The 232,110-nt window shown below is 43.7% G+C and overlaps 1 protein-coding gene, 1 long non-coding RNA gene and 9 other non-coding genes across 11 annotated transcripts; all 11 read right to left on the bottom strand.

Annotated features, from left to right (window-relative positions):
- Positions 1–19,735: 19,735 nt before the first annotated feature.
- Positions 19,736–19,808, bottom strand: trnar-ccg (transfer RNA arginine (anticodon CCG)). Its single transcript has one exon. It is a non-coding gene; the product is annotated as a tRNA-Arg (tRNA).
- Positions 19,809–21,212: 1,404 nt separating this feature from the next.
- trnar-ccg (transfer RNA arginine (anticodon CCG)) lies at positions 21,213–21,285 on the bottom strand. Its single transcript has one exon. It is a non-coding gene; the product is annotated as a tRNA-Arg (tRNA).
- Positions 21,286–22,698: 1,413 nt separating this feature from the next.
- trnar-ccg (transfer RNA arginine (anticodon CCG)) lies at positions 22,699–22,771 on the bottom strand. Its single transcript has one exon. It is a non-coding gene; the product is annotated as a tRNA-Arg (tRNA).
- A 1,411-nt stretch (positions 22,772–24,182) lies between these two features.
- Positions 24,183–24,255, bottom strand: trnar-ccg (transfer RNA arginine (anticodon CCG)). Its single transcript has one exon. It is a non-coding gene; the product is annotated as a tRNA-Arg (tRNA).
- A 1,413-nt stretch (positions 24,256–25,668) lies between these two features.
- trnar-ccg (transfer RNA arginine (anticodon CCG)) lies at positions 25,669–25,741 on the bottom strand. Its single transcript has one exon. It is a non-coding gene; the product is annotated as a tRNA-Arg (tRNA).
- Positions 25,742–27,151: 1,410 nt separating this feature from the next.
- trnar-ccg (transfer RNA arginine (anticodon CCG)) lies at positions 27,152–27,224 on the bottom strand. Its single transcript has one exon. It is a non-coding gene; the product is annotated as a tRNA-Arg (tRNA).
- Positions 27,225–31,607: 4,383 nt separating this feature from the next.
- trnar-ccg (transfer RNA arginine (anticodon CCG)) lies at positions 31,608–31,680 on the bottom strand. Its single transcript has one exon. It is a non-coding gene; the product is annotated as a tRNA-Arg (tRNA).
- A 1,409-nt stretch (positions 31,681–33,089) lies between these two features.
- trnar-ccg (transfer RNA arginine (anticodon CCG)) lies at positions 33,090–33,162 on the bottom strand. The gene has a single exon. It is a non-coding gene; the product is annotated as a tRNA-Arg (tRNA).
- A 1,413-nt stretch (positions 33,163–34,575) lies between these two features.
- On the bottom strand, positions 34,576–34,648 carry trnar-ccg (transfer RNA arginine (anticodon CCG)). Its single transcript has one exon. It is a non-coding gene; the product is annotated as a tRNA-Arg (tRNA).
- A 10,048-nt stretch (positions 34,649–44,696) lies between these two features.
- LOC115105157 (rab effector MyRIP-like) lies at positions 44,697–184,429 on the bottom strand. Its single transcript, XM_029626829.2, is given in 18 exon segments — positions 44,697–47,250; positions 48,874–48,934; positions 49,016–49,114; positions 51,498–51,659; positions 53,234–53,425; positions 56,273–56,335; positions 56,828–57,559; positions 58,217–58,722; positions 58,725–58,901; positions 59,231–59,399; positions 61,433–61,606; positions 61,974–62,054; positions 62,263–62,360; positions 63,358–63,438; positions 71,473–71,609; positions 100,981–101,202; positions 176,026–176,168; positions 183,987–184,429. Coding segments are annotated over 17 exon segments (3,108 nt in total). The 5' UTR covers positions 176,136–176,168; positions 183,987–184,429; the 3' UTR covers positions 44,697–47,206.
- A 23,533-nt stretch (positions 184,430–207,962) lies between these two features.
- LOC115104605 (uncharacterized) lies at positions 207,963–210,410 on the bottom strand. Its single transcript, XR_003859774.2, has 2 exons — positions 209,373–210,410; positions 207,963–208,909 (listed from the first exon to the last, which is right to left on the bottom strand). It is a non-coding gene; the product is annotated as an uncharacterized LOC115104605 (long non-coding RNA).
- Between the last annotated feature and the right edge of the window lie 21,700 nt (positions 210,411–232,110).

Below are 232,110 nucleotides of genomic sequence, written 5' to 3'. Positions count from 1 at the left end.
GATTTAGGGTTGTACCTGGTGGGTTCCTTGATGATTTGTGTGAGATTGAGGGCATCTAGCTTAGATTGTAGGACTGCCGGGGTGTTAAGCATATCCCAGTTTAGGTCACCTAACAGAACAAACTCTGAAGCTAGATGGGGGGCGATCAATTCACAAATGGTGTCCAGGGCACAGCTGGGAGCTGAGGGGGGTAGCAGGCGGCAACAGTGAGAGACTTATTTCTGGAGAGAGTCATTTTTAAAATTAGTAGTTCGAACTGTTTGGGTATGGACCTGGAAAGTATGACATTACTTTGCAGGCTATCTCTGCAGTAGACTCCTCCCCCTTTGGCAGTTCTATCTTGACGGAAAATGTTATAGTTGGGTATGGAAATCTCAGAATTTTTGGTGGCCTTCCTAAGCCAGGATTCAGACACGGCAAGGACATCAGGGTTAGCAGAGTGTGCTAAAGCAGTGAGTAAAACAAACTTAGGGAGGAGGCTTCTGATGTTGACATGCATGAAACCAAGGCTTTTTCGATCACAAAAGTCAACAAATGAGGGTGCCTGGGGACATGCAGGGCCTGGGTTTACCTCCACATCACCCGCAGAACAGAGGAGGAGTAGTATGAGGGTGCGGCTAAAGGCTATCAAAACTGGTCGCCTAGAGCGTTGGGGACAAAGAATAAAAGGAGCAGATTTCTGGGCATGGTAGAATATATTCAGGGCATAATGCACAGAGAGGGGTATGGTGGGGTGCGGGTACAGCGGAGGTAAGCCCAGGCACTGGGTGATGATAAGAGAGGTTGTATCTCTGGACATGCTGGTTGTCATGGGTGAGGTCACTGCATGTGTGGGAGGTGGGACAAAGGAGGTATCAGAGGTATGAAGAGTGGAACTAGGGGCTCCATTGTAAACTAAAACAATGATAACTAACCTGAACAACAGTATACAAGGCATATTGACATTTGAGAGAGACATACAGCGAGGCATACAGTAATCGCAGGTGTTGATTGGGAGAGCTAGCTAAAACAGCAGGTGAGACAACAATAGCTAATCAGCTAGCACAACAACAGCAGGTAAAATGGTGTTGACTAGGCAGAGAGGGTCGGATTAACTACACACAGAGCCTGAGTGCGGCTAGGGCCGACAGATAAAAACATAAACAAACAGAATGGAGTACCGTGATTAATGGACAGTCCAGCAGGCATCAGCTATGTAGCCAAGTGATCACAGTGTCCAGCAGGCATCAGCTATGAAGCCAAGCTAGCCAGGAGTAGTCATCCGGGGTTGTGGTTAGCTAGTTGTGAAGATCCAGATGAAAATGTTCCGTTTGCGGTGGGAATCCGGGGATAAAAATAATAGGTCCGTTATGCTCTGGTTAGAGTCGCGTTGTTCGAACTGGCGAGAGCATTCCGAGCTAAAGGTTAGCTGATGACCGCTAGCAATGGTTTGCTGACTGATAGCTGATAGCTGGCTAGCTTCAGTTGAGGGGTTCTAGATCCGAAGTAAATATAAATACTTTATAAGAAAAGAAAAAGCAGATCCACGCTACATTGGGTGAGGCGGGTTGCAGGAGAGTATTTAGATGTTGAGGTTTAGCAAAATATTTTAAATGATATGCGAAGAAAAATACGTAAAAACGATATATACAAGGGAAACGACAGGACAAGACGTCTGACTGCTACGCCATCTTGGATAGTTTAATAAATACGCGTCCATAAAGAAAATGAGAAAATGAGAATTAAATACAGTTACTCCGCCTCAAGATTTACATTTGGCAAATCGCTCTGCACACGTATATTCAAGCTGACTGGCTCTCGTTCAGGTAAAATGAGAAATAAGTGCACTCAGGCTATCTGGAAGGCCAAAGTTAGATACTTTAAGGAGCAGTTCTCTCTCTGTGGGTCTAACCCCTAGAAGTTCTGGAAACCGGTTCAAGACCTGGAGAATAAACCCTCTTCCTCACAGCTGCCCATGTCCCTTAATGTTGATGATGTCGTTGTTATTGACAAGGAGCACATGGTTGAGCTTTTTATTCACCACTTTATTATGTCAGGATTCCTATTTGACCAACATTTCCTAATCTTCCACCCCTTCTAATGTGACTATCCCCGATGCTCCTCCCTCTTTTTCCCCTGCCCCGCTACAAAGTTTCTCCCTGAAGGCGATCACTGAGTCCGAGGTGCTAAAGGAGCTCCTTAAACTTGACCCCAAAAAACATCTGGTTCAGATGGTTTAGAACCTTTCTTCTTTAAGGTTGCTGCCCCATATCATCGCCAAGCCTATCTCTGAACTTTTTAAAACATGTCTCTCCTCACTGGGGAGGGTCCCATTGCTTGGAAGAAAGCCACGGTGCATCCTTTATTTAAAGGGTGAGATCACGCAGATCCTGACTGTTATAGGCCAATTTCTATTTTGATAAACAGGGTTGGAAAAACTTGTCAATAATCAACTGACTGGCTTTCTTCATGTCTACAGTATTCTCTTGGGTATGCAATCTGGTTTCCACTCAGGTTATGGATGTGCCACTGCAACCTTAAACGTCTTAAATTATGTCACCATTGCCCTTGATTCTAAGCAATGTTGTGCTGCTTTTTTTATTTACTTGGCCAAAGCTTTTGATACGGTAGACCATTCCATTCTTGTGGGCCGGCTAAGGAGTATTGGTGTCTCTGAGGGGTCTTTGGCCTGGTTTGCTAACTACCTCTCTCAAAGAGTGCAGCGTATAAAGTCATAACATCTGCTGTCTCGGCCACTGCCTGTCACCAGGGGAGTACCCCAAGGCTTGATCCTAGGCCCCACACACTTCTCAATTTACATCACCAACATAGCATAGCATAGTAGTAGGAAGTTCTCTCATCCATTTATATGCAGATGATATAGTCTTATACTCAGCTGGCCCCTCCCCTGATTTTGTGTTAAATGCTCTACAACAAAGCTTTCTTAGTGTCCCTTTAACCTTGTCTGAACACCTCCAAAACAATGGTCATGTGGTTTGGTAAGAAGAATGCCCACCGGTGTGATTACTACCTTTACTACCTCTGAGTGTTTAGAGGTATTACAGACTCAGACAGGGAGAGGTTGAAAATGTCAGTGAAAACACTTGCCAGTTGGTCAGCACGTGCTCACAGTACACGTACTTGTAATACGTCTATCCCTGTGGCCTTGTGAATGTTGACCTGTTTAAAGTCTTACTCACATCGGCTGCGGAGAGCCGGATCACACAATCTTCCGGAACAGCTGGTACTCTCATGCATGTTTCAGTGTTATTTGCCTTGAAGAGAGCATAGAAGTAGTTTACCTCGTCTGGTAGGCTTGTGCCACTGGGCAACCCTCGGCTGCCCTTGGTCCTGTATTGACGCTTTGCCTGTTTGATGGTTCGGAGGGCATAGCGGGATTTCATCTCAGATTTTCAAAATATGCTTTACAGCCAAAGCTAGACACGCATTTGTGTACGTTTATCATTGACTAGCATAGCATTATGCCTTGCTAGCAGCAGGCAACCTTGTCACGAAAATCAGAAAAGCAATTTTTGCAAGATTTTGAAAATCTGAGATGACAGGGTGATTAACAAAAGGCTAAGCCAATATATTTCACTTGTGATTTTCTAGGAAGATTTTCTAGGAAGATTTATGTCCGTTGCGTTATGCTAATTAGTGTCAGGCGATGATTACGCTCCCGGACCCGGGTTTGAGAGTCACAAGATAGGTAATACAGTTCCATTAGGGACACAACCACTTTCTCCAGCTCTCTCTTCATATGTGCCTCGTAGTACTGTGGCAGTCCCTTGTCTCCTTCAGCATGATGCTTTAGTTTGATTGAAGCCACCTTGGTTGCTGTTGCAGTGTTCTTTGCCCCCTTGCAACGTTTACTCGGAGGCAAAGCCTACTTTTGTTAATCACCCTGGCATCTCAGATTTTCAAAATATGTTTTACAGCCAAAGCTAGACAAGCATTTGTGTAAGTTTATCATTGACTAGCATAGCATTATGCCTTGCTAGCAGCAGGCAACCTTGTCACGAAAATCAGAAAAGCAATCAAATTAAATCGTTTACCTGTTTTCACTCACGAGACTCCCAGGTAGATAGCCAAAGTTCATTTTTTCCCAAAATATTATTTTTGTAGGCGAAATAGCTCCGTTTGTTCTTCACGTTTGGCTGAGAAATCGCCCGGAAATTGCAGTCACGAAAACGACGAACAATATTTCAAATTAGCTCCATAATATCGACAGAAACATGGCAAACGTTGTTTATAATCAATCCTCAAGGTGTTTTTCTAATGTCTTTTCGATAATATATCCGTCGGGACAATTCGCTTTTCAGTAGGAGCGATTGGATTGGTATTTTAGGCGAGAATCTCTCTCGGAGCCACCATGTGAACACTTACGTAATGTAGCCGCCTACGACTATTCTTCAACATAAATGCGTAAGACTACGTCACAATGCTGTAGACGCCTTGGGGAATACGTAAGCTCGTTGATGGCACATTCACAGCTCAATAGGGACTCATTGGAACACAGCCCTTTCTAAACCTGGGGCACTTCCGGATTGGATTTTTCTCAGGCTTTCGCCTGCAACATCAGTTCTGTTACAGACAATATCTTTACAGTTTTGGAAACGTTAGAGTGTTTTCTATCCAAAGCTGTCAATTATATGCATATTATAGCATCTTGTCCTGGCAAAATATCCCGATTAAAACGGGAACGTTTTTTATCCAAAAATTAAAATAATGCCTCCTAGTACCAACAGGTTTAAGTGCACTACTTTTGACCAGCATACTATGTAGATGTTTTTATTTCTTTATGACTAATAAAGATTTGATGTACAACAGTTTGACGTGCTCTTAATTAAATGCATGCCAGCCATTACACAAGACAATACAATACATCTTATTCATTTTGTTTTCCAGACAGAGTGGACCTATTTCAACGTCTTCCTTCCCAAAGAGGGCAAAGACTCCAGCCTGCCCATGTTCTTCTGTTCCAAGTGGAGTGTGGAAAAAGTAGTGGACTACGCTGCCTCACTGGCCAGCCTCAAGAACAACAACAATATACTAACAGCTAATCTAAAAGAAAACAGCCACTAGCAGCAGGCTCCAAGTAGACAAACCTATTCTAATGTTATCATCATACAAATACAAATCAACATTCAAATCAACATTTATTATAACGTGTAGTTTCACAATCATGTTTGTCACAATACATTTCACAAAAATAACAAATCCTGACTCACTAGATCTATTGGAGTCATTTAAATACTATGAAGATGTTTTTATTTATGATTAATAAAGCTGTAGATTGTTTGGTGAAGTCATGACCTGGAAGAGGGGTTCCAATTGTCACTTTTCTAGCACTCCTACTATTGAGTAGCGCTTCATTTATTTGGAATTCACTATTTGAATCAGGGAATTGGGAATTTACTACAGATATTGATTAAAGCTAAACATTTCATGCAAGTGGATGTTAGCAAGATCCAAGTCATGTCTGGACATTTATTTAATGCACAGCTGCTTTCAACAGACCCAGGTGGGACTTGAACCCACAATCCCCAGCTCCGGAGGCTGATGCCTTACCCATTAGGACACTGGATCTCTTATCCCCAACATAAAATTACATCTTGGTGGGGCAAACATACTTGAAAGGTTTTGACGCATGCCAGCAAAGCCATTACACAAGACAATACAACATTAAAGAATACATTCATTGCACTATAACGGTGACAAATGGTACCCACAAACAGTTAGGCCCTATCTAAAGCTTTCCCAACAGCAGAGCTTTCTTTTCAGCACCAAAACATCCTTACCACTGCTACACCTGGCTATCAGCGGAGCCTTGTCTGGCAGCGAAACAGTTCATTCAGCCTCATTTACTGCTTAAAAAAAACATACTGTAGCTGATATGGCTGACTTCCTTAAACAAATGTGGTTCCTACTGACAATTGAGATGTACAATCTATGCTGGGGACAATAAAAGGCCACTTTAAAATGTGCAGTTTTTTCACAAAACACGAAAGCCACAGATGTCTCAAGTTTTGAAATGAAAAATTAGTTGTAAATATAAAGTATGAAGCAGGGGTGCAACTTTGGTTTTCGAAATGGGGGGGACATAACTATTATTATTTTTTATTTTTTCACCAGTTGGATAAACACTCCAAACAGCCTATCCGACTGCTTGGAGGTGTCCGCATGGTCCTAAAGCATACCGTAGCCTCGTTTTGTATCACATTCCAATGATAAAACTAGGGGGGACAAAAATGTAATTTCAGAATGAGGGTGTTGGGGACAGGACAAGTACTCCCCTGATATAAAGAATCAGTGTATTTTGGGGGATTTTGCATTTGATTATATTTTATATACAAGTCTACATCTTATTCATTTTGTTTTCCAGACAGAGTGGACCTATTTCAACGTCTTCCTTCCCAAAGAGGGCAAAGACTCCAGCCTGCCCATGTTCTTCTGTTCCAAGTGGAGTGTGGAAAAAGTATTGGACTACGCTGCCTCACTGGCCAGCCTCAAGAACAACAACAATATACTAACAGCTAATCTAATAGAAAACAGCCACTTTCGCAGCAGGCTCCAAGTAGACAAACCTATTCTACTGTTATCATCATACAAATGCGAATCAACATTCAAATCAACATTACTTCCGGGTTGGAGCGGCGGTCGCATTCGCACGGTCCGCACTTCGGTCCGCAGGTAGTATACATTTCATTACATTTCACTATAGCACAACGGTTTGATTTGTCTAATCTTAGCAATTTCTTCTTAGCTAGCTACATAGCCGTCTTTGTATCAAAGATAATTGCGTAATTATCGTATTTCCTCGTCTAACGTAGTCTAAACTGCTATCTGCCCAGCAGCTAGCCAGCTAGCTAATGTCCACCGTCTACCAAATAGCAGCACTGTAAAAACTATTACACTCAACTGAACGACTTGATTAGTGTAGTGTTAGCTAGCTACATAGTTGTCTTTGCTGTCTTCGTATCCAAGATAATTGTGTAGTTTAGAGTGTGTAGTCTTAGAGTGATTATCTTAATTTACCGAGGTTAGCTAGCCAGCTATTTGTCGTCCTTAACGTAGGAGACACTGCTAGCTAGCCAACAGCTAGCCAACGTCCACCGAATAGAACTTCCTCACTCAACAACCCGGTCGCATTCCGCTTCGCTCCACAGGTAGTATCACATTTTCATTTCATTTCATTACAGTACAACGGTTTGATTTGTTTGATCGTAGCTAGCTACATAGCTAGCTACATAGCCGTCTTTGTATCAAAGATAATTGTGTAGTCTAGAACGATTTTCTAGGTTAGCTAGCCAGCTATTGTCGTTCTTTTAGCGCAGCGTAACGTAATCAACACTGCTAGCTAGCCAGCTGCCCCGAATAGCAGCACTGTAGAAACTATCACACTCAACGGAACGACTTGATTAGTGTAGTGTCAACAACGCAGCCACTGCCAGCTAGCCTACAAAGTCAACAACGCAGCCACTGCCAGCTAGCCTACTTCAGCAGTACTGTATCATTTTAATCATTTTAGTCAATAAGATTCTTGCTACGTAAGCAACTTTCTGAACATTCGAGACATGTAGTCCACTTGTCATTCCAATCTCCTTTGCATTAGCGTAGCCTCTTCTGTAGCCTGTCAACTATGTGTCTGTCTATCCCTGTTCTCTCCTCTCTGCACAGACCATACAAACGCTCCACACCGCATGGCCGCGGCCACCTAATCTGGTGGTCCCAGCGCGCCGACCCACGTGGAGTTCAGGTCTCCGGTAGCCTCTGGAACTGCCGATCTGCGGCCAACAAGGCAGAGTTCATCTCAGCCTATGCCTCCCTCCAGTCCCTCGACTTCTTGGCACTGATGGAAACATGGATCACCACAGATAACACTGCTACTCCTACTGCTCTCTCTTCGTCCGCCCACGTGTTCTCGCACACCCGAGCTTCTGGTCAGCGGGGTGGTGGCACCGGGATCCTCATCTCTCCCAAGTGGTCATTCTCTCTTTCTCCCCTTACCCATCTGTCTATCGCCTCCTTTGAATTCCATGCTGTCACAGTTACCAGCCCTTTCAAGCAACGTCCTTATCATTTATCGCCCTCCAGGTTCCCTCGGAGAGTTCATCAATGAGCTTGATGCCTTGATAAGCTCCTTTCCTGAGGACGGCTCACCTCTCACAGTTCTGGGCGACTTTAACCTCCCCACGTCTACCTTTGACTCATTCCTCTCTGCCTCCTTCTTTCCACTCCTCTCCTCTTTTGACCTCACCCTCTCACCTTCCCCCCCTACTCACAAGGCAGGCAATACGCTCGACCTCATCTTTACTAGATGCTGTTCTTCCACTAACCTCATTGCAACTCCCCTCCAAGTTTCCGACCACTACCTTGTATCCTTTTCCCTCTCGCTCTCATCCAACACTTCCCACACTGCCCCTACTCGGATGGTATCGCGCCGTCCCAACCTTCGCTCTCTCTCCCCCGCTACTCTCTCCTCTTCCATCCTATCATCTCTTCCCTCTGCTCAAACCTTCTCCAACCTATCTCCTGATTATGCCTCCTCAACCCTCCTCTCCTCCCTTTCTGCATCCTTTGACTCTCTATGTCCCCTATCCTCCAGGCCGGCTCGGTCCTCCCCTCCCGCTCCGTGGCTCGGCGACTCATTGCGAGCTCACAGAACAGGGCTCCGGGCAGCCGAGCGGAAATGGAGGAAAACTCGCCTCCCTGCGGACCTGGCATCCTTTCACTCCCTCCTCTCTACATTTTCCTCTTCTGTCTCTGCTGCTAAAGCCACTTTCTACCATTCTAAATTCCAAGCATCTGCCTCTAACCCTAGGAAGCTCTTTGCCACCTTCTCCTCCCTCCTGAATCCTCCTCCCCCTCCTCCCTCTCTGCAGATGACTTCGTCAACCATTTTGAAAAGAAGGTCGACGACATCCGATCCTCGTTTGCTAAGTCAAACGACACCGCTGGTTCTGCTCACACTGCCCTACCCTGTGCTCTGACCTCTTTCTCCCCTCTCTCTCCAGATGAAATCTCGCGTCTTGTGACGACCGGCCGCCCAACAACCTGCCCGCTTGACCCTATCCCCTCCTCTCTTCTCCAGACCATTTCCGGAGACCTTCTCCCTTACCTCACCTCGCTCATCAACTCATCCCTGACCGCTGGCTACGTCCCTTCCGTCTTCAAGAGAGCGAGAGTTGCACCCCTTCTGAAAAAACCTACACTCGATCCCTCCGATGTCAACAACTACAGACCAGTATCCCTTCTTTCTTTTCTCTCCAAAACTCTTGAACGTGCCGTCCTTGGCCAGCTCTCCCGCTATCTCTCTCAGAATGACCTTCTTGATCCAAATCAGTCAGGTTTCAAGACTAGTCATTCAACTGAGACTGCTCTTCTCTGTATCACGGAGGCGCTCCGCACTGCTAAAGCTAACTCTCTCTCCTCTGCTCTCATCCTTCTAGACCTATCGGCTGCCTTCGATACTGTGAACCATCAGATCCTCCTCTCCACCCTCTCCGAGTTGGGCATCTCCGGCGCGGCCCACGCTTGGATTGCGTCCTACCTGACAGGTCGCTCCTACCAGGTGGCGTGGCGAGAATCTGTCTCCTCACCACGCTCTCACCACTGGCGTCCCCCAGGGCTCTGTTCTAGGCCCTCTCCTATTCTCGCTATACACCAAGTCACTTGGCTCTGTCATAACCTCACATGGTCTCTCCTATCATTGCTATGCAGACGACACACAATTAATCTTCTCCTTTCCCCCTTCTGATGACCAGGTGGCGAATCGCATCTCTGCATGTCTGGCAGACATATCAGTGTGGATGACGGACCACCACCTCAAGCTGAACCTCGGCAAGACGGAGCTGCTCTTCCTCCCGGGGAAGGACTGCCCGTTCCATGATCTCGCCATCACGGTTGACAACTCCATTGTGTCCTCCTCCCAGAGCGCTAAGAACCTTGGCGTGATCCTGGACAACACCCTGTCGTTCTCAACTAACATCAAGGCGGTGGCCCGTTCCTGTAGGTTCATGCTCTACAACATCCGCAGAGTACGACCCTGCCTCACACAGGAAGCGGCGCAGGTCCTAATCCAGGCACTTGTCATCTCCCGTCTGGATTACTGCAACTCGCTGTTGGCTGGGCTCCCTGCCTGTGCCATTAAACCCCTACAACTCATCCAGAACGCCGCAGCCCGTCTGGTGTTCAACCTTCCCAAGTTCTCTCACGTCACCCCGCTCCTCCGCTCCCTCCACTGGCTTCCAGTTGAAGCTCGCATCCGCTACAAGACCATGGTGCTTGCCTACGGAGCTGTGAGGGGAACGGCACCTCAGTACCTCCAGGCTGTGATCAGGCCCTACACCCAAACAAGGGCACTGCGTTCATCCACCTCTGGCCTGCTCGCCTCCCTACCACTGAGGAAGTACAGTTCCCGCTCAGCCCAGTCAAAACTGTTCGCTGCTCTGGCCCCCCAATGGTGGAACAAACTCCCTCACGACGCCAGGACAGCGGAGTCAATCACCACCTTCCGGAGACACCTGAAACCCCACCTCTTTAAGGAATACCTAGGATAGGATAAAGTAATCCTTCTCACCCCCCCTTAAAAGATTTAGATGCACTATTGTAAAGTGGCTGTTCCACTGGATGTCATAAGGTGAACGCACCAATTTGTAAGTCGCTCTGGATAAGAGCGTCTGCTAAATGACTTAAATGTAAATGTAAATGTAAACATTTATTATAACGTGTAGCTTCACAATCATGTTTGTCACAATACATTTCACAAAAAAATAAAATCCTGACTCACTAGATCTATTGGAGTCATTTAAATACTATGAAGATGTTTTTATTTATGATTAATAAAGCTGTAGATTGTTTGGTGAAGTCATGACCTGGAAGAGGGGTTCCGATTGTCACTTTTATAGCACTCCTACTATTGAGTAATGCTTCATTTATTTGGAATTCACTATTTGAATCAGGGAATTGGGAATTTACTACAGATATTGATTAAAGCTAAACATTTCATTCAAGTGGATGTTAGCAAGAACCAAGTCAGGTCTGGCCATTTATTTAATGCACAGCTGCTTTCAACAGACCAAGGTGGGACTTGAACCCACAATCCCCAGCTCCGGAGGATGATGCCTTACCCATTAGGACACTGGATCTCTTATTCCCAACATAAAATTACATCTCGGTGGGGCAAACATACTTGAAAGGTTTTGACGCATGCCAGCAAAGCCATTACACAAGACAATACAACATTAAAGAATACATTCATTGCACTATAACGGTGACAAACGGTACCCACAAACAGTTAGGCCCTATATAAAGCTTTCCCAACAGCAGAGCTTTCTTTTCAGCACCAAAACATCCTTACCTCTGCTACACCTTGCTATCAGCGGAGCCTTGTCTGGCAGCGAAACAGTTCATTCAGCCTCATTTACTGCTTGAAAAAAAAACACTGTAGCTGATATGGCTGACTTGCTTAAACAAATGTGGTTCCTACTGACAATTGAGATGTACAATCTATGCTGGGGACAATAAAAGGCCACTTTAAAATGTGCAGTTTTTTCACAAAACACAAAGCCACAGATGTCTCAAGTTTTGAAATGAAAAATTAGTTGTAAATATAAAGTATAAAGCAGGGGTGCAACTTTGGTTTTCGAAATGGGGGGGACATAACTATTATTATTTTTTATTTTTTCACCAGTTGGATAAACACTCCAAACAGCCTATCCGACTGCTTGGAGGTGTCCGCATGGTCCTAAAGCATACCGTAGCCTCGTTTTGTATCACATTCCAATGATAAAACTAGGGGGGACAAAAATGTAATTTCAGAATGAGGGTGTTGGGGACAGGACAAGTACTCCCCTGATATAAAGAATCAGTGTATTTTGGGGGATTTTGCATTTGATTATATTTTATATACAAGTCTACATCTTATTCATTTTGTTTTCCAGACAGAGTGGACCTATTTCAACGTCTTCCTTCCCAAAGAGGGCAAAGACTCCAGCCTGCCCATGTTCTTCTGTTCCAAGTGGAGTGTGGAAAAAGTATTGGACTACGCTGCCTCACTGGCCAGCCTCAAGAACAACAACAATATACTAACAGCTAATCTAATAGAAAACAGCCACTCGCAGCAGGCTCCAAGTAGACAAACCTATTCTACTGTTATCATCATACAAATACGAATCAACATTCAAATCAACATTACTTCCGGGTTGGAGCGAGCGGTCGCATTCGCACTTCGGTCCGCACTTTGGTCCGCAGGTAGTATACATTTCATTACATTTCACTATAGCACAACGGTTTGATTTGTCTAATCTTAGCAATTTCTTCTTAGCTAGCTACATAGCCGTCTTTGTATCAAAGATAATTGCGTAATTATCGTATTTCCTCGTCCTAACGTAGTCTAAACTGCTATCTGCCCAGCAGCTAGCCAGCTAGCTAATGTCCACCGTCTACCAAATAGCAGCACTGTAAAAACTATTACACTCAACTGAACGACTTGATTAGTGTAGTGTTAGCTAGCTACATAGTTGTCTTTGCTGTCTTCGTATCCAAGATAATTGTGTAGTTTAGAGTGTGTAGTCTTAGAGTGATTATCTTAATTTACCGAGGTTAGCTAGCCAGCTATTTGTCGTCCTTAACGTAGGAGACACTGCTAGCTAGCCAACAGCTAGCCAACGTCCACCGAATAGAACTTCCTCACTCAACAACCCGGTCGCATTCCGCTTCGCTCCACAGGTAGTATCACATTTTCATTTCATTTCATTACAGTACAACGGTTTGATTTGTTTGATCGTAGCTAGCTACATAGCTAGCTACATAGCTGTCTTTGTATCAAAGATAATTGTGTAGTCTAGAGCGATTTTCTAGGTTAGCTAGCCAGCTATTGTCGTTCTTTTAACGCAACGTAACGTAATCAACACTGCTAGCTAGCCAGCTAGCCCCCGAATAGCAGCACTGTAGAAACTATCACACTCAACGGAACGACTTGATTAGTGTAGTGTCAACAACGCAGCCACTGCCAGCTAGCCTACAAAGTCAACAACGCAGCCACTGCCAGCTAGCCTACTTCAGCAGTACTGTATCATTTTAATCATTTTAGTCAATAAGATTCTTGCTACTTAAGCTTAACTTTCTGAACATTCGAGACGTGTAGTCCACTTGTCATTCCAATCTCCTTTGCATTAGCGTAGCCTCTTCTGTAGCCTGTCAACTATGTGTCTGTCTATCCCTGTTCTCTCCTCTCTGCACAGACCATACAAACGCTCCACACCGCGTGGCCGCGGCCACCCTAATCTGGTGGTCCCAGCACGACCCACGTGGAGTTCCAGGTCTCCGGTAGCCTCTGGAACTGCCGATCTGCGGCCAACAAGGCAGAGTTCATCTCAGCCTATGCCTCCCTCCAGTCCCTCGACTTCTTGGCACTGATGGAAACATGGATCACCACAGATAACACTGCTACTCCTACTGCTCTCTCTTCGTCCGCCCACGTGTTCTCGCACACCCCGAGAGCTTCTGGTCAGCGGGGTGGTGGCACCGGGATCCTCATCTCTCCCAAGTGGTCATTCTCTCTTCCTCCCCTTACCCATCTGTCTATCGCCTCCTTTGAATTCCATGCTGTCACAGTTACCAGCCCTTTCAAGCTTAACATCCTTATCATTTATCGCCCTCCAGGTTCCCTCGGAGAGTTCATCAATGAGCTTGATGCCTTGATAAGCTCCTTTCCTGAGGACGGCTCACCTCTCACAGTTCTGGGCGACTTTAACCTCCCCACGTCTACCTTTGACTCATTCCTCTCTGCCTCCTTCTTTCCACTCCTCTCCTCTTTTGACCCACCCTCTCACCTTCCCCCTACTCACAAGGCAGGCAATACGCTCAACCTCATCTTTACTAGATGCTGTTCTTCCACTAACCTCATTGCAACTCCCCTCCAAGTCTCCGACCACTACCTTGTATCCTTTTCCCTCTCGCTCTCATCCAACACTTCCCACACTGCCCCTACTCGGATGGTATCGCGCCGTCCCAACCTTCGCTCTCTCTCCCCCGCTACTCTCTCCTCTTCCATCCTATCATCTCTTCCCTCTGCTCAAACCTTCTCCAACCTATCTCCTGATTATGCCTCCTCAACCCTCCTCTCCTCCCTTTCTGCATCCTTTGACTCTCTATGTCCCCTATCCTCCAGGCCGGCTCGGTCCTCCCCTCCCGCTCCGTGGCTCGACGACTCATTGCGAGCTCACAGAACAGGGCTCCGGGCAGCCGAGCGGAAATGGAGGAAAACTCGCCTCCCTGCGGACCTGGCATCCTTTCACTCCCTCCTCTCTACATTTTCCTCTTCTGTCTCTGCTGCTAAAGCCACTTTCTACCATTCTAAATTCCAAGCATCTGCCTCTAACCCTAGGAAGCTCTTTGCCACCTTCTCCTCCCTCCTGAATCCTCCTCCCCCCCTCCTCCCCTCTCTGCAGATGACTTCGTCAACCATTTTGAAAAGAAGGTCGACGACATCCGATCCTCGTTTGCTAAGTCAAACGACACCGCTGGTTCTGCTCACACTGCCCTACCCTGTGCTCTGACCTCTTTCTCCCCCTCTCTCCAGATGAAATCTCGCGTCTTGTGACGACCGGCCGCCCAACAACCTGCCCGCTTGACCCTATCCCCTCCTCTCTTCTCCAGACCATTTCCGGAGACCTTCTCCCTTACCTCACCTCGCTCATCAACTCATCCCTGACCGCTGGCTACGTCCCTTCCGTCTTCAAGAGAGCGCGAGTTGCACCCCTTCTGAAAAAACCTACACTCGATCCCTCCGATGTCAACAACTACAGACCAGTATCCCTTCTTTCTTTTCTCTCCAAAACTCTTGAACGTGCCGTCCTTGGCCAGCTCTCCCGCTATCTCTCTCAGAATGACCTTCTTGATCCAAATCAGTCAGGTTTCAAGACTAGTCATTCAACTGAGACTGCTCTTCTCTGTATCACGGAGGCGCTCCGCACTGCTAAAGCTAACTCTCTCTCCTCTGCTCTCATCCTTCTAGACCTATCGGCTGCCTTCAATACTGTGAACCATCAGATCCTCCTCTCCACCCTCTCCGAGTTGGGCATCTCCGGCGCGGCCCACGCTTGGATTGCGTCCTACCTGACAGGTCGCTCCTACCAGGTGGCGTGGCGAGAATCTGTCTCCTCACCACGCGCTCTCACCACTGGCGTCCCCCAGGGCTCTGTTCTAGGCCCTCTCCTATTCTCACTATACACCAAGTCACTTGGCTCTGTCATAACCTCACATGGTCTCTCCTATCATTGCTATGCAGACGACACACAATTAATCTTCTCCTTTCCCCCTTCTGATGACCAGGTGGCGAATCGCATCTCTGCATGTCTGGCAGACATATCAGTGTGGATGACGGACCACCACCTCAAGCTGAACCTCGGCAAGACGGATCTGCTCTTCCTCCCGGGGAAGGACTGCCCGTTCCATGATCTCGCCATCACGGTTGACAACTCCATTGTGTCCTCCTCCCAGAGCGCTAAGAACCTTGGCGTGATCCTGGACAACACCCTGTCGTTCTCAACTAACATCAAGGCGGTGGCCCGTTCCTGTAGGTTCATGCTCTACAACATCCGCAGAGTACGACCCTGCCTCACACAGGAAGCGGCGCAGGTCCTAATCCAGGCACTTGTCATCTCCCGTCTGGATTACTGCAACTCGCTGTTGGCTGGGCTCCCTGCCTGTGCCATTAAACCCCTACAACTCATCCAGAACGCCGCAGCCCGTCTGGTGTTCAACCTTCCCAAGTTCTCTCACGTCACCCCGCTCCTCCGCTCCCTCCACTGGCTTCCAGTTGAAGCTCGCATCCGCTACAAGACCATGGTGCTTGCCTACGGAGCTGTGAGGGGAACGGCACCTCAGTACCTCCAGGCTCTGATCAGGCCCTACACCCAAACAAGGGCACTGCGTTCATCCACCTCTGGCCTGCTCGCCTCCCTACCACTGAGGAAGTACAGTTCCCGCTCAGCCCAGTCAAAACTGTTCGCTGCTCTGGCCCCCCAATGGTGGAACAAACTCCCTCACGACGCCAGGACAGCGGAGTCAATCACCACCTTCCGGAGACACCTGAAACCCCACCTCTTTAAGGAATACCTAGGATAGGATAAAGTAATCCTTCTCACCCCCCTTAAAAGATTTAGATGCACTATTGTAAAGTGGCTGTTCCACTGGATGTCATAAGGTGAACGCACCAATTTGTAAGACATCTGTGGCTTTGTGTTTTGTGAAAAAAACTGCACATTTTAAAGTGGCCTTTTATTGTCCCCAGCATAGATTGTACATCTCAATTGTCAGTAGGAACCACATTTGTTTAAGCAAGTCAGCCATATCAGCTACAGTAATTTTTAAAAAGTACAATCTGAATCACTGTTTCTATTGCCAGACAAGGCTCATTTAAATACTATGAAGATAAGTTGTTTTTATGGTGCTGAAAAGAAAGCTCTGCTGTTGGGAAAGCTTTATATAGGGCCTAACTGTTTGTGGAAGAGTTTGTCACCGTTATAGTGCAATGAATGTATTCTTTAATGTTGTATTGTCTTGTGTAATGGCTTTGCTTTATTCAAAACCTTTCAAGTATGTTTGAAACCAAGATGGTAATTTTATGTTGGGAATAAGAGATCCAGTGGCCTGATGGATAAGGCATCAGCCTCCGGAGCTGGGGATTGTGGGTTCAAGTCCCGCCTGGGTCTGTTGAAAGCAGCTGTGCATTAAATAAATGTCCAGTCATGACTTGGCTCTTGCTAACATCCACTTGCATGAAATGTTTACATTTAATCCATATCTGTAGTAAATTCCCAATTCCCTGATTCAAATAGTGAATTCCAAATAAATGAAGCGTTACATCTTGGTGGGACTAAAAATGACAATTGGAACCCCTTTCCAGGTCATGACTTCAGCAAACAATCTACAGCTTTACAATCATAAATAAAAACATCTTCATAGTATTTAAATGACTCCAATAGATCTAGTGAGTCAGGAACAGTTATTTTTTATGAAATGTATTTGACAAACATGATTGTTTTCAGCTACACGTTATAATAAATGTTTACATTTACATTTACATTACATTTAAGTCATTTAGCAGCGAAACAGTTCTTAGCCAGACGACTTTACAAAAAACTTCATGATAGCTGATATGGCTGACTTGCTTAAACAAATGTGGTTCCTACTGACAATTGAGATGTACAATCTATGCTGGGGACAATAAAAGGCCACTTTAAAATGTGCAGTTTTTTCACAAAACACAAAGCCACAGATGTCTCAAGTTTTGAAATGAAAAATGAGTAGTAAATACATTATATACAGTATAAAGCAGGGGTGCAACTTTGGTTTTCGAAATGGGGGAGACATAACTATTATTATTTTTGATTTTTTTCACCAGTTGGATAAACACTCCAAACAGCCTATCCGACTGCTTGGAGGTGTCCGCATGGTACTAAAGCATACCGTAGCCTCGTTTTGTATCACATTCCAATGATAAAACTAGGGGGGACAAAAATGTAATTTCAGAATGAGGGCGTTGGGGACAGGACACGTACTCCCTGATTTAAAGAATCAGTGTCTTTTAAGGCGTTTTGCATTTTATTATATTTTATATACAAGTCTACATCTTATTCATTTTGTTTTCCAGACAGAGTGGACCTATTTCAACGTCTTCCTTCCCAAAGAGGGCAAAGACTCCAGCCTGCCCATGTTCTTCTGTTCCAAGTGGAGTGTGGAAAAAGTAGTGGACTACGCTGCCTCACTGGCCAGCCTCAAGAACAACAACAATATACTAACAGCTAATCTAATAGAAAACAGCCACTCGCAGCAGGCTCCAAGTAGACAAACCTATTCTACTGTTATCATCATACAAATACGAATCAACATTCAAATCAACATTTATTATAACGTGTAGCTTCACAATCATGTTTGTCACAATACATTTCACAAACAAAAAAAATCCTGACTCACTAGATCTATTGGAGTCATTTAAATACTATGAAGATGTTTTTATTTATGATTAATAAAGCTGTAGATTGTTTGGTGAAGTCATGACCTGGAAGAGGGGTTCTAATTGTCACTTTTCTAGCACTCCTACTATTGAGTAACGCTTTATTTATTTGGAATTCACTATTTGAATCAGGGAATTGGGAATTTACTACAGATATTGATTAAAGGTAAACATTTCATGCAAGTGGATGTTAGCTAGAACCAAGTCATGACTGGCCATTTTTTTAATGCACAGCTGCTTACAACAGACCCAGGTGGGACTTGAACCCACAATCCCCAGCTCCGGAGGATGATGCCTTATCCATTAGGCCACTGGATCTCTTATTCCCAACATAAAATTACATCTTGGTGGGACAAACATACTTGAAAGGTTTTGACGCATGCCAGCAAAGCCATTACACAAGACAATACAACATTAAATAATACATTCATTGCACTATAACGGTGACAAACGGTACCCACAAACAGTTAGGCCCTATATAAAGCTTTCCCAACAGCAGAGCTTTCTTTTCAGCACCAAAACATCCTTACCACTGCTACACCTGGCTATCAGCGGAGCCTTGTCTGGCAGCGAAACAGTTCATTCAGCCTCGTTTACTGCCTTTAAAAAAAACCTTACTGTAGCTGATATGGCTGACTTGCTTAAACAAATGTGGTTCCTACTGACAATTGAGATGTACAATCTATGCTGGGGACAATAAAAGGCCACTTTAAAATGTGCAGTTTTTTCACAAAACACAAAGCCACAGATGTCTCAAGTTTTGAAATGAAAAATGAGTAGTAAATACATTATATACAGTATAAAGCAGGGGTGCAACTTTGGTTTTCGAAATGGGGGGGACATAACTATTATTATTTTTGATTTTTTTCACCAGTTGGATAAACACTCCAAACAGCCTATCCGACTGCTTGGAGGTGTCCGCATGGTCCTAAAGCATACCGTAGCCTCGTTTTGTATCACATTCCAATGATAAAACTAGGGGGGACAAAAATGTAATTTCAGAATGAGGGCGTTGGGGACAGGACACGTACTCCCCTGATTTAAAGAATCAGTGTCTTTTAAGGCGTTTTGCATTTTATTATATTTTATATACAAGTCTACATCTTATTCATTTTGTTTTCCAGACAGAGTGGACCTATTTCAACGTCTTCCTTCCCAAAGAGGGCAAAGACTCCAGCCTGCCCATGTTCTTCTGTTCCAAGTGGAGTGTGGAAAAAGTAGTGGACTACGCTGCCTCACTGGCCAGCCTCAAGAACAACAACAATATACTAACAGCTAATCTAAAAGAAAACAGCCACTAGCAGCAGGCTCCAAGTAGACAAACCTATTCTACTGTTATCATCATACAAATACGAATCAACATTCAAATCAACATTTATTATAACGTGTAGCTTCACAATCATGTTTGTCACAATACATTTCACAAAAAAAAACAATCCTGACTCACTAGATCTATTGGAGTCATTTAAATACTATGAAGATGTTTTTATTTATGATTAATAAAGCTGTAGATTGTTTGGTGAAGTCATGACCTGGAAGAGGGTTCCAATTGTCACTTTTCTAGCACTCCTACTATTGAGTAACGCTTGATTTATTTGGAATTCACTATTTGAATCAGGGAATTGGGAATTTACTACAGATATTGATTAAAGCTAAACATTTCATGCAAGTGGATGTTAGCAAGAACCAAGTCATGTCTGGCAATTTATTTAATGCACAGCTGCTTTCAACAGACCCAGGTGGGACTTGAACCCACAATCCCCAGCTCCGGAGGCTGATGCCTTATCCATTAGGCCACTGGATCTCTTTTTCCCAACATAAAATTACATCTCGGTGGGGCAAACATACTTGAAAGGTTTTGACGCATGCCAGCAAAGCCATTACACAAGACAATACAACATTAAAGAATACATTCATTGCACTATAACGGTGACAAACGGTACCCACAAACAGTTAGGCCCTATATAAAGCTTTCCCAACAGCAGAGCTTTCTTTTCAGCACCAAAACATCCTTACCACTGCTACACCTGGCTATCAGCGGAGCCTTGTCTGGCAGCGAAACAGTTCATTCAGCCTCATTTACTGCTTTAAAAAAACATACTGTAGCTGATATTGCTGACTTGCTTGAACAAATGTGGTTCCTACTGACAATTGAGATGTACAATCTATGCTGGGGACAATAAAAGGCCACTTTAAAATGTGCAGTTTTTCACAAAACACAAAGCCACAGATGTCTCAAGTTTTGAAATGAAAAATGAGTAGTAAATACATTATATACAGTATAAAGCAGGGGTGCAACTTTGGTTTTCGAAATGGGGGGGACATAGCTATTATTATTTTTGATTTTTTTCACCAGTTGGATAAACACTCCAAACAGCCTATCCGACTGCTTGGAGGTGTCCGCATGGTCCTAAAGCATACCGTAGCCTCGTTTTGTATCACATTCCAATGATAAAACTAGGGGGGACAAAAATGTAATTTCAGAATGAGGGCGTTGGGGACAGGACACGTACTCCCCTGATTTAAAGAATCAGTGTATTTTAAGGCGTTTTGCATTTTATTATATTTTATATACAAGTCTACATCTTATTCATTTTGTTTTCCAGACAGAGTGGACCTATTTCAACGTCTTCCTTCCCAAAGAGGGCAAAGACTCCAGCCTGCCCATGTTCTTCTGTTCCAAGTGGAGTGTGGAAAAAGTAGTGGACTACGCTGCCTCACTGGCCAGCCTCAAGAACAACAACAATATACTAACAGCTAATCTAATAGAAAACAGCCACTCGCAGCAGGCTCCAAGTAGACAAACCTATTCTACTGTTATCATCATACAAATACGAATCAACATTCAAATCAACATTTATTATAACGTGTAGCTTCACAATCATGTTTGTCACAATACATTTCACAAAAAAATACAATCCTGACTCACTAGATCTATTGGAGTCATTTAAATACTATGAAGATGTTTTTATTTATGATTAATAAAGCTGTAGATTGTTTGGTGAAGTCATGACCTGGAAGAGGGGTTCCAATTGTCACTTTTATAGCACTCCTACTATTGAGTAACGCTTTATTTATTTGGAATTCACTATTTGAATCTGGGAATTGGGAATTTACTACAGATATTGATTAAAGCTAAACATTTCATGCAAGTTAGCAAGAACCAAGTCATGTCTGGCAACTTATTTAATGTACAGCTGCTTTCAACAGACCCAGGTGGGACTTGAACCCACAATCCCCAGCTCCGGAGGCTGATGCCTTATCCATTGGGCCACTGGATCTCTTATTCCAAACACAAGATTACATCTCGGTGGGGCAAACATACTTGAAAGGTTTTGACGCATGCCAGCAAAGCCATTACACAAGACAATACAACATTAAAGAATACATTCATTGCACTATAACGGTGACAAACGTCACCCACAAAGAGTTAGGCCCTATATAAAGCTTTCCCAACAGCAGAGCTTTCTTTTCAGCACCAAAACATCTTTACCTCTGCTACACCTGGCTATCAGCGGAGCCTTGTCTGGCAGCGAAACAGTTCATTCAGCCTCGTTTACTGCCTTTAAAAAAACCTTACTGTAGCTGATATGGCTGACTTGCTTAAACAAATGTGGTTCCTACTGACAATTGAGATGTACAATCTATGCTGGGGACAATAAAAGGCCACTTTAAAATGTGCAGTTTTTTCACAAAACACAAAGCCACAGATGTCTCAAGTTTTGAAATGAAAAATGAGTAGTAAATACATTATATACAGTATAAAGCAGGGGTGCAACTTTGGTTTTCGAAATGGGGGGGACATAACTATTATTAGTTTAGATTTTTTTCACCAGTTGGATAAACACTCCAAACAGCCTATCCGACTGCTTGGAGGTGTCCGCATGGTCCTAAAGCATACCGTAGCCTCGTTTTGTATCACATTCCAATGATAAAACTAGGGGGGACAAAAATGTAATTTCAGAATGAGGGCGTTGGGGACAGGACACGTACTCCCCTGATTTAAAGAATCAGTGTATTTTAAGGCGTTTTGCATTTTATTATATTTTATATACAAGTCTACATCTTATTCATTTTGTTTTCCAGACAGAGTGGACCTATTTCAACGTCTTCCTTCCCAAAGAGGGCAAAGACTCCAGCCTGCCCATGTTCTTCTGTTCCAAGTGGAGTGTGGAAAAAGTAGTGGACTACGCTGCCTCACTGGCCAGCCTCAAGAACAACAACAATATACTAACAGCTAATCTAATAGAAAACAGCCACTCGCAGCAGGCTCCAAGTAGACAAACCTATTCTACTGTTATCATCATACAAATACGAATCAACATTCAAATCAACATTTATTATAACGTGTAGCTTCACAATCATGTTTGTCACAATACATTTCACAAAAAAATACAATCCTGACTCACTAGATCTATTGGAGTCATTTAAATACTATGAAGATGTTTTTATTTATGATTAATAAAGCTGTAGATTGTTTGGTGAAGTCATGACCTGGAAGAGGGGTTCCAATTGTCACTTTTCTAGCACTCCTACTATTGAGTAACGCTTCATTTATTTGGAATTCACTATTTGAATCAGGGAATTGGGAATTTACTACAGATATTGATTAAAGCTAAACATTTCATGCAAGTGGATGTTAGCAAGAACCAAGTCATGTCTGGCAATTTATTTAATGCACAGCTGCTTTCAACAGACCCAGGTGGGACTTGAACCCACAATCCCCAGCTCCGGAGGCTGATGCCTTATCCATTAGGCCACTGGATCTCTTATTCCAACATAAAATTACATCTCGGTGGGGCAAACATACTTGAAAGGTTTTGACGCATGCCAGCAAAGCCATTACACAAGACAATACAACATTAAAGAATACATTCATTGCACTATAACGGTGACAAACGTACCCACAAACAGTTAGGCCCTATATAAAGCTTTCCCAACAGCAGAGCTTTTTTTCAGCACCAAAACATCTTTACCACTGCTACACCTGGCTATCAGCGGAGCCTTGTCTGGCAGCGAAACAGTTCATTCAGCCTCGTTTACTGCCTTTAAAAAAAACCTTACTGTAGCTGATATGGCTGACTTGCTTAAACAAATGTGGTTCCTACTGACAATTGAGATGTACAATCTATGCTGGGGACAATAAAAGGCCACTTTAAAATGTGCAGTTTTTTCACAAAACACAAAGCCACAGATGTCTCAAGTTTTGAAATGAAAAATGAGTAGTAAATACATTATATACAGTATAAAGCAGGGGTGCAACTTTGGTTTTCGAAATGGGGGGGACATAGCTATTATTATTTTTGATTTTTTTCACCAGTTGGATAAACACTCCAAACAGCCTATCCGACTGCTTGGAGGTGTCCGCATGGTCCTAAAGCATACCGTAGCCTCGTTTTGTATCACATTCCAATGATAAAACTAGGGGGGACAAAAATGTAATTTCAGAATGAGGGCGTTGGGGACAGGACACGTACTCCCCTGATTTAAAGAATCAGTGTATTTTAAGGCGTTTTGCATTTTATTATATTTTATATACAAGTCTACATCTTATTCATTTTGTTTTCCAGACAGAGTGGACCTATTTCAACGTCTTCCTTCCCAAAGAGGGCAAAGACTCCAGCCTGCCCATGTTCTTCTGTTCCAAGTGGAGTGTGGAAAAAGTAGTGGACTACGCTGCCTCACTGGCCAGCCTCAAGAACAACAACAATATACTAACAGCTAATCTAATAGAAAACAGCCACTCGCAGCAGGCTCCAAGTAGACAAACCTATTCTACTGTTATCATCATACAAATACGAATCAACATTCAAATCAACATTTATTATAACGTGTAGCTTCACAATCATGTTTGTCACAATACATTTCACAAAAAAATACAATCCTGACTCACTAGATCTATTGGAGTCATTTAAATACTATGAAGATGTTTTTATTTATGATTAATAAAGCTGTAGATTGTTTGGTGAAGTCATGACCTGGAAGAGGGGTTCCAATTGTCACTTTTCTAGCACTCCTACTATTGAGTAACGCTTCATTTATTTGGAATTCACTATTTGAATCAGGGAATTGGGAATTTACTACAGATATTGATTAAAGCTAAACATTTCATGCAAGTGGATGTTAGCAAGAACCAAGTCATGTCTGGCAATTTATTTAATGCACAGCTGCTTTCAACAGACCCAGGTGGGACTTGAACCCACAATCCCCAGCTCCGGAGGCTGATGCCTTATCCATTAGGCCACTGGATCTCTTATTCCCAACATAAAATTACATCTCGGTGGGGCAAACATACTTGAAAGGTTTTGACGCATGCCAGCAAAGCCATTACACAAGACAATACAACATTAAAGAATACATTCATTGCACTATAACGGTGACAAACGGTACCCACAAACAGTTAGGCCCTATATAAAGCTTTCCCAACAGCAGAGCTTTCTTTTCAGCACCAAAACATCTTTACCACTGCTACACCTGGCTATCAGCGGAGCCTTGTCTGGCAGCGAAACAGTTCATTCAGCCTCGTTTACTGCCTTTAAAAAAACCTTACTGTAGCTGATATGGCTGACTTGCTTAAACAAATGTGGTTCCTACTGACAATTGAGATGTACAATCTATGCTGGGGACAATAAAAGGCCACTTTAAAATGTGCAGTTTTTTCACAAAACACAAAGCCACAGATGTCTCAAGTTTTGAAATGAAAAATGAGTAGTAAATACATTATATACAGTATAAAGCAGGGGTGCAACTTTGGTTTTCGAAATGGGGGGGACATAGCTATTATTATTTTTGATTTTTTTCACCAGTTGGATAAACACTCCAAACAGCCTATCCGACTGCTTGGAGGTGTCCGCATGGTCCTAAAGCATACCGTAGCCTCGTTTTGTATCACATTCCAATGATAAAACTAGGGGGGACAAAAATGTAATTTCAGAATGAGGGCGTTGGGGACAGGACACGTACTCCCCTGATTTAAAGAATCAGTGTATTTTAAGGCGTTTTGCATTTTATTATATTTTATATACAAGTCTACATCTTATTCATTTTGTTTTCCAGACAGAGTGGACCTATTTCAACGTCTTCCTTCCCAAAGAGGGCAAAGACTCCAGCCTGCCCATGTTCTTCTGTTCCAAGTGGAGTGTGGAAAAAGTAGTGGACTACGCTGCCTCACTGGCCAGCCTCAAGAACAACAACAATATACTAACAGCTAATCTAATAGAAAACAGCCACTCGCAGCAGGCTCCAAGTAGACAAACCTATTCTACTGTTATCATCATACAAATACGAATCAACATTCAAATCAACATTTATTATAACGTGTAGCTTCACAATCATGTTTGTCACAATACATTTCACAAAAAAATACAATCCTGACTCACTAGATCTATTGGAGTCATTTAAATACTATGAAGATGTTTTTATTTATGATTAATAAAGCTGTAGATTGTTTGGTGAAGTCATGACCTGGAAGAGGGGTTCCAATTGTCACTTTTCTAGCACTCCTACTATTGAGTAACGCTTTATTTATTTGGAATTCACTATTTGAATCAGGGAATTGGGAATTTACTACAGATATTGATTAAAGCTAAACATTTCATGCAAGTGGATGTTAGCAAGAACCAAGTCATGTCTGGCAATTTATTTAATGCACAGCTGCTTTCAACAGACCCAGGTGGGACTTGAACCCACAATCCCCAGCTCCGGAGGCTGATGCCTTATCCATTAGGCCACTGGATCTCTTATTACCAACATAAAATTACATCTCGGTGGGGCAAACATACTTGAAAGGTTTTGACGCATGCCAGCAAAGCCATTACACAAGACAATACAACATTAAAGAATACATTCATTGCACTATAACGGTGACAAACGGTACCCACAAACAGTTAGGCCCTATATAAAGCTTTCCCAACAGCAGAGCTTTTTTTTCAGCACCAAAACATCTTTACCACTGCTACACCTGGCTATCAGCGGAGCCTTGTCTGGCAGCGAAACAGTTCATTCAGCCTCGTTTACTGCCTTTAAAAAACCTTACTGTAGCTGATATGGCTGACTTGCTTAAACAAATGTGGTTCCTACTGACAATTGAGATGTACAATCTATGCTGGGGACAATAAAAGGCCACTTTAAAATGTGCAGTTTTTTCACAAAACACAAAGCCACAGATGTCTCAAGTTTTGAAATGAAAAATGAGTAGTAAATACATTATATACAGTATAAAGCAGGGGTGCAACTTTGGTTTTCGAAATGGGGGGGACATAACTATTATTATTTTTTATTTTTTCACCAGTTGGATAAACACTCCAAACAGCCTATCTGACTGCTTGGAGGTGTCCGCATGGTCCTAAAGCATACCGTAGCCTCGTTTTGTATCACATTCCAATGGTATAACTAGGGGGGACAAAAATGTAATTTCAGAATGATGGTGTTGGGGACAGGACATGTACTCCCCTGATATAAAGAATCAGTGTATTTTAAGGCGTTTTGCATTTTATTATATTTTATATACAAGTCTACATCTTATTCATTTTGTTTTCCAGACAGAGTGGACCTATTTCAACGTCTTCCTTCCCAAAGAGGGCAAAGACTCCAGCCTGCCCATGTTCTTCTGTTCCAAGTGGAGTGTGGAAAAAGTAGTGGACTACGCTGCCTCACTGGCCAGCCTCAAGAACAACAACAATATACTAACAGCTAATCTAATAGAAAACAGCCACTCGCAGCAGGCTCCAAGTAGACAAACCTATTCTACTGTTATCATCATACAAATACGAATCAACATTCAAATCAACATTTATTATAACGTGTAGCTTCACAATCATGTTTGTCACAATACATTTCACAAAAAATACAATCCTGACTCACTAGATCTATTGGAGTCATTTAAATACTATGAAGATGTTTTTATTTATGATTAATAAAGCTGTAGATTGTTTGGTGAAGTCATGACCTGGAAGAGGGGTTCCAATTGTCACTTTTCTAGCACTCCTACTATTGAGTAACGCTTGATTTATTTGGAATTCACTATTTGAATCAGGGAATTGGGAATTTACTACAGATATTGATTAAAGCTAAACATTTCATGCAAGTGGATGTTAGCAAGAACCAAGTCATGTCTGGCAATTTATTTAATGCACAGCTGCTTTCAACAGACCCAGGTGGGACTTGAACCCACAATCCCCAGCTCCGGAGGCTGATGCCTTATCCATTAGGCCACTGGATCTCTTATTACCAACATAAAATTACATCTCGGTGGGGCAAACATACTTGAAAGGTTTTGACGCATGCCAGCAAAGCCATTACACAAGACAATACAACATTAAAGAATACATTCATTGCACTATAACGGTGACAAACGTCACCCACAAAGAGTTAGGCCCTATATAAAGCTTTCCCAACAGCAGAGCTTTCTTTTCAGCACCAAAACATCTTTACCTCTGCTACACCTGGCTATCAGCGGAGCCTTGTCTGGCAGCGAAACAGTTCATTCAGCCTCGTTTACTGCCTTTAAAAAACCTTACTGTAGCTGATATGGCTGACTTGCTTAAACAAATGTGGTTCCTACTGACAATTGAGATGTACAATCTATGCTGGGGACAATAAAAGGCCACTTTAAAATGTGCAGTTTTTTCACAAAACACAAAGCCACAGATGTCTCAAGTTTTGAAATGAAAAATGAGTAGTAAATACATTATATACAGTATAAAGCAGGGGTGCAACTTTGGTTTTCGAAATGGGGGGGACATAGCTATTATTATTTTTGATTTTTTTCACCAGTTGGATAAACACTCCAAACAGCCTATCCGACTGCTTGGAGGTGTCCGCATGGTCCTAAAGCATACCGTAGCCTCGTTTTGTATCACATTCCAATGATAAAACTAGGGGGGACAAAAATGTAATTTCAGAATGAGGGCGTTGGGGACAGGACACGTACTCCCCTGATTTAAAGAATCAGTGTATTTTAAGGCGTTTTGCATTTTATTATATTTTATATACAAGTCTACATCTTATTCATTTTGTTTTCCAGACAGAGTGGACCTATTTCAACGTCTTCCTTCCCAAAGAGGGCAAAGACTCCAGCCTGCCCATGTTCTTCTGTTCCAAGTGGAGTGTGGAAAAAGTAGTGGACTACGCTGCCTCACTGGCCAGCCTCAAGAACAACAACAATATACTAACAGCTAATCTAATAGAAAACAGCCACTCGCAGCAGGCTCCAAGTAGACAAACCTATTCTACTGTTATCATCATACAAATACGAATCAACATTCAAATCAACATTTATTATAACGTGTAGCTTCACAATCATGTTTGTCACAATACATTTCACAAAAAAAAAAATCCTGACTCACTAGATCTATTGGAGTCATTTAAATACTATGAAGATGTTTTTATTTATGATTAATAAAGCTGTAGATTGTTTGGTGAAGTCATGACCTGGAAGAGGGGTTCCAATTGTCACTTTTCTAGCACTCCTACTATTGAGTAACGCTTCATTTATTTGGAATTCACTATTTGAATCAGGGAATTGGGAATTTACTACAGATATTGATTAAAGCTAAACATTTCATGCAAGTGGATGTTAGCAAGAACCAAGTCATGTCTGGCAACTTATTTAATGTACAGCTGCTTTCAACAGACCCAGGTGGGACTTGAACCCACAATCCCCAGCTCCGGAGGCTGATGCCTTATCCATTGGGTCACTGGATCTCTTATTCCAAACACAAGATTACATCTCGGTGGGGCAAACATACTTGAAAGGTTTTGACGCATGCCAGCAAAGCCATTACACAAGACAATACAACATTAAAGAATACATTCATTGCACTATAACGGTGACAAACGTCACCCACAAACAGTTAGGCCCTATATAAAGCTTTCCCAACAGCAGAGCTTTCTTTTCAGCACCAAAACATCTTTACCTCTGCTACACCTGGCTATCAGCGGAGCCTTGTCTGGCAGCGAAACAGTTCATTCAGCCTCGTTTACTGCCTTTAAAAAAACCTTACTGTAGCTGATATGGCTGACTTGCTTAAACAAATGTGGTTCCTACTGACAATTGAGATGTACAATCTATGCTGGGGACAATAAAAGGCCACTTTAAAATGTGCAGTTTTTTCACAAAACACAAAGCCACAGATGTCTCAAGTTTTGAAATGAAAAATGAGTAGTAAATACATTATATACAGTATAAAGCAGGGGTGCAACTTTGGTTTTCGAAATGGGGGGGACATAACTATTATTATTTTTGATTTTTTTCACCAGTTGGATAAACACTCCAAACAGCCTATCCGACTGCTTGGAGGTGTCCGCATGGTCCTAAAGCATACCGTAGCCTCGTTTTGTATCACATTCCAATGATAAAACTAGGGGGGACAAAAATGTAATTTCAGAATGAGGGCGTTGGGGACAGGACACGTACTCCCCTGATTTAAAGAATCAGTGTATTTTAAGGCGTTTTGCATTTTATTATATTTTATATACAAGTCTACATCTTATTCATTTTGTTTTCCAGACAGAGTGGACCTATTTCAACGTCTTCCTTCCCAAAGAGGGCAAAGACTCCAGCCTGCCCATGTTCTTCTGTTCCAAGTGGAGTGTGGAAAAAGTAGTGGACTACGCTGCCTCACTGGCCAGCCTCAAGAACAACAACAATATACTAACAGCTAATCTAATAGAAAACAGCCACTCGCAGCAGGCTCCAAGTAGACAAACCTATTCTACTGTTATCATCATACAAATACGAATCAACATTCAAATCAACATTTATTATAACGTGTAGCTTCACAATCATGTTTGTCACAATACATTTCACAAAAAAATAAAATCCTGACTCACTAGATCTATTGGAGTCATTTAAATACTATGAAGATGTTTTTATTTATGATTAATAAAGCTGTAGATTGTTTGGTGAAGTCATGACCTGGAAGAGGGGTTCCAATTGTCACTTTTATAGCACTCCTACTATTGAGTAACGCTTTATTTATTTGGAATTCACTATTTGAATCTGGGAATTGGGAATTTACTACAGATATTGATTAAAGCTAAACATTTCATGCAAGTGGATGTTAGCAAGAACCAAGTCATGTCTGGCAACTTATTTAATGTACAGGTGCTTTCAACAGACCCAAGTGGGACTTGAACCCACAATCCCCAGCTCCGGAGGCTGATGCCTTATCCATTGGGCAACTGGATCTCTTATTCCCAACACAAGATTACATCTCGGTGGGGCAAACATACTTGAAAGGTTTTGACGCATGCCAGCAAAGCCATTACACAAGACAATACAACATTAAAGAATACATTCATTGCACTATAACGGTGACAAACGTTACCCACAAAGAGTTAGGCCCTATATAAAGCTTTCCCAACAGCAGAGCTTTCTTTTCAGCACCAAAACATCCTTACCACTGCTACACCTGGCTATCAGCGGAGCCTTGTCTGGCAGCGAAACAGTTCATTCAGCCTCATTTACTGCTTTAAAAAAAACATACTGTAGCTGATATGGCTGACTTGCTTAAACAAATGTGGTTCCTACTGACAATTGAGATGTACAATCTATGCTGGGGACAATAAAAGGCCACTTTAAAATGTGCATTTTTTTCACAAAACACAAAGCCACAGATGTCTCAAGTTTTGAAATGAAAAATGAGTAGTAAATACATTATATACAGTATAAAGCAGGGGTGCAACTTTGGTTTTCGAAATGGGGGGGACATAGCTATTATTATTTTTGATTTTTTTCACCAGTTGGATAAACACTCCAAACAGCCTATCCGACTGCTTGGAGGTGTCCGCATGGTCCTAAAGCATACCGTAGCCTCGTTTTGTATCACATTCCAATGATAAAACTAGGGGGGGACAAAAATGTAATTTCAGAATGAGGGCGTTGGGGACAGGACACGTACTCCCCTGATTTAAAGAATCAGTGTATTTTAAGGCGTTTTGCATTTTATTATATTTTATATACAAGTCTACATCTTATTCATTTTGTTTTCCAGACAGAGTGGACCTATTTCAACGTCTTCCTTCCCAAAGAGGGCAAAGACTCCAGCCTGCCCATGTTCTTCTGTTCCAAGTGGAGTGTGGAAAAAGTAGTGGACTACGCTGCCTCACTGGCCAGCCTCAAGAACAACAACAATATACTAACAGCTAATCTAAAAGAAAACAGCCACTAGCAGCAGGCTCCAAGTAGACAAACCTATTCTACTGTTATCATCATACAAATACGAATCAACATTCAAATCAACATTTATTATAACGTGTAGCTTCACAATCATGTTTGTCACAATACATTTCACAAAAAAATACAATCCTGACTCACTAGATCTATTGGAGTCATTTAAATACTATGAAGATGTTTTTATTTATGATTAATAAAGCTGTAGATTGTTTGGTGAAGTCATGACCTGGAAGAGGGGTTCCAATTGTCACTTTTATAGCACTCCTACTATTGAGTAACGCTTTATTTATTTGGAATTCACTATTTGAATCTGGGAATTGGGAATTTACTACAGATATTGATTAAAGCTAAACATTTCATGCAAGTGGATGTTAGCAAGAACCAAGTCATGTCTGGCAACTTATTTAATGTACAGCTGCTTTCAACAGACCCAGGTGGGACTTGAACCCACAATCCCCAGCTCCGGAGGCTGATGCCTTATCCATTGGGCCACTGGATCTCTTATTACCAACATAAAATTACATCTCGGTGGGGCAAACATACTTGAAAGGTTTTGACGCATGCCAGCAAAGCCATTACACAAGACAATACAACATTAAAGAATACATTCATTGCACTATAACGGTGACAAACGTTACCCACAAAGAGTTAGGCCCTATATAAAGCTTTCCCAACAGCAGAGCTTTCTTTTCAGCACCAAAACATCCTTACCACTGCTACACCTGGCTATCAGCGGAGCCTTGTCTGGCAGCGAAACAGTTCATTCAGCCTCATTTACTGCTTTAAAAAAAACATACTGTAGCTGATATGGCTGACTTGCTTAAACAAATGTGGTTCCTACTGACAATTGAGATGTACAATCTATGCTGGGGACAATAAAAGGCCACTTTAAAATGTGCAGTTTTTTCACAAAACACAAAGCCACAGATGTCTCAAGTTTTGAAATGAAAAATGAGTAGTAAATACATTATATACAGTATAAAGCAGGGGTGCAACTTTGGTTTTCGAAATGGGGGGGACATAGCTATTATTATTTTTGATTTTTTTCACCAGTTGGATAAACACTCCAAACAGCCTATCCGACTGCTTGGAGGTGTCCGCATGGTCCTAAAGCATACCGTAGCCTCGTTTTGTATCACATTCCAATGATAAAACTAGGGGGGACAAAAATGTAATTTCAGAATGAGGGCGTTGGGGACAGGACACGTACTCCCCTGATTTAAAGAATCAGTGTATTTTAAGGCGTTTTGCATTTTATTATATTTTATATACAAGTCTACATCTTATTCATTTTGTTTTCCAGACAGAGTGGACCTATTTCAACGTCTTCCTTCCCAAAGAGGGCAAAGACTCCAGCCTGCCCATGTTCTTCTGTTCCAAGTGGAGTGTGGAAAAAGTAGTGGACTACGCTGCCTCACTGGCCAGCCTCAAGAACAACAACAATATACTAACAGCTAACCTAAAAGAAAACAGCCACTAGCAGCAGGCTCCAAGTAGACAAACCTATTCTACTGTTATCATCATACAAATACGAATCAACATTCAAATCAACATTTATTATAATGTGTAGTTTCACAATCATGTTTGTCACAATACATTTCACAAAAAAAAATCCTGACTCACTAGATCTATTGGAGTCATTTAAATACTATGAAGATGTTTTTATTTATGATTAATAAAGCTGTAGATTGTTTGGTGAAGTCATGACCTGGAAGAGGGGTTCCAATTGTCACTTTTATAGCACTCCTACTATTGAGTAACGCTTCATTTATTTGGAATTCACTATTTGAATCAGGGAATTGGGAATTTACTACAGATATTGATTAAAGCTAAACATTTCATGCAAGTGGATGTTAGCAAGAACCAAGTCATGTCTGGCCATTTACTTAATGCACAGCTGCTTTCAACAGACCCAGGTGGGACTTGAACCCACAATCGCCAGCTCCGGAGGCTGATGCCTTATCCATTAGGCCACTGGATCTCTTTTTCCCAACATAAAATTACATCTCGGTGGGGCAAACATACTTGAAAGGTTTTGACGCATGCCAGCAAAGCCATTACACAAGACAATACAACATTAAAGAATACATTCATTGCACTATAACGGTGACAAACGGTACCCACAAACAGTTAGGCCCTATATAAAGCTTTCCCAACAGCAGAGCTTTCTTTTCAGCACCAAAACATCCTTACCACTGCTACACCTGGCTATCAGCGGAGCCTTGTCTGGCAGCGAAACAGTTCATTCAGCCTCGTTTACTGCCTTTAAAAAACCTTACTGTAGCTGATATGGCTGACTTGCTTAAACAAATGTGGTTCCTACTGACAATTGAGATGTACAATCTATGCTGGGGACAATAAAAGGCCACTTTAAAATGTGCAGTTTTTTCACAAAACACAAAGCCACAGATGTCTCAAGTTTTGAAATGAAAAATGAGTAGTAAATACATTATATACAGTATAAAGCAGGGGTGCAACTTTGGTTTTCGAAATGGGGGGGACATAACTATTATTATTTTTGATTTTTTTCACCAGTTGGATAAACACTCCAAACAGCCTATCCGACTGCTTGGAGGTGTCCGCATGGTCCTAAAGCATACCGTAGCCTCGTTTTGTATCACATTCCAATGATAAAACTAGGGGGGACAAAAATGTAATTTCAGAATGAGGGCGTTGGGGACAGGACACGTACTCCCCTGATTTAAAGAATCAGTGTCTTTTAAGGCGTTTTGCATTTTATTATATTTTATATACAAGTCTACATCTTATTCATTTTGTTTTCCAGACAGAGTGGACCTATTTCAACGTCTTCCTTCCCAAAGAGGGCAAAGACTCCAGCCTGCCCATGTTCTTCTGTTCCAAGTGGAGTGTGGAAAAAGTAGTGGACTACGCTGCCTCACTGGCCAGCCTCAAGAACAACAACAATATACTAACAGTTAATCTAAAAGAAAACAGCCACTAGCAGCAGGCTCCAAGTAGACAAACCTATTCTACTGTTATCATCATACAAATACGAATCAACATTCAAATCAACATTTATTATAACGTGTAGTTTCACAATCATGTTTGTCACAATACATTTCACAAAAAAAAACAAATCCTGACTCACTAGATCTATTGGAGTCATTTAAATACTATGAAGATGTTTTTATTTATGATTAATAAAGCTGTAGATTGTTTGGTGAAGTCATGACCTGGAAGAGGGGTTCCAATTGTCACTTTTCTAGCACTCCTACTATTGAGTAACGCTTCATTTATTTGGAATTCACTATTTGAATCAGGGAATTGGGAATTTACTACAGATATTGATTAAAGCTAAACATTTCATGCAAGTGGATGTTAGCAAGAACCAAGTCATGTCTGGCCATTTATTTAATGCATAGCTGCTTTCAACAGACCCAGGTGGGACTTGAACCCACAATCCCCAGCTCCGGAGGCTGATGCCTTATCCATTAGGCCACTGGATCTCTTATTCCCAACAAAAATTACATCTTGGTGGGACAAACATACTTGAAAGGTTTTGACGCATGCCAGCAAAGCCATTACACAAGACAATACAACATTAAAGAATACATTCATTGCACTATAACGGTGAAAAACGGTACCCACAAACAGTTAGGCCCTATATAAAGCTTTCCCAACAGCAGAGCTTTCTTTTCAGCACCAAAACATCCTTACCTCTGCTACACCTTGCTATCAGCGGAGCCTTGTCTGGCAGCGAAACAGTTCATTCAGCCTCGTTTACTGCCTTTAAAAAAACCTTACTGTAGCTGATATGGCTGACTTGCTTAAACAAATGTGGTTCCTACTGACAATTGAGATGTACAATCTATGCTGGGGACAATAAAAGGCCACTTTAAAATGTGCAGTTTTTTTCACAAAACACAAAGCCACAGATGTCTCAAGTTTTGAAATGAAAAACGAGTTGAAAATACATTATATACAGTATAAAGCAGGGGTGCAACTTTGGTTTTCGAAATGGGGGGACCTAACTATTATTATTATTTTTTTTTTCACCAGTTGGATAAACACTCCAAACAGCCTATCCGACTGCTTGGAGGTGTCCGCATGGTCCTAAAGCATACCGTAGCCTCGTTTTGTATCACATTCCAATGATAAAACTAGGGGGGACAAAAATGTAATTTCAGAATGAGGGGGTTGGGGACAGGACATGTACTCCCCTGATTTAAAGAATCAGTGTCTTTTTGGGGGTTTTGCATTTTATTATATTTTATATACAAGTCTACATCTTGTTAATTTTGTGAATGAAGCAACGCCACTGGTTACATCAATGCATGATCCTTGTAAAAGCAGGTACATTCTCAGTACTTGTTCAGACTGATCTAATTTCCAACATGATTTTAATCTGTCAAGCAAGCTAATTACACTCCCCACTGTTTTGTCATTTAAAGAAATATTCTTCCATTTAAGTTTTTTTTTTGCTGTTCTAGATTAGTTGACCCCAACATTTATTACATTGTGCCCATGAAACATTAGGTTCCTGGAACATCTTGGTCAAATTCAGAAGGATAATAATACCAACACCATCTCTAGGGGGGGGGGGGGGTGCAGGGTTGCCCACCCCAAAATATCATGTTGCCCCTAAAAATGTCATGTTAAACCGTTAAAATTGCAGTCAGCAAGCCTTGAAACAGTGAAAAAGACATATCATCCTAGAACAGGACACGATTATTAATACTATTTTCAAACGTAGTGTTCGCACATCCAATGACTTGCGGGTACTGGGTACAAAGAATAAACTCATGGAATAAAGATCGATACCGGCACGCTGATGCTGCAGTTTATCTATGCTGGTAACTGTATTTATTTCTTAAGGATATTAATAATACTACATGGCGTTGTGGTGTTCATTCCATATTTAAATTTGTAATAGTTTTAATATGTCAATAAACTGTATGTTTGCCATCTTCCCGATTGAACCTACAGATATGACACACAAATGTGCACTCCTGTAATCTCTCAGCTATTTTTGTGTGTTTAGGCCGGGATTCAATCCGATTCACGCTTTGTCGAAAACACACAATTTAAAGGTCATTTCTGATTGAGCTGACATGCGCAGCTTCTACCGGGAATGTAGACTCCGCGAACACGGGAGCATTGTATCTCTTAATTCCCACCCTGCATGCCCTATCCCAGCCACCATCCCAGGAGGATTTAGGCAGAGATTCGATTCAAACCGCCCTTTTAGGTTATTAACATTTTAAATGCGATTTTCCTGTATTTTGTAGACCGATTTAACTGTAAATGGTGCAAATGTCAGCAAAAAAATCAAATTACCTTTAAATGTCAAGTTCGCTATTACGCAGATCTATCGCTAATCGGATTGAATCCCGGCCTTGGCAACATGACTTTCGATCACACCAGACCATACACTCTAGTAGTGTTTCCATAGCTTTTAATATCCTGTTCAATCTGACCCACCAGCACCCCCACTAAACAAACAACACCTACTTCAGTTAGCAGCAGATAACTGGTAATTGAACTGACAGGAGGAAAGCTGCCATTCTAGACTGGGGAAACCGGAGAAGATCAATGGTGGACCTCTGCCCACTCTCTGTGTAGGCCACAATTTATTATCAGTCTCATTAACAAAAAAACACCATGGCACAAACGGTCAACACTGTTAATCATCCTGCAAGCAATATTTCCTCAGTCAACTAAGAAATGTACGGTATACATATTCGGACAGCCTGCCTCACACCATAATAGTACAATTCAACAACAGCTTTAGATTCTTTAGATGGTTTGATTCTTTAGATGGTTAGACGTTCTGATCACTGATCTCGAAAAGGACAAGATGAGTGTTAACGTGGATTTGTATGTCTCTCCTTCTCTTGTCTCACCGCACATACATAAATGTAGATGGAGGGTGCCAATAACATGTTCATGTTCGTCTCATACTTGTTGACATGACACTAATGGGCAAAGAGTCCCTATGGGCTCTGGTCAACGGTAGTGCACTATAGAGGGAATTAGGTTTCCATTTTCACTATCCTTCCACAGCTGTAGCCTCTCCTATAGCGTTGTCAGACACACAGCATAGGTTAATGAGATTGCTATGTGACGTTCTGACTTCATTCGTGTGAAATGAGTGTGTGGTGAAACTTGCCGAGGCAAGAGTTTGAGGATTTCACCAAACGTTGAGAAAGGCCTATGACGTCTTTAGCCCAGATTGGGAGAGGAGAAGGCCAGTGGTTCTGGACGATCAGGGATCAGACCCAATATCCGTCTGATCTAATGTTTTTATGCTAAAGGGGCACAACATAATCTATGGGGCACAACATGTGTTCTCATTATATGTGCATTTGTTCTTTTTAGCTACTTGTTTGGTTGATGTTTTTGGATATACCGTATAAAAACCTATTCAGCTGCTCTTCGTATCTGACATAATAGAGTCTTATTCTTTTTGTAAAATGATGGCCTCATATTTTGGGAGCAAACAAATATGAATTATTAACAGCAGATCAAATGCATTTTTGGACATGACTTCGCAACTGCTCAAACCTTGGGCAAAATCTGATAGTGGTTGAGCATCTGGTGGAAGCTTATATTTGTTCTGTTGCAAATGAGAGCTCCTCGTCAGAAATCAATAATATGCAATATGCATCTTCAAGCATTAAGCCACACCTGAGCCATGATTACACATCCTCCGGTAGTAATGCGGTCATTATCACAGCCATCCTCTCTTGTTGGGTGAGCTCTTACTTACGTCATAGCATCTGATCCCCTTCAACAGGGCAATAATGGCTGTCCTAATCTATGGAGGAGAACCAAACTGCCTTCCCCCAAAGTGAATAGTGCATCACCCATACTAAACAGGCCAATGAAGTACTACAATATCCAACAAGAGCTTTGAATTAAGAGCTTAGAATTATAGATAATGCCACTGTCTCAATTATGTGCTTATGAATTCTGACATTTTTTCAAACATTTTTTTGTGGGGACAGATTTGTTCTTCCAATCTACACCAATAATATTTAATTTGTATCTGATCTTTATTTATAGATATCCTCTCACTGGACCTACTGTAGTCATGGGCCTGAGGCCAAAACTACCATCACATTTTTGACCTTTCAGTTTTACTCTGAACATCTCCTCCTCAACCGGACTGCCGCCTGTGACTCATCTCGCTCACCGAGCTGTGCTTTTGTCACCACATGATTTCATCATGTTTGAACACTATGTTTGGACCTCTGCAAACTTATTGAGACCACACCCAAAAGAGAGGTGAAAATGGAGCCGGAGAATAGGGCTGCCGTCTTATCGGCTCTTAACCAACCATGCTATTTTGTTAGTTTTTTTGCGTTGTTCGTAACTTGTTTTGTACATAATGTTGCTGCCGAAAACAGCTTCTGGACCTCAAATTGGACGAGGAGTTCTTCTTCAATGAGTCGGACGCGAGGGATATACTACAGGCACCCGACAAGGCCCAGATCCCCGTGATCACCCCCTCATCACTGTCAAACGCTCCCTAAAACACTTCTCCGAGCAGGCCTTTCTAATCGACCTGGCCCGGGTATCCTGGAAGGATGTTGACCTCATCCCGTCAGTTGAGGATGCCTGGTCATTCTTTAAAAGTAACTTCCTCACCATCTTAGATAAGCATGCTCCGTTCACAAAATGCAGAACTAAGAACAGATATAGCCCTTGGTTCACTCCAGACCTGACTGCCCTCGACCAGCATAAAAACATCCTGTGGCGGACTGCAATAGCGTTGAATAGTCCCCGCGATATGCAACTGTTCAGGGAAGTCAGGAACCAATACACGCAGTCAGTCAGGAAAGCAAAAGGCCAGCTTTTTCAAGCAGAAGTTTGCATCCTGTAGCTCTAACTCAAAAAAGTTCTGGGACACTGTAAAGTCCATGGAGAACAAGAGTACCTCCTCCCAGCTGCCCACTGCACTGAGGCTAGGTAACATGGTCACCACTGATAAATCCATGATAATCGATAACTTCAACAAGCATTTCTAAATGGCTGGTCATGCCTTCCTCCTGGATACTCCTACCTCGGCCAACAGCTCCCCCCCCCCCCCCAGCAGCAGCTACTCGCCCAATCAGCTGGTCTTGACAATCTGGACCCTCTATTTCTGAAACTATCTGCCGCCATTTTCGCAACCCCTATTACCAGCCTGTTCAACCTCTCTTTCATATCGTCTGAGATCCCCAAGGATTGGAAAGCTGCCGCAGTCATCCCCCTCTTCAAAGGGGGAGACACCCTGGACCCAAACTGCTACAGACCTATGTCCATCCTGCCCTGCCTATCTAAGGTCTTCAAAAGCCTAGTCAACAAACAGATCACTGAGAATCTCGAATCCCACCGTACCTTCTCCGCTATGCAATCTGGTTTCCGAGCCGGTCACGGGTGCACCTCAGCCACGCTCAAGGTACTAAACGATATCATAACCGCCATCGATAAAAGACAGTACTGTGCAGCCGTCTTCATCGACCTGGCCAAGGCTTTCGACTCTGTCAATCCCCATATTCTTATCGGCAGACTCAGTAGCCTCGGTTTTTCTAATGACTGCCTTGCCTGGTTCACCAACTACTTTGCAGACAGAGTTCAGTGTGTCAAATCGGAGGGCATGTTGTCCGGTCCTCTGGCAGTTTCTATGGGGGTGCCACAGGGTTCAATTCTCGGGCCGACTATTTTCTCTCTATATATCAATGATGTTGCTCTTGCTGCGGGCGATTCCCTGATCCACCTCTACGCAGACGACACCATTCTGTATACTTCCGGCCCTTCCTTGGACACTGTGCTATCTAACCTCCAAACGAGCTACAATGCCATACAACACTCCTTCCGTGGCCTCCAACTGCTCTTAAACGCTAGTAAAACCAAATGCATGCTTTTCAACCGTTCGCTGCCTGCACCCGCACGCCCGACTAGCATCACCACCCTGGATGGTGCCGACCTAGAATATGTGGTACCTAGGTGTCTGGCTAGACTGTAAACTCTCCTTCCAGACTCATATCAAACATCTCCGATCTAAAATCAAATCTAGAGCCGGCTTTCTATTCCGCAACAAAGCCTCCCTCACGCCACCAAACTTACCCTAGTAAAACTGACTATCCTACCGATCCTCGACTTCGGCGATGTCATCTACAAAATAGCTTCCAATACTCTACTCAGCAAACTGGATGCAGTTTATCACAGTGCCATCCGTTTTGTTACTAAAGCACCTTATACCACCCAGCACTGCGACCTGTATGCTCTAGTCGGCTGGTCCTCGCTACATATTCGTCGCCAGACCCACTGGCTACAGGTCATCTACAAGTCTATGCTAGGTAAAGCTCCGCCTTATCTCAGTTCACTGGTCACGATGGCAACACCCACCCGTAGCACGCGCTCCAGCAGGTGTATCTCACTGACCATCCCTAAAGCCAACACCTCATTTGGCCGCCTTTCCTTCCAGTTCTCTGCTGCCTGTGACTGGAACGAATTGCAAAAATCGCTGAAGTTAGAGACTTTTATCTCCCTCACCAACTTCAAACATCTGCTATCTGAGCAGCTAACTGATCGCTGCAGCTGTACATAGTCCAACGGCAAATAGCCCATCCAATTTACCTACCTCATCCCCATACTGTTTTTATTTATTTACTTTTCTGCTCTTTTGCACACCAGTATCTCTACCTGCACATGACCATTTGATCATTTCACTCCAGTGTTAATCTGCTAAATTGTAATTATTCGCCTACCTTCTCATTTCTTTTGCACACAATGTATATAGACTCTTTTTCTTTTTCTACTGTGTTATTGACTTGTTTATTGTTTACTCCATGTGTAACTCTGTGTTGTTGTCTGTTCACACTGCTATGCTTTATCTTGGCCAGGTCGCAGTTGTAAATGAGAACTCAACTAGCCTACCTGGTTAAATAAAGGTGAAATAAAAATGTTACAAATCATTTTTTTTAAAATAATTTTAAAAAGAGGTACCGGAGCGCCAATTCTAGGTCCAAGAGGCTTCTAAACAGCTTCTAGCCCCAAGCCATAAGACTCCTGAGCAGCTAATCAAATGGTTACCCAGATTACCCCCCCCCCCCCCCCCCCCAACGCTGCTGCTACTCTCTGTTATTACTATGCACAGCCACTTTAATAACTCTACCTACATGTACATAATCACCTCAATTACCTCGACACCGGTGCCCCCCGCACATTGGTACATTGACTCTGTACCGGTACCCCCTGTATATTGCCCCGCTATTGTTATTTACTGCTGCTCTTTAATTATTTGTTATTCTTATCTCTTACATTTTTAGGGATTTTCTTAAAACTGCATTGTTGGTTAAGGGCTGGTAAGTAAGCATTTCACTGTTGTATCCACCTGTTGTATTCACACTTGACAAATAACATTTTATTTTAATATCACTATATTGATCACTCACATTTTGCATTCAGCAATTTGTTAATGTATGTATGTGAATCATGCACATCACCATAGAATGTAGGCCTATGATAGGATATAACCATTTACCATGTTACATTGAAGGAACTGTCCAGTGCTCCAGAATTCAGTTACCTATAATGAATCACAATATGAGTGAATTTTATTAGACATACACAAGTTCATTCATTGAAAATTATACTCATTGATCAGTTTTCCACTATATGGTTGGTGCTATGACAACGAAAGGACTTGTCGATACTAATCAAGATGATTGACGCATACCCGCCTCCACAACCCTGGGCCACTGTCTTGTACTTGAAGTGAAGGTCCCCAAAGCATGCAGTCTACTAATTTAATGTTGTCCACATGTCATTGACTACTTGATGGAGTGCACCGCGGCGTGCCATGACCGAGGAAAACTCCAACCCAAAAGCCCAATTAAATTACTTTTTAATTCTTAAAGGAAAGAAGAGGCAAGAAGGAGTGGACGAGGAGGAAGTGGTGGGGTGACTTTATCCACCGGAGTATCCGATGTGACGTTCTTGATTCATCACCTAATATGGGCAGTCCGGGAATATATAAACTCCCGCTCACACCCTTCCCGCCAATGAAGAACCTCACACGAGGAAACCCTCCACCGAAAAACCTCTACAAAGCTACAAAAGTTGACAGTAAGTTTAAGACAGTTGTGTGCCGTCCACAAACCGCTAGACTTTTATATATAAAATGTGAACACTTATTTAGGATAATAAATGATTTATTCAGTTATTAGGTAAGAGTAGATAATTCATTGGTAGACATATCTGTATTTTCTAAGATTACGCAATCGTGCGCAATTACGCGTTAAACATACTAATTGAAAAGTTAGGACAAGATGACATTGATACAAGTCTAAAGTCGGGTTCAACCATGTATCTTTACCTTTATGTCGTTTTAAAATAAGACGGTCCACCTGCAGTTCCTTGCTGTCCATCTACAATGATTCCTGAGACTAGAGTGGCGAGCCCGGTGACGGTGAGAGAGTGCGTCCTGGGGACCCGCTGGCTGACGGCTGCGCTCACGGTACTGCTGCTGCTGTCCACGACAGTCACCTGTGTACACAGTACCACAGTGGAGCACGACTATCATATCGTCCACAATGTCGACAATAGAAGTAAGTTGTTGCTCGTTTTATTTTCGAATAAAAGTGAATGATTTGTGACTATATGGATATTACACATGGATTGCACATTTTATTAATACAATTCAATTTTTGTATGTTAATTAATATAAATAATATTTCAGATTTCTAACCTATTACAAATGGTTTATAAAGGGTGTGGTAAAATGTGTTAATAAACAAATACAATCATAATAAACAAATGGAATAATTTTGAATGGGTAACACATATCACACTGAACGTGATATGATCTACAATGATTCTAAAAATACATTTTGTTACATCATAATATCATCTAAGGTTTTTAACATTATTGATGTGGCGTTTATAAATTAAATAACCCTAAAATCCAATAAATGGACCTCCACTGCCTGATGAAAAAGTGACATCTACTTTCTGGTTATTGTTCATAGCCTACATGGTATTGTTCATACCAGGTTATTGTTTGTAGCATAATAGTATTGTTCATACCAGGCTATTGATCATACCACCTTATTGTTTATACATGCTATTGTTCATACCACTAAATTGTTCACACCACGTTATTGTTCATACCCGGGTTATTGTTCATATCACGTTATAGGTTCATACCACGTTATTGTTCATATTGTTCATACACGTTATTGTTCATATCAAGTTGTTCATACAATGTTATTGTTCATACCATGTTATTGTTCATACCACGTTATTGTTCATACCACGTTATTGTTCATATCACGTTAATGTTCATACAATGTTCATACCATGTTATTGTTCATACCAGGTTATTGTTAATTTCACGTTATTGTTCATACCCAGGTTATTGTTCATATCACGTTAATGTTCATACAATGTTATTGTTCATACCAGATTATTGTTCATATCACGTTATTGTTCATACCACATCAGAACTCATACCAATACCAAAACATTGTGTCCTTTACAACATTAATACTAGTTATGGAACAGCAATATGAAGGGTTATTAGGTCTGACTATCAAATGTGACATACTGTTTAGGCATAACGGTACAACTATGTAGGCTACATTGTGGACAGGCATTTGTGTGTGCTTGTCAGAGAGTTTGAGTGTGTGTGTTTCTGTCTGTCTGTGATTGCGAGCACATGCTTGTATATACTGTGTGTGTATATATACTGTGTGTGTATATATACTGTGTGTGGGATGAGTGGAAGCATCAAGTTAAGGTTGAAATATATATATATATATCTTCCACTCATCCCGCGTCTTTTCTTTGTCAGGTCCAGAGATAGATCCATTGTGGTATGTGGGGCGTGGGGTGAGGCCCATCGGGCGCTTTGGGAAGAGGCAGAGCAGAGGAGGGGGCAGTGGTGGGCTCAGACACCCTGAATATGTGATAAACACCCTGGAGCTTCTCCTCAACACCATCAGGAACCAGGAGAGCCTCGGGAAGACACTGGGAGGGGAGGACGCTGACTGGTTACCGTGACAACACGCTCGCCACCCACAGTCTGTGTTTGTGAATGTGTATTTTTATTTATTTAATCAAGGATTGTCCCCGTTTCTCGGTCTCTTTCTCATTTTCTTTCTTCCTTCCTGTCTTTCTTCTACTCAAGGTTCTCTCTCACGCCTATGTCTTACTCAAAGGGACCTCTAAACTGACTGACCCAAAAAACAAGTTGTATTCTGTACATACTGAGAAATGCAATCTATATTGATTAATAAATTAAGATGTCTCGAACTGTTTTTGGTAGATTGGTGCTGTTACCGATGATTGTTGAATGAAAAGCAGGACGTAAATCAAGAGAAATGTAAAGATGCTCAAATTCCAAATTAGCGGGTTCATATATATATATATATTGTTTTTACCACGAGGTAAATAGGTATGAATATTGCTGAAAAAGGGATTTTCTTCGTAACATAAGATAAGTAATACGTCATTAACTCCCAAAGGTTAGAAATGACAGGAAACTCCAGAGATCATTCAGGTATGCAAACTTTTATTCATTTAGTATTACACCTTTTCTCATTCAGAGCAATTTGGCACATAGAGAATACATTTTTTGCTTCAAATCAAATCTTTTTGATTTGATTTTTTGCTTCTTTATATTTTTCCCCAACACATGATATGGATTGCAACAAACGATTGCACATGAGTGAATAGTCCATCAAAGCTGTGCATAGTGAACTTCACTGCAGTCATTCCGTCATGATGGCAGCTAGGTTGCACAGTCTCCCACAGACAACACAGAAGGATCAAGTTTATGATTGGGCAATTATATCTTATATGTCATATCCGTTTTTTTACATATATATATATAAACAAATTCTGAGGTGAGATCACTTTTTTTTTTTACAATATAAAAATACAGGACATTGATAATGATGAACCCCTTGGCTGTGCTTCTCGTGAGAATTTTGTACATCTATTTAACATGCGTTTATACACAACACACCTCCAGGAACAACGACAACATACAGGAACGATCTGCAAAACCTGCAAAAGGCGATCATAGGATGAATATATGGACCCACCAGTGGACAGTGTTCAAATAGAACCCAATAGAATCAAATATCATTATATCATGTAAAAACAACAGAAGTCCCAGCAGTCCAGAGGTATGGGAATAACCTGTTATCAAAGGACAACTAGATGACACTTTATACTAGTTCTGGTCCAGGGTGTTATGTGTGGCCTGAAAAAAGGCTGCACATAACACCACGGACCAAAGCAAACATCATACTATTTTACCTGTCATTACCGAGCAGTAGACACGAACAGAACCCTACGCAACCTTGTATTTCATATCCTCTATATTAATACTTTGACTTTCTCAATATAAAGAGCAAGGCCTGTATTTGTAGATCACAATGAATACAGTTAACATGGACAGGGAAGATCTGATCCTAGACCAGTACTCCTACAATGAGACGCTTGATAGAAACAGGCCGAGCACTCAAGACTCTTTGGAGTTGTGTCACACACTGCATCAACTACTATTTATAGCATCTCCCATTTGATCATGAATATGAATACCCTTATCAACTTTTGAAATCATACATTTTTAGACAATTAATGCAGCCACACATGTAAAGCACTTTGAAGATAGAAACATGACACGCTTTCAGACATAACTGATGAGAGAAGCGTTCAGAGGGGGAGAAAGCTTACGCCATTATCCACTCACTTTGTTTTAGTGAAAATTATAACAATCTTGAAAAGTTAAAAATTCAATTGCTTGTAATAAAATCATGGTTTTCATAGCATTTTGTCATACAGCCCATTAGGCTTCATTATGTTTACATATTTACTAGATATTTAACGCAATGTACAATTCATTACTGGAGCCATACAGCACAGGTGACAAATCAGGATCTATGCCAAATAAAGGCCACAAAGCTGAAATAAATGAAATATAAAAATAACAACTAACGGCTTAGATGGTGACAATTTCATAGACAGGTGTTTTTAATTGGTAAGAAACACATGTTCATTTAATTAATTCATGGCTTCTTTGGGTTCATAAATGCTTTACAGATAGGTAGCCTATTTGTGTGACAAATGCTTCATTATTTGAAAATGCAATTAAATGTAAATGTTTAATTGCATTACTAGCAATATAGCAAAACTTTCTCCAAATATGGTAACTAAGCACAAGAGTAATTATGTCATCACAAAATCACCTCCTTCAAAAAGGTTGAGTTGTGCTCACTTGCTACCTTAATGACAATGACAATTCTTAACTGAGGAACAGGAGAGGACACCTGTTTTTTCAAGTAATCTCCTTTTCTAAAATTGGAAAAACATCAGACCATATCTTAGTGAATGAGGATTTCTTATTTGCTAGTTTCAGGGAAATTATTACTTTTGAGTCTTTACACAGAAATAATAATTAAATGTCAACATTGAACAGGTTCTGCAACTGCTCTACAATTCATCATGACATTTCATCGGTGAGAGAAAGTAAAACAGTAGTATATAAAACATGGTTTTAGCCTCTTTAGGGACACGTACCACAAGTATTTCACGTGGTTTTTTCACATCTTCTTTGTTCATTAGTTCAAACACCTACAACACTCTTGCAAACAGTTAGACTGACAGATGTTTTTTATTTTCTGTACTACAATGACTCTGAAGTGACGTCTTCTTTTGATAGTAAGACAGTGAGTTGTCACGGTGAGGAGTGTTCGTATGCTGATTTTAAGGCAGAGACACGCCGTCTATCAACCCACCATCGTGTGGTGTGGTGGTTACAGTGAGTGAGGCCTGGGGGGGGGGGGGGGTGGAGTAGGATGGGGAGGCATGGTATGGGGTCATTTTTAGGGGGTGACAGGATGGGGAGGTGCCTGGCTGAGGAGAGCGCTGGTTGGGGTGCACAGGGCAGGTGTTAGTCCCTGTGTAGCCCGAAGCGGACGATGATTCAAGGCACTGGATTGGAGAGGCCCCGCGGGGGTCCACGGGTCCTGGGGTGCCCTCGAAGGACTTTTTGTGCTGTCTGTATGTCAGTACGGCTGAAGTGCTCTCACCTGCTGCTCGGACTCCTTATCTGGAAGAAGACCAAGAAATACATATAGACATATACTTGAGCTATTCGGGTAAGGAAAGTATTCAATAGTCAAAATGACAAATGAAGCTATTACATAGTATAACGTAAATGTAGTTTACATTGCATATACACTGAGTGCACCAAACATTAAGAACACCGTCCTAATATTGCGTTGCACCCCCCCCCCCCCCCGTTTTGCCGCCAGAACAGCCTCAATTCGTCGGGGCATGGACTCCACAAGGTGTCAAAAAGCATTCCACAGGGATGCTGGCCCATGTTGACTCCAATGCTTCCCAAGTTGGCTGGATGTCCTTTGGGTGGTGGACCATTCTTGATACACCTGGGAAACTGTTGAGAGTGAAAAACCCAGCAGCATTGCAGTTCTTGACACAAACCAGTGCGCCTGGCACCTACTACCATACCCTGTTCAAAGACACCTAAATATTTAGCCTTTGCTCAGTCACACTCTGAATGGCACACATAGACAATTGAGACATGGATTGTGTAAAGACAATTGTCTCCTTCTTTAACTAACTTGTGTCCTCCCTTCATCAACACTGATTGAAGTGGATTTAACAGGTGACATCAATAAGGGATCATAACTTTTCACCTGGATTCACCTGGTCAGTCTGTGGAAAGGAAAGAGCAGGTGTCCTTTAAGTTTTTGTTACACTATTTGGTCGTATTTAATCAGAATTGGGCATGAAATTCAGAAGTTCCCCCAGACAGAGAGAGAAACAGTAAAACATGCAACCCTTCCTGAAAGAATACAGCTCTAATCTAACGACGATCTTTTTAAAAGACGCTCTGTCGATCTCCTTCTGAAATCAACACATGACTATGAGACGACTTCTTTGATCTCGCCTCTGTTGCGTTGTGCTTTTCTTTGAGACTAAAGCTAAAAAAAAACCAGAGTGAATCACTGACATGGTGAGGCTGCTTGATGGCGCCAAACAGAAACAAAACCACCATTAATAATTAATGAAATAATTATTAACATGAAAAGGAGTGTGTCCCATTGGCTGATGACGCAGCCGTCCGATTCGTCTCTTATTCTCTGTGCTTCGTCTCTCTTTCCTAATTGAACCTTTCTCTTTCTTCCCTCTCTAGCTGGTGCATTTAGGCTGGCGTCCATTCAATCTCCTCCTGTAGATCCAAATGTGTGATGTTAGCCTTCCAAGTGTGAATACCAGCCCCCCCCCCCATCCAACATCCACACATTAAAAAGGGTCCGTTACTCTGCGGAGCGGACAACATTGTGTTGCCACAGTGATGTGAGCCAAGATCGATGTAAAACGCACATGAACGCCCTAAGAGTGTGTGTGTGTGTGTGTGTGTGTGTGTGTGTGTGTGTGTGTTTTACGACTGTTGAAAGGCAGAACTTGCTCCTTGAGACAGTGTGATATTACACAGTCTGAAAGATTTGAGATTTTATGAAGTGACAACGTTTGGATCATTTTGCGCCCTGGTACTTTTTCAATCAACAAGGGGAGTCAACCCTATAAACTTAATTAAACAAAAGTAGGACATGGAAATGGAGGCATCAATCGATTAAATAGAACTAAACAAATGGTTCAGAAGCAAAACAGGTTCTCTTTGTGAGGATTTCAACAAGTCCATTACCGTTGGCTGGAGGGGCAGGTAGCTTTCTCCTCTGTTGACGTGACGTGTCGAGGGTTTGAGGCTGCAGAGAAACAGTACATGAGTACAGTGACCATTGGGCTGTGTATGTGTGTAATAATTGTAAGGTGGAAAAAAATACTACCTTAGGTTTTGGCTTGGGGAACTTGGAGAAACGATTGCAGGCGGTGACGTTCAGTCCAGCTGTTTTTAAAGATAATATCCTCACCTCGATGTCTGATATCTGGAGGGAGAAGATGAAAAACAATTCAATATTTGCTGTACATGTGGTGTAGATCAAGGCTCAGGCTAGCAGATCACTTCAATTCACTTTGCTACTGAAGGACAATTTAGAAGACACCAGTGGAATACAATTACATGTCCTTCACACTCTATCCAGTCTCCAGATTTAAGCCTGCATTCTAACAGGACCATCAGACCTTGGTCACGTTCCAGACTGACCACACTGTAGACGTGCCATGTCATCGACTGCACAGTTGGGCATCAAATTGCTCTATCATAACATCTGGTTGGTAGCCTAGGGTGATATAAATCAAATCAAAATCAAATCAAATTTTATTTGTCACATACACATGGTTAGCAGATGTTAGTGCAAGTGTAGCGAAATGCTTGTGCTTCTAGTTCCGACAATGCAGTAATAACCAACAAGTAATCTAGCTAACAATTCCAAAACTACTACCTTATAGACACAAGTGTAAGGGGATAAAGAATATGTACATAAAGATATATGAATGAGTGATGGTACAGAGCGGCATAGGCAAGATACAGTAGATGGTATTGAGTGCAGTATATACATATGAGATGAGTATGTAAACAAAGTGGCATAGTTAAAGTGGCTAGTGATACATGTATTACATAAGGATGCAGTAGATGATATAGAGTACAGTATATACGTATACATATGAGATGAATAATGTATGGAACATTATATTAGGTAGCATTGTTTAAAGTGGCTAATGATATATTTAACATCATTTCCCATCAATTCCCATTATTAAAGTGGCTGGAGTTGAGTCAGTGTGTTGGCAGCAGCCACTCAATGTTAGTGGTGGCTGTTTAACAGTCTGATGGCCTTGAGATAGAAGCTGTTTTTCAGTCTCTCGGTCCCAGCTTTGATGCACCTGTACTGAGCTCGCCTTCTGGATGATAGCGGGGTGAACAGGCAGTGGCTCGGGTGGTTGCGGTCCTTGATGATCTTTATGGCCTTCCTGTGACATCGGGTGGTGTAGGTGTCCTGGAGGGCAGGTAGTTTGCCCCCGGTGATGCGTTGTGCAGACTTCACTACCCTCTGGAGAGCCTTACGGTTGTGGGCGGAGCAGTTGCCGTACCAGGCGGTGATACGGCCCGACAGGATGCTCTCGATTGTGCATCTGTAGAAGTTTGTGAGTGCATTTGGTGACAAGCCCGAATTTCTTCAGCCTCCTGAGGTTGAAGAGGCGCTGCTGCGCCTTCTTCACGATGCTGTCTGTGTGGGTGGACCAATTCAGTTTGTCTGTGATGTGTACGCCGAGGAACTTAAAACTTACTACCCTCTCCACTACTGTTCCATCGATGTGGATAGGGGGGTGTTCCCTCTGCTGTTTCCTTAAGTCCACAATCATCTCCTTAGTTTTGTTGACGTTGAGTGTGAGGTTATTTTCCTGACACCACACTCCGAGGGCCCTCACCTCCTCCCTGTAGGCCGTTGTTGGTAATCAAGCCTACCACTGTTGTGTCTTCCGCAAACTTGATGATTGAGTTGGAGGCGTGCGTGGCCACGCAGTCGTGGGTGAACAGGGAGTACAGGAGAGGGCTCAGAACGCACCCTTGTGGGGCCCCATTGTTGAGGATCAGCGGGGTGGAGATGTTGTTGCCTACCCTCACCACCTGGGGGCGGCCCGTCAGGAAGTCCAGTACCCAGTTGAACAGGGCGGGGTCGAGACCCAGGGTCTCGAGCTTGATGACGAGCTTGGAGGGCACTATGGTGTTAAATGCCGAGCTAGAATGAATGCAGCCTCCGGATATATGGATTCCAGTTTGCAAAGAGTCAAATAAAGTTTGTTCAGAGCCATCAATGTGTCTGCTTGGGGGGGGAATATATACGGCTGTGATTATAATCGAAGAGAACTCCCTTGGTAGATAATGTAGGTCTACATTTGATTGTGAGGAATTCTAAATCAGGTGAACAGAAGGACTTGAGTTCCTGTATGTTGTTTTGGCCACACCACGTCACGTTAACCATAAAGCATACGCCCCCGCCCCTCTTCTTACCAGAAAGATGTTTGTTTCTGTCGGCGCGATGCGTGGAGAAACCCACTGGCTGCACCGATTCCGATAGCGTCTCTCCAAGGGGGCCATGTTTCCTTTACAGTCTCTGATGTCCCTCTGGAATGCTTACCCTTGCTCGGATTTCAGTGGTCTAAGATGCAGCGTCCAGGACACATACCAACCAAGTTCCCTTTACCACAAATTATCTTTCAGCACTGTCATCCACTCTCTATACCTTAAACATACTGTTTATGACAAAAGAAGATGTGATTGGCTCATATGTCACACCTACACAGGTGCTGTGAAATCTGACATGCATCTGCAATGTAATCAGCATGGAACATGAATGGACCCCCTACCTGGAGCTCAGACTGCTGCACCTGGGTGGCGGCAGTGGCCACCTGGTCCTCCAGGAAGGCCAGCTCTCTGTCTGAGGTGCTACTGCTGATGTCCCGGGCCACCTCTTCCAGGTCCCCCAGTGCCCCCTCCAGGCCGTACACCGCCCCCGCAGCCAGGTACACCTGCAGGGACAAGTCACATGTTACAGGAGAACTCAAAGGGCACAGGTTCTGAGCATAACAATGTTGGGATCCCACAGGGCTCTATCCTAGGGCCTGTCCTGTTGAGCCTCTACATTAAATAATACAGGTTGTAGTCACTATATGGTCATGCTAAGATGGACAAAAGTGGCTCAGATAGTGACTTCAGATGGGCAAGTACACATAGGTTATCTATTCTCTTGATCTAGGGTTATGGTTGAGGTTAGGGTAAGGATTACGTTTTGCGTTTAGAAAGCGCTGCACTTTGGTCCTTTCTAGCATGGCCAGATAGTGGCAACCACCAACATTCAGGTGTATGTACAGTTGAAGTCGGAAGTTTACATACACTTAGGTTGGAGTCATTAAAACTCTTTTTTCAACCACTCCACAAATTTCTTGTTAACAAACTATAGTTTTGGCAAGTCGGTTAGGACATCTACTTTGTGCATGACACAAGTAATTTTCCAATAATTGTTTACAGACAGATTATTTCACTTATAATTCCCTGTATCACAATTCTAGTGGGTCAGAAGTTACCATACACTAAATTGACTCCGCCTTGAAACAGCTTGGAAAATTCCAGAAAATTACGTCTTGGCTTTGGAAGCTTCTGATAGGATAATTGACATCATTTGAGTCAATTGGAGGTGTACCTATGGATGTATTTCAAGGCCCACCTTCAAACTCAGTGAGTCTTTGCTTGACATCATAGGAAAAGCAAAAGAAATCAGCCAAGACCTCAGCAAAAAATTGTAGACCTCCACAAGTCTGGTTCATCCTTGGGCGCAATTTCCAAATGCCTGAAAGTACCACGTTCATCTGTACAAACAACAGTACGCAAGTAGACACCATGCAGCCGGCATACCGCTCAGGAAGGAGACGTGTTCTGTCTCCTAGAGATGAATGTATTTGGTGCGAAAAGTGTAATTTAATCCTAGAATAACAGCAAAGGACCTTGTGAAGATGCTGGAGGAAACATCAGTTAAAGCTTGGTCGCAAATGGTTCTTCCAAATGGACAATGACCCCAAGCATACTTCCAAAGTTGTGGCAAAATGGCTTAAGGACAACAAAGTCAAGGTATTTGGAGTGGCCATAACAAAGCCCTGACCTCAATCCTATAGAAAATGTGCGGGCAGAACTGAAAAAGCATGTGCGAGCAAGGAGGCCTACAAACCTGACTCAGTTACACTAGCTCTTGTCAGGTGGAATTGGGCCAAAATTCACCCAACGTATTGTGGGAAGCTTGTGGAAGGCTACCCGAAATGTTTGACCCAAGTTAAACAATTTAAAGGCAACGCTGCCAAATACTAATTGAGTGTACGAAAAACTTCTGGCCCGCTGGGAATGTGATGACAGAAATAAAAGCTGAAATAAATAATTATCTTCTATTGTTCTGACATTTCACATTCTTAAAATAAAGTGGTGATCCTAAATGACCCAAGACAGGGAATTTTTACTAGGATTAAATGTCAGGAATTGTAAAAAACTGAGTTTAAATGTATTTGTCTATGGTGTATGTAAACTTCCGACCTCAACTGTAGGCTGTGGTTCTTACGTTTTCCTCCATCTTTGTGAGTTTCTGGTCCAGCTCCCTGGTCTCTAAGCTGCTGGAGAAGGATTCAGACGCGCTCATGCACTCTGAGGGGGTGACGCTATCGCCCCCCGCCTCACCAATCAGCTCCTCGGTAGCGTTGAGCACCTTCAGGACTTCTGTGGTGATACTGCACAGAGATGCGGCCGAGTACTTCTGTTCAACACACACACACCAGATACAAAACAGACATACAACACACACAGAGATACGAGTTATAGGCACAAAGATGACTACCATCAGTGAGTAAAAAACATTTGAAACAGTGAAGAGGGTCCGAGAGATGTTTACAGCATGGTCGTCAATGACAATGACAGATGAAGTCAGTCAATGACACACACACAGCTTTTACATCTCAACACACACACAAACACACATCATGACTCACGCTCGACCTGCACGGAGCGATCAGGTGGGAGGAAAAACAGTGTGAGGAAGAAGAGTCTGAGGTTTTGGGTGGAAGAGGGGGAGAGCTGTTGACCTTTTCTATTAGTAGATTCCGCTATATAATAGGTTTAAGTTATAGAGGTCACGCAAGGGTGACAGTGGACCTAACATGAGGCAAATGAAAGTGCAGTCTCGGCTTGAACCTAAACGACATAACAAACCACACTCCAACTGTACAGTACAAACAATAACAGTACATCTGAAAAGGAGAGCGGGAAGATGGAGAAGGAGAGAGATGGATGTAATTCAATATTGAGTTAATCATTGGCTTGAAGCTTTGATCTGTGGGACTAATGAGTGCATTGATCCACCCGCTTTCTCTCTCTCTAAGACGCGTTAGCCGGCTAGCGACGTGCATGGGCTTTGAAAGGAAAGGCACAGTGTGGGTGTTAGGAGGTGTTCGTGGGTGGCACTTGAGCCGGAGATGAGACGAGATGAGAGACGGCTCCTTTTGAGCACTCGGCGGTGACTTAGAGAGCAAAGAGTTACGGCGCTGACCGAGTAGGTCGATGGAGAATGGGAGCCGGAGTGAGAGTCTTGGCCATCACCCCCATTACAAAGAGACATCATTACCACGTGGCTCCCAACACACGGCTCCATTTCCTACTGCGACATTTGGGTTGAGAAAGCACTTTAGACAGTGCATCCACACCCGCATTCCTGAGATACCATGCAGTGTGTGCTTGTGCACTTGCTTATAAGCTGCTTGCTTATCAGCGAGTGACATTTCCTCCCAAATTGGGCCCATACCTGGTGCGGACAAACACACATGACCGTGCTCCTGCAAGCGTCTCAGCCGATCGTGCCACCTCAAGAGCAAGTTAATGAAGTGACACAAGCTGGAAACTCACAGCTGAGGAGTAAGTTTCACACGTCCCCGTGTGTTCCACTGGGGCTTTATGAACACGCTGAGGATCTATACTCGTGGAGAGTTGTGCAGATATACTTCAGTGTCCTTGTTATTCCAAAAGAGGAAAGGTGACAGCAACTTACACAAATGGCCGCAAAGGCAAAGTTTTAAATTCATTGTGCTCTTATTTATACAAAATGAATACGTCAGTTTAAAAATATATATATATATATATAAACAAGAGCACCATGATTTTAAAACGTTCCCGTTGCGGTCATTTGTGGAAGACTTTACGGACATGACTTTACCCAGATTTAGCACCCCATTCCAGAGAAGGCTTTTAGTAGTGTGTGGGATACCATGGGATACCAATATACTTAAGTACAGTGGTGGAAAAAGAACTAAATTGTCATACTTGAGTAAAAATAAAGATGCCTTAATAGAAAATGGCTCAAGTAAAAGTGAAAGTCACCCAGTAAAATACGACTTGGGTAAAGATCTAAAAGTATCTGGTTTTAAATATACTTAAGTACAGTGGTGGAAAATGTACTAAATTGTCATACTTGAGTACAAATAATAAATTAAAGTAAATGCTATACATCCAATTCCTTATATTAAACTAACTAGACGGAACGATTTTCTTGTTTTTGTACATTTACGGACAGACACGGGCACACTCCAAGACTCAGACATAATTTACAGACGCAGCATTTGTGTTCAGTGAGTGCCAGATCAGAGGCAGTAGGGATGACAACACGTTATATTGATAGGTGCGTGAATTGGACCATATTGCTGTCCTGCTGAGCCTTCGAAATTTAACGAGTACGTATTGGATGTCAGGTAAAAATGTCAATATTTTCTTTACAAATGTAGTGGAGTAAAAGTAAAAGCTGTCAAAAATACAGATACCCCCCCCCCCAAAAAAAATACTTATTAGTACTTTAAAGTATTTATACTTATGTACTTTACACCACTGGTGGTTTCACACCTTTTATGTAACTGCCATTCATACCCCCAGCCTCTGCCCTTTACAATTGTCGAAAATGTATTGAAGGAAGAAGAATAAAAGAGAAAAGCACTAGAAGGGATACGCGTATATTACCTAATGCAATCGGCTTCGTAGGTCTAAATTGAATCCAGCACCATACGCTTTTCACTCGGTTATTTCACTCCCTCTTTCAATCCCTATCCACCCTTAGTGGCTTTGAATAACATTGAGAAGTGTCCATAAGTCCCTAAAATAGGCCACATCTAGATAAGAACAAATCGGCGTCACAAATGGTACTCTGTACCCTACATTTAGCGCACTACATAAGGAATAGGGTGCTATTTTGGGACACAAACAACTGAAGTAGAGCAGAGAGAGCGAGCGAGAGAGAAAGAGAGAGAGAGTGAATAATACCATTATGGTCCCTGACAAAACAACCATGTCTCACTTGATGATGTCTTACTTGTGACAGTGTGTGTGAGAGGATTGTAAAAGGAGGAATCATCAGATAGGTGCACGTGTGCATGGCTGAGTGTGTGTTAGTGTGTGCTGTCTACGTCCATCACAGTAATTTGATAGTTTTGGTGTTGTATCAGGTGAATGTTAAGTTTGGGACTGTTATTCTTGACTCATGTTGCATAGAAGGTCTATGCATGTATGTGTGTGTGTGTGTGATGTCCTGACCGGGGGCCTGTGTTATAGAGACAGTAGATCTCACCTGCTGTAAGAGAGAGGAGAGCAACTGTAGCCTCTGCTGTAGTTCCAGCCAATTCTGTCCCTCCTGACAGACAAGACAGACACGCATGGACGGACGGACGGAGAGACAGACAGGAGAAAGGGAGAAGGAGAGAGGTGGGACATGGATGGCACAGCAAAATATAGGTGAGAAGAGTTGAGAAGAGGTAGGCGAGGAGGGAGAAAGAGGTTAGGGATGAGAAGAAGGTACAGACAGAAGAAAGGCAGGGGAATAAAGGCATGAATGAGAGAAATGAGACGTAGGAGTACGATACAGAGACAGTCTAAGATCAGATTGAGAGATACCTAAGGGTAGCCCCCTGCCGTGTTTAGGTGAGGACAAACAGGACAATGATGGTAGGCTAAAGCCATAGATGTACTAGAGAGCTCATCTCCTATCTTTACCCATGGTAAAACAGGCTTTGGGCCAAGTATCCCTATCCTGGTATACATATCTCTAGATTTGGCCCTCTATCCAACTCTATGGTTAAAGTGAAATATGAAACAATGCGTTCCTGTTCCACCTCTCTCTGCTCACCTGTCCGTCACACAGCACCCCCTCCTGGACAGATGGGGTAATAACAACCGAGGTGGGCGTGGATCCGGTCTTTTCATTTTGGTCTTCCACTTGTTTCCCCTTTTTCTCAGTCTTTCTGTCCACCTCTTTTCCCTGTGGTCTCTTACTGAGCCTGTTCTTCTCCACTCTCTTCTCTTCTCTGTCATCTACTTTCTCTTCCAAACTCTTTCCTCCTCTCCCCAACCTACTATCCTTCACGCTCTCCTCCTCTCTTAATATCGGCCTTTCTGTTAGTCTATCTCTCTTTTTCAGTTCCGGCCCTTTCACTGACTCGATTGTCTCTCTCTTCGCCCTATCCTGACTTGTACTCCTCGGTCTCTCACTCTGTCTCTGTCGACCTCCTTCTCTCTCATTCTGCCTCAGCTTCTCTTTCGGTCTGTCACTTTCTCCAGGACTTTTGATTGGCTCGTCCTCGGATGAGCTCACTACTTCTTTGCTGTTGGCTCGTCCAACCAGCTGGCTCAGTTTGGAGCGGAGCTCCTGCTCCAGTGTGTCTCCGGAGCCGGGCCCAGTGCTGCTGGTGGACAGGGGGTCAGGGGTCATGGGGTTACGGGGGCTAGGGGCCGCAGAGTTAGGGGCCACAGTGTCCTGGTCCTCGGGCTCGGGAGTCATGGCCTCGGGCACCACATCAGGGGCGACCATCTCCTCACTCATGCCCCTCTTCAATAGGCCGTTCAGCAGGAAACTGTTCTCCTAAGGATGGAGAGAGAAAGAGAGTGACAGAGACAGAGAAAGAGGGCAGAAGAGAGAGAGAGAGAGAGAGAGAGAGAGAGAGAGCAAGAGCGAGAAAGAGAGTAATAGGGAGAGAGACCTTAAAGCGTATTTTCTGTCTTTATGAAAAAAGATGGCCCTATTCTGCCACACAGTGTTGTGGTACTGTTTCTCAATAGTCTTACGAGGGTTGACCAATGACTTTACACATTTTTTCAGACATTTCTAACAACAAGAATGTGGTGGAGTAAAGATGATTTTAAACCTAAAATCTCTGCAGCTGAATCTACGACCGTAAATGAGAAATGAGAACAAGATTGGTGTAGCTGCAACACGCGCCATATCTTCACATTTGAGTAATTTTGAGTAATTTAGCACAGGGTTTTCCTGGGCACGTTTTGTTTTTTGCCGTAGCACTACACAGCCAACTTTGATTATTTGAATCAGCTGTGTAGCGCTAGGGCAAAAAACGTGGACCTTAGTGGGGGCCCCAGGACCGAGTTTGGGAAAGCCTGATTTATCAGACACTGTCAGCAGAGTGACTTACTGTCAGTGCGTTCAACTAAGGTAAGACAACCACATATCACAGTCATTGAAAGTTAAACCGTCCTCAAGGCTTTGTTAGTGTCGTCCTCCCACCTGTACAGATTGTGCGTAGAGGGTCTGTGTGTGTGTCTGTGTGTGGGCCTGGTTCCCTGCCGCTTCCCTCTTGCTCTTCCTGCGTCTCCGCGACCTCCTGACCTGGTCGCTCTGCATGCTGTCCTCTGCCTCGCTACTATCCCCAGTCACCTTGGGGTTAAAGTTCACATCCAGCGCCTCCGGGTGGAGCGGGTACGAGGGGAAGTTCTGGTATTGATGATGATGGTGGTACTGAGCCTGCTGGGGGTGAAGATGCGAGTCTGAGTTAGGGCCTTTTCTTCCCATCACGTTATGGAAGGGTTTGCGGGGGCGGGCGGAGGGTACCGACGAGGACTCTGAGTCAGAGTTGACGGTCTCCGTGTTGGTGTACTGGCCCGAGGAGGGCGAGGTGACCGGGAGGTGGACCGGGGTGTACGTCCACTCCGGGTCGTGTTGGGAGTCCGTGTAGTACGTCTCGTCTGAGAGTTTCTGCCGGAACTGGCGGAGCGCGGCCCCCCAGCCCCCTTGTCGTTCTCCTGATCGGAATCAGAGCCCATCTCGTCGTAGGCCGAGACCACGCCAGACTCTTTCTCCAGGACGCTGAACACCAGCGACTTTCTCTTGGCCAGTAGGCTGGGACGGGAGTGCTGAGAGGTCTGCAGCGCAATCCAGTTCCCGTCAGGGCTCTGCAGCACCGAAGACGCACCTGAACATACAAGCACAGGCAAACATAGAAAAACTTCACGTGTGTGACAAAACACAGCATTCTTCCTGTGAGTTTAACGGTATGGAACTGTCCTGTTTGCATGTAACATACTGTAATTGACTGTACAAATAAGAGACGAGAAATGAGTGACATGCCTTTGTGTGTAACAGTATGGACATGTCTCTGGGTTGAGTGTAGAGTGTTGTGTGTCTGACTATCAGGAGGACTGCCATGGACGTGCCTCTGTCTCTAATGTGTGTGTGTGTGTGTGTGTGTGTGTGTGTGTGAGAGACTGTATGAAGGAGGCCGGGTTTCAGTGTGCTTCTTACTGGAGTTGTCCAGGCGGTCCACACTCTTCCAGCTGGGCAGTGAGGAGGCCCTGGCCGTCTCCTTCTTCAGAGAGGCGTAGTCCTGTACCCCGCCCCCCGCCCCCATTAGTGCCTCAGTCACCTTCTCTGGGGAGTCATCACTGGTCAGGGAGAATGCTGACCGCGACCTCTGTACACACGCGCACAAACACACAAAATACATGTTAAATGACATGCTACGCACTTTAAAAACTATGAGTGCTGACAAGGTGACACAGAACTTTGGGTCTACCAGCCAAGGGCAGCTTGAAATGGAACCGGCACAGCCGCAGAATTTTCCTCGGGGCAGCAATTTTCCCACGCTTCCGTTCCAGACAAACAAACATTTGAGGATTAGGTCGAAAAGATTTGCTTGTTTGGGTGGCTATGTGGATAACGGTGACTACGTGCGGTTATTGACTGATCCAGCTGAACGTGAACTGGTTTGTTTGGTTAGAATCCCAGAAGGTATTCAAAGGAAATGGCAACTCAAGTTTGTGTTCCTCCGGGAGCCAGGTACACCGTAAGACTGACTTTCAGCGTGCGTCCCAACCAAATGGCACCCTATTCGACATAGTGCACTACTTTTGACCCAGAGCCCTTCCATCTGGGACGACGCACCAGTCACATGGATGTGATTCCTATAAAGAGTCAGCAGGGGGCATCAGAGAACTACAATACGGATAAGAACAGTGGAAGAGGGACGCATCCCTGTTCTCACACACACACACTCCCTCGGAGCTCATTCATAGCATGTGTGTGTGTGCGTGCGCATGACCGTGTGCACCTGTGTGTTTGTCTGCGCACACTTTTGTGTGTGTGTGTGTGTGTGTGTGTGTGTACAGAGAGCGTTGATAAAGGGAGCCCATCCCTCTGTGGACCAGGGAGTTGAGGAGAATCCCTGTGTATTCAGCAGCGCTTTGATCATGTGTGAATGTAACAGACTGGGAACGTGGCTTTGATTCCACACTGCTGCGCCTGCCTTACACCCACGGGACGATGACAAATCTCAGCAAGCTCCCCTCTGACTACCCCTTTGAAATTCTGCCAGGCGTGTGTGTGTAGAGGTTTCCCAGGTAAGTTACTGTACAGCTCACAGGTACAAACCGGTGACAACCCTCAGTGGACAAGCAATCATGCGAAAATCTGCCAATATAATGGAAACACTTAAGTAAATGAGGGATGCAAAGTATTAAAAGCATGTGCTTCCACACAGGTGTGGTTCCTGAGTTAATTAAGCAATTAATATCCCATTCTTAGGGTCATGCCCCCATAGGATGACAATGCCCCCATCCACAGGGCACAAGTGGTCACTGAATGGCTTGATGAGCATGAAAACGATGTAAACCATGTCTCTATCACCAGATCTCAACACAATTGAGCACGATTGAACTTATGATGGAATTTCTCATGGAAGAATGGTATCGCATCCCTCCAATAGAGTTCCAGACACTTGTAGAATCTATGCCAAGGTGCATTGAAGCTGTTCTGGCTCGTGGTGGCGCAACAGCACTTTATGTTGGCCTTTCATTTATGTTGGCAGCCAGCCCTCAACCCCATCTGTCCTCATATCTCATCACTAGGGACAGGAGTTTTTCCTGCCCGTGTGACCGGACCAGGCCCCCGCTACAGACTATATTTAGGGCCCAGCTTTTCCTGGGTCAGGTCACATGGTCAGGAAAAAGTGTAGTGTAGATAGTATATTATAGTGGAGCTTACTGTATTGTAGTGTAGTATATTATAGTGGAGCTTAATGTATTGTAGTGTAGTATATTATAGTGAAGCTTACTGCAGTGTAACGTATAGTGGAGCTTATTGTGGAGTAGTATAGCCTAGTGTAGTGAAGTGCATTTTGCTGTAGTGTAGTGTAATGTAGCGTAATATAGTGTAGTGTATTGCAGTGAAGTGTAGGGTAGTATAGTGTAGGGTAGCGTAGTGTACTGTAGAATACTGTAGTGTAGTGCGCTGAGGTTCAGTATAGTACAGTGTAACATAGCTTAGTTTAATGTAGTAAAGTGTATTGTAATGTAGTGCAGTGTAGTGTAACGTATTGTAATATAGTGCAGGGTAGCGTAATGTAAAGAAGCAAAGTGTAGCGTGATGTGGTGCATGGTAGCGTAGGGTAGCGTTACGGAATGTAGCGTAGCATAGCCTAGTGTAGTGAGGGCTTCCACCCAGACTGACCCAGAGGGAGTAGGAGCTCTTGAGGTGGGCCTGGTTGGCCTGGGCCAGGGTGCTGTGAGGGTGCTGGCTGGGGGAGGACAGCTCACTGCCCTGAGGCTGGCCCTGGCTCGGTCTCTGGGGCCACACAAAGTCATACTCTGTCTGCATATCGGAATGCTTCCTCCTCTGGATGATCTGGGAGAGAGAAGGAGAGGGGGAGAGAGAAGGAGAGGGGGAGAGAGAAGGAGAGGGGGAGAGAGAAAGAGAGGGGGAGAGAGAAAGAGAGGGGGAGAGAGAAAGAGAGGGGGAGAGAGAGAAGGAGAGGGGGAGAGAGAGAAGGAGAGGGAGAGAGAGAAGGAGAGGGGAGAGAGAGAAGGAGAGGGAGAGAGAGAAGGAGGGGAGAGAGAGAAGGAGAGGGGAGAGAGAGAAGGAGAGGGAGGAGAGAGAAGGAGAGGGGGGAGAGAGAAGGAGAGGGGGAGAGAGGAGAGAGAGAGATACAGAATGAAAGAGGGCAATGCTAATGTAATGTCACTAAAAACTTCACACCAAACATAAAAGGTACTTTTTGTACGATGGTTGTGGCCAGTTCCTCTATAAGCTCTTCTTTGTGGTCCCGTAGGTAGCGAGCCTCATTCTGCTTCTCCTGCAACACAGACGTCAATGCCCGGTCAGAACTACCGTAAAACAAGCTTTTCTACAAGCACTAAAACCAAACCCTCATCCAAATAGCTCCAAACCAAAAGAGACAGAAAGACAGACATGGAGAGAGAAAGAGAAAAAGAGATAGAAAGAGAGAGGGATGGATGGATCGGTAGAGAAAGAAGGGAGGAAGAGAAGGAGTGTTGCCTCACCAAGCTATCACTGAATTCCTCTGCGTTGGCGATGGCTTCCTCTATGGCCTCCTCAGCAACGCGCAGGGCAACCGCAAGTGTCTCTGCCATGCTGTGTCCTGCCAACACACGCACCAACACGTTTACTTACAGCGCTCTCAGGAGTGGTCATTACCTAAATGGCAGATTTAATTAGAGATACAGTATACTAGACAAACAAAACATTACCGCTGCAGAGAGAATGCAATTACTGCTGTCTGAGTGTGTGCGCGAGTCTCTCGCGCTCTCTCTCTCTATCTGCGCACATGTGTGTGTAATATATATATATGTGAGCGCATATGTGTTTGGGAGTCTGCTTTAGAGGGGAAGATAAGCACACTGTGGTCTTGTCATTTGCTGTGGTGACTCGTGTCAGGGCTGTGGTGGAGTGCTGCTGTGGTGACTCGTGTCAGGGCTGTGGTGGAGTGCTGCTGTGTTGACTCGTGTCAGGGCTGTGGTGGAGTGCTGCTGTGTTGACTCGTGTCAGGGCTGTGGTGGAGTGCTGCTGTGTTGACTCGTGTCAGGGCTGTGGTGGAGTGCTGCTGTGTTGACTCGTGTCAGGGCTGTGGTGGAGTGCTGCTGTGGTGACTCGTGTCAGGGCTGTGGTGGAGTGCGGTTGTGGTGACTCGTGTCAGGGCTGTGGTGGAGTGCGGCTGTGGTGACTCGTGTCAGGGCTGTGCTGGAGTGCTGCTGTGGTGACTCGTGTCAGGGCTGTGGTGGAGTGCTGCTGTGTTGACTCGTGTCAGGGCTGTGGTGGAGTGTTGCTGTGGTGACTCGTGTCAGGGCTGTGGTGGAGTGCGGCTGTGGTGACTCGTGTCAGGGCTGTGGTGGAGTGCGGCTGTGGTGACTCGTGTCAGGGCTGTGGTGGAGTGCTGCTGTGATTACTGTGATTCACAAACACAAGTGGCCGACTGGGAGGGTCACAGACCTCTGGAACAAGAAGACCACGCAGCAGTGTGTGTGTGTGTGTGTGTTGCTGTGTCATGCTGTGGCTATATGCAATAAGCTAGTATGATGAAACAGATATAGCTAGTATGACCATTAATCATTGGTTGGGTTCTATATGAGGTTGTGTACCTTCACTCTGCCTGTAGAAGGTTGAGTCACTGCCACAGACGCTGCCATCATTGTCATTGCTTCCGTCGTGAACACTGCTTTCTACAGGGGAGAAAGAGACAGAGGTTAGAGGTCAGAGGTTAGCTACGGACTGTGCTGGGAGGAACCTAGGCTCACACTGAGAGCCTCACCTCAGCCTCATCAGCAGAGGAGAGCAATGATATGAAACAGGAGGAAACAGTAGAGCAGAGAACCTACGACACTGCTCCAGTTCATTTCAACACATCCCTTCTTTCAGCCGTGTGTAGTGTACTGTAGTGTATGCGTGTGTGTGTATGAACTGTGGGTGTGTTTGCCTGCGTAGTGTCGTCTCTTCATAAACCACACACCATTTGCAGAGGGCCATTTGTTGGCAGATATGTATCCCATAGGGCCATCTGTTTTCTCCAGGAGGTCTTTCATCGACTTGTTAGTTCCTCTCACGGGAACAATCGACTTCCTTCAATTAGCAGCTTAGATCCACAGCTCTGGGACGAACACCGGTGGTACAGCTGAAATGATCACCCTGCCACAGCCTGTGCCTCTGAAGTACTGGGCTGAACTGTGTGTGTGTGTGTGTGTGTGTGTGTGTGTGTGTATAGAGGCTGAGGCTGTGAGGATTTCAGCGGTGACACGAAACACTCGGAACCTAGCAGTGGGAGTCGCGGCAAGCCACTAGGACTCCTCTGAGTGTCTGTGTGCAGTGAGGCTGAAACTGCAGTGACATTTGGGTCAAGGCGAGCAGACAGAGTTGCTTGTGTTGGTCTGTCCGTCTGTAGTGGGACTCTGCTTGGTCAGGCATAGGACAGGTTGACTTGCATTTTAACCGTTTTAGTCCTCTCCGGCTGAAGAGTGAGTCGTCAGCCATTCAGTTCTTCTTTGATCCGACAAGAACTCCCACCAATGTCTTCTTCAACCACATCACGGTCCTGTGTCCTCCCGGCCTTCCTCTTCCTCCCCTGTTCCTCCTCCTCTTTCTGTCATCGTTCGACCATCCCGCCACTCCTCTCTGGAGCATGTTTGGCCATCTGAGGGCTTGTTTTTTCCCCTCTGATAATAAGTGAGATTTGTGGCCTCACAACTCCAGCTTCCTGAATGCGTCTCAAACGCTTCAGGTCAGCTTCATTACATGCCACTGCAAAGGCCTCGCTCTCCTCTGCTCTGTTTTAGATACAGCGTGTGTGTGTGTGTGTGTGTGTGTGTGCCTGTTCATTGTGACTTAAAGGAGAGATACAGCCAACAACAACATGCAGTAAGTTACCCAGCATAAATAAAGTCTGAAATCATGGACGCAGTAGGACAGGGAGATACACTGGCACCGCTGACGATGACCGCGTCCTAATGAAGGAAATGCAGCAACAACAACGGCCTGTAAACAAACAGGATCACAAGATGGAGGCCGCGTGGTATTTTGTTTACTGACGCTTTTCTGTTTCTTTCTTTCGTTTTCTCACTTCCCCTGTCTTTTTGTCTACATCTCTCTCGCCCTCATACACACAGCCACACTCTTTTTTCCCCCTCTCTTATTTCCTTGTCACACACACGCACTTTCTGAGGATGCTGAGGATGTGAGAACTAGATGTATGGCAAAGTGAGTGATTCCCTGGGTAACAAGTGTCATTGTTGCAGGTGACCCTGTCTGTTATCTTTCACAGCAATGTCCACCGCCTGATGCTTCACCGTCCAGGCAGACAGTCTGACAGACAGACCGAACACGTGAAACCCGCAGATTTAACCATGACACAACACCCCGCCACGCACTGTCATGACCCTCTCCTGAATCGTTTCGACCCTCCACGCCGAACAGAGCCCCTCCCCACCTGCACTGGGCGTGTCCTCCTCAAACCAGGAAGCTTACGCCATCTCATGTCAGTTTATTACTGAGAGATGGAGAGAGATCTATCTTTACTGTTCCTGTTTCATTTCTTCTCATTGACCACGGTCTCACCTTTTCCCCACAGACGGCTCGGGAGGGGAGTCACTCGATATCACCATGACTACCCTGCCGACGGCAGCACCGGGCTGTGTGTGTGTGTGAGAGAGACACTCCTGTCGGTAAAGCTCCACTTAAAGGTAAAGTTCCTCCAGCAGCAGTCCAGACAGCTAGCTTTCAATTATATTACAGCATCTGCCATCGTACGCTTTCCCAGCACACACACACACACACACACACACACACACACACACACACACACACACACAGGCAGCTTTCAGCAATGACTGGACCTTCATTTACACCATGGCAGCTCACACACCAACAGTAAGAGAAAGAGAGAAAGACAGACGAAGATAGAGCGAGAGTGAGAGAGAGAGGGCGGGTGGATTGAGAGAGCCAGAGAGAGGAAGTGAGAGAGAGAACAAGCGAGAGAGGGATAGAAAAAGAGAGAGTTTGTGAATGAGAAATGCACAGACGGAGTAAACCTGACTGTTCCATCTGCTGCATGTTGTAGTGAAACATACTGGCCACCAGGGGCACTGCAGATCAGGTGCCATTAGGGGTTGAGATGAGAAGGGCATGGTGGATTTCTGTTCTCCACCTACCAATTGTGATCTGACATCGACAACGCCTCTACAATAATTAGTTGGGTGGCACTGTGTGTGTGTGTGTGTGTGTGTGTGTGTGTGTGTGTGTGTGTGTGTGTTTGTGTGTGAGAGAGAGAGAGAAAGAGAAGAAGTGTGTGCGTGTATGTTGGTTTTTGTGCGTCCTTAAACGTTTTCAAACGTCTGACAGATAGTTAGTGACAGATGAATATATCTTTGACACCAGAGTCACTTAGGGTCACATCATGACATCACCTCAAGCTTCTGTGGGACCGTAGCACCACACTCACTATGCCATCCTGTAAACAACAAGCACACACACACACACAAACCCGCGAGTGCATACGCACAAGTATGGGGAGACAGACGCACGGACCACACACACAAAAACACAAATGTGCATATGTACATAAACCCCCACACGCACACAAACCATTCACAAACATGCACAATCCGTTCACAAAAAAACACACAACTACTCAAGTCCTGACAGACAAAATCGCAGATACACTCCTGGTGCCGTTTGGCATTGCGTGTTTCGCCACAGACACACACACATTTCAGGACAGGGCTGTGTGTGAGTCACTAATGTTCTAAAACCAGAGACAGCAGCAGGAAGCAGGAGAGAGACAACAAGGTCAACAGTCACTGATTCACTGGGTTGGCTAGAGCTATACGTATAGTATCTATTAGAGGTCGACCGATGAATTAATTATGGTCGATTTCAAATTTTCATAACAATCGGAAATCTGTATTTCTGGACACCAATTTTTTTTTTACACCTTTATTTAATCTTTATTTAACTAGGCAAAGTCAGTTAAGAACACATTCTTATTTTCAATGACTACCTAAGAGCGGTGGGTGGGTTGACTGTCGTGTTCAGGGGCAGAACGACAGATGTTTACATTGTCAGCTCGGGTGATTCAATCTTGCAACCTTACAGTTATCTAGTCCAACGCTCGAACCACCTGCCTCTCGTTGCACTCCACGAGGAGCCTGCTTGTTACGCGAATGCGAATGAATATTTTTAAACCTGCATATTTAGCTAAAATAAATCCAGGTTAACAGGCAATATTAACCAGGTGAAATTGTGTCCCTTTTCTTGTGTTCATTGCACGCAGAGTCAGTGTATATGCAACAGTTTGGGCTGCCTAATTTTATGTAATTATGACATAACATTGAAGGTTGTGCAATGTAACAGGAATATTTAGACTTATGGATGCCACACAGATGAAATACGGAACGGTTCAGTATTTCACTGAAAGAATAAACGTCTTGTTTTCGAGATGATAGTTTCCGGATTCGACCATATTAATGACCTAAGGCTCGTATTTCTGTGTGTTATTATGTTATAAGTCTGTGATTTGATAGAGCAGTCTGACTGAGCGGTGGTAGGCACCAGCAGGCCCCTAAGCATTCATTCAAAGAGCACTTTCGTGCATTTTGCCAGCAGCTCTTCATTGTGCTTCAAGCATTGCGCTGTTTATGACTTCAAGCCTATCAACTCCCGAAATTAGGCTGGTGTAACCGATGTGAAATGGCTAGCTAGTTAGCGGGTGCGTGCTACTAGCATTTCAAACGTCACTCGCTCTGACATTTTTGACATGCGTTTTTCTGGATTTTTGTTGTTGTTATTCTGTCTCTCACTGTTCAAATAAACCTACCATTAAAATTATAGACTGATCATTTCTTTGTCAGTGGGCAAACGTACAAAATCAGCAGGGGATCAAATACTTTTTTCCCTCACTGTATATCATTTTGTAATTTAGGTGAATTATCCCTTTAAAAATGGCAACGGTGTTAAAATCAACCTTCATTCACCTGTGATTTTCAAGTGGGCGGAAAATGTTCTATTACTTTCAAATACTATCTGCTCTTTTCGAAGGCGCTTGACTTTTCCTCTAGTTTGTCAAAAGCTCCTCAACTCAAACCAACAGCTGTAGTCAGATAGATCTCCCCACTTTCAGATCAATCGAGGTATAGTTTGTTATGTCAACAAAATGTGCCTTCATACATTGTGGGCTCAGATCAGTGGTGTAAAGTACTTGAGTAGTACTTTAAAGTATTTTTTACTTATGTCAATTTTTTGGGGGGGCATCTGTACTTTACTTTACTATTTATATTTTTTGACAACTTCTACTTCACTACATTCCTAAATAAAATAATGTACTTTTTACTCCATACATTTTCCCTGACACCCAAAAGTACTTGTTACATTTTGACAGGAAAATGGCCCAATTCACACATTATTAAGAGAACAACACTGTTCATCCCTACTGCCTCTGATCTGGCAGACTCACTAAACACAAATGCTTTTTTTGCAAATTAATGTCAGAGTGTTTTAGTGTGCCCCTGGTTATCCATAAATAAATAAAAATACAAGAAATTGTGCTGTCTGGTTTGCATAATATAAGGAATTTGAAATTATGAATACATTTACATTTACTTTTGATACCTAAGTAGATTTGAGCAATTCCATTTACTTTTGATACTTAAGTATATTTTAAAAACAAAATACTTTTAGACTTTTCCTCAAGTAGTATTTAACTGGGTGACTTTCACTTTTACTTGAGTCATTTTCTATGAAGGTATCTTTACTTTTACTCACGTATGACAATTGAGTACTTTTTCCACCACTGACTCAGACAAATACAACATGTCTTCATCCAGTATTTCTACAGCACCATGGCCTTGACCCATTATGGGTACATCTTTACAGTCTAATATACGAGGAGGGGAGGAGGAGGAGGGAGAGCACACTCAGAATGGTGAGGAGGACATTCTCAGGGACAACGCACATGGCCACACAAACACGCACGCGCCGGTACGGTGTGATGCAGTGGTGCGTGCTTGTGACTCTCATGCAGTATAATCTGTTCAGCTCATCTGAAATGGGAGCCCCTGCGGCAGCTAGCAGCTCATCCCATTTTGTCCCTGTGTGATATAAGAGTGGTAGTGAGAGGAGAGGAGGAGAGAGGGGAGGATAGGGGATAAGATGGGGACAGCTGGGAAGACAGATTGGGACAGGAGGGCCCTTTGGACTGTACAGGGACACAGACAGACAGTGGAGCTGATTGTCCACCTGACTGGTGGCTGTTGGTCCAAAGAGTCACCCGTCAACACAACGGTAGTGGAGCTTTGATACTCCTAATGCTTCAAACAGTGATATACAGTATCAGTCAAAAACACCTACTCATTCAAGGGTTTCCCTTTATTTTGACTATTTTCTACATTGTAGAACAAAAGTGAAGACATCAACACTATGAAACATCACATCTGGAATCATGTAGAAACCAAAATGTGTTACATACAAAAATATATTTTATATTTGAGATTCTTCTAAGTAGCCACCCTTTGCCTTGATGACAGCTTTGAACACACTTGGCATTCTCTCAACCAGCTTCACCTGGAATAACTTGCAACAGTCTTGAAGGAGTTCTTACTGAGCACTTGTTGGCTGCTTTTCCTTCACTCGCTGCAGAATGCTGTGGTAGCCATGCTGGTTAAGGGTGCCTTGAATTCTAAATAAATCATAGACAGGGTCACCAGCAAAGCACCCCGACACCATCACACCACCTCCTCCACGATGCACGGTGGGAACCACACACATTGAGATCATCCGTTCACCTACTCTGCGTCTCACAAAGACACGGCGGTTGGAACCAAAAATCTCAAATTTGGACTCATCAGATCAAAGGACAGATTTCCACTGGTCTAATGTCCATTGCTCATGTGTCTTGGCCCAAGCAAGTCTCTTCTTCTTATTGGTGTCCTTTAGTAGTGGTGTCTTTGCAGCAATTCGACCATGAAAGGCCTGATTCACAGTCTCTTCTGAACAGTTGATGTTGAGATGTGTCTGTTACTTGAACTCTGAGAAGCATTTATTTGGGCTGCAATTTCAGAGGCTGGTAGCTCTGATGAACTTATCCTCTGCAGCAGAGGTAACTCTGGGTCTTCCTTTCCTGTGGAGGTCATCATGAGAGCGAGTTTCATCCTAGCGCTTGATGGTTTTTGCGACAGCACTTATTTGAGCTGTTCTTGCCATAATATGGACTTGGTATTTTACCAAATAGGGCTATCTTCTGTATGCCAACTGATTGGCTCAAAAGCATTAACTTCTTTGGGATAGGGGGCAGCATTTTCACTTTTGGATGAAAAGCGTGCCCAGAGTAAACTGCCTCCTACTCAGTCCTAGATGCTAATATATGCATATTATTGTTAGTATTGGAAAGAAAACACTGACATTTCTAAAACTGTTTGAATGATGTCTGTGAGTACAACATAACTCATATGGCAGGCAAAAACCAGAGAAAAAATCCAAACAGGAAGTGGGAAATCTGGGGTTTGTAGTTTTTGAACTCAGCCCCTATTGAATACACAGTGGGATATTGGTTGTTGCACTTCCTAAGGCTTCCACTAGATGTCAACCATCTTTAGAAACTTGTTTCAGGCTTTACTATAAAGGAGGGGGGAATGAGGGCTCTGAGACAGTGGTCTGCCAGCAGCATCGATCTCAGTCACGCGCATTCACATGAGAGGTAGCTCTCGTTCCATTGCTTTTCTACGGAATTCTCCGTTTGAATTCCAGATTGCCCCTTTAACCCGCTGTGCTATACCACGGTCCAACCGACCAGGCTGATGGGGGTAGGGGGAAACAATGGCATCTGGATTATGAGAGGATGAGGGCAGATAAAACGTGTCTCTACTGTTCCCACAGCAGGAACTAATCATTCAGAGGCCAAAGTGGCCCAGGCCACTGAGGGGATTTACGACCCAGCCAGCAGAGCAGCTGCCGCCCCCATCACCACCACCCCACCCAGGCCTAGCAGCATGGCCACTCTCTTCTCTCCCCCATTAGGCTTACTGAGCAGCAGCCGTAACGCTAGCTGTCTGCTAATATTACACAAGGATTACCCCTCTCAAACCTCAGGGATTAGTACCATCTACTGTGTCCAGGAGGCTGGCCAGTGGTGGATGATGAGTGTGTTTGGGTATAAAAGAGAGATGACGTGTGTGGGGGAAAGGGGGTGAGGGAGTGAGTGTGTGGGTAGAAAAAGAGATAATGTGTGCATACGAAAGAGAGAACGTGTGTGTGTGTGTGTGTGTGACAGTCGGTGTTAGAGGGAAAGCGGGGCTGTGTATATCCGATGGCCATTGGTTCTGTTTCTCACCACATGACTTGTGAGGCAAGGGACTGTGGTTCTCTCTTCTGTATGTGCGCGAGTGGAAAATGTGACGCGAGACCTTTTGCCCCCTGTAGTTGAGTTACTGACTGAGAGCTGTTAATGCGCATTAACCAACATAGCACACATAATGGGCCAGGCAGTAGTATAGACAAGGGCCATAGAAGCCCAGAGAGATATTTGGTCATTAAATTAAGCTGGACCAAGGCACTCTTCATATAATTAAAATACTTTTTTGGGGGGTGGAATGTTCAATAGATATTTTAAACTCCAGAGATATGACACTGTTATGCACAGGAAGACAGAGAGAGGGAGAGAGTTTGCTTTGGACTGACGCAGTCATGAAAGGCCACGAGGAGGCTTTTACATGTACCTGGTAGATCCAAGATGCCTCCTCTCTCCACTATGTGATTCCTGTAGAGCGTCTTCAGAACCTTGGCACTGCCGAACCTCTTGAAGCGGCTCTTCACGTTGTTATAGTACCATTCTAGAGACTGGGTCCGCAATATCCTGGAGAGGAGAAGAAAGAGACAGAGGAGAGAGAACGAGAGAGAGAGAAGGGAGAGAGAGCGAGTGAGAAGGGAGAGAGAGTCAGTGAAATTAAGCATGGCACAGTAAAGAGGACGGAGAAAAAGCATAAAGGATCCAAGGAAAATGTTGAATCACGGCCGAGTCATACTTTGGCACAGCGTCAAAAAAGCCATGTGAAAACTCTGTTTAATTTGACGTCTCTGTATTACTGTGGCAGAGCGATGACTACCGCTTCTCTCTTTCAGACAACACTCTGGGAAACAAACTCTTTCCCTTGTGAACAGAGGTCTGTGAGAGAAAGCTGGCTTCTGTCCTGTTACCCGTCCATGGGGCTACATCTCAAATGGCACCCTTTACCCCTACTTACATTACAATGAGCCCGTCCTCCTATAGCTCCTCCCACCAGCCTCCTCTGAAACCCATAGGCCTCTGGTCAAAAGTAGTGCGCTATGTAGCGTAGAGGATGCCATTTGAGATGCAGCCCATGGTGTTATGCCACCACGACTGGCATTGTATTTACTGAGCCATGTAAGCAGTCAAGCAGTCAACAGTCCCATTCACAGCCCCTCTCCAGCACTTCTATGTGAATAATTGCCTTGTTAATCCGATGATCCAATGCCATGAGGGTATTGTGTGTGTGTGTGTGTGTGTGTGCACACAGTGCATTCGGAAAGTATTCAGACCCCTTGACTTTTTCCACATTTTGTTACATTAGTCTTATTCTAAAATGAATTAAATAAAAAATGTTTATACATTTTCCCAAAATTCTGAAAAACGTTTTTGCTTTGTCATTATGGGGTATTGTTTGTAGATTGATGAGGGGGGAACAATTATTTAATAAATTTTAGCATATTTTAGCAAAATGTAGGAAAAGTCCAGGGGCCTGAAAACTTTCGAATGCACTGTATTGTGTATTAAATGCACACTGTGTTGTGTATTGACTGTGCGTGAATGTGTATTGTGTGTGTGTGTGTGTGTGTGTGTATTGTGTGAGTACGTATTTTATTTTTTATTTAAGTAGGCAAGTCAGTTAAGAACAATTTTTTATTTACAATGACGGCCTACCTCGGCCAAAGCCTCCCCTAACCCGGCCAATTGTGCGCCGCCCTATGGGACTCCCGCCTTAGACCGCTGCACTACTCGGGAGCACGTACGTGCGTTTTGTGTGTGTGTGATTGGATGCCCCACCCCTTTTCCCCATGGCTTGGTGTGGATCTGGAGCCGGAGTGTGTTTGACGGGGCGCTAGCTGCTCATACTGACCCGACTGCTGTGGTCTGTGTGTTATGTAAGCAGTCATTTATGTTGGAGTGTGTTCTGGTTTACGAAACATGAGGGAAGCGCTCGCCTGTGTTGCATGGGATTGCGTGAATCTCTGCCAACTTCGTGTTAAATCTCTCCAAAACCACCGCCCGCCCCATTTCATTCACACAGTGGAAAAACCCTGGTCACATACTGCTCACGTAATGACGGACAAAACGTACTCACACGTGCGCAAACACACACTGAGTGCTGTGCCTAATCTGTTCATTCTATATTGGGATGGTTTCTGCATGGAAAAGTTTTGGATGGGCTGTTTTTTCATGTCGCCTATGTCCAAGTCCCTCCTCCCAAAAAAAGATAATAATCATTTGGAAATACTTTTTGGGATGGAAAAACTCAGATATGCAGTCTATACTGTAGATAAGCATAAGCCATGGCAAAATGTGCTTTAAAACAGCTACAGTGTGTCATTGCGGCGAACAGGAGGGCCTTGAAAATGTTTGGTCAGTGACCGCACCATAGGCCACGCCCGTGACCACGCCCGTGACCACGCCCATCGCGTGAGGCCCATTTTGATCCAGAAGAAAGCCTATATACAGGTTATATACACTGCTCCAAAAAAATAAAGGGAACACTTAAACAACACAATGTAACTCCAAGTCAATCATACTTCTGTGAAATCAAACTGTCCACTTAGGAAGCAACACTGATTGACAATAAATTTCGCATGCTGTTGTGCAAATGGAATAGACAACAGGTGGAAATTATAGGCAATTAGCAAGACACCCCCAATAAAGGAGTGGTTCTGCAGGTGGGGACCACAGACCACTTCTCAGTTCCCATGGTTCCTGGCTGATGTTTTAGTCACTTTTGAATGCTAGCGGTGCTTTCACTCTAGTGGTAGCATGAGACGGAGTCTACAACCAACACACGTGTCTCAGGTAGTGCAGCTCATCCAGGATGGCACATCAATGCGAGCTGTGGCAAGAAGGTTTGCTGTGTCTGTCAGCGTAGTGTCCAGAGCATGGAGGCGCTACCAGGAGACAGGCCAGTACATCAGGAGACGTGGAGGAGGCCGTAGGAGGGCAACAACCCAGCAGCAGGACCGCTACCTCCGCCTTTGTGCAAGGAGGAGCACTGCCAGAGCCCTGAAAAATGACCTCCAGCAGGCCACAAATGTGCATGTGTCTGCTCAAATGGTCAGAAACAGACTTCATGAGGGTGGTATGAGGGCCCGACGTCCACAGGTGGGGGTTGTGCTTACAGCCCAACACCGTGCAGGACATTTGGCATTTGCCAGAGAACACCAGGATTGGCAAATTCGCCACTGGCGCCATGTGCTCTTCACAGATGAAAGCAGGTTCACACTGAGCACGTGACAGACGTGACAGAGTCTGGATACGCCGTGGAGAACGTTCTGCTGCCTGCAACATCCTCCAGCATGACCGGTTTGGCGGTGGGTCAGTCATGGTGTGGGGTGGCATTTCTTTGGGGGGAGGCACACAGCCCTCCATGTGCTCGCCAGAGGTAGCCTGACTGCCATTAGGTACCGAGATGAGATCCTCAGACCCCTTGTGAGACCATATGCTGGTGCGGTTGGCCCTGGGTTCCTCCTAATGCCAGACAATGCTAGACCTCCTGTGGCTGGAGTGTGTCAGCAGTTCCTGCAAGAGGAAGGCATTGATGCTATGGACTGGCCCGCCCGTTCCCCAGACCTGAATCCAATTGAGCACATCTGGGACATCATGTCTCGCTCCATCCACCAACGCCACGTTGCACCACAGACTGTCCAGGAGTTGGCGGATGCTTTAGTCCAGGTCTGGGAGGAGATCCCTCAGGAGACCATCCTCCACCTCATCAGGAGCATGCCCAGGCGTTGTAGGGAGGTCATACAGGCACGTGGAGGCCACACACACTACTGAGCCTCATTTTGACTTGTTTTAAGAACATTACATCAAAGTTGGATCAGCCTGTAGTGTGGTTTTCCACTTTAATTTTGAGTGTGACTCCAAATCCAGACGTCCATGGGTTGATAAATTTGATTTCCATTGATAATTTGTGTGATTTTGTTGTCAGCACATTCAGCTATGTAAAGAAAAAAGTATTTAATAAGAATATTTTATTCATTCAGATCTAGGATGTGTTATTTTAGTGTTCCCTTTATTTTTTGGAGCAGTGTATATAAATTATATCCCTCACTGCCCTCATGGAAGTGAGTCAGAGTGTGTGTGTGTGCCAGACATCAGTGTTTGTGTGTGTGCCAGACATCAGTGTGTGTGTGTGTGTCAGACATCAGTGTATGTGTGTGTGTGCCAGGCAGCAGTGTGTGTGTGTGCCAGACATCAGTGTGTGTGTGTGTGTGTCAGACATCAGTGTATGTGTGTGTGTGTGCCAGGCAGCAGTGTGTGTGTGTCTCTATGCCAGCATGAGACAAACCAGATACATACAGTATATAAGCTGCTAATAGAGGAATCATGAGTGCCTTTGAAGGTCCTTGGGTTTTGTAGGCTCTCATCCCTCCCTCCATCCCACCCTCCCTCTGTTCTCTGTGGACTTATTATCCTCCTCTCTCCCTCTATCAGCTGGCCCGACAAACGCGCCCGGCCTCCTTAATTCACGCCCGGGGTCACCCAGGTTCCAGTAATGGCTGCCGGGAGCAAGCGAAAGCAGAGCGCCCAACTGAAAAGGCCCGGCTGGTTTTTATCTCTGGCTACTTGCTTCTCACTGCCGCCGCACAGCCAAACAGGAAATAAATGAATGAGCAACTGAAGAGAAACAGGGGAGAAATACACATGGTTTCTGTGCGATAAGGCTTAAAGTGTCACAGAAGTTGAACTGGGACTCCAGGAGGTATACACTGAGGGTTCGAGCACAACAGCACTTACAGTTGACCGGGGCAGCTCTAGCAGGGCAAAAAGTTGACAAACAGACTTGTTGGAAAGGTGGCATCCTATGACGGTGCCACGTTGAAAGTCACTGAGCTCTACAGTAAGGCCATTCTACTGCAAATGTTTGTCTATGGAGATTGCATGACAGTGTGCTCGATTTTATACACCTGTCAGCAACAGGTATGGCTGAAATAGCCGACTCCACTCATTTGAAGGGGTGTCCACAAACCTTTGTATACAGTACATTCGGAAAGTATTCAGGATTTTTTAGATTACAGCTTTATTCTAAAATGGATAAATCAAATGTTTTCCTCATCAATCTATAATTTTAATGGTAGGTTTATTTGAACACAGAATAACAACAACAAAAATCCAGAAAAACGCATGTCAAAAATGTTATAAATTGATTTGCATTTTAATGAGGGAAATAAGTATTTGACCCCTCTGCAAAGCATGACTTAGTACTTGGTGGCAAAACCCTTGTTGGCAATCACAGAGTTCAGACGTTTCTTGTAGTTGGCTACCAGGTTGGCACACATCCCTTTGCAGATCTTCTCCAAGTCATTAAGGTTTCGAGGCTGACGTTTGGCAACTCGAACCTTCAGCTCCCTCCACAGATTTTCTATGGGATTAAGGTCTGGAAACTGGCTAGGCCACTCCAGGACCTTAGTGTGCTTCTTTTTGAGCCACTCCTTTGTTGCCTTGGCCGTGTGTTCTGGGTCATCATCATGCTGGAATACCCATCCATGACCCATTTTCAATGCCCTGGCTGAAGGAAGGAGGTTCTCACCCAAGATTTGACGGCACATGGCCCCGTCCATCGTCCCGTTGATGCGGTGAAGTTGTCCTGTCCCCTTAGCAGAAAAACACCCCTAAAGCATAATGTTTCCACCTCCAAGTTTGACGGTGGGGATAGTGTTCTTGGGGTCATAGGCAGCATTCCTCCTGCTCCAAACACGGCGAGTTGAGTCAATGCCAAAGAGCTCCATTTTGGTCTGATCTGACCACAACACTTTCACCCAGTTGTCCTCTGAATCATTCAGATGTTCATTGGCAAACTTCAGACTGGCATGTACAGTATGTGCTTTCTAGAGCAGGGGGACCTTGCGGGCTCTGCAGGATTTCAGTCCTTCACAGCGTAGTGTGTTACCAATTGTTTTCTTGGCGACTATGGTCCCAGGGGCCTTGAGATCATTGACAAGATACTCTCGTGTAGTTCTAGGCTGATTCCTCACCGTTCTCATGATCATTGCAACTCCACGAGGTGAGATCTTGCATGGAGCCACAGGCTGAGGGAGATTGACAGTTCTTTTGTGTTTCTTCCATTTGTGAATAATCGCACCAACTGTTGTCACCTTCTCACCAAGCTGCTTAGCGATGGTCTTGTAGCCCATTCCAGCCTTGTGTAGGTCTACAATCTTGTCCCTGACATCCTTGGAGAGCTCTTTGGTCTTGGCCATGGTGGAGAGTTTGGAATCTGATTGATTGATTGCTTCTGTGGACAGGTATCTTTTATACAGGTAACAAACTGAGATTAGGAGCACTCCCTTTCAGAGCGTGCTCCAAATCTCAGCTCGTTACCTGTATAAAAGACACCTGGGAGCGAGAAATCTTTCTGATTGAGAGGGGGTCAAATACTTATTTCCCACAAAAGCAAATCAATTTATAACATTTTTGACATGCGTTTTTCTGGATTTTTTTGTTGTTATTCTGTCTCTCGCTGTTCAAATAAACCTACCATTCAAATTAGACACTGATAATTTCTTTGTCAGTGGGCAAACGTACAAAATCAGCAGGGGATCAGATACTTTTCCCCCCTCACTGTAAGTATTCAGACCTTTTGCTATGAGACTCGAAATTGAGCTCAGGTGCATCCTGTTTCCATAGATCATCCTTGAGATGTTCCAACAACTTGATTGTGGTAAATTTTACCACAGGTAACTTTTACATGTGGTAAATTCAATTGATTGGACATGATTTGGAAAGGCACACAGCTGTCTATATAAGGTCCCACAGTTGACAGTGCATGTCAGAGCAAAAACCAAGCCATGAGGTCGAAGGAATTGTCCGTAGAGCTCCAAGACAGGATTGTGTCGAAGCACAGATCTGGTGAAGGGTACCAGAGGATCTGCAGGGAAGAATGGGAGAAACTCCCCAAATACAGGTGTGCCAAGCTTGTAGCATCATACCCAAGAAGACTAGAGGCTGTAATCGCTGCCAAAGGTGCTTCAACAAAGTACTGAGTGAAGGGTCTGAATAACTCAGTTCTTTCTTTTTAATACATTTGCAAAACATTTTTTTTCACTTTGTCATTATGGGATATTGTATGTACATTTAGGGGGGTAAAAAAACAATTGAACCCCATTTTAGAATAAGGCTATAACATAACAAAACGTGGAAAAATTCAAGGGGTCTGAATACTTTCCGAATGCACTGTAGAGTGTAGATTGTGTATGAGTGCCATTCTGAGGGTGAATGGGCAAGAAAATATTTAAGTGCCTTTGAACAGTGTATGGTAGTATTTCCCGGGCGCAGCGGTTTGTGTCAAGAACTGCAACGTTGCTGGGTTTTTCACGCTCAACATTTCGCCGCGTGTATCAAGAATGGTCCACCACCCGAAGGACATCCAGCCCACTTGATACAACGGTGTGAAGCATTTCCGTTCTGCATCAGTGGGCTCAACTAGCAGCCCTCCACTCCCTGTGCCTGTCATTCAAGACGAGTAGTGAAACAGATGGGGGACAATGTACAGTTCAGGTTCAGCATCTGATCCATCTCTCCTCCTCCCTTACAGGCTACTCAAGTGTTAGGCTACACACTACACGAACCCTCTCAAATGTAGTCAAATCATGTCAGCACACTAACCCTCTCAAATGTAGTCAAATCATGTCAGCACACGAACCCTCTCAAATGTAGTCAAATCATGTCAGCACACGAACCCTCTCAAATGTAGTCAAATCATGTCAGCACACTAACCCTCTCAAATGTAGTCAAATCATGTCACTACACGAACACTCTCAAATGTAGTCAAATCATGTCAGCACACTAACCCTCTCAAATGTAGTCAAATCATGTCAGCACACTAACCCTCTCAAATGTAGTCAAATCATGTCAGCACACTAACCCTCTCAAATGTAGTCAAATCATGTCAGCACACTAACCCTCTCAAATGTAGTCAAATCATGTCAGCACACTAACCCTCTCAAATGTAGTCAAATCATGTCAGCACACTAACCCTCTCAAATGTAGTCAAATCATGTCACTACACGAACACTCTGAAATTAAATCAAATCATGTCAGCACACTAACCCTCTCAAATGTAGTCAAATCATGTCAGCACACTAACCCTCTCAAATGTAGTCAAATCATGTCAGCACACTAACCCTCTCAAATGTAGTCAAATCATGTCAGCACACTAACCCTCTCAAATGTAGTCAAATCATGTCAGCACACGAACCCTCTCAAATGTAGTCAAATCATGTCAGCACACTAACCCTCTCAAATGTAGTCAAATCATGTCAGCACACTAACCCTCTCAAATGTAGTCAAATCATGTCAGCACACGAGCCACTTCAAATTAAGTCAGTACACAAACCTTCCCAAATTAAGTTGGCTCTACTGTTTTCATGTATTTTCAGAGAGTGCTGTGATTTATGAAACATGACATTCTGTCTCGTGGGTTTATCCCACGAATTTCAGAGAGCGAAGTGGGTAAGGGAAGGAGGTTTCGTTCGGCACCCTACTGCTGCAGCACAGTTACTTTGTGCGAATCCATATTCCGTAATGAGGTTAGGAGAAAACAAAACGTATTCCAGACTCACATGAATAAGGGAGCGGGATTCTTCGTGAGAGTCTCTTCTCCCCGAACCCCCAGCACCCTGCCTTGGAGCTTGGGAGGGAACAAGCTTTCCTCCCCTTCTTTACTCTCTCTCCTCTCTTCTTCGATCAATTTGCACGTCTAAATGTGATCTAAATAAAATATGTTTGCGAAATAAAAACTTGTAGGGGAAAAAAAAGGCCTCTGACGCTTTTCCAAGGACCCCACTTCCCCTGGCAAAAGGAACTATTACCATAATTGACTTGTAATGAATCCCAGTGGTTTCTGTGGAGGGGGTGGAGCAGGGAGAGGGAAGGCAGAGGGATGGGTAAAAGCGGCGCTTCTTCGACATCAAAGATCAAATCTCTTTCCTCTGCTCTGAACGCCAACAGACGATCTCTCTATTTAATGAAACAAAATAAGATGTGGGGGTGAAATGAAGCAGCTCTGTGTTTGATGATTAGTTTGGGATTTTAAAGTTTGAGGAGGAGATCATCTCATGATTTTTTTACATCTTAATGAGTCTGCTGTGAAATGTTTGAAGGGTTGGAGTGTTCGTGGGGATCTGACCATTTCATTCCACGGAGAGGCTCGAGGTTCAAGTTGTGTGTCAAAGAAAGGTTTTTCCCCCCACTGTCTGCGAAAAAGTAAGAAAAAAACATATCAACTCGGCAAAAAAAGAAACGGCCCTTTTTCAGGACTCGTCTTTCAAAGATATTTGGATTTTTACAAATTAACTTCACAGATCTTCATTGTAAAGGATTTAAACACGGTTTCCCATGCTTGTGTAATGAACCATAAACAATTCATGAATATGCGCCTGTGGAACGGTCGTTAAGACACTAACAGCTTACAGACGGTAGACAATTAAGGTCACAGTTATGAAAACTTAGAACACTAAAAGAGGCCTTTCTACTGCCTCTGAAAAACACCAAAAGAAAGATGCCCAAGGTCCCTGCTCATCTGCGTGAACGTACCTTAGGCATGCTGCAAAGAGGCATGAGGACTGCAGATGTGGCCAGGGCAATAAATTGCAATGTCCGTACTGTGAGATGCCTAAGACAGAGCTACAGGTAGACAGGATGGAGAGCTGATCATCCTCGCAGTGGCAGACTACGTGTAACAACACCTGCACAGGATCGGTATTTATGCTGCAGTAGTTTGTGTCGGGGGGCTAGGGTCAGTTTGTTATATCTGGAGTACTTCTCCTCTCCTATTCGGTGTCATGTGTGAATTTAAGTGTGCTCTCTCTAATTCTCTCTTTCTTTCTCTCGGAGGGCTTGAACCCTAGGACCATGACTCAGGACTACCTGACATGATGACTCCTTGCTGTCCCCAGTCCACCTGGCCGTGCTGCTGCTCAGGTTTCAACTGTTCTGCCTTATTATTATTGGACCATGCTGGTCATTTATGAACATTTGAACATCTTGGCCATGTTCTGTTATAATCTCCACCTGGCACAGCCAGAAGAGGACTGGCCACCCCACACAGCCTGGTTCCTCTAGGTTTCTTCCTAGGTTTTGGTCTTTCTAAGGAGTTTTTCCTACCCACCATGCTTCTACACCTGCATTGCTTGCTGTTTGGGGTTTTAGGCTGGGTTTCTGTACAGCACTTTGAGATATCAGCTGATGTATGAAGGGCTATATAAATAAATTTGATCGGTACATCCGAACATCACACGGGACAGGTACAGGATGGCAACAACAACTATCCGAGTTACACCAGGAACGCACAATCCCTCCATCAGTGCTCAGACTGTCCCCAATAGGCTGAAAGAGGCTGGACTGAGCGCTTCTAGGCCTGTTGTAAGGCAGGTCTTTACCAGACATCACTGCCAAAAACATCGCCTATGGGCACAAACCCATCGTCGCTGGACCAGACATTCACTGACGAGTCGCGGTTTTGTCTCACCAGGAGTGATGGTCGGATTTGCGTTTATCATCGAAGGAATGAGCATTACACAGAGGCCTGTACTCTGGAGCGGGATCGATTTGGAGGTGGAGGGTCCGTCATGGTCTGATGCGGTGTGTCACAGCATCATTGGACTGAGCTTGTTGTCATTGCAGGCAATCTCAACGCTGTGCGTTACAGGGAAGACATCCTCCTCCCTCATGTGGTACCCTTCCTGCAGGCTCATCCTGACATGACCTTCCAGCATGACAATGCCACCAGCCATACTGCTCATTCTGTGCGTGATTACCTGCAAGACAGGAATGTCAGTGTTCTGCCATGGCCAGCGAAGAGCCCGGATCTCAATCTGGGACCTGTTGGATCGGAGGGTGAGGGCTAGGGACATCCCCCCCCCACACTGTGTTTGTGTGTGTGTGTATGCGTGCGTACATGTGTATTAAGAGACATAGACAAGTCCATCACTAACCACTGGTTATGAGGCAGTACGAGCCACTCCCAGTCTGAATGGAAACCACACAGACAGACGATCGACAGCTCAACCTCACCCCGAAGAAAGGAATGCATGCAAAGCCATCACAACCAGTGGCATGGCCTATTTTAAAGGCCATCACATTTAGGCCATCCTTAGATCAAATCTAACACATTTCAAATGTTATTGCGCCCCTCAATGTAAATAAAGCATGGTGAAGAGGCAGACTGGAACAGCACTGAGCCCCTCTAGCTGCGGACCTCTGACCTATCTGTGTGTGTGTGTGTGTCTGTATACATGAACACCCATGTGCGCTCGCGCCCCCCCGGCCAGTTCAGAAGGTCTAGGGTGTTCCGTCTTGCTAACTTAACTCACTTGTCTAAATATAGGAGCAGCAGATCCTCACTTCTGCTCAGGCACCGCTAGGCAATTCTCTCACCCAAACGTTCATCTCTCACTCCTTCCTCCCCCTAGAACCCCTAGCACTGCAAATGGCCATGGCAGCAGCTGAGAGAGCCCAGGGCCGCATCCCAAATGGCACCCTGTTCCCTAATATAGTGCACTACTTTTTCCACCTGGGCCCATAGGGCTCTCGCCAAAAGTAGTGCCCTATGTAGAGAATAGGGTGCTATTTGGGATGCAGCACAGGACAAACTGTTCCTATTGGCCCCAATCCGAACTTCAGATCAAGGCACTTAAGATGAAATGAGAGGAGGTCTGAGATAAAGAAGAGAAGGGGGGGTTAATATGAATGGGATTGTAGAATCCAAAAGCCTCCTTCCAAAGTACCTATCACAACTGGTCTGGGAGAGGCTGGACAGTGTATGAGATTGTGAGAGAAGTGTGTGTACTCTTACATGCCTGTGTGTGTGTGTGTGTGTGTGCGCGCGCGTAGCTAGCATCCGATGAAGCAAGCGGCGCAGAACGGAGACAAAATTGTGAAAGGAAGATATACACGACAGCAACATTCTCTGTTGCCTCTTCCCATTCGTTCAGCACGCGGCCAACCGTAGTGTGTGGCTAATGGTAGCCGCGAGCTACGCTAGCCTTGTTTAGAGCTATGACATCTAATGAGGCGAGCACAGCAGAAGCTGGAAGAGACGGGGGGGGGTGTAAACAAATTAATGGCCACTCCTAACACATTATCAAAGCGATAGCAGACACGCTATTAATACAGCAGACAAGTCCAATCCCAATCACATGGGGAGGTCCCTGGGTGGCCGGTTTGACTTGGCGGTGGTCCCTGGGCAAGACAAGGTTGAAGACCTCTGCATCACCGTCTCGGACGTTGCATTGAACCTGTAGCGCGACGTCACTCAAGAAGTGGAAATCTATTCTGCCCGACCAAGCAAAAAGAGCAGTAACTGTTGACATTTTTTTTTATACATTAAATACATGCTTTATCATGTGGGCAAATACCCTGCCTTAATTGTGTGGTGTTATGGAGAAAATGGGAGGGGGGTCATGTTTACAGTTACTGCAGAAAGTTAGTGAAACCAAGGAAAAAGGCACTTAACTGCCATCACTCATGTCATTTACTGCCTTTTTTCCTTGGTTTCCCTGAGCTTTGGGCTGCAGTGTCTACGGTTTACCTTGCTTTTATTTAATATATGGCTGTCAGTGTATCAAACTACATGACACTGAAAGCTATATATTAACACAACATTGTGTACAAAAAACGAATTGTCATGGAAACGTATTTCAGTGGGTGTACCAAGCAAGAAGGCAGTAACTGCCGTCTAGGGTCAAAGGTCAATATGAATAAAAAATGACCTGAAACCAAAACACCTTAGCCGGAAACTGTAATACTGGCTGGAATTAAAAAGGATCTGAGATGGCATAACTGCCAGGTTGAAAAGGCAAGATTCAGGATCCTCCGTGACACGTGGAAATGAGATATGTTAAATTAATTATGTTATGTACCATCTCTGGATGGAAGGACAAACCAACCACAAGCCCAATGCTTTATGCAATGGCACCTTCTGTAGGACATACAGTGGGGGATAACTACCTACCGTGTAGACACGTAATGTCCCCTTCAGAGAGGGGAAAACTGTGGATACTGAAGGTGACATTTTGGCTCCAATTGTAAGAGCCTGGTGAACACAGGGAGCTAACATGAGAGCCATGCCCTAAACATACTATCAGCATCATCACTAGTTTAGAAAGAGGAGAGGAGTAGAGGGAGACACAGAGAGACAGACAAAGAGGGACAGACAAAGAGGGACAGACAAAGAGGGACAGAGAGAGACAGAGAGAGACAGGGACAGAGAGACAGGGACAGAGAGACAGGGACAGAGAGACAGGGACAGAGGTCATGGGGACAATATCACAAACCCCGGATGCATGGGACATGTGTTCCTCTTGTTTCTCCCCAGTTCTCCTATTCGTTAAGCCTCTTTTCACCGCTGCCATAATTCCCAGTGTGTGTAATCCATGCGGACCGATGTTCAAATGGACAGAAAGAGAAAGAGAGTGAGAGAGAAAGAGTGGCCGCAGAAGCTAGCTATCTTTCACCTAAAGTTCCTTCAAGTGATCTTCCTCTGCCCTCGCTCACTCCGCGGGTAACAAAACATTTTTATTCTCCCCTTTGAAGGCAAGCCCTTTGCCTGATAAGCCAGCCAGCTGGTCGGCCAAAAGTGGTTTCTTACCAGAAAGGGACATTCTAGGGGATTATGTGCATCCTGGATGTGAGGCAGGCCTAGAAATGAATCAGGTGAATCATCCACTATCAGAGCATCCAAGGCTAAACTCCTTCAAACTCTGAGATCTGGCCAGATCACTTGGCAGCATCACCGTTTAGATGACCCTAAAACAGGGCAGAAATACAGCAGGGGAGTCAAATCAAACTGAGATGTAGGAAGTGGAGCACTGCCTCCTGAAGCCCAAGGGCATGATGGGTAGCTGTCAGTGAACTTCCTGTGTCACAGAGTGGAAATGTCCTTCAAAACAGCTATGGGGGGGGGGTCAGGGATGCTATCTATCCCAGTTAGAAACCACCCCGCTGATTTTAGAATCCTATACGGTTTTTCTCCAGATTTATTTAGACAATGTAGAAACAGATGGGTAAGACAGGCCAGGAGAAGAGAAAGTCAGAAAAGACGAGGGCAGGGATCAAACCCACCACCATCAGGATTGTAACATGTCTGCATACTGCTGGTAGTGCAATGTATCAAAAGGAAAATACTTCATTGCCAGTGTATCTATGTAATTTCTCAAGAAAACTGATTATCATTGTGTTCATGTTACATGGTCAGTGCGGGATATATAAGTGTAAATCATAAGCTATTGTACTGTGGCTCATGTCCACTCATGTCCACACACACACACACACACACACACACACACACACACACACAGAGAGAGAGAGAGAGAAAAGCACTCAGCTGTGCTTTAAACAATCCTCTCTCGCTGCTCTCGGCTCCCTCTTAACAAAGCAGCTTTTTCCAACTTCAGTCGTATCGAGCTGCTCCACCAACACACAGTGAATCGCCGTGCCCTGCAGACGAGTGTGTTTTCTCTGGTCCAGGCTCAGAACACTTTAATACTCCCTCAATGGACTCGCTCACAGAGAAAGACTCCAGTGTGTGTGTGTATGTGTATGTATGGATTACTCATAAAAGCATATCTATAATAGGAATGAATAGAGATGTAAATGTATGGATGTGTGTGTGTGTGTGTGTGTGTGTGTATATGGATTACTCATAAAAGCATATCTATAATAGGAATGAATAGAGATGTAAATGTATGTATGTATGTATGTATGTATGTATGTATGTATGTATGTCTTCTTCCCATCAGAATAATTCCTCGACGCTCGTCACCCTAAGCCCACATTCTCCAGTCATTTGAGTGCATTTTACATGAGGAGGCATTGCCAATCACTGCAGCCCTGCCAATTAAGAAACCGACAAAATGTCCGCTTCTCCCAAACAAGCACCGACTGTGGCCTCCCGAGTCCCTGGGGTTCACTTTCCTTCAAGTTATACACACAATGCAAGCCACAAGCCAAAAGCACTACGGGGACAACTTCTCCCTCTCTGTCGTTCCCTGCCTCTCTTTCCACTCTCTCACTCCCTGTCTCTCTCATTTGCTCCCTCGCTCGCTGTCGGTAACGCTCTCCTCCTCCCTCTGCATGATCTCAAACTATCTCCCTTGGCAATGGAACAGATCTGGGTGCATATTAACTCCATATTCTTTGGGAAAGAGAATAGCAATAAAAAGGCACTGGCAACTGACCACAAAACGGAGGTCTCTTGGAGTTCTGTATTATATAGCTGCAGTATATGAATAAGCAAAAAATAAAATGTATATTTAGGCAGTAAGGCCAGAGGGGGTGTGGTATGTGGCCAATATACCACAGCTAAGGGCTGTTCTTATGCACAACGCAACACGGCGTGCCAGGACACAGCCCTTAGTCGTGGGGTATATTGGCCACATACCACAACCCCCTGAGGTGCCTTATTGCTATTATAAACTGGTTACCAACACAATTAGAGCAGTAAAAATAAAATGTTTTGTAATACCAGTATACCACAGCTTTCTGCCAATCAGCATTCAGAGCTCGAACCACCAAGTTTATAATAATTGATACAACATGGACAGTGAATTCCAGCTCCAATGTTATCTGTGTGTATGTCCCAAATGTCACCTTATTCCCTATGGGCCATGGACAAAAGTAGTGCACTAAACAGGGAATAGGGTGTAATTTAGGATGCAGTCCTGTGTCAGATAGAGATATAGAGTGGACTCATTCTATTTCCTGTCTGGCTCTAACTCGTCCATAAGACAGCAGTCAGTCAGAGGCCTAACTCATCAGTCTGCTTGGCCCATGTCCTGAGCTGTCCTGACAAGCAGCGAATGGCCGCTAGTGTGTGTGTATATGATTGCGCATCTATGCCCACAGGGGCTGAGTCTGTTCTGGCATGTCCTGTATGCTCAGAGACACATCTCTATCTGCATCCCAAATGACACCCTAATCCCAATATAGTGCACTAAATTTGACCAGAGCCCATAGTGTACTATGTAGGGAATAGGGTGTCATTTGGGATGCACTCCTATCTGCCAGTCCATAGCCAAGCCTGGTTCATTCACTACTCACTCAGCGCAGTCAATAAACAGACTGGGAGAGACAGATGAGGATAGATCAATGACTGCACCAGACAAGCTGTAGAAACCATGCACATTTCTCTCTTGCTCTCATTCTCTCTCCAAATGGAGCAGTGTTCCATTATGGTTGAATCACCATTAGGAAGTCCCGGTTGAGATTACAGAGACAAGGAAGGGGAGGATGCATGTGTAAACACAGGCCTTCTGAGAGAGAATTCCCGTCTCAAAAGACATCCCATGCATGTACGTGTATGTAGATCTTTCGTACGCTCCCTCTCGTCACTGACGACAAAGGATGAGCTCGCTCTCTCGCTCTCTGCCTCTCTCTCCCTCACTAGAGTCCCTGTGGCTGGCTGTCTGTGCATTCTGTCCCATCTCAGAGAGGGCCACGGGAGAGACAGATGGAGGGACAGCATCCACGCGCACAAACCGAGAAATCGCCCACTCAAATTATTTCTATAATAGGATAGGAAGATTGGCTGGGCAACACCAGATCTGTGTGAGAGCAGGATAGGGACAACTCAGAATGAAGTTATGCAGGCACTAGGCGGCCATTTGCAAACCTGACAATTACATTCCACTCCATTTCGTACGGTTGCATTCCAAGAGGCAAACATGTTGTTTAATCCCGTTATAAACCGTGACAGATTAACAAAACAAGGATGTTTGGGAGGAGGATTGTGGTAAACTGAGATATGGAAAATAGCTTGTGTGTGTGTGTGTGTGTGTCCATGAGCCAGACCTCCAAATTTGAGCCGTCGGGCTCAATTGGGATGACGATGTGTCATGGACTTAAAAAAAATAAAAAAGTTATTTAACCAGGAAAAGCCCATTGAGACACAGAGTATTTTTTGCAAGGGAGACCTAGCCAAGAACGCAGCAGCAATCAAATGTCCTGTGTCTCTGTGTTACGACACTTTCCTTCATCCACACATTTTCTTCCATAGGGATTTTAACCGATGACAAACAACGTCAGTTACTCCTCACGTATACTCTTTAAACACAATTCAATTAAAAACATTTGTAGACACAGGCCCATTACAGGATCCCCACATAGACACAAGTCTTTTTCTAATATGGCTGCCAAACAACTCAATAAGATCTTATTTCATCAATTTCGCATGACCATACCTGTAAGAAATGCAATTGTAGCATGTCCAATAATACCTTAAAATGGTTGTGGTGGTAGAGAATTCACATCCAAATTAGCCAGCTGTGCCAGATATACAGTACCAGTCAAAGGTTAGGACACACCTACTCATTCAAGGGTTTTTCTTTACTTTCACCATTGTCCACATTGTAGAATAATAGTGAAGACATCAACACTAAGAAATAACACATATTGAATCATGTAGTAACCAAAAAAAAAGTGTTAAACAAATCAAAATGTATTTTATATTTGAGATTCTTCAAAGTAGCCAGCCTTTGCATTGATGACAGCTTTACACACTCTTGGCATTCCCTCAACCATCTTCATGAGGTAGTCACCTGGAATGCATTTTGTTGTGATAAGGTAGGGAGGGTATACAGAAGACAGCCCTATTTGGTAAAAGACCAAATCCATATTATGTCAAGAACAACTCAAATAAGCAAAGAGAAACGACAGTCCATCATTACTTTAAGACATGAAGGTCAGTCAATGCGGAACGTTTCAAGAACTTTGAAAGTGTCTTCAAGTGCAGTCGCAAAAACTATCAAGAGCTATGATGAAACTGGCTCTCATGAGGACCGCCACAGGAAAGGTAGACCCAGAGTTACCTCTGCTGCAAAGCATAAGATCATTAGAGCTTCCAGACTCAGAAATTGCTGCCCAAATAAATGTTCAAGTAACAGACATCTCAACATCAACTGTTCAGAGGAGACTGAGTGAATCAGGCCTTCATGGTCGAATTGCTGCAAAGAAACCACTACTAAGGGACAGCGATAAGAAGAAGAGACTTGGGCCAAGACACACGAGCAATGGACATTGATTAGACTGGCGGAAATCTGTCCTTTGATCTGATGAGTCCAAATTTGAGATTTTTGTTCCAACCGCAGTGTCTTTGTGAGATGCAGAGTAGGTGAACGGATGCTTTCCACATGTGTGGTTCCCACCGTGAAGTATGGAGGAGGTGCGATGGTGTGGGGGACTTTGCTGGTGACATTGTCAGTGATTTATTTAGAATTCAAGGCACACTTAACCAGCATGGCTACCACAGCATTCTGTAGTGATATGCCATCCCATCTGGTTTGCGCTTAGTGGGACTATCATTTGTTTTTCAACAGGACAATGACCCAACATACCTCCAGGCTGTGTAAGGGCTATTTGACCAAGGAGAGTGATGGAGTACTGCATCAGATGACCTGGCCTCCACAATCCCCCGACCTCAACCCAAATGAGATGGTTTGGGATGAGTTGGACCGCAGAGTGAAGGAAAAGAAGCCAACAAGTGCTCAGCGTATGTGGGAACTCCTTCAATAGTGTTGGAAAAGCATTCCAGGTGAAGCTGGTTGAGAGAATACCAAGTGTGTGCAAAGCTGTCATCGAGGCAACGGGTGCCTACTGTGAAGAATCTAACATTTTTGATTTGTTTAACACTTTTTTGGTTACTACATGATTCCATAGGTGTTATTTCATAGTGTTGATGTCTTCATTATTATTCTACAATAACAGACCCCCCCCCCCCCCGCCCCAGTTCCCACTGGGGAGCCAGGCCCAGCCAATAAGAATATGTTTGTCCCCACAAAAGGGCTTTATTACAGACAGAAATACTCCTCAGGTTCATCTTCTGTCCAGGTGGCTGGTCTCAGATGATCCCGCAGGTGAAGAAGCCTAATGTGGAGGTCCTGTACTGGAGTGGTCTGCGGTTTTGGGGCCGGTTGGACGTACTGCCCAATTCTCTAAAACGATGTTGGAGGCAGCTTATGGTAGAGAAATGCATATTTAATTATCTGGCAACAGCTCTGGTGGACATTCCTGTAGTCGGTACACCAATTGCATGCTCCCTCAAAACTTGAAACATCTGTGGCATTGTGTTGTGTGACAAAACTGCACATATTAGAGTGACCTTTTATTGTCCACAGCACAAGGTGCACCTGTGTAACAATCATGCAGTTTATTCAGCTTCTACCTTGGATGGATTATATTAAAATTATGTTTTTTTTTGTGGAATATTAAAACTGACAGTCTACTTGCAGTGAAGCCGCTCAACATTTACATTGAATTCAGTCATCTAACAGACTCCCATCCAGAGCGACCCACTGAAGCAACCAGGGTCAACTCCGAACTCAACGGCACATCGGCAGATCTCCCACAAGGTCATAAACGGGGACCCGAACCAGCAACTTATCAGCCATCGGCCCAAGCTCCCAACCGCCAGGCCACCAGCCCTCCAAGATCCCCCCACAGTTCCCCAAAGAAATAATACAGTAAAAGCAGTAAATGTAAAAGCAGTAGAAATAAATGTTTTGTCATATACCACAGCTGTCAGCCAATCAGCATCCAGGGCTTGAACCACCCAGTTTATAATATTATTTCATACAGGTATGTTCATGCGAAATTGATCCAATAAGAACCCATTGAGATGTTTGGGGGCCATATTGGAAAAAGTCTCCTTTGGGGTTAATGCCCGAATCCTGTGATGGCCCTGTATCTACACGTTTTTAAAACCCTGTTCTAGCTGTGTGTGAAATGTGGGGATTCGATCACCAAAGTGATGAATAGACACTTCTGTATCATTCATGTAAACCTGGTCAAATTTAGTAATAGTGGTCATAGGGGGAAGAGCTGTAAGATTCTATTCTGGTATAACTTGCACTGGTCGCTATTGGTGACCATCTGAGCATGTTGTCGTGGAAGATTCAGAATTTGTTGGTAACATATGTAAGATGTTTTATATTCATCAAATGTGTGTAAGTTACTTCTCATCAGAATGGTATTTTTGTATAATAATGTGGCGAGGTTGCAGTTATCTGTTCTATGTCAAGACTAAGTTGCATGGGCCGCAAAGAGGGGAGAGGTCAAAGTGTCATCATGTGTAAACATTTCCCAGTGGGGAAAGGAGGGTGGCAGTGTCTGGAATCATTCTATGCTCCCTCTAATGTTGTTCCTATCTTAACCTATAGCCTCATTCTCCTCTCCGTGAGTTTGTCCAGGATTGGTTGTATTTAGGGTTGGTTGTATCTAAATGACAATTTGATATATGGAGGATTGGTTTATGGTTCTGGGGTTTGAGAAAGGAGACAAAGCTGAATGATGAATTATGTCTATGATGTCTGACTATGTGTGTCTTTGCTATAAAGGACCTCATTTGAAATGTGGAAGGGGCTCTCAGAGAATTCATGGTTAGACACTGAATGCCTGAGAGTCACAGGATTGTGATAGAGCTCATATAATTAAAGATGGACTTTGATAACTAACTCTGACTTGTGTGTGTGGTTTGCTCCCATGATTTGGTAAATAGAGGAAATTTCCACGACAATGTGCAAAAGGTGTCCATGGTGATTCCCTCCAACTTCAGGAATGTTCAATACTAAGGGTTGTGTGCCGAATGGCACCCTATTCCCTGTGTAGTGCACTACTTTTGACCATAGCCCCTCTACGGGCCCTGGTCAAAAAGTAGTGCACTTTATAGGGAATAGGGTGCCATTTGAGACGGAGCCTAAATGTGTTTAGATGGGACTGGAGAGCGCATAAACACGACGAATAAGCAACTGCTCTGCAGGTGGAAATTACACACTAGAAGGCACTTGTAGGCGTCAAGCCTTCTGTCAGCAATCCAACATGGTCAGATTTTATAGGGATTTTACATCACTACAGTTGATTTGATTTTTGACTTTTTTTTCAGATCATAGTAGTATATTGCTATGATACAAACATTACTTCTGCATGGGTTTGGGTTGGGATACACTCCCTCCATTGACAGATTAGAAACCTCATGTACAGTAGTCTAAAGTGAAAAACCCACTCTAGCTGATTGCTTGGGGTCAAAGATCAACAATAGTAATGCCATAGGCCTATCTGTGAGGAAGAGGGGATTGAAATACAGCAAGGTGGGTGATTTATTAGGGAGGCAAGGGGAAGCCTCGTGTCGCTAACCACCAAATGGCCCCGTGGACTCTACGATGAATAAACATGTGCAGCTGGGTGTGAACAATTATTAAATCCATTCCACTTGCAAATAGAGGACACCCAGAAAACGTCTGCTGCCTGCATACCGTTAGAAAACAAAAACGGCAAACAGCGGGACAAAATTGGATGGGGAGCATGTGTGTGCTGAGTGTTAACTGGCGCTAAGCTAGCGTTAGCCTAGGAGGGTCTTTACACTGCAGTCAGGCAGTCTCCGGTGACAAATCTGTTCACCAACAGAGCATCAAAACTGACTGGGTGCCAGCAGTGAGAACTAGGATACAGCTAGCAGTAGAGAGCTGAACATTGTGCAGTAGTAGTAGTTGTGAATCTGCAGCCAAGATTGGGCAGTAAGTAGCCTAAGGACAGGTGAATGTGTGGTTATATCACCCCAGACTGATAGACAGGTGCAGCCATTCTGTTTGACACATCTATTGCTCAATAGTCACTGACATTTCCGTCTTGTGCCAGTGCCATTTGTCTGTGACCAAAAATACAGAAATATAGTGCTTTCGGATAAGTTGAAGTTTTAGGTAGTTGGGAGTAAACAAAACTGGAACTTCCCTTGATGATTTTATGCCGTGAATTAAAACACCCCAAATCCATAGCCAGTCAGGAAAAATAACCTTAATTCAAAATGCATGGCTCCACAACAAGGGAATCACTCCAGCTGCTACAGGGCTCCAACAGTTCACCTCTGAAGGCTAGCACACGCGCACACACACACACACACACACACACACAGCAGTGAGAAATGGGAGTGGAGCCAAGATGAGATGTAAACCTGGAGCTGTGCAGAATCATTGATATGCATCAGGGTGGGAGAGAGGAGAGGGAGAGAGAGGGCGAGAGAGAGAGATGAGTGAAAGAGGGGAGAGGGAGATTAAAATAAACAGCAATTAAAGGGTCTCAGAACTCACACACACACCTGGGACAGTGGGATATCAGCATTAGCATATAGAGCTAATTGCTATGCATCCACAATGCCTCACTTTCCAGGAAGAAGAAAACACATCCACGAGTGTGTAGGCTGCATTTCTCCACTCTATGCGTGCGTGTGTCTGTGTCCTAATACACTGTATGTGTGTGAGATAGAGGTGCATCTCGAGTGTGGAAACCCACTGTTAGCCACAGAACCAGAATTTCTAGGTATTTAGCCCAGTTCAGTAAACTGAAAAATGACCAATTGTAAGATGACAAAAACAGCCACAAAATCTCTCTGTACGCTTCAGGTCATTTTCAATAAGACGTCACAATTACGTTCGATTTGGCTCCATTGACAACTATGTCCTGTTTCAAGGGATTGTTAAATAAATGTTATAATGATTTGGTTTTAATATCATCCCCTATTGAGCAGAGTCAGAAGTACAAATGTCTAATTATTCCATGCAAAAAAAATTGCGCACATTGAGCTCTATCATCATCAGAGTTATACAGCAAGTAACAGCATGCTTTTCATGACCAGTAAACATCAATTGTTCATGCAATTCCAGATACGTGAAGATCCCCTTATCAATTTGGCGTGTACCTAGCTAGCTAGCTAAGCAAACAACATGATTTAGCTTTCTTCATCAGAGATTAGGCTTTTGGAAAGACCTTGACATCGGCAAGTCCTCGTCCTGGTAGTTGCCTGTCATCACCACGATCGATGGAAGGCAAATCAAACAATATTTGGATATAGCCATCTAGTTTATCCCCTGAAAGTTAGCTTGTTAACTAGCTATATTGACGTGATCTGTTATTAGCTAGCTAGCCATTTTGACGTGGCCCATCAATCAATCGCCTATCGTGTTTTGTCAGCAGCAATCGTGATTAAATACTTTCTTAAAAATGATGTTGAAAAGGGTATAATGTTAGCTAACTTCGCTAGGTAGGCCTACATTAGGTCTACTTTACCGCTATACGTTTGGCCAACTACAACGTTTCCACCCGTAGTTTGCAAGGTAAACGTTATCAGCTAACGGTACCACGGCAAATGCGCCCTTCTGCTGCTTGACAGGCAGTGCACACAAAAGATGGAAAATGAACCTAAACCACCCATACTCGTCAAGTACAATATAGTTTACTTTTACATCACTCAAATACCCAATTAATGGTGACTGCTTATTGAGCGATATGGTGAGGCGTATCTGAAAATTACGTGATCAGCTGATGTTTAGCCTTCTGATCATGAAAAGCATGCAGGTACTTGCCGTGATGATTGAGCTAAATGTGCGCAATTGTTTTGCATGGGATAATCGGTAATGTGTAGTTCTGAATTCAGCTCTTCGAGAGGTGATGACCTTACAACCAACGGCACGCAGTTGTTCTTGTTAAATACATTGTCTAACTATTTGGTATCCTTTGCCCCCGGAACAGGCTAATCGAAACGCTCTGCACCCTATTGTGACGTTTTATTGATAAGGACCTATAGGCATGCCCAAGTGCAGCAGGGAGAGTGAATACTCATAATACTCATAACTGCTACATTGTGGTGACGAGGGAAGGGATTTATGCAATTATGGAAATGTTTTCATTGGAAGGGGATCAACTCCTGCCTTTACCCTCCTGTCTCCCTCACTCACTCTCCAACCCACTCTCTCGTTCCTTATCTTTACCTCGGTCTCTCCCTACCCCCTCTCTCTCTACTCTCCCTGGCTCTCTCCTTCTTCAAAGGGGTCTCTCGGGGCAGGAGGGAGGGAATGCGTGGTGAATATGAACGCTGAGGTGTCAATATCTCACTTTGGGTCGTGCGCTGGAGAGCGCACTGTGGCACAGGATCAGATGGAACCGCCTTGCCCTCGGGAAGAGTGTTGCACGAACCAGGGAGGGAGGAAGAAAACAAGGGAGTGACAACAAAAAAAAACGAGCGAGAGAGAGTGAGTGAGAGAGATAATTCTAACCCAGCAGCACCTCAGGATTCCATCCCTGCTTGCTATTTATCAGAGAGGCATACGAGAGAGAGGAAGAAAGAAAGAGAGAAAGCGAGAACACAAATGAAGAGAGAGAGAGAGATAGAGCGATGAAACTACATGAGAGAGAGGAGTAATTGCACAAGTCGCATCAAGACCTCCCAGTGTGAAAACAAGAAGTACAGGAGAAGAGGTGGAGAGCCGAGCCATTGATCTGCCAATCACAGCTCGGTTGAATCACCTGGAGACAGAGTTCAGCGGAGCCGATCAGCACGGCAGCAGGATATGAGATACAGCACTCTGGGGTTGGAGAGAGACCAAAAGACTCTGATGCCAACACTAGTACAGATCACATATAAAGCTAACTGGATAGCCAATAGAATATGTGGGCTGGGAGCACATTTATGCAGTTTTTCCAGAAGGACTGGGTCCCCTTCCAGTCTTCTCGGGGTGTAAGTGTAACGGATGTGAAATGGCTAGCTAGTTAGCGGTGTTTGCGCTAAATAGTGTTTCAATCGGTGACGTCACTTGCTCTGAGACCTTGAAGTAGTAGTTCCCCTTGCTCTGCAAGGGGCGCGGCTTTTGTGGAGCGATGGGTAACGATGCTTCGTGGGTGACTGTTGTTGATGTGTGCAGAGGGTCCCTGGTTCGCGCCCGGGTATGGGCGAGGGGACGGTTTAAAGTTATACTGTTACATTGATGCTGTTGACCCGGATCACTGGTTGCTGCGGAAAAGGAGGAGGTCAAAAGGGGGGTGAGTGTAACGGATGTGAAACGGCTAGCTAGTTAGCGGTGTTTGCGCTAAATATCGTTTCAATCGGTGACGTCACTTGCTCTGAGACCTTCGTGGGTGACTGTTGTTGATGTGTGCAGAGGGTCCCTGGTTCGCGCCCGGGTATGGGCGAGGGGACAGTCTAAAGTTATACTGTTACATAGGCACTAGTGTTGTTCTGGTAAAATTGTGTTTCGATAGGTCTCCCACTAAGGACTTGTGACGAGCAGAATCCACAACCTCGGGAACACTCTGCACAGTTGCTTTTGAGAGTGTAGATGTGCTTGTTTTACTGTGAGACAAAACAAGTTAAAATCATTTCCCATTAACCCATAAAACAACAAGGGCTTAGCAGTCGTCCTGGTGTCCCATAAACTGATTTAAGAATCACAAGATTCCCAATCGCCTGTGTGTGAACAGGGAGGCCCAGCCGCTCACAGACTGAACCATCTGGAAGTGCCCTTTCACGTGGAGACCTCCATTAATTCACTGTGCAGAACTAATACAACTGAAGTCAACCGAGGACACACAACGGGCATCAGAGCACACAGCACAAGTGCAGACACGATGTTGACGGACTCAGTTTCCTGACTCGCAATGCTGAATTGGTGAAACCGGAGGTACAACAGGAGCCACAATGGAGTTGGGGCCACAGCTGTGAGTGGCAGAGGCTTGACTCTCTGGGTATCACTCTGTCACACACACAGACACCAGGGAGGCCTGCAGACTGACAGAGAAACCATGGCACCACTATATTATCCCACAACAATGAGTCAGACATCTCTGCAAGGTGACACAACCACACATAGCGCGGACACACTGCAAACCAAAAAAAAACACACTGGCTTGGCACCTGCCAGAGCGGATGGATGCCTGTTTGGCTGGCAGCAGTAACAGCAGCGGGTTATCACCTGCTCCAGATACACACCTGAGCCCCTACAGAGAGACTCTGATAGAACACATGAGGCCAACAGAGCAACAGTCACGAGAACTGCAGGGAGGACAGAGAGCACGCACACGTACGTACCCGACTCACTCACACACACACACACACACACACACACACACAGGAAGATTGCCTCTAGGCTAGAGCGTTCAGCTGTAATTAGTTTTGAGGAAGCTCCTGCACGAATTCAATTGGTAAAAATGAACCAGGTCTGTGAATTAGGCCGTTTCAATTTCTGAAGGACGGGCTGTTAACTGTATCCTAAACGAGCACGGACAATTCCACCCGTCTTCTCTGGTCAATGGCTACCATGTCAGACAGGGAGAGTCTATAGGAGAGGAGCGAGGGAGAGACCGTAATAAAGAGGGAGGACGACAGCGAAAGAAAGAGATGGGGGGGCGATGGCGAGAGATGAGGAAAGAGCGCGAGAGATGAGGAAAGAGCCCGAGCAAGAGAAAGCTGAGGAAATAGAGAGAGAGCGAGAAAGAGAGAGATGAGGAACGGGAAAGGGAGAGAGAGGAGGAGATAATTACTGCTCTAACTCAAGTGGACTGAGGCTACAGGTATAAGTGTTTAGCTCTACTCTGCAATTGGCCCGAACCGTTTCAATTGACTAAAAGCTTCTTGGGAAAGGAAATAGAGTGAGTCTCTGAACCTACCCCCAGCTCACAGCACAATGCCTCATCTCCCTAACACCCCCCCCCCCCTCGCTCGCTCTGCTTCCATCTCAATAGATAGACTGCAACTAGTCAGGTCAGTGCAACATACACACTTGAAAACACCCACACACCCACCCAGGAGATGAACAGTCTGTTATCTGTTATACAGTGAAGACTCACATTAGTAGAAGCTAGCATCAATCTGATTCCCTTTCCACATGGCTCGCCCAGTTACCTGCCTGACACCATCTAGGTCTCAGCTCCAGTACATCTCTACCTGGGTCGTATTCATTCGGCACCAAGCGGAAGTACGTCACCTTTATTTAACTAGGCAAGTCAGTTAAGAACAAATTCTTATTTACAATGACGGCCTACACCGGCCTAACCTGGACGACGCCGGGCCAATTGTGCGCCGGGTGTCTGTAGTGACGCCTCTAACCCGGAGGTGCAGTGCCTTAGACCGCTGCGCTACTCGGGAGCCCTAAGAAAACAGATTGAAACATGGAGGAACTATCTGAACTTGTTCATTAAGAAACACCTGTTTCGGTTTTCCGTTGGAAAAAAAAACGTTTTGCTACGGTGTGCACTAAGGAATACGACCCTGGTGAAGACGATAGCAGCCAAAATGAAGTCTGGGTATTATTCTGATGCACACACCTGTAGGACGAGCATAAACTGTGTACAGAGAATGCTTTTGAAGCGATGCAAAAGGATAATTTGGTGTAAAATCAACCCGTATGTTCTTATAACTCAAACCATATTACCAATTGATGTAATCAGGAGAGAAATAGCTACTGTGTAAATACTGCAACGTGGGTTTTCAAACGAAAAAGCCCAGGCATTTTGAAGCCCTGGAACAGTTTGGCAGGGCTCCATTTCACACACCCTTCTTTCTGCGAGGCTGTGGGAGCGGCTGACGTGCAGTCCAGAAGACAGCCAGCCACACGGACAGGCTGTTTCACACATGCAGTCGGTCCAACACCTCCAGCAATACACTACAGCACCGCGCTAAATGGGGAGGAGAAATAGAAGCAGCCCACAGCGGCAGTCACTAGCCAACCGCCAAAAACCCAGGTCTGACGGCCTGATATCAGGCAAGGTGGTGAAATAGCCGTGGATTTTTATGGCCGTCGTTTGTTACAGTTGACTAGTATATCAGGGTGATAATTCACCAGACGGTGGGGAACGATGGACGCTCTTGTCCTTGTTGAAGATAATGGAAAGGAGAGGTACCGAATGATAGCTACATCGACTGCTGTCAAGAGTGTGCGAGAAATATCCGCGTCTCAAATGTTCACACCCGGGCTGGACTAACCGTAAGTACTTATGAGCGAAGAAAGAAAGGAGAGTGCGGGCTTTGATCTTTTAAATTGCACGGCGGCAAAAATCGCTTCAGCTACACAAGCAACTGGATTGACCGTGATCGAAGCTGTTATTCTCGTGCGTGTCTAGTACGGACACGCGGTTTAAGAACATGCCTATGGGCCCTGGTCAAAAGGAGTGCACTACACAGGGAATAGGGTGCCATTTGGGATGGAGGCCGTCTTATGCGGTAATACATCCCATCGTGATGGTTGTTGATATTATGATAGCATTTAGTATCATTTATATCAGTGACTCTGAACAGTAATGAGCGTATTAAAAGAGCTGGATGCATCAAAGTCTCTACTCATCTCACTAACATTAACACGTTGGAGAGAGCTACAGCCCTTTGCCTTAGGGTAGTATCAGGGAGAGGAAGGATGAGGGGGAGAGAGAGAGAGACAGAGGCGGGGTAGAGAGAGAGAGAGGGAGGTGGGGTGGAGAGAGCTACAGCCCTTTGCCTTAGGGTAGTATCAGGGAGAGGAAGGATGAGGGGGAGAGAGAGAGAGACGGGGTAGAGAGATGGGGGATGGAGAGAGCTACAGCCCTTTGCCTTAGGGTAGTATCAGGGAGAGGAAGGATGAGGGGGAGAGAGAGAGAAACAGAGGGAGGTGGGGTGGAGAGAGATGGGGGATGGAGAGAGCTACAGCCCTTTGCCTTAGGGTAGTATCAGGGAGAGGAAGGATGAGGGGGAGAGAGAGAGGGGGGGGGGGGTGAAGCGAGAAACAGCAAGAGAGAAAGAAAGAAAGAAAGAAAGACCAACCAACCTCCACCCTGATGGATAAAAAATCAACAGTTTTGTCTCGTAAACCCAGTTTGGGGCTACGTGTCTAATTCTATACCACGCCTTGGCATGTTCCATCATCACACACACACTGTGATATCACTGTCATGAATGGTAAGGAAAACACAGTTTTCCATGTCAGCGACTCAGGTGGTAGAGAAGACTGACTGGGCCATCCTTCAGGCATTTCCATCCATGTATCTAAAACCACCCAGAAGGCTGAGACACACAACAAAGTGAGACGCTGGAGGCAACGTCGATTAAGGCAGCCCCCTGCACCCCTCTGATTCAAAAGGGCTGGGTTAAATGCGGAAGACATTTCCATTGAATGCTTTTAGTTCTGCGACTGACTAAATATCCCCTTTCACACACATAAATGACATGACACAAACACATATCATATGAAGTCTACACACACTTAGGTGAAGACACAGACAAACAGCTTTCCACCCACCCAGTTCACACACCCATGAAAAGCAGTGTTCTGGTTTTCATCAAGGTCCTAGTATAGAGTATAGCCCGTATAACACAACATACTCTGCTCAATTCATCATCCTCCCATTGTAACGCAGCTCAATACGGTGAAGCCTGGTTAGTGTAGCTTCATGTTGGTGTCGGAGTTTGTCTGTGCTATGACGGCAAGCATACACACACACACACACAGTCTCTCCTCCGGACATATACAACATGGACAACACCTGGCTGCAGCATCCAAAAAACACCTTTCTTCAGTCTCTCACCTCATACACTCTCCTTTCCTCACAACCTACACCCCCCCCCCCCCCCCACCGTCCTTCCCCTCGTTCCCAAGAGCTCTCTCCAACACGACGCGCTGTTCTCTCCCCCTCCTCCCCGGGCTCCCTCTTTTTGACAGTCTTCTCTTTCTCCCTCCCTCTCTTTCACTCCTAACTAACTCTGGTCGCCGTTGACAGACTGTAGTAACAGCGACAGCAGTGTAGTATCCACCTCATTCACTCTTCCCTCCCTGCCCATTCACTCTTCCCTCCCTGCCCATTCACTCTTCCCTCCCTGCCCATTCACTCTTCCCTCCCTGCCCATTCACTCTTCCCTCCCTGCCCATTCACTCTTCCCTCCCTGCCCTTTCACTCTTCCCTCCCTGCCCTTTCACTCTTCCCTCCCTGCCCTTTCACTCTCCCTCCATCCCTCTCTCTCTCTCTCTCCCCGGGCTCCAACCCAGCTATCTGCCTCTCTCGCTCCCCCCCTCTACCTCCCTCTGCTCTCCCTCGCCTCCCGTCTTTCCCCCTAGTCTCCCCATCTCACTCTGGTGTTCCTGTCTCTCCCTCCCTCTCGCTCTCTCTCTATCCATTCATTCATCCAGTGAGATAAATAGGATTCAGACCGTAGTAGACTGACCTGGTCTTCTGGCAGACGGTACAGAGCCAGGCTTTCTCTCGCTTGCTGTAGGTGCGGCAGGTCTTGCAGACGTTGTACTGGCAGTCCAGACACGGGCGCTTGGGGTTGACCAGGAAGGTGAAGGGAGAGCAGCAGCGGATACAGCAGTGCTCGTTGAAGCGGTGCTGCTTGGAGAGGATGGAGCATCTACTGCCTTCCTCCGCCAGCTCCTGCTTCATCTCACTGCCCCGACGGAGAGAGACCGGGAGGAGGGAGAGTGGGAGGGGGGAGGGAGTTAGCGAACAGAGGTGGAACATGAGGCGGCGGAGAGGGGAAGGCGGAATAATTGGAAGCCGTAACAAATGAACAATTAAAAAGGTTAATAAAAGGATAATAAAGGGAAGACGGAGAGTGTTAAGGTGGCTGACATTTCCAATCGGAGAGACTGTCACTCCTCGTCTCAACGCCAACGGGATATTGAGAATGGCATGCTACACACGTGTGTTTGGTGTGTGTGCATTAGTGTGTGTTTGTGTGTGTGTGTGCGCCTCCTGTGTCTGAAAGTTGTAACTCTTAATGGAACAGGCTTAGTAGCTGCTTTCCTCCCTGTAACATATTGTTCCTTACTAGAGGTGTTCTCAGACTGGTTGCAATGCAGCTACCAACAAAAGCCTCTCAATACCAGAATTTGCACTTAGCACTAGATAGCATTTGTCATTATGCCAGCATTATTGAATGTATTATAATGTAGTAACAAAATAACATGAATAGCAAGGACGGAGAAAAATAAAAGAAACCAGACGGATGAAAACGGACCGAAACGGCGAGGGACTACCTAAATATGTCCAACATGAAGCTCTTGCAAAATGGTTTGCTACGGTGTGCACGAATGAACACGACCCTGTTCCCCGACTACATTCCCTCTGCTGGTGTCCCATCAGATGAACTCCTTTCCCTGTTAACTAGCAACAATAGGGGACTCATTAGTGTTACCTGTCTTGTCGCCTATGTATCGTGTTCCCTCTACAACCCCTAATGACACAGTATATTAAGCTATAGGACTACCCCCATTGTAATAACGACGATGATGATGATGTTGATGATGATTATTAAACGGTGCGATATTAAACAGCTATACAGCTGGCGGTCACTGGGGAGCTTTAAGCAAAACAAACACATGTACAGTACACACTGAATGCCACGCTCAGGCGTTGGGTAAATAGTGTTAATGACAAGTGTGATCCAATTACACCGCAATTATAGGGGCTTTGGTTCAATAACAATGGTCCCGCTGTACTCTAATGAGGCTGATTTACGGCCATACACACAGGTTATTCCAGGTATGCTTAGTTAATTACACAATTACCTTTCTGTAGGCTGGATGTGCATCGATTACTTTCTGTGTATCTGTGGTGGTCGCCGTGTTGCAGTTTCACGGTCTGGGACTTGACCATTGGTGACTTACATTCTCCTTCTCGAGACTATGATGAGGAGAATATTAGCAGCACTGGGTGAGCAGAGCAACGAGGGTTCTGTCCTTTATCAGTGGGAAGGGCCAGCCACACCCGGGCACACACAGTCTACATCAACTGGTGAGCCGCGGGGGAGCAAGCGATGAGTGTGAGCAGACAGGATCCGATCATAGGCTACACATCGCGCAAGCGTCTCACTTGCCTTCCCGTAACAACCATTAAGAAACACAAACTGCTGTACGAAATTGAAAACAATACTATTATTCAGTTTAATAGTAAAACAACAGTCTAGCTAGGTGTCTCTCTCAACCCTTGAGTATAGAAAGTAGGCTGTGTCTTTGAATGTGTTTTCTCGCTGTTCCCGCCCACTTCCACCCCCCTGCATCCCATAGCCAGGTTCTGACAAGTCTCCCTTTAGTTTTCACTATGTAATAATAAATAAATTAAAATGACAAAAATGTTAGTGGGTGATTACAAAAAAGTAGCCGAGAGCCTGACTTGCCATTCATTTATATAATAATGAAGTAGTTTAAAAACAGGTTGAGTAGAACTTGTGAGGTAGTGATGATTAGTAAATTAGTTGGAGATATACCGCCATCTGGTGGGGACTAGAAACAATTGCATAATAACACCAACTATAAATTGATGGACTCGTGACTCCGACCATTGGTGATTCGGACTTCAGCCATAGGGACTCGTGACACGACTCGGACTCGAGCACAGAGGACATGGGACTCGACTCGTACTCTAGGCTTAGTGACTCGACTACGACACTGGGTGGTTGCCCTAGCAACAAGCTCTCACAGTTTCACTTCAGAATACCCAATGTTTGTCCCTAAGGTTTGGGATAGGGTTAAAACATTAAGTTTAAGGCATTCATTCAGAATAGTTAAGGTAAGGGTTAGGGAAACCTTTCAAAATGGTTTAAATTTAGTGTGCATAGCACTGATCGAACACGCAACCCTCTGAGTCGGTACTTGCGGCTTACGCCCATCCCCAGCACCCTAGCAACAAACCGCAAGCCCACTTGATGGTAATAGCGCTCACTGTTGCCCATAGTGGCTGGTTTTGCCGTAATCTCCCAACGTCCTGGGTACCTGGTCGGTAGTCCAAATATCGCCTTGGATCTTGAGCGACCTGGCTGTGTACTTGCCAGATTCTTATGGGGCTAGTAGAAAGGTGAGCGACAGGGTGAGTTTAACCCATGGTTGGAGAGTCAATTATTCACACACATCTCCTCTCCTCCGGGATTTACTGTGCTCAGGGTAAACTCCCACACAGCTTTTATTGATCCTACATCTACGCACACACACACACACACACACACACACAAAAACCAACCCTCCATCATCTTTTCATATCCATCCAGATACTTTTATCTATCCACAGAGACCTATAATTTAATAAATGATTTCTCCCCAGTGAAAAGCCACATAGTGCAACAAGATCTTCTAAATGCAGGTAGTATGGAGTACTGCAGAGATAGTGAACGCAACCTGCGATGGGAGGGGTGGGGGTCCAACCGTGTGTGTGTGTGTGTGTGTGCCTGCATTTGACCCATTTTAGTGAGGCTCCCTAACGCTTAATGCCTTGCACTGAGGGGCCAGATGGATGATACTGTAGCTCTGGATGATAGCTCGGTAACAGTGCAGATAGGTCTATAGGCTAAATGAGCACGGTAATACACACATATACAACAAGGACAGAGAGCCCTGTAACTCCTGGTGTCCCATCAGATTAAAGGGATACTTCAGGATTTTGGCCACGACGCCCTTTTATCTGCTTCCCCTGAGTCAGATGAACTCGTGAGAATACAAATTGTATGTCTCGGTGCCCAGGATGAAGGAAGTTGGAGGTAGGTCTGCGAGGGCACCCATTGGTGGAATGGTACAGATTAAAACAGCTGACAGCGGTATACCGGTATGAATGTGAATACTGGTATGACGGTGTGCCATGATATGGATTTTGCCATATCGTGATAAATTAATACATGTTGAGTGATACAGCCTAGTGGGCTAGTTCAAATGGTTTATCTTTTACTAAAAACAGTCTCTCTTTTTTTTTAGCAAAGCAAAAAAGTAGAAGCATGGAGGTCACATGCAATCTGCCTGCCAATCAAAGTCAACAAAACAAGCACCCGCAACTGCAGAGTAAGCAAACGTTTGGCGAAGTAAACTCCGTTCGTAAGCCAGTGTCCAAAAATCAAGCAAGCATGAAGACAAGGAAAATAACGCTATCGAGGTTGATTTGCAGGACGACGAACAATTGGTTCGGGGGGAGGGGGGCTCCTCTGCCGTTTGGAACTGGTTCGGCTTTAAGATGTCCGACCTCGACCAAACAGTACTGTGTAAGTTGTGTCGACGCATTGTGCTCGTCAAAAAGGTGGAAACACCAGCAGTATTTTTTTCCCACAACCTGAAAACCATACATGTGCGCAAATATATAGAATCTACCAGAATGCTTGCAACAAACCCCCGGAGCAAGTCCCAAGACATCTTCAAGCCAGACCGGCACTCCGCTATCACTCAACGCATCATTCGTTAGTGGTAACTCCCTATGACAAGAAGAGCAACAAGTGGAATGCGAGAACGAGTGCAATTACTTATCACATGGCGAAAGACATGGAACCAATTTTTTTTTTACTGTGGAGAAAGACGGTTTCACAAAGTTGATTCGAACTCTAGACCCCAAAATACGAGAGCCATACATTAGCCTCACGATTCATTACATTGACGACAACTGGAAACTGCAAATGCCTTCAGACCTCTTAATGGACTGGACTAGGTGGTTTCAGACACGGGCTAACACTTTGCTATTGGTACGTCTCAACGTCCATAACACAGAGCTCGGTAGATAATATTTGTAAATGTGTGCAATATCCAAATATTACATGGATTACATTGATGGCATGTATAATTGACACAGCCTACGGCGTCAATATATTAATCTATCCTCTCTTTCAATAACAAAGCCTACTCAATAAATGATCCCGTTTTCTAAAGCAACGTAGCTCTCTTAATCACAACAGTTGTATGCAAAGCTATAGATGGATTAAAATGTGTAATCATGTCCATTGTCCATGCTGTAAATTGCTGTAATTATAGCAGATGCAATATTATTTCTATTGAATAATTGTGATTTAATATGTAATTTTATTATCTCCAGAGAGGAGAGTACAAAACGAACCTCGGGTATCCCGGACCACAGGAGTGTGCGGCACATTTTCCTATAGTTGGAAGAAGCAGAAGGCCCTGACATGTGCAAAGGATAAACTGAGCCTGATCCTCCACGAGATCATCACAGAATCCTCGACACGGTGGGGATCTCGACTGCAGATGATGGAGATAGTCCTGGAGCAGGAAAAGGCCATCACACAAGTCCTGGCAGCAGACAACAACAACAGAAAAACACTGCACCTTGCATCCTCCTGGCAAGACATTGATGTCTTTAAATCTATCACGGCAGCACTTAAGCACCTCCAGGATTTCAGACGCCCCGTCAGGAGAGACATACGCGACTGTGTCCTATCTGAAGCCCGTCCTCCATTTGTTCATTGAAATCCAAATGAAGGTCGATGCCAAACTGACCCGAGAGATTAAGACGAGGGTCCTCAATTCCCCGAATGGCAAATACACCGACCCTGAAACAGAGGAGCTGCTCACCATGGCTACCTTGCTGGAGCCAAGGTTCAAGACCACCTAACATGACCACTGAGAAGCTGGTGGAGGTGAGAGCTGCCTCCGAGACAGAAGCCCTCCTTGTAGGGAACACGGCCGTGGGAGACTTCTCTCTTGAAGAGGACCAGAGCGAGAGAGAGAAAGAAGCTGCCACTGCTCCACAATCAGCAAAGAAGTCCAAGAAGAGCCTTGGGAGCCTCTTTAAGAAAAGCAGTAGAGCACCTGCCTTGAGAACCCAGAGGACAGGTCACGGAGCGAGAGCTGGACAGCTACACTCTGATTGGCAGCAGACAGTCAGGCTGATCCTTTGGAGTGGTGGTGAGCTCACACTTCCCCACAAGTGAGTTATCTGACAAAGAAATACTTCTGCATCTCCCTGCCACAAGTTGGCCCTTCTGAGGGAGCATTTAGCACTGCGGTCACATGCCACAGGGCAACTTTGAAGCCAGAAACTAATCGATAGGCTGGTGTTCCTGACACGGGACTTGTGAAGAGGGAGGCAGTGAATTGTTACATGGTGAACTGAGAAACATACAGACTGTCTTGGTAAATGCTTGAAGTTAGTTTGAAAAGGTTTACAACTTGAATTCATAATGACCGGTGTTATGCTGAAAAAAAGACTACACTTATATTTGGCAGGAAATATTTTATTTAATTTTACTGCATATTTATTTGTTTGTTTGCATAGGGGAAAAAATGTGCAATGACCCCTTTCTGTTTCTATAAGGTTAAAAGCAATATTTTGTCTAACTTAAGGGCTCAATGTACAAAGAAAATTGTACAGTCCATTGTGATATTATCGGTTTACAGTTGAGAGTTAAGTAGGCCCTCATTCACCATCGTAAAGCCCTCGTTATTTCGTTGCTTTGACAAAGTCACTTTTTGAGATTAGGATTTATTTCATGTGATTTAGGGTTTCATTTACGTCTGTCCCTCATGAAGGTCAACCCTGAACTGAACACTCGTTTTCATAATGGCGAAACTATTTTCAAAAGAAACACTGAACATCGAGTAAAAGCAGGTTCTACTCTTTTTGGACATTTTGTGGTGTAAAACTGAACCGCTCAAGCATAACATGTCAACCCTGTTACCGATCGATAGACAGGCTAGACATGTTTTAACCATATTCTTTTTTATTATGAAGCTTGCATTCAATTGCCACTCCCTCTAGCACACAACACGTTTCCATTGCCCCGGTCAAAAGGGGATTCATGGCAGATTTAAGAAGCAATCATGTATCTATTAATGGTCGGTATTAGTGAGTGTGCAGTCCGTACATCATTCCTCTTGAATTATCCAGTAGGTTGCTGCAGACTAGCCCTGCAGATCCTGGGTATAATTCAAGAGGTGAGCAGCAGCCTCTGGGCCCATACTCTGTTTCAAAGTAGGACTACTGATCTTAGAACAGTTTTCTTTTGGATCATAATGAAGGAGATTTATATACAAAGTTACATCTAGAATTGGCTTCCTATTTCGCAATCCTTCACTCATGCTGCCAAACATACCCTCGTAAAACTGACCATCTTACCGATCCTCGACTTTGGTGATGTCGTTTACAAAATAGCCTCCAACACCCTACTCAACAAATTGGATGCAGTCTATCACAGTGCCATCCGTTCTGTCACCAAAGCCCCATATACTACCCACCACTGCAACCTGTACGCTCTCGTTGACTGGCCCTCGCTTCATACTCGTACAGATCACTGCACCTGTACATAGCCCATTTATAAATAGACCAAACAACTACCTCTTCCCCTACTGTATTTATTTATTTTCTACTTTGCACACTCATCTGTCAAATCTACCATTCCAGTGTTTTAATTGCTATATTGTATTCACTTCGCCATCATGGCCTATTTATTGCCTTTACCTCCCTTATCTCACCTCATTTGCACACATTGTATATAGACTGTTTCACTCCATGTGTAACTGTATTATTGTATGTGTCGAACTGCTTTGCTTTATCTTGGCCAGGTCGCAGTTGTAAATGAGAACTTGTTCTCAACTTGCCTACCTGTTCGTTTTTTTTAAAGGTGAATTTTTTTTTAATTAAAAAATATGGACAGAGAGGACCTGAACTCCTACTCCGAGAAGCTTTATGAATGAGGTCGCAGCAGTCTTTTGTTCAGAACTATTCGTAGGGGTAGTGTTAGACCCAGAGTTTAATTGAGGTGAGATGCTATAGCAATTGCTTGACTAACCCTGTTATATGCTTCAACATCTGATCTTAACTGCAGGAGTGAATAGATTCCTTTGGTACAGATGTAGGATTTTAATTTGATCACCCTTTTATTGCTGAACATTTTCCTGCACAGCTGGAAATGCAAACTTGTAGTGTATTCTAGGTTTAAAAAGGCTTCTAACGTTTAGTTTTCCGCTTAAACATTTCAGACTTGATTTGCCGTAACAAAAATGTATCAACCCCTACAAAACGCCATTATTTATAATCCACATTAATTCCCAATTCTTGTTGCTGCAGGATTATTTTCTTGATGTAGCAAACTGGCTCAAATTAAGATCCTACATCTATAGATCTTCAAAAGTGGACTGAGGTTTTAGCCGGACCTTTTCCTCGAAAGTGAAGTTAAAGACCCTTTGTAACTTCAGTGACTACTAAGTATTTTTTATACCTCCGGCTTTGGGCTGGATGTCAATGTGTAGTTCCTACATGCATAATCAATCTATGAGGATAATTACTGTCTTACATCAATTAACCACGAAATCCCCAATTTGAAAGCAACTTTTTCTGGAAGATGTGCTGCGCCATTTTCCCCCACGTGGGCCAGCCCCCTAGCAATTAGAGTTTAAGTCAATGAGCTTCAGCCCCTCGCCATTTGAGTGAGGGGCTGAAGATGCACACACAGCAGTGAGAGAGAGACAGCAATGACGTGTCGCACATATCTGCGACGCAGTAACGCAATCGTCGGGGACCACGTTTGGCTCGTGAGCGCTACTTTCAGAACTACCGTCTAAGAAGTATATAAATGTTAGAGAATCTCTTTAATGTTAAGCCTAGTAGAATGACCATTCTTCTTCAGACCTTTTCACACACACAGCAGAAACCACGTGTACAAGGAAGGAAGGATGCATGTTCAAAGTATTGGAACAGGGCCGCAGCGTGTACAGTGTGTGTGTGTGAGGGACACACACTAAGTGTAACCCATCCCAGAGCTAACCGCTAGCGTCTGGGAACCATCAATCCAGGTGGAATAACAGCAGGGAGACCACCCGGCAGACATTTCATCATGGAGCGCAGCCTGGGGATTTACAACCTCTCTCTCCCAATGGTTTATTCTACAGAGTATGTCTCTGCCCGTTAAATAGACCAGCCCAGAGAAATGGACACACACACACACATATATAGAATTACATATAGAATTTATAGGATCTCTATGTTCACACATCCTTGGCCCACACACAAAAACCCATGTGCACGTATGCACACACGCACAGTGATCGACCAAGTGAGCTTTGTCCCTTCCCACAGCTTCTTCTTCCTCAGCGGTTGAGACGGCTGGCTGATGGGCTTTCCACTGAAGAGATGAAAAGCCTGGTGCCATGTCCCAGATAGCACCCTATCCCCTTTATAGTGCACTATAAAAGGGAAAGGGAGCCATATGGGACGCAGGCCGTAATCAGTCCTCCGGCGATGTGACCGTGCCGCCCCCCCTACACTAACCCCAGGTTAACGTTATAAGGCCATTCTGTGTCCTCGCGCATGTACTGTATGTCTGGGGTCACACGACACCACGGGTGAATGTCCCCAACCTTTCATGAGTAAAATACCAGCAAAGAAGGAGAGTTAAACGTGAGTGTGCACATACAGCACCTTAATGTGCCTGTGTGTGTGTAAGACATTATAAAACCTTGTTAAGTGTCAGGGAGCCTTAATAAGCCCCTGTGTGATGTTTAAAATGTTCTTATTAGCTTGCCTTTACTATTTATTAGGGCCGAGATGATATCGTGGCAAGGAAAACAAAAACAGATTTAACCTCTTTAGGAAAACAGCACTGATGTGGGAAACAAAAACAAACACGTTGTCATCCGGAGTCACGTATTCATTTTGCAAGCTACAGCACACAATATTTTACATACAGCAGGTTTTTAAAGGACCAAAGAGTTTGATCTGCTTCGAGTTTTCATTTTTTGCTATTGAAAAAAAAATATGATACTGGTATCGTCACAGCCCTACTATTTAGTCAATAATTCATTCCCCCTCTTATTCCCTATGCGTGGCACGGTTTACTGCTGCAGTCTGTAGATTGATTGAGAATGGGGATACATGGCACCCTATTCCCTATATAGTGCAACAATGTATACAATAACACTCCAGTCTGGTTTTAGACCCCATTATAGTACTTAGGCTGCACTCGTGAAGGTGATAAATGACCTTTTAATGGCCTCAGACCAAGGCTCTGCATCTGTCCTGGTGCTCATAGAGCTTAGTGCCGCTTTTGACACCATGGATCACCACATTCTTGCCTGGTTTAGATCTCATCTGTCGGAAATATATTAGTTTGTCTCTGTGGATGCTGTTTTTGTGTTCCTCAAAGTTCCGTTTTAGGACGACTATTGTTTTCACTATATATTCTACCTCTTGCTGATGTCATTCGGAAACACAAAATGTCAACTTTCACTGCGATGCAGACGACACACAGCTCTACATTTCGATGAAACATGGTGAAATTGCCTACCTTGGAACCCTGTGTTTCAGACATAAGGAAGTGGATGGAGGAAAATGTTTTACTTTTAAACCTCGGACAAAACAGAGATGCTAGTTCTAGGTCCCAAGAAACAAAAGAGTTCTGCTGTTTAATCTGACAATTAACCTTGATGGTTTTACTGTCTCAAATAAAACTGAAGTACCTCGGCGTTACTCTGGACCCTGATCTCTCTTTTGACTAACATATCAAGAATACTTCAAGGGCAGCGTTTTTCCATCTTCGTAACATTGCATAAATCTGAAACGGTTTGTCCAGAAATTATGCAGAAAAGCTAAATCGATGCTTTTGTCACTAAGGCTACCACAATGTTCTACTCTCTGGCTACCGGATAAAGCACTAAATATCTTCAGTTACTGCTAAATGTGGCTGCTAGAATCTTGACTAGAAGCAAATAATTTGATCATATTACTCCAGTGCTAGCCTCTCTACGCTGGTTTCCTGTTAAGGCTAGGCTGATTTCAATGTTTTACTGATCACCTATAATCATTACATGGACTTGGCTCCTACCCATCTCTCCAATTTGCCCCCTTATTGTCTCTAGAACCTCTGAGCAAACTGCTGAAGGCAGGGCTTTCTCCTATAGAGCTCAATTTTTGTGGAATGGTCTGCCTATCCATGTGAGAGACGCAGACTCGGTCTCAACCTTTAAGTCTTTACTGAAGACTCATCTTTTCAGTAGGTCCTATGAGTATAGTCTGGCCCAGGGGTGTAAAGGTGAACGGCAAGGCACTGGAGTGACGAACCACCCTTCTCTGCCTGGCCGGCTCCCCTCTCTCCAGTGGGATTCTCTGCCTCTGAGTCACTGGCTTACAAGTACTCTTCCATGCCGTCTCTAGGAGGGATGTGTCACGTCGTGACCGTCTTTTTTCGCTATTACTTGTCTTGAAAGGGTTGAGTCACTGAAGTGATCTTCCTGTCTGGTTTTGCGCCCCCTCGGGCTCGTACGGTGGAGGAGATATTCATGGGCTATACTCAGCCTCGTCTAAGGGTAGGAAGTTGGTCTGTTGATATCCCTCTAGTGGTGTGAGGGCTGTAATTTGGCAAAGTGGGTGGGGTTATATCCCTGTCTGAGGGTATCATCGGACAGGGCCACAGTGTCCCCCTACCCCCGCTGTCTCAGCCTCCAGTATCTATGCTGCAATAGTCTATGTGCCAGGGGCTTCTGTTATCTGGGGTCCTGTGTGAACTTACTGTAAGTATGCTCCCTCTATTTTGCCTCTCTCTCAATTTAAGGGGCTTTATAGGCAAAGGAAACATATGTTTGTGAAATAAACAATACAAAATTAACAGTAAACATTACACTCAAAAGTTTTAAAAGAAAATACATTTCAAATGTCATATTGTCTATATACAATGTTGTAATTATGTGCAAATAGTTAACGTACAAAAGGGAAAATAAATAAACAAATATAGGTTGTATTTACAATGGTGTTTGTTCTTCACTGGCCCGTTCCATGATCTCGCCATCACGGTTGACAACTCCACTGTGTCCTCCTCCCAGAGCGCTAAGAACCTTGGTGTGATCTTGGACAACACCCTGTCGTTCTCAACTAACATCAAGGCGGTGGCCCGTTCCTGTAGGTTCATGCTCTACAACATCCGCAGAGTACGACCCTGCCTCACACAGGAAGCGGCGCAGGTCCTAATCCAGGCACTTGTCATCTCCCGTCTGGATTACTGCAACTCGCTGTTGGCTGGGCTCCCTGCCTGTGCCATTAAACCCCTACAACTCATCCAGAACGCCGCAGCCCGTCTGGTGTTCAACCTTCCCAAGTTCTCTCACGTCACCCCGCTCCTCCGCTCTCTCCACTGGCTTCCAGTTGAAGCTCGCATCCGCTACAAGACCATGGTGCTTGCCTACGGAGCTGTGAGGGGAACGGCACCTCATTACCTCCAGACTCTGATCAGGCCCTACACCCAAACAAGGGCACTGCGTTCATCCACCTCTGGCCTGCTCGCCTCCCTACCACTGAGGAAGTACAGTTCCCTCTCATCCCAGTCAAAACTGTTCGCTGCTCTGGCCCCCCAATGATGGAACAAACTCCCTCACGACGCAAGGACAGCGGAGTCAATCACCACCTTCCGGAGACACCTGAAACCCCACCTCTTTAAGGAATACCTAGGATAGGATAAAGTAATCCTTCTCACCCCCCCCCCCATCTAAATCTAAAAGATTTAGATGCACTATTGTAAAGTGGCTGTTCCACTGGATGTCATAAGGTGAATGCACCAATTTGTAAGTCGCTCTGGATAAGAGCGTCTGCTAAATGACTTAAATGTAATGTAATGCAAATAGTTAACGTACAAAAGGGAAAATAAATAAACAAATATAGGTTGTATTTACAATGGTGTTTGTTCTTCACTGGTTTCCCTTTTCTTGTGGCAACAGGTCACAAATCTTGCTGTTGTGATTGCACACTGTGTTATTTCACCCAATATATATGGATTGGATTTGTTTTAGAAGTCTTTGTGGGTATGTGTAATCTAAGGGAAATGTGTCTCTAATATGGTCATACATTTGGCACGAGGTTAGGAAGTGCAGCTCAGTTTCCACCTCATTTTGTGGGCAGTGTGCCTTTCTCAATTGCAATACTCACTGAGTCTATACATAGTCAAATATTTTGGGTTAGTTACAGTGGTCAGGTATTCTGCCACTGAACTCTGTTCAAGGCCAAATAGCATTCACGTTTTTAAAAAATTATTGTAAATTTCCAATGTGTCAAGTAATTATCTTGTTGTTTTCTCATGATTTGGTTGGGTCTAATTGTGTTGCTGTCCTGGGGCTCTGTTTGTTTGTGAACAGAGCCCCAGGACCAGCTTGCTTAGGGGGCTCTTCTTAAGGTACATTTCTCTGTAGGTGATGGCTTTGTTATAGAAGGTTTGGGAAACACTTCCTTTTAGGTGGTTGTAGAATTTAACAAATCTTTTCTAGATTTTAATAATTAGCCGGTATCGGTCTAATTCTGCTCTGCAACAATTATTTGGTGTTCTACGTTGCAAACAGAGGATATTTTTGCAGAATTCTGCATGCAGAGTCTCAATATGGTGTTTGTCCCATTTTGTGAATTCTTGGTTGGTGAGCAAACCCCAGACCTCAACCATAAAGGGCAATGGGTTCTATAACTGATTCAAGTATGTTTTGTATGTTCCTGGTGATGGCATAGACCTTTCTTGCTGATGTTTAGACAGAGGTATATATAGTTTGAGTGCTCTAGTGCAACAGTGTCTAGATGGAATTTCTATTTGTGATCCTGGCAACTGGACCTTTTTTTGGAACACCATTATTTTTGTCTTACTGAGATTTCCCGTCATTGACCAAGTCTGACAGAATCTGTGCAGAAGATCTAGGTGCTGCTGTAGGCTCTCCTTGGTTGGGGACAGAAGCACCAGATCATCAGCAAATAGTAGAACTTCAGATTCAAGTAGGGTGAGGCCGGGTGCTGCAGACTGTTCTAGTGCCCTCGACAATTAGTTGATATATATGTTGAAGACGGTGGGGCTTAAGCTGCATCACTGCATCCCTCTCACTCTCTCCCTCTCTCTCGCAACTGTTGTCTCTGAATGCTTGGCTATGAAAAGCCAACTGACATTTACTCCTGAGGTGCTGACCTGTTCCACCCTCTATAACCACTGTGGTTACCAACCCTAACCCTGCTGGTCATCTATGAACATTTGAACATCTTGAATAACGTTCTGGCTTTAAAATCGCCATGTACTCTTATAATCTCCACCCAGCACAGCCAGAAGAGGACCCCTCAGAGTCTAGTTCCTCTCTAGGTTTCTTTCTGGGGTTATTCCAAGCCACCGTGCTTCTACATCTACATTGCTTGCCGTTTGGAGTATTAGGCTGGGTTTCTGTCTAGCACTTTGTGAGATCTGTTGATGACACTGTTGACTAGGGTCCATAGCGCTATGTATGGAATAGGGTGCGATTTGAGGGACAGGTTGGAACTTCAGGCAGCAGCAGTGTTAGGGACAGATTTACGTGGTCCAGGAAAAACTATTGGTCCGGAGACAGAGTGCAGAGAACCCATGGATTACACCTTCTAGCAGACCAACATCTTTCACCTTCTTCTGAGCAGAAACATGACTTCAAGAAGACAAGTGCACAGAGGCAGAAAAAACAGACAAAGGCCTTATTGTGTGTGTGTGTGTGCGCGCGCGACTGACAGGTGGTAAGTAATGTGCTGCTTTCGTTAGATTTCTGTTTTTGGAGAGCTGTGGCAGAGGAGCAGACCTGGGACTTGGCTTGTGCAAGTGTGTGGATGACTGCTGCTGCAGCTGAGAGAGCGAGAAACAGAAAGAGAGACACATACACAACCTTTCAAAAGTTTGGGGTCACTTATAAATGTAACCAGAATAGAAAGTTGGAGGCCCCGGTGCACAACTGAGCAAGAGGACAAGTACATTCGTGTCTAGTTTGAGAAACAGATGCCTCACAAGTCCTCAACTGGCAGCTTCATTAAATAGTACCCGCAAAACACCAGTCTCGACGTCAACAGTGAAGAGGCGACTCCGAGAGGCTGAAAAATGGAGCAAAATGGGCAAAATTTCATACCGAAGTTGGTGTATATTTTCTCTCGCTTCATCTAAAATAATTCAAGACCATTTTGCATAATTTTTTAAATGGCTGTGTCATGTGCATTCCACTGAAGCTTGCATCGATGCACCTTTCAAAATATGTACAAAACGGATTTTACAGCTGGGAAGTCCACGCCGTGCACCGTTGTGCATATACGGAGTGCGGTGGTATGCAAATTGAGAAACACCCAGAATCTGTCGCCCCCATACAGCACACAGCGTAGATCAGGGCTTCTTCTCTCTCAACTTATTCATTACAGTTGTCATCTGTCAAAGCTGTGTGTGACTCCAAGCTGACTCTTTCAACGAGCTTCGCTTTGGAGATAGCGAGCTAAGCTAACCACCCCAGGTTACAGTACAGTGCTTCGCTCTGTAGCCCCCCACGCATCACAAAGCTCAGATAAGGGCTTCCTCTCTCTCTCTCTACTGGAACTCACCCCATGTTACAGCTCTCTTCACCCTCTTCCCAGCACACAGCCAAAATAAGCCTCCTTACATTTGTATTGAAATCCCAAGTTACTTTGAGGGGAAAAATAATGATGACTGTCACAAGGTTTACAAACTAACTGATTTGCTAAGCTTCATCTTTAGCATCAACAATGCGATCTATGGTTTGCTTGCACAGCTCATGTTAAGGCCAGAGCCAGAAGACACTGATTGCTAATCATCCTCTTGGTTATTAGCTAGCCATGTTTTGTTTTTAAACCTCAGTCAGTCAGTCTCTCTCTCTCAGCAGCCAGTGACAGAGGGGAGTTGGTGCTGGGTTAATTGACCTTGAGATGAACCGTGAAGTGTTTAAAGCTCCAGAGTCTCCTTCTCCTCCCCACCTTCTCCTCCTATCCACTAAGATCTCTCTCTGGGTGGACGACTAGTGATGGACTCAGCAACCACCCAGCAGTAGAAGCCTACTACTGTACAGTAGAGAGAAATGGGCTAATTTGAAAGATTGAAGAGCAAAAACCTCTGGGGATATTCTTACGGTGAAAAGAGAGCGAGGTCTGTATGGAGAGATAAAGCACAGTTCCCATGCCTCTTTGGCTGCAACCTATTCTCTATATAGTGGACTACTTTGACCATAGTCCTATGGGTTTCACTATGGGCCCTGAACAAAAGTAGTGCACTATATAGGGAATGCACTATATAGGGAATATGCCATTTGAGACGCAAACTATGTCCCTGTTCTGTGATTGATGGAACCTGTCCCAGGGGGAAGGGAACAAGGCACAGCACGTGTCATTACCCAGTTTCAGGTTGTATTGCCACATGCACAAGTACAGTGAAATGCCTTTCTTGCGATGCACTAACGGGGCTGCAGGGTAGCCTAGTGGTTAGAGCGTTGGACTAGTAACCGGAAGGTTGCAAGATCAAACCCCCCAGCTGACAAGGTACAAATCTGTCGTTCTGCCCCTGAACAGGCAGTTAACCCACTGTTCCTAGGCAGTCATTGAAAATAAGAATTTGTTCTTAACAATATATTTGAAAATATAAAATAAATATATAGTATTATAAAAGAGGGTAGAACAAAAACACGAGAAATAGAACTAAGAAGAACATGATAAAATACGCAAGTGTGTATGTGCTTTTTTATTTATTTACCTTTATTTAACTAGGCAAATTCTTATTTTCAATGACTGCCTAGGAACAGGTTAACTGCCTGTTCAGGGGCAGAACGACAGATGTGTACCTTGTCAGCTCGGGGATTTGAACTTGCAACCTTCCGGTTGCTTGGTGAACGGATCATCAAAAGAGTTGGGAGAGCCATGGGGGTATCTTGTCTGAGAGCCATGTTTCAAAAAAGCAGAGAATATTGTAGTTACAAGAGTCCCGTTGATAGCAATCCCACTAGAGGAGGACATTCATCTTATTATCAAGTGATTGGCCAATAGAATGTTGGGAATAGGTGGCTGGTTTTCCCGTCGCCTTCATCTCTCCAGGACTCCCCTCTCCTGCCTCTTTCGCTGGTGATTCTTATTGGAGATCCCGGAAATTGGGTCTGAATTGCACAAAGAGCCCAGGACAGACGAGTCAAAGTTGAAGCCGGAATTGAGGTTAGTAACCGCAGATCTGATATTGAAAAGTTCTTGTCGCTCATAAGAAATTATAGCGGATACATTTTGCACAGAAAAAAACTAAACTAAACGGCAAAAGAATCACAAGATAGTAAAGTTGGACCCGGAGAGGAAGAGAGAAAAGTGGGGATGGGGAAATGGAGGATGGACTAGAGCAGGGTTTTCCCATGTTTCTCGTGTAACATTCTATTTCACATGTGAAAACCATGTGGTTTGGAACACTTCACGTGGTGATATTTCACATCAAGTTTCACAGGTGACGCCCTGCGAACAAAAGTCAGTCGTTAGGATGTCCCCCCCGGAACGTCACGCAGAGTTTTCAACTTACATATGTGACACAATTTGACACACGTAATTACATTGTGTATGTTTATTTATACAGTTAACCTCACAACCTCGTAGGGTCCGCTGGCCAGGAGCGCTGCTCACACACACACAGTAGGGCAAAGAGTGGGATCTTAGAGAAGCTTACCAAGTGGAGATAACGCTTCATCAATTACTATAGTAGGCTGCACCACTGTTGTCATGCTCTCACAAACATGCTAATAAAGGCAAACACACACACACACGCATGTACGTACTCACTCACTCACGCAGGCATGCATGAACACATGTACACGTCATTCACACACAATACGACCTCTGGTGCAATAACAAAATGACAGACGATGGGTAAGAAGCTGGTTTGTACTAGCAAATCCTGATTGTACAGTCATCACATATTCAAGTTTCTCTTTTATCCCAAAAGTCTAAACGAGGCCCATAACTCATCACTGATTTGGGAATATAGGACGTGTTGCGTATTATCTAAGTTGATCTCAGTTTGTGTATCATTAGGGTATATCACTGTCCCCTTCTCTGTCCATCACTTTTCCCTTTGACCAGGACCCATGGTATGCCTGGGGTGTGGTGTGACTGTGTGACGCATGTCCTGACAGCCCACACACACACACCCATCCCCGAAGAGCGGATTAAGTACTTTTTCATTGCATCTTTCGCTATTCACATATTTCCACTTCTTACATAGAGTCAGATTATATTCAGTTGGACCAGCACACAGTAGAGAGACACACACACAGAGAACAGGTCATGTGTACTGCTTACAGTATTGATTTGGCACTTTGACTGTACTATGACAAAAGCCATGTCTGCCAGCTGTGAGAAAGTGCATCAATCTGTCCGCGTGCATCCCAAATGGCAGCCTATTCCGTATTGAGGAATTCCCTGGGTCAAAAGTAGTGAACGGGGTGCCATTTGGGACACGTGGTGTCTGTGTGCATATCTAGAACACCCACACAACCCACCAGCCAGCCAGACAGGGTCATACCAGTGGGTGTTTGTGTTGTGTCTGCTAGCTTTGTCCAATATGCCTCAGAGCGTAGTAGGATTGTGTTAATGCTTAAATCAAACCGTATTGCTTGGCTGTTACAAATGGCCAGCGTGTCTCACCCTCTAAAATCGATAACTTGTAATGTTGAAAACTCAATAGCATATTTTTCACTCTTCAGACCTTGATCTAAAATTGCTTCTTGTGGGCTGAGAGAAGTCCTTCTCACTCCCACTCCAGGCGCTCAGTAATCAAACGTGCTCAAGGGCTGTGCATCCGTCCATCAGTCTTGCCGGCGCAAATGTGTATCTTAAAAGAGCTGTGCCGCTCGCTCAGTCCTACCCTGAGTGCTGGCAGAGGCTGGGCCTAATTGATCATTTTTAGGGGGGGTTGGGAGGGGATGTCTACTGTCAGAAATAAGGGTCACCCTCAGAGACCCAAAACAGGGCTTTATGAGGGATGCAACACTGGCACACGCATACGGATGGCTGCACGCACAGTGCCAGCCCATCCCCTTCCAGTACTGGATCTGTCACTGCCTCTAGAGAACATGGCTGTAAGGCAGCTATGTTCACCAGCCCATCCTCTTCCAGTACTGGATCTGTCACTGCCTCTAGAGAACATGGCTGTAAGGCAGCTATGTTCACCAGCCCATCCCCTTCCAGTACTGGATCTGTCACTGCCTCTAGAGAACATGGCTGTAAGGCAGCTATGTTCACCAGGCTGTACTCCATTGTTTCAGTCTATAACAACACTATCAAAGCCGGTCAGTTTTCCTCCTCTCCTTCGACGACACGTTCTACACACAGGGGGTTAGTAGCGAGGGGGTTAGTAGCGAGGGGGTTAGTAGCGACAGTCAGTCAGTCAGTGTGCCTCTACTCTGTGTGGAGCGGATGGAGTGTACCACAGTAGTCAAGTTTCACTGTGCGATAGATGGTAAGTAGAGGAGTCAGTCAGTCAGTGTGTCTGTGGAGCGCATCGTCCCATAGTACTCTGCGTTGGCTTGGTCATGTGTAATGTGGACTGTAATTGGGGTCAGGACACCCTGGATAGGAAGTGAACACAGTACCCATTAAGTCGCAGCGCCACCGCCACAGCCAATCCCTGTCTCGCTAATTGAATTGGTATCTCCCAAATACAACTCTCTCGCTCCCGCTCTCATATTTTCCTTGCGTACAGCACTCGTCATCACAGGGGTTAACACTGAAATAGCCACGGTCCCTAGTGGCTCCCTCAGACCCCTGTATGTAGGCCTACTACTGTAACTCACTGCCTGTGTCCCAAATGGCACCCTATACCCTACATAGTGCACTACTTTTGACCAGAACCCCATAGGCCCTGGTCATAAGTAGTGTGCTATATAGGTACTAGAATGCCATTATGGAACATGGACCCCGATTATCTTAAAGACGCAACAACCACCAAATGATCTATGTTTACATCACCACGGCAACAGAAGGTACAGTATATACCCACAATTACATTACAGCCCATACATTAATAGCTGTGAATGTTTCCAACTCTCCAGCCCCACCCCTCTCTCATTTCTCCCCTCTTTCCCTCTCACTGGACCTCTATCGATGGGCGACACTTTGGCTGAAGGTTTGGCATATTTGGTTTGCTTTCCTCCCCATGTGAAAAGAGATTATTCATCCAATCACAGGCTTCCACTGAAGCGGCAGCGCCATGTGACAAGAATCACTTATCTCACCGAGCCCGAATAACAGAGTCCATCTGAGGGAGGGTTAAAGGGAGATGGTCACGGTAGTTAAAAAGCCATTTCTCATTGGCAGTTAGTTTGAGGGAGTCCGTTACATTGGCATTATGAAAGCCTGGGAAAAGGACGACAATCAGACTCATATTTACATACAAATACTGTTTACGTTAAAGGAATACATACAGGGTGTGCGTGCCAAAGGGGAAATTAAGCAGAAGAGTTGAGAGACAATATAATGAAACATTTTTTTTTTTATAAAAAAATGGGGGTCGTCTTCCCACAGTGTAATTAAAACAGAACACTGGAACAGGGCCCTGTGGACATTTAACTAGAATGTTCCATTTCATCATATTGCATTATAGATGTATAAAAAAATATTCTCAGGTGATATTGTAAAACACTTTGTGTATTTGACTTCTGCATTATGACCTTCCAATCAGCCATCCAAAACAGTTCAATGAGACCAGTGGAGTTGACTCTTTATCCAATCAGTCACTACGTTAAGTCAATTTACCGAGGCAACACAAACCTGACCACCGCTCTGTCATTGACTTAAGCACCCCTGCCAGTCATCCATCTTCTGCCATTGTTAACCAGACCTTCTAGTAGAATCTATAATAGATAGTCCAAAACACAGTGCCCCATCATGTCACATGACCTAGATTTTTGTGGGGCGGCTGGTAGCCTAGTGTTTAGAGCGTTGGGCCAGTAACCGAAAGGTTGCTGGATCGAATCCCCGAGCTGATGAGGTAAAAATCTGTCGTTCTGCCCCTGAGCAAGATAGTTAACCCACTGTTCCCCCAGGAGCCGAAGACGTAAATGTCGAAAAAAGCAGCCCCCCGCACCTCTCTGATTCAGAGGGGTTGGGTTAAATGCAGAAGACACATTTCAGTTGGACAACTGACTAGGTATCCCACTTTCCCATTATTTTAAGCATTTTCCAGAAATGACAATGACACCAAAAATGAAGGCAATTGTCTGAGGATGTTCCTGCACCATCTAACATAAATTTTAAAAAGGGGACAGTTCGATGAAAAAGCTTTAAATAAAAAAGGTTTAAAATCAAGGTCATGTGACATAATTGTCCAAAACACAGGGCCCTAACTAGTCAGGTCATATTGTGCGTGAAATGGCATTTACTGCAGATTGGATGCGCAGTGTGTGCCCTTATCAGCTTGTTTGTGAGAGCATGACAACAGTGGTGCAGCCGACCACAGTGATTGACGAAGTGTCATCTCTCCTTGGTTCTGCCTGTGAATTCACTCTCTCCTCTACCACACACATTTTCATTCACCCAACAACGATTCCCACATTGACACAACTCCCAGATGTAAAATAAGTGCTGGGTCTCGGTAGTGGGCTCACACCCCCCTCACCCGGATCAAAAGCTGACAGGCAATCTATGCGGCACGCCATCCGCAATCCTTCTGTGAGCATGATACACGATAAATGGGCCTCAGAAAGTTCTAGAAACCTCTTCACAGAGACAGCAATGATAACATCAACTCCTCTGAGGATATAAACTTATCTAATATCTTAAAAAGAATCCAAACATCAGGAAAGCGGTCATGTGCACATATTAAAATGTCATATTAGTGATTCAAAACACCACATAGGACATGGGAAAAAAATACAGTGAGTTAATTAAACTTAGCAATGATGCGGGGTGGGAACCAAAAGAAACGTGAATGAAAAACAACAAGACAAGACAGAAGCAACGTCAAACGTCTTTTGTCGTTGTTGCTATCCACAGATGAATTTGCCACCGTTCATAGTAGAGCTCTGCTATTATGATGACAGAGTGTCTTTTAAACTTCATTTACAACCCGACTCTCTGGGGAAACACCGTGGAAGACAACAGAGCAGTGTGTGTGTGTGTGTGTGTGTGTGTGCGTGTGTGTGTGTCTTTCACAGAACAGTCGGAGACAAAGAGCAGCAAGTCTCTCTTTGACTTAGCTTAGTTAAGAAACACGTCTGTTGTGTGTCACATTTTAATTATTCCCCAAGGAAACAAAAAGAAGAGCGCTCCGCAGCAGCGGCAGTGGGATATTCTCCCGATACTCCAGTCTACTCCTTAGTGTGATGCCAATTCGGTCTCAACACAACTGTAGCTTATACCTATTTCAGAAGATATGATTTGTTACCCGTTGGTTACAGGGTCCGTGAAAATACAGGAAAGCATGACTAGGTCTCAAAGTGGGATTTAATATACCATGTGTTTTACCCCCTACCGTTTTCAGATCTACAAAAAAGCTGGTATAAAAAAAGCTGGCATTGTAAAATAGTGAGATTTTTATCTGTGGCTGGGTCTCTATGGCTGTGTTTACACAGACAGTCCCATTCACTTATTTTTCTCTCTCTCTCTAATTAGTCTTTTGAGCAATCACATCAGCTCTGAAAAAGATCTGATGTATAAAGATAAGATACGATTGGTCAAAAGACCAATTCGTGGAAAATATATCAGAATTGGGCTGCCTGTGTAAACATAGCCTATGTATAAAGCAAATTGATAGTATGTGTCCACATAGACAGTGGGTTGATGGTGTTTGTGTCCACCTCTGTATAGCAGGTTAATAGTGCGTCCACAATAGAGAGACGGTTGAGGGTGTGTTGACTTCTATGCACAGGTTGACAGTGTCCACATAGAGGCTGGGTTGAGCCTGTCCACTTCATTACTGTACATTGAGATAATACAGTATGTGTCTGGCCCCAATGCTGTACCTGTCTATGACTTAAGGTTCCCGTGCAGAGGCTCTAACCTGAACCCAGCCAGCCTTAGTAACAGGGTTGGCAGATGAGCACAAAGTATAGGGGGGACAAACACAGCAATTCACCCTTTATCTTACCTAAACATATCAAATCTAATCAAATTGTATTTGTCACATGCGTTGAATACAACAAGTGCTTACTTACAAGCCCGTAACCAACAATGCAGTTAATAAAAATCAACAAATAAATTGAAATGAAAAAAAAACTAGAAATTAGCTAAATAAAAAAAATTAAAGAGCAACAATAAAATAACAGCAGTGGTATACAGTACTTAAGTAAAAATACTTTAAAGTACTACTTTAGTGTTTGGAGGTATCTGTACTTTACTATTTATATTTTTGCCAACTTTTTCTTCACTACATTCCTAAAGAAAATATTGTACTTTTTATTCCATACATTTATCCTGACACCCAAAAGTACTTTTACATTTTGACCGGAAAATGGTCCAATTCACACACTTATCAAGAGAACATCCCTGGTCATCTCTCCTGCCTCTGATCTGATGGACTCACTAAACACAAATGCTTAGTTTATAAATATGTCTAAGTGTTGGAGTGTGCCCCTGACTATCCGTCAAAAAAGGAACAAAAATAAGAAAATGGGCCGTCTGCTTTGCTTAATATAATTTGAAATGGTTTATACTTTTACTTTTGACACTTAAGTACATTTCCGCAATTGCATTTACTTGTAATACTTTTACTCAAGTAGTATTTTAAATGGATGACTTTCACTTGAGTCATTTTCTATTAAGATCTCTTTACTTTTACTCACGTATGACAATTGAGTACTTTTCCCACCACTGAATAACAGTAACGAGGCTACATACAGGGGTTACCGGTCGGTACAGAGTCTATGCAAATAGTCTGGGAAGCCATTTGATTAGCTGTTCAGGAGTCTTATGGCTTGGGGGTAGAAGCTGTTAAGAAGCCTCTTGGACCTAGACATCGTGTTCCGGTACCGCTTCCCGTGCGGTAGTAGAGAGAAGTCTATGACTAGGGTGGCTGGAGTCTTTGGTCATTTGTAGGGCCTTCCCCTGACACCGCCCGGTATCTTTTCAGTCTCCTGAGGGGGAACAAGCACTGTCGTGCCCTCTTCACGACTGTCTTGGTGAGTTTGGACCATGACAGTTTGTTGGTGATGTGGACACAAAGGAGCTTGAAGCTCTCAACCTATTCCACTACAGCCCCATTGATGAGAATGGGGGCATACTCAGTTGCTAATCCTGGCACCACACTGCCAGGTCTCTGAACTCCCTATAGGCTCTCACCATTGACGGTGAACAGGGAGAACAGGAGGGGACTGAGCACGCAACCCTGAGGGGCCCCAGTGTTGAGGACCAGCGTGGTAGATGTGTTGTTGCCTACCCTTACCACCTGGGGACGGCCCGTCAGTAAGTCCAGAATCCAGTTGCAGAGGGAGGTGTTAAGTCCCAGGGTCCTTAGCTTAGTGATGAGCTTTGAGGGCACGATGGTGTTGAACACTGAGCTGTAGTCAATGAATAACATCCTCACATAGGTGTTCCTTTTGTCCAGGTGGGAAAGGGCAGTGTAGAGTGCAATAGAGATTGCATCATTATGGATCTGTTGGGGCAGTATGCAAATTGGAGTGGGTCTAGGATTTCTGGGATAATGGAGTTGATGTGCCCTGGGTCCACAGTAGCCCTTAATGTGTGGTGAAAGACAGCCTGCATCCAAAATGGCAAGGGAATAGGGTGTGCACTATAGGGAATAGTGGTCAAAAGTAGTGCACTATATCGGGAATATGGTGCCATTTCAGATGCAGCCAGAGAGGCTGTGGAGAGGTGACATGAGGTTACTCAGTGACAAGCATCTGCAGTGACAGGTGATCTAATGACATCACTGTCTGCCGCCACAGGCAACACAATGTTAACTGACAGGAGATGACAGACACAGGCAGCCAGACAGAGGATCACTGAGGGAGACAGGAAATGAGAGAGGGAGATAGGCAGAGGGGGGGAAGAGAAAGAAGAGCAAAAGAAAGGGGGGGGGGCAAAGAAAGAAGGACAGAGAAAAAAGGACAGAGTGAAAGAACAGGGAGAGGAAAGAGGGAGAGAGAGAGCTGCGTGCTGACGAGAGGGAGAGAGCCGACAAAAGAGAGAGCTCCGACGAGAACGAGACATTATATTGACAGGAAGTATGGCTGATTACTAGACATCACTAGGGCTTCTACTGCAAGCAGGGAGACTGGACTAACAAGCTTCTACAGCTCAGCACAGGATCCCAAAAAGGAAGAAGATTGATGGCATGCTTTGTAACACAAAACATTTTTCTGATAATCATGCTGAAAGTGGACAATTTAGACCCATTTTTAGACCTACTCTATTTATGGAACATGAGGAACACCTGCTCTTTCCATGACAGACTGACCAGGTGAATCCAGGTGAAAAGCCATGATCCCATATTGATGTCACCTGTTAAATCCACTTCAAAATCAGTGTAGATGAAGGGGAGCAGACAGGTGAAAGAAGGATTTTTAAGCCTTGAGACAACCGAGACAAGGGCTGCATTCCAAACACTTAACAGACACACCCTCTCCCCTCAGCCCTCAAATTAAGTGGACACATCTGATGACGTATCATGACCTCTGACACGTTTACACTTGCAGGGCAAGGGAGGAAGGAATGAATTTGAAATTGTCCGCCCTTGCCTGGAAATTCACTCGATCGTCTCGCAATGATTGAGCTTGCTTTATATGCGCTACAGTCAATTATGATTGTCTACTTATATTAACTATATAATTATTAATATACGCCTACTGTATGATAGCTAGCAAATGAATTAGCTAACTAATGTTAGCCTGCCTAGCTACTTCTGAAGGAAACCTTTTTATTTCTAAAATTTACAAAGCTAACCAAACAAAATCATTACTTTTACGAGATGTGTTTGTGCATTACTAGCACAATTTATTTACATTATTATTTACATTCGTTTTACTTACAATTGTATGTTGACTCCATATTGTTGACTCCATATTGACGTTGTGCTTTTAAGTTTTGGCAGACTTTTCTTAGCTGACGTACAATCATCGAGAATTGAATTACACTCACAAACTCCATTAAAAACCAAGGGCTGAGGGGCTTACGTTGCAAACCTCCCTTGCTCGGCTAATCATTTGGACCGATTCCCCCAATGGCATAAAGCGAGGGTAAGTGGACGAGGGTGTGTCTTTTATGAGTTTGAAACAGCCATGGACTGTGTATGTGTGCCATTCAGCGGGTGAATGGGCAAGACAAAAGACTTAAGTGCCTTTTACGGGGTATGTTGCCAGGGGCACCGGTTTGAGTGTCAATAATTGCAACGCTGCTGGGTTTTTCATGCTCAACATTTTCCCGTGTGTATCGAGAATGGTGCACCACCCAAAGGACAACCAGCCAACTTGACACAACTGTGGGAAGCAGCCCTGTGGAACGCTTTCGACAACTTGTAGAGGCCATGCCCCGAAGAACTGAGGGGCATGAAGGAAAAAGGGGGTGTAACTCAAATGTTCCTAATGTTTTGTACACTTAATGTATACATGCCTCCTGTAAAACCCAATGATCTGTGAACAATACATGATACAGACAACACCTTGGTGTCATTATACTCAGATACAAAATTGTACAATTTCTCTGAAGTACTCTTTTTGATTGAGATTATTTTTAGACATATTGTGCACAACAATATACTCTTCCAAACACGTCAAATTCCCAGAGTGGACTCTCAGCTACTTTTAAAGTTATGATGAATTTTATGAGCAGCACCAACATAGTAAATGGGAAAATGGATTCAAAAGGGACCTCCCTCTGCTGGTGATTTTCTGAATCTGTGATTGGGTAATTACCTATAACGTCAATTTATATTTATAAAATTGATCATTTCTTCAAAAGTAGCAGAGAGCTTCACATAATCCAGACAACGGAATTCAACAATATTCAAAAATGTATTGAACTTAGTAGGAAATCAACTAAAGGTATTGACGTTATTAGAAAATTTGCTCAAATTTTGGATATGTAATTTCCTGGAACTTTCTGAAAAGGCACAGGAATGCCCGACTGTGTGTGTTGTGTGCAGCGTAGGTTGTCATACTCTGCCCAGAGTATGACAACCTACACCGCACACATATCAACATTATAACCAAACAGCATTATAACCAAAAAGTCATATTTCCTAACCTACCACTGGGTGGTTCGACCCCTGAATGCTGATTGGCTGACAGCTGTGGTATATATCAGACCGTATACCACTGATATGACAAAACATTTATTTTTACTGTTCTAATTACATTGGTAACCAGTTTATAATAGCAATAAGGCACCTCTGAGGTTTGTGATACTGTGTCTGGCCAATATACTACGACTAAGGACTGTGTCCCGGCACTCCGCGTTGTGTCGTTCATAACAGGAAATTACAGGAATTTTGCATTAATATGAAAAGCATACAGTGCCTTTGGAAAGTATTCAGACCCCTTGACTTCTTCCACATTTTTACTTTACAGCCTTATTCTAAAAATGGATTAAATTGGGGGGTTTCTCTCAATCTACACACAATACCCCACAATGACAAAGCAAAAACAGGTTTGTAGAAATGTTAATATCACATTTACATAAGCATTCAGACCCTTTACTCAGTACTTTGCTGAAGCACGTTTTGGCAGCGATTACAGCCTGGAGTCTTCTTGGGTATGACGCTACAAACTTGGCTCATCTGTATTTGGGGAGTTTCTTCCATTCTTCTCTGCAGATCCTCTCAAACTCTGTCAGGTTGGATGGGGAGCGTTGCTGGACAGCTATTTTCAGGTCTCTTCTGAAATGTTCAAATCGGGTTGTTTCAAGTCCAGGCTCTGGCTGGGCTAATCAATGACATTTAAGTCATTTACATTTAAGTCATTTAGCAGACGCTCTTATCCAGAGCGACTTACAAATTGGTGCATTCACCTTATGACATCCAGTGGAACAGTAGTGCATCTAAATCTTTTAAGGGGGGGGGTGAGAGGGATTACTTTATCCTATCCTAGGTATTCCTTAAAGAGGTGGGGTTTCAGGTGTCTCTGACATTCAGAGACCTGCCCCGAACCCACTCTCCTGCGTTGTCTTGGCTGTGTGCTTAAGGTCGTTGTCCTGTTGGAAGTCCCTGCCGCTGAAAAACAGTCGCACACCATGATTCTGCCACCACCATGCTTCACCGTAGGGATGGTGCCAGGTTTCTTCCAAACGTGACACTTGGCATTCAGGCCTAGAGTTCAACTTTGGTTCATTCAGACCAGAGAATCGTGTTTCTCATTGTCTGAGAATCTTTAGGTGCCTTTTGGCAAACTTACAAGTGCTGCAGCGATGGTTGTCCTTCTGGAAGGAACCTTGTTCCTCAAGGTTCTGTTTTAGGACCACTATTGTTTTCACTATATATTTTACCTCTTGGGGATGTTATTCGAAAACATAATGTAAACTTTCACTGCTATGCGGATGACACACAGCTGTACATTTCAATGAAACATGGTGAAGCCCCAAAATTGCCCTCGCTAGAAGCATGTGTTTCAGACATAAGGAAGTGGATGGCTGCAAACTTTCTACTATTAAACTCGGACAAAACAGAGATGCTTGTTCTAGGTCCCAAGAAACAAAGAGATCTTCTGTTGAATCTGACAATTAATCTTAATGGTTGTACAGTCGTCTCAAATAAAACTGTGAAGGACCTCGGCGTTACTCTGGACCCTGATCTCTCTTTTGAAGAACATATCAAGACCATTTCGAGGACAGCTTTTTTCCATCTACGTAACATTGCAAAAATCAGAAACTTTCTGTCCAAAAATGATGCAGAAAAATTAATCCATGCTTTTGTCACTTCTAGGTTAGACTACTGCAATGCTCTATTTTCCGGCTACCCGGATAAAGCACTAAATAAACTTCAGTTAGTGCTGAATACGGCTGCTAGAATCCTGACTAGAACCAAAAAATTTGATCATATTACTCCAGTGCTAGCCTCTCTACACTGGCTTCCTGTCAAAGCAAGGGCTGATTTCAAGGTTTTACTGCTAACCTACAAAGCATTACATGGGCTTGCTCCTACCTATCTCTCTGATTTGGTCCTGCCGTACATACCTACACGTACGCTACGGTCACAAGACGCAGGCCTCCTAATTGTCCCTAGAATTTCTAAGCAAACAGCTGGAGGCAGGGCTTTCTCCTATAGAGCTCCATTTTTATGGAACGGTCTGCCTACCCATGTCAGAGACGCAAACTCGGTCTCAACCTTTAAGTCTTTACTGAAGACTCATCTCTTCAGTGGGTCATATGATTGAGTGTAGTCTGGCCCAGGAGTGGGAAGGTGAACGGAAAGGCTCTGGAGCAACGAACCGCCCTTGCTGTCTCTGCCTGGCCGATTCCCCTCTTTCCACTGGGATTCTCTGCCTCTACCCTGTTACGGGGCTGAGTCACTGGCTTACTGGGGCTCTCTCATGCCGTCCCTGGGGGTGCGTCACCTGGGTGGGTTGATTCACTGTTGTGGTCGGCCTGTCTGGGTGGCGCCCCCCTTGGGTTGAGCTGTGGCGGAGATCTTTGTGGGCTATACTCGGCCTTGTCTCAGGATGGTAAGTTGGTGGTTGAAGATATCCCTCTAGTGGTGTGGGGGCTGTGCTTTGGCAAAGTGGGTGGGGTTATATCCTTCCTGTTTGGCCCTGTCCGGGGTGTCCTCGGATGGGGCCACAGTGTCTCCTGACCCTCCTGTCTCAGCCTCCAGTATTTATGCTGCATTAGTTTATGTGTCGGGGGCTAGGGTCAGTTTGTTATATCTGGAGTACTTCTCCTGTCCTATTCGGTGTCCTGTGTGAATCTAAGTGTGCGTTCTCTAATTCTCTCCTTCTCTCTTTCTTTCTCTCTCTCGGAGGACCTGAGCCCTAGGACCATGCCCCAGGACTACCTGACATGATGACTCCTTGCTGTCCCCAGTCCACCTGGCCATGCTGCTGCTCCAGTTTCAACTGGCCTGGGCCCTAGGACCATGTCCCAGGACTACCTGACATGATGACTCCTTGCTGTCCCCAGTCCACCTGGCCATGCTGCTGCTCCAGTTTCAACTGTTCTGCCTTACTATTATTCAACCATGCTGGTCATTTATGAACATTTGAACATCTTGGCCACGTTCTGTTATAATCTCCACCCGGCACAGCCAGAAGAGGACTGGCCACCCCACATATGCTCTCTCTAATTCTCTCTTTCTTTCTTTCTCTCTCTCGGAGGACCTGAGCCCTAGGACCGTGCCCCAGGACTACCTGACATGATGACTCCTTGCTGTCCCCAGTCCACCTGACTGTGCTGCTGCTCCAGTTTCAACTGTTCTGCCTTATTATTATTCGACCATGCTGGTCATTTATGAACATTTGAACATCTTGGTCATGTTCTGTTATAATCTCTACCCGGCACAGCCAGAAGAGGACTGGCCACCCCACATAGCCTGGTTCCTCTCTAGGTTTCTTCCTAGGTTTTGGCCTTTCTAGGGAGTTTTTCCTAGCCACCGTGCTTTTACACCTGCATTGTTTGCTGTTTGGGGTTTTAGGCTGGGTTTCTGTACAGCACTTTGAGATATCAGCTGATGTACGAAGGGCTATATAAATAAATTTGATTTGATTTGATTTGATTTGGAAGGATCTCCCATCGCCACAGAGGAATTCTAGCTCTGTAACACCAACAAGTTGTCTGCACTGTGTACGTTCATAGGGTCTTACAGGACACGTGTATAGGTCTGGAAAGGGCCTACAAATGGCCACTTACATCATGATTTTCCCAAAAATGATTTGGGATACAAATGTACATTTTAAGCATACTTCCTCCAAATGAAATTTATGTGAGAATTACCAGAACAATCTGAGATATCAAACATATTTCTGTTATGGAATGGCACAATATTACAGTACAACTTTCTCCTTTTTGTAGCCCCCTCCCCCCAATCAATTAGGATTATGAGGGGAAAAATGGATGGATCCATATGTCATAAAGTGTAATATAAAAAAGTCATAGAGAAATGGGGCCGACATGGATCTGTGACCTGCTGTACGTGTTTGCCATGCTGATGGATGTTAATACTAAATCACATGCAGACGACCCCACCTCATTAACAGGTGCCGGAGCCCGTCTCCATGGCAACAGCCCACATAGTGATGTGCGGGGGGGTAATTAATGAGGGTTGGTTTTGAACTCACACCATGGTACCGTGGGCTGCACTGTCTTTCACTCTAAATCACCTGTGTCCAACACACACACTCTACCATCTGTAAAGCCTTCAAAACTCACCCCGTGGTGCCCTGACTGGGTCGTACCCCTTTGTAAAACCTCTGCTACACACTGTCGCTCAACAGCTCCAGACCTCACACACACACACACACCTCACACCCCTCCAGAATGATGGCAACACTCACTCCCTTCTCCACCCATCACTGATCTTCACACACTGTGCTACAGAACCCTGAAAAGGAATACAGGGCTGGGCCAGAGGGATACAGTATCAGGAGGGAGAAATCGGTGCAGATGGATTTCTTTAATAAAACGGGAATCTGTGCCATGTAGCCTTTAGCTACACACACATAGAATTACACAATAGGCCAAGCTTGACATTCAACGGTGTGCAGACAATTGGAGTATAAGCCAAGAACACTGCCAGGCTGCTTACAACTCCCAGACTCTGTAGCTTCTTGCCTCAGCGGTGAACAGTGATATGCATTACTATTGTCTATACTTAGGAGATTCCACCATGTTTTCCCAGAGAGAATTCAACATAGAAGGTAAAAAGGTAAAATAACGACAGAGGGAATAAAATAGGCTATGTGAATTAAATCTGTTGCATATTTCCCCATTTGTTTTATGCTTTAGCTTTTTATAAATATGTTTTATCTTGCACTGGGAAAAAAAGGAGACAAGTTGAGTACATTTGGTGTGGTATTGTTCAGCGGTGCAGTCAGTGGCAGTCAGTGGCTTCGTCCAAAATGGCACCCCATTCCCTATATAGTGGACTACTTTTGACCAGAACCCTATGAGCCCTAGTGCACCAAATAGGAAATAAGATGCCATTTGGAAGGCACAGTCAGGGTTATTCTACCGGGCCGTGAGGATAAACCCGGCATTCAAAGGATTCACCAACAATTAAGGGATACTTAGCGGCAGCGAAAGAGAGAGGGGGAAGAAAGAAAGCACATCAATATTGCATGTAATGTTAATCAATTAGACTTTGCCTCATAAGAATGTATATTACTTTAAAAAATATGTACATTTGTTCAAAGCTTAGGCTTTAGTCGAGCACACAGCTGAAGGAAGAGGGGAGAACTGGAGGGGAGGCTGGAAGAGCCTCAGTCATTATTCATGTGGACATGATGAGGAACAGGCAGTAGCTTTTGAATATGAGATGAGAAGGGCCTAGCAGGCTGGCTGGGTCGGTGGTAAACTACTGCAGAGGGTAAGGCCTACCCAAACCAAAATTATAGCTTAGAGACCTTACATCTTTTTTTTTTTTTTTCCTCAACTTCCATATTTAAAAAAAAATCTAGTTCGAAACAGCTCTTTCCCCAGTGGGGAGATTATAATGTGTCCAGACCACAGGCTCGGCATAAACCACTTATCTTGAATATATCCCTTATTGAAATAGTCACAAAGACCATTCATTCCTGTTACGACTATAAGGACAATAATGAACTATTGTTGAAAAACTATCTTGATGTCATAGAACATTTAAAATGTAATTCTTCATAACATCTATAGCCAGGGGGCTTTCAAACAGATTGCTCTGAATGACGTTATTCCTGACAAATTAATAAACCCATCATTGCTTTGTTTTCTTTAACATTAATTGAACAGTAACTACCCTCAATGCACTCTGAACACCTCATGATTCTAGGATCAAGAAAATGTATCCAAATTTGCTTCTGAAGTTTAGTAATTGCATGGCCGTCAATGGTAAAACATGACAGGTTCCCATTTTCTCAACAGTTTTAGAGATACAAGTTATTCTTTTGACAGCAACGTAATGTAAGACACGGGGCAGATAAAGCCTAACGATGCAGTGTTCTACAATCACTGCAGTACTCTGTGACCCACAGCTCTGATGTCATGTCATTGTTAACAGAAGCGGAGCCAATCTAACCAACGAGCATGGCACCTACATCACCACTTAAATCACTAGCATGAAAGGGTGTGCTAATTGCTCTCGCTATCTAATGTGCCTACAAGACCGAATCCCAGTGCACCTAACAAATCAACGCCATTGGACATTATTCTAACGACTATCCATCACAAATACACATCGACTGGGATATTCTGTAATGATCTCAGTGATCACTGATCATTGCTTGTGTTAGAAATACAAAATTGACCAAAGCCAAACCCTGTTATATTGTTAAACAACATTTCAGACAGTTTGATGAGCAAGCGTTCTTACAAAATCTGTACCATAATATCTGATCGGGTCTGATTCCCGATGTTGACACTGCCTGGGACTATTTTTACATGAAATTTGTGTCGATTTGTGATAAGCATGCCCCTGTGAAGAAATCTAGAATCAGCGAAAGGGACAATCCCTGGTTTTCAGATAACTTGGCAGAATTAATTAGAAAGAGCCATATCTCTTGGGCTCAAGCTAGACATACAAATGCTCCTGTTGACTGAGCCTCCTTCAAAGTGCTAACAAATAACTGCACAGGATTGATCAGGAAGTCCAAATCAGATGACTATTTAAATGCAGTCACAGAGAACCTAAACAATCCTACCAAGTTCTGGACGCTAATCAAATCAGTGTCAGGTTCTTAATGTATCCTCTGGCCTTCCTGACCATTGCATGATGGATTCTAATGAAGTGAAGGATAAAGCCCAGATTGTAGGTGTTTTAAACAAGCACTTCATATCTGCTGGTTCAGTTTTTGATAATGGTGGGGCCCAGGCCTCTAATGTAAGTTCTGTTACAGTCAACTATGATACAGGCCCTCATGTGAACCATTTTAACTTTGAGCCTGTTTCTTATACTGAGGTCTATAAAAGCACTAAAGACAATAGACACTAAAAAGTCTGCAGGTCCAGACAACCTGGACCCCCTTACCTCTTAAAGATAGCAGCAGGTATTATTACTGAACCTGTGGCTCACATTTTCAACTTGAGTCTCTTGACCAATTCCATACCCAGCATTTGGAAATGAGCTTATGTCCATCCCACTGCTAAAGGGTGGAGATCCCACAGATGCTAATAACTTTCGTCCTCTCTCTAAACTCCCTATCCTGGCCAGTCTATGAATCCCTAATAAACTCACAGTTAAAACACTTCTTAATTGAAAATAACATACTGGAGAGGAGTTCAGTCTGGCTTTAGATCGGGGCACAGCACCACAACTGCAGCTATGGCAGTGGCCAACGACATCATTAATGCACTTGATACAAAGCAACATTGTGCTGCTCTGTTTGTGGACTTATCAAAGGACTTTGATTCAGTTGACCATGAATTGTTGCTAGCTAGACTAACATTGGTGTCAGTGAAGGGGCAGTAAATTGGTTTAGGAACTATCTTTCTGACAGAAATCAATGAGTACAGTTGAAGTCGGAAGTTTACATACACCTTAGCCAACTACATTTAAACTCAGTTTTTCCCATTCCTGACATTTAATCCTCGTAAAAATGTGCTGTCTTGGGTCAGTTAGGATCACCACTTTATTTTAAGAATGTGAAATGTCAGAATAATAGTATAAAGAATTATTTATTTCAGCTTTTATTTATTTCATCACATTCCCAGCGGGTCAGAAGTTTACATACACTCAATTAGTATTTGGTAGCATTGCCTTTAAATTGTTTAACTTCGGTCAAACGTTTTGGGTAGCCTTCCACAAGCTTCCCACAATAGGTTGGGTGAATTTTGGCACATTCCTCCTGACAGAGCTGGTGTAACTGAGTCAGGTTTGTAGGCCTCCTTGCTCGCACACGCGTTTTCAGTTCTGCCCACACATTTTCTATATGATTGAGGTCAGGGCTTTTTGACAGCCACTCCAATACCTTAACTTTGTTGTCCTTAAGCCATTTTGCCACATCTTTGGAAGTATGCTTGGGGTCATTGTCCATTTGGAAGACCGATTTGCGACCAAGCTTTAACTTCCTGACTGATGTCTTGATGTTGCTTCAATATATCCACATAATTTTCCCACCTCATGATGCCACCGATTACGTGAAGTCCACCAGTCCATCAGCAAAGCACCCCTACAACATGATGCTGCCACCCCCGTGCTTCGCGGTTGGGATGGTGTTCTTCGGCTTGCAAGCCACCACCTTTTTCCTCCAAACATAATGGTCATTATGGCCAAACAGTTCTATTCTGTTTCATTAGAGCAGAGGGCATTGCTCAAAAAATAACAATCTTTGTCATCATGTGCAGTTGCAAACCGTAGTCTGGCTTTCTTTGTCAGTTTTGGAGCAGTGGCTTCTTCCTTGTTGAGCGACCTTTCAGGTTATGTCGATATAGGACTCATTTTACTGTGGATGTAGATACATTTGTATTCAGCATCTTCACAAGGTCCTTTGCTGCTGTTCTGAGATTGATTTGCACTTTTCGCACCAGTACGTTCATCTCTAGAAGACAGAACGCGTCTCCTTCCTGAGTGGTATGACGGCTCCGTGGTCCCATGGTGTTTATACTTGCGTACTATCGTTTCTACAGATGAACGTGGTACCTTCAGGCGTTTGGAAATTGATCCCAAGGATGAATCAGACTTGTGGAGGTCTACAATTTTTATTCTGAGGTCTTGGCTGATTTCTTTTGATTTCCCCATGACGTCAAGCATAGAGGCACTGAGTTTGAAGGTAGGCCTTGAAATACATCCACAGGTTCACCTCCAACTGACTCAAACATTGTCAATTAGCCTATCAGAAGCTTCTAAAGCCATGATGTCATTTTCTGGAATTTTCCAAGCTGTTTAAAGGCATAGTCAACGTAGTGGATGTACACTTCTGACCCACTGAAATTGTAATACAGTGAATTATAAGTCAAATAATCTGTTGTTAAACAATTGTTGGAAAAATGACTGGTGTCATGTACAAAGTAGATGTGCTAACCGACGTGCCGAAACTATAGTTTGTAAACAAGAAATTTGTGGAGTGGTTGAAAAACGAGTTGATGACTCCAACCTAAGTGTATGTAAAACTTCAGACTTCAACTGTACACACTGGCAATCACAAGTCTATCTTTCTTAAGATTAATAGAGGTGTGCCCCAGGGTTCCATTTTAGCTCCTGTGTTGTTTCAAATGTTTATTACGGATTTGGAAAATGGGATGCAACCAGAAAAGTTACATCTATATGCAGATGATAGTTATATATTCATGTGCTCCTTCTCTGGTTCAGGCTATTGAAGAGCTCCAGACTGCTTTTCAGTCACTGCAGGCCTCCCTTTATGGTGTCAAACTGGTCTTGAATGTACCAAAAAATAAATTCATGACCTTTTACCAGAGCTAGAACTCTGCCAGAGAACGTTAGCAGTGTCACATCTGGTGGCTTATCCATTGAAAGTGTCATCCTACAAATACCTAGGTATTTGGTTGGATGACAAGTTGTCCTTTAAAGTTCATGTGGGTAATTTTGTGACAAAGCTTACATTTTTAAATTGAAATAGGGTTTTCCTTTTCGGAATAAGGCTTGCTTCCCACTTTTGGCTAGAAAGAAGCTTGTTCAGGCCACTTTTCTCTCTGTAATTGATTATGGTGACTTGTTGTACATGCATGCAACCTCCTCCGTCTTACAGAGACTGGACTCTATCATGCATCTTGCTATTTATTACAGATGCCAAGTCACTCACCCACCATTGCACATTGTACCAAATGGTAGGTTGAACCTCACTTTATACGCGCAGAATGATACAAAATGTATTCATCTACAAATCCCCTTTGGGTAAGCTCCCGCTTTACCTCTTTAGTCGGATCTCCTTCACCACCAGCAGTTACTATACCCGGTCTGCTAGGTGGTTGCTACTTAAAGTCCCCAGGACATTCACAGTATTAGGGAAGACTGCCTTCTCTTGTTGTGCACCAGACGCATGGAATAATCAACAATCCATGCTTCATCTAGATATGTTAGTGCCACGGAATTAATTTAAAATACTGATGGGAGAGGAGCAAATGCTTTTTTTAGGCTGGATCATGTTGTATTGTATTGTTGTATGTTTTAATGATGTAATGTATTGATCGTTGCTACCTTCTTGGCCAGGTCTCACTTGAAAAAGAAACGCTGGGTCTCAATGGGCTTTTCCTGGTGAAATAAATGTTTTTAAAAAATGTCTGTGTGCCAAACGGCACCCAATTCCCTATATAGACAATTACGTTTGACCAGTGACCATAGGGAAGAGGTCAAACGTAGTGCACTACTGTATGTAAGTAAAAAGGGTACCATTTGGACATGCAGACCTAGTCACGGTGCAATTGCACAACACGGCCTGCTCTCTGAAAGTTCAACAAAAGTCTAGGCTAGTTCTGTGTGTGCCATCACACCAACTCCTTGTCCTGTTTGGCTTGACAATGACAGAATGGAGTTGGCTAGAGTGCAAACAGATTTGGAACTCAAGCTAGTAAAACACGAGCCATGGAATGAATCTACTGCAAAGTAAATGGCACTGGGGATTGAGAGTGTAAAGACTGATTGAAATACTGTACTTCACAACACCTCTCAATAGACTGTGCTACATGTTACTTGTCCTATGTTGCTCTGCATGTGCACACTGCATTGACTGTCTGTATTTTTACTGTAATTGTTTTTAATAACCTGCCCAGGGACTGCTGTTGAAAATTAGCCGGCTGGCTAAAAAACTGGCACTTTTACTGAAACGCTGATTAATGTGCACTGTCCCTATAAAAATAAACTCAAACAGCAGGGATTGGCAACTGGTGGCCCCTCTTTTATAGGCCTGGGGATCAACTACCGCCCCCCCCCCCACAAAAAATACACTATATATACACAAAAGTATGTGGACACCACTTCAAATTAGTGGATTAGGCTATTTCAGCCACACCCGTTGCTGACAGGTGTATAAAAATCGAGCACACCCCCATGCAATCTCCATATACAAACATTGGCAGTAGAATGGCCTTACTGAAGAGCTAAGTGACTTTAAACGTGGCATCGTCCTAGGATGCCACCTTTGCAACAAGTCAGTTCGTCAAATATCTCCCCAGCTAGAGCTGCCCCGGTCAACTTTAAGTGCTGTTATTGTGAAGTGGAAACGTCTAGGAGCAACAACAGCTCAGCCTCTAAGTGGTAGGCTACACAAGCTCACAGAACGGGAACGCCGAGTGCTGAAGCACTTAAGCGTAAAAATTGTCTGTCCTCAGTTGCAAGACTCACTACCTCTGGAAGCAACGTCAGCACAAGACCTGTTCATCGGGAGCTTCATGAAATGGGTTTCCATGGCTGAGCAGCCGCACACAAGCCTAAGATCCCCATGCGCAATGCCAAGCTTCGGTTGGAGTGGTGTAAAGCTCGCCTCCATTGGACTCTGGAGCAGTGGAAATGCGTTCTCTGGAGTGATGAATCAAGCTTCACCATCTGGCAGTCTGAAGCACGAATCTGGGCTTGGCAGACGCCAGGAGACACTACCTGCCCAAATGCATAGTGCCAATTGTAAAGTTTGGTGGAGGAGGAATAATGGTCTGGGGCAGTTTTTCATTGTTCGGGCTAGGCCCCTTAGTTTCAGTGAAGAGAAATCTTAATGACATTCTAGACGATTCTGTGCTTCCAACTGTGGCAACAGTTTGGGGAAGGCCCTAACCTGTTTCAGCATGACAATGCCCCTGTGCACAAAGAAAGATCCATACAGAAATGGTCGAGATCGGTGTGGAAGAACTTGACTGGCCTGCACAGAGACTTGCCCTAAACTCCATTGAACACCTGTGGGATGAATTGGAACGCTGACTGCAAGCCAGGCATAATAGGCCAACATCAGTGCCCGACCTCTAATGCTCTTGTGGATGAATGGAAGCAAGTCCCCTCAGCAATGTTCCAACATCTAGTGTAAAGACTTCCCAGAAGAGTGGAGGCTGTTATAGCAGCAAAGGGGGACCAACTCCATACTAATTCCAATGATTTTGGAATGAGAGGTTCAACGAGCAGCTGTCCACATACACAACACCATTCTGTATACTTCTGGCCCTTCTTTGGAGACTGTTAACTAACCTCCAGACGGGTTTCAATGTCATACAACTCTCCTTCCGTGGCCTCCAACTGCTCTTAAATGCAAGTCAAATTAAATGCATGCTCTTCAACTGATCGCTGCCCACACCTGACCACCCGTCCAGCATCACTACTGTGGACAGTTCTGACTTAGAATATGTGGACAACTACAAATACCTAGGTGTCTGGTTAGATTGTAAACTCTCCTTCCAGACCCACATTAAGCATCTCCAATCCAAATCCTCTGTTTTGTCACTAAAGCCCCATATACTACCCACCACTGCGACCTGTACGCTCTCGTTGGCTGGCCCTCGCTTCATACTCGTCGCCACACCCACTGGTTCCAGGTCATCTACAAGACTTCGCTAGCTAAAGCCCCGCCTTATCTCAGCTCACTGGTCACCATAGCAGGACCCACCCACAGCACGCGCTCAAGCAGGTATATTTCACTGACCTCCCCCAAAGCCAATTCCTCCTTTGGCCGCCTTTTCTTCCAGTTCTCTGCTGCCAATGACTGGAACGAACGCTGAAGCTGGAGACTCATATCTCCCTCACTAACTTCAAGCACCAGCTGTCAGAGCAGCTCACAGATCATTGCACCTGTACATAGCCCATCTGTAAATATCCCATCCAACTACCTCATCCCCATACTGTATTTAGCTCCTTTGCACCCCAGTATCTCTACTTGCACATTCATCTTCTGCACATCTATCACTCCAGTGTTTAATTGCTATATCGTAATTACCTTGCCACTATGGCCTATTTTATTGCCTTACCTCCCTGATCTTACCTCATTTTTTTATTGTTTACTCCATGTGTAACTCTGTGTTGTTGTCTGTTCACACTGCTATGCTTTATCTTGGCCAGGTCGCAGTTGTAAATGAGAACTTCTTCTCAACTAGCCTACCTGGTTATATAAAGGCGAAATAAATAATAATTATAATTCTTTCTTTCTCTCTCTCGGAGGACCTGAGCCCTAGGACCATGCCTCAGGACTACCTGGCCTTGCTGTCCCCAGTCCACCCGGCCGTGCTGCTGCTCCAGTTTCAACTGTTCTGCCTGCGGCTATGGAACCCTGACCTGTTCACTGGACGTGCTACCTGTCCCAGACCTGCTGTTTTCAACTCTCTAGAGACAGCGGGAGCGGCAGAAATACTCTGAATGATCGGCTATGAAAAGCCAACTGACATTTACTCCTGAGGTGCTGACCTGTTGCACCCTCGACAACCACTGTGATTATTATTATTTGACCCTGCTGGTCATCTATGAACATTTGAACATTTACATTTAAGTCATTTAGCAGACGCTCTTATCCAACATTAACATCTTGGTCATATTATGTTATCATCTCCACCTGGCACAGCCAGAAGAGGACTTGCCACCCCTCATAGCCTGGTTCCTCTCTAGGTTTCTTCCTAAGTTCTGGCCTTTCTAGGGAGTTTTTCCTAGCCACTGTGCTTCTACACCTGCATTGCTTGCTGTTTGGGGTTTTAGGTTGGGTTTCGTAACAGTACTTTGTGACATCAGCTGATGTATTTATAAATAAATTTGATTGATTTGTTCAGGTAGGGAATATATACAGTATATACACTGAAAATACCAAAGTTCAACGTTGCAGTTCTTGACAAAACTACACATTTTGGAGTGGCCTTTAATTGTCCCCAGCACAAGCTGCACCTGTCTAATGAGCATGATTTTTAAATTAGCTTCTTGATATGCTACATCTGTCAGTTGGATGGGTTACCTTGGCAAACGAGAATTGCTCACTAACAGGGATGTAAACAAATTTGTGTACAACATTTTAGAGAAATATGCTTTTTGTGCTACGCACACAGCCAAGACAACACAGGAGTGGCTTCGGGACAAGAATCTCCAGATGTCCTTGAGTGGCCTAGCCAGAGCCCGGACTTGAACTCGATCAAACATCTCTGAAGAGACATGAAAATGGCTGTGTAGCGACGCTCCCCATCCAACCAGCTTAAGAGGATCTGCGGAGAAGAATGTGAGAAACTCGCCAAATACAGGTGTGCCAAGTGTCATACCAAATAAGACTCAAGGCTGTAATCGCTGTCAAAGGTGCTTCAACAAAATACTGAGTAAAGGGTCTGAATACGTAAGTAAATGTGATATTTCAGTTTGCAAAAAAAAATTGCTTTATCATTATGGCGTATTGTGTGTCGATTGATGAAGAAAAAAACGATTTAATCAATTTTAGAAGAAGGCTGTAGCGTAACAAAATTTGGAAAAAGTCAAGGGGTCTGAATATTTTCCGAATGCACTGTACATACATGACTGACCTCGTGTGTATTGGTGTGCCCTTTTTGTGTGGAAAGAGCTGATTAGTTTTCACAGATCGTTTCAGGCTGGAACCGTAAACTGCGGGAAACCACCTCTATTCTATTCCCCCAAATAAACACACACAGGCAGACACACGCAGACACACAGACAGGGGAGGGCCATGACAACAGGACTCATTAACTTTTCAGCGAGACGTCTTTGTTAAACCACCTGACGTGCTGTTTTCGGAGGCCTCGTTGATGTTTGATGAGCGCAGTGCATTATCACTTTCCGCGAACATCAAATCAGAGTCATCGAATGATGTTAGGAGAGAGACCTTTGTTCATTTAAGTGGGCTACCAGCCCCGGATCTTAACACGCTACTATGCACAGGGTTTCCCCCTTTCCTTTTTACACCAGACTACATGTCAGGGCCACAGAAAATACAGACAGGGCATACATAATTACACTCACTTCAAACAACACCAAAGCATTAAACATAGAACGAGACATTGAGAGTGCATGGTCAATTCAAGGACTTCCCCCCCACACGTTTCCCTGTAATGAGGCCCCATTCCAATAGAGGGGGCTGAGAAACAATGCGAGCGTGAACACAGACCACAGAGCTGGACTTCTCAGACGTTACAGCGTTTTAAGTAACAGTGGACACGAAAGCAGGGATTTCAAGTACAAAGGAAATGTCGACCTAAATAACACACTATGACTAAACGACTATTAATAAGAGTCTCGGGCAGCTTTGATGGTGCTGGCTTCTCTCGTCTTGCTGAGCAGAGAGAAACAGAGCTCTTTAGATCACAGGGTGTCATTAATATTAGCCAAACATCGATGAAGAGGGAGAAAAGCAGAGGGAGAGAGACAGCGAGAGACAGAGACAGAGAGGAACACTGAAAGAGCAAGAGAAAGAGGGATAGAGGGAGACGGAGAGAGAGAGGAACACTGAAAGAGAGCAAGAAAAAAAGAGAAAGAGGAATAGAGGGAGACGGAGAGCAGAAGAGGTGACTGTCCTCTTAAGCTGTTCAGTGGAGGGTAGCTTCATTAAGTCATTACTGCAGTCAATGTGACAGAAGAGGTACAATATGTTTCTTATTTGTGTAATGGGTTTTTCGGAGCAAATACCACAAAACTTGATACACACATTTCCAGACACACAACACTGGTTAAAAGGTGGACAGAGGAGCCTGGGTGTTGTTGACAGTAGCTAGGTTTCCATCCAATTCGCAACAGATTTCCACGTGAATATTCTGCAATTCCCACTGATAGTATGTTTCCACCAAATGGACTTGTTGCAAATCGAATTCAGTGCGTGACGAGGTGGTGCACACAAAATGTACTTCACACCTATGTTTTCATGCACTGAAATAAAATCTAAAAAGTTCAATGTGTTTCCATCACATTTTCAACTCTACTAATAGTTACATAGAAAATGTGTGTCTACTCTGGATTTTGGCACCGTCGCCCACCGTCGCTCGAGCCAACAGCTCACGGATACAGTGTGTTTAGGTCGTGCGGGTTGCTAGCCTACATGATGATATTATTACGGATTCTTTTTATTTGTCAAAGGGCATTCAAGAATCGATCATTTCACCAGAACAAGACCCTTGACATTTATTGAAAAGCAGCATTTATTTGAAATGCAGTTCATCATAACTTATTTCATCTGTAGCCTAATAAACTGCATGGTTTCCCCAAGTCATAGTGGGGTGGACCACACACATCATATCATCGTGTGACTCCAAATTTACTTTGATTTGAAGGTTATTGTATAAATATTTGCGCATAAAGTCATATCCACACCCATTTACCGCATAATTAATTTGACCAACAAAAAAAATCCCAACATTTCAAACAAATTATCTATCGGTATTTATAAAATGACGGTGACTTTTTTGTAAACGATATGACTTGCCTCACATTTAAACTGCGGATGGAAACGTGGTTAGTGAGTGAGATGAAGCCGTGTGGCCAACAGGGGAGTCTTGACCTGACAACCAGGACAACAGTGCTCCCTATGAGCTCCACGGAGCAAAATCAACCCACCTCCAACCTCGCAACCCATGGATGAACAACGACAGACGAACAGTACAGCCGTCGCAAGCTGACAAACCCACTGATGAGCTATGATAAACCCACTTATCTGGACATTTCTATAAGCACTATAATCCACAATAGACCCTGGCAACACTTTGTTTGAGAGGCCAGAAGGGAAGTGGCAGACACCATGAACATATTTCGTGAATTAACTCATTACCTGGCAACCAAGTAATGCACTGTTCAAACCCCACAGCACTATATTAAAGCTCCATCCACATCCACTGAGAAAGTTCATCTTAACACTGCTACACTCAGTCAACATCAGCTTTGCTAACCTTATCCACAGTTGTATCTTCAGTGCTACAGGCCAGTCTCATTGTACACCACATGACCAAAAGTATGTGGACACCTGCTCATCGAACATCTCAATCCAAAATCATGAGCATTAGAGTTGGTCCTGCCATTTGCTGAGTTGACAGCCTCCACTCTTCTGGGAAGTCTTCACACTAGATGTTGGAACATTGCTGCGGGGACTTGCTTCCATTCAGCCACAAGAGCATTAGTGAAGTCAGGCACTGATGTTGGGCGATTAGGCCTGGCTTCGCAGTTGGCGTTCCGATTCATACCAATGGTGTTCGATGGGGTTGAGGTCAGTGCTCTGTGCAGGCCATTCAAGTTATTCCACACCGATCTCGACAAACCATTTCTGTATGGACCTCACTTTGTGCATGGGGGCATTGTCATGCTGAAACAGGAAAGGGCTTTCCCCAAACTGTTGCCACAAAGTTGGAAGCACAGAATCGTCTAGAATGTCATTGTATGCTATAGGGTTAAGATTTCCCTTCACTGGAGGGGCCTAGCGCCAGCCATGAAAAACAGCCCCAGACCATTAGTCCTCCACCCAGCGTTACAGTTGGCACTATGCATTTGGGCAGGTAGCGTTCTCCTGGCATCCGACAAACCGAGCGTTTCCACTGCTCCAGAGGCCAATGGCAGCGAGCTCTACACCACTCCATTGCGCATGGTGATTTTAGGCCTGTATGCGGCTGCTCAGCCATGGAAATCCATTTCATGAAGCTCCCGACAAACAGTTCTTGTGCTGACGTTGCTTCCAGAGGCATTTCAGAACTTGGTAGTGAGTGTTGAACCGAGGACATAATTTTTACGCGCTTCAGCATTCGGCGGTCCCATTCTGTCAGCATGTGTGGCCTACCACTTCGAGGCTGAGTCGACAGAAATTTTACGAACTGACTTGGAAAGATGGCACCTTATGACGGAACCACATTGAAAGTCACTGAGCTGTTCAGTAAAGCCATCCTATTGTCAATGTTTGTCTATGGAGATTACATGGCTGTGTAATCAATGTTATACACCTGTAAGCAATGGGTGTGGCTGAAATAGCCAAATCCACTAATTTGAAGGGGTGTCCACATACTTTTGTATATATAGAGTGTATATGCTTACCATTGTCCCAAATGGCACCCATAGGGCTCTGGTCAAAAGTAGGGTACTATATAAAGGGAATAATAGGGTGCCATTTGGGACACAACCTCGACTAGCGTCATGGATGGAGCCTGCACACTATGGAAGACCCTATTATATGCAGTACCGGTGTGCTCGCCATTTTTGGTGAAGCTGACAAAGTTGAAGTTGGTGTTCGATATAAGTGCCTACCAGACACACACACACACACACACACACACACACACGAGTGTGAGTACTTGACACACGCACTTTAATTAAATCCGAGCTTTGCTTTACCTACTACAACGCTACACCACAGCCAACAAGGTGCATGGGAATATCCTTCGTCAGAGAGCCAGGGCCCCAAAGCACTAATTCATGAGTCATAGGATGCTCCTAACCAGATATCCTCTCATGTCATCAGAAGCGCTAAAGGAAAAATCCAATCATCCAATCATACGATTGATCTGACGCAAGCAAGCCCACGCCACGGCAAATAAAAAGGTAATTTGTAGCACTGTCTGTGAAACTAATGTTGTGGTTAGTAGGAGTGGGCGGAATGCCCGGAGCTTTGGCTCATGTTAAATACAGTATCTGAGCTGATATTTGAGGGCCATTTATTCAAATATTACCCACTGTTGGGTACAGCTAGAGTGACTGCACTTCCTGATTTGGCCACGTTTTAGATTTGGTTGATTAAGAAATGCTAGAGATCGAGACGAATTCAAACGTGAGTTGATTTCGGGGTGTGGTCTGATGTGGGTGTCTCGTGTGTGTGTGTGTGTGTGTGTGTGTGTGTGTGTGTGTGTGTTGTTCGCAGGTGGGAAGAGTTAGAATCAATTTTTTTCCAATTAGCTTCAGCCGGCTGGTGTCCGACCGTGATATAGCTGGTTTTACTTTGGATAGCCTATCTCCGGGGCTAGTTAGGGACGGTCAATAAATTATATATAAATGTAAATGAGACAATGTCTATCTCTGGCACTCTTTTCCCTTTCTCCTTCCTTCTATTGTTCTCTTTCTCCCTCATTGCCTTTCTATATAAAGACAGTAGTTCCCTGTATGTGTGTGCTCCTGACAGTGGCCAGGCCATACTGAACCGGACAGCCCCCTTTCAGTGATTGTAATGTGCAGTAATGGGGTTGCTGCCCCAGACATTGACCTGGCTCGACCCCGTGATTGCGGGAGCAAACACTTCTTCTCGCCAGACTGAACCCAAACAACCTCATAACACTGCTCTGTATCTCCATACACGATCTCTGTGCCCAGATAAGATATGCAGCTCACTGGCAACACAGACAGCTGTCCTTTTTATTACCCATTACGGGCTTCTCCAGTTAATGCCGTTACGCAGCTGCAAAAGGAAAATAAATGGACAATGTGTTTGTGATGAGTGTTAAAAAGGTATCCTGATTGGAAGAGCTTGTAAAGTGAGATACCACCCAACTGAACAGCAGCTGACTGACTTCTTTGCACTGAGTATTTCTCAGGATGTTTTATTTTTATGGAAAGGACAGGTGTGTCACAGACACACTGGTCATGTCACAAATGGAACTCTATTCCCTATGTAGTGCACTACTTTTGACCAGGACCCATGGCCATTTGGGATGAACCCTCCATCTTTACCTGAATTAAAGATGCACAAAACACCATGTTTTTACAAGTCAAGCTATTTCGAAAAGAAGAAATACAACTTAGAAATACAACTGGAATCTGACATGTACGATCAGTGGAGTAGCTGAAGACTGCAGAGAGAGAGAGAGAGTGAGCGAGAGAGCGAGGAGGAAAGAAACCACCGTGGATGTTGCCAGACCAACTGTGATTAGCAGTAGCACAGAGCCTGTTCTCACCCAACAGCAACTGAACTCATGATCCAAGATGGCATAGCAGTTCAGACGTCTTTTGTCCTCGTCTTAACGTGTCCCGTCCATCCATCCATCCATCCATCCATACACATATATTTACAACTTTTTTCAAATACATTTTTATAATTTTCCATAAACTCATCTTCAAAACACTCTCCTGCAACCTGCCTCACCAATTTATATTTATAAAAAAAGTATTATTTACTTCAAATCTGTAATCCTCCAAGAAACTAGCCAGGAGCTAGCCCAGAAGCTAGTTCAGAAGCTAGTTCAGAAGCTAGTTCAGAAGCTAGTTCAGAAGCTAGTTAGCTTCTTTACTGGCAAATCGTTAGTATTCAGCTAACCACGGTTTGTGGTCATCAGCTATCCTTTAGCTCGAAAATCTATCGGCAGTTTTGTACGGCGCAGCGCAGCTCGGAACGGAACATACCGGACCAATTTTTCTCTCCATGTCCCTGGATTTCAACCGCTAACTCTGGACATTCATACCTGGATCTCACAGCTAGCTAGCTGCTATCCGTGTGACTATCGTCTTTCGTCGATTCCGGAGCAAACATCAATTATTCCGGAGTTAGCCAGCTGAAGAGTTCCATCAATCACTCCTGGGCTGCAGTCACCTATCCGGACCCGTTTTACTGGGCTGCTGACGTTATCTACCCGAAGGAGTTATCCGGCTGGCTCCTCCATCGCGACGTTACCTGAACGCCCATCTGCGGCCTGCTAACCGTTAGCTGTCTTATCGGCTGCTATCTGAATAGACAACCGGACAATTTATTTATTTATTTTTATTATTTATTTATTTTTCTTCTTGGGCCTCTATAACTATATCTATTGTTTTTATTTTTGTTGTTGTGTGATTTGGATTAATCCCCTCTACCACACAGAACCCCACTAATCTACTGACGGAACGCAAGAGGTGGCTAATAACAGACCTCCATCCTATGCTAGCTTGCTACCGATGGCCTGGCTAGCTGTCTAAATCACGGTGACCCCCAACCAACCTCTCCACTCACCGGTCCCTTTTGATCACTCGACTAAGCATGCCTCTCCTTAATGTCAATATGCCTTGTCCATTGCGGTTCTGGTTAGTGTTTATTGGCTTATTTCACTGTAGAGCCTCTAGTCCTGCTCACTATACCTTATCCAACCTATTAGTTCCACCACCCACACATGCAATGACATCTCCTGGTTTCAATGATGTTTCTAGAAACAATATCTCTCTCTTCATCACTCAATACCTAGGTTTACCTCCACTGTATTCACATCCTACCATACCTTTGTCTGTACATTATACCTTGATGCTATTTTATCACCCCCAGAAACCTCCTTTTACTCTCTGTTCCAGACGTTCTAGACGACCAATTCTTATTGCTTTTAGCCGCACCCTTATTCTACTCCTCCTATGTTCCTCTGGCGATGTAGAGGTGAATCCAGGCCCTGCAGTGCCTAGCTCCACTCCTATTCCCCAGGCGCTCTCTTTTGACGACTTCTGTAACCGTAAAAGCTTTGGTTTCATGCATGTTAACATTAGAAGCCTCCTCCCTAAGTTTGTTCTATTCACTGCTTTAGCACACTCTGCCAACCCGGATGTTCTAGCTGTGTCTGAATCCTGGCTTAGGAAGACCACCAAAAACTCTGAAATTTTAATTCCAAACTACAACATTTTCAGACAAGATAGAACTGCCAAAGGGGCGGTGTTGCAATCTACTGCAAAGATAGCCTGCAGAGTTCTGTCCTACTATCCAGGTCTGTACCCAAACAATTTGAACTTCTACTTTTAAAAATCCACCTCTCTAAAAACAAGTCTCTCACCGTTGCCGCCTGCTATAGACCTTCTGCCCCCAGCTGTGCTCAGGACACCATATGTGAACTGATTGCCCCCCATCTATCTTCAGAGCTCGTGCTGCTAGGCGACCTAAACTGGAACATGCTTAACACCCCAGCCATCCTACAATCTAAACTTGATGCCCTCAATCTCACACAAATTATCAATGAACCTACCAGGTACCTCCCCAAAGCCTTAAACACGGGCACCCTCATAGATATCATCCTAACCAACTTGCCCTCTAAATACACCTCTGCTGTCTTCAACCAAGATCTCAGCGATCACTGCCTGCATCCGTAATGGGTCAGCGGTCAAACGACCTCCACTCGTCACTGTAAAACGCTCCCTGAAACACTTCAGCGAGCAGGCCTTTCTAATCGACCTGGCCGGGGTATCCTGGAAGGATATTGATCTCATCCCGTCAGTAGAGGATGCCTGGATATTTTTTTTAAATGCCTTCCTAACCATCTTAAATAAACATGCCCCATTCAAGAAATTTAGAACCAGGAACAGATATAGCCCTTGGTTCTCCCCAGACCTGACTGCCCTTAACCAACACAAAAACATCCTATGGCATTCTGCATTAGCATCGAACAGCCCCCGTGATATGCAGCTGTTCAGGGAAACTAGAAACCATTATACACAGGCAGTTAGAAAAGCCAAGGCTAGCTTTTTCAAGCAGAAATTTGCTTCCTGCAACACTAACTCAAAAAAGTTCTGGGACACCGTAAAGTCCATGGAGAATAAGAACACCTCCTCCCAGCTGCCCACTGCACTGAAGATAGGAAACACTGTCACCACTGATAAATCCACCATAATTGAGAATTTCAATAAGCATTTTTCTACGGCTGGCCATGCTTTCCACCTGGCTACTCCTACCCCGGTCAACAGCACTGCACCCCCCTCAGCAACTCGCCCAAGCCTTCCCCATTTCGCCTTCTCCCAAATCCGTTCAGCTGATGTCTGGAGCTCTGTCAGAGTGACCATCAGGTTCTTGGTCACCTCCCTGACCAAGGCCCTTCTCTCCCGATTGCTCAGTTTGGCCAGGCAGCCAGCTCTAGGAAGAGTCTTGGTGGTTCCAAACTTCTTCCATTGAAGAATGATTGAGGCCACTGTCTTCTTGGGGACCTTCAATACCCTTTCCCAGATCTTTGCCTCTACACAATCCTGTCTCGGAGCTCTACGGGCAATTCCTTCGACATCGTGGCTTGGTTTTTGATCTGACATGCACTGTCAACTGTGGGATCTTATATAGACAGGTGTGTGACTTTCCAAATCATGTCCAATCAATTGAATTTACCACAGGTGGACTCCAATCAAGTTGTAGAAACATCTCAAGGATGATCAATGAAAACAGGATGCAAAACAGGAGCTCAATATTGAGTCTCATAGCAAAGGGCTTGAATACTTTCTTTTTTTCTTTTTTATAAATATGCAAAACAATCTGAAAACCTGTTTTCGCTTTGTCATTTTGGGGTATTGTGTGTGTAGATGGAGGCTTTGATGTAACAAAATGTGGAAAAAGTCAAGGGCTCTGAATACATTCTGAATGCACTGTACTTCATAAACAGGTATAGACTAACATTTTTTTATAATAGAAGTAATAACATAATAATAAAAGCAATAATACACAATGAGTAGAGATAACTTGGCTATATTATCGAGTACCAGTACTGAGTCCATGTGTAGGTGTACGAGGTAATTGAGGTAGATGTATATATATCACCAGACACTTTAAACAATGCTACCTAATATAATGTTTACATACCCTACATTATTCATCTCATATGTATATGTATATACTGTACTCTATATCATCTACTGCATCTTTATGTAATACATGTATCAGTAGCCACTTTAACTATGCCACTTTGTTTACATACTCATCTCATATGTATATACTGCACTCAATACCATCTACTGTATCTTGCCTATGCCGCTCTGTACCATCACTCACTCATATCTTTATGTACATATTCTTTATCCCCTTACACTTGTGTCTATAAGGTAGTAGTTTTGGAATTGTTAGCTAGATTACTTGTTGGTTATTACTGCATTGTCGGAACTAGAAGCACAAGCATTTCGCTACACTCGCATTAATATCTGCTAACCATGTGTATGTGACAAATAAAAATTAGATTTGATTTGAGATGTGTATCTATAACTAGGAATAAGGTGACATAAAAAAAACAATAGCATCAGCGTATGTTATTTGTCAAAAAAGTCAAAAACAGGTAAATGCAGATAGTCCGGGTAGCTATTTGGTCAACTATTTAGAGGTCTTATGGCTTGGGGGTAGAAGCTGTTCAGGGTCCTGTTGGTTCATCGGTACCGCTTGTCGTGTGGTAGCGGAGAGAACAGTCTATGACTTTGGTGGCTGGAGTCTGACCATTTTTAGGGCCTTCCTCTAACACCGCCTGGTATAGAGGTCCTGGATGGCAGGGAGCTTGGCCCCAGTGATGTACTGGGCCGTACGTACTAGCCTCTGCAGCGCCCTGCGGTCGGATGCCAAGCAGTTGCCATACCAAGTGGTGATCCGAGGGCCCATGCCAAATCTTTCCAGCCTCCTGAGGCTGTGTTGGTGTGTGTGGGGACTAGAGGTCGAACGATTATGATTTTTCAACGCCGATACCGATTAAAATCGGCCTATTTAAATTTTAAAAATTGTAATAATGACAATTACAACAATACTGAATGAACACTTAACATAATACATCAATGAAATCTATTTAGCCTCAAATAAATAATGAAACATGTTCAATTTGGTTTAAATAATGCAAAAACAAAGTATTGGAGAAGAAAGTAAAAGTGCAATATGTGCCATGTAAGAAAGCTAACGTTTCAGTTCCTTGCTCAGAACATGAGAACATATGAAAGCTGGTGGTTCCTTTTAACATGAGTCTTCAATATTCCCAGGTAAGAAGTTTTAGGTTATAGGAATTATAGGACTATTTCTCTATACCATTTGTATTTAATTAACCGATGACTACTGGATGTTCATATAGGCACTTTAGTATTGCCAGTGTAATAGTATAGCTTCCATCCCTCTCCTCGCTCCTCCCTGGGCTCGAACCAGCAACACAACGACAACAGCCACCCTCGAAGCAGCGTTACCCATGAAGAGCAAGGGGAACAACCACTCCAAGTCTCAGAGCGAGTGACATTTGAAACGCTATTAGCGCGCACCCCGCTAACTAGCTAGCCACTTCACATCGGTTACATAATCTCGGGAGTTGATAGGCTTGAAGTCAAACAGCGCAATGCTTGATGCCCAACGAAGAGCTGCTGGCAAAACGCATGAAAGTGCTGTTTGAATGAATGCTTACAAGCCTGCTGCTGCCTACCACCGCTCAGTCAGACTGCTCTATCAAATCATACATTTAGTTATAACATAATAACAAACAGAAATACAAGCCTTATGTCATTAATATAGTCGAATCCGGAAACTTTCATCTCGAAAACAAGACGTTTATTCTTTCAGTGAAATACGGAACCGTTCTGTATTTTATCTAAGGGGTGACATCCATTAGTCTAAATATTCCTGTTACATTGCACAACCTTCAATGTTATGTCATAACTACATAAAATTCTGGCAAATTAGGCAGCCCAAACTGTTGCATATACACTAACTGCGTGCAATGAACGCAAGAGAAGTGGCATAATTTCACCTGGTTAATATTGTCTGCTAACCTGAATTTCTTTTAGCTAAATATGCAGGTTTAAAAATATGTACTTCTGTGTATTGATTTTAAGAAAGGCATTGATGTTCATGGTTAGGTACACATTGGAGCAACGATACGCACCGCATCGATTATATGCAACGCAGGACACGCTAGATAAACTAGTAATATCATCAACCATGTGTAGTTAACTAGTGATTATTATTGATTGTTTTTCACAAGATAAGTTTAATGCTAGCTAGCAACTTAACTTGGCTAACTGCATTCGCGTAACAGGCAGTCTCCTCGTGGAGTCCAATGAGAGGCAGGTGGTTAGAGCGTTGGACTAGTTAACTGTAAGGTTGTAGGATTGAATCCCCCGAGCTGACAGTGAAAATCTGTCGTTCTGCCCTTGAACAAGGCAGTCAACCGTTCCTAGGCCGTCATTGAAAATAAGAATGTGTTCTTAACTGACTTGCCTAGTTAAATAAAGATTAAATAAAGGTGTAAAAATATATATATATATTATTATTTTTTTATTATTATTATAATTTTTTTTAATTGGCCAAATCGGTGTCCAAAAATACAGATTTCCGATTGTTATGAAAACTTGAAATCGGCCCTAATTAATCATCCATTCCGATGAAGCGGTCGATTTTCACTTCAACCGTTCTCTTTAGCTAGTGATTAACTCTGTTCTGGAGGCATGGGCTATAGAGTGTTAATGTTTTCTGCAATAGCCTCTCACAGGATCACTTCACTGTAACTCACTCTACCAACGACCAAACCCATTTAAAATCCCCCAGCAGTTTGTCACCACACAGTAAAGCTCAGCCATTGGAAACACAGGATGTGTCCCAAATGCACCCTATTCCCTACATAGTGCACTATATATATATACATACACACTATATATGCAAGAAAGTGTGCCCAAAATTCAACAGGACGGATGTCACAGACTGTTTCCGGAGTTTATCGAAAAACTGTCCATTAACTTCTTTCTAATTCTCTTTACCTCTCCTTTTCCTCGTCCTCTCGATCTGTTTTTGATTCAGTTGTTGCCAGAGAGAATATTGATATGCCTGTAGTGTGCAACGGCAAGAAACACCTCAGGAGAGAAACTACAGCTACAACAGTACAAAGGAGTGAAGACATAAACCTCACATGCATGGATAGTTGAGGCAACCCTAGGAGGGCTGTTTACCTCAAACAAACCAAACGAGGCAAAAAGAAATGTAGAAGCTTTATTATACCTCAGAGAAAGAACCTTAATTTCAACTCCAACTCACCTCGACAGACTCTTACTCATAACCATGATGAAACTTCTCCATCAAACAGAGACAGCAGAAAAGCCTGGAGCTCAATTCCAGCTCTGTCCGTTGTGTTTGAAGTTAGCCCAAGTCCTTCCTCTCTCTTCTCTTCCCCTCTCCTCTATTCTATTCGGTTGAATCTTAATCTTGCAGGGAGCCTGAGACTATAGATACTTCCCAAAAGGCACTCTATTCCCTACCTAGTACACTAGTGCTCAATTGGGATCTAGTCAAAAGTAATGCACTATATAGGGAATAGGGTGCCCTTTGGGACGCAAACTTAGACTAATCACACACTTTGCACTAAATCCCCAAAAAGCCACTCCAAACCCAGTATAATGAACTATGTCACATCATTTGAACCTCTCGGCGGTGGCTAATACTGACTGGGATATACCGTTAATCCAGGAGCTGTGAAGTTCAATTTTAATTCAACTTAATTCAACATGAAACGACCTGCGATTCAGTAGCTGAACAGCTGAACGATTCAGTAACTGAATGGCGGTTGTGTGTCCTGACCAGAAGTGAGAGACTGATTCAGATAGGGAGAGCATGGCTACTATCGTTCTGATACTTCACCCACTGACTAACTGGACTAGCTCTGCTTTTCTCAGACAGAGACAGAGGTAACAGCGCCACAGGTAACTTCCACAAAGCTGTGAATGATCTGAGAGACAAGGCTAGCAGGGCCTTCTATGCCATCAAAAAGTAACATTTGATATACCAATTAGGATCTGGCTAAAAATACTTGAATCAGTTATAGAACCCATTGCCCTTTATGGTTGTGAGGTCTGTGGTGCGCTCACCAACCAAGAATTCACAAAATGGGACAAACACCAAATTGAGACTCCGCATGCAGAATTCTGCAAAAATATCCCCTGTATACAAGGTAAAACACAAAATAATGCATTCAGAGCAGAATTAGGCCGATGCCAGCTAATTCTCAAAATCCAGAAAAGAGACGTTCAATTCTACAACCACTTAAAAGGAAGTGATTCCCAAACCTTCCATAACAAAGCCATCACCTACAGAGAAATTAACCTGGAGAAGAGCCCCCTAAGCAAGCTGGGCTCTGTTCACAAACAAACACAAACAGACCCCACAGAGCCCCAGTACAGCAACCCAATTAGTCCCAACCAAATCAGGAGAACACAAAAATATATTTACTTGACACATTGGAAAGAATGACAAAAAAACTGCGCAAACTAGAATGCTATTTGGCCCTAAACAGAGAGTACTGTGGCAGAATACCTGACCACCCTAGAGATTCTGGGTTCGAGTCCAGGCTCTGTCGCAGCCGGCCGTGACCGGGAGACCTATGGGGCAGCGCACAATTGGCCCAGCATCATCCGGGTTAGGGGAGAGTTTGGCCGGCAGGGATGTCCTTGTCCCATCGCGCACTAACGACTACTATGGCGGGCCAGTCGCAGTGCATGCTGACAGTCGCCGGGTGTACGGCATTTCCTCCGACACATTGGTGCGGCTTGCTTCCGGGTTAAGTGGGCATTGTGTCAAGAAGCAGTGCGGTTTGGTTGGGTTGTGTTTTGGAGGACGCACGGCTCTCGACCATCGCCTCTCCCGAGTCCCTACGGGAGTTGCAGCGACAAGACAAGACTAACTACCAATTGGATTCCACGAAATTGGGAAGAAAAAAAACCTGACCACTGTGACTGACCCAAAATAAAGGAAATCTTTGCCTAATGTACAGACACAGTGAGCATAGCCATAGCCTTGCTATTGAGAAAGGCCGCCGAAGGCAGACCTGGCTCTCAAGAGAAGACAGGCTATGTGCACACTGCCCACAAAATGAGGTGGAAACTGAGCTGCACTTCCTAACCTCCTGCCAAATCCATGACCGTATGTGACCCAATTCAGGAAACTAGGCTTATTGTCGCAAGTCACAACTTCACAGGAGAGCCGTTGGAACGAGAGAAATGTTTTTATCAAAATGTTTTTTGTCCTAACAGACTTGCCAAAACTATAGTTTGTTAACAAGACATTTGTGGAGTGGTTGAAAAATGAGTTTTAATGACTCCAACCTAAGTGTACGTAAACTTCCAAATTCAATTGTTTCTGTACCATTTATATTTTTGTCAACTTTTACTTCACTACATTCCAAAAGAAAATAATATACTTTTTACTCCATACATTTTCCCTGACATCCAAAAGTACTCGTTACATTTTGGCATGAAAATGGTCAAATTCACACATCAAGAGAATATCCCTGGTCACCCCTCCATTTGATCTGGCAGATTCACTAAACACAAATGCTTCGTTTTGTAAATTATGTCGGAGTGTGCCCCTGGCTATCCGTCAATAAAATAAATGAATACATAAAATGGGAAATCTGGTTTTATATAAAAGGAATTTGAAATGATTTAAACTTTTACTTTTGATAAGTAAGTACATTTTAGCATTTACAATTACTTTTGTAAGTATTTTTAAAACCATACTTTTACTCATGTAGTATTTTACTGGGTGACTTTTACTTTAGTCACTTTCTATTGAAGTATCTTTACATTTACTCAAGTATGACAATTTAGTACTTTTTCCCCACCACTGGAGGTGGCTGAGGGTTATAGCAATTCTTTCACATGACCCATCAATTTAGTTAAGTAAGCATCATCTAATATTTATAAAATATTTTTATCTGGGACACTTTGTGTACCTTAATGTAGGCTACTACCACATTTAGTCTTAATCTTTACGACACTACCCACTGTTTAGCACATGACCTCACATGTGAATCCTTAAAGATATGGGTGGGGCTGTCTTAAGAGGGTGTGGACAATGCTGAATGGCTGTGGACAAAGGGGAGTGCTCCAGTGAGTTTACAAGTTTATCTACTTAAAAATGATAATTACTTTCCCATTGTTCCTCAAAAATGCAGTGTATGATATACCATTCTGTAGCTCCGAGTACTCTTCACCAAAGTAAAAATACAAACATTTCAAATTTGGCTACATAAGACCGAATCCAGGTGGTGAGTCACAGAGAGACACATATTTCCCTCAGATTACACAGACCCACAAAGAATTTGAAAACAAATCCCATTTTGAAAAACTCCCATATCTATTGGGTGAAATACCACAGTGTGCAATCACAGCAGCAAGATGTGACTCGTTGCCACAAGAAAAGGGCAACCAGTTTAAAACACACCATTGTAAAGACAATTTATATTCATATTTATTTATTTACCCTTTTGTACACTATTACATCCCTGTATATAGTGTGAGTGTAATATTTACTGTGCATTCTGTATTGTTTAGTTCACTTTAGTTTATTATGCATTTCACTTGCTTTGGCAGTGTAAAAAGATGCTTTCCATGCCAATAAAGCCCCTTCAATTGAAATTGAGAGCGAGAAATGGAAAAAAAATTGGGGGAGAGGGGGAGAGAAAGAGAGATGGAAAAAGGACAAGAACGAGAAAGAAAAACACTATAATGACAAAGCATATCTTGAGCTGAGGCGCCCTGTGAACAGAGCAGAAGAGAGCCGCTGCTTGACATTTGGCCAGTGGAAAAAAATAATTCCAGCAGCGGTCAGCCTGTTCCTTGTGACATGCTCAAAATAAAACCCAAAACTTTTGTACTCAGCCTGTTCCAAGTCTTGATAGCCTCCGAATAGCCTCAGAGCCGGTCTTGGAAAAAGCCAATATCATATCTCGTATACTGCATCTTTCTGCGATGATAAGCAAGGGCTTATCAACTACAGTATGAACGCATCCCAAACGGCACCCTATTCCCCATCTAGGGCTCCATAGGGCTGTGGCCAAAAGTAGTGCACTATATAGCGAATAGGGTGCTATTTCAGACGCAACCTATATTTCTCCCTTTCATTTGGACCCAGCTGAGCCTGGTTAAAAAAGCAAGGGGATGATGATTACCTTTAAAATGTGACCTGGAGGATAGGAGGAGGGGGGGTCAGCTCTTCCAAAAAGGTATAAGCTACATACACCCGAGCAAGGTTACATATCTGTCCAGTCAACTGGAAACAACTTAATATTAAGCCACAATGTGCTCTACTTTTGACCAAAGCCCTATAGGCACTCTGGGAAAATCCCACCCATCAGCCTGGCATGATTTGCTGTTCTCCACTGACACCCAGAGCTATCACCTCACTGCCACTAACAGGCTAGCACACACAGGTCAGCACAACACACACAGTGTAATAAAAAGAGATGAAAAATGTCTGATAACCATAAGAGGATGAACAGTGAAAGAATGAAGCAACTTTACTACGTAAATCAGAACAGCTGTCCGTTTTCTATTTTCTTTGGCTGAATGTACATGACTGAAAGGTCAGAAAATATGTTCAGAGGGTGATGTCCCCTTCTCCTTTGCCCTTGTGGGTAATTGGACTGTATGGCCACACATTGTCCCCGCACATTGTCTCTGTACCGGTACCCCCCTGTATATAGCCTCCACATTGTCTCTGTACCGGTACCCCCCTGTATATAGTTTCGCTATTGTTATTTTACTGCTGCTCTTTAATTACTTGTTACTTCTATTTCGTATCTGTATTTTCTTTTTCAACTGCATTGTTGGTTAGGGGCACGTAAGTAAGCATTTCACTGTAATGTCTACACCTGCTGTATTCGGCGCATGTGACTAATAAAATTTGATAGCTGCCACATCTCTCATAGTCAGAATAAAAGCAGGTGCACTATGTGATTGAATAAGTATGCATAATTGACATAGTTAGGGCTACATTTTTCAGTGAGCTACTTTAACTTTGCCAGGGACAAAATATAGCCTAATTAGGAATGAAGAGCCTCAAACACAGATCACCTTTACAAACCCTGGAAGTAAAACACAACCGCTGATTAGCAGAGCTAGGGAGGTTTCATGGCCATACCATAGAGATACATTAAATGATCAAAAGTATGTTCAAACATCTCATTCCAATATCATGGGCATTAATATGGAGTTGGTCCCCCCCTTTGCTGCTATAAGGGACCACAAGAGCATTCGCGAGTTTGGGCACTGATGTTGGGTGATTAGGCTCGCTGTCGATGTTCCAATTCATCCCAAAGGTGTTTGATGGGGTTGAGGTCAGGGCTCTGTGCAGGCCAGTCAAGTTCTTCCACACCGATCTCGACAAACCATTTCTGTATGGAACTCACTTTGGGGGTCATTGTCATGCTGAAACAGGAAAGGACTTTCCCCAAACTGTTGCCGCAAAGTTGGAAGCACAGAATCGTATTAAATTATCATTGTATTCTGTAGCGTTAAGATTTCCCTTCAATGGAAGAGGCCAAGCCCAAACTATGAAAAACAGCCCCAGACCATTATTCCTCTACCAAACGTTACAGTCGGCACTATGCATTGAGGAAGGTAGCGTTCTTCTGGCATCCGACAAACCCAGATTGGTCCGTCGGACTGCCAGATGGTAAAGCATGATTCATCACTCCAGAGAACACTTTTACACTGCTCCAGAGCCTAATGGCTGTGAGCTTTACATCACTCCAACCTGCATTGCGCATGGTGATCTTAGGCTTGTGTGCGGCTGCTCGGCCATGGAAACCCATTTCATGAAGCATCCGATAAACAGTTCTTGTGCTGACGTTGCTTCCAGAGGCAGTTTGGAACTCTGTAGTAAGTGTTATAACAGAGGACGATGTTTATGCTCAACACGCTTCAACACTCGGTGGTCACGTTCTGTGAGCTTGTGGCCTACCACTTCACGGCTGAGCCGTTGTTGCTCCTAGACGTTTCCACTTCACAGTAACAGAACTTGCAGTTGATTCAGGGCAGCTTTAGCATTGCAGAAATTTGACGAACTGACTTGTTGGAAAGGTGGCATCCTATGACGGTGCCACGTTGAAAGTCACTGAGCTCTTCAGTAAGGCCATTCTACTGCCAATGTTTGACTATGGAGATGGCATGGCTGTGTGCTTGATTTAATACACCAGTCAAACGGGTGTGGCTGAAATAGCCGAATCCACTCATCTGAAGGGATGTCCACATACGTTTTGTGTGTGTATGTATATATGTTTTTAGAGGTTCCAACATTGTATATAAGCATGGGCAGCACCATTGAAGTCATCTCAATTTTGAAGAAGATTCATTTTCTTCATCTACTACATGCATTCTGCCACCTATAGTGTGTTTAAACATGTTTAAAGCCAAGGTTGACGATTTACTGCCACCTGCAGTTATGGAATGTTTTCTCATGAGTATAATTCATTGGCTGATCCCTCCTGATGACCTGGATGGAATTATGTGATCCTTCCTTAACCCATAGGAAGTCTCACCCAGTTAAATACTTTGAAATGGGGTAAGTCCTCAATGGCGCTATCCATGCTAAAACAGGCTATTTACATTTTAGTAATTTTAGCAGACGCCCTTATCCAGAGTGACTAACAGTTAGTGCGTTCATCTTAAAATATCTAGGTGGGTCAACCACATATCACCGTCATCGTAAGAAACATTTTCCTTAATAATTAGTCAGTCAGAGCTAGTAAGGGGGGAAATAAGTCAAGTGCAAGTGTTTGGCCAAGAGACCAGAGGTGGCAGAACAGAGTGCTCGGGTTGGTACTGAAGGTTTGAGCATAGCCTCAAAGTACTGTAGGGAGGGGCACTTTCTCTTGATGCTCCGCAGGCAAGTACCATGGTCTTATAATGGTTACGAGCTTCAACTCGAGTGTGAGGAACAGCGTTCTGGATAAGTTGCAGTTGTCCAGACGGGAGATAACAAGTACCTGAATTGGGACCTGCGCCGCTTCGTGTGTGAGGTAAGATCGTACTCCACGGATGTTGTAGAGCATGAACCCGCAGGTGTGAGTCACTGCTTTGAAGTTTGCAGAGAATGACAGGGTGTTGTCCAGGGTCACGTCAAGGTTCTATGCACTCTGGGAGGGGGACACCATGGAGTTGTCAACCGTGATGGAGAGGGCTTGGAGCGGGCAGGCCTTCCCCGGGAGGAAGAGCAGCTCAGTCTTGTCGAGGTTGAGCTTGAGGTGGTGGGCTGATATCCAAGCTGAGATATCTGCCCCGGCACGCAGAGATGCGTGTCGCCACCTGGGTGTCAGAAGGGGGAAGGAGAAAAGTAATTGAGTGTCATCCGCATAGCAGTGATAGGAGAGACCATGTGAGGATATGACCGAGCTGAGTGAATTGGTGTGTAAAGGGAAGAGGGCCTAGAACCGAGCCCTGGGGGACACCAGTAGTGAGAGTAGGACACACTCTCCACAAACACACTCTCCACGTCACTTGGTAGGAGCTGCCTGCCAGGTAGGATGCAATCCAATAGGGTGCAGAGCCAGAGACACCCAGCCCTGAGAGGGTAGAGAGGAGGATATGATGGTTCACGATGTTGAATGCAGAGGACAGATATAGGAGGATTTGAACAGAGGAGAGAGTCAGCTTTGGCAGTGGAGAGCCTCCATGACACAGAGAAGAGCAGTCTCGGTTGAGTGATCCGTTATTAAGCCTGGCTGCTTAGGGTCAAGAAGATCGTTCTGAGAGTGATAGAGAGTTGGTCAGAGACAGCACACTCAAGTGTTTTGGAAATGAAATAAAGGGATACTGGTCTGTAATTTTTGACATCAGAGGAGTTGAGTATCGTTTTCTTGAGGAGGGGAGCAACTGGGGACATTTTGAAGTCAGAGGGTCAGGGATGAGTTGATGAGTGAAGTGAGTAATGGGAGAAGGTCTCCTGAGATGGTCTAGAGAAGGGAGGAGGGTAGGGTTGAGAGGGCAGGTTGTCGGGCGGCCGGACATCCCTTGCTGCAAGATTTCATCTGGAGAGAGAGTGGAGAAAGAGGTCAAGGCGTAGGGTTGTTCTGTGTGAGTTGGATCAGTGGACTCAATAGACCTCTACTTTACAGCACCATATTTATTTCATTTAATCTAGTGTCAGATAGTGGGAAAATAGGATGAGGAAACCTATTTGTCCAATTCTAATTTCCCAGTCGGTGAGAAGCAGCTTGATGTTTTGCGAAATCAGAAAACAAACGTATAAAATATAACTTCATTTGAAAAAAATACAGCAGTCTATATAAGGATAGTGGAGTCACCAAAATATATAAACCCTAGGTATCTGAGTGTGTCTCGACTCGATCTGGTTCCCCAGTTAAGTGTAGGTTACAGGCTGTTTTCACAGACGGGATCAGGTGTCACATCTAGAGGGCAAGGCCTTGTCAACAGACACCACGACAGGCTGAGAAGGCTGCTTTTCTGTATGCTGTCAGACTGTGGTCCTAACCTCTGTTTCATCCTTTCTTTATCCTTTTATCTCTCCATGTACCTGACTGTCCTGTAAAAGAGGGACTCATTTATTCACTGCACCCTCTCTAAAAGCAGGCAATACCAACCAAAGGCTGAACTTTGTCTATGAGAGAGGACGGGAAAGAGGGAGCAATGATGAAAAATACTAACTTATTTGTCCTAAATTACTATTCTGTCAATCAGATTGGATTTGGATTTAAAAGCAGACAGCCCCTGTGCAGATATTGTCTTCAGGGGAACATATGTCACTGTAGGCTAGGTGTGGATGTTGTTCCATTAACTGTATTTGGGCAGTTTCTCCCATTCTTCTCTGCAGATGCTCTCAAGCTCTGTCAGGTTGGATGGGGAGAGTTGCTGCACAGCTATTTTCAGGTATCTCCAGAGATGTTTGATCGGGTTCAAGTTTAGCCTTTGGCTTGACCATGCAAGGACATTCAGACAGAGACTTGTCCCAAAGCCACTCCTGCGCTGTCTTGTCTGTGTGCTTAGGGTTGTTGTCCTGTTGGAAGGTGAACCTTAGCCCCAGTCCTTTGCGCTCTGAAGCAGGTTATCATCAAGGATCTCTCTGTACTTTGCTCCGTTCATCTTTGCCTCAAGCCTGACTAGTCTCCCAGTCCCTGCCGCTGAAAAACATCCTAAGAGCATGATGCTGCCACTATCATGCTTCTCCGTAGGGATGGTGCCAGGTATCCTCCAGATGTGACGCTTGGAATTCAGGCCAAAGAGTTCAATCTGGTTTCTCATGGTCTGAGTATTTAGGTGCCTTTCGGCAAAAACTCCAAGCAGGCTGTCATGTGCCTTTTACTGTGGAGTGGCTTCCGTCTGGCCACTCTACCATAAAGGCCTGATTGATGGAGTGCTGCAGAGATGGGTGAACCTTCAAGAAGGGCAATCATCTCCACAGAGAAACTCTAAAGCTCTGTCAGTGTGACCATCGGGCTCTTGGTCTCCTTCCTGAAGGGCAATCATCTCCACAGAGAAACTCTAAAGCTCTGTCAGTGTGACCATCGGGCTCTTGGTCTCCTTCCTGACCAAGGCCCTTCTCCCCCGATTGCCCTAGGAAGAGTCTTGGTGGTTCCAAACTTCTTCCATTTAAGATTGATGGAGGATACTGTGTTCTTGGGGAACTTCAATGATGGAGAAATGTTTTGGTACCCTTCCCTAGATATGTGCCTCGACATAAATCTGTCTCGGAGCTATACGGACAATTCCTTCAACCACATGGCTTGGTTTTTGCTCTGAAATGCACTGTCAGTTGTGGGACCTTATATAGACAGGCGTATGCCTTTCCAAATCATGTCCAATCAATTGAATTTACCACAGGTGGACTCCAATCAAGTTGCATCTCATGGATGATCAATGTTAACAGGATGCACCTGAGCTCAATTTCGAGTCTCATAGCAAAGGGTCTAAATACTTATTTAAATCAGGTATTTCAGTTTATTAAAAAATTGAAAACATTTCTAAAAACCTGTTTTTACTTTTTACTTCATTATGGAATATTGTGTGTAGATTAAGGAAAATGTTTTATTTAATCCATTTTAGAATAAGGATATAACGTAACAAAATGTGGAAAAAGTCAAGGGGCCTGAATACGTAAATGTACTTGGATAGTAAGTTATTCTGATTCTAGTCCAACAAATTACTACGCCATAGAAATTACAACACTCGCATTAATTTTACACAGTATACATTTCAGTTCCCTATTTTATGAAATGAGTCCTACAACCATCCAGAAATTATACATTCCATGATATCTAAACGACTCATTAACTAAGACCCTCTCTATAAGCGACTAAACAGCCTTGTACTTGTTTGGCCGTGACACTTTAATTTTAAATCACCACTTCATTTCCAAAGGTTGACCAATTAACATCACCGCCATAAAACCTAAACCGTTCAGTATAATCAGCTCAAGATGTGTTATCTACATGGGAGGGGGGAGAGAACATGCTTGAGCCAGCACATCCAGAGACAGATACGGAAAGACCGGGAGGGAGAGACCGAGAGAGAAATACCTGGAGAGAGAGCGAGACCGACAGCCAGAGAGCAGAGAGAGAGAGAGCTACAGACATGCTCAACTTGAACTCCTGATTTATTTATGTTTTTAGAATGAGATAAGCACTCAAATCTAAAAAATAAAGACAACTGATGAACAAGAACTCTATTCAATCAGAATGGGAAAAAAGTAACTTTGTGCCCCAAATTAAGAAGTTTTGACCATCGCTAGCTAGCTACACAACAAAAACCTAGCCAGCAGGCTAACAAGCTAGCCAGAAAAATTGAGCTAGAACAAATCTAGCAAGGGGAGTTGATACTACATTAAACGACCAAACCGAGTGAGTAAACCAAAAACGGACTAATTTTAAACATATGTTCTGTTTTTTATGTGTGAAGAATTGTTCACCCTTGTTGCTGGTTTTTGAGCTAAATTAGAGTTAGCTAGCAACAGACAAACAAAACCCGGTTGCCATGGCAACAGTGCAGCAGAACAGATCAGCAGCAGCAGCAGTAATAGAGTCCCCAGGCACCGTGTCCCCATCAGCGCTGAGGCCATTCTCTACCCTCCAGAGGCCAAAAATGACAACGAGGAAAGCTTTTAAACAGAACCTTCTAAAGGAGAGGTAAGAAACCCTTTTCATAGACCTCTACAAAAACGGGGACGTGAGTAATCTCATCTTTCTCACTGACCAGCCAAATACATGGAGCTCAGCAGTCTGCCCATCCATAAAGAGAAAATCTGTCATGGCTGAAAGCTGAAAGTCAAAGAGACAGGACGACCCTGACAGCACCATGATAACAATCAACTTTTACAAGACTGGGACTGTCATGGTGCAAGGTAACCTTAGGCAGTTTGAAACAGACTTTTAGACCATTAAGGAGAGAGCAGAGAGAGAGGACACCACCAATGACATGCCCTCCAACAAGACAAACTCCACTATCCCCACCCAAAAAGGCACATCAAGCACAGCGAAGAACACGCCCCAGGAGGAGAGCGACCCCCTCAGTACAGAGCAGGCTCAGGCCCTCCTCACCACCATGGCTGCCATGAAGGATGAGTTCACCAAACTGGAGGGGGAGGTTGTCCTGCTCAGGGAGAGCTTGAGGCAAACAGCAACCAGACATCCACACCTTAGAGGATCTCCTAACCAAGGTGCGGCCAGAGCAGGACAGCAGCCACACAGCTGATAGAGGTTCAGCAAGAGAGAGATGGACTCGCAAGAACTGGCTGATATAACAAAGGAGGTGAGCTCCAAAAAGACAGGCAGAGCAGTAATAATGAGCTGACCACACTAAGAGAGGAGCTGCAGGAGAGAAAGACAACAGAGGACAGGCTGCAGGAGCAGCTAGATCACCACTTTATGACCTGCCCTCACACAGCAGAGGAGCCCAACTCAACCAGCCAGGCCTCCCCAGCCCTGCCTGCTGCACACCTCCTCCCCAACCCACAGAACAGCCTCCAACTGAAAGTGGCACCGGCACAGACCAGCCACACCCCAGCTCCAACACCCACCAGCCCCTCACTCCAAAACTACTGGACCAATGGCGACTCATTATCTACAGCTCCCTGTAAACCCCGTCCTTCATGGAAAAATTATGCCAAAACTCACAATCGAAAAGACTGGCAGTGAAAGAAAAGAAACAGACATCGAAAGCAAAGATACGAGTAGCGTAACCAAAAGGTAGTACATGCAGGCAAGAGCGTAGGCAAAATCTATTCAATAAGATTGTTTGCTGGGAAAGTTTAACCAAAAACTATTTTTGCATTCGTTTTCAAATATATATTTTTTTATCATTTGTCAAAGTGTTTGCTCTCGCTTTAAAAGGACTTGCTTACAAGTTTTTGGGTTTTGGAGGTCTTATTTTTGGTTTACAATTGTTTGGTTTTTGATTTCAACATCCATTATTTCACCAGTCCTCAAAAATATGTTTACATGCAACTTCATTTTGAGTTCAATACATATGGCGTGAAATTGACCCCATACTCAACAGGCCTATAGATGGAGTGCAAACAGTACAGAAATCTATCAAAAAGAAATTAGTAGCCAAAAGATACAATCTCTCCTGGACAAATGTTTTGCCTTAACATTGTTGAAACTGAAAATGTGGCCATTTAGAACATAAACTTTATATTTGACAAATTAGCCTTCTTGGCTAATCTAAAGAAACATAGGAACAAACCAAAACAATAAGACAATGAAAAATGGTTTGATGATTGCAAAAATCTAAAAGTCATTGACAAATATATCTAATCAAAAATACAGAGACCCAGACAACACAAATGTACACCTTCATTATGGGGAAACACTGAAGCAATATAAAACACACCCTAAGAACAAAAAAGGAACACCACATTAGAAATCATCTGGATGTAATTGAGGAATCCATAGAATCAAACCACTTCTGGGAGAATTTGAATAAATTAAACAAACCTCATCATGAGGGATTTGGCTATCCACAAATGGGGATATGTGGAGGAATCACTTTGCAAACCTCTACAGCATTATAACAAGAGCCCAGAACAAATATATATATATATATAGAGAGAGAGAGAGAGAGAGATTCTGATATATATATATAAATAAGAAAAATGACCAAATCCTTGAAAACAGCATTGAAAGACTATCAGAATCTTGTGGATACCCCAATTACAGAAAAATTATTATTGGAAAAACTATGCACTCTCCAACCCAAGAAGGACTGTGTTGCTCATTGTATTTTAAATGAAATGATCAGATATACGTTTCACAAATTCAAATTGGCTGTACTCAAACTCTTCAAAAGTTCTGGTATTTTCCCCAATATTTGGAACCAAAGATTGATCACACCAATCTATAAAAATAGAGACAAATTTGACCCAAATAATTAGAGGAATGTTTGTTAACAGCAACTTGGGGAAAATTCTCTGCAGTATCATACATAATTTCCTCGATGAAAACAACATCCTAAACAGAATCCAGATTGGATTTTTTTTTAATCGTACAACAGACCACATTTACACCCTCCACACACTTACACCCAAAAACAAGCAAACCAAAACAAAGTCCAAATCGACTTGTGTTTTGTAGACTTCAAGAAGGCATTTGATTAAATTTGACAAAGGTATTTTTTATAAACTAATATAAAGTGGTATTGGAGGGAAAACGTTATAAAAAGGATGTACATTTAAAACAAATGTGCGATTAAAATTGGAAACAAGCAAACAGACGACTTCTCTCAGGGATGTGGAGTGAAACAGGGCTGCCCAATAAGTCCAACACTATTTAACATCTACATGAATGAATTGGCAAAAACATTAGAAGAATCAGCAGCACCTGGTCTCACCCTACACAACACTGAAATCAAATGTCTGCTGTACGCAGATGACCTGGTGCTATGGTCTCCCACTGTTCATCTAGTTCATCTGCAGGTTCTGTCAGACCCGGACTGACCAGAAATCAGGATGACAAATATAAATTATATTCGGACACAGTTCTATTAGAACACACCACAAACGACATTTTTTTATTTATTTTTTACCTTTATTTAACCAGGCAAGTCAGTTAAGAACACATTCTTATTTTCAATGACGGCCTGGGAACAGTGGGTTAACTGCCTGTTCGGGGGCAGAACGACAGATTTGTACCTTGTCAGCTCAGGGGTTTGAACTCGCAACCTTCCGGTTACTAGTCCAATGCTCTAACCACTAGGCTACGCTGCCGCCCCGACATGTATTACCTCCCGAGCGGTGCAGTGGTCTAAGGCACTGCATCGCAGTGTTAGCTGTGCCACTAGAGATTCTGGGTTCGAGTCCAGGCTCTGTCACAGCCGGGAGATCCATGGGGTGGCACACTATTAACCCTGATGACGCTGGGCCAGGGGAGGGTTTGGCCGGCAGGGATGTTCTTGTCCCATCGCGCACTAGCGACTCCTGTGACGGGCCGGGCCCAATGCATGCTGAGTGTGTTTCCTCCGACACATTGGTGCGGCTGGCTTCAGGGTTAAGTGGCCGTTGTGTCAAGAAGCAGTGTGGCTTGTTTCGGAGGATGTACGGCTCTCGACCTTTGCCTCTCCCAAGTCTGTACGGGAGTTGCAGCGATGGGACAAGACTACCACATGGATACCACAAAATTGGGGAGAAAAAGGGGTAAAAAAATATATTTAAAAAGAATACACGTATCTAGGACTAAATATCAGCAACACAGGTAGCTTTCACATGGCTGTGAATGAGCTGAGAGACAAAGCAAGAAGAGCCCTGACGAAGGCCATGCAGCCGAAACACGTTGGATAAAAAAAAAAAAAAATGTTTTAATTGTTTCTATTGATAAGGAAATGTATATGTTTAAAGTAATGACTAAATAAACGTAATTAACAATGTGAAATGTATTAGAATTATTAGACTATGTGAAATGTATTAGGGCAGCAGGGTATCCTAGTGGTTAAAGCGTTGGACTAGATATCGAAATGTTGTAAGTTCGAATCCCCGAGCTGACAAGGTACAAATCTGTCGTTCTGAACAAAGCAGTTAACCCACTGTTCCTAGGCCATCATTGAAAATAAGAATGTGTTCTTAACTGACCTGCCTAGTTAAATAAAATAAAAAAAATAAAAATTAGACTATAATCCAATAATGTATGGTTGAGACAAGTTAAAGACTGCTCACATTTTGGTCGACTTCAGAAGTAATTTAAGTCTACTGAATTGAGAGCCCGACAGAGAAATAGCATTGGTCTACATGGGACAAAGGAATAGCAAACTGGCCACCGGGCATTGTTCAATTATCATGCTTTTTTTTTTTTTTTTACATCACACAAACCACTAGTGTTACACAGACAGGACTTTAAGATGCAGACACTTGACTTTCGCCTACGGCTGTAAAGATAGACTTGTCAAACGCTCATTAATAGCAGTGTCTGTGAGCTAGGGAAAGACTGACTGAGCATGTGAAGTGTGAGTCATTATCAAGTCAGGAACAGGCCTTTAACGGATCAATCTCCACCATCTCCAGGAGTAACCACTGCGGCTGTAGGCCGAGAGAACAGACAGACCTGGGGAAACTTCGAAAAACAAAGAGTGGTGGATGGATATTGTTATTTTTATCATTCTATAGTCTTTCCCTCCATCCCTTAGGAGTCAGTGCTGTTTGTTCTCTTTCCTTCAACCATCTCTCTGGCTGAGCTCTGAGACTGAATTCCCTGTGCTGGTGTAATGAGAGACTCCAGCAGGCTGGCTACAGTGAGAGGAGGAAGCAGGCCAGAGGTTGGACAGCAGATACTGTAACTGTACATCATAATTGGGTAAAAAGCACATAATCTTGTACATGTTAAGAAGGAAATATACTGTAGCATGCCATACTAAGCAAGCCAACATTTAACAATGTTGACATAGAGTAGCAATAGTTTCTAAACAATTTAGCTCACTGGCATTACAAATCACTGAGTAAACAGAGCTTTAGCAATAGTAGTAGAACAATAGCTATACATGTTTAAAAGGCTGTGAAAATGTGATTTTCCTTTGTTTTATATACATTTCCACATTGAGGTTGGAATAATACTGTGTTATTGTGAAAATTATGATAATGTACATTTAGTGTAAGAGCTGTTTGAAAAGACAGCCTGAAATTTCAGCCTCTTTTGGTGGGATGGATTTTTGGCATGCCTGATGTCACCCGGTGGTAAATTAGTTAGACTAATAAGAGAGATCCAAACCTCTGCCAAAAACAGCTAGTTTTCAGTTTTCCCCACTCAAGACCATTCCCAGACTTGCTTGAGAAATTGCTCTTTGCTATGGACCTATTTTTGTTTCGTTTTTACCGTTTTAATTGAAAACCATCACAGTAAGGTACTTAATTGTTACCCAGAAATGATTTGATATTGAGATACAAATGACTGCATTGTACCTTTAAGAAGTCCCTTACATTGCAGAACTTGAGTCGTACAGAAAAGCTGTGATTGTACCCAAGTTTGATCACATGCACATCATTTAGTTATTTACATTTTTCTGACAGGCCAGTACTTATGCGTCAGAAGGTAATATCAATTAAGTTCCTCAATATTCCTTAGTATGAAACACTAGGGAAATTAAAATGGAGCATTTGAAGTGCCAGCTGAGACTTTTAAATTAGCCTTGTGAAGGATTCATGGGACACTTTATAACTCCGGCAGGCTGGCATCATTTAAAACAGAAGAAACAAAAGTCAGCCATGCATGGAGGGAAAACCCCCCCAGGGGGAGGGAAGTACGACAACCTGAAACAACCAAACTACCATCTGCTACTGTTTGCATAGGTTTAATAGCTTCGTTTTTATTAATGTAATGTTCAAAACAGTCCTTTCCTTCTGACTGTGTTCATATCAAAAGGAGAACAGGCTTTGTTTTTGGTGTTGTAACCTAGTCAAGTCGGGCTTGATCCTTCTTATAGCTCAGACACATGGGTAGGATTGTCAAGGATTGTACTGCCTGCCGACAGTACTTAGCACCCCTGAACAGTGTCGGCAGTCAATCTCTGTTGTGTTCACATAGCAAAGACCTTGAAGTCATCAGCCACTCAGCCAAACCAGAAGCTGGCAGTAGCAGTGTTTGGCAATGTATGTCCATGTGTGTTGCTTTATGGTCGAGTCAATGTTAGCAAGCTAACTGTTAGCAAGCTAAGCTAATATTGCTATTGTTGTAGAAGGTGCATGTTAATACTAGCTAGCTAGCTAATAAGTTAGTGCACATCACATTATCAAAAAAAAACACACAAAAAACATAAGATGTAAATACTTAACTTCTTCGAGATAGGGGGCGCTCTTAATTTTTGATAAAAAACGTTCCCGTTTTAAACAAGATATTTTGTCACGAAAAGATGCTCGACTATGCATGTAATTGACAGCTTTGGAAAGAAACAACTCTGACGTTTCCAAAACTGCAAAGATATTATCTGTGAGTGCCCCAGAGCTAATGCTACAGGCGAAACCAAGATGAAGTTTCATACAGGAAATGCCCCAGATTCTGAAGGCACTGTGTTCCAATGTCTCCTTATATGGCTGTGAATGCGCCAGGAATGAGCCTGCCCTTTCTGTCGTTTCCCCAAGGTGTCTGCAGCATTGTGACGTATTTGTAGACTACATTTACCAGGTGTCCGCCCAGTGTCCTGTGTCGAAATTATTGCGTAATCTCTTGGTCCATGCGCGTTCCATTTCTTCAGAGGAGAAAGTCAACTGCCACGAAGGATTTATCATCGATAGATATGTGAAAAACACCTTGAGGATTGATTCTAAACATCATTTGCCATGTTTGTCGATATTATGGAGTTAATTTGGAAAAAAGTTTGCGTTTTAATGACTTAATTTTCGGGTTTTTTCTTACCCAAACGTGATGAAGAAAACGGAGCGATTTGTCAACACAAATAATCTTTTTGTAAAAACTGAACATTTGCTATCTAACTGAGAGTCTCCTCATTGAAAACATCTGAAGTTCTTCAAAGGTAAATGATTTTATTTGAATGCTTTTCTGGTTTTTGTGAAAATGTTGCCTGCTGAATGCTAACGCTAAATGCTACGCTAAATGCTACGCTAGCTATCAATACTGTTACACAAATGCTTGTTTTGCAATGGTTGAGAAGCATATTTTGAAAATCTGTGATGACAGTGTTGTTAACAAAAGGCTAAGCTTGAGAGCTAGCATATTGATTTCATTTCATTTGCGATTTTCATGAATAGTTAACGTTGCGTTATGGTAATGGTCTTGAGGCTGTAGTCACGATCCCGGATCCGGGATGGCTCGTCGCAAGAAGTTAATCTAGAAAAAAATATGTTATGCAGCTTTATTGTTAAAGTGAAGACAATTCTGATGGAAAGCGTGGATTAGACCAGAAAGAAAAAGGTCAACCTTATTGTGTTGTGATGGATTACTAATACCGCAATACTTTTTCTGCCAGAGGTCTTCTAGGACCCAGTTCTCATCTGTTTGACCAGAAATCAAAGCCTTTGCTTTTTCCTAATGTCCATACACGTGTAACGGTTGAAAGCTGCTTGCTTAGAGAGTACCACTTCCTCCTGATTCGGCTCACACGAGGCTCGAACACAGGACCTCTGCCTAGCTAGCACACGACAGCCCACCTGAAGCGTCTTACCAGTTGGCGCTACGCGAGAAGCTGGCAATTTGGCGGCGCAGGCTGAGTAGTAAGTTTCACACATCCCCATGTTCTACATTCACCCCTCACACTTACTCAACAGCGACCCCACCACAGACCACTTCTCAGTTCCTATGCTTCCTGGCTGATGTTTTGGTCACTTTTGAATGCTGTTGGTGCTTTCACTCTAGTGGTAGCATGAGACAGAGTCTACAACCCACACAAGTGGCTCAGGTAGTGCAGGTCGTCTAGGATGGCACATCAATGCGAGCTGTGGCAAGAAGGTTTGCTGCGTCTGTCAGCGTAGTGTCCAGAGCATGGAGGCGCTACCAGGAGACAGGCCAGTACATCAGGAGATGTGGAGGAGGCCGTAGGAGTGCAACAACCCAGCAGCAGGACCGCTACTTCTGCCTTTGTGCAAGGAGGAGCAGGAGGAGCACTGCCAGAGCCCTGCAAAATAACCTCCAGCAGGCCACAACTGTGCATGCGTCTACTCAAATGGTCAGAAACAGACTTCATTAGGGTGGTATGAGGGCCCGACGTCCACATGTGGGGGTTGTGGCTTACAGCCCAACACCGTACAGGACATTTGGCATTTGCCAGAGAACACCAAGATTGGCAAAATCGCCACTGGCGCCCTGTGCTCTTCACAGATGAAAGCAGGTTCACACTGAGCACATGTGACAGACGTGACAGTCTGGAGAACGTTCTGCTGCCTGCAACATCCTCCAGCATGACCGGTTTGGCGGTGGGTCAGTCATGGTGCGGGGTGGCATTTCTTTGGGGGGCCACACAGCCCTCCATGTGCTTGGCAGAGGTAGCCTGACTGCCATTAGGTACCGAGATGAGATCCTCAGACCCCTTGTGAGACCATATGCTGGTGCAGTTGGCCCTGGGTTCCTCCTAATGCCAGACAATGCTAGACCTCCTGTGGCTGGAGTGTGTCAGCAGTTCCTGCAAGAGGAAGGCATTGATGCTATGGACTGGCCCGCCCGTTCCCCAGACCTGAATCCAATTGAGCACATCTGGGACATCATGTCTCGCTCCATCCACCTGCACCACAGACTGTCCAGGAGTTGGCGGATGCTTTAGTCCAGGTCTGGGAGGAGATCCCTCAGGAGACCATCTGCCAACTCATCAGGAGCATGCCCAGGCGTTGTAGGGAGATCATACAGGCACGTGGAGGCCACACACACTACTGAGCCTCCTTTTGACTTGTTTTAAGGACATTACATCAAAGTTGGATCAGCCTGTAGTGTGGTTTTCAACTTTAATTTTGAGTGTGACTCCAAATCCAGACCTCCATGGGTTGATAAATGTGATTTCCATTGATAATTTGTGTGTGACTTTGTTGTCCGCACATTCAACTATGTAAAGAAAAAAGCATTTAATGAGAATATTTCATTCATTCAGATGTAGGATGTGTTATTTTAGTGTTCCCTTTATTTTTTTGAGCAGTATAGTTACACGGGTCTTTACATTTACATTTACATTTAAGTCATTTAGCAGACGCTCTTATCCAGAGCGACTTACAAATTGGTGCGTTCACCTTAAGACATCCAGTGGAACAGCCACTTTACAATAGTGCATCTAAATATTTTAAGGGGGGTGAGAAGGATTACTTTATCCTATCCTAGGTATTCCTGAAAGAGGTGGGGTTTCAGGTGTCTCCGGAAGGTGGTGATTGACTCCGCTGTCCTGGCGTCGTGAGGGAGTTTGTTCCACCATTGGGGGGCCAGAGCAGCGAACAGTTTTGACTGGGCTGCGCAGGAACTGTACTTCCTCAGTGGTAGGGAGGCGAGCAGGCCAGAGGTGGATGAACGCAGTGCCCTTGTTTGGGTGTAGGGCCTGATCAGAGCCTGGAGGTACTGAGGTGCCGTTCCCCTCACAGCTCCGTAGGCAAGCACCATGGTCTTGTAGCGGATGCGAGCTTCAACTGGAAGCCAGTGGAGAGAGCGGAGGAGCGGGGTGACGTGAGAGAACTTGGGAAGGTTGACTTTACTGGTCTAAACCACTTTGCTCCAACTCGTGTTCCTTTCAACAAAGCTTCATCATTTCTTTAATGAGCCACAGAATTCCCAAAGAAAATGTGCTTTTTACAAGGGCATTCATCCTTTTAGCTATTCATCTTTTTAAACAGAGAGAAACACCAATGGCTTGACATGGTGTTTTTTTCCAAAGGTTTCTTTAGTTTTGATCATTTGAATAAGACTTTGCTGAGAGGACATGTTGTATTTCCCAGTAATTCATGGAGAAGCTAGCTAGCTGTTAGCCCGGTCTTGATTAGACAAACCCCAGAAGGGTCTAAAAATCAAGTGTTGGTGACTCAATGACTCAAGACCACCGCTGTCTGGTCAATAATAATGTAGCCTCGATCCAGCCTTCCCCCTTATAAAATGAGTAAATGTGAGATTACAGAGTCTGGCAATGCAGGATATAATACTGTTCTGTAACAATAATAATAATAAATGTTCTTCACTGGGTAAAAAAACTAAACAAACCAATAACAGACTGCATTCATGTCGATACACATCATTCCATGGTAGGTCAACACTGTGGTGTCCTGTAACACAATGATAGGCCTAGAAGTGTAAAAAGCTACTGCAGTACAGTGGAAAAACACTTTGATCTCTTGATCAAATGTGGGGACTGGAGAGCATAACACTGTATAAAGTGAAACTTGACAACCCTTTAAATGAATATGTACATGTATTTCCATATTCAGTTTGATAGATCTGTATGATCATTTCGGAATGGCTCGAGGCATCCTCACAAGAGGCTTGCTGATGCATCACAAACCAGACGGTCTGATCTGCCTATAAATCTGATGACAGATTCCCACAAGAGCCTGTCAACATCAGAACACTGTATCCCCTAGCTGCAGCTTGTCACACACAGACACACAGACAGACACACAGACAGACAGACAGACAGACAGACAGACAGACAGACAGACAGACAGACAGACAGACAGACAGACAGACAGACAGACAGACAGACAGACAGACAGACAGACAGACAGACAGACAGACAGAGAGAGGGATAGATACAGAGGGAGGGATAGATACAGAGGGAGGGATAGATACAGAGGGAGGGATAGATACAGAGGGAGGGATAGATGGAGGGGAGAGGGAGGAGAGGGTTGAAATGTGAGGAGAAGGACAGAGGCAGGGAGGCACAATGGAGGAGGAGGGAGAAAGCCTGTCGCATCTGACAGAAGACTGTATCTCTCAGGGATGTGTGAAGAAGCAGGGTATGACATCAGAGCAGCACCCTGAGGCCTGACCCCCAACCAGACCCTGACCTCAAGACCCTGCAGCAGCACCCCGTGGCAGTGGCAAGGCCAGGAGAGATGGGGCGCAAGCTGGACCTGTCGGGCCTGACGGACGACGAGGCGGAGCACGTGCTGAAGGTGGTGCAGATATCTGACATCCACACAGTCTGACTAGGCTGAAGAGACAGTCACGTCTTAGCCCCCCTTTAAATTCAGCAGGATCAGCACAAATATCTTTCCCGAAACATCTTTACTCAAACTCACATAGTTATGTGAAAGATTTGGATAACATGGCTATCAGCTAAAAAGAAACACTCTTCTCCATTTAACTTTCGTAAGGGTAATCGTATACCAGGTAGTCCTGGGGGCACCAAATGTTCAGCAATTTAATTAGTGTTTTGAGTTGTAAATTGACACAGGAATAAAACATTTTCCGAAAACATGGTACACTTCCTCAATTATCAGACCCGCAAATCCCATTTTTCATACAGTTCCCTTCCCCTAATCCCCCATCTCACCTGAGCCTGTCCTCCTCCTTCTTCCTCAGCTTCATGTCCCTCTGCACCACCTTCAGCACATGCTCCGCCTCGTCGTCCGTCAGGCCCGACAGGTCCAGCTTGCGCCCCATCTCTCCTGGCCTTGCCACCGCCACGGGGTGCTGCTGCAGGGGGGTCACAGAGAGAGTAGAGGAGAGGGTCCATAACTGTGTCTATAAAGACTCTCTCTACTGAACAAAAACAAACTCAACATGTAAAGTGTTGATCCCATGCTTCATGAGCTGAAATAAAAAGAACCAAGAAAATATTCCATATGTACAAAAAGCTTACAATGCACCCGGAAAGTATTCAGACAGTTGACTTTTTCAATATTTTGTTACGTTACATCCTTATTCTAAAATTGATAAAATACTTCTTTCCCCCTCTATCTACCCACAATAACGAAGTGAAAACAAGTTTAGAAATTTTTGCAAATGTATTTTAACTCAAAACAAATTGTGGCCCAGCCAGAGCCCGGACTTGAACCCTATCAAACACCTATGGAGAGACATGAAAATAGCAGTGTAGCGACGCTCCCCATCCAACCTGACAGAGCTTGAGGACCTGCAGAGAAGAATGGGAGAAACTCTCCAAATGCAGGTGTGCCAACCTTGTAGCGTCATTCCCAAGAAGACGCGAGGCTGTAATCACTGCCAAAGGTGCTTCAGCAAAGTGTCTGAACACATATATAAATTATGTATTTCAGTTGCTAACATTTCTAAAAACCTGTTTCGGCTTTGTCATTATGGGGTATTGTGTGTAGATTGATGAAGGGATTTAAAAAAAAAAAAATTTAGAACAAGGCTGTAAAGTAACAAAATGTGGAAAAAGTAAAAAGGGGTCTGAATACACTGTATTCCTCTAAAATATTATGTACACATTTGTTTACATCTGTTAGTGAGCATTTCTTCTTTGCCAAGATAAATCATCCACCTGACAGGTGTGGGATATCAAGAAGTTGATTATATAGCATGACCATTACACAGGTGCACCTTGTGCTGGGTACAATAAAAGGCCACTCTAAAATGTGCGATTTTGTCATACAACACAATGCCACAGATGTCTCAAGTTGAGGGAGCGTGCAATTGACATGCTGACTGCAGGAATGTCCACCAGAGCTGTTGCCAGAGAATAAGCCACCTCCAACGTCATTTGAAAGAATTTTGCAGTACATCCAACCGGCCTCACAACCGCAGACCACGCATAACACAACAGCCTAGGACCTCCACATCCGGCTTCTTCACCTGCGAGATGATCTGAAACCAGCCACCCGGACAGCTGGTGAAACTGAGGAGTATTTTTTACTGTAATAAAGCCCTTTTGTGGGGAGAAACTAATTCTGATTGGCTGGTCCTGACTGCACCCCTGCCCACTCATAAGAAATCCATAGATTAGGGCCTAATTCATTTAATTTCAATTGATTGATTTCCTTATATGATCTGTAGCTCAGTAAAATCGTTGAAATGCGTTTATATTTTCTGTTCAGAATACATTCCATTTCCATCGTTTTTGTATTGTAGTGTATACGAATTTCCATGTAAATGAACAATAAAGTAACTGCATCTTACATGCATACGAGTCTGGATGCAGCACATCCCTATTGAGTGAAATGAGAGAGGATGGAAAGAGAATGGTGAATCATAAGCTCAGAGAATTATGCGCTCTGTGATTGACCTAGCCTCATCCTCAGAATCCTTTTGACAAGGAAGGACGGAAGGGGTAGGCGTCATATTTAGTTGTTTCATACCGGGAAGGTGACAGTTGCCTTTTGTTATGTCAAATCTAATTGGCAATCAATTTCCAATGTCATACTGTATGTTGAAAACACATCTCGGTTTTCAGTCAGCTTATGATTGAGATATATATATATATACACATATACACACACACACGAAGAGCACATGAGGCCACAAACACAGTGTCACGTTCTCAGCAGCTTCAGTGTGGGGGGAGCAGAGAAATCTTTCAGGCTGGGTCTCTGTAAGCTGCTATGGTTCAGCTTAAATGCATAATGATGCCATTCACAAGACCACCCACTCTGACTTAGACATATGAGAGACCGCCGTCTCTGACTGTCCACAGGGGTTAAGTATCCTGGCATTACTGGATGGGATTTCAGCATTTCACATTCTATTGTATATCGCACTCTTAAGGCTGCAATACCCTGCCTTGTATTTCTGCCTGACTAAGGAACAACTGCTTTCTGGACACACATTCTAATAATACTTTGAGTCTTTCTCAGTTGCACAAAAGAGGCTTCAAGGCACCCTGTGGTACAATACCTGTGTCCCTACTGATAAAAATGATTCTGGTGATGAGAGAGAGAGGGGAGAATACAGCACAAGGCCATCGCCCCGTCCTACCCCTGGCTCTGCCGCTGGACTTCCTGGAGTTGATTGCTCTGTCTCCGACGTACGGTAGGAAAAGAGGAACAAGCTATTTATTGTACTGTATCTGCCTTTGGCTCAGGCGTTGGGGAGGGCCATGGCGGTAGGCAGGTAGTACAGTCCTAGGGTGCATCCCAAATGGCACCCTATTCCCTATATATGGCACTCCTTTTGACCAGCACCCATAGGGCCTTGGTCAAATGTAGTGCACTATATTAGGGAATAGGGTGCATTTGGGGTCGACAAATGTATAGACTAGTGGAGGGAAAATGTATCATTACTCCAAACCCACAGGAGGAGGCAGTTATTCAGTCTTGCTTTTTATAGTCATGTCAAGGACAGGGGGTGGAGGGCATCAATTATGCCTCTGTGTGTGTACGTGTACACAGTGTGTGTCTGCATCCGCTCGCCAGGGTGACTCAGAGATTTAGGCTCCGTGGCAGCCAACGTTCCCCACAAGACTGTGTTCATTGATGATGCATTCCCTATTACACGTGCACGCATGTCCACACACACCCTCCCGGGCAGATGTCACCACATTTGTGTCACACACTGTCAATAACACACCCACTATCCCACAACCTAAAACAATAGCACAAATTAGGCTTGGATCAGCCTGAATGCAGCAGCACAGCAGGATGTGTGGATTATACAGGTTGCATCCCAAATAGGCTCTGGTCAAAAGTAGTGCACTATATAGGGTGCCATTTTGGGATGTAGGCACCAAACTGTGCTGATCTGCTACGGTGTTTGGAAATTGTGTCGACATCGTTTCATTGTCTTCTAAAAATGGGTATAGCCTATCCTTCAAGACACATGTTCACTCCCAGAAACTAGGTATATCGATTTCAAAGAGCTAAGATAGATAGCTCTTTTACCTCGTACTGTGCTCCAAAAAAGATACTGTTGCATTAAAGCATGGATCGTTACTAAGTGAGTCACTGCAAGCTCTAGTGAATGAAAATAACAACTCATAACAGATGTCATGTGACTCATGTCCACGAAACACAGGGAATCAGACAGCCCCATTCAGAGTGCCTCCACTCCAGATTGAGGTTTTCCCTAGGTACAGATCTAGGATCAGCTTCTCATTCCCAAATCCTGACCTTAACCATTAGTGGGGGAAATGCAGGACTGAGCCCAGATCAGCGTCTAGGGGCAACATCACCCTACTGCCCTAGAAGAGATCGCTATGCTAATCCATCACCACTGCTTAACTCGGACTGATGAGTCATCAACACATACACTATCAATCCAACAATGCAAAGCTCCTCTTCATTATATAGTGTTTCGCCCGATGCTTTCTCTTTACGTAAACAAACCATGCTTGTTGTTGCCCAGCTTCGACTTCACTGCCCTTGTGAGTGAGTAAATGATGGCTACTGTACGAGTATTGAGAGAACAGGCATTGGGATTATGTAACATAGCAGCAACCAGGACATGGCAATGGTTGGATAGAGGATGGACAGGAGAATGAAAGTCCTGTATCTCTCAGCTAAGGATGTTCAAGATAGAATAGACTCTCTATTTTTCACGGACAGAATTACACACACTCAAACGGAAAATACAAACATACTGTACATGGATGCACACACAAAAAATTATTAGGCACAGATCTATAGTAGTTTAAACTGTACCATAACACACACACAGTGACATCCTTACTGCATGTATAGCAGGGGTGTAAAACTAATTTAGTCCCGGGGGCAGCATTCTGTCTTCGACGAGGTCCGGAGGGCCGCACTGAAAATTGGTAGTGCACCATTCTATGCAGTCAAAATTCATCGTTTTGGAAATGTGTTACGCTCTCCGACTGTCTAGCTATCAATTCAGTGATTATTAGCGAGCTGGTCAAGAAACTATGAATGTAGGTCCATTATCACTTCTACACGTTTCTTTCCCCCATACAGTAATGGTGTCAACGCAACCCGGCTAGGGCTTCACAGCAGATGGATACATGAAAAGCAGACCCGGTGTGTGTGTGTGTGTGTGTGTGTGTGTGAGCTCAAAATGCAGCAGCAGCCAAGCGCTAAATTAACTGCTTGTTTTAGCCTCTTCGAGGCCAGCTTAAGGATCAGTGCTCAGCCTTAACCAGGAGGGAGAGAACGGCTCTCACGGTCTACGTCTTAAAATGGCACCCCTATGGTCAAAGGTAGTGCACTATGTAGGGAACAGGGTGCCATTTGGGACGCTTCCACCGAGTGACTGAGAAGGACATTTTTTATTCTAAAAATGCATCTTATGAATAAAATGAATGAACTTATCCACTTGAGGTTTACTCGTTGGCGTGCTGTAGGGCCTACGATGTGTGACGCATAGCATGGCTCTGTGCTATTAGGGTGAATGCTGGAGATAGAGGGTGTGAAAACAATTTAAATAGATCATAGATGATACTCCATAGTGGCGCTGTCACTTTGCAAAAGGGGCACCTAAAGCACAAGAACAGATTAACTGGATTTGAAAGTCCACCAAGTCTCTTCAAAAAAAGTGTCCCATTTATCTGGCATAATTGCCTTTGCTTGTGTCTATTTGGCCATTTGTCTTGTCTGACTAATGTGACAGGAAGTAGACCATTTCCAATCCTCCTAAGGGCTTAGAAGTAACTAGGGGAGAATCTCAAGTGCATACTCCTCGCATCCTCTCTCCTCACCTCCCTCTCAAAACCCATTGGATGAAAACACCAGCGGTCCCTCCCCGCTGACCTTCTCCTCCAATGGGTTTTGAGAAGGAGGCAAGAAGAGAGGACAGGACGCGAGGAGTAAGAATTTGAGATTCTCCCTAGGACTATCTGTCAGGAGTGGCCTCCATTCTGGGGCTTCGCCCCGAACACCTGGTCATTTGTGACTGTCAGTCACCTTGTTATCACACCCCGCACCTGCCTCCCAATTACCACCCTCTAGTTGGTGCCAAGGTGAGAATATGCTGCATTGTATTCACAACCTGCTGGCACTGCAGCATCTAATGGTTTCTGTGAATACATTACTGTGTAACTGTGCTGATGAACAATGGTGTGTATTAATGGATGCCAGGCTTCCCCCCCCAAAAAAATGACCAAGAAAAAAACCAAATTATTTATCCTTCGTCTCCCTGTGTTTTCATAATTTTCCTTCAATTCGCAAGAGGCTGAATGTATCTCACCGGAGAAAGCCTCCGAGCGAGCAAAATAGTCCCCCTCTGTCTCTGTATGTGAAGGCCATCTATCTGATGCTGTCTGGTCATAAAGAAGATGTTGTTGACACCTGTAGCATTGAATGCAAGGGAAGCCAGCAGACATGTGGCCTCCCTTGATAAAAAAGTATAAAATAAAAGCCAATCAGCACTGAGCTAAACTGAGTGAGCTCAATTGTGAATGGTCCTGGCCCACCTCAAAAAAAAATTCTATCCTATCAGATCGCATCAAGAGAAATACGTAATTGACAGAAACAACTTGAATTGTTGCATCTCGTCGTGTTGTCCTCTGGTGGCTGGCTAGCTAAAATGGTCCCTTTCCTAAATTAGCCATGGATGGAGATAGGGATTTGGACTTGTGGTTTTACTTAATTCTCTGTACTGGCCAATGATTATAATGGGGATTCTAATCCAACCATAAATTCATACATTGTGCTCCTGGACTTAGAGAACGGAAGAAACTAGATGTAGAAGGCTAATGTCATTGTCATTTAATCTACTTGCAAGAACGCATGCACGCACACACATACACACAAATCAGAACTATGGCCAGCTACATTATATTTATCTTACGTTGATTGGACTAAATCGTTTCTGGTATCTTTTAGTTGTCACAGTATTTATGAGACTAAGCATTGGTGATTTGATGATTTTGAAAAGTTGATGTTGAAATGGTAGCTGGAATAGTGGAGGCAGCTCCTGTGTTCTCGAAGACTTGCGGTAACTCTCCGTGGTTCGATATCAATTGGTAAATCAAGTCCGAAAAGTTTGGAAACATTACAGTAACTTGTCTGCCAATGCTGTAGGTCATGGAACTGTCTGTTACATGCAATATGCTTTGTGTACTTCACCAAACACAGAGGTTGCGGTTTCTTCTTATTGTCTCAGCCTTAGGCCTATATATCATGGTCGCAAGGCATAATTATGAACTAGCAGGTTCTAGAGCAAACAACGCAATTATCACAACACATAGGTTGTAATATGGCTATTTTTCTGGCTTGGCTTCCCCAGTCATTTTACCCACACACCACCACGACACAAAAACACCTCTCACCAAATGGATGTGAAATAAAAAATTGAGACTGTTTCCTCGAATGTTAACACAAACATCACACAGGTGTATTAGATCATAGAAAACAACACAATGCGGTGTGTTAATGTGAACTATTGTGGGTAGCCAATTGTAGGATATTGTTGAATTTATGACTTGTTCATTTTGATGGGTTATGTCCTTGTCATCTTGTGTCCATGAAATAATAACTCTTGAGCATTTTGTAGTCTGCATTGTCACATAGTCAACCATTGCACACATCACACTGCTGGTCAACAGGTGAGAGCAATTGGTGTCAGTCAAGGCATCACAGACAGCAACTCTCAGTAGGCATGCTTGTTTTGCTTATATTTAGGCTCCGAATAGAAATGATACATCATGGGATATAACGTTACAGTACTGAAACAAATGCCATCAGTCCCCCAGTCCAGACTTACCCCCCTAAGGGTATGACTGCAAGCCATCACTTTTTGGCAGCCCGACATTCTTCCCCTGATTTAAATCCCCACAACCCACTCTCGTGACTTACGCTCACACATTCATCGCCATTGTTTTTTTGACCTAGGCCTAATCCTTCTTGCTCGGTCAGAAGTATCCAAACACTTGTTTACCTATATAGCCCTGCATATATATACCTATATACACCTGCATCATGAAATTGACAATGTTGAGACTGATATGTCGCATTCACACCAATTTTCAGGTCGCATTGCCTGAAGGAGATTCTATGTACATTGGCATTTAAATCACAGTGTTATCTACACAATCAGATCGAACCTCCCTAACTGGGCACACACTGGTTAAATAAACGTCGATTCCACTTAATTTCATTGAAATTACGTTAGACGTTGAATTGACGTCTGTGTACTGTGGGTCATGAAATCAATTGTTGCAGTCCAGCCTATCCATCCCCCGTTCTGACTGCCACGTTTGCAATGTTTTATTGAAACAGATTATCAATGAGAAGATGACATGCAACAACATCAGTTATCAACATGCATAACAGGTGTTGCTGATAAACAAACGAATGTGGTGAGTGGACGTCGGTCCACGCTATGTGTTCTTGTTACCTTTATCATAAAACACACAATCATCTATAGACTCATTAATAAAGACATTAAACATTTTAATATCTGTCCTGTCCATATGGTTAGGCTATAACGAGGTAAACAAACGTTTAGATAGAAATCATGACAAGTGTCTGCCTATTTCTCAACAAGGACAAAGTTCATTTCAATCTTGCATCGTTGAATTATTTTTGGTCAATGCTATTTGTGATGATATCGCAAAGGTAGACTATAATAAATGAGAAGTTAATGTGATAATCGACCACTTACACGAGCGCCGGATGACCGCCAGCTACAGCCTCCAAACAGAGGGCTCTCCCGGACACACAACGTGGAAGGAAGCGTTCAGATAAACGGACAAGTGTAAACTTCCTTTAGATGAGTCTCAAATACTTTGACAGCCTTGTCTTCAGGTTATTTTCCCCACGCAGCGGTTGCAGCAGGCACCATTGAGGAGTCACGGGGTTTGAATTACAGAGGGAGGGCGCAGACGGGCGATGTGCGGATTTAACGCTACATATCTTTGTTCTCCTTGTTGATAATTATACTGTTCAATTTCTATTCAAATCTGTGTAGCATAGGCTACAATTGGAAAGATAGCAAGGCGAACCTCACTTTCGGTATCTCTGTCAGGCAACGTCGTGAGATCCAGCTGCTGATTCCATCTCTGTCAACACCTGGGCATCCTGTGGGACAGCCAATGGGAGAGCCGCAAGCCAACACCGCTACTCTTTTCTCGAAGAAGCATTGCGCGCCCCGCTACCGCAGAATTAACTCGCGCGATGCATACATTCACAAGGCCACCGACACTCTGTCTTCGGTCAGTGCTATCCGGGTCCTTGGAATGTCCCTACCCCCATTGAAGTTGACATGTAAACGTTTAATTAAGGTAAGGATTCTGGTTTTGGTTAAGGTTTAGGATAGGGACGTTCCAAGGATTCCGGATAGCACCTCTGTTGAGATGTGTGCGGAGAGACAAAAACGAGTTAACTAATTGGACATATCTCCTGTCTTTCTAAGCATTGGTTCAAATGACTCAATTAAAGTGATGATCCAGAACTTTTGTTTAATTTCAGCCAGCAATTTTGAAAGTGGTGCTCATGAACCAAAACGGGTCCCCGTTTTTTGTTTACTATGTAATCCTATTGCGTAGTACATCCAGTGGCGATTAAAGCATGTAAATCTTGGTGGGGCAATTTTTTTTTATTTGGGATGCATGCAAGAAAAGCCACGACACAATAACAACAATACTTTAATTGCAGTGCCCACAAACTGTTAGGGCCTACATAAAACTCACAACAGCAGTCCCAACACCTTACCACTGCTACACCTGGCTATCAGCGGAGCCTTGTCTGGCAACGAAAGAGGCAATCCAGAATTTCGATTAAGACATTAATGAGCAAGCTAGGATGTCCGTAGTCAATATAACTATTTGTTCAGCACTTTTGAAAAGTGCAGCGACAGAATTCAGAACATGGGCTGTTCTTACAGTGTTCTCCCTGTACACCCAGTCAGAACTGTAGGATAAATAAATGGGGCATATATGCAGACAATGAAAGCTCTTACAATATTCAAATATTACATTTCTCCAAAACAGGTTAAAGGCTACATGTGCACCACCAAGTCAGAACAATTGGCAAAATTAAGAGGTGAAAATAGACCAAATTATTAGGGTGAGGCACATGGGCAACTAACAGCTTACTACACAACATAAACTTAGTATTACTTTCTTAGCCACAGTATACATATCTCCCTGGCATATTATAATTCATGCAGAAGCATACAATACATTTTTGGACTCGCCTTGTTGTGCTGTGCTCACTTGAACAGGAAGGTGGCGCAGCTGTCCTTCGTGAGTCATTTTCTGGATTTATGGTGCTTTCAAGAAAACTGGGAATTAAAAAAAAAAGGTTCAATCATGATGACGTCAGTAATCTTCCGATCGTAGCTCTAGAAAGAGGCCAGAGTTCCAGATTTACAGTTGGATGAAAGTTCAAAACTCATTTTCTCAGTCGTAGCTCATTTTTTCCAATTTCCCAGTCATCTTGAACTCACAAAGTTCATAAAGTCCGATTTTGCAGTTCTGAGTTAACAGTTGTCTTAAGCGCGGCACAAATCATGCTTCATAGACAGCATGTCCAATGTTGAGTGTTTATCATTTTAAACTAGGAAAAGAGACCCTTAATCTTAGACTTGGAACAACACAGCCTCTCCACTGAATAGCAATGCTTGCAGTTAGCCACTGATCCCTCCCAAACCAAGCATTGTTGAATTTGTGACTTCCAACTTCTTTTATCTATAATTTCTCTTCATTATTGCTCTTCATATGACAATGATTATAAAGGATTTGTCAGTAGATTGTCGACTTGATTCAGACTAAGATTTTGAAAGTATGATGTTGACATGCTCAGTCCAATCAAAGCTACTGTAGATATAACGTGATTTGATGTCATTTTAACTGTGGCCAATGACCTTGAGCCTTCTTGGATGGGCCCTTCTAATGTAACTCTATGGCAGCACCCAATGGGCTTGAATTTTCTAACTACCCTTAGACTTGGCAGTGATGTAGTGTCCCCATGAGTAACAGAACACTGAGCCAATCACACTCCATATTTTCTGCTGGCTTGCCCCACCACGTAAAGCACTGAGCTAGGCTGAAACACCTGCATTTTGGAGCTGCCTTACTCAAGAAAACAAAAAGAAGACCATGTTTGTATGCAGCTTTAAAAACTCAATGATATATATATTTCTTTCATTGTTTTCAAACTTATATGTGACACGTATTAATGCCAAAATAACATGCAAAACAGGCAAGCCCACCAAAAATATATATACAGTGGGGCAAAAAACGTATTTAGTCAGCCACCAATTGTGCAAGTTCTCCCACTTAAAAAGATGAGAGGCCTGTAATTTTCATCATAGGTACACTTCAACTATGACAGACAAAATTAGAAAAAAATCCAGAAAATCACATTGTAGGATTTTTAATGAATTTATTTGCAAAGTAGCCACGCATTTCCTTAATGACAGCTTTGCACACTCTTGGCATTCCACAACGCCCTACTGTATATGTTACGTGTGTGTTTTTTTTATTTTATTCGTACAAATTTGTTTTGCGGACTGCATATTTAACACAAAATGAATAGATAATTCTGCTGTGTAGATTACATGGCGAGCTGATAACATTCATTTGACTTTGCTTCAGAAATCAACGGGGACAGTTCAACAAGCTCTCACAGTCTCACTGCAGAATTAGATGTTCCTCCACATAATCCAAATGTGAAATTTCAAGGTTGCTCCAAAATGGCTAATTTTGAAGTGTTTTTGTTGCTCCTGCTGCTCTGTATTATTCAATTTCTCCAAACATCACATTTAGAAGTTAAGGGTTAAGTTTAGGCACTCATTCTGAACCTGTCTAGGACTGGGGTTCCGCTAGCCAACAGCCAATGAAATTGCAGGGCGCCAAATGCAAATCAACAGAAATCTCGTAAATCAAATTTCTCAAACATACAAGTATTAGGTACCATTTTAAAGATACAATTCTCGTTAATCCATCCACCATCCACACATCCGTAAAAATACTTTACAGCGAAAGCTCCACAAACGATTATGTTAGGTCACCATCAAGTCACAGAAAAACCAGCCATTTTTCCAGCCAAAGAGAGGAGTCACAAAAAGCACAAAGAGATAAAAATGAATCACTAACCTTTGATGATCTTCATCAGATGACACTCTTAGGACTACATGTTACAAAATACATGTATGTTTTGTTCGATAAAGTGCATATTTATATCCAAAAATCTAATTTTGCATTGGTGTGTTATGTTCAGTAGTTCAAAAAACATGCTGTGATTTTGCAGAGAGCCACATCAATTCACAGAAATACTCATGATAAATGTTGATGAAAATACAAGTGTTATGCATGGAACTTTAGATACACTTCTCCTTAATGCAACCGCTGTGTCAGATTTTTTAAAAACTTTACGGGAAAAGCATAATCTGAGTACGGCGCTCAGAGCCCAAACCAGCCAAAAGAAATATCCGCCATGTTGAAGCAGTCAACATTAGTCAGAAATAGCATTATAAATATTAACTTACCTTTGATGATCTTCATCAGAATGCACTCCCAGGAATCCCAGTTCGACAATAAATGTTTGATTTGTTCCATAAAGTCCATAATTTATGTCTAGATAGCTTCTTTTGTTAGGGCGTAAACAAAACCAAACGCGCGTTCAGGTCCAGCCGAAAGTTGGACAAAAAGTTCAAAAAGTTATATTACAGGTCATAGAAACTTGTAAAACTAAGTATAAAATCAATCTTTAGTATATTTTTATCATAAATGTTCAATAATGTTCCAACCAGAGAATTCCATTGTCTGTAGAAAAGCAATGGAACGAGAGATACCTCTCATGTGAACGCACGTGACTGAGAACGAGGCTGCTGCCAGACCCCTTAGTCAAACAGCTCTCATTCTCTCCCCCTTCAGTGTAGAAGCCTGAAACACCGTTCTAAAGACGGATGACATCTAGTGGAAGCCTTAGAAAGTGCAAAATGACCCATATCCCACTGTGTATTCGATAGGGGCTGAGTTCAAAAACTACAAACCTCAGATTTCCAACTTCCTGTTTGGATTAATTCTCAGGTTTTTGCCTGCCATATGAGTTCTCTTACACTCACAGACATCATTCAAACAGTTTTGGAAACTGTTTTCTATCCAATACTAATAATAATATGCATATATTAGCATCTGGGACTGAGTAGGAAGCAGTTTACTCTGGGCACGCTATTCATCCAAAAGTGAAAATGCTGCCCCCTATCCCAAAGAAGTTTTAAGGTAAGGGTTAAGGTTTGGGATAGGGTTAAACCCTCCAAAAAACAGTATGGGATCCAAAGTCACGGGATAACGCCAATCCATAACGCCCAAGCAAAACCCAAGCCTGCTTGATGGTAATAGCGCTCACTGTTTCTATAGTGGCCGGTTTTAAGGCATTTCCAGATGTCCAATCTTGAACGACCTGGCTGGATAGTTGCATAACATTGCAAATTAGGCTGTGTTTCTTTCCAGTTTGCAATTTTGCAATGCTTGCAACCCTGTACAGAATGATGAGTAGACTACATATCAAAGTAGAAACTTTTATGTTATGCAAATAGTAATTTAAAAGTTCAACAACTCAGCCTGTTCAAGTGGGTGAAGCACCAAGCCAACCCCCAATGACAAATAACCTTGTCACTACCAACCAAAACCTCATAAATCTAGATAACAATTTAACATTCTACTATTTGGCCCCGTCAAGTGGGGAGCAGAATTAGTGTGTCAAAATAGATTTTCCCTCCAGTCTAAAAACATCCCCATGTCAGCATAAAGACCGGTTGTTCCGGCTGAATCAGGGCCTGGCGTTTCACACTAAACCTCAGAAATGGAATGGGCAGCAGTAGGTGTAGGGGTGGGCAGAGATCTGGAGAGATGCCACAGTGGAGCGTCAGGATGCTTTGTCTCTTTATCAACGCTTGATCTGCTAGGTGCTGACAAGAGCGATGTAGAAGAGAAAAAGAAGAAGACACAGCAAAGCATTTTTTGATTCCAACAACTAGAGCAGCATTACGTTTCACCCCATCTCCTCCGCCACACTCTCACACTCAGAAGCACACAGAGAGCTATAGTGCCTTACACAGATAAGAATTCTCTGTGGAGACCTCTGAGGGCTTTCTCTTCAATCTCTGTGTTAGTTTTACAGACCTTCAATAGAAATGAAGAGTGTACACACAATAACATCAGTTAACATTTACATTAACAGATATACAGTGCTTTGGGTGGAGGCGTATCTTGGAACTCCAAAAAACAGCATACCTCCCTGTATCCCACTGCTGGCTTGCCTCTGCAGCTAAGCAGGGTTGGCCCTGGTACAGATTGCTACTGGAAGTGGTGTTGGAGAGCCAGTAGGGGGGACTTTTTCCTCTGGTCAAAAATAAAATAAATATACAGTTGAATTCGGAAGTTTACATACACTTAGGTTGGAGTCATTAAAACTCGTTATTCAACCACTCCACAAATTTCTTGTTAACAAACTATAGTTTTGGCAAGTCGGTTAGGACATCTACTTTGTGCATGACACAACTAAATTTTACAACAATTGTTTACAGACAGATTATTTCACTTAATCACAATTCCAGTGGGTCAGAAGTGTACATACACTATGTGCCTTTAAACAGCTTGAAAATTGCAGAAAATTGTCATGGCTTTAGAAGCTTCTGATAGGCTAATTGACATAATTTGAGTCAATTGAAGGTGTACCTGTGGATGTATTTCAAGGCCTACCTTCAAACTCAGTGCCTCTTTGCTTTACATCATGGGAAAATCAAAATAAATCAGCCAAGACCTCAGAAAAAACATTGTAGACCTCCAAAAGTCTGGTTCATCCTTGTGAGCACTTTCCAAATGCCTGAAGGTACCATGTTCATCTGTACAAACAACAGTATGCAAGTATAAACACCATGGGACCACACAGTCGTCATACCGCTCAGGAAGGAGACGCTATCTGTCTCCTAGAGATGAACGTACGTTGGTGCGAAAAGTGCAAATCAATCCCGGAACAACAGCAAAGGACCTTGTGAAGATGCTGGAAGAAACGGGTACAAAGTATCTATATCCACAGTAAAACAAGTCCTATATCGACATAACATGAAATGTCGCTCAGCAAGGAAGAAGCCACTGCTCCAAAACCACCATAAAAAAAGCCAGACTACGGTTGGGGACAAAGATCGTACTTTTTGAAGAAATGTCCTCTGGTCTGATGAAACAAAAATATAAACTGTTTGGCCATAATGACCATCGTTATGCTTGGAGGAACAAGGGGGAGGCTTGCAAGCCGAAGAACACCATCCCAACCGTGAAGCACATGGGTGGCAGCATCATGTTGTGGGGGTGCTTTGCTGCAGGAGGATCTGGTGCACTTCACAAAATCGATAGCATCATGTGGGAGAAAAATTATGTGGATATATTGAAGCAACATCTCAAGACATCAGTCACGAAGTTAAAACCTGGTTGCAAATGGGTCTTCCCAATGGACACTGACCCCAAGCATACTTCCAAAGTCGTTGCAAAATGGCTTAAGGACAACAAAGTCAAGGTATTGGAGTGGCCATCACAAAGCCCTGACCTCAATCCTATAGAAAACTTGTGGGCAGAACTGAAAAAGCATGTGCGGGCAAAGGAGGCCTACAAAACCTGACTCAGTTACACCATCTCTGTCAGGAGGAATGGCCAGGGTCCAGCGGGAGCCAGGATGGCAGGTTAGATTAGAGGAATGAGCCCATTCCAGGACTAAGCAGAATCCAGGACGAATAACTGGTTAGCTGGGCCCACCCGCCTTGCGGACCAGGCCTTCAAAAACCCAGACTAGTGTTGCTGCTGGACAGGAGGTAGGGAGGATGGTATCTGGGTCAAACGGAGTAGCAGTGGAGCTATGCAAGTGAGAGAGGGCATCAGGCTTCCATTCTTGGATCCAGGGCGGTAGGAGATGGTGAAATTGAAACGAGTGAACAACAGAGCCAAACGAACCTTCCTTGAGTGCAGAGATATTCAGGATTCTTATGGTCGGTCCACACTAGGAATGGATGTTCCGCCCCTTCTAGCCGGTGTCTTCCTCCAGGGCCATCTTGACCGCAATAAGTTCCTGGTTACCAATGCCATAGTTCCTCTCATCGATTTAGATGATGGGAAAGGAAAAGCGCAGGGATGCAGCATTTGGTCATGGGCGTCCGAGGCGTCGACCTCCACCACATACTGACGGGACGGGTCCTAATGGATTAAGATGGGGCTGGAGTGAACCGATGCTTGAGATCCACGTGAACGGAAACCTTGGGTGGTGAGTGCAAAGATGGGGGAAGCCAGGGTGCTGTAGCCCCGGATGAAGCAGCGGTAGAAATGAGCAAATCCCAGGAAACGTTGCAGCTGCACTCTGGATGTGGGTTGGGGCCACTCCAATACCACTCTCACCTTGTCCGGATCCATCTGAATGTTCTCGGCAGCGATGACGTATCCCAGAAAGGAGATAGTGGAGCGATGAAATTCACACTTCTCCACGTTGACAAACAACTGGTTCTCCTGGAAGCGCTGGAGGACTTGTCGGACGTGGAGAACATGCTCCTGAACCGAACGGGAAAAGACAAGGGTGTCGTCAAGGTAGACAAGCATGAACCGGTTCAACGTGTCATGGAGCACATAATTGACCAGAGACTGAAACACTGTTTAATAACATGCTTAGGGAATGTGATTTTGGGAAAGAGATCATCTTAATGGGAGATTTTCACATTAATTATGAAGACAAGTCTTGTAGGAAAACCCTCAAACGGATCACTAATACCTTTGACCTTTCACAGCTAGTTAAAGGGCCAACCAGGGTGACTTGTTGCTCTAAAACACAGATTGATTTGGTGTTCAGTAATAAACCAGAGAGAGTGACTAAATCATTCAATATGGTTACTGGGCTATCTGATCATAATCTGACACTTATAGCCTAAGAGCAGGTTTAACCTCTCTACTGTTAGAAAGCCGGATCAACTAAGAATACCTAAGAGTGAATTAAACTATTTTGAAAACGCAATTAAGGGAATTAACTGGAATGATCTCTTGTCCTATACAGACGTGGAAGCTGATAGTCAAGTTTTTCTATCCACAATCCAGACTACAGTAAATGGTTTTCTAAAGAAAATTAAATCCAAACCTGGCCAAAAGAGCACTCTTCCTTGGCTAAATGGAGAAATCTGGAAGTTGATGAAAGAACGAGATTATGCTCTAAAAATAGCCCTAAGATCCAAATTGGAGCATGACAGACGTAGGTTTACCATGTTTGACAAATGAGGTGATGAAAGAAATCAGACAGGCCAAGGCAAACTTTTTTATTAACATAATTGGTGAAGCAAAGGGAAATTATAAATTGATTTGGGAGTATCTAAAACAGTTAACAGGGAAAGACCCTAGTAACACTGCAAAAAGACTAGAAATCATGGTGAATAACAATCTAACACAGGATGCAGTCGAAATAGCAATAGCCTTCAATTCCTACTTTATTGACTCTGTCAGGGTACTGACACAGAACCCATCCACTGGTTTCTTGGGCTCAGTGCTAGTAAATGACGCTCAACCTGTCTTCATCATAAGGGAGGTTTCTGAGTCAACGGTGAACAGACTAAAGAACTCTAAAGCCAAAGATGTGTTTGGGCTGGACTCTACCTTTCTTAAAAACTACAAAGAGTCACTCATTGGCCCCATTACTAAGGTCACCAAGGGTATGGAAGTCGGCCATAATAACGGCCATCTTTAAATCGGGGTGACCCTGCTGATGTGAGTAACTACAGGCCCATCAGTATACTACCTGTGGTGTCAAAGGTTGTTGAAAAGTGTGTAGCAGAACAACTGATTGCTCAACTCAACAACTGCCCCTTCACATTACACTCCATGCAGTTTGGCTTCAGAGCGAAACACTCCACAGAAACGGACATCTGCTTTCTTCTGGAAGATGTGAAGTCCAAGATGGACAAAGGGGGCGTTGTTGGGGCTGTGTTTCTGGACCTAAGGAAGACTTTTGATACAGTTAACCATGAGATTCTCATCACAAAATTGTCCAAGTTCAACTTTTCCCCCGATGCCTTGAGATGGATGAAATCATACCTCAGTGTGTCAGAGTGAGCAATGAGCTGTCGCCCACTCTTAGCTATGATGTGGGCCTGCCCCAAGAGTCAATACTGGGGCCCCTCCTGTTCAGCCTGTACATTAATGATCTGCCTTATGTCTGTACTGGGTCTAAAGTACAAATGTATGCAGATGATACAGTGATATATGTGCATGCAAAGAGCAAACAACAAGCTGCACAAGAACTCACTACTGTAATGGTCCAGGTTACAAAGGGGCTCAGTGACTCGTGTTTGCATCTCAATGTGAAAAAAACTGTTTGCATGTTCTTCACAAAGAGGGCAACAGATGCTACTGAACCAGATGTTTATGTGTCAGGCGAGAAGCTCCAGGTGGTATCTGATTTAAAGTACCTTGGCATCATACTTGATTCCAACCTCTCTTTTAAAAAGCATATGAAAAAGGTCATTCAGATAACCAAATTCAACCTACCGGTAGCTAATTTCCGATTGAAACAAAATTGTTTGACTACAGAGGTAGAAAAACTGTACTTCAAATATATGATACTCCCCCACTTAACATACTGCTTGACTAGTTGGTCCCAAGCTTGCTGTACAACATTAAAACCTATTCAGTCTGTCTACTAACAGGCTCTCAGAGTGCTTGATAGGAAGCCCAATAGCCATCATCACTGTTACATCCTCAGAAAGCATGAGCTCCTGAGTTGGGAAAATCTTGTGCAATACACTGACGCATGTCTTGTATTCAAGATCCTAAATGGTTTGGCTCCCCCTCCACTCAGTATATTTGTGAAACAGAAAATCCAACATATGGCAACAGATCCACAAGGTCTGCCATGAGAGGTGACTGTATAGTTCCCTTAAGGAAAAGCACCTTTAGTAAATCCGCTTTCTCTGTGAGAGCTTCCCATGTCTGGAATACACTGCCATCAGACACAGATAACTGCACCACATATCACACTTTCACAAAATGTATGAATACATGGCTAAAGGTCAATCAGATTTGTGATCATAATCCCTAGCTGTGTATTGCCGCTTTCCATGTTGTCTGTTGTCTGTAGCTTGTGAGGTGTGGAAACACTTTGTTGCTTTAATGAATTTTGTCTTGCTGCTTTTTGTTCTATGTTGCTCTGTCTGTATGCTACGTCTTGCTTGTCCTATGTTGCTCTGTCTGTATGCTATGTCTTGCTTGTCCTATGTTGCTCTGCGTGTGCTCACTGCTCAATGATGGTCTATATTGTAATTGTTTTTAATAACCTGCCCAGGGACTGCGGTTGAAAATTAGCCAGCTGGCTAAAAAACTGGCACTTTTACTGAAACGTTGATTAATGTGCACTGTCCCTGTAAAAAATTTAATAAACTCAAACTCAAACTGCGGGAGCGTTGGTCAGTCCGAATAGCATAATCAGATACTCGTAGAGCTCACTAGTTGTGTTAAAGGCTGTCGTCCATTCGTCTCCCTCCCGTATCCGAACCAGATGGTAGGCATTCCGAAGGTCCAACTGGATACGCTCGAAAGCCAAGGCGAGGAGTGGCAGCGCGTAACTGTTCTTTACCGTGATGTCATTAAGGCCCCGGTAGTTGATACACACACGGGGCCGACAGGGGAAGAAGAAGGACGAATGAACCCTTCCCCCAGAGAATCCTCAATGTACCCTTCCATGGTCTTGGTCTCCGGACCAGACAGGGCGGTGTAGTGCCAGGGAGGAGGTCAATGGCGCAGTCATAGGGTCGATGTGGAGGACGAGATGTGTCGCGGGCCTTGTTGAAAACCTCCCGGAGATCCTGATACTCCGCGGGAACGGCGGAGAGATCCGAGGCTTTACCCAAGACCTTCTCTCCTCCTGTATGATGCAAAAATGAATTTCCTAACGGATACAATGAAGTCACCATCCTATGAGTCATCAGAACCAGTCATAATGAAGATTCTATAATTACAGGCTCTGTAATTAATGTGTCTCAAAAATAATTTGTCTGAGACAGAAATAGTTTGAAATTAGCTTCCGATGTAGTGTGTATAAAACATATTGCAGCTAATGAGGCAAACACAAATAGATAGGAAAGTTAATTAACTGCCATTTAATACCATTTAATTGATTTACTTTGAGGATCAATCACATTGAAGTAGTTATTACATTAGTATTTGAATAATGAACAACATTATGTTGTCACTATCAACATTCTGTAATTACAATGGTTGGTAGGCCTAGATACTAATACAAATGGATTAATTGACATGGCTAATCAATCTTTCACAGTGCACAGATGTAGTGTACACCAAGCTGCCTCACACTACAAACAAGAGAGAGGCTCTATGGGCCATTCTGGCTCGGACAAGGCTTACTTACTTTTACATGGCTAACCATAAACAATAAATAAATAATAATATAAGAATGGTCCCAGCTACCTAAGGCTGGGGCGGTAATCTTGTCCTATCAATTGTCACTATAATCCTCAACTTGTGCCTGCCAGCATGACCACATAGTGGCTGTTCAGTGGTGCACATTAACAAAGCTTTGCCTATTAGAAACAAATGCACTAAGCAGCAAGGATATTGAAGTGGGGACAAAACCCCTCATGCATTTCAAACTTTTTATGTTCAATTTGAACCTAACGGTTCATTTTTGTGGTTTTGTTAATTACCTAAGCAACCATTAACCATTGATTACCGTTCATGTTATCAATCACATTACCCTCTCGCCTGTTAGTATGTACTGTACGTACAAGTCACGTCGTGTTCAGCAACTCTGTATGATGTCTCCTTTACAAGTCTTAAACTTTCCTAGTTAATGTTGAATGTCTCAATTGCAACAGAATGCTTACTAATGCTTCCGTAATGTAGTGCACTGTTTGGAGGGTTCGGAGAGTGGAACGTCAGCCATCAATCCCCTTTAAAACAGGTGTGAGGGTAATGTGATTAATAACATTAATGGTTTCTCAATAGTTAACGATTACTTATGGTTATCAATGGTTAATGGTAACCTATGGTTCAGCAAATCTATCTAATCATGTTGACGTACCGAGTCACTGCTGCCTGAGCTCAGCTTCGGACCGTTGCCAGACAAATACTGATATGCAGATCTAAGGCAGAATTTTAACAAGCTCCTCGTCATATACGTATGGAAGGGAAAATGCATTCTGACCAGCGTTGCGTTATTTTGTCGTTCTCTTTCAATGCTGGTGTCAAATTAGCCCTCTGAGAAATGTCTATGGCTTAATTAGAATTTTTTATTTAACCAGGCAAGTCGGTTAAGAAAAAATTCTTATTTACAATGACAGCCTAACCCAGCCAAACCCTAACGACGCTGGGCCAATTGTGAGCCACCCTATGTGGCTCCCAATCACAGCCAGTTGTGATACAGCCTGGAATTGAACCGGGGTCTGTAGTGATGCCTCTAGCACTGAGATGCAGTGCCTTAGACCGCTACGCCAATTGGCAGCCCAAGGAGCTTAAGCACTCCGTGTGTTGACCATTTCATAATTAAGAGGCTGTTACAAGTGTTTTTTTCCCGATATTCAGCAAGGGAAATAGACTCACTACCAGTACATGTACTGTACATACAGTATGTGCAGTTCTGTAGGCCTTTCCTGCAGCCAATGTCCTCATGGGTGGAATGTTATTAATATTTTTCATACTTTCAAAATTGATCAAGATTTTAACTGTAAAAAAAATATGAAAATCTGGTGTTTCTATGTCAAACGGTTTTGTTATATTTCAGTCTTCTGTGATGTATATAAAGTGTCATATTGGGATGCAAACTACAAAATGTAATACATTTCAACTCTATATCTGACTTGGTAGAGGTGTCTTCTTTTTTTTAAGCCCATAACCATGTGTGTGAGGTGTATACTTTTGTTTCAAAGTAGATTTGTTTAAGACTACCAAGAAACACTCTGTGACCCTGATTTAGTCTACTGCATTAAAAAGTTAACCCCCCCACAGACACCAACCCACTAGTACCACTTGGGAGTATATATACTTTAGTCACAGTAATCTTTAGCCATAATGAAGATCATAGGCCTACTGGGGAACAGTGTGATTGCTAAAGTGGAATTACTAGGCAGAATAAAAAGAGCAAAGCATTCTGGTCCCTCTATCCCTGTCACATGCCTCCTACAGAAGGTGTATCAGCAGTGTGTGTGTGTGCATGGGTGTGTGCAGTGTGCAGAACTCTTATTTGTCTGGGCATAGATTAGCTTCATAGTGTAATGCTGGCATTTGAGGGACATTTTTTCAGGGGGTGCTCTACACGCTATGTGAACTCTTCCTTCATCGAATTGTCACAATTCAAAACAATGTAATTGGTCAATGAAACGTAACTACATTGACAGCAAGACATAATTGATTTATGAATCCTATAGGTCTTTTGTGGGGATTCTTTGTGGAAAATTGTTCTTCATAATGGTTGGCTATTTGTTAGTGTTACTACTTACAGGAAATAGCCCAATTATCTCCATTGTTACATGAAGTGGGTACAATACCTAAAGAAAGAGGCTTTCATGAAAATTTAACAACCTTAATCTCTATGCTCACACTAATTGTCTGGAGTCGTGCTGAGGCTGATGTTCATGTTACAGCCAACACATTTAGCTTATTTTTCACCCATCACGAGAGAGACCTCTCAGAAAATATAAATATACATTTGGAAAGTACTTAGACTCACTTTTTACACATTTTTACACTCACTTTTTACACATTTTGTTACGTCACAGACTTATTCTAAAATGTTCTTGTCGATCAACACACAATTACACATAATGACAAAGCAAAAACAGGCTTTCATTTTTGTGGGCAAATATATATTACATAAGTATTCAGACCCTTTGCTCAGTACTTTGTTGAAGCACCTTTGGCAGCGATTACAGCCTTGAGTATTCTTGGGTATGATTCTACAAGCTTGGCACACCTGTATTTGGGGAGTTTCTCCCAGTCTTCTCTGCAGATCCTCTCAAGCTCTGTCAGTTTGGATTTTTTCATGTTTGTTTTTTTCAGGTCTCTCCAGAGAGGTTTGATCAGGTTTCAGTACGGCTGTGCCACTCACGGACCACTCAAGGACATTCAGAGACTTGTCCCGAACCTGTGTTGTCTTGGCTGTGTGCTTAGGGTCGTTGTCCTGTTGGAAGTAGAACCTACACCCCAGTCTGATGTCCTGAGAGCTCTGGAGCAGGTTTTCATCAAGGATCTCTCAATATTTTGCTTTGTTCATCTTTGCCTCGATCCTGACTAGTCTCCCAGTCCCTGCCGCTGAAAAACATCCCCACAGCATGATGCTACCACCACCATGCTTCACCGTAGGGATGGTGCCAGGTTTCCTCCAGATGTGACGCTTGGCATTCAGGCTAAAGAGTTCAATCTTGGTTACATCATACCAGATAATCTTGTTTCTCATTAGGTGCCTTTGGGCAAGCTCCAAGCGGGCTGTCATGTGCCTTTTACTGAGGAGTGGCTTCCATCTGGCCCCTCTAACATAAAGGCAAGACAATTCCGTCGACCTAATGGCTTGGTTTTTGCTCTGGCATGCACTGTCATCTGTGGGACCTTATATAGACAGGTTTGTGCCTTGCCAAATCATGTCCAATCAGTTGTAGAAATATCTCAAGGATGATCAATGGAAACAGGATGCACCTGAGCTTAGTTTCGAGTCTCATTGTAAAGGGTCTGAATACTTATGTAAATAAGGTATTTCTGTTTTAATTTTTTCATAAATTTGTAAATTACCATTATGGGGTATCATGTGTAGATTGATGAGGAAAAAATTTAATTTATGAAACTACAAATATGAAAACAGGATCTCATGGGAAATAAATGTGACAACATGGGGATGTAAAATGTCAACACGTGATGCCATGAAACTACACATTTGAACACGTGAAAACATGATCTCATGTTAAATAAATATAACAATATCGGGATGCAAAACATGTTCACATGTGAAAATGCAATTCCCTGTGTGAGAGGTGGTGTTAACATGTGAACTCTACATTTATTACATGTGAATATGGTTTAACATATGGTTTCACATGTGAACAACTGACCTCACATGTCTCTTTTTACTTTTTACATGTGAACATTTTAGCTCAAAGTGAAAACAGCTATTTCACAAATGTCACGTTTTTTTGGTCAGAGAATTAAATGATATGGGGTTTTAAAGTAAGTGATACGCTTTTCAGCTAAAACAGTGTAAATAAATCTTGAATCAATGACAATATGATTACATGTATCACTTAGTACTGACTTTTCAATATGACCCCACCTGGGCTTTGAACTCACAACCTCTGAAATTGCTGTACGCTGATCTTTCTGCTTCGCCGCAAAGTCTGTTGCATTCATATACATTCGCAGCATTTATTGTCATGAATCTTGCCCTGGAGGCAGCTCTTCAGAGTGTTCACTTGCTGGCACAGCCACAAAGTCATAAAAGCTGATTTTAAACCTAAACCTAACCTTAACCCTAACCACACTTTTAACCCTTATATCTGTATATTGTTTAATGTTGGTGGGTGTTACGTTCCCCAGTTTATGTGTGTAGTTTGTGTATTTTTATGTGTTTATTTCAGGAAATGGCTTCCTGAAATCCCTCAAGCAGCTGATTGGTCGACTCCATGGCTAATTGGAGAGCTGACTCCGCCCCCTCGTCAAGATGCAGCTGTCGCCAATTACCCATTCAATCTGAAGCTATATAAAAGCCAGTGTTCTGTTCAGGAGGGAGATCTTTTTGGAGAGATTTTGCTGGATATCTTTTTTGTAGATTTTCTGGGAGGTCATTGCTAGAGAGATTTGCGAGAGATTTTCTGGGAGGTCATTGAAGAGATATTTTGATAGAGGTTGATTTTTGCTGAGATTTGGTATGTTTTGTGAGTTTGTTGCTCATATAGAGCTTATTTGATGTCCTTTGTTTCTTAGTTTGTTTGTGAAATTGTTTAATATTCTGTTTCATTTGTTCCCAGGGGGGAAGGGGAAGGCACATAGGGAGTGCTTATGAAAGAGGCCTGCGGGCATACATATACCCGTAGCATATTCGCTGTCTAGGCACACTAGGTAAGACCTGGGCGGACCACCCCCTGTATTTTGGTTAGGGCACCAGGTGGTGCTAAATTAGGTAAGCAGTGGGTAGGCAGGTAAGATAGGAGAGGGGGGGCTTTGAGATTTACTTTCTTTGCTTTGGTTCCGTCCAGCCCCTTTTCCCCATATTACCGTGTAAAGGAATAAAGTCCTTGTAAACGTTACCACATTCTGCTTGTTGTCATTTTTACTCGCACCTACAGTCCCTACCTTCTTCGCTTCACAGAGAGTTTAGTTGTAGCAGGGTGTTGCGTTCCCTCTTCATTGAGGCGTGCGTAACAGTGGGGCAAATTATTCAGTTTTAATATGTTACTCCTGAATCACTATGATGAATACAATAAAAAAAAAACTGTTTCCCATGTTTGTTCAATGAACCATAAACAATTCATGAACATGCACCTGTGGAATGGTCGTTAAAACACTAACAGCTTACAATTAAGGTCACAGTTACGAAAACTTAAGACACTAAATAGGCCTTTCTACTGACTCTGAAAAACACCAAAAGAAAGATGCCCTGGGTCCCTGCTCATCCGTGTGAATGTGCCTTAGGCATGCTGCAAGGAGGCAGATGTGGCTAGGTCAATAAATTGCAATGTCCATACTGTGAGATGCCTAAGACAGCGCTCCTGGTAGAAGGGACAGATCGTCCTCACAGTGACAGACCACGTGTAACAACACCTGCACAGGATCGGTTCATCCAAACATCACATCTGCAGGGCAGGTACAGGATGGCAACAACATTTACATTTTACACTTAAGTCATTTAGCAGACGCTCTTATCCAGAGTGACTTACAAATTGGTGCATTCACCTTATGACATCCAGTGGAGCAGCCACTTTACAATAGTGCATCTAAATCTTTTAAGGGGGGTGAGAAGGATTACTTTATCCTATCCTAGGTATTCCTTAAAGAGGTGGGGTTTCAGGTGTCTCCGGAAGGTGGTGATTGACTCCGCTGTCCTGGCGTTGTGAGGGAGTTTGTTCCACCATTGGGGGGCCAGAGCAGCGAACAGTTTTGACTGGGCTGAGCGGGAACTGTACTTCCTCAGTGGTAGGGAGGCGAGCAGGCCAGAGGTGGATGAACGCAGTGCCCTTGTTTGGGTGTAGGGCCTGATCAGAGCCTGGAGGTACTGAGGTGCCGTTCCCCTCACAGCTCCGTAGGCAAGCACCATGGTCTTGTAGCGGATGCGAGCTTCAACTGGAAGCCAGTGGAGAGGGCGGAGGAGCGGGGTGACGTGAGAGAACTTGGGAAGGTTGAACACCAGATGGGCTGCGGCGTTCTGGATGAGTTGTAGGGGTTTAATTGCACAGGCAGGGAGCCCAGCCAACAGCGAGTTGCAGTAATCCAGACGGGAGATGACAAGTGCCTGGATTAGGACCTGCGCCGCTTCCTGTGTGAGGCAGGGTCGTACTCTGCGGATGTTGTAGAGCATGAACCTACAGGAACGGGCCACCGCCTTGATGTTAGTTGAGAACGACAGGGTGTTGTCCAGGATCACGCCAAGGTTCTTAGCGCTCTGGGAGGAGGACACAGTGGAGTTGTCAACCGTGATGGCGAGATCATGGAACGGGCAGTCCTTCCCGGGAGGAAGAGCAGCTCCGTCTTGCCGAGGTTCAGCTTGAGGTGGTGATCCGTCATCCACACTGATATGTCTGCCAGACATGCAGAGATGTGATTCGCCACCTGGTCATCAGAAGGGGGAAAGGAGAAGATTAATTGTGTGTCGTCTGCATAGCAATGATAGGAGAGACCATGTGAGGTTATGACAGAGCCAAGTGACTTGGTGTATAGCGAGAATAGGAGAGGGCCTAGAACAGAGCCCTGGGGGACACCAGTGGTGAGAGCACGTGGTGAGGAGACGGATTCTCGCCACGCCACCTGGTAGGAGCGACCTGTCAGGTAGGACGCAATCAAGCGTGGGCCGCGCCGGAGATGCCCAACTCGGAGAGGGTGGAGAGGAGGATCTGATGGTTCACAGTATCGAAGGCAGCCGATAGGTCTAGAAGGATGAGAGCAGAGGAGAGAGAGTTAGCTTTAGCAGTGCGGAGCGCCTCCGTGATACAGAGAAGAGCAGTCTCAGTTGAATGACTAGTCTTGAAACCTGACTGATTTGGATCAAGAAGGTCATTCTGAGAGAGATAGCGGGAGAGCTGGCCAAGGACGGCACGTTCAAGGGTTTTGGAGAGAAAAGAAAGAAGGGATACTGGTCTGTAGTTGTTGACATCGGAGGGATCGAGTGTAGGTTTTTTCAGAAGGGGTGCAACTCTCGCTCTCTTGAAGACGGAAGGGACGTAGCCAGCGGTCAGGGATGAGTTGATGAGCGAGGTGAGGTAAGGGAGAAGGTCTCCGGAAATGGTCTGGAGAAGAGAGGAGGGGATAGGGTCAAGCGGGCAGGTTGTTGGGCGGCCGGCCGTCACAAGACGCGAGATTTCATCTGGAGAGAGAGGGGAGAAAGAGGTCAGAGCACAGGGCAGTGTGAGGGCAGTGTGAGCAGAACCAGCGGTGTCGTTTGACTTAGCAAACGAGGATCGGATGTCGTCGACCTTCTTTTCAAAATGGTTGACAAAGTCATCTGCAGAGAGGGAGGGGGGGAGGATTCAGGAGGGAGGAGAAGGTGGCAAAGAGCTTCCTAGGGTTAGAGGCAGATGCTTGGAATTTAGAGTGGTAGAAAGTGGCTTTAGCAGCAGCGACAGAAGAGGAAAATGTAGAGAGGAGGGAGTGAAAGGATGCCAGGTCCGCAGGGAGGCAAGTTTTCCTCCATTTCCGCTCGGCTGCCCGGAGCCCTGTTCTGTGAGCTCGCAATGAGTCGTCGAGCCACGGAGCGGGAGGGGAGGACCGAGCCGGCCTGGAGGATAGGGGACATAGAGAGTCAAAGGATGCAGAAAGGGAGGAGAGGAGGGTTGAGGAGGCAGAATCAGGAGATAGGTTGGAGAAGGTTTGAGCAGAGGGAAGAGATGATAGGATGGAAGAGGAGAGAGTAGCGGGGGAGAGAGAGCGAAGGTTGGGACGGCGCGATACCATCCGAGTAGGGGCAGTGTGGGAAGTGTTGGATGAGAGCGAGAGGGAAAAGGATACAAGGTAGTGGTCGGAGACTTGGAGGGGAGTTGCAATGAGGTTAGTGGAAGAACAGCATCTAGTAAAGATGAGGTCGAGCGTATTGCCTGCCTTGTGAGTAGGGGGGGAAGGTGAGAGGGAGAGGTCAAAAGAGGAGAGGAGTGGAAAGAAGGAGGCAGAGAGGAATGAGTCAAAGGTAGGTGTGGGGAGGTTAAAGTCGCCCAGAACTGTGAGAGGTGAGCCGTCCTCAGGAAAGGAGCTTATCAAGGCATCAAGCTCATTGATGAACTCTCCGAGGGAACCTGGAGGGCGATAAATGATAAGGATGTTAAGCTTGAAAGGGCTGGTAACTGTGACAGCATGGAATTCAAAGGAGGCGATAGACAGATGGGTAAGGGGAGAAAGAGAGAATGACCACTTGGGAGAGATGAGGATCCCGGTGCCACCACCCCGCTGACCAGAAGCTCTCGGGGTGTGCGAGAACACGTGGGCGGACGAAGAATGTGTCCCTGAACAACAACTGCCCGAGTTACACCAGGAACGCACAATCCCTCCATCAGTGCTCAGACTGTCCACAATAGGCTGAGAGAGGCTGGACTGAGTGCTTGTAGGCATGTTGTAAGGCAGGTCCTCACCAGACATCACTGGCAACAACGCTGCCAATGGGCACAAACCCACCGTCGCTGTACCAGACAGGACTGGCAAAAAGTGCTCTTCACTGACGAGTCGCGGTTTTATCTCACCAGGGGTGATGGTCGAATTTGCGTTTATCTTCGAAGGAATGAGCATTACACCGAAGCCTGTACTCTGGTGCGGGATCAATTTGGAGTTGGAGGGTCCGTCATGGTCTGGGGCGGTGTGTCACAGCATCATCGGACTGAGCTTGTTGTCATTGCAGGCAATCTGAACGCTGTGCGTTACAGGGAAGACATCCTCCTCCCTCATGTGCTACCCTTCCTGCAGGCTCATCCTGACATGACCCTCCAGCATGACAATGCCACCAGCCATACTGCTCGTTCTGTGTGTGATTTCCTGCAAGACAGGAACATCAGTGTTTTGCCATGGCCAGCGAAGATCCCGGATCTCAATCCCATTGAGCACGTCTGGGACTTGTTGGATCGGAGGGTGAGGGCTAGAGCCATTCCCCCCAGAAATGTCCCGGAACTTGCGGGTGCCTTGGTGGAAGAGTGGGGTAACATCTCACAACAAGAACTGGCAAATCTGGTAGTCCATGAGGAGATGCACTGCAGTACTAAATGCAGCTGGTGGCCACACCAGATACTGACTACTCCTTTTGATTTTGACCCCCCTCCCTCTTTGTTCAGGGACACATTTTTCCATTTTTGTTACGTGTCTGTGCAACTTGTTCAGTTTATGTCTCAGTTGTTGAATCTGGTTATGTTCATACAAATATTTCACATGTTAAGTTTGCTGAAAGTAAACACAGTTGACATTGCGATTACGGTTATTTTTTTGCTGAGTTCATATATATTTTTGCCTAAAGAGTAGCAATACAGGTGAAATCAGTCATTGACACAGACATGGTGGCGTAGAAGGAAGATTGGATTGCCGTGAACCAAGAGGTTGTAGATTTAAATCCCAGATGAGGACATGTTGATTAATACTTACTCTATGAACATACACAATGTAATCATGAATGTCAAATATGTCAGTTAAAAGCACTGTTTGTGTGTGTATCCTAATGACTCATTTTTGTTTGCAGGGCATCACCTGTGAAATCTCGTTAAAAATATTCACGTGTGAAAATTTCTATCCACATGTGAAACTTCATGTGAAATATCATCACGTGAATTGTCCCCCCCCCCCCACATGTGAAACCATGTGTTTTTTCCCGTTAGGGTTCCCTCCGTCAGCCTGAGAGAGAGAGAGTCACTAAGCTCCAGGTAACTCTGATACATTTAGAGTGGAACAGCTTTTGCACCTTGGCCACTCCATATTCACCCAGCTGTGAGCCGTGACACATCCGATCCTGGGTTTGCTACCAGCTGTGAGCACTCTCCACCATCCTGCTCCTGTATTTAGTTACCTCTCCTTGCTGTCAAGGGAGTTAAAGAAGGTAGCGTTGCAATCTCAGATGTCACATTGCAGCTGCTACTATCCTGCATTTGACACTGTCTGCGTGTGTCAATGCCACCATGTGAATACCCTCTTATGTAGCTTAAAGTGCAGCTTGTAGATGATCAATGGCTGCTATGTCACTGAATTAATGTCACAGAACCATGTAAATATGTAGAAAAGCCTACTCCCCAATATTGATCGCATGCCAACAACACTGGGCATTAGCACAATCATTTGTTTTCTCAACATCGAGACCTTGGCTCTAATCTCATTCCATTTACATGCGCGTATCGAATGCCCGTAGTGCTCGGAGAGTTCTTCAAAAAGTTTCCATAGTCACGATGAAGCTGGCACGGTATATCTCTGTGTGTGTGGTCGCAGTTACGTTCCATAGTAGCACACACACATTTAAACTGTGGAAACATATTGGTCAGTCACTGGATCAACCTGAAGCCTGTATTGGACTATGATTGACAGAAGACACAGTGTTACGGTGCGGGTGCAGAGTGCCTCTGTATACATGGGCCCCACGGAAAATTCTTGCTTCAGTTACAAACCATACAACGTCTCCATCCCAAACGCAACAGATGAGCGATTTCATTAAGGAGTTCATACAAGATAGACCACCTGAAATACTTTCAGGTCCATTGGAGGGATATCAACTTATGAAAAGAGATATTACATTTTCCATACAGGTTTGTGATGGACTGCTGAGGTGAAAGAGTGTCATGAGGAGACTGAGAGAGGCGCTTTTCTATTGCCCACATGTCAAGTCAACTGACGAAATGAGCCTCACTGATTGTCACGCCCTGACCATAGAGAGCGTTTTATTCTCTATTTGATACACTGACGATTTTGCAGGTTTTCCAACTTACAAAGCATGTAGAGGTCTGTAATTTGTATCATAGGTACACTTCAACTGTGAGAGGCCGAATCTAAAACAAAAAATCACATGGTATGATTTTTAAGTAATTAATTTGCATTTTATTGCATGACATAAGTACTTGATACATCAGAAAAGCAGAACTTAGTTTGCAATTACAGAGATCATAAGATTCCTGTAGTTCTTGTCCAGGTTTGCACACACTGCAGCAGAGATTTTGGCCCCCTCCTCCATACAGACCTTCTCCAGATCCTTCAGGGCTGTCACTGGGCAATACGGACTTTCAGCTCCCTCCAAAGATTGTCTATTGGGTTCAGGTCTAGAGAATGGCTAGGCCACTCCAGGACCTTGAGATGCTTCTTACGGAGCCACTCCTTAGTGGCCCTGGCTGTGTCATTGTCATGCTGAAAGACCCAGCAATGCTCTTACTGAGGGAAGGAGGTTGTTGGCCAAGATCTCGCGATACATGGCCCCATCCATCCTCCCCTCAATACGGTGCAGTTGTCCTGTCCCCTTTGCAGAAAAGCATCCACAAAGAATGTTTCCACCTCCATGCTTCACGGTTGGGATGGTGTTCTTGGGGTTGTACTCATCCTTCTTCTTTCTCCAAACACGGCGAGTGGAGTTTAGACCGAAAAGCTCTATATTTGTCTCGTCAGACCACATGACCTTCTCCCATTCCTCCTCTGGATCATCCAGATGGTCATTGGCAAACTTCAGACGGGCCTGGACATGCACTGACATGCAGGAGGGCTTCTTAAAGAAAAACAGGTCTGTGAGAGCCGGAATTCTTACTGGTTGGTAGGTGGTCAAATACTTATGTCATGCAATAAAATGAAAATTAATTACTTAAAAATCATACAATGTGATTTTCTGGATTTTTTGTTTTAGATTCCGTCTCTCACAGTTGAAGTGTACCTATGATAAAAATTACAGACCTCTACATGCTTTGTAAGTAGGAAAACCTGCAAAATCGGCAGTGTATCAAATACTTGTTCTCCCCACGGTATAGTTGCCTGCGAGCACTATAGTAGCGTCACGTTTCGTTTTGCGATTTATTGTTTTGTTTTGCAATTGGCCCTCGGCCCCTTTGGCCTTCATGTGGACTATGTTTCACCTAGTAATAAAAATATGTGGAACCCAGATCACGCTGCCCTTTGGTCCAGTTATTATGACGAGCGTGACACAGAGACTGTGGAACTTCCTTTATCTATGCGTCCCAGGACATGATTGGCAAGACATAGAGACCTGAGGGTCTAATCCCACGAGCTCACTTGGTACCAGTGACACAGCCTTTTCCTGTCCAACGTGCTGCTTCTCACCCTCCTTTGTTAAAACATGCCTCTCCTGTGTCTGGAGGTGCTGTTAGGGAGCAAAGTCTAAAGGGAAGACAGAGTGACAGGTTCACCTAAAAGCAAACTTCCATATTATTCTGTTCTTAATTTAGATGTATTTCCCCTTGTAAAGAGTTGAGACCAGGCTTTATGGAGTCTTACATTTTCATTTATTTCTCAGATTTTTCAGTTCATTTCCTTTTAACAAAACACATTCCAGTCTCATGTATTCTTTTTGGTTTACATATTAACATGATTTCTTGTATGGTTACACTTCTTCAGAACCCAACACTTCAGGGAGAGGCTTGTCCAGCTGGCTATGGAGTGCAGAAAGGACCCGACTGTTCTCTTGAAGGAGCCAGAGTTACAGCTCCCCAAACCCAATATCCCTGCCAACATTGCCACAGCGCCAAAGCCTGCTAAAACAGCTGCCATTACCCAATACCAGATGAGATTCACCAGCTGAAGAACATTCTGGAGCCTGTCTGGAACATTCAGTTAACACAACATCCATATTCAGTTAGACTGATGTTGTAGTATAATATAGAATGCCTAGCATGCTCACAACTGCACTGTGGTATAGATTTTTCTTGCTCTTGCACATATGTATATAATTGTGTACTAACAAGTTACTAAATGATTCCAGCTGCATTAAAAACCAATAAAGTGTTGACTTCAACTTCTGGATCAAGTCATTGTGATATTCATGAAATGTATTTGAATAAACAAGCTACAATGTTACTGCTAAAACTATTGATGCAGGGAGTTGGTGTATCATTTAAACTTTAAGTTGTTGGCAAGTAAACATATTTCAATAACACAGTAGAATAGTTTGTCCAAGTAGAAATGGCTTGTATTCAAGATGTTTATTTGCTCTGCAGACTGAGGTGAGTTTACACAGTGGTATGCAGGAACAGTTATGGCAATGTATGACAAACTGTATATACAGTAGAATACAAATATACTGCTAACTCCTATAATAAATACTACAGTTCTACAAAGGGAATACTTGCATTTGGTGTGTATGGGTGGTGCAGTGAGGTGTCACTTTGTTACAAGGGGAGATTGTTGTTATGGGACATTTCACATCTCTTCAGTCATCAATTTCTTTGTATCCAAGCGGCATTGTCTGTGAGAGAAAGAAAAAAAACCTCTATTAGACATTCATTGTCGTTCGTTGTGTACTGTTTGTATTCCTACTGTAGCAGCATGATGTAGAATATGAGACATCTCACAGACATACGTTAGCTAGCAACAAAACACAAGTATAGTTACTCAAATATGAGTCATAAAGCCAAAGTCGATCCTTTAAGCTTCGTCATCATCATCAAAGCCTTTCTCCAGTTTAGCTTCTACTGATTTGCACTGAGGCTAGCTAGGCTAGTTAGCTAGCTATAACTTTAGACTACAATACATTTTAGGTATAACAAATAAAGCTAGCTAGCTAAACGTGGCTAGCTTGGCTTGTAGTGGTACAACCAAGCCCTGTTATGGCTGAATCGATCATGAAATTGTACTGTACTGAACAACACTGCCTTGTGTAAAAAGATAACTTATATTGCTAGCTAGCTACCGACAGCAAAACAACGTACTTGTTTGTCATTTGCTCTCCTGCTGGTCCAGTTGGTCTAGGAGCTTCTGAAGAACGTCTCCAGCATCCCTCTATCCGTGTGTCGAAACTTCGATGGTCTGTCACACGTATATGATCCATGGGGTCTGCAGTGACCCTCTCCAGTAAGACCTGTCCGCGATCTAATTTGTTGCAGCACAGACATTCCTCCTTTGTCGACATGGCTGGACAGCACCCGCATAAGCACCACCAGTCGTTGTCTGACCGTGGCTCCCCAGAGTCAGGAGCAGCGGATTGCTGGTCTTGAAATTATTTTTCTCATTGTCACAACTCCTCTTCAGTGTATTCCGGCTCAAATAAATAGGGCTGCGTTTCTTATGTAAAAGAATATTCAAAAACTAAATATTCGTCCTGTAACATAACTCTCGTGTAGAAACTAATACCGCCCCCGTTTTGAAAAGCCCGCTTTCGAGGGTGGGAACGCAATTGGACAAGGAAGTAAGGGCTCCGGTCAGGCTGTAGTCGTTACCAAGCCAGGGAAAATGTGTCAAGCTAAATATCCTGCAATGTCATGGCAGATAGGCCATTGTTGAGACAAGTCAACTGGCTCTATTGAACAAGGAACAACTATATCTACCCGCTGCTAGTGTGATCATACAATTGGCAAAATATTGTAGCGACCCGCACAGACAGCTGTGTGTTATGTGCTAGGCTAGGAGGTGGTTGTGTTGTACTGACCAGTACCCGGTGTTCGCGGGGTCCGACATGTCAATCAACCTGCTATCTGCCAATCACGGGAATGCCTGGAATGTTCTGATGCCGGCCATCCTGGTGGTTGGCGGAGTGGCGTGGAGGGGGGTTGGGCATTGGAAGTTAAGACCAGGTTCAGCCTTTGTTCTCTCTCTCTTACGTCTGGGCTTCACAAGAGAAGGTCACGATTGGCTTGTGGGTTATCTGTCATCTATTTGGCGTGTGCTACGGCCCAAACAGTAGCCTGTGTAAAGTTGGTTCAATAAACCGTCAATTCGCAAACTCAAGCCTCTGTCTGGACAATTGTTCATTTATGATCTAGTCAGGTCATTACAATATAAAGGCCGAAATTATTGCTACAAAACATGACTCCATTCATTTTTACATCAGACAGCAGGCTCAATCAAACGATGACATCATTGGTTGAACTCTCCTGGGGCGAAAATGCAAAAATACCACTATAGTGCATAACTATGTCTGAAACACCTCTCACCCCAAATAGTGTTTAGCTGTGAAGTTTCCCTTGAATGACTTGCTACCCGGACAGTTTGGTCTGCCAGTCAAAAACATCTCAATCAAATCCAACTTATTTGTCACGTGCGCCGAATACAACAAGTGTAGACCTTACTGTGAAATGTGTACTTACAACCACTTAACCAACAGTGCAGTTCAAGAAAGAGTTAAGAAAATGTTTACCAAAAAAAGAAACAACTATTTGTTTTTTAAAGTAACACAATAAAATAACAATAAGCTTGATACCGACTCCCGTCGTCATGGTCTACTACAACAGTGTCTGTTTCCCTTCCATGGAAACCACTACACATTGAGAGTCTCCCCAGGCTTCCAGACTTAGTCAGAGGAAGGCTGTTAGTCAAAGAAAAGCTCCCCTCTAACTACCCTGGCTGTGTTTATTTCACAAATGTGGATGAGTAAGAGTAAATATGCCAAGTACTCCATAGTTCAAATATTACTCAAGCCGCAGCTGTTTGCTAAGACACTCTTTGTGTGGCAGGCTCCACACAACATTTCAATAATGGGCTCAGGTCAAGCAACACTTTGTCACTACCCATACAAACAAGCAACTAGCATGAGAGTGGACTCTGCAATCAGGAGCTTATGTGCCAACAGTAACTGAGAAATGTGTAATGCAAATACATCCAAAACACTGATGTCTTTTCATCAATGACGTACATGAATTTACTTGAATCCATGGGAAAACAGAATGAATAAGGGGATTCTTGGGCAGGTTCTTGGGCAAAATATTTCTCAAAAGGTTGCCTTGTCATCCATGTGCTGTTGATTTTCCCCTAGATCTCTGCCAAATGGTTTCTTAACGGTCTTCCAACAGCTGCTCATACTTATCCATGGAGCAAGAGGCAGGTACATTTAACAATGAAACTGATTCAACATTATAAAAAATATATATAAAATATGATTTTTTGGGGTGGACAAATAAAACATTTTTTTTTATTGAAGTAGGGTGTCCATATAGGTTTTTATGAATAATGTAACACAATAAGGTGCAGAGCGTTCGATTTTCCTGCTGGGGGGGCAAGGAGACCCGCAGCTACGCCAAAACCATTGTCAACTGCGTGTCGTTTTCACTTGTTAAATAAATGTTAACTATTTGGTTGTAATATTATCACCTCTTGAAAAGCATGTATATATATATATGATTTTATATATATGAACTTATCACCTCTTGAAAAGCATATATATAGAACTAAACATTTCTGATTATTTCATGCAAAACAATCAGGAAGCAATTGCACACATTTAGCTCTATCCTCACCAGAGTTATAGGCTACAGGAAATACCTGGATGCCTTTCATGACCAAACAATTGATCATGTAATTTCAGATATGTGAGGGTAGCCTCACAATATCTCTCAATATTGGCCACCATTAACTGGACAGTTGACTGATATAAAAGTGAACAATGCCTGACAAATATGAGTGGTTTAAGTTAATTTATCTTAAGGATCCGCCCATTTATTTCAATTTTCGCCTGAAATAACATACCCAAATCTAACTGCCTGTAGCTCAGGCCCTGAAGCAAGGATATGCATATTATTGATACCATTTGAAAGGAAACACTTTGAAGTTTGTGGGAATGTGAAAGGAATGTAGGATCTGGTAAAGATATTACTAAGAAAAGAAAAAACGTTTTTTATATTTTTGTACCATCATCCTTGAAATGCAAGAGAAAGGCCATAATGTATTATTCCAGTCCAGGTGCAATTTAGATGTTGGTCAATAGATGGCAGCAGTGTATGTGCAACCTTTTAGACTGATCCAATGAACCATTGCATTTCTGTTCAACATTTTGTATCAAGACTGCCCAAATCTGCCTAATTTGTTTATTAATAACTTTTCAAATTTCAAAACTGTTCACTCTCCTCAAACAATAGCAACACTCTACTCAGCAAATTGGATGCAGCCTATCACAGTGCCATCCGTTTTCTCACCAAAGCCCCATATACTACCCACCACTGTGACCTTTCTGCTCTTGTTGGCTGGCCCTCGCTTCATATTAGTTGCCAAACCTACTGGCTCCAGGTCATCTATAGGTCTTTGCTAGATAAAGCCCCGCCTTATCTTATCAGCACCCACCCGTAGCACGCACTCCAGCAGGTATATTTCACTGGTCACCCCCAAAACCAACTCCTACTTTGGCCACCTTTCCTTCCAGTTCTTTGCTGCCAATGACAGGAATAAATTGCAAACTTCACTGAAGCTGGAGACTCATATCTCCCTCACTAAATGTAAGCATCAGCTGTCAGAGCAGCTTACAGATCATTGCACCGGTACGTAGCCCATCTGTAAATATCTCCTCCAACTACATCATCCCCATATTGTTTTTTATTTATTTGCTCCTTTGCACCCCAGTATCTCTACTTGCACGTTCATCTTCTGCTCATCAATCACTCCAGTGTTTAATTGCTAAATTGTAATTATTTCACCACTATGGCCTATTAATTGCCTTACCTCCCTAATCTTATTTCATTTTCACACACTGCATATAGACTTTTCTATTGTGCTATTGACTGTATGTTTGTTCATTCCATGTGTAACTCTGTGTTGTCTGTGACGCACTGCTTTGCTTTATCTTGTCCAGGTCGCAGTTGTAAATGAGAATTTGTTCTCAGCTGGCCTACCTGGTTAAATAAATGTGAAATAAAAAATAAAAATAAAACTGTAAATTGGACAGTGCAGTTAGATGAACAAGAATGTATGCTTTCTGCCAATATCAGATATGTCTATGTTCTGGGAAATGTTCTTGTTACTTACAACCTCATGCTAATTGCATTAGCCTATGTTAGCTCAACCGTCCCGTGGATGGAACACCAATCCCGAAGAAGCTTTAGTAAAGGTCGCATTTGCTGATGTACTGTTAGCTGATAATGTTTACTTTGCAAGCTACTGGTAGAAACGTTGTACAGTTGGTTAAACATAGTGGTAAATAGACCTAACGTAGGCCTTACTAGCAAAGTTAGCTAACATTATCCCCTTTTCAACATCGTTTTTAAGAAAATGTTGAATCACAATTGCTTCTGACAGACATGATAGGCTATTGATTGATGAGCCACGTCAAAATTGCTAGATAGCTAATAACAGATAACATCAATATAGCTAGTTAACAAGCTAACTTTGAGGGATAAACTAGATGGCTATATCCAAATATTGTTTGATTTTACCAGGACGAGGACTTGCCGATGTCAAGGTCTTTCCAAAAGCCTAATCTCTGACGAAGCAAGCTAAATTACATACTATGTGTTGTTTGCTTAGCTAGCTAGGTACACACCAAATGAATGTCTACCCTCACATATCTAAAAACACATGATCAGTTGATGTTTACTGATCATGAAAAGCCTGCAGTTACTTGCTGTGTAAATCTGATGATAGAACTAAATGTGGAATAATCTTAAATGTGTACTTCTGACTAACCTCTTCAAGAGGTGATGACATTAAAACAAAATTATTATAACATGTATTTAACAATCCCTTGAAAACGGCAACTTATTGTCAATGATTTTAGCGGAGCCGGGGTTCTCCGTGCCACCCCAGCTTCCAACTTGAACGCTCTGCACGGTATTGTGACATTTTATTGATAAGGACACATTAGGAAAGCCTCAGTCTCAACAGGACTTGTGAGGCTGTCCTAAAAAGGAATATTCTTATTCTAACCAGGCACAGACTATTGAATAAAGATACAGCAGAATATCATGTTGTATGAAATAGATAGGGCCAGGAAGCTAAGGGCTTTTAGTATGCAGACGGCGTAGGAGACTAGTATGACAGACAGTTTTGTTTCAGTTCTGAAATGGGAAAACAAACACAGACAATCAGCTTTTACGACATTTCCATAATAGGAGCTTCTATCTATCCCATCCACTCCCGGCAGACTAGGAGTACTAACATTTTCTCTGTGCTATCTTAACTGACACACTTGACTATAGATACATGATCATGTCTACTGCCCATTCTAAAGAGGCTTTGTTTGATACATAGTAATCCGTGCTTAAGGTGGAATAAAATGGGTGCTCGTACTCATCTTAAATGTAGGTGCCAATACTCATCATATTTTAAGCCAATATTCTATTAGAGGTGCCAGTACTCAAGAATATTTGCCGGTTCTCAGTACCGTGTTCCGGCCCAATTCAAACACTGATAGGAATGAAGTATGATATATTAGTATAGTGAATTTAAACTACATGTTTTTGTTATTTACCCCATGATTCCCGTGATATTTACCCCCCCCCCCCCCCCTCTGGCTACTTTCACCACTAAACTCAATCTACCCACTGAGCAGACATTTTGTTGTTTCCACGCCATTTCAATGGCAAAAAAAAAAAACCGTGATGGCTGATTCAACATGGAAAACTGATAGGATTTGCAAAAAGTTATCAATGTAATGGAATTTCATATTGTTTTCACTCAACCTTTAACCTAAATCCAATGACATGGTGATTTTTTTGTTGAATTGATTTTAGCTGACAACTTACCCGGAAATGTTTTCAAAACTAGACGTTGAAATGACATCTGTGCCCAGTGGGTATTGTGGTGCATGTAAGAGGTTCAAGTGAAACTCCATACAGGGATTTGAATATTATACAAAGTACTGCCTCTTCATACCATATTGCCACTCCTCAGGAGATAGATCGGTATTACACATCTCACCATTTCCCTTCATTTTATTAAATGGCATTGTTTGCCAACTCCTTGCTGCCATAGCAACGCCAGCATAGTGGCTGGATTATAAATCAGCGGAGATAGTGACCTTCACGATGTCTGTGCTCACACACACACACACAATCACACACACACACTCACATGCAAGCAGGGATGCTCCAAGGGACCACCCGAAAGTGTCTGATTTTTTTAAAAAAAAAATTTTTATTTCACCTTTATTTAACCAGGTAAGCAAGTTGAGAACAAGTTCTCATTTACAATTGCGACCTGGCCAAGATAAAGCAAAGCAGTTCGACACATACAACGACACAGAGTTACACATGGAGTAAAACAAACATACAGTCAATAATACAGTAAAAAAAAAAAACTGTTTAATAACGCTTTTCCTGCTTGAGTCATTACTTGCAAACACTTGATATTCATCAGCTCTGAAGTGTTGAGTACTGAGTGAGATAGACACACAGCCATTGCCTCCAAGGCGTAAACTTTCTGCCTCAGCTACCCTTCACTTTGAGAGAGGGAGAGGGTATAGTGCGTAAGTGTCTGTGCGCGTTGGCATTTCTGTGTGTGCGTGTGAGCGTGCGTGAATGTGTCATTATTTATCTCTACTTGTTTGGAGCTGTCGGGGAAATGCCAGAACATCATCACATCCCAGCAGAGCCTCTCGGCGGCCCCAAACGACCCCTTCATTCATAATCTGGCAACCTGACTCTTTCTTACTCTCTAACTCTCTGTCTGCCTCGCAAATGGCACCCTATTCCCAACACGGTGCTCTGACTTTTGACCCCGGCCCATAGGGATCTGGCCAAAAGTAGTACACTTCATAGGGAATAGGGTGCCATTTGGGACACAGTCTTGATTCCTATTCTGTTCCTTCGGTTCCTGAGAGGGGTTCCTAATCACATTCACACTCAAATTGGAAGCTAATTAGTAGTTCTGTCAGAACCGAACGTACAGAATGGGAATCAAGCCTTATTTCATCTGTGGTCTGTGAGAGAAGAGCCTGCTGATTTGCCGAGGGCCTTTGATTCTAGGAAACGCTCGGGGGGGGGATGAAAGAGGAATGAACTAACGCTAGCTAGCCATTGATGATGTATTTAAGCACACTTCAATACCAAGTTTGACAATCAGTCTCAGTCCAACACACTTGCTGCCATGGGTGCACAGGCATAGGCACAGAGGGGATGTTGAAAGAGAGAGCGACAACAAGCTTCAACAACCTTGTCTGATGACAGATGCACAAATAACGAGGTATAGGTCTGTGTTGTGTAATTTCCTTCAGGCTCCTCCTTGGTTTTCTCGTTTGTTCCCACCTGAAAGAAGGCTGCGTGCTTCATGCTTCTGTCACACCTCAAAATAAGCTGTTGCTACTGAAGCAGCCACTCGATAAAACTGAGAAAGCACTTTTGGAGGAGTACGGATTGTGATTCAGACTCAGAAGCCAGGTGCTAGCCTTACCTGCAAACATGCACCGCAAAAAAAGGAAAGAGAGAAAATTGTGTTAGCTAACCTGAGCAGGCTATACTGGGATTAGTACTTGCATGACACAAACAGGGCTGAGGCACAGCAGGTCTGTTAATGCTCTCGCTCCTTCCCCACACACACACACACACACAGCAAACATCATTTAGAGTGGATGGATGATGCCATTCTGTGGCTGGCAGAGTTAGGTGAGTCAAATAGAGGGCTGGATGGGAGAGTTTACGATGAGAGAGCTTATGCCTATAGGCACCAGGGGGCTCATTGACCATAGCTGGGCCAGTTCACTTTCCATTAGGAGCCCTCTCACAGCCTCAAAGAGCCAAGTAAACACGCGCACACGCTCGCTCGCACGCACGCAAACACACGCTCGCTCGCTCGCACGCACGCAAACACACGCTCGCTCGCTCGCACGCACGCACGCACACACACACACACACACACACACACACACACACACACACACACACACACACACACACACACACACACACACACACACACACACACACACACACAGCAGAGAGACCTACACCAGTTCTATATAAAGTCACTGATTTATATCCACTTGCTTTCCATTTGCAGTAAGATTGCACAGTAAACCACATCCTGCCACAGTCTTTCAGCACCAGACCACCACTATTCATCTCACACTGAACAGGCCTATATGCTGCATGGGGAGAATGGATGGTCCCCAAGTGAGACAAGTCACTCCATTCCTGTAGCTTGAAATCATGAAAAAAAGAAACATTATTTTTGACCTGTAGTTTATGTTGAAATTATGAGCTGAACACAGTTGAAAGGAATTAGGCAAACATTTTTAGCAAAGATAGACATCCAGTATATCAGTGCCTATACTATTTACGTAACTATTAATCAGTAGATCAGTATATATTTTTCTGCTTAGAATCATTCAAAGCAGGGCCTCCCGAGTGGTGCAGTGGTCTAAGGCACTGCATCACGGTGTTAGCAGTGCCACTAGAGATTCTGGGTTCCCGTCCAGGCTCCGTCGCAGCCGGCCGCGACTGGGAGACCCATGCATGGGGAGGTGCACAATTGGCACAGCGTCGGCATGCACTAGCAACTCCTGTGGTGAGCCGGGCACAGTGCATGCTGACACGGTCGCCAGGTGTACAGTGTTTCCACCGACACATTGGTGCAGCTGGCCTCCGGGTTAAATGGGCATTGTGTCATGAATCAGTGCGGCTTGGTTGGGTAGTGTTTCGGAGGACACACGGCTCTCTACCGTCGCCTCTCCTGAGTCCGCACCGGAGTTGCAGCGATGAGACAAGACTGTAACTACCAATTGGATGCCATGAAATTGGGGAGAAAAAGGAGTAAAACATTTTTTATAATGAATCATTCAAAGCAAACTGAAGCCATTTTAATTTAGAAATACAACAGGTGACATTTCCTTATGACATGGCCCGTTTTTGTTTTGATCCAGATACTACCAGGCAGATACTACCAGCGGGTTAGAGGACAGTCATAATTGAACTGTCCTCTAACCCGCTTCCTCAGATAATGTCTACGGTCACAGACAAACACTGTGAGATGGAAAAATTATTTCTCACAAGGTCGACAGGCAGACAGGCTGCCACTGAGCATCAGCCACATAGGCAGTGATGGGTGGCAGCTCAACGCTTACAATGGAAGACAGACACAGGCCATGGGGAAGAGGGGAAAACATAGGGAAATTGCTTTTCATATAAATTATGATTTTCAGTATCTATTATTCTACAATTAATGAATTCTACAATCTCTCTCTCACATTCCCCACATTCAGTTATGTTTATAATTCCAGTGCTGGGAATGTGAATACAGTGTTCTGAATTATATTATCAGTTTGTAAAAGTGAATAAATAACCCAAAATGTGTCTTGATTTTTAAAATGTCTTCCTTTCCAAAACAAGAGCAAGTTGTTTTCCAAAGGACTGTCAGACTGATGGATGGTAAGTACATGTTAGGCCTGATAAAAATGTATCACATGTTGGAGTGTTCATAGTTCCCTTGGGTTTCATTCCAGTCTAAGCAAGGCTTCCAAAATGACCATGGTTTTGAACTCTCCCATGTCTCCCTTTTGCTGGACTGTCAGTCGCTCTCCAAGCCTCCAATATTTATGTTTCGTAAAAAACAGAAACACTATCATCATCCTACCTATACCTTATTTGTTTCTATCCCCCATGCATACCTGTCAGGTACCACCTTTTAGGCATATATATATATATATTATATTATAATGATATGACATATTATCCAATTACATTTTTTCACAGCCATTTTATCTATGATGAGGGTCTCATGAGGCGGTAGTTAGAATTAATAAACTCACACTATGTTCAGTATTTCACAGCAGCACGTTTCCAATCACAGCTGAGGACAATGTAATATTCCCTTCTAGCCAAGAGGAACAGCGATAGAAGTGTGAATACATTCGGCCTTTACTCTCCTCTCTCCCTCCTCACTCATTCTTTCCATCCTTTCATACATCGTCCTTCACACGGGGTGCTTGCTGTGTTCTCCTGCCATTTCTGGATCAAGACATTCATCCATAATGGCATGTTTTGTTTTTATGGCAAAATAAGACTACTAGACAGCCCCCCCTTACATTCATTCACTCTACTTGGATACAGCCATATGCCTGCCAATTTGTTTAAAACAAACAAAAGGTCTGACGAAATCGAATCACAAAATCACACCAGCATAAAAAATGTCTTGATAAATTTACAAGCACTAAAGTTTCCTTACAACTGTCCATTTCCTTACAACTGTCCATTGTGACTTACTGTAGACGAACCCTTACATTGATTGATGTACTTCTGGAAATGAAAAACTATATGGGTGGACTAAACATGCCCTCGGCACAACCAGAAGCTCCAAGCCAACAGAAAGGTTTTAAAGGGGCAGTCTACCATGAAAATATACCATGAAAATATTTCAAGACATTTATTTCATTCGGGCGAGGTTGAGCAGTGTGAACCCAGTTAAAAGATCGACGCCTCTTCAGCGAACCAAGGAACAAACTCAAACCTACTGCTCTCTTCCAGGATATTCTGAAAAGAGAGCCACCAATATTTCAAGTGTTGTCAACAGCCTGTGTCCCACACACACACACTTTCTCTCTCTCTCTCTCTTCAGATGACTGATGTGTTTTTGGAGAACCCGCAGAACCGCTGGCTGGGTTGCGATGTTGTGCAACACTGTTTGTCTGTGTGAAGCTGGCAAGGCCCCCGTTTCTCTGCATCTGGTCGTCATTACGTAAGGAGGGGAGGGTATAAAGCAGGGTGATGACGGGGCTGGGCCCCAGTGCCTGGACCATCATGGAGGTTGCTCTTTGGGTGTGCCTAAGTTTTCTCTGCCTGCAGGGCAGCTTGCCCCAGCTCACACATGGTGCAGACTGTACTGGGACATCACAGGAAAAGAACTGTGTCAGCGGGCAGACCACCGGAGGAAAGGTAAGGGATCGGGACTCCAGGCTGTTCTGTTTTGGGGGTGAGCTCCTTTGATCAGATAGATGGAGTTGAAAAGTGTTGGTGCCGGAAGGAGAGATCCGGGGTGAGTTTTTTTTTTATTGTACGGATTTTACTATGTATTTCATTATTTTCATGATGAAACACGATGAAATGGCTTTTTACGAGCTATTCGAGACACTTCCCCAGACACTGCAGTAACAACATTAGCTCAGAAGCCAAAGGAAGCCAGTAACTGCTATGGAAGACCTTTCGTGTGGCCACAGAGCTGTTTGAGCTGCCATTTTTGCGGTTGACATTCTTAGTGGACATTCGCCATGCTCTGTCCAACGGAATCATCCTCATCTGGCCAATAGATCCAGCAGACGCAGTATTTCAATTGCTGTGGATTGTCACCCACAACATGAAATACTTTTGAGTCGAGATCTATTTTCCGTGCGGAAGGTTTTGATGTGTTTTGAGTGTAATTACACTATTCCAGTGTGTGCAATGATAAACTTCAGATGTGGTTGGGCTCTCTTTTGCCTTGGGCAACATTACTGAAGAAATCTCTTTTGCCTTGGGCAACATTACTGAAGAAATCTCTTTTGCCTTGGGCAACATTACTGAAGAAATCTCTTTTGCCTTGGGCAGCATTACTGAAGAAATCTCTTTTGCCTTGGGTAGCATTACTGAAGAAATCTCTTTTGCCTTGGGTAGCATTACTGAAGAAATATATTTTGCCTTGGGCAGCATTACTGAATAAATCTCTTTTGCCTTGGGTAGCATTACTGAAGAAATCTATTTTGCCTTGGGCAGCATTACTGAAGAAATCTCTTTTGCCTTGGGTAGCATTACTGAAGAAATCTCTTTTGAACAGGGCGAGTCCGTGTTTTGAACAGGGCGAGTCCGTGTTTTAAGGGACATGTGACCCTGAAGAGCACTCCACCTGCACTGGATTGTGGGGTGTACACGGCTCATGTACTGACCTTGGTACATTGTATGACGTCCATATAGGACAGCCTTATCCGTCTCAGCAGGAGTTGTTTCTGTCTCAGCAGAAGTGACCTCAGGGAGAGATATGTCTATGGAGGGGATGAACACCGTGAAGAGAGGAAATACAAAACTTTCTTCGAGTGAAACCTACTCCTAACTCCAACAATGTGGTCACTGTTTTACCTCACTCATCCTGACAGGATATGGTTTATGAATTGTCTTAGTTAACCTAATGGTTAAACTTTTTATTTATTTTTTATTTAAATTTTAAGTTACTGTTATACCTATGTAATAACAACGTAACGACGTACAAACATGTTGTAATTGCATATGAGTGGGGTTAGGGTGTTACATACACATAAATATTTTTTTTTCATGTGCTAAAACGTTCTTCTCACAGAATGAAGGGCTTGTGCGCCTGAAGCCATCTGCTGCAAGAAAGACCCATAACCAGAAACAGCCACAGGTATATGAGCCTCTCCCCCCACAAAGACATCCTACCACAGCCTGTTCTCTATCACAGAGGGATCCCACTTTGTACTGGATTACTTCCCACTCTGGGTTGGTCGTATGCATGACATTTGGCTCTGTAATGATAACCTCCCAGGAGGCATTTGATTCCAATGAGACACTAAGATCAATGCAACTAAAATGCTTGTTGTCCTAAGATATTGACTATTAATATTAAATATAAATTCAACAAATTCATGATACACACACACACACACACACACACACACACACACACACACACACACACACACACACACACACACACACACACACACACACACACACACACACACACACACACACACACGATGCATGTGGATTCAATAGATAAGACATCTGTCTGATGTTCTGACTCTAGGCAGATGTCTTTGGCTGCACTTAATACAAGTACATTTGCGGAAGGCGTTTCATTTTTCCCAAACTGCATGAATGATTTTAATGGAATAGCTTTCTTGTGCCCAACAGCGAGGACAACTTGGGGCACTCTCTGCACTTGGTGTAAGCATTTATATAAAGACTACCAACAACTGTAATACACTACAACCAATTGGTCTACTGTAACTGTCCATAGTTATACAACACTACTGTATTGCAGAAGTCACACCCTTACGGAAAAACCACGATTTCACCTGTGAAATTTCCACGTTTTGCACATGGAAGTTTCACGTGGGAATATTTTTCACATGATATTTCACAGATGATGCCCTGAAAACCAAAAAAAGTGTAATTAGGACACACACACACAAAACAGTGCTTTTAACGTAGGGTTTGCAATTGACGTATTTAACACACGTTGACATACATGAACCACAACCTCTAGTTTCGTGGCATTCCGATCTTCCTGCTACGCCGCCATATCTGTGTCAATGACTGATTTCACCGGTATTCCTGCACTTTGGACTTACTTAAGTAAAACCTCAGCTTTGTTTCAAATACACTCAAGAAAAACTATTATAGTTATCATAGTAATTCAGGAGTAACATTAAAACAGAATAATATTGTGCACAAACAGCAGACAACTATTCAGAAAACTTTTAAATAGCTGAAATAAGTCCAATTAAATCAATGGCAGAATGGTTGGATTAACTGATAACTGGACATGCCTCTAGCACTGAGATGCAGTGCCTTAGACTGCTGCGCCAGTCGGATAAAAAAACATGTATAATTTGCAGTGACACATGCAAAAATTGCATTTAGCCGATTTCACAAGTTGAGCAGAAATGTTCACATGTAAAAATCAAACTCTCATGTGGAATTGCATTTTGACGTGAAAAACTCATGTTGTCACATTTATTTCACAAGATCATGTTTTCACATGTGTAGTTTCGTGTTATCACGTGTAACATGTGTTGCTTTTCCCATTATCATGTGAAATTCGAGTTGTTCTTCCTGTAAGGGCAGTGCATGCATATTATGCTTTTCAGCCCTCTAAAATTGCTCCACATTCATTACGAATGCCTCATTTATGTCTTAAAAGATGTGGCTAGGTGACGACTTGCCATCGGATGTGCTATCGGACAGACAGAAGAGACAGTTGGGGAGGAACTCCCTTCTTCCTGGGTCCTTCTCAGCCAAGGGCTTCCCCAACACACTCATCAAAGTTCAGGTAAGACTGGAGAAAGGGAAGGAGGGAGGAGAGATAGATGAAGACAGGAGGGAGAGGTCACAAAAGATCCAATGGGGCTGTTGTGTTGTCATCTTTTGCGATCCCTTAGAAACAGTGGAGTAAGAAAGAATGCGAAGGTGCACTGGAGTTTTTTTTTAAAATCCTGAGTTGCTTTCGTGAAGCACTTGGTGTGGTAACACACCAGGGATGGCTGGTGTCATTGTAAATAGGAGGGGCTCATGCCTGGGATGGAATAAATGGAACCGCATCAAACACGGTTTCCATGGTTTCTTGATACCGTTACATTTATCCATTCCAGTCATTATTATGAGTATAAAGTATAAATCCAGAGTGGGATCCTTCTCTCTCATCAGCAACAACCCCAGTGCCTCCCTACAGGTACACAACATACCACGACAACACAGGATCAGACCATCATATGATACGGGTCCATATGTTAATATCAGAACTGTTTGTTTCGTGAGATCCTCAAACATACTGATGACATGACACGGTACATGTACGGTGTCCATATTAGGACAGCCTCCGTCTAAGCAAGAGTTGCCCAAGTCTCTGAGAGGCTACCTTAGCAATGCTCGGTCGACCTGCATTCAACCTTGTGTCATTGAAGTCTTACGTCATGTCATTGCTCTTCCAGGTAACCAGAGTACGGAGGCAGGTGCAGAATGAGAGGAAGAAGGTGAAGCCAAGAGGACGAGCCGGAGCGTATTCCATTATGGGACTCGCCCCACCCCACAGAAACACCCCCCTCCCATCTGAGTCAATCAATCTTCCAGGTAAGAGTACGGACGCAGGTGCAGAATGAGAGGAAGAAGGCGAAGCCAAAAGGACGAGCCGGAGCGTATTCCATTATGGGACGACTCGCCCCACCCCACACAATCCCCCATCTGAGTCAATCAATCAAACTGTTTTTGTCCCCAGAGCTAAATTCTGTTTGCAAGCAGGGTAAACATGTTAAACATGCACAGAGTTCATCCAAAACATTTAAAAACCTATTACACAAAATAGTTCACAACTGTTCACCAATCTGTTACATTTATTTGTGACTCTCTATCGAAAGTAAATGTTTGACGTGAACAATTAAATAACTTGACTCTTTCCCCAGGGACAGAGAAGCAAGAGGAGCGCACGGAAGAAAAACCTTTGTTTGCTGAAATGAAGTGATTTGCTGAAGAGCTACTGCTTTAATGAACTGTACTTTATATATTATCTTCGTAAACATATTGGTTTTTACATGTATTTTAAAATGTTATATTATAATATATACGTATAATGGAAACACATTGCTGAGGACAAGTATACAGTATCTTTGAGAGCCCCTTTAATATGGTCTTTTATGATCTGATGATTTACACATTTTTTTTTTTTTTTTTACAGAATTGTATTTTTGAAAAGGTGATTCTTTGGTAATTCTGTGCATATATCGGATTCAAATTTAGTCCAAATGTAGGAGGATACGTCATGAGAGCTTGCCCCAGCTTCTACATCTGCATTGCTTGCTGTTTGTACAGCGCTTTGTGACATTGGCTGATGTAAAAAGGGCTTTATAAATACATTTGATTGATAAGTCTACAGAGGGTTGTTATTTTCAATTTAGTCTATGACAGAGTTGGGCTTCACCTTGACAAATGGACTAGTACATTTCACTATTCCCAAAAAAACAGGCTGTTCCTTTAGTCCAATAAATCTTCCCAATTCTCCCTCCCTGTTGCACAGTGCAACACCTTGAATTCCCACACAACGGGATCTGAGAAACTGACAGAAGTTATTCAGAAAATAGGGGGGGGGGATGTCACTGAGATTCAATTACAGATGTCAGATCCCCAAATGGCACCTTTATCCCTACATAGTGCACTACCTTAGACCAGAGCACTATGGGCCCTGGTCAAAAGTAGTGCGGTATGTAAAGGAAGAGTGGGGCCGTTTGGGCTGCAGAAAGTGAATGCCCAAGGCAAGGAGGATCAGGGGCAGAGTCTAAACTAGCAGGCAAACATTTGTGCTGAGAGGACGACTATTCTGTAACATTTATGGGCATTGGACCAGTTGCTAGCGGGGGAAAAAAATCCTCAAGATGTAAGACTGTGTAAGCCATCTGTTCTAGAAGTCCAACTTAATTTGGTAGAAAGAAATATTTTATTTTTTTATTAATTTCTCCAGCACTAGGAAGCTCATGACAATGGATATGCTCATGACAACTAATCGAGATGGTTTGAGTGTTTTTGCACACAAGTTAAGTCTTGAATGCCCGGCAAATCTACTGTGTAAACATACTGTCAGAACAAGGGCTTGGTGACTCCAGGGCAAGGATCCAAGGTGAGGTCCAAGCACCACCAGTCGTTGTCTGACCGTGGCTCCCCAGAGTCAGGAGCAGCGGCTTGCTGGTCTTGCAATTATTTTTCTCATTGTCACAACTCCTCTTCAGTGTATTCCGGCTCAAATAAATAGGGCTGTGTTTCTTATGTAAAAGAATATTCAAAAACGAAATATTCGTCCTGTAACATAACTCTCGTGTAGAAACTAATACCGCCCCCGTTTTGAAAAGCCCGCTTTCGAGGGTGGGAACGCAATTGGACAAGGAAGTAGGGCTCCCGTCAGGCTGTAGTCGTTACCAAGCGAGGGAAAATGTGTCAACCTAAATATCCTGCAATGTCATGGCAGATAGGCCATTGTTGAGACAAGTCCAATGGCTCTATTGAACAAGGAACAACTATATCTACCCGCTGCTAGTGTGATCATACAATTGGCAAAATATAAAGGCCGAAATTATTGCTACAAAACATGACTCCATTCATTTTTACATCAGACAGCAGGCTCAATCAACCGATGACATCATTGGTTGAACTCTCCTGGGGCGAAAATGCAAAAATACCACTATAGTGCATAACTATGTCTGAAACACCTCTCACCCCAAATAGTGTTTAGCTGTGAAGTTTCCCTTGAATGACTTGCTACCCGGACAGTTTGGTCTGCCAGTCAAAAAAATCTCAATCAAATCCAACTTATTTGTCACGTGCGCCGAATACAACAAGTGTAGACCTTACTGTGAAATGTGTACTTACAACCACTTAACCAACAGTGCAGTTCAAGAAAGAGTTAAGAAAATGTTTACCAAAAAAAGAAACAACAATTGTTTTTTAAAGTAACACAATAAAATAACAATAACGGGGCTAAATTCAGGGGGTACCGTATAAATGCCTATTATACACGGTTGTCAGTAGGGTCAACTGTCACACCTGACAAGGAGAAACTCTGGGCAATAGTTATCACAGTGGACCACAATTGTGCACTGAATGACTCAGTGGTGAATGACTCTCGCAGTGGTCAGTGAAAGATAGGAGCTTGATACCAACTCCCGTCGTCATGGTCTACTACAACAGTGTCTGTTTCCCTTCCATGGAAACCACTACACATTGAGAGTCTCCCCAGGCTTCCAGACTTAGTCAGAGGAAGGCTGTTAGTCAAAGAAAAGCTCCCCTCTAACTACCCTGGCTGTGTTTATTTCACAAATGTGGATGAGTAAGAGTAAATATGCCAAGTACTCCATAGTTCAAATATTACTCAAGCCGCAGCTGTTTGCTAAGACACTCTTTGTGTGGCAGGCTCCACACAACATTTCAATAATGGGCTCAGGTCAAGCAACACTTTGTCACTACCCATACAAACAAGCAACTAGCATGAGAGTGGACTCTGCAATCAGGAGCTTATGTGCCAACAGTAACTGAGAAATGTGTAATGCAAATACATCCAAAACACTGATGTCTTTTCATCAATGACGTACATGAATTTACTTGAATCCATGGGAAAACAGAATGAATAAGGGGATTCTTGGGCAGGTTCTTGGGCAAAATATTTCTCAAAAGGTTGCCTTGTCATCCATGTGCTGTTGATTTTCCCCTAGATCTCTGCCAAATGGTTTCTTAACGGTCCTCCAACAGCTGCTCATACTTATCCATGGAGCAAGAGGCAGGTACATTTAACAATGAAACTGATTCAACATTATAAAAAATATATATAAAATATGATTTTTGGGGGGGACAAATAAAACTTTTTTTTTTATTGAAGTAGGGTGTCCATATAGGTTTTTATGAATAATGTAACACAATAAGGTGCAGAGCGTTCGATTTTCCTGCTGGGGGGGGGGGGGGGCAAGGAGACCCGCAGCTACGCCAAAACCATTGTCAACTGCGTGTCGTTTTCAATTGTTAAATAAATATTAACTATTTGGTTGTAATATTGGTTGTAATATTATCACCTCTTGAAAAGCATATATTCAAACATAAAGATATAAAACTGTATTTTTTTGTGAAGAATCAACAACAAGTGGGACACAATCATGAAGTGGAACGACAACTTTTTTAACAAATCAAAAACTGAAAAATTGGGCGTGCAAAATTATTCAGCCCCCTTAAGTTAATACTTTGTAGCGCCACCTTTTGCTGCGATTACAGCTGTAAGTCGCTTGGGGTATGTCTCTATCAGTTTTGCACATCGAGAGACTGACATTTTTTCCCATTCCTCCTTGCAAAACAGCTCGAGCTCAGTGAGGTTGGATGGAGAGCATTTGTGAACAGCAGTTTTCAGTTCTTTCCACAGATTCTCGATTGGATTCAGGTCTGGACTTTGACTTGGCCATTCTAACACCTGGATATGTTTATTTTTGAACCATTCCATTGTAGATTTTGCTTTATGTTTTGGATCATTGTCTTGTTGGAAGACAAATCTCCGTCCCAGTCTCAGGTCTTTTGCAGACTCCATCAGGTTTTCTTCCAGAATGGTCCTGTATTTGGCTCCATCCATCTTCCCATCAATTTTAACCATCTTCCCTGTCCCTGCTGAAGAAAAGCATGCCCAAACCATGATGCTGCCACCACCATGTTTGACAGTGGGGATGGTGTGTTCAGGGTGATGAGCTGTGTTGCTTTTACGCAAAACGTTATGTTTGGCGTAAAAGCAACACAGCTCATCACCCTGAACACACCATCCCCACCATCCCCATTGTTGCCAAAAAGTTCAATTTTGGTTTCATCTGACCAGAGCACATTCTTCCACATGTTTGGTGTGTCTCCCAGGTGGCTTGTGGCAAACTTTAAACAACACTTTTTGTGGATATCTTTAAGAAATGTCTTTCTTCTTGCCACTCTTCCATAAAGGCCAGATTTGTGCAATATACAACTGATTGTTGTCCTATGGACAGAGTCTCCCACCTCAGCTGTAGATCTCTGCAGTTCATCCAGAGTGATCATGGGCCTCTTGGCTGCATCTCTGATCAGTCTTCTCCTTGTATGAGCTGAAAGTTTAGAGGGACGGCCAGGTCTTGGTAGATTTGCAGTGGTCTGATACTCCTTCCATTTCAATATTATCGCTTGCACAGTGCTCCTTGGGATGTTTAAAGCTTGGGAAATCTTTTTGTATCCAAATCCGGCTTTAAACTTCTTCACAGCAGTATCTCGGACCTGCCTGGTGTGTTCCTTGTTCTTCATGATGCTCTCTGCGCTTTTAACGGACCTCTGAGACTATCACAGTGCAGGTGCATTTACACGGAGACTTGATTACACACAGGTGGATTGTATTTATCATCATTAGTCATTTAGGTCAACATTGGATCATTCAGAGATCCTCACTGAACTTCTGGAGAGAGTTTGCTGCACTGAAAGTAAAGGGGCTGAATAATTTTGCACGCCCAATTTTTCAGTTTTTGATTTGTTAAAAAATTTGAAATATCCAATAAATGTCGTTCCACTTCATGATTGTGTCCCACTTGTTGATTCTTCACAAAAAAATACAGTTTTATATCTTTATGTTTGAAGCCTGAAATGTGGCAAAAGGTTGCAAAGTTCAAGGGGGCCGAATACTTTCGCAAGGCACTGTATATAGAACTAAACATTTCTGATTATTTCATGCAAAACAATCAAGAAGCAATTGCACACATTTAGCTCTATCCTCACCAGAGTTATAGGCTACAGGAAATACCTGGTTGCCTTTCATGACCAAACAATTGATCATGTAATTTCAGATATGTGAGGATAGCCTCATCAATATTGGCCACCATTAACTGGACAGTTGACTGATATAAAAGTGAACAATGCCTGACAAATATGAGTGGTTTAAGTTAATTTATCTTAAGGATCCACCCATTTATTTCAATTTTCGCCTGAAATAACATACCCAAATCTAACTGCCTGTAGCTCAGGCCCTGAAGCAAGGATATGCATATTCTTGATACCATTTTAAAGGGAACACTTTGAAGTTTGTGGGAATGTAAAAGGAATGTAGGATCTGGTAAAGATATTACTAAGAAAATAAAAAACGTTTTTATTTTTTTGTACCATCATCTTTGAAATGCAAGAGAAAGGCCATAATGTATTATTCCAGTCCAGGTGCAATTTAGATGTTGGTCAATAGATGGCAGCAGTGTATGTGCAACTTTTTAGACTGATCCAATGAACCATTGCATTTATGTTCAACATTTTGTATCAAGACTGCCCAAATCTGCCTAATTTGTTTATTAATAACTTTTCAAATTTCAAAACTGTTCACTCTCCTCAAACAATAGCATGGTATTCTTTCACTGTAATAGCTAAAATAGCCTCCAACACTCTACAGCCTATCACAGTGCCATCCGTTTTCTCACGAAAGCCCCATATACTACCAACCACTGTGACCTGTCTGCTCTTGTTGGCTGGCCCTCGCTTCATATTAGTTGCCAAACCTACTGGCTCCAGGTCATCTATAGGTCTTTGCTAGATAAAGCCCCGCCTTATCTTATCAGCACCCACCCGTAGCACGCACTCCAGCAGGTATATTTCACTGGTCACCCCCAAAACCAACTCCTACTTTGGCCACCTTTCCTTCCAGTTCTTTGCTGCCAATGACAGGAATAAATTGCAAACTTCACTGAAGCTGGAGACGCATTTCTCCCTCACTACATGTAAGCATCAGCTGTCAGAGCAGCTTACAGATCATTGCACCGGTACGTAGCCCATCTGTAAATATCCCCTCCAACTACCTCATCCCCATATTGTTTTTTATTTATTTGCTCCTTTGCACCCCAGTATCTCTACTTGCACATTCATCTTCTGCTCATCAATCACTCCAGTGTTTAATTGCTAAATTGTAATTATTTCACCACTATGGCCTATTAATTGCCTTACCTCCCTAATCTTATTTCATTTTCACACACTGCATATAGACTTTCCTATTGTGCTATTGACTGTATGTTTGGTCATTCCATGTGTAACTCTGTGTTGTCTGTGACGCACTGCTTTGCTTTATCTTGTCCAGGTCGCAGTTGTAAATGAGAATTTGTTCTCAGCTGGCCTACCTGGTTAAATAAATGTGAAATAAAAAATAAAAATAAAACTGTAAATTGGACAGTGCAGTTAGATGAACAAGAATGTATGCTTTCTGGCAATATCAGATATGTCTATGTTCTGGGAAATGTTCTTGTTACTTACAACCTCATGCTAATTGCATTAGCCTATGTTAGCTCAACCGTCCCGTGGATGGGACACCAATCCCGAAGAAGCTTTAGTAAACGTCGCATTTGCTGATGTACTGTTAGCTGATAATGTTTACTTTGCAAGCTACTGGTAGAAACGTTGTACAGTTGGTTAAACATAGTGGTAAATAGACCTAACGTAGGCCTTACTAGCAAAGTTAGCTAACATTATCCCCTTTTCAACATCGTTTTTAAGAAAATGTTTAATCACAATTGCTTCTGACAGACATGATAGGCTATTGATTGATGAGCCACGTCAAAATGGCTAGCTAGCTAATAACAGATAACATCAATATAGCTAGTTAACAAGCTAACTTTGAGGGATAAACTAGATGGCTATATCCAAATATTGTTTGATTTTACCAGGACGAGGACTTGCCGATGTCAAGGTCTTTCCAAAAGCCTAATCTCAGACGAAGCAAGCTAAATTACATACTATATGTTGTTTGCTTAGCTAGCTAGCTAGGTACACACCAAATGAATGTCTACCCTCACATATCTAAAAACACATGATCAGTTGATGTTTACTGATCATGAAATGCCTGCAGTTACTTGCTGTGTATATCTGATGATATAAAATTATTATAACATGTATTTAACAATCCCTTGAAAACGGCACTTATTGTCAATGTTTTTTTATATTTATTTTTATTTTTTTATTTCACCTTTATTTAACCAGGTAGGCTAGTTGAGAACAAGTTCTCATTTGCAACTGCGACCTGGCCAAGATAAAGCATAGCAGTGTGAACAGACAACACAGAATAATTACAATTTTGCAGATTAACACTGGAGTGATAAATGATCAGATGGTCATGTACAGGTAGAGATATTGGTGTGCAAAAGAGCAGAAAAGTAAATAAATAAAAACAGTATGGGGATGAGGTAGGTGAAAATGGGTGGGCTATTTACCAATAGACTATGTACAGCTGCAGCGATCGGTTAGCTGCTCAGATAGCTGATGTTTGAAGTTGGTGATGGAGATAAAAGTCTCCAACTTCAGCGATTTTTGCAATTCGTTCCAGTCACAGGCAGCAGAGTACTGGAACGAAAGGCGGCCGAATGAGGTGTTGGCTTTAGGGATGATCAATGAGATACACCTGCTGGAGCGCATGCTACGGATGGGTGTTGCCATCGTGACCAGTGAACTGAGATAAGGCGGAGCTTTACCTAGCATGGACTTGTAGATGACCTGGAGCCAGTGGGTCTGGCGACGAATATGTAGCGAGGGCCAGCCGACTAGAGCATACAAGTCGCAG

Source organism: Oncorhynchus nerka, linkage group LG22, assembly GCF_034236695.1.
Source record: "Oncorhynchus nerka isolate Pitt River linkage group LG22, Oner_Uvic_2.0, whole genome shotgun sequence".
Lineage (NCBI taxonomy): Eukaryota > Metazoa > Chordata > Actinopteri > Salmoniformes > Salmonidae > Oncorhynchus > Oncorhynchus nerka.
The sequence above is the reverse complement of the archived record's forward strand: the minus strand, read 5'-3'. Positions and strand labels throughout refer to the sequence as shown.